The sequence below is a fragment of the Strix aluco genome, chromosome 7 (genome assembly GCF_031877795.1).
Source record: "Strix aluco isolate bStrAlu1 chromosome 7, bStrAlu1.hap1, whole genome shotgun sequence".
Taxonomy (NCBI): domain Eukaryota; kingdom Metazoa; phylum Chordata; class Aves; order Strigiformes; family Strigidae; genus Strix; species Strix aluco.
Genome location: NC_133937.1, coordinates 23,896,208 through 24,184,565, shown reverse-complemented (window position 1 = coordinate 24,184,565; position 288,358 = coordinate 23,896,208). Strand labels below are relative to the sequence as shown.

General features: G+C 37.2%; 5 protein-coding genes and 3 long non-coding RNA genes across 24 annotated transcripts; 7 read left to right on the top strand and 1 right to left on the bottom strand.

Annotated features, from left to right (window-relative positions):
- Window positions 1-4,284: 4,284 nt before the first annotated feature.
- On the top strand, window positions 4,285-14,583 carry CCNJ (cyclin J). 3 transcript variants are annotated; one of them, XM_074830984.1, is made up of 6 exons: window positions 4,285-4,375; window positions 4,687-4,780; window positions 6,667-6,877; window positions 9,234-9,533; window positions 9,625-9,784; window positions 11,461-14,583. In XM_074830984.1, the coding sequence occupies exons 2-6, from the start codon at window positions 4,712-4,714 to the stop codon at window positions 11,870-11,872; spliced, it is 1,152 nt and encodes a 383-aa protein (XP_074687085.1). In that variant the 5' UTR covers window positions 4,285-4,375; window positions 4,687-4,711; the 3' UTR covers window positions 11,873-14,583. The 3 variants fall into 3 exon arrangements, with proteins under 3 accessions (XP_074687085.1, XP_074687086.1, XP_074687087.1); XM_074830985.1 differs by lacking the exon at window positions 4,285-4,375 and adding an exon at window positions 6,141-6,365 and having other exon boundaries at window positions 4,719-4,780; XM_074830986.1 differs by lacking the exons at window positions 4,285-4,375; window positions 4,687-4,780 and adding an exon at window positions 5,734-6,365.
- A 24,371-nt stretch (window positions 14,584-38,954) lies between these two features.
- LOC141925982 (uncharacterized) lies at window positions 38,955-61,890 on the top strand. Of its 5 annotated transcripts, none has more exons than XM_074830979.1 (13): window positions 38,955-39,149; window positions 39,678-39,872; window positions 40,077-40,153; window positions 48,136-48,211; window positions 51,856-51,987; window positions 52,852-52,975; window positions 55,335-55,395; window positions 55,498-55,544; window positions 55,989-56,064; window positions 56,933-57,034; window positions 57,569-58,492; window positions 59,294-59,404; window positions 61,205-61,890. In XM_074830979.1, exons 3-13 carry the CDS (start codon window positions 40,125-40,127, stop codon window positions 61,515-61,517), a joined length of 1,995 nt encoding a protein of 664 aa, XP_074687080.1. In that variant the 5' UTR covers window positions 38,955-39,149; window positions 39,678-39,872; window positions 40,077-40,124; the 3' UTR covers window positions 61,518-61,890. The 5 variants fall into 5 exon arrangements, with proteins under 5 accessions (XP_074687080.1, XP_074687081.1, XP_074687082.1 ...); XM_074830980.1 differs by lacking the exon at window positions 38,955-39,149 and adding an exon at window positions 50,996-51,180 and having other exon boundaries at window positions 39,370-39,872; XM_074830981.1 differs by lacking the exons at window positions 38,955-39,149; window positions 39,678-39,872; window positions 40,077-40,153 and adding an exon at window positions 50,829-51,180 and having other exon boundaries at window positions 48,132-48,211.
- Window positions 61,891-62,533: 643 nt separating this feature from the next.
- Window positions 62,534-70,016, top strand: LOC141925984 (uncharacterized). Its single transcript, XR_012624009.1, has 3 exons — window positions 62,534-63,691; window positions 65,217-65,380; window positions 69,869-70,016. It is a non-coding gene; the product is annotated as an uncharacterized LOC141925984 (long non-coding RNA).
- A 2,181-nt stretch (window positions 70,017-72,197) lies between these two features.
- BTAF1 (B-TFIID TATA-box binding protein associated factor 1) lies at window positions 72,198-119,416 on the top strand. The gene is made up of 38 exons (XM_074830978.1): window positions 72,198-72,548; window positions 82,573-82,696; window positions 83,714-83,828; window positions 86,496-86,642; window positions 88,963-89,126; window positions 89,423-89,559; window positions 90,214-90,325; window positions 91,602-91,670; window positions 94,208-94,297; window positions 95,783-95,878; window positions 96,132-96,308; window positions 96,871-97,011; window positions 97,118-97,242; window positions 98,312-98,432; window positions 98,509-98,613; window positions 98,857-99,006; window positions 99,594-99,736; window positions 99,878-100,052; window positions 100,538-100,741; window positions 102,813-103,239; window positions 104,297-104,487; window positions 105,435-105,588; window positions 105,679-105,788; window positions 107,800-108,001; window positions 108,409-108,557; window positions 111,470-111,622; window positions 112,112-112,233; window positions 112,440-112,607; window positions 112,789-112,866; window positions 112,946-113,075; window positions 113,767-113,908; window positions 114,078-114,208; window positions 114,625-114,750; window positions 115,542-115,694; window positions 116,288-116,499; window positions 116,656-116,815; window positions 117,411-117,581; window positions 117,814-119,416. Exons 1-38 carry the CDS (start codon window positions 72,535-72,537, stop codon window positions 117,958-117,960), a joined length of 5,535 nt encoding a protein of 1,844 aa, XP_074687079.1. The 5' UTR covers window positions 72,198-72,534; the 3' UTR covers window positions 117,961-119,416.
- A 7,978-nt stretch (window positions 119,417-127,394) lies between these two features.
- Window positions 127,395-207,843, top strand: LOC141925980 (uncharacterized). Its single transcript, XR_012624008.1, has 4 exons — window positions 127,395-127,426; window positions 140,467-140,540; window positions 201,768-201,841; window positions 207,791-207,843. It is a non-coding gene; the product is annotated as an uncharacterized LOC141925980 (long non-coding RNA).
- CPEB3 (cytoplasmic polyadenylation element binding protein 3) lies at window positions 146,441-245,882 on the bottom strand. Of its 10 annotated transcripts, none has more exons than XM_074830970.1 (11): window positions 245,800-245,882; window positions 236,294-237,201; window positions 212,149-212,308; window positions 200,190-200,246; window positions 186,331-186,354; window positions 181,463-181,630; window positions 179,529-179,618; window positions 159,489-159,607; window positions 158,046-158,160; window positions 155,105-155,286; window positions 146,441-152,151 (listed from the first exon to the last, which is right to left on the bottom strand). In XM_074830970.1, exons 2-11 carry the CDS (start codon window positions 237,188-237,190, stop codon window positions 151,924-151,926), a joined length of 2,040 nt encoding a protein of 679 aa, XP_074687071.1. In that variant the 5' UTR covers window positions 237,191-237,201; window positions 245,800-245,882; the 3' UTR covers window positions 146,441-151,923. The 10 variants fall into 10 exon arrangements, with proteins under 10 accessions (XP_074687071.1, XP_074687072.1, XP_074687070.1 ...); XM_074830971.1 differs by lacking the exon at window positions 245,800-245,882 and adding an exon at window positions 245,669-245,676; XM_074830969.1 differs by lacking the exon at window positions 245,800-245,882 and adding an exon at window positions 243,321-245,259.
- On the top strand, window positions 237,656-240,065 carry LOC141925979 (uncharacterized). The gene is made up of 3 exons (XR_012624007.1): window positions 237,656-237,728; window positions 239,433-239,599; window positions 239,781-240,065. It is a non-coding gene; the product is annotated as an uncharacterized LOC141925979 (long non-coding RNA).
- MARCHF5 (membrane associated ring-CH-type finger 5) lies at window positions 245,766-278,223 on the top strand. 2 transcript variants are annotated; one of them, XM_074830977.1, is made up of 6 exons: window positions 245,766-246,134; window positions 264,914-265,116; window positions 270,708-270,808; window positions 273,943-274,126; window positions 274,560-274,726; window positions 275,928-278,223. In XM_074830977.1, the coding sequence occupies exons 1-6, from the start codon at window positions 246,091-246,093 to the stop codon at window positions 276,042-276,044; spliced, it is 816 nt and encodes a 271-aa protein (XP_074687078.1). In that variant the 5' UTR covers window positions 245,766-246,090; the 3' UTR covers window positions 276,045-278,223. The 2 variants fall into 2 exon arrangements, with proteins under 2 accessions (XP_074687078.1, XP_074687076.1); XM_074830975.1 differs by having other exon boundaries at window positions 245,768-246,134; window positions 270,678-270,808.
- The last annotated feature ends 10,135 nt before the right edge of the window (window positions 278,224-288,358 follow it).

Here is a 288,358-nt window from a genome sequence, read left to right as displayed (position 1 = left end):
ACCAGCTAAGTTGAAATCAAATAATCACATTTTAGTAGCTATTCTGGGAATCCAAATCCCCAGACAACTTTTAAAATCTTACCCACAGAGTACCTTTAACATTCAATACAGGCATTTACAAATACAACCCTGGTGTACTTTCTGTAGGAGACTGCCCTCACTAATGCTTCTGAAGTGTTACAACTCTTTTTGCCAACATGCCACATTTCATCTACCACCATGCTGCAAAAGAGCTCTGTGAGCAGTTACAGTCCTGTCTTTAGAGTGATTCATTCCCTTAATTAAATGCCCTTGAAATATTACTGCTACAAATGTCATCAGATGCAGCCTTTGTTTGAAAAGAAGATCAACAAGTACAGCAACAAAAGCAGAGCTAACTTTCTCAGCCCTGAAAAACACAGGAACTAAGTTTGAATGATTTTTTATTAAATAATGCTCAGTTCTACAAAACTGAGATTCTCTTATAATATACCTCAAAAAATGCTGTCCTTCAAAAATGCCTTTTACAAAGAATTACCATCTCTTTATTCAGATGAGAATGACCAGGAAGTATCAAAACAAAAACAAGAACTGATAAGCAAAACAACTAACATAGTGAATGAGCCATTATTTGAATATTTCTTTCAGTGCTATGTCACCCCAGAATTCAGTTTCTGTCCTGGACTCTGCTTACCTACCTGAAGTGACTGATTCATCTAATTCTGCCAGTCAAGACAAATCTAAACCTCAAAGATATATCTTCTGACAATAGGCACAGAAGTAAAACCATGTGTCAGTCTTCATGAACTGTTGTACTCTGTGGTCAATGTACCATTAACACTAAAACAATCTAACAGAAAAGGTATAGGAGGAGGAAAAGGTTTCACATGTAGAGAGATGGCGGTTCTCAAGATCAGAATATTTGCTGTACTTGGCAATTACCTGAAAGTTCTTCATTTGTATTTTAAAAGCCACTTTCTTTTTTCACAGGCCAAGAAGAACCACCAAAAAATTAGGGGAGGAAAAAGCAGCTTAAACACATAAATACATGCATCAAATCCTGAGATACAGATCTAACCTCCCAGTAACTACAAAGAGAAGTCAGCTCACCCACCATGTCTGAAATTGTGTTAGGACTATAACCTGTGAATTACAGGTCCATAAATCTTAAGACTTCAGCATCCTCTTTAGAAGATTCCACGAAAATGTTACAAGCATTTTAGTGCAGATTTCACAGGCTACATTATAGCCTGTTTTGGATGTAGTTCAGGGTCATAAGTTTTCTTGGGGAGTTCCAAGAGTAACGGTGTTTCTTGCTATCTGGCACCTTTTCAAAGCACAGACAGCAGCTCTCTCAGCCAATCTCATTTCCCCCTTGAGACACACGTATTTGCTTAGGTGATTCACGGTCATTCACAGAAAGAGGATACTAATTTCAAAATGGTTTCATAACATTTAGTTCTGCTTTCTGTTCTCTCAGGTTCCATATACTACACATAAATGGAAAACTTCACACTTCCAGTTTCTTGCTAATGAAAACCTAACTAATGAAAACCTAATTACTGAAAGTAATCTTTAATATCCTGTTTATTCTAAGGATTTACTGAGTTTGTTTTGATTCTCTCCTGACTTACACACAAGGGACTAAGGTAAGAACCCTTAGGGCACTGTATACAGCCTTGACCATCAAAGGTAGATAAAATCTGCACCAGTTAAAAAAAAATACCACCGGTTATTACTTTTAGGACTGATTATAAGACATGCAAAGAAGCTGTATTAACCTATTCTCATTACAGTGGTGCTACTCCCATTCCCATTTAAGTCCCTAAACTGTGATTTTACAGACTCTGGACTCTGAAGGCAATCAGTCTCAGTCTGTTCTCAATTCTTCCAGTTGGGGCTAAGGTATAAGCCGAGATGTATGCTTCCTGCAGGTAATAACACGGCTGTATAGAAGTGCTTTGACTTTTTCAACAGGATGATTTTCTGGATGTCTCCAAGATCAGAAAACTGCATGCCAGGAGCAATCCTGGCCTTGGGCAGGATGATGAGGCTCTTTCCAAACCTATATTTTGATTGCATGAAAAGCAGACTCACATGTAACTGTTCACAAGATCAACAGCTCAATTAAAATAGGTTATAATGGGTGTGTAGCAACTTGGAAAAAGGCAACAAAGAAGCATCACAAAGATCTGAAATAGATAGTTCCACAGCTCAGTCATCTTTGTGGTGTAGCAAGTAACTACAGCATCATTGTTTTCCCAGTTATTATATATAAATGAAATAGCTCTCAGAGTACATAGCTTTATCAGGATGATGTTTCCTATCCAAGTCAGACAAGCACATCTGAGAAATAAGCCAGCAAGTATCTACCTTCCCCCCACACACACACACTTAACAGTTCAGCAACAAACTAATCCACATGGTGGTTAAAAAGCTCTGGGGGGAGGCAGCAGTGCTAATAGTAATTTCTCCCAATACGTAAGAGTAGAAATGTCACTTCCCTGTTTGGGCCCATTGTAACAGGTTTTTCGCATGCTAGTGTTTATTAGCTTTCTTCTCTTCAAGCAGGCAACACATTTTTGAAGGCCATAAAGGTGTTGGGAACAACAATGTCTCCATTAGGAATCTGCTTTTGAAATTCATCTTACCCTTGAAATATAAAACTTGACATTACCTTTCTTCAAGAATAAATAATTTTAAAACAGTGTATCTGCAAATATCAGAACTAGCTTGAGCATGCACTTGCCTATAAAACAATGTATAGAAATGAGACAAAAAGCCATCAGAACAGCTAAATGCTGCTTTGTCAATAGTCCATAGACCTCAAATAGGTAATCAAAATAGCTTAAGTATTTTCTCAATTATGTATGCATGCACAAAAAATACTAACATTTTTCCACTTGTTTTTTCTTCAGAAAACTGTGTAGCATTATATAACAAAGTCTGTCATAAACAGAAAGTGCCCAAGAAACATGTCCTCAAAAACAAAGCTTCCACCTATGAGCACACCTCCTCAGATGAAACAGACCGCAGCAGTCCGTAGCACTATCCATTAAAGATAAACATGCATGTTTAAAGGAACAGGCTTTTACAGCCCTGGCTACAGAGTCATTAAACTAGTTATGTCAAAAAGTTGGTTTCCATTTTCTTAATTTAAAAAAAATAAAATCATGTCAGAGCATGGGTAGAAATGAAAAATTAAATATACTCCCTTAACATAAATTGCATCCAAAGCGTTTCTTCATCACTTTGCATTGCTTATTGTACTGAGTTTTACGTTCTCATTAGCTCGTTGCTTGGGTATTTGGGAATTCAAAGATGTAAACCACTACAAAGCACCAAGTATTATTTTGCCAGATTTCCACAGCAGGGGGTTATCAACAAGTGGAAAGCATCTAGAAAAAAGCCTGAATACAAAACAGGTGCCTGGCACCTATCGCTAAACCAGAAGCAGCGGTGGGAGCTCCTTTTAGTAATCACCTGTCAGGATGCAGAGGCCCCCTCGCCCAGGTGACTAGCACAGGCTATTTAAACAGAGGACACATGCCCTGGCAGACCTTCTCTCTAGAATTTAACTAGCTGTGAGCAAGAGCTCACTCACAAAATAAATCTAATACTTGAGCCTCATCGCTTTTGCAGCCCAACAGGTGTATGTCCTTTACCGCTAAATAGAAAATGCGTCTGAAGTGCAAGAGAGCTAAATGAGGTACAGCTCCTGCACAATCACTCCACGTGTTGAAAGAATCAAAACAGCTGAATCAAAAAGGGAAAGAGTCGGAGAAAAAGAGAAAAAAGAAAGGAAAAAGGTGCCACCAAGCGCTCAGGGGGCTAAGCACCACCGTGCTCCAGCCGGGGCTCTCCCGGTAGCCTGACTCGCCCAAGACACCCAGCGGGAAGCCCCCGAGGGCCCCGCAGCCTCTGGTAAAGGTTACACCACGCCTCCAGTCCCTGCGAAAGGATGACGCCGAGGCCCGAACCCTCTGCGGGCGCGAGCCCGCTTCTATCGGCACCTCTGAGCCAGACGACTGCAGCGAGCGACCGACCGACCGCCCCTGCCCCGCCCCCTCCTCCCTGGGCCTTTATCGGGGCGGCTACGGCAGCTCCGCGGGCCCAAAGCCTTCCCGCGCGTGGCCGGGGCGCGCGGGGCTCGGCGTGCCCCGTCAGCGCCGCGCCCTGATTGGCGGCCGGCGGGCGGGCCGTGCTGTAAGGCGGCTGGCGATTGGCGGGGGGGCAGCCGCGTGCGGGCGCTGCCTGGCTTTGTACACACGCCGGCCCGCTCGGCCCTTTAACAATGGGCGAGGCGGGCGGCGCCGCGTGATGGCGGGGGAACCCTCGGGACGCCGCGCCGCGCTCAGGTGTCCCGGGCCAGGCCCCGCCGCGGCCGCTGCGTAGGGTGAGTGGCGGCTTCGGCGGCGGGAGTGCTGCCGGCCGTTGTCGGGGCGCAGTCGCCCTCCCTCGGGGCCGCGGCCGCCGGCTCCTCCGCGCCCCCCTCGCCCGGCCGTGCCCCGCGGCGGGAGGGGGCGGCTTAACGAGCCTCACTTGTGCCCCACATGGCGGCCAGCTGGGCTGGGGGCCTGGGGGGTCCCCGCGGCGCGGGCGGCAGCTGATCGTGTTTAACCGGGAGCGAGCGAGGAAGGGGCGAGGGTGGTTGCTTGTCCCGTCCTGCCCGCGCTCAGTGAGCGCCGCTTCCTCCTCTCTGCCCAGGCCCGGCTGCCGCGCCGCCCCGCCGATGGAGCTGGAGGCGCAGTGGTGGACAGGACAGCTGGCTGCCGACATCCACCAAGCGCTTCGCTACAAGGTAGCCCGCCGCGGTGGCGGCCGTTGGGCGGCGGGAGGCGACGGTTGGGCGGCGGGGAGCCCCGGGCGGGCGGTGGAAAGCCGGCGGCCCCAACGGAGGGCCGGCGCCTTTGTGAGGGCTCTAACAATCGGAGCCGGCCCTCCGGAGGGCAGCTGGCGCTGCGACTCGGAGCGGGGTCGGAAGCGCCTGGGAGGCGGCCGGCGCTCGGCGGGCTCTGCCCGCCGGAGTCTTGGTGGAGTTTGCTTTGCTAAACCTCGAAAAACACGGTGTCTTCCCCTCAGCTAATGCTCAGACTGTTTGTCCTCGGTTTTGACAGTTTATCTGACTGACCAGACTGTTCTTTCTCTGCACTTTAAAAAGGCAAAGGGGTCACGGTGTGCTTGGTTCTTCTGTTCGGATATGTAAGTGGGTCCAAGTATAAACTCTGCAGAAAGCTTTGTGATGCTGTGGTAATAACAGAAAAAAAACCCACAAAACCCCAAGCAAACACACACTAGGTGCAGTACGAATAGTAGAGGGGTTAGATAATACTGCTTTGAAGTTGCTTCAACTGACTCAGTGTTGCTGTTTGGAGCTACTTTCATAATAAAGCACATCTTATGCCCAGAGCTTAAAATCAGTTTACAGTGACTGAACCTACTAAAAATGTGCTTTTGCTGCCTGACAGTAGTTCGTGGATTATCTTTTTTTGAAGGTGTGACTGCTAAAGCAAGGGGAGTTTTTTGTGGGGAGGGGAACACATGAGGACAAAATAATTTTTTTGCTACCAAAGTTACCATTACTAAAGCTAAGTTAGTGTTCTGAAAGGTGAATTCTAAAGCTTAGTAGATATGGGTGGGTTGTTTGGGTTTTTTTCACTTCAGTGGTTTGTTTCAGAACTTTGAATTGTCCTTAAAACTTTGAAAATTTTGGGTGACGCCATTTCAACTTGATGTCATCAGACTGTATTGCTTGAAATTAATTGTAATCAAAATATTACTTACAGTAAGTAGGCTGCACAGTCTTAACTCATAAATTTGTTCATAATAACAGAAGACAGCACTGCTGTTCAGCTGTATACAAGAGGAGATACTAGCTACTATGTAGGAGCCTGGGGAATGTTCTTTCTACCAGTCCAAATTTTGTATTCAAAAAAGATCATGCCACAGATTCTTCTCATCCATGGTGTTGGCTGGACTTTAGTTTTGTGGGGTCTCCCCCAAATCTGAGACTATGTGAGGTTTATATATGTTTAACTAAATGGCTGAGAGCATACTGTAATCAGTGTCAGTGCAACATCAATCAGATCAGATTAAGTCAGTCTTTAAACATATGTATGCAGCAAACGTTGACACATGCACACCCCATTCCTTTTCCTAAGGTTGCTACGTTCAGCTAGCTGTTAGTGCCCTTCTCCAGGAGGCACCTGCAGGAGATCTGGCAGCACTGGAACATGCAAACACTTTAGTACAAAGTCTGATTGCTCAGCTTGAGATGTAGCAGGAGGGGCTTGAGTTAAGCTATTGGACTTTGTATTGAAGCAACTGAGGAGCACTCACATACCCTTGCTGTTTCCCTGCTGGGAGGCACAACCTTTGCATTAGAGGTAATACAACAGAAATGATAAAAGCTAAACTCACTCTAGCTGGTTGCCCAATTGAAAGATGTTAAACTTTAAATTATTATACTAATGTTGTGCAGAACCATATTATTTCTTAGTTCTTGTGTAATACAGCATACAGATTTTGTTCTGTGAAAAGGGGTGCTGAAACAATGGGAGCAGAAGGAAGAGGGGAGAAATTCTTTGAAAAATCCATTATAAATTTTAGAATATCAGCTATATTAATCTGATACCAATTCAAGATAAATGATGGTTTTAATAAAATTACGTGCTGCTGTCCATCTAGGAGCTGAAGCTGCCCTCCTACAAAGGCCAATCTCCCCAGTTACATCTGAGAAGATACTTTGCAGATCTGATTGCCATTGTGAGCAATCGGTTCAGACTCTGTCCTGCTGCACGACATCTAGCTGTGTATCTGCTGGACCTCTTTATGGATCGTTATGACATATCTATACAGCAGCTGCATGTGGTTGCTCTTTCCTGTTTACTTTTAGCAAGTAAGTATGTAGCACCAAACTTTACAAGGCACGTCTTGATAGGATATGGCAGATAGAGGAATCAAAGTGGTTATAAAAGGCAGATTAGCATATATCAATTTGGCCCAATTGATAGAGTCTTTCTTTAGACTCTTGTTTTGAACTGTATTGGCACCTGATGAAACTGAGGGGAGGAAAAACAAACTGAGGAAAAAGTAATGTTTATGCTTGGAAACAAATTATTCTAAGGTGAACTTTCAGAGCTGTATTGTAGGAAAACTGTCTTTCTGAGGACATCTCAAAATAGGTAGATCCAGTCCTGGAAATGAGGAATTTGCATAGCTGTGATAAAGGAAGGAATTAAACCATATGTAAACTGCACTGCACCCTGCTGATGGTGCTGTGTGGTTCTGGAATACTTCAGATTTCATAAATTGCAATGTTCTTTAAGCAAGCTAAGGTTAACATCAATCCTGTATTGTCACACACAAAATGTAATACTGGTGAAATACATTGGTGAATGCACAGTACTCTTGAAGACAGAATTGGTTACAAAAGCTCATTATGAACAGTGCTGTTTATATTGACCTCGACTAGATTCTTGTGGTGTGTATCCATCTTCTGACATTTGTGGACCCCTTTTAGATGTCCCCAAAGAAATATGGATGCAGTTGTTGGGATACCTGCTGGCACTTGTTCTTACACCGGTATATTCAGAGAAACAGGTCCTGGCGGCAGAACTAACTGTTGGTTCAGTTTCTGTTGGTCTGTTTCTCTGAATCTGTTTTAATTTTCTCAGATAAGTTAGATTGCATTGTAGCTCTAGGCTAGAAAGCATTGAGGTGTTGGCCATTTTTGGTATACTGCTTCCTTTCATTGCATCCCCTGTCTCCACCAATACAGCTATTCAGCAGAACAGTTAAACAAGAAAAGGGTTATTTCAGATTCTTCTGGGGGTAAACTTTGACTGGATGCCACCAGCCAGCAATCGTCTCTTGGCAAAGGATGAGGTGCTGAGTATGAAAACCTTGCCTCAGAAACCAGTGTAATCCATTTAGGAAAATGGATTGGCTTTAAACTAATGCCAGATTTTCAAATTAAATTCTTGTTCTAAAGAGAATTATTTAAAAAAAAAAAAACCACCTCTGCCATCTTTCATGACAAGCTGCAAGTAGAGCTCTGAAAGCCTGGAGTACTCACTCTTCTGAGAAGCAGTGCATGAATTGGTTCAGAAAGCACAAACCAGAATGCTATTTTAAACTTTTGCCCTGTGTGGCTTAAACAAGCAGTTTAATCAGTGGTGCAATAAGTTGGACAAATCACACTGTGATATATCTGATAAGGTTATAGAAGTAATAAGAGAAATTATTATGTGACTCTTGAAGCTTTTATTTCTGTAACTAGAGTATGGGAAACAAACTTACAGACTGGGGCTGGTGTTGGATTAAGTCCTGCATAAGTACCTCCACTGTTGAAAAAAGCAAACGTTCAGTATGTTCAGTTGTGCAAAACTCTCTAAAAATGTGCATTTACAACATATCGTGTAGTACTGAATAGAGAGTGTAAGACGGAAAGAATTTGCAATGAAATTGAAATAGCACAACCATATGGCAAACTGTATGGAAATGTGACACTTGTTTCTCTTATTAATGGATTTTCTACATACACAATTTTGCTTCAGGCTAAAAACATACAGGCCTGACAAGTTAAAGTGCAAGGAAGGCTGAAGCTGCTAGCAGTGTTAAAGTTGAAACAGTATATATGGCAGTGTGGATTTTCAGCTGCACATTGCTGAAATCCACGTGTTTGAACTGCTGGAGCAGCTTTCCAGCTATCAAATCCAAAACCGTACCTACCTTAACAGGCATTAAAAGCAGCCACATTGGCTAGAGCTCTAGCTACACTCTAATGAGTTTTAGAAAAAAGAAGGGGGTGTGGGGGTGGGAGTGTGATTAAAGCCAAATGCTGTGGTGTTGTGTATGCCAAGTTACATCACAGTGGTATTCTACTGATGATGGAGACACATTATACAATAATTTAGTGACAAAAACTTGCATATGCAGTGCCAGCGATGTCCTAATACAGCTTACTTCTGCTCCTGGCAACAGGCCTCTGTGTGCTGGGATGGGAGAACCAACAGGAAACACAATACTGCGCAATATTCTACACGATGTTTGCCATTATCTGCTAAAATTTAGCCCTTTATAGTACATACCCCTTTTTGTCTGTGATGACATCTTCCATTTGAGCTTGAAAGTCTCAAGCTTGTTTGACACAGTAGAGTTGAAATATGACCAACACAGACATTAGATACAATCTGTTTTATAGTTCACTCGTGCTGAACCTTTTTTTCCCTCCTCTTTCTGTTCACCTGAAGGTAAATTTGAAGAAAAGGAAGACAGTGTTCCCAAACTCGAACAGTTGAACAGCTTGGGTTGTATGACTAACATGAATTTGGTACTAACAAAACAAAATTTACTTCATATGGAGTTGTTGTTGCTAGAAACATTTCAGTGGAATTTGTGCCTCCCAACTGCTGCCCATTTCATCGACTATTATCTTTCTATTGCTGTCCATGAGACTGATCTTCATGATGGCTGGCCAATGGTTTGCTTAGAGAAGACTAAGTTATATATGGCAAAATATGCTGATTACTTTCTGGAAGTATCACTACAAGGTGAGTTACGTATTTCAGGTAATGACTCCCTTGTTGTCTTGACAGAAAATGTCAAACTTAAATGAATCTTTTCCTTATTCCTTCTTTCTAGATCATGCATTTTTAAATTATGCCCCTTCTTTAGTTGCTACTGCGTGTGTAGCTTCTTCAAGGATTATCTTGCGTCTCTCACCAACATGGCCTACCCGACTGCATCATCTTACTGCATACTCCTGGGACTTCCTAGTGCCATGTATTGAGCGACTATTAATGTAAGTTAACAGCAGGTTTTTTTAAAGCCCGTTTCTGTATCTGTTGGTATGCTTAGTTGCTGTTAGCACTGAAAATAAATTTCTTTCTGCATTTCAGTTTTGCTATTCTAAACATACTTAGATATTAGGTAATATTGTTAGGTAATAACTGTTTTGTTCTTTCCAAAAAAGAAAACCTTATCAGATCTAACCTCTTTCCTGTTCTTTCAACAAACAAACCTCAGCCTTGCATTTCCACTGAACATCTTCTGGCATGCTTTGTGAATCCGTTCAATAGCTTGTTCTCAGTCTCTGTAGTCTGCTCGGAGAGCAAAAAGAGATAGTGAAGAGTATTGAAGACATAGGAGCTCCTACTTACTCTGAAGACTCTGTGCCTTGGAAGTTCAAGGGACACTCCAAACAGATTATGGATCAAACATGCAGACTGAGTGGCCAGCTTTGGGGGGAGGAAAAGACCAGGAGGCTGTATCTATTTTTGCTGTATCCATATTTGCACTATAGTGGAAAGATACAGATGACATGAGATAAAAATGCCAACAAATGCAGAGTGAACCTTACTGGGAAGGGATGTTACACAATCAGTTCTTTTATGCTAATCCTTAAGATCAAAACCTATGCCCACCATAACTGCTTTCTTCCTACAGAAGTTTGCTCATGCCCAGATCTAAATACAGTTGTGCTCTGTGGAGGCACAGGAACAGCTGTATCTGGAAGAACCACATCTTCCTTACAAGTGTGACATTATCACCCTGATGGCCTCTTTTGGCTTCACTAATGTGGGTAATGAAAGGAATAGTACCTAAAGCATGTAAGTGCTATTGCAGAAGTGTTTTCAGTATTGCTCTGTAACACTTCAGGGGGGGTATGTGTGAATCCTTTCAGTAATTTTTGCAGTGCACCATAAAAAGTTAATCTTTTAGGAAAAACTGGTGAGGGCTTGAACCCCAACTGTCTTGAAGACATCTGCCCTGTATAGGCAGTACCAAAAAACTTGGATGATTTTAAGCCTGACTGAAGTGGGTAGGTGGCACCTGCTTAACCTCAGCATAAGAGCAAGAGTATGTCTAAATACATTTCAGGCAGGTGTAAATCAAAGGGAATTCAGGTGAGCTAAACTAAGGTGGGCTAGTAAAAAGGTGAGAGGAAAAAAAATTTAAAAATGCATTTCCACTCCCCAGAACAGGATCCAATATCAATATACATATGATCTTTAAGTACTGTAATGCAGATCTTTAAAAACCCTCTGATATCATGTCTTTAAAAACTCTATACTCTTGTTACCCAATTTAAATGAGGTAGAAGCAGCAAGTAAGTTTTCATTTCAGGTTCTGGTAATCTGGCACTTTATAGCGGTATACTAACAGACTTTATTGCACTGGTAATTTTAGAGACTGCTCTATTATTTGTATTGTACTTGGCTTTTATCTGCATTTTGTATTGCTATGCAATGAAGTGAAATGCTGAAAAGAAACTGTATCCTAAAGAAACAAATTTTAAAACCTTAGATGATTTTAAAGAGTAGGCTAAAATTATTTTTTTTTTTTAAAAAAAAAAAAGCTTTGGAAGCTTTCAGACAGATGCACCATTTTTTAGAGTGATCTTAAAAGTTAACCCAAAAGAGTTGAAATTATTTTAATATCTATTCTCATGTATTCTGTCTTCTCAATTTGTTTTAGTGCGCATGATAATGATGTGAAGGAAGCAAACAAGCAAAAAGGGCAACATGCTCAGTCTGCCCAACATACTGTATTTCAGACCCCAGCTCCAACTCCCCAGCAGGCTAATGCTCAACAGCACATACCACAGTATCTCCAAGCTCATCAGTCTTCATTACAGTATCACCATCAGACATCACAGCAGCAAAACTGCCAACAGATATTATCATCTACTCATACAGCATCTTACCAACTTCAGACTTGCCCTGCTGCCTTACAGTCGAGCGTTCAGGCTCGAGGCCATACACAGACTGGTGCTGCAATGTCACTAGCTGTTCCGCTAGAAGTGAAGCCATGTATAAGTGTCTCCTACAACCGGAGTTACCAAGTGAATGGACGATATTCCTGTATTACTCCCTGCTTTGAGAGGTGATAAGTACAAAATGGCTTTGTGCTTGTTTGGAGTGGGAAGTTGTGTTGAGGGGAATTGTTTTGTTTTTTTTGTTAAACCTCAAATAAGTTTGAGGGCAACAAATTGAATAAAAGAAGTGTCTTTCCAGAAAAAAGCAACTGGATTGGCAACCAGTACCGTAGCTCAAATACAGACTGCAAAAAATAAGCACACAGAACACCCTCTAAAAAGAATGTGTATACCTGTGAGTAGTAAGTTCTTACTTTGGCACTCAGAATACTCTGTGCTTCTAACGCACATCTTTGAAATACTAGTCAAAAGAAAAATAGTTGTGGACTAACTACAGACTTGCCTTTTAATGAAGGAGATATGCAGTATTATTTTGAAGACATTTATGTAATACCACCATACAGTATTAACGCTTACTTTAAATTTACTGAAACAAGAATCCACTGAATGCCAGACTTCTCCAGGTGCATGGGGACCACAGGAAGAAACAAATCTCATCTGGCTAACTCCATACTCTTGCCCCTTTTTCAGCACTTGTGTTGGATATTTGCTTTAGGCCAAGGCATTAGAGTTAACTGGTATTTTGGCTAGTTTTTAAGTTTTGTACCTCACAGGATAGACACTATGTTTTTGCTTCTTTTCTCCTCCCTATCCTTTTTATGTTTAAAGTAACTCTTTCATACTAACTCAGGGAATTGTCTACTCATACTTTGTGCTGCTGGTTTGTACACTTAATTGGGTATAACTTGAGGGAGGAAGGTAGAGAGAGAAGAGACTATAGCAAGTGGAGCGGCTTTTCTTCAGGGCATCTATCTATATGCAGAGTACCAAAGGGATAGGTTAGTGTTCACAGAATGTAGATGTGAACTACTACCCAGCAGTGTGGTATTGAGTAATTGAAGAGGGAGTTTCAGCTGAACTTGTACTGTACCAGAACTACTACAGTGGCTGTGATTCCTCTTTTGTACACACACACAAACACACATGTATTATTAACCGACAGAAAGCATCCTCCAGTTGTACTGACAGTATCACTCATACAAAAAAAGTACAGTTAAATGCTTCTAGAAATCCAGTTCTGTCAGGCTTAGTGGAGGGAAATTCTCAGGTAATAGTGGGGCAACTTCTTCTATTTGAGAGTTCTAGAAGAAAATGTGGAGATTTACTCTTCTAAAGGGGTGGATCAAGAATATATTGCAGAGTGAACTGCTTTATCACAATTAAGGTGCTAATTACATAACTTTATGGAATTACACTATCTCCTGTGGAGTTGTCTGAAGGTAAAGCTTCACTCATCCAACTCTTGGATGAAAATGGTGGTAGAGATATTAATGGAAGATTTATTTTGTTTTAAATACAAGAAAATACCTGACTTTCTCCTGTGGCACAATAGGGGAGGAAGAGGTATGGATGACAGGATTCTTACTACTTTAGAATATCTTTATTTTCTGTGGGCTTAAGGCTTTTTTGTTCTTTTACCACCTTCTCCCCTGTCTTACTGGCAGCACTTAAAATTGTGTACCATCTAATGACACTGAAGTATTGTGAATCTTACAGGGTGTTTTGAAGGCAGGGGCAATTATATATTATCAATATGAAGATGAAGGCTTTATCACAGGAGACGGGGTCTTACCCTTACGTTCAGAATGGAGGGAGGACAGCTATGTTCATTCTTTCTGGGGCTGAATTGATGACATGCTACAAAACCCTATTTATTGTTGAGGAGAAGAAATCCTGTTTCTCTTGTTTTGTTTGCATAAATTCCAATTTTTGTTGTGGGCTTTTGTAGCATATATGTGCAAGTCAAGAGGGATAGAAGGGTGAATGAAAGAGATGACCCTCTCTGCTTTATGCTAGAGAATCAGCTTTGAAATAGGCATAGTGTGGTCAATTCTTAATTAAAGTGCAAGTTGGTTTGGTTTTTTTTTTTCTCTTCATCTCTTAATAAGTATTTCCCCATGTCTGAGAGTAGTGTTAAGTAGAGACTTTCCACCTCCTAAGATGCCATGCTTTTTATTCAGCATTGTTACCCATTTAAGAGGGAAACGGACTTCTTTCTGCTAGTTTCATTTTTCTGCAACGCTATATTCAGGTCCTCAGTGCTCTGACTACCTCTGATACTATGAATGTACAGTCTTCTAATAGGCCATGACTTGAAATAACAGCAGATGCCTGTAGCAATTTTTTCTGTAAAATCTTTAAATCAGCTAATTTGTCATCTTTATTTGTGACACAGCAGTATAGACTCTTCTTTTTTTGGGTATTAGTAAATTTATCCCATAGGCATTTGATATATAAAAATTTAACTAATACTTAACACTGGAATTGTAATGGGCGGGGGGCTTATTCAGTTAGTTAATACTGCAAATTTACATTTAATAGGGTATTTTTATTTGACTATTTTAAGACATTAGGTCAACTGTAAAAAGATCCACTACATGCTGTTTGTTTCTAATTTATTACCTAGTCTGAGTTTTTTCTGACACTACAGCTGCATAATGACTACAGAGAAAATGTACACTGAACAGTTTCAATGTTATTTAAAAGGGCTTTACCAGTGTACATTAAAAATACACTGTTCTTACTATTAGAACCAAAATGTGTTTTTTATGGCATAAATAAGAGTGGTGCTTCTAAATGCAAAATGTCCAAAACAATGGAATCTTTGTGAGTGCTATGCATTCAACTTATTTTTAAAAATAAAACTAGTTTTGAGTAAGAAGGCTCCAGTGTGTATTATGCTTTTGTGTGTGTGGTGGTTTTTAAATATGTAAACTGACCCTAATCTGTCATGCATCATCCCTGTGTATGGGCTGAAGATGTAAGGTCTTTCTTCTTTCTCTTCCTCCTCCTTTCCGTGACACTATTATAAGCTTCAGGAACATTATGACTTCACAATTAAAGGGGGGGGGGGGAAGGAAATCATGCAGGAAGGGGCTTTAAAACTAACTGCACCCATAGCATATGCTAAACATTGTACACTTCAACAATGTGTCTAGTGCACAGCTGTAACAAAGAAATCAAGAACAAAAGAACAGTAGTAGTTCAAGAGCCCCAGGGTGAATTCATTTGGTCTTTTTTTAAAAAAAAAAAAGAAACAACCCAGTGATACTGGCAATCTCATACTTCTAATACTAGAAATCATTTAGGAGATGTGGGAATAGCCTTTTGTCAAGAGCTCATGTGCTTAGGTTATTTACAGTAGCTGTGAAGGCTCAATCATGCTGAGGGCAGCATAAAGTCACATGCTGCATCTTAGCAGAAATATTTTCAGATGCTTACAAGTTCTGGTAACTGCTCCTTACTAAAAGAAATTCCAGTTCTTCCCAATAATGTGCAATTTCACATCTGTAACAAGGCTATGTGATTATGGCTACAGCTCCAAAAGTTAAGTATGTTGCATAGAATTTAATTCCTTAAAGTTAGAAAATGAAACTGTGAGGTCCCTTAGCTTGCACCCATCCATTTAGGAATAAACTCGTGATTGTGAAAACCCTTCTAGAGGGCCTAGAGATAGAGGGAGAGCAAGCTCCCCTCTGTCCCACTGAGGAACACAGGCAGTGCTCCAGTATGATGGTGGCACACATATTACAGGGATACTTTATCTGGAAAGTTTTGTCCTCACCCTTAGGGCAGCAAAAGTCCAGTCTGTCTAGGCTGTGTCCTTGAAATCTCAAACATTTGTATTATTTACTGTTACTACAAAACAGGAACTACCCCTGACCTTTGAGTCTCTTAACAACTACAAGGACGTCCAGCTACTTTTCACTTCAATAGCTCAGTAGAAGTCTCAACTTCAGATTTTAAATTGCAAGTCTGAGGCTTCTTGTATTTGCACATAACAAGAAAAGTTTTATCTCTGCTTCTATGACCCAAGTTCATTACCATACAAGGATATTTATATTCTTCCTGCATTGCAAATTTAGCTTAAAAGATGAAATTTAAAGTTAACATTTTAGTGACTGGCACATCACCAGAAATAAAGATTTTTTGCAACTGTAATACTTCTGTTAAGAATATATAAGCCAGACAGTAATGCAGGATTCTCCTTTAATAATTTATTAGCTCTACATTCTGAATGTTCACAGGAACAAAAGTCTCTTGAGTAGATAAGGCCTTATCTGACTGAACACAAGTGTCTAGTCTTACCTGATTACAAGGTTGTCAACAGCAATTTTTTAAAACATTAAGTGGCAATAACAAAATACACACTGTTATTTTTAGTCCCCATTACAATGATGTTTTAGAAGTTATGGCACAAGCACATACATTTGTGACATTTACATTACACATTTTGCTCTTTCCCTGTAATTAAATGTTATGTAATAAATTCCTGTAACTTCAATAAACAAGACATGCATTCTGACAAAGGAAAGCATTTGCTACTAAACATTCAAAAAAACCCCCCAAAATCCAACTTATAACTGAATAATTAAAGAGTAACTATATAGAAAGTAACTCCAGGTTTTAAAAATTCTCAGTGCAACCAACGATGCAGGCTTCTGCTGCCAGTCCCACCAAGAGAAGGCAGCAGACTTAAGGAAGACTTACAGGTGTTAAAACTGCAAACATGAGATTCAGTATATAATGTTCATACTCATCAATGCAAGTCAGTTAAACTGTTACCATACCTATGAGCTGGTACCTGCATCATAAAGCTGTTTAGAAATACTACTTGCTTTTCTTTGGACATTTGAATTTACTATCCTGAAACAGCAAGATAAAAGATGACATCTGCAGAACAACCCATTACAGCTCTTTTAGAAGAAAGTATGCATTTTCCATATTCTGTGGATTATTTAAAAGACCACTGTAAGGCTATATATTCCATAGGAATTTCTTCATGCTAATCAGTCATTAATTACTAGGAGATTTACAGCCATAAGAATGCCCATTTATAGTTTATTCCACAGATAACATACAGTTAGAATCTTCCTATAACAACATAGCACACTGGTTTATTTCTTATGGTACTGAAAAGATGTGTTACAGTCTTGCTACATTTTGCAACCAAAAAGATTAATTTCCTAGTTTTCATTCCTTACCTAGATGATTGTTGTAGGTCCCTTCCAACTGAAATATTCTAGTCGTCTTATCTTATTCCATGAGAGGTAAGCAACAGTAACTTTATTTTAAACATCATAATTTAACTAAAGGATACTTATTCATGATTGATCAAAGAAACTAAGTAGACCCACAAAAACAAAACATTTGGATATGGATGAAAATACACATTAAGACAAAATTCTTTGTTGGGAATTTCTGAAAAACGAGTGCTGGTTTGATATACAGCTTCAATTACTAACTGCAAAATGCAGTTATGGCATCTGGATATGGTATCTGGTAACGGGAAAAAAATAAATTACAGCTGTAACTGCAACTTTACTGAAGAGAAAAAAATCATTACATAACTTTATCAATAAATGTTCTCTAGTTAAAATCTTTTCACATATAAAACATGCTCTACTATATGTGCAATGCTTGTAGTTTAAATGAAGCATTTTACAATTACCTTTTATGAACTCAATCTGGTAACCAAGCTCTTACTTGTCAAGAATTATTTTCTTCTTCAACACTTTTTTCTACACATCTTCAGATATCTAGGTATTTTTATCATATTTAAGAAAACAAATGTATGTAAAGCGTTACTTAGACTTTTTCAGAAAATTAAAATAGACAATTCATTAGAAGTAACAAAGTCGTATGTGTATTGACACATTGGCACAGTTATACTATGGATGTTTAATACCTGAGCTCATCAGACCGGGTACTTTTAAGACTTATCCTCCTTTCAGTTTGACCTACAGGTTATTAATGGGACTCCACAGCAGAAGAGAAGTGCAGATGGTGAATCTACCTATTGTCAGCACAACATTGCGGAAAGATTTTGCCAAATGGTGTTCTGCTTTACCCTTTTCTACAGAGGTCAACTATACGCACATTTGCATTCCAACCACCTATCAACGATGTTACTCCAAGAAGAGTTTTCTAGTTGGTTTGTTTGTTTTTAAAACATTGACAACAGTAATGCTTTGCTAACTGTTGCAATATGTTTAGATGCATAGATGTTGCAGGAGGGTAAATGGCACTCCAGATCTCCAGAGATGGAGAAATTCTTCAGAAATGCCACAGAGACTGAGCTTCCAGGGAAAGTGCTGTTATTTTGGAGAGCGGTTCTATGCTTCTGGCCTTGCATCATATCTCAGTGCTCGTATCTTATCTTAGTGCTTGTTCACTGTGGCACAATAAGGACAATCTCCAAGGACATGGATATTCCATACCCTTCTAGCAGAGATTATGAATACCCAGAAGACTATCTTCATTGACAGATGAAGGAGTGGGTGTGTATCCATGCATCTAAAAGTGTTGAATGACAGATGTGAAAATAGGATAAGATCCTACTGGGAAACAGGTTCTTTACTACCAGAAGAGTCCCTATCAGACTTCCTATACCCAGGTTCAGATTATATGCTCCAAAGGGATCCTCCCTCAACACAGTGATGGTTGTAAACCTGTTTTGAGAATTTCTTGTAAAGTCTCCTAAGACTTAGGAGAACTAATTGTTAAAAAGGTAGCAAGCATGCAGCACACACCACCTAGAAGACACCACAAAGGCTAAGATACATCAATAATTTTTTCCGCTTCCTTGATCAATTAGACTGTGAGAGCACAAAAGTAGCGTGGAAGCACTTCCATCACCATGCTCTCTTCAAGTATGCTGCCTGGTTTGTTTGTTTCCAGAAGCCACTCCCTGTTTATATAGATTCCTGTTTATACTTATGTTAGTACATGCATTTTTTTATATTTAACAGGAAACCATTCTATCTCCCTGCTGATTTAATTCCACATTCTTACACTCTCCCCATTGACAAAGCAGGCAGGGGATAAAAATGTATCGAATTACCTGTAACATATTCCCTTGCAATACAGACCCATTAAGAGATTCCAAGAGAGTTAGTACAAATGCCATTTTTTGCCCTGTATCAACACAAAATAGGTATCAGCAATGATGTACACTTCCAGTGGAAAAGAAAGCTTCCTTACATACTTGCACTAAGACTATAAAACATAGATTTAAAGTAACGTTTCCTTCTGCAACCTTTTACAAATGGTTCTCTTTGCTTTGAAAAACGGTGCAGGACATCTCTGAATAGATCTGTAGTAAATAACTGTCTTATTCAAGGTGTATCCAAGTAAAACTTGTGCTATAGTCACATGGAATGCACTACAGTTATGTATTTCTGCTCACAGGTCTGCATTACATAAAATCACTTTAATACAGTATAAGAGATGGTATTATCATATCTAATGATATTGTATCTAACGATCATATTATCATATTTAAGGTATATCATATGACATAAAAGGAAATAATAATTGTTTATATCTTCCTCAAAGGATTCTACTAAGTTCTGGAAAAGGACACCAACATTTGAAGAGAAAAACAGTAGTGGACTTCTCCCAGGACACATCCTCTGACAAATTCTCTTGGGAAACAGTCTTTTGCTAGCCTTCTAGTCTCAGAGAAGAGAAATCTTGGGATGATGCACTTAAACATTAAAATCTAAGGAACTTGTAAATTGAAATTGACTTGGCAGTGTCAGGTTAACAGTTGGACTTGATGATCTTAAGCCTCTTTTCCAACCTAAATGATTCTGTGATTCTACTCTATGATGTTAAGACCTCCAATATTCTGCAATTCACTTTCCACGATTCTATTCAAACTGATAAAGGTAATTTAAATAAAAGGAAACCGTAAAATAGCTGATTAAAAATTTTATTGCAAACAGCTATATTCTAAATATTCCTTCATTCACTCTTTTCTCTCAAACTTCCTACTGTGTATGTTCTCATGATAGGCATCAGCTATAGCTGAATGCAGAGTCTGGAGCTTGTACAGAATAATCCAAATATTGTGACTGAACTTGCTATTCTTCTCTGAACTCTGTGTTACTCAGACTTCATTTCAGTTTCTCCTTCAGGCTAACAACATAACCCAGGTTGCTGTCAAGACAGAAAACATCAAGACAGAAATCTTGACAAGTGGTCTAGAGCTCAAAGAGAAAGAAGATCAAAACTTTAAAATATTATAGAAGCAGAGATGTCAGGTTCTGGTTACACAGGTAAAGCAATACTTTTCTTCAAACATACTAGTGTTTTTCTGCCATCTGCTGACCTTTCAGCTCCCTCTGTTACCCAGCAGTTTACTCATAAGATATTCAATAGATGAGTAGGCAACTCATCTAGCTGCTTCTTCTGGCATCTGCACATGCAATTATACATCTTTGAAATTACTAGAATTTTTAAAATCTTCAAGTAAGCATCCAATGAATAGCCCTGTGCACAGCTGTCACTGATAGTGCAGCACATGTGGATGCATATGCTTACAAGAAAGGTCTAAAATCATTTTATAATGCCTGTAATGATAATAACTTGAAGTAGTTACTCAGGAAATTATTTTCAAAAGGTCACCATGCTACAAAGGGTTTGAGAACTGAGATAACAGATACCTCATATTATCAGTATATTTTATGTCAGTTGTTTATACCTCATTATCAATATTTGTGTCAGTTGTTTATATCAATCATTATCACAGGCTTTATTTCCATTTAAGTTTACTGTATGACTTGGGAATTCACACCATCTTTTTCTGGCCCCAAGGGCAACAAGAGAAAAAAAAAAACGCTACCAAGAAACTCTACAAAAAAATCTCCATAAAAATGGACCTTAACAGCTAGTAACTCACAGAATACACCCATCCTCTGCACTAAAGAGTTTAAGAACCAAGAATTTAATTGCTAATCTTGGCATAAAGACAGAGCACTATGAAAATATTTATTACCAAAAAAATCCCTAATTTATGAATTTAATGAACTGGAAAGTTTCAGAAAGATTTGGAAGAAAAATTTACAAGAAAGCTTGCATTCTAGAGACAAACTGATAAATACAGAGTGTTACCAACAGCCTATCAGTGTCTGCACAACAGAGCATATCCAGCATGGGGTCCTAAACTAGCAGATACGGCCACACCAAAAAACAATTCCAGGAAGCTGAATCTTGAGAAATTTAAACTGGATGCACATGACAGAAATAAAACATTGTGAATAACTAATTATTAGGGACAACTCTTCTAGGGGTGTGAGAGATATTCCATCATTATATCCAATTCTTAAAATGACTAACTGAAAGAAGAGCTATAAGACTTTTTAATGAAGGAAAAGACAAAGCTTCGTATCAGTTGGCTTGTTGAAGAAAATCAACCCAGAATTTCAACAGGAAAAAAAAAAAGTCAAGTCCCTTGGGAAATTTCTAATTATAGCTGAAAAGTTCATCACCTTAGAGAACCCAGAATTTTTCCAAACCCAGAAACATTTAAATGTAATAATGTCCGTACTACTTTAGTGTCACTGTCTTTGCTGACTCTTGCTCTGCCTCAGAGCTTCATCTCATGATAAATTGTGGCAGCTCATTGTGAGTGCTTACAATGTTTCAAGGAATATACAGTCCCATCCATAAAGAATGTGTGAGAAGTCTTCCAGTCTACAAAAATCAGCATGCTAGGTGCAGTCTCTAATCAAAATTTAAGTATTCAACTACATTTTAAAGGTTTTAGCCAGAGCTTCATTTCAAGGACATGTAAGTTGAGGGAAAAATAGTTTATTTTGTTCAAAGTATCACAGTATCTAACCCTAATACTTATGAGTAAAATTTTGCAAGCTATAATAAATTTCTTATTGGATTTGGATCACATAATTTGTACTGTTAACTAATATCTAATATGCTTCTAATTACCGTTAATCCAAATGTGCTGAAAGTAGGAAATAAAGGAGGTAGCATACATAGATATGGATCAGCACCTAAATTGATAATGAATTAAATTCTCTGCTACATAAGCATATAAAGGAACAGGAAAGCTGAATTCAGAAAATACAAAAAAAGTCAGATATTAATACAATTTGTCATATATAAGTCAAAACAAATGCTGTATCTGAAATACTAAATTCCTGAAATACTGTATGTGTTATCTCGCTATAAACAGAGGTACTTGAAAATAGCAGAAGTTTAACTACCTAAAGTTGTAAACTGCAACAGCTGGAAGCATTTACATTTTTAAATATCTTCTTCAGTAACAAAGTTAAATTATTCTTGCAGCTGTTCAAGACAAAATTATTTTGCAATAGTTTGTTCCTTGGATCCTGCATACTGTGAGAGAATGCAAGAGCAAGGCTGGAGGATTTTACAAATTATTTCAAAACAACTTTTTTTTAATTAACCTTTACAGCCTTTGTACAAATTTTCTCAAGACTTCTGATAATATATCTTTCTGACTAGCACCAATATCATAAGCATATGCTAGTTTGTGGCTTATCTGAGCAGAAATTATTTATCAGGCCAAACTGTAATATCTTTTGGTTGTAAACAAAACAGTATTTTTTTTTACTGGAGTGAATTTTTGAAAGTAAAAGAATACATTAATGCTTATTCTACTTCCTTTGTTGTACTTTAAAATGTACATAAATATTTTTTCTGCATCACAAAAATCATCTAAGAAGTGACTAACTGCCCTTTTCTAATGAGTAGTACTGTAAATTAAAGATGTTTCCTGCAAAACAATTTAATTTAATTTTTCTCTTTTCATGGATTATCCAATACCTGCTATCCCTGTTACAGTTACTAGATGCACCAGATGTAGAGAGCACAAGTAGATGAACCATAGAGGATAAGCAGCGTAAATCCAACACACTGCCCGCACATCAGAATTGCAGCCCGTATTCTCTAGAGTTAATCTGCGTACATGCAATAAACCTAATACGTCCAGAACATCCCAGAGTTACTGAGCATGCACAAGACATCTGTTCACCCTGGAAAGGGCAGGACCTTTTTCCCCAGTGTCAGAAGTGACCTTTATGTAACTGCAGCAAAAGATACAGCTTTCTTAATTTGGTTTTATTATTTTGGTACAAGACCTAATCTCAGCCAACAGTTCTGCACTGGGGTTTTAAATAACTATGGTAACTACTTAAGTTTGTTCTGATGCTTTGCTTTTATCTAGTAAACTTTTTAAAAAACATAATTAGCCTTAACTCAGTCCCTGTTATTTGTAATTTTGAAGCCAAAGAACTTGCATGAAAAATATTAATAGTATCTACAAGTACCCCATCTCCTAACACAGTACAGCCAATATGTATTTTCTTCTAGAAAACATGTAAAAATGTGCTATCAAAATCTGCTAAATATTACCATGATCAATTCCATCATATACGAATACTCAGGATATTTGGGATCAAGCTCAACTGCTTTGGCCCATTCAATAAGTTAATGTGTAACTGAGACATCAAATTCCAGTAGCTATTTTTGCATTTATATTTCTTGGCACATTAAAATAAAACCATCTAGCATTAATTGCAGAATATTTAAAGGAACAAATGTTTATTGCATCAGAAATTTCTTATAGCATGTATGATTTTTAGAATGCATTTCCAATTCTGACAGATCAGGTTATCTGATTTAATATTATAATCAAATAGGAAGCACTAAGAAATCCTAAGCCATCATACAAACATTTCCCACAGTTCTGAACACAAAATTGTAATAGATGAGAGTCCTGATAAAAATATACAATTCATTACCACCTGCATCAGGCAGAATTTATCAGCTGAGAAACAGGTGCTACAGAAAAGCACTTCCTTCATCAGCTGCCCATAATAAAGCAAGCATGAGTTTGCCTGACATCAAAGGATGTAGTTTCTCTTTTTCATCTAGAAAGAAAGGTACAATCAAGTCAAAGTTTGTTGACAGAAGAGAAAGCCATAAAATTGTGTGTGTATACATTTTTTTAAAATATATTTGAAAGGTCACCCTCCTCCCCTCCAAATGAAGCAAAACTTCAACTTAATTTTAAGTGACCATAGCAACTACATGGCTTTCAAACAAAATTTACACTTTGCTACCTCACAGGCATATACCTCACCTGCATTTTAACATATGAATGGCTGATAAGCATGTGCTTAAGTATTTTCTTGAAGGAGGATGCTTTCTTGAATTTAGAGTTAATGGAGGGGGAAAATTCAATTCTCTAATACCTCCAGAAAACATAAAATTCACAAACAAATACTTAACAAGGAGAGGTCAGTATTGGCAGCCTGTCAGATCAGAGTTCAGAGAGGATTTTTTTTGTGGGAAAAAGACTTATCCCTTGGTGTCTCCTTTCAGGATAAAGAGGGTGGTGTTCAGAGCCCAACCGAGACTTCATTTGCTTCTTTTAAGCTATCGCTGGAACAAAACTTACTACAGAAATGGTAAAGTCATGGACTTGGACACTTCTACTGCGAAGCATGTTACTTTCACTTGAAAGAATTTTCTTAAAAACTTTAAGAAGAAAAATTAGTTATCTCCATAATCCTTACAGGTCTCCCTAAGAATCCCTAGGGGAAAAAGCAGAGTCTTAACAACCACAGACTACTACAGAACTCTACGAGGCAAGGGAAATGACTTGGACTGAAATCTATTATACAAATCTTGAAATGACTTCTCATAGATGGAAGGTTTCATAAAAACACTGCTGCAGGAGATACCCAGGTCATTAAGTCCAATACCTTATTATCATAAGCAAAGATGTCATATAAACCATTTCATCAAATTGCTCTGAAACTTGGGTCTGACAAGGTTTAAAGCTTTCAAGTTGTGTCTGTGAACTTTAACATACTCATGGACATTTGTTCTTACACCAATGCTGTCTTAATTTAAATCAGTCTTTCCTTTTCCAGGTTTCTCTTCCTGCACCACTTAAATAAAGCAACTACAGAAGAGCTGCACAGCTATTCCCCCATCACATGTGTAAGAGCATGTGCTTCAATAAGCAATGCTAAAGATGGGAAGGGGAAGTTGCAGCCACCTCAACCTCCTCAGTAAATCCCTCTCTGACCACAACTGCTCCCAGATACTAGTTTCTGCTCAGAAGAGTTGTCTGTTCTCACAACCAGCAATTCCCAGCATTCTGATAAACCAGTTCTGTTCTGTGCTCATCTTTCTTGAACACACACACACACACACACAGCTGGAATTGTACATATTATTCCAAAAGGGTTCTCAAATGGTGTCTCTTATAATGGAGAGAAAAGGGGAAACGAAAAGCACCTCATCTACCCCGTTACAAATTAAGACACTTGTAGAAAAATCCTCTGTGTCCTGAACAAAAAAGAGAAACCACAAAGTGTGTGTGATACTGATAGAATGACCTAAAGAAAAGGAATTTCCAAGCAAAATCCTTACGCTAATACGGATTAGTGGTCTAACAATCTAACTGTTCCTAACACAGGGCTGGATAACATTTAATATTCCTTTGTGTTTGTTTCAGAAGTTTATAAGTAGTAATTCAAAGAAGGCTACACACATCTTAGAAATGAATCCATCAAGTCTTTCCAGGTTACAAAGCAATCCAAAACTGAAGTGATTTGTAGGAATACAGGCAAGCTAATTTAACATCATTTCACTGGATACTTACAAAAGTGTAGCCCTATTAACTTGGGCTTCAGCATATCTCTAAAAGGACAGTCACCTAGTGAATACTAAGGTAGGTAATATTCATGGAATTCTATACTGCAAAGTATATTGCTTTCAATACTGGGGCTATAAGGTTCAAAATTAGTTTAATAGGCCTATCTAAGCTGCAGATCGTATCTTTAAATTATAATATAAGCAAATACAATGAATTTGCACAACATGCCTATTAGTAACATAATACCTCCTATGTCTCAATTTGTACATTTAACTTGCAGATCACAGCTGAACTCTTTCAATACATCTTGGCTTTTAACAACATTATTGGTAAGGGCTAAGAATTTTGGTCCACCTTTTCTGATGACAATTTTCATAGCATCTGGGCACAACCTTACATCAAATAGGAAGCACTAAGAAACCCTAAACCATCATACAAACATTTCCCACAGCTCTGAACATGAAATTGTAATAGATGAGAGTCCTGATAAAAATATACAATTCATTAAATTGTCTTACATTCCATAACACCTCATTAATAAAGTACCAGTAAACCATTTCAGTACAAAAGAGCAGAAAGATATACCAGTAACAGCATTAGCCACTTTTACTCTGGCATTACGGTTATTTGACCTCTAAATTCTTTTCAAAGTCACTGTCCAGAGCACAGTTATATTTTATAAATATACCCCCCCATTTTTTAAGCATTAATGACTTTTTAATGGATGAAAATGCATTTTCATAACTAAGTCATGAAAAGATCTGCACCATTATGTACGAGTGCCATTACCCAGCAGCAGATTTTTCTCAGCAACGATTTTAGATCACTTTAGATGACTGAGGAATAAAACCCAGAAATTCCAAATTATTGAAAAATATTCAGGCTTCTTATGGATTTCACTAAGAGTGCTTCTGTGTGATAAAAACATGTCCATTTAGTGACAGTTATTTTAAGGTCTACTTTTTATCCAAATCTTAATACATTTAATGTATGATACTGATACCATACATCTGTTATGAACTATTATCTGATACTAATACATTAGTATTCTTAAAATATCTTTAATGAAATTTAGCAACCAGGTTTGTAATTTAAGTGATTTTTTTTAAGTTTTATATCAGTTGAACTAATCACACTCCTGTCATTCAGTTATTGATAGAATCTCTTATGTTTTCAATTCTTGAGGACTGATGTCAGGCTCCCTACAGGCAACAGTATTTCTCTGAATCTTAAAGAGAGTTATATCAAGACCATGCATGGAAGAGATATTCACAAAGTAAATTAGATAACTGTATCTTAACATTCAGATCAATTTGGTAGCTAAATGATTAATATCTCATGAATATCAGATATCACTTTAAAAACTAACTGTAAGGAAGACACTGATGTGCTGGAGACTTGCTTTCCATTTAAAAATATTTTTATAAAATACTTGTAGCTTATGACCTTTGTTTCTTCTCCTCTCTTCATATCTTTTATTGTAGATAACGTAAGGGCAGAACAAACTACCAAGTACAAGAAAGTACAGGAATGCTCTGTCATGATACTTCTTTTTGCCCACAAATTTCTGTATAATCACAGAATCAGAATCACATAAACCACACACTTTAGGATGGTTCTGGAATGGATCCAAACATTCCTTTCACCATTCATCATTTGGACAAATTAACCTCTTCTATAACAGAAGTAATAGTTGAAAGTTACACAGGGATTTACTTCCTTTTCATTAAACATGATACTGTACACTGACTGCAAAGAGTACCTAAGATGGCATTTTTCTAAATTACTAGTTAATCTCTATGAGTTATAAAGATTCCCTGGTCTGTAACATGTGATAACAATAAAGTACACATTAACTCAATAAATTCTGCTCTGAAGGATCTTAGACTACCCAAGAACCCTTATATTAGATGATTATTTTGTATACTACCAGAACTTAATTCCAGAAGATGATGCAGAAAAATGAACAAGAAGATAAACTCTAAGAGTCCTCTTTACCAATACAGAAAGGCATAAATCCTACACTGGAGTTAATTTCCAGTTACTCTGTGCTCAAGCATGTGGTTTATAATCCACAGAAGCTAGAGAGGAAGTGAGAGGAGGAGATTTAGTCAGGAAACAGAAAAAAATAGCTGAAGGATGGATGAACAGCGTCTGAGCAGCAGGAAAAAAAGTCAACTAGAAATTGCTGAAGACTGAATTTATAAGTAGGCCTACCTAGAAGCCCAGGAGTAAAGAACTCAGAAAAGTTTTTAAAAGCTTTTCTGCACCACTGTTTATTACTGGTCCCAGCTTTCAGGTGGGATACTCAGCAAGTCTGTACCTAGCTTGACCTGGTTAAAAAAAGCACCGTTGCTGTAGGGGGCACCGTAATCCTTGACTTCCTCCAAGAGATTTTGCATGAACATGCACTTAGAGAAACTAAAATGGAGTCACAGTGCAGCTACAGCAGGACCAGGACATCTAGTTGCCCCAGTTAAGTGCCACAGACTTACTTCAGTTACTGACACAATACAAGTGAGTAATCATTCAGATACCTTTTTCCATAATATATTTGATAATACACCTAAATACCTATACAAGTTTCCCTACTGATCTCAGTAAAATAAATATTTATATATCCTAAGGAAAACTTGTTCTTCCAGATGTTACAGTCAGAGTGGTATCATTAAGTATACAGTGATGTATAGAAATGTCACTCTTAAACGCACATCATGCATGTTAGATCAGATTTTCCAGCTAATAGCAGGGCCATTTTGTGTCTTATGACACAGCATAAGGGGCAGAGTAGCTGCAAAAAAAAATAATTAATAAAAACCATAACAAGTTAGACTACTATCTAGGCACTGCCCAATCTTCAATAAAAATAATAAAATACATCTGCAGAACAAATAAATGATACTTTAAGTACTCTTCCAGCATTAAGTAGGTCTGTATTTCACATACCTGTTAAAATTTAGTACCTTTATGTACAGCAGTTCATAAAAGATTTCTTCCCTTAGTTTATCCAGTCCTCTTTTGAACCTGTATAAATTTTTAGCCCTAACAATGTTCTGGAATATGGTTTTATACTCCAGGAAGGACTCCCTCCTTTTGTTTGGTATTAACTTGGCCCTGAGAGTTCATTTGACAGTGCCTGACTAACCTTTCTGTTTGAAGAGAAAGGGAACAGGTGAGCGCTGCTTTTCATCTGCATTCAATTAATGATCTGACATTCATCATGTTCTTTCCCCTTCTAAGCCATCTCCTTTCCAGGATACTGGCACATTCAACTGTAATTCCTTATATAAGATTGTACCTTTAAATTCATCTATCTTTCATTTTTGAAAAAAGTTCTCCATCTTTGAGATGGGGGGCAGAACTGCAATACTATTTGACAAGGTGGGGCAGTCTAGGTTTCTAAAGTGGCATAACAATATCCTATTCCCTCTTGCATTCCTAGTAATTCATAGCACTCATTTCTGACCACCACTGAGCACTGATCTGATTTTGTCACATCTAATGTAACTGGGAAGTTTCAAAACTTGAGAAACCTTTACTCAGTCATAAGCTATTACTGTGCACAAGGAGCTAGAATTAACTGTTTCCTCTATGCCATCCACCATTTTCTTGCTTAGTCATGCAAATCTTTTCCCATCTTCACATTTGTTTTTGGACTTTTATCACTCTGCATAGCTTAGGACTGTAAACAAACTTTGCTTCATGTTCTTATACACCTTCTCACCAGTCACTGAAATACTCCCTAGCTTGCACTCTCCAGCTGTAATAGTAATGATGGGAACCTACCTTCCTGCTTTTTCCGAATTTCAAATTCATCTGATGGAAAAAAAGTTCCAAAGAAAAGAAACATTTCTAGTCAATACACATATCAACTGCTTTTACTAGAAGTGATACATCTGTACTCAAAGTAATTTAAACATGTGCACCCGAAACTACAAAAATCTGAACAAGTGATAACACTTCACAGAGCCCATTTGCAAAGACATTGTTTCTCATCTGTCATAAGCACCTATAGATGCTCATGCAAATAATTTATTGTACAATGAACAGGCATTTCATAGATTTGTGCTTTATTGAATGCATATTTCTGATATACATACTTGAAAGATTGCTTCCATGCCAGAACACTTCTCTGCAAACTCACGTGATTATCTGTTGTATAGCTGTGTATGTTTGAATTGTACCATTTGATCAAGAAATTACTTTTTTGGGGTGGATGAATATTTTATCATTTCATACTGAGCAAACTATCAGCATCAAGCAATAAATTAAAACAAATAATCCATTACGAGGTACAATATCCAAGCAAAATGGTCCGACAACTGTGGAAGTTCCTCCTCCTCCTCCTTCCCCTCTTTCTTTACTGGGGAAAAAAGTTATACTATACCGTACATACAGTAAATGTTTGTAAAATGAAGAGAGAGATACATGGAGAAGGTCACACAAAGTTTAGCAATTTCATAAAGGATTATATTTTATTTTAAATTAAGCAATGAAAACTTGCAATCTTTTATAACCCCTCGGTGTTTTTAGCCATAAGTATTTATAAAAAACAGACTGAAAATGTACATACTGTCTTAAAAGAAAAATTGAAGCTGAAAGTAATATATTCTAGATATGGTAAGCTTGATTATTTTCAAAGTTATATTTCCTTATTTGCCATTTGTAGTGATCTAGACTTTTTCTGCTTACTCTGCTTCTTCCCAAATCTTCTCCTATTTTTTGTAGCACTCAGTGCTTTAACCTGGAATAAAAATACTATGAAGTAACTGACAAGAAGACTGTACAGAACTCAAACTAATTTGAAGTACATTACTCAATCCAAGTAAAAATATTTTTTTAATTTCAGTTTTAACTTTTTCCTTAAGGTTTAATATATTTTTGGTCAGGTTTTGTTAGACCATTGACCTTGAATTACTTTCATTTAAGGCAGTTGTAAAACAACCGACCACATATGCCATATTGATTTGTCAACAAAAAAAAAATCTAAAAATCTAAAATTATGTTTAAATGCAGTCATAGTAGGGGCTAGATAGTACAGTAAATGCATCTTTACCAGTTTTAAACTGCCAAAACACAAATCTAACTACGACAGCATGGAACTCAGTGCAGTGGAATAGTCCTCCTGCTGCGACTTCAGTTTGGCAGACCCTGTCTGATAAACAACTAAGAAAAGGAAAGGAGCAACTCCTCCTCACCACATTCACACAAAATTCAGTGCAACATCAGAAAGTATTAGAAAAATTACCTCAGCCAATTTCTGACTTATGAATTCAAACTATTTAAAGCTTAAATCTTTCTTTTACAAAATAGGAATTCCTCCTCTGTTTAATAACTTTAAAAACACGCTGTCCAACATGACATCAATTATTCTTCATTCCTGTATGCTACTTACAAAATACTCTGAGGGAGAAATAGACAACTGTGGGGATGATCAGTTGATTTCAAGCACTAGCCAGAAAGGTATCTTTCATTACAATCTGCTAGTTCCCTAACTAAACAAGGAGATACGATTCAAAGTGGATAAATTAACATGATTTTCATGCATCTGAAATAACCATTCACTTAAAAGAAAGCAGGATTGATATCACCGAAACTCCTCTCCAGTTCAAATTCTATAGTGTACACTTCAGATTTGAATGATAAATACACAGTTAACAAGCACTGCCTGTTAATTAGCAAGACCAGTATAAATATCTCCAACACAGTTTTGAAATTCAGGTTTGACAAGACTTAAGTACTTTTTATATAAACTAGTATTGAACAACCACAGATACTGAGATTACACTTTTCAAATACTTTCATACAGAAGTTAGACTACAGCAGCAGAACAATATACATTCTCAAGCCTATTATATTCACAAAACTAATGCTAGGTGACTCAAGATGAGAAAACACAGATGTACCTCAATTTTTTAATTTAAACCAGTATTTTGTTCTGTGCTTTCACACTGAAGACATCTGCAGTGTATACGAACACTTCTCTGCCTTGCCTCAAGTTTTTTCCAGTTCCCTCTGGTCAATGTTATATCTCAAGAATCCTTGAAACACAGAAGTACACTCAGAAATGCCAAATAATTAGCCCTTTTTAAACAATGATAATGTGTACTAAATCAATGCATCCTTAAAGCAGTAGTTGGTTTTATATCCTCTCCAAGCAAGCGCTACTGGCCTCTGTACACATGTACTCAGGACTGCTGGAAACAGGGTACAGAAATAAATCATTTTTAGTTTATCTGCAACAGCTGCATGTGTGACATACAAACCACTTCAAAGTGGCATGCCTGTGCAGCTCGTAATCCTGCTTGTATGAAGATACAAACTTAACCCAAAGAGTAAGTATCTCCACTGAGCCACGTCTGTTCATAGAATCACAGAATATCTTAAGTTGGAAAGGGCCCAGAAGGATCATCAAGTCCAACTCCCCGCTCCTCAGAGGACTCACTAAAACTAAATCATATGACTAAGAGCATCATGTTCATCATGCTTCATGGCAGCTTCCTTCTGTACGTGGTAACAGACCTTGTGTCCACCCTCAATTTTCCAGCCACTGTACTGACACTGTTCAAGTAGGTGCAAAATTGAAGCTGAGGTGATGGGGATGGGAAAGACAGCAACATGGATTTCTCATTTAAAGGAGTGAAAGTATTTATAGAGGTTTGGGGGCATCTCTTCTCAGCAATAAGGCCTCATATACCATCTGGAGCTAGTATTACTGCTGATCAGTGAATATGAGGAAATTAAATTCAGAAACCTCCACCTTAAACCATGGGAATTGCCATCAAGTTCAATGGGACTATTCAATGTAAGTCTGTAAAAATAAAAATTAATAGAATTCTAGCTGACTTGTTAAGTTTGGCTGGACAATAGCAGGAAATATGTAAATAAGTATTTTTATTGTACTACCTTCCTGTAGGTTCTGATTTACAAGTTCTTCTATTTGTTGTCTAACACCATACTTAATGTCTTCAGTAAACTATGAAAAACAAATCAGGAGAACCTTTCATCCCATATAATTTTTTCCTACATTAACTGTTTGACCAACTGCTGTCACATTTTTATTAGTGAATATAAATATTAATAAACTAAAATTCCCATTGTTTCTGATATTTGAGATTTAAAATTTACTGTTAGTTTCCAAATGGATTATTTTCTGACGCAAAAATCTGGAGTGTGAATTAGTCACGGGCTAGCTCCTCCTAGCCTACGATTCTTGACAACTGAAGACGTTTTCAAGTGGAGTCCCGACCACGCAATTTGCTCCCTCTGGTGGTTACAGCTCAAATTTGTGATTCAGAGCAAATTGCAAAGGGGGAGGGTGGAGCGGTGAGGAGGGTATTTCCGAATTGAGACTAGCACTTTATACAACGAAAATAAAAATAATTACTTTTATCTGCATTTTTTCTGATTTATTATTATATTCTTAAATAATTTATCAGACTAAAGTGAAGGGTTCTTGATTCACAATACAGGAAGACAGATTAATAACCAGCAGTAAAATGCTGTAAAGAATCTCTCACATTCAAACCAGTATTTAACATTAATCAGGAGTATTAGGTAGTATCACACTGTACCATTAAAGAGAACACAACTATTGTTCAGACAACTATTAAATTTTTTCCAACTGTCCAAGTTACCGTTTCAAGATATTTGGTTTACAGCACAGCTCAGCTGTACTTGATCTTCCTTCAATCTAATAATACAATCAAATGGCATACAAACATCCCTCAAAAACGCATAAACATTTCTTTGAAAAAATTCAAGCCAAATCACTGGATGCAAGTTTTCCCTTTTCAAAAGGGACTCTGCTCTCATCAGTTACACTGATGCAAACCCACATTATTTACATTCAAAAACAAAACAAGAGCTATTACAGATTTATATCAGCATTGCTATTAACAGAATTTTATATTTTGTACTTTTCATTAACATCCCAAAGAGTCTTCTTTGATTAAAAAGAATAAAGACTCCACACTTCAAAGAATGATTCAATTAAAAATATAAGTGCCGATCTGATGTTTAGTAACTTATAAAGGAGATCAAAACAACGAAGTTATACGAAAAGAAATATACAAAAATGAACAGGTATGAGTTGTCGGTTTGTACTGAAAGCCAAGAAGAATAATCCAATATGAAAAGCATCAGAAACAGTATATGGAAAGCATATTTGTAAGCTTCATAAATGAAGCATCTTAAAACTGCTGTATGAAAGCACTTACTCTAGGACAAGAGCGAAGAAAGTCTTTGAAAAAATAAGATACGACAGAGCAACGACTAAACTCAAAATATTTGCTTAAAATATTTAATGTACTTGCTCCATGATCCATGTTAAATGATACAGTATCACGTAGATGTCAAACCATATTAATAAAATAAATTATGAGGACCAATATTACAACAGCTGTTTCACTGTAAATCATGGTTTAAATTTTCAGAACATGCTTCTAGTACTGACAGCCCTTCTGGCTGTCATCCACTGATGACAACTCAGAGTAGTGTGCTGGAATACATGGGAATAATTAAGCAAACCAAACAGCACCACTCAATGAAATTTCAAGGGTACTGAAACCAAAAATACCTTGGCTTAAGCAAGGAAGATGATTAGCTCTTTTTCAAATTTGCATTACTCGCACATCCTTGACCAAGGAGATGGTCTATTTTGAAATATCTAGTTAGAAAAGAAATGGGCATTAGTTCTAGCTGTGAAGGAAATACTCTCTTTAATCCGTGCTGTTATAGTATCTGCCACTACACTCAACTGACAGCGAAGAAAAGCACAAGCTTTGGGAATGCATCATCATTTCAAAGCACATTTAGTGCTACTACCAGAAAACTGCATCTAAACAGGGTTAAGTGATAATGAGAACTTGACTTGAACCTAGAGAATCCCTTGTGACCTACAGATGAAAAAGCTTACTGCACAGACCAGCACCTTTTACTTTTTTTCAATCAAATAAAGAAAGTATAAAATCTCGAAGAAAACTGTACAGGTGACAGAACAAAACTGATGAAAGAACAGTAAATTCTGACAGAACAAAAGCAATGGATATTCTTCAAGCCACATACACTCATGCAAGGTATTTTTTAATAACAAAAGCTGCACTATGCAAGGAATGTACATCACACCTACAAAAGGTATCCTGAAAGACCAGTCACTGCAAAAAAATTAACTAGAAGTTAGCAAAAAAAAAAAAATTTCAAACTGCAGATAGAATTCCATGCAAATGTAAAGCAAAAAGAGCAGGAATAATCTTTGGATGTAGAAACTAACAACGTAAGAGTACAGAGGAACTGCACATCTACATAGTACTGACCTAGCCAACACTAGCACAACTTAGGTGTCCATATTTTAAAACATGACAGAGGAAAACAGAAAGCAATACAGTAAAAAGCTGCAAAATGATTATTAGAAGGCTGGAAAAGTTTCTTATAGGGGGATTTGAGAACTGTAATAAATTATGTAGCACTCAAATCATATTTCAATCTTCCTAAGCATACTGAAAGAAGAACTTACCATGTCCACAATGACTACTCTTGCAGAGAAGGAGGAAATAAGAGCCAAGAAACTGAATACAAACTATAATAAAATATGTTAGCAATTAAATATGGGTATAAACTAAGAGGATAAAGTGGATTCTCCATCTCCAGAGAGATGCAAATAGAGCAGGATGCTTGCTTATATTGTAAGTTTTAAAATAGGTATAAATCAATTCAACTGAGCAACCTGAGATATAAAGGGGCTCATGCTGAAAAATAACATGCTTTCCCCTCCTCCTCACTGCAGGCATCTTTGAAACAAACCTAAAAAATAATTCAGCACAAGAGAATTTAATAACCATTTCTCCAGGTTCAAACAGTAATCAAAGCTGTTCAAAGTTCAGATTAGAAATATTCTTGTTGTTGTCTAAGATAATGCCATTTTACAAATTTCCAAACAAAAAAATTGTATTCTTATAATCCAAATATGACTCCAATTCAAAAGAAACAGAAAACTTAGTATTAACACTTAAACAAAGCTTGTTCAAAACAAGAATTCAATGACCTTCACTTTGAAGAGAGAGTTTAAGGAGTCCAAAAGTTTCTTCTTACAAAATACAATTTTTTCAGTTCCTCAGAAGATAGTTCTGCTAACCATAATAAATACACTTTGTTGAGAAAACAGCAATATTATTGTTTTAGTAAATTATACTTAAAGTCAATTCTAAATTATAAGGCCACTAATCAAGCAACGTTTTTTTCTCCAGATGTGTTAAAACCACGTAACTATTAGAAAAGAGCATCACTGGTTATTTCTACTGTTTATATAACTGCTGTCATTCATACTGACACATAATAAGGCATTCCAAAACTACATACAGGAATCACATCATCTTAATTACCTGAGAAGTAACAATGAAGTATTTTTGCCTTTCAATACAGTGACATTTGGTTATACTATATTAAACGGTAACATTAACAAAGCTGGTTTTTTAACTGTCAAATTATTTTTTGTTCGAGATCATTCTTTCTTGCTAACTAAAAATAGTGTTGTAGAGATGGACTAGACGCTTACTGTTTATAGAATACACATCACTAGTAGAAGACTACAATACATTTGATAACAAATTGCTATAATGCACAAGGTAACAGCTCAGATGTCCCTGAAATCAATCAGTGCCTTGACATCCCACTTAAACTATGGAGCTGAGGAGTTCTGATTACTGTCTGCTTTCCCTTGTTTGCACTACCTGGCTGAATGACTGCCAACTACCCATTTGCCTGCTGTACTCTCTCTAACTTGATGTGGCAATGTCTGGAAGTATCCTATGCAAAATATTCAGAAGAGACAGAAAGAGAAAACAGGCATTTTCTTTGTTAAAAATTACAGACCAGACCAAATATATCAGCCTTCTTACTCTAGGGCTACGAAGATTATTTTACTTAAATCCTACAACAGGTTCCAAAACTTTTTCCTCTGATGCTGGCTTTGTACTTTACTAGGCAATGAAGCAACTGCATTCATGTCACACCTTGCTTAAAAGGACCTTACCGACAAGCATATGTTTTCTAGCAAAATAAAGAGGATGCTAAACAACTGACATAAGTTATCATTTAAAGTACTAGGTTTCAGAAGGAATATTTTATAGTTAGGTGTAAGAAAATCAAATTCAACTATTCTTCACAGATGAAGTGTTATGAAAATTTCAGGAATTTATGGCCCTCTCAACAAGAATACCTTATGATTCTACAAGATTCTTCTAAACAGTTGTGAGTTTCACTGTGGTCTTTGGCTTTTCCTCAGATTAAAATTTAATTTTAGGACTACAGGTTTTATGTTTTCTTTCTTGAAGACACAGGATTTTTTTGTCCATTTCTGGAAGTGAAAGAGACAGCATAGCACTATCCTTGCATAAACTCTTGAAAATACTGCTAGGAAACATTGATGCCTATGTTATACTTGATGGCTAGAATATGAGTAGCTTTCATGACATTCACAAACCTGAAGAAAACCCAAGATATAATCTGCATTTTACTATTCTCAGACTGTAAATAATTTTTTTACTCAAGAACAGAAACAAAAAACTTACAAATAAAAATCTCTTGTACTCCTACTGATTTAGATTTCACAATAAACTTTTCCACAGCTGTGCTGTGATAACATGCAAATTATTGGTTATCTCTAAGAAACAAATGCTTTACAGAACCCAATAACTATCCAGCCAATTAAAAGACACAATGCCAATTTCATTTTCTAAAAAACACTATTTTACTCTCAGCAGATACAAATTCAGTAACCTCTTCAGTATACCTTTTTTTTCCCCCCAGTGCATTTACAACACAAATGTCTGCATAGCAGTTCAACCTGTTTTCCTACACCGCCGTTTTCTCTAGAAGCATCAAAAGCACCCTGTGGCCCACTCCACTCTATACTTAATGCTTCAGGGTGTTTATAAGCCAACTGGTACAACATCACAAAATAGTAGGGCAGAAAGCCAAGTGATGAAATACCATGGAACAGCTGATCCCATTCTCTCAAACTGCACAGACGTGTTCAGACAGCACTTCAGCAAAGAGAATGAACATGACTGTTCTCATGGAAAACTTACTGTATGCATAGCTGCTTGGTTATGCTAATGCCTCACTGAAGGCATGATCAAGTACTCAAGAATTGTTTTCCTGCACACATCAAATGGATTTAGTTAAGACTAACAATTCTATATGGAACTATGTCACAATCTTTCAGCTTCAAATTGAGTTTTGGGGGAGGCTGGCAGGTGTTGCTTGTTGTTTTAAAGAACATTAAGCTATTTTCATTCTTATGCGTATCAAAAAGATTATTACCCTTTTTCTAACCTGAACTCTCAGCTCTAAAGCATTAACTAGAAACCCTCTACTCTGATTCCACTGATTTAGTGAAATCCCACAGATGTGGGAAAAAGTCAAAAAGTGAAGATTTCTGGCAAAACAGAACACTTATGGAATTCACATATTTCCTATGTATGTTTCTAGTTCTTACTTTACAATAGAGTGAACAAAAATAGGAAATCTGGCATTCTAAAAATTATTTTTCTTAATTATTTCATCAGATTACTTTTCATTTTGTTTCTGATGAGGATCCATTTGCTTGAAGTGTCTGCATTAAAAAACAAATTGTAACACATATACCAGAAAAAGCACTGTTTCAGAGTACATTCAATTCAGCAGAGTAAACAAAAAGTTATATAAACACTGCTTTACAATGGTCAATAATGGAGTGGAAGGAGCAATAAGACACTAATGTATATTGAGGAGTTATAGTTTATGTTTTTCTTTCTCCAGTACAATAAAACGAAAACCACACATGGTTGCTGGAATCTGTAATACTCCAGTCTTATAAGTGTTTACAGTCTTGACAAAGAGAAATAAAGTTGTTTTACTTCTTTAATACCAGCACAATAGGTTCAGACTAAATTGCAGCTCTGTAATTAATAAGCAGGCTTATCAATTACGTGGTAAAGAACTGCAGACATACCGAGTCAAAATACCCGAAGAAAACACAGTCAGAGTCACAAGCGGCCCTGCACGCAGGAGCTGGCACCTCTTCCGAGGGGACAGGTGCGGACGGGCACGTAGTGCACCTGTCGATGGAAGAGGAGGCCAACACATCCTTCCCGAGCCGCCCGCTCCCCGCCTTCCTCCCTCACAGCCTCCTCCAAGCCCCCAAAGCCCCGCGGAGCTGCCGGCAGCGGCTCACTCAGCGGCTCGACCGGGCCGCCGGGCCCGAACACCAGGGCTGCGCCCGCCACAAAACCTCCCACTGAAACAAACCCACACCCGCCCGCCCACCCTGCCAGCCCGGAGGAACCGAAGGACCCCTCATCAGTCACCACAACAGCCGCGTCCCAGCACATCCCCCCCCCCCCCCCCCCCCGAAAACACAGGCCCCCCACCCCCGCTCGCCCGAAACATCCCCCCGCAGCACTCAGGCCGCCACCCCAGCACTGCGCATGCACTCCCGCCCCCTCGGCCCCAGCAGGCGCGCATGCGCCCCGCCGCTTGCCCCTTCACCCTCGTGCTCGCCGCGCACGCGCGTCCGGCGCCCCGCCTCCTATTGGCCGCCCGCATATTGCGCCGTGAGGAGCAGCTGTCTCGGTTCACCGGCTGCTCGTCGCCGCGCACGCGCGCCCGGCGCCCCCCGGCCCGGCTCTGGCGGAGCAGGCGCGTCCCCCCTCTCCCGGCGAGCTGGCTGGCTGCCGCGCAGGCGCAGTCGAGACCCTTTCGGGAACGTTCTGTCTCGCAACAATCTTCCTCTGCAAGGGAAATCCTGTCAGGGTACGGGCCGCCCGCAGCCCCGGTCCTCCCCGCCCCGCCTCGCTGGCGCCTGGGCCTTTCCCTGTTACTGACTCCTGCTGCAGCCCGCGCCCTTCTCCGCACAGCCCATCCCCTCTCCGACAGCCGGCTGCCCGGCCCCCCGCGATCGGGCCGCGACTTCCCCCCCCCCCCCCTCCCCCCCCGTCCCGGTCTCTTTTTTTTCCTTCCCCGAGCTCAGCCGCCTCCCGCTGAGAGCGCGCCCCGAGCCGCCCTCGGGGGCGGTCCCGCCCGGGCTCCCTGCGTTCGCGGGGACATGCGGCTTTGAGCGGGGAGCCTCACGCCAGCCTCAAGCGTCTTCTCTGGAGCGGCGGACATGGGCCCTCCGCGGAGCGGGGGAGCTCCCCTCGGCCCTCTCCTCCCTGCCCTGGTCCCTCTGAGATCGGCGGGCGCTGACGGTGCCCGGGATCTGGCGGGATCGGACCCGGCTAGGTTAGAGTGGGGCAGGTGATGGTCCCTCCCTTGCTGAGGTGCCGGCCTCGCCTCTTGCAGCTGCCTGGAGTTTCTTCTCGTTGAGACAAGAGTTCTAGCTGTGGGAGCACAAGGGCCGAACAGGGTGCTCCGAGACACAGGAGAAGGGACCCGCAAGGGACTACCAGGAAGATCTTCATCCCCGCAGCGCTGCTGCTAGAGTTAGAAACCTGCTGCCTCTCCTCTCTGTTTCATTTGATCTCCTGGAGAGGAGAGGTGAGTTGTCTTTCCCTCTTGACGTACTGTAGCAGTGGAGAAAATAGGCTAGCTTGCAAGCTGCAGAACTTGTTCAGGATGGCTTCAAGCCCCAGCTGACTGCTTGGTTTATTTTCCTTGAGAGTCAGCCCTGTGAAAAGGCCCACTGATGGAGTAAGAGATTAGCACCGTGTTAATTGCGCGGTTCTCTCTCCTTTGCTGCAGTGCCCACTTTCATCGCTGTCTCCTGCTCTGCCTGCTCCTGCTTTCAGCATGGTAAAGAAGAATACTATCCCCGACGGGTAAGTATCCCTCCCACTAAGCGAGAGGCAGGAGCGGGCACAGTCCTGCCCACAGAGAAGGGGCACTGACTGCCCCAGGTGCTTTCTTGCCACAATCATCTTCACCACCTGCCCCTTCGCCAGGTAAGGTAGGTATCTTCTCCAAGACAGGAACAACCCAGCCCTTCATCCCCCAGGTGAGTATAATGCTCCGGCCTGTCTGTGAACACTTCTTCAACAGCCAAACACAGTCCCTTCTTCCTAACCTTCTTACCCCCACGTGTATACTTACTGGGGAAATGGGAGTGTAGACCATGCTTCTGACTACTCAGATGTTTGCTACCAGGAGTAGAGGAAGAGCTGATAAGATTGGAGCAGGTGGTTGCATGCATGCGATCAAGGAATATTTTCATGGATTCAGATCCAGAAATATACTGAGGACAACAAAAATGTTTTATCAGCAAAAATAATAATAAAAAAACCCAAATGCACCATACAGGCTTTCCAATGACTTGGGAGTGCATATGGGGGCCACAGAATGACCTCATTTAAAACAGATACAGTTCTATTCTCCAGCTCTACTGAAAGAAAAAAAGTCCAAGTTTAGAAGTTTAACCCATGTGTTACTGCTGACATCAGTAGTAACTTCTTGGATAGGAGATGTGCTGACATAATAAAGGCACACTGCAATGGGACAATAACTTGCAGCTTATACATTATTGGAGGAAAGGCTGACATTATCCTGGTTTCAGAGGAAGTGTTAAATAAGTCTTTAAGAACATTCTTAGGTGGAGCAATAAAATACAAAAAGCATTATTTCTTGCAAAATATGTTGACCTAAAAACAACAAATAGAAACAAAAGATGAACAAAATTTTTAAAATACCTTCAAGAAACTTTGAAGTTTTTGTCATAGTTGACAAACTCGGGTTAAAATTAGAATAAAATTTAAGAAAAGCTATTTAAGCATGTCTTTCTCTGAAAGTTTCTATGAAGTTTCAGTTAAAACTTGGACAAAATTGAGCTAAAGTGGGTTAGGTTTGCAAGCAGTAATGCAAAAAGCCTGAAAGAATAACAGTCCTCCCTGTTTTCTCCATACTTGGGAATTATTACCAAAACTTTGAGAATTGGGTGGTCATTTCTCCCTTCTTTTTCCGCCTTGCATTTAAATAGGAGCGGCTTTGAGGCTACATGCATTTCTTCTCAAGTATGGAAGAAGCAGTGCACTGTACTTTTGGCTTCTATGATTGGAAGCTAATACCTGTGTATATTTCAATGAGAGAAACATCTACTGTGGAGTAATTGTTTATAAAGTTAGTGTTACCCTCTGACAAAGCTCATGATACTGAAGTGCTTTCAGCTTTTCCAGATACTTCTTAATACTATTAACAACTCGGGCTAGACATCCACAGTACTGGGTTTGGGGCAGTAAAGGAGTTTAAGGAACTGCCAGTCTCCCAATCTCAAGCAGCAGTATATTGATGTCACCTTTGTGCTAGCACAGCATGTTATAGTTCTTCACTGTGAATTAGTTTAGTACGCCAGGAAAAAACAGCAGTGAACCCTGGAAGAGAATGTGAAGAAAACTAACCTAGGTGATCCTGCACATGCATTTACTGGCCCCAGAAATAGTTGTTGGCAGAAGCGAGATTATGGTACACAATAGCATAAGGACCAGTCCAGACAGTAGCGTACTATGGAAGTAAAACCTCAATCATATCACAGTACTGTAATAGCAGTAAATCTATCGGTAACTGGTTTGCTTTTAATGATGCTGCGTAACACTGTAGTAAACAAAAAAAGGTCACTGTATATAGACATTTTTTAAGATTGTCTTTCTGTTACTGCTTCAATTCTTTATACCGTTCTTAACAGTTTTAATCCAAATTCCATTATGCTAATGAAAGCAATACAATAAATTTGAGGTTTCAGCTGAGTTATAGGTAGCTAGATACAGTGCAGCTAAACAAGAAATTGTGAAATTTTTTGTCTGCTATTAACTACTATCACCTTTTACAATACGGTGTCTGCAGTGTAATTAAAGTTGCCTTTACGTAAGGATTGTGCTATAGCACTGTGCAGCCTGGCTACATATCAGCACTTTGTACTCAGCACCTAAAGTAATGCTGAAGTGGTATTAATTGATGGTGTTGCCACTGGATCTGCACTGCCAGTCTTGTACCTTGTTCTTGGCCCACTCTTGTTCTTGTGTCCCTGTCACTGTCACACTTGTGCTGTGTTTTGCAGTTCATTGATACATAGTTTTTTATGTTTAAAAACTTACATAAACATCTTTGTTATCACATTTATTTTTTGGTTTTTGATAGCAAGAGTTATGCAAAATACAGCTATTATAATGTGCTTTGCTTGGATTGTTACCTTGCTGTTCGGCATACCTTTGAAGCTTAACTCAAGAGGCTTCAGAATGAATACTCAATTTTGCCTTACTCAGTTTACTGTAAGCTTGTCTTTATCATGGGCATTTCTATAATGTCTTCTGTTATCCCACTTAAAAAGCTGGAGACTGCTATGCAGGCCCAGTTTGTGATCCTCAGTTGATTGGTCTTGGAGCTGATTGTTCTTTAAAAGTGTTTTTCTAAGTTTTTGTTGCTGTTTGATTTTTTTCTTTTGTCCTTGAACAGAGGCCATTTCACTGGTTACTGCTGTTACTAAGCATATTGCTGCTAGCTTCTTAGGTTAATCTAGACCACGTATCTTTTAAACTTCTACTACGATGCATGAAGCTAGTTTCTTTGCTGTTGTTTTACTGAGTATCTCTGAAATTTTTAAAGAAAAAGACAATAAAACATGCATGCTTTTCGTTTAAATTAAAATAGATAAGCAGAGTAATATATTTTCATGTAAACTAGACTTAAAAACCTCTAACAGATTAGCTAACTAGAGTCTGTAGTACCAGTAATAATTTATTTATTTAACTGGAAGCCATTCAAGCATCACAGAAATTTCAGAGGGAAAGGGAAATGATTTTTTAGTTTAACACTTTTTCTCAACCAAGAAGTGATTCTTTTGTTTAAAACGACAGGCAGGCAAAATTCTGTCTGTGTTTTAAGATAATTGATGGTAGTTTGGGAGTGATGAAGACAAAATGTGATAGGGAAGTGGGAACTGCAACAGCTAAATAGTTAAATAATTGGTTAATTTATGTATTTGGTTGAGTTTCAGGTCTTGATCTGCATGTAGCCCATGGATTGATTATGTGTTTGAAAACTTAGAAAAATAAAGCTGTAATTGAAAATGTATCGTGTGTGCAATACGTCACCTTTTCTTTAAGTGATGTTCTCTTTTAATTAGTTTTTTATTTGAACATGCAAATTCTGGGTTTTGGTGGCTTTGGACAGTTTAGAGTTCAGAAAAATTTTAATTACCATATTGGGCCCATAAAAGCCTATCACAGCTATTTTGATGCAAATTTGAAGAGTTTGATTTGCAGATATTTTTACACACTTCTTGAGATTCTGAAGGAGGTTTGTTTGTGAAAGGACCAGAAATATCACAGATTTTAAGATGATAGTTTGCTTTAATGTATGCTGACCTAGATTGTCTGCAATTTGACAACCATTCTGTTTTGTATAGAAGTTCTCAGACTTCAGTTTCTTCCTGGATATGTCGTCTTCTGACTGTTATTTGTGTTGGGAAACTGCAGTGTTTCTCTGAATTTGCATGATTCCATATTAGATTCTTATCACAACATATTTCTAATGTGAATGGCATTGGTTCTATGGCCAGAGCTATTACCTCTGTGATGTAAATGCTTAGATTTATTTCTAGTTATAGAAATAAATTTCATGTCTGTGTCTCAGTAAGATACCACTGTCTCTTTCAGGAAACTTCCTGCTGTCCTTTCAGCTACTTCATGTCTAGCTTGTTTTTCACTCAAGCCTCTATTACCTTTTAGTCATTGGTACAAGAATGATGATGGTGCTAAGTCTTGTGATAACAACTTTGACTCCTGCCTTTCTTCCTTCCACTTAGGTTCAAACAGGACACAAATCATGTGTCACAATTCTCATTCATGCTTGTTAAAATGCTTATTTATGTCTTTGCTCCTGTAACTGCATTTGCAGCTCACTTGTCTTTGGTCATTTCTGCCCTTACCTGGACTTCTTCTCTAAGAGTTTTACTTTCTTTAGTCCCTGTCACCTATAGTTCTTAACCATACTCCTTTGTTGACAACAGAACAAAATTGAATTTATCTCCTTAGCCAATCTTTGCTTAATTTCAATCTGAGATAATTTTTAGTTCTGCAGCAGTATGCTGAAGTTTCTTTTAAAATATAATTTTAAAGATAACATGGAACACATAGCCTTTATATTTTTTGATGAAGAGTGCTTTCTGCTCGTTTTCTACCATAGAGCTGTCAGCAGCTTTTGAGTTTCTTGCTGATTTTGCAGATTTTTTTCTGGGAGGATTTAAATGGCTTTAAATACAGGAGAATAAACCCCCAAGTTTATTAAGGTCTGACAACAAACTGTGTAATCCTGGTGCATTGTTCTGTCAATCCCTTAATCTGAGAAAAAGTTCAGAATTTGTACAAAGCCTATTTTACATTGCTAATTAAAGAAAATAAGATTTTTAAGCCTTTTATTTGATCATTTCTTATTGGTTCCTAATTGCTCGTATTTGTGATAATCATGGTAGATTTCCACTCATAGTTTTCCTAGCGAAAGCAGGTTATTAAAGATCTGAATTTCTAATTTATGGCAGCCTTTAAATTGTCTTACTGTATAAGGTAATTAGTCTGTTGTGGTTGGGATTTTTTATTTCTGCCTTCCTTCAAAATGTTTCTAAACATGTATATGTGAATATGGCTGGCTGTCAGATTAAATCCTACTTTTGTAAAGCATTTTGTACATTTTATTGGTAGAGGTAGCAGCAAAGAGTAATTGAACTAGGCTGAAGAAAAAATACTGTGTTCTTGTTAGTTTTATCTCTATGACAGCATTTGCTGCACTAGTTTCTATATCTCTAGGTACAGTCCATTTTCTAATTCTATTTGGAAGTTTAAGAGTAAAAGCAAGAAGAGTATTTCCTTGTTTTAAATAAAGACATGTAATTTCTAGAGTTATTAAAATTAGCAAAAGGCAGGAGCTGCTATTAAACCTGACTTTGTAATTAATTTTAACAGAAGTTCAGATTAAATATACACCTAAATAAGGTTCACAGCATTTAGTACCTTTTTAAAATTAAGTGAATGAGATAAAATTGAACCATGCGCAGGGCAGACTTCACAGTTTTTGTGTAGATTTTGTGGTTTGGGTTTTTTTGAGCACTTCTTGAAACGAAGATAATTTTATTATGTTGTGGGTTTTGTGCCAGTTAGCTCCGGCAATATCTTCGGTCCATTTACACTGTTTGTGATCTTGATTCATATACAATTTATCAATCTTAAACTAGAATAAATGGAACATAGTCTCAGATTTTTGTTTTCATATTTTGCAACTAGTGCACAATACCAGACTCTGAAGTTTACAAGCCTGAAAATTCACTTTGGAAGACTTGTCAAGTTAGAACACTTTTCTTGTATAATACATGAAATGTAATTTTTTGAGCAGTGTTTTTCAAACTACGGTGATTGAGAATGTGCTCTTTTTTTTTTTTTTTCCCCTGTATGCAGCTATCCTAAGGTAAGGGAATATATGAAGTAGGAGACTGTTTTTGTTCCCTCATTGCAATTATGAGGTACAAAGTTCCTGTAATAATTTAGAATTCAGTCAAAGGTTTTACTGCAAGGGCCTCTCAGTGATTTAATCTCTGGCTTGCCCTTACACCTTCTCACCTTGTATCTGTCTTCTGTGTGGCAGCTGTTTGCAACAGTCTTCCTAATGATGAGTTATTACTCCTTTGTTATTTCATTTCTTTTCCATTAAACTAAGCATCTGTATGTCTACATTGTGAGCATCAATCTGTTCTTTAGCTTATGAAGACAAGAAGGATAAATTAGTTCTGAAGACATTGATGTAGTAGATTATTACATGATTTCTTAGTATCAGTTATGCATCTGGTCACCATGCTGTAAGTGTTTCCTTTGTTACTTCCAAGCATCTATGAATCGTAATGTTATTTATATACCATGATAAGTATAATTATGGATATTCCATTGAGATTTTTGCCATCCAACATCTGGCTTTGTTATGGTCCTGTATGGGAATTGTGAACAAAGCAAAACACTGAGTGGTTAAAATATTTTAAAATACAATATTCAATTTATTTCTTAAATGATGTGGTTTAATGGAAAACAGGAATCTAGAAGCTGTTGGATGCTCCCTTTAAAGGGAGAGATTCATTTAAACATTAATTCAGAAAATTGTAAGTGAATGGGCACTTCCAGTGTTAAAGAATCTTATGAAAATATTTTGTATGTTAATAATTGAAGTACTAGCTGAAAATGCAAAAAGGTGATGTAGATTTTAAGTCATCCAGCTGCATCTTCTGAGGTCATAGAGATAACTTGTCCTCGCATGAGGAGAAGAAATTAAAGTCCTAAATTTAGCAAGTTACTTCTTTGAAGATAAAATTGATCTGCTGGTTAACTTGTTTTCCTGTTCAGATAAAGCTTTTCATACTTTTTTAAAAAATGAAATCTCTGAAATGTGATACATAAAGAGTTTTTTCAGTACAATGTAGAATTTGTGAACACCAGTTCTTTGTGGTTTTGGAATTACTGGTATTTTGAGTGTTGTAAGAAATCTTTGTATTAGTAGGTGATTTTTGCTAAGTTGTGGTGTGATGGAATATTCTCTGTATTTTTCAAAGTCCCAAAAGAAAGGCAGACAAGTGTGTTTCTTTGAAAAAGAAGCATATTACAATGTAAACACATTTCCAAAATCTAGAAGCTTTGTATTTTTAATGAAAGTAAACTTTGCATTTCATTGTCAATTAAATTATAGATGCAAGCATATAACTTTTAAAAAGTGTTTGATTCAGCCAAGTTGAAAAAAACTATAAGTTAACAATAGTTTTTTACCTGTTGAATCTTACCCGTCTGCTTTGCTTTATATTGGTGCTACTTGTTTGTAAATACTGTCCTACCATTTTGAGGGGAGGTAATTTTGAAAGTTGAAGAAGGAAGGAAAAAGGCTGTTTTCAAATTTCCTGATGATACCTTGAAACCGCTTCATGGAATACTTGCAGATTTGGGAACATAACTCTACTGTGTGATAACAACAATCATGCACATTATCTCTAAGAAGTATTTTCTTTGTGGTGGTGCTCTACAGAGAATAAAGATTCATTTTATTATGGCTCCTGACTTTAGACTTGCAAACAATAAAAATGTCTTTATGTAGGCTGTGCAGTGTGCTAAATAAGCTGCCCCAATCAATGCTGTAGAATATTCTGTTGATATTCTTCCAGCATCTTTAAGGCAACTCCCTGTTTCTTTTATCCCAAAGTAATGCTGATCTATTAATTTTCTTCAAATATATAATAACAAATTTTTGTAGTTATTCTAAAAAGCTCTTAGTTTCTTGGTGAAACGGGCAGTTTCACCAAGATGGATTGAGGAAGATGGGTTTTTAAAAAGATTTCACTTACATATCAGGATTTAATTGGCCATTTTTTCAAACTTGTGCAAATCAGTTATAATTGTTTGCTTATGTAGTCAAGGAATTTTAGGAACTATTGGATCCTGCTGTTTGAAAATCTAAATTGTAATAGATTATGCTAGTAGCTGCATGGCCCATCATAGAAAAAAAGATAGCTATCTTTCTGCTTGGAGAAGTCTGAAATAACTATTATGTTCAAACTGTGAAATAGGGCACTAGATTTGCCTGATATTTGTAAGATACTTCACATCTTTACATAGCTTGAAATAACGGTTATTATAATTTTAAAGGAGCATAATTTTTATGTGCTTAGTTTTACCAAAGTTTTAATCCTAAGAGGGAATATATATTTATTCAAGTTTTACGTGAAGCAGCAGGTTGCTTCTGTTGAACCATGTCATTTGAAAATATTTAAAAATAAATATTTGTTTCATTACAGATGGCGGAGTTTGACACCAGTTGGACAGCCTATACCAGGAACTAGATTTATTGCATTCAAAGTACCTTTAAAAGGGGTATGTATAAAAAGTAACTGCATGTTGGCTGTATTAGATACAGTGCAAAAGTAATGAAGAATAGCATGAATATTCATGCAAACTTCAGGAAAGTTTTATGACAAAATAATTTATTCAGATTTAGCCCTTCCAGACATCTATTAGTGGGGTTTTTTTTTACATAATATTCTGTATTTTTTCTCTTCCTTTTAAAATTTGTGTTTCTTGTTAACTCTTTTTATATATCTTTTAAGAATCATCAAATCTCTAATCAATCAGCACAATTCATTTGATCACTATTAAGTAGCCTAAATTCATTATCTTATTTAACATCTTTTCATGACTGTTGTAAGAAAATCCTATGGAAGGGGTTATGATATGAGTAACAATCTATGCAATGTAAGCCAAAATTTAATTTTATGGAAATTAAGGACTCATTAGGATACCAGCTACTGCAGTACTTTTAAAATGATAGATTCAGGTTACCAATTTCATAAGCAAAAAGCTTCAGGGATCTGGAGGAGTGCAGTATATTTAAAGAAGAAATTAGATTTTTTTTAGTAATGTGTTAGTACTTCCTTTAGATTCTTACTAACCATCTTAATCTATTAAATACAGTGAGTCAGATCTTTTAATTCTTTGTGACAATACAAAATGTGGAGTCTGTCAAAAAACACTCTTCAGATCTTTGGTGGATTGAGACATAGGACAAATTAGGGCAAATAGGGCAAATTTGCCCTTTTGTATAAATTAACACAAGTGCTGTATAAATTAACTCTTACAAGTCCTTGCCTCAGATACGCAGAAGGTAAAAGTTTCTAAGCTCTTTTAAAGCTCAGTGGCTAGACATAACCTTAGCAGTTAAGAGTAAATACTGTGTCTAAGCTGTTGCCTACAGATTGCACTCTAGTATTCATATAAAAAAAATTGATTCTTCTGGTATATTATTGCTCATTATGTTTTCAGTCACCATTCAGTTCACTTTTATCAGCAACAACTGAAGTGGAATGCTTGCAGGGTTTGCTTCCTGCAGCTGCTTTTACAGCTCTAGTATGATGGTTTGGTTCCCTTGACACCAAGGATCTCATACTTTACATTGATCATGTTCTCCATGGTACTGATGGATTGTACAATAGTTGTGTGTCTTTCTACCATGACCGTCAGTGAATAGATCTAACAGTGAATATAAAATTCCGTAGATTTATAATTACCTTCTTTGATATTGGGGTATTTGAGAGAGGATTTTTTGCATCATCAGCTCTTGTAATTCCATGTGATCCAGCACAAATTTTTTGCATAGATGCACTATTTGAGGCAGGATTTGTTCAGTGCATATATGTCCAGTTCCCTGTCACGTCAGATTTCAGAGGAAGATACTTTGTTGCTACCTTTACTCCTTCCCTGTAGCTCCTGTGATAGTCTGGAAGGAGCTCCACCAGAGATCATAAAAAGGGCAGACATTCTAACACAAGTAGGCGCTCTGTGTCAGTGTGTTGCTCACTGGGGTATAGATCTCCGTGTTCTGTGAAGCTGTCTTTGAACTTGGCCAGATACAAAGTCTGGTAACCAAGAAAGCAAAATCTGTAACATTTCTGTCCCTTCAGTTTGTTCAGTCTCAGTTATGCAAGATACAGAAATGACAAGTCTGCCAGAGGCTGGGCTTGAAGCTTGTGGAGTTTGTGGCAGAATACACATAAAATATGTAACTGGCTAAACTGTGATGGTCTTTACAGATGGTGGAGGTCAGTAAATCTGTCTGGAAATGCTGAAGACCTGATTGGTCATAGTCTATCAGAAGTCCTATTATTAAACTGGTGGAACAGAGATCTTAAATATGCAGCAGTTTCCTTCTTTGCTACCTATTAGGAAATTGACGATTGGTGATTTCACCCAAAGGGAGAAGACATATTTTCAGTATTTCAAGACTCAAGGGTTATTGTTCTAGCAGAAGATGTGCTGCTAGTAAAGAGGCTTTATGATCATGGGTTTACTTGAAAGGATTTTCTGTCCGTCGTTTCAGATCATCATTGTAATGCTAACAGTAACATTGGAGCATAGTAAGGACTGGCCGTGTTCTATCCCATGCTGTTAGAAGGATTTTAGAATTGATACAGATTTGTCACATTCTCAAAGCCCAATTAAACACCTAAACTATGAATACTCAGCAGTAGTTTTTCAGAAAATTCCAAATAGTCTTTCAAAACATAGTGTTTCATAATACATTTAACTGTTCACTCAATCAAGCAATATGTTTATAGATACCTTATTTTTGTAAATTGTATTCCACCTAAGTTTGTGTGACTTTACATAGTAAAAGGAAAAATTCTTTAATGTTCTACCACAGACCTTTTGCAGGTTCACTATTGTCACCTCAAAGTTAGTAAGTTCAGTTTCAGATTTTTACTAAAAGTCACTGCTGAATAGCAGTGAGATAACTGACTCATGATCAGTTTGTTTGAACCTCAACAACATCCACTGTTTTTTCAGCAGTGCACCAGTATCTGAAATACATATACTGGATACTTCTATATGCTTTCTATGCTACTCTTTTTAGCTCAAGCTTCGTAATCGCATACCGGCTTTGATAGGACTGTCCTGCTCTTTATTCTTTAATTTTGTTTCCTATCTCTGTTTCCAGACTTGAGATAAGTGCTTGCTAGCATCTTAGATTATAATCTGTACAGTCAGAAGAAGGAATGGTTAGTTACCCTATAGCATCTGTGGTTCTAAGAGGTATGTGGTCTGTGGCTGCCTTCCTTTCCATTAGTTCTGAGTCCAGTCTGCTTGAATTTCTTGTTGACAAAGGAACTGAGAGGTGGTTGAGGCTGCTGCATCTTTTGCCACTGTCTTTATTGGTTGTGGCTGAGCCTGTGTCAAAAGGCTCTCACAATGGACAAGTGCACTATTCAGAGAAAATCCGGTCTTGCGCATATGAGGCATTTTCATACCTAGAGTGAAGAACAAATTTCAAAAAACACAGCTACAATAGGGTGAGTAAACATTTTTCCCACTGTTTCTGTCAAATGAAATTAATTATTCATTACCCACCAACATGCATCTTTCTTAGTCACCATATTTTAGTCTTATTTAATATTTCCTAGTGCTAAATGACTTGCAAGTACACTCTGTCAAGAGATGAAACAGGGACAAAGATGTCTGCACAACTTTTGTGGGGAGAAAGTTAAAACCTATAGAAGAAATGAACTCTTGTATCACAACTTCTAATGTTTTATGTGAAATACACTGTTAATTTTGTGTTACTGTGCAGGACAAAGTATGTTTGGGGGAAAGTGGATTGTGGTGTTTTGCTTTTTAGTGTGTTTAGTTGTGTTTAGTTACTTAAAAAATCAGTATATACATGCTGCATTTTGCAGAATTTTCATGTCTATCAAATTAGTGCTTATTTTAACAATGTTTGTTAACATTGTACAAATGGAAGTTCTCACACATTTTCTTGCATTTTCATCTGAATGAATACACAACAAATTCTTGCTTCCTTTTATTTGGTACCTTTTATCCATGTATACATGGATACGGTTCTGATACTGTAAACATTCCCTTTTGAATACTGATGTTTCCTAGTCCGAATTAAAACAGCTGAATGTTACAAATATCTTGTTATTGGAACTTAAAAAGAAAATTTTTCTTTTCCATTTTCATTGTAGGCAATTAACCAGAGGCTTACTCCAACCCAGAAATTTACACCAAAAGACTTAATTGCTGCAATGAAAGCCCTAAATGTGGAGCTTGGATTAATTATTGATTTGACATACACCACACGATACTATGAAGTTAAGGTAATATAAGTATAATAACAAAATAAAATAGTTACTGAAACATTTGTTTTAAAGTATTTACACATTTGCTTACCTTGAATTGGAATAGACAAGTGACCTATCTAGGCTTATTTTGTGTCTCCAATAGAAGCTAGCTAAATGTTTTATCGCAGAGGAAGTAACTTATTCTCCCAGCTAGTTGCATTTGTGGCTTATTTGTATTATGGTAACCCAGCGTAATGGATAAAGACTTCAGTGCCAGGCACCACAGGAAAGATGCAGAAGACTTACAGTCCATGTCCCGAAGACATTCTCATTTATTCCTAGTATCTTTTATTACTGATTTTCAGTGGAATCCACCAAGAAAGTATACAGTTTTAAACTGCTATACTAATTTCAAATTTTTTACCAGTATGGTCCAAACAATTGTGGTTAATCAGCCTCCTACTGAAAAGAAGAAAAAATAGTGTTAAAACTGAATGCTAATCTTTGAAGGTACATGAGCTGTAAGCATTAAGGGCGTGAATATGTGAGTATATATGTGATTGTGGGTGGGAGGGATAAATATTGCTACTAAGTGTAAAATGGGTTAGAATGGAATTGCAAGAATCTGCTCTCTCTAGTTAATGTGCTGCCTTATTAGCAGGAATAAATAAGTATTCTGTGGAAACTGTTCTTTGTTTGAGATCAGGTCTTTAAAGTGGAAATGCAAATGGTTGTTTCTGAGAGTGTATCTGTATAGGATTGTGTCCAGTTTGTTTTCAGTTTCTGCTCAGGATTTGAAGTACTGTTCTACATTGGCATTATGTTAGATACTGCTTAAGGTTTTTCATTGATGCAAGTCTTCAATAATTTTACCTTTTTTTTTTTTCTTCTTATTGTTAGGATTTACCTAAAAGTGTGCAGTATAAGAAACTTTATACTGTTGGACTCGAAGTCCCCGATAACGCTACTATCCTACAGTTCAAAAAATGGGTCAGAAAATTCTTATGGGAAAATGCGGAAAATGGTAAATATCAGCATCTTATGCTGTAATAAAACAAAAATTCTATTTCAGTGCTAGCTGTATCATTTAGTAAGTTCAACAGATACTTACGACACCAGGGTTCTCTGAGTTTACGTAGCACTTTCCATGTTATTACCATAATAAAATACATTATGTGAACCACATATCTTTTTCATATTCAAAACATGTCTTTTTCAAAATGGCTAGTAACTTAAAATGCCCTTCCTAATAGTATACTTACATTTGCGTGATGTGTCAAAGCAACTGCAACAAGGCTTTCATCTGTCTGACCCAAATTGTCTACCATCAGCTTAGTGTTGTAGCTGCCAGCTCTTTATGGATGTTCTAAATAGCACAGGGTTTCTCTGATGGCATTAGGCAATGATATGGGTGAGCAACTTAAGTCTGTTTAGTCTGATGTAGCAGTTTTTTGATTTATGAGTCCATTATTGCCCTCATATCCTAGCAATTCTTAAAAATCATATTACAGACACAGTGTCAGTGTTTCCACAGTGTGGCTCTGCTGCTGTTTTAGTGTTTATGCAATAGTACAGTTCTTGCTGAGATGGTATAAGGCACTTTTTGCGGAAATAAATTTGCATGTATTTTGCCACAGCCTGTTTGCAGCTTTTACCTACTCACTTTTTTTGCTAGTGATTCTTTGTAGCCAGATTTTAACTGTTTGTCTATCCAGTACTGGAGGACCATTCTTTCAAGCTTTTTCATGCTATTTGCGGTGGTTACTTTGACATTTTCTATGAGAAAGTAGAGATATTAACTGCCTGAGTGCATACAGTTTTTGCTGCAGAGCATAACTGTGGTTTTGCTGTGGATGGTCAATTCTGTTTTGTGAAAGAGCTCTGACCTAAATCTCAGGTATGAGAGCCTGAATTAGAAGTGCTGGGAAAATTAAAAGGTATAAGAAGCAGCCCATGTCCTTGCTCAGGAAGTTAGTGTGTAAATTCTTCCTTTGCTCTTTTTTGGCTTAGGGAAATTACTTGGAGATTATTAGTTTTCTTCTAGTTTTGATCTAGTGATATTTCATGGGACAAAGAATAATCTGTATTTGAATCTAATTATTTCTAATTCTCAGAATTGAGAGAATCAATTACTAATTTGTTACTGGATGAAGACCTGCAGATCCAACTAGTAAGACCATTTTGGCAGGGCTTATGTAACTTCAGAGTTGGGAGAACTTTCATTTCTGTGTTAACTTACTCGTCGTAACTTGCACTCTGTTTTAGATTACCCCTAAAATTTCTCAGGATTCTTCTTAAAAATAATTTGAGAAGTATTTTTTTTTTAGTGTCTGAACTTACAGTAAACTTACATGGCAATGCAACTGTCCTGATCTGTGGGAAATAGTTACATTTTATCTCATTCAAAAATTTATCAAGTCCCATTTCAAAGACCGCCTGTCAGTACTTTGTCTCTGCCACAACTTTGTTCTTCTGATGATTAAAGTTTTTCTTCTAAAATCTAGCCTAAAACTCTCAATCAGTTAATATACATTTATTCTTATGCCAACTTTGCCCTTAAGTATTGTTGTGCTCCATCTCCATTATTATATTCAGTATCTCAGATTTGGCTTTACAGACTAAGTAGGACAAGCTTCCTAGATCCCTTCTCATACATTTCTTATGTGACCATTATAGTAGCCCTTGCTATACATATTTCAATTTGATTTTTTTTTTTTTCATTAAATATGGGTGAGTAGAATTGTATGGGATAGTCTGGATGAGGTTTTATCAGTGCCTTGCATGACTGTATTAGTGTTTCCCTATTTCTGTTGGAAATACCTCATTTGAAACACCCTAGAAATAGTAAGTTGTTATTCTTCTTTTTTAGCCTTTAGCTGATTAGTATAACCTTTCCCAAAAAGACAAGATTTTTTTAAAGATTACTGGTGCTTCTTTTCATGTTCCTAGACACTAGGGGCACTATGTGTAGTTTTCTTTTTGTAAATTTTACAAGAATGTGTAAGTTAAGTTCCTCAATTTTACATTTGCTTGTTTAGATTTGCTTTCAAAACCATATTTTATTCTTTTTCTCCTGTTACTGCAGTTCTGGCTGAGGCCAGCCACTTTACCTGTCATCTCTCCTCTTTGTTATTTTCCTACGTTCTACAGAGTTAATCTCAGTCTTCACAGGTTTGGAAGTAGTGAGCTAACTGCTGCTAGAGATCCAGCATGAAGAGGACAAAGTCTGCATGTATCTGTTCTTTTACAGACATGACAGTATAATTTTGTAAATAGCAAGCATTATTTATTGTTACTTTGTTAGAAAAAGTGCAGCTTTGTTTTTTTCTGTCTTGCTCTAATTTTTTAGTAATTTCTAAAGTCTGTGTTTTCCTTTTTGATAGAGAAACTCATTGGCGTTCACTGTACTAATGGAATTAATAGAACTGGCTACCTTATATGTAGGTAAGGGCTGTATAAAAAGAGAAATCATTGTTCACAAAAGATAGTGTTCTTACTAATCTGTAATTCTTTTGGGACAATAATATAATTGTGGGTTTTTTTCAGGTATCTTATAGATGTTGAAGGCTGGGATCCAGAGGCAGCAATCCAAGGTATTTATACAGTTCGAACTAAAGCACATGTCAGGTTGTAATTCACAATTACTACAACTATATTCACAAATACTACAATTCTTTTTTAGTATCTTTAGTTATTTCATGTCCTGGCTTCCATAGAAGATTTTGTCTGACTGCTGATTCTATTCCAGGCAAGATTTGAGGATGAGCAAATTAAGAGCATAGTAGGAGTATGTTTCAGCTGCTTAAAATCTTTTTTCTTCCTTTTGCTTTGAAGGATTTTCAGTCATAGGTTTCTACCACTACAAGTTTCAGTTGTTCAAAAAAAAATGCTGCAATGATGCCAGCTTGCTGAACTATTTAATAACAAGTTAGAATTGTTTCAAATTCAGCATCTCATGGTGAACAGAAACTTGCCTTTCACGTTTTTGTGGCTCAATTTGAGCACATTTCATTAGACTTGTATCTTTTTTTCTTCAGCTTTTGGTGATGCTAGAGGTCATCGCATGGATGGTCTTGTGTATCTCACAGACCTCAGAACACAACCAATGAGAAGGTAAACAAAAGCTTTTAGTTGTATGCTTAAGTTTTTTCAGTATGTCTCCTGGTATTTTTAAAAGTTCACTTCCAGTCATAAGCCAAAATTAACCCCGTCTTGAGACTTTAGTATGCAACTACACATATATTGTAAGACTTCTGATATGAATAACATGAAGTGTGGTGTACTTCGTTCATATTTTGAATTTATATGGTTCAAAAGATTTTCTTTTTAATCTGACAACTACTATTGAACGTTGGTGTGGTTTTATCATACTGTGACAAGTGTATTGATTCTGTATTCTCTCATTATAAGCTGAAAGGAGCTGTTGCAAAGATATCTTTATAAGCTCTATGATCTGATGTTGTTGATACTTAAAAAAATAGATCAGTGGAAAGTGGAAGATTGTTCTCAACTCCTCTGTTCATAGTAGTTGTATCCCTGGTGTGTAAGAATTTTATCCTTATCACATTGACCAAAGAACAGCTAACCTTTACATCTTCCTAAGTTATTTGTGCCTGACTGATTTGCCTCTTTTTAGATTAATTGAATGCCCTTTGTTTTACTGCTATCATTGTTTTATAGTCTGTGCATGATTAAATTAGTCCCATGTCAGATTTTTGAATAGGTATGGTGCTTGTCTCACATCCTTTAGGATGTTGTTCCAAGGTTATGAAGTTTAGGTATTCTCTTTGCTTTCCCTGCAGCCCCTTCCCAAATAAATTTACAAGATTAAAATCTGCTAAGATAAGAATGTCTATAAATGTAACTTAACATACAAAAATTTCCATTATTCTGAACTGAAGAATTTTATGTGTGTTTGTTTTTTCTCTCAATAATATGTTTTTAAAAAGAAGTTTATGTGAGATGTTTTTGTTATTCTTAGCAACCTTGGAATGGATGTATGGGATTCAGATGAAGATATTATTCCCCCACCACATGCAATGGAAGGACCTGTAGAGCGGTTCCCAAATGAAGATTTTCAGGGGTAATAGACTTCTGAACCATGGAATTAAAAGCCAAAAAAAAACCACAAGGGGGGAAAGATAATTGCTTCTTATTGAAAATACTATAGATAGTCTAATTTAAAAGAGACTTTGTGAATATAGGCTACTCATGCAAAATGTATTTACAGAATTTAACAAAACAGTGAAAAGATCAGGGAAAGAAAGGCAGTGTGTGCTATTAGAAGTACGTAATTAGTTCACTTGGCAAAATTTAGAATTTTACTTTGCCTGTCCTTTATTATTTTACAGTAATCTACAGTTATCTTTCATTCGGAATCTCTGGTTTTGCCTGTTCAACAAGCGCTATAGAATTACAATTAGATATTTGTCACAGCTTCGACTATGACACTGAAAGTTTTATAATCTTGCTTACAGTTTGGATTCTTAGTAGCTTTGATACCTATATATTTGCAATGTCTTTCATATCAATTCTTGGTTAAAAAAACTTGTTTTCATTAATGACTTGTAGCACTTAAAAGTATGATGTTCTATTTAAAACAAAAACTTCTTTACAGGTCTGGGAAAAGATTAAGAATTTATGATGATCACTCTCATGATGATTTGCAAGGACAGATACAGTTGAGAGATTTTGATTTCATTAATAAGGGACCTGGACAAAGACGAAGACCATTTCATGACCGTCAGGCTCAGGATGATTTAAGAGCACCAATGCAGATGAGAAATTGGGACTACAATAGGGGACCAGAACAGAGACGAAGACCCTTTCCTGATCACCAGTTTTATGACGATTATCAAGAAGACATGCAGCCAAAGGACCTAGACTTCAGTAACAAGGGACCTGGACAGAGGTTGAGACCTTTTCATGGACACCAGTTTCATGATGATATACAGGCAGAGAGACAATCGAGGGATATTGAATTTAACAGAGGCCATGGACAACGGCAGAGATCTTTTCCTGACCATCCATCTCATAATGACTTGCAGGAAGACATGCAGTCAAAGGATTTTGATTTTGGTAGCAGGGGCCGGGGCCAGAGACGAAGACCGTTCCATGACCACCAATCTCGTGATGAATTTCAGACTCAGATGCAGTTGAAAGAGTTTGATTGCGTCAACAAAGGTCCTGGCCAAAGACCAAGATCTTTCCATGACTATCAGTCACATGATGACTTACAGCCACAAATGCAATTGGGAGATTTTGAATTTGTTAATAGGGGTCGTGGGCAGAGGTTGAGACCTTTCAATGATCACCAGCCTCGCAATGACTTACAAACAGAGATGCAACTAAAAGATTATGATAATAAAGGTCCTGGACAAAGGCGCAGACCTTTCCATGACCATCAGCCTTATGATGACTTACAGGAACAGACTCAGTTAAAAGATTTTGATTATGTTAACAAAGGGCATGGACAAAGGCCAAGACCTTTTCATGAACATCCAGGTCACAATGACTTGCCACGTGAATGGTGTTCAGACAGGTAAAAGCATCCTTGAGCTTTAGAGAATAAAAGTGTAAACCTCCGTGCTTTTAAATTAAATTTCAAATGAATTAATTTGTTAAAATAAATTAATTTTAAATCAATTATTCATCCTGTTAAGATCATGTATAAATGATCAGTTAATTAACTCTTTTTATTTTGATTTATGAAAGGGTTGGAGTGTTGCAGCTTTGAAAGCCAATGTTTCCTAAATTAGAAGGTTGTGCTTCTTTAAAGCTTATGTGTTTCCTTTCCTTTTTAGAGTCAGCTTGAAACAAGGCCCTTTGTCCCACTTTGTTTTGTATAGAAACTTACATTTAAAAAGCAATCCTCAAGACAGAAAAGGATATGAAATTTTATTTATGCCCTCAGCTAAACAGAGATAAACAGTAACGCTACAAGGAAGTTTGACTTGAATTTGTTTATTCCATGAGTTAATAACTTGTTAGAAATCCCTTTGCTTCTGAACTTGTACTCTCCCAAATACATGTATCACTTATTAGTAAACCTATTGGATTCTGACATATTTTAAATTATTTTTAATCTTTCAGCAGGTATTTCAGATATTTGTTGGGCTAGTAAAGTTTAATTTCTTCCATTGTGCAGCTGAAACAGGAAATCATTACACTGAAGCATACCATTTTGAGGTGTTAATACAATTAAGATAGTTTTTATTAAAATTTTAAGTAAATTTTACTTAAAAGTAAAAATATTTTTATTTCATTTGATAAACACATATTTTTCAAAAGCTTGCAACCATTAGTACTCTTCTTAATGTGTGATTCTTTTGGTTATTTGCAGAAGTCAGTCTTTTTCTTCCCATGAAAATATACCAGAACCTCATTTCTCCTCATCTCCTTCACTTCACAGAGATTATGGGTCTGATAATGACGACTTTAACAGAAGTTATAGGTAGATATCAGATTTCATACATTGTTTTTTCTGACTTAACCTTTTTACTGTTACTCACCCAGTTTCCCAGCTAAAAAATACAAATTAACTGCACGGTGTAAAAATTGATGTTAGTATTTTTGCTTAAATGTGGTTTAAACCATTGAATCTGAACACTGAGCAGGTGTCATGGTTTAAACCTGGCCGGCAGCCAAACACCACACAGCCACTCGCTCACCTTCCCCCACACCCAGGGAATGGTGGAGAAAGTTGGAGGGGTAAGGGTAAGGAGACTTGTGGGTTGAGATAAAAACAATTCATTAATTGAAATAAAATAAAAATAATAATGATAGTAGCAATAGAAAATACAAACAAGTAATACACAATGTCATTGCTCACCACCCACTGACTGATGTCCACTCCATTTCTGGCTAGTAATCCCAGAGAAGAGAGAATCCTGAAACCACAATCCCAGAAACCAAAGTGAGCTTCCCAACCAACCCTGATATATATATCTCTATCTCATATCTGTGTACTGAGCATGCTGTTAGATGATATGGAATATTACATTGGCCAGCTTGGGTCCATTGCTTCGGCTCTGCTCCCCCCCAGCTTCTTGTGTACCTGCACACTAGTAGGATATGAGAAGTTGAAAAGTCCTTGATTTCTTAGCAACAACTGAAAACATCAGTACATTATGAACATTCTTCTCATATCAAATCCCATACTGAATCCAAAACACAGCACTATCTAACTACGAAGAAGGAAAAAAAAAAATTAGCTCCATCCCAGCTGAAACCAGGACAGCAAATGTGACTGATTTGTGGTCCATCTATATTGAGTTTGAGTGTGATTATGAAATGGCTTGAGAATCCCTAATGTTAAGTTATTGACACGACAAGCACAGTTCAAGCTAACGTACTACAAAATACGAAAAGCTATTGACAGTAAGCAAAAAAGCAAAGTACACGTGCTATATTTAACTCTTAACTGCTGTCTGCAAGCTAATGAGTTATACAGTGAGGGATGGTCAGACACTGAAACAGGTTGCCCAGAGCAGCTGTGGAATCCCCATCCTTTGAGAGACTTGAAACTCAGCTGGACATGGCCCCTGCACAAACTCATCTAATTAGACCTACTTTGAGCAGGTGGCCTTAGGTACTTCTGGAGATCCCTTTCCAGTTTAAATGCATCTATGGTTCAGTGAGGGAGAAGATTTTAAAATTATAACAATTGTTCTGAATTGGCTTTATACACAACTTACTTTACAAAGTAAGGAAGGTACTTGAGAATAAAGAGAATCCAGAACAAAAAATATATATATTGTATATGCATTTTTAGATCCTTCTATAAGTGTTTTGTAGGAGAGTGAGTCTTCTATTGCAGAAGAATTAATAATTAAAAGATTTGGAGCTATAAATCCAAAGTACATTATTGCCTGTTGAGACTATGTGCTAGAGAGCTATTATTACGTATTATTCACAAAAATGAAAACATGGGCTTAGGAACAAAAATGGCCCCGAGGGGAAGAAACCCTCAGTCAACAGGGAATTTTAATTAGAAACAGCACTTGAAACAAAACATCTTCTAATAGAATTACTTACTATGAAGAGCTGTAATTTTAATCACTAGAATTGAAAAATTAATATAAACCAGTTTGCAACATCTAGAAGAGAGGATTTTAATTTTAGGGGGTAAAAACAATGAGGGTCTGAATTGTTCTTTCAAGGTTACACAAGTTTAATTTCTAATGGTGGCCACCAACAATAAATCAACTGTTATTTCTAAGGATTTCACTGTTCATGTTTGTTCTTCTTACAGTAATCGACCAAATTGTCCTGAAGACAATAGGAGAATGCATCCCTCAGATGAATTTAATAGAGGAAAAAACAGATTTGCACCATATTCTTCACGAACAATGCATCCATCTTCATCTGTACACCAAGAAGATAGTTCAATAGACTATGAAAGAAAACCTTTTCAAGGTGAAGCTACCAGAGAGATGGAACAAAGCAAAAGATTACCAGTTGTAACAGTTGATTACAATTATGGTCTGCCATTAGATTATGGACCTGAAGAGGAAGAGAGAACACATTATGATTTACCCCCAAGAGACCGCTACAACTGGAACTGAATAAAAAGGAGAATGTTTGCTCAGCTTAGACTTACTTTTACCCATTTTACTTTGTATGTGGACCAATTTTTTTTTTTAACAAATTAGGAAAATGCAAATTTCAGTAGTAGAGAACTGGTCTCTATTGTAAGATTAGCTTCTACTGATGTTTGGTTCTTTAAATTTATTAGGGTGTATTTGTTAAGTGTGGTTGGAGACAAGGTCTCAGTACACATGGAATTAAAGTAGTCCTTCCTTTTAATGAAATTGGAACCCCGTACCTTAAACCAAACAACTTTCTAAGTGATTGTAGTTGTGTCTTTTGTTTTACATTTCTTTAAAATGTATGTAATTTCCAGATGCAAAAGTCATAATAAAATACTGCACTATCAGATAGACTAGCATTGAGATTATAAAAAAAATACTATGAAATGAATGAAGCAAAGTTATGTCCACTTCATCCTTTAATTTGAAAATAGCAGTTTGAATTATTGCTAAGAATTTCTGCAGCATTGCAGTTTAATTCCGCATTTTCTGTACCATCAACTGAACTGATGTAATTGCACTCTTTTTTCATGGCAGAATTCTTCCCAGATTGCTAAGAATGCAAAAGCAAATGGAGTTTGAATACTCTAAATGTCAAACTTGCTTTTCAGTAATCTGAATATCCCATCCTGATTGTGTATTTTTTCTTGATCCCATAGTTTATATATGTTTCAGAATAGCCCAGTGCAGGTAAATTTTACAATTTTCTCAGCAACACACCCCAATGAGGTAGCTCATGTATTACTAGTTTACCTGTCTCAACTGGCCAAGATCACTGGTGCCTATATACTGACACTTCCTAGTTTTTCAGTCATACCTGTCTTACTCTCCGGTTCTACTTTTCACTAGTTTCTTTTTACAGCACAGCAGAGTAATGTAATCAGAATAGAAGAAGAACCTCTTCAGGTAAGTTACTTTTAAGAATCATGTATTGATCAGTCTCCTCTGAACTGCCACTTCAGTGGGTCTCAAGAAGGTAGTGCTACAAACAGTAACTGAATTCATGCCAGCAGCTGCACACTAGCACCAACAGCTCCTACTGTGGATAAAGAAATCTTAGTTCATAGGATGGAAAACAGTATTAATGTAATACTTAGGCAAATTTTTAAAATTGTATTTTTCATTATTATTACATTTTAATTAGTTCATATTTTTGAAAGGCATCACGGTAAATAAGGATAAAGCTAGACCATGATATTAAAATAAACAGTTAAAATGAATGCTAGATACTTAACTCATGCAGTTCAGAAACTGCCTTAAAAGCAGCATAGTTGTAAAGCATAAAGTCAGAGGGTGTAGGTATATACTAGAAAACTGAAAAAAAAGTGTAGACAGGACCCACATAGTTTTTTTGCCTTTTAGGAGCAGCATAGACTTCTGAATTTGTGGTTCTATGAGTACTTAAATAAGGACTAGATTTCAAAAGTGTGGAACATCTGGCAATCTGTTGCTTTGTATCACATGCAAAAAGTTCCCCAAATCAAAAGATTCTGTGGATATAAATTCAAACTGCAAATGCTTCATTGCCTTTCCAACTGGTAGAACAGCTTTGGCTTTGTTCATTGCACAAAGTAAATAGTTTTCTCATTTTCACAGCAGCTAGTCAATTTTATTTCTCATTAAATCTCTGATTGTGAGCCTCTTTCATGTGGTCTCAGGAATGAAACTGTATAAACTGGTTGTGGAACTGAGCACTAGATGTTAAGGAAAGGCATTTGTTCCTTCACTTGCCTTTTTTTTTTAATTTTATTTAAATGAGAGGTAAGCTGAGAATCTTTATCTAGGCTTCTTTATTTGGAGGCAAGGAAGATCTGCAACATGGACTACTAGATTGCCAGATTCTTTTAAAAAAACAACCAAAAATCCCACCTCTTCCTGGTATTCTGGTATTACAAGCATTTGGGGGTTTTTTAATACTATGGATGCAGTATTCATGAAGTGAATAAAGAGCAAACATTTGCTCTTCACATTTTTGTTTTGGGGGTTGAATTATGTTTTTTAGGATTGAAGTGACCCTACAGCCAATCCTTTGTTACTTCAGACTGGGGTTACTAGGACTCCGTGGAGAGCTGAAAAGCTGGTGCATTGGAAAGCTCAGTGCAAAGAGAAATGTGACATAAGAAGTCAGGATCAGCACTAGCTGTTACCAGGTCAGCTTTTGCAGGACCCTTTGAGACTCAGATGGTATAATTCCCGTTACCCGACAAAGTAAACATCACTTTCCTAACTATGTTGGATTTCTCTTTTCAAGCAAAATTAATAGACATGATGTTTTCACAAATGGCTTTGACGTGGCTATATAAAGATAGCCAAAGTTGGGTTTGTATATTCTTTTTAGAATTTAGGACAAGGCTTTCCAACCTATTGTTCCTAATAGAATTAGGCAGAGCTAAGCCCACATAATACATTACAAACTGTTACTGACATTTATCTCAAATTCCACAGCTGAGTCATCACTGCATATTTGCATCTGTAGTAGTCAATTACTAATTGATCCACATGGTGGAGAATGAAATTAAACGCTTTTTGGTTTTTAACTGACTATTGTATTACAGTGGCATTCATTTAAAAAAAAATCACACAAAAAAGCCCCAACACTTTTACTTATTCCACAGTTCTACAAAAATGTCATAATATCTTGCTGGCTTTTTTTGTGTATGTTCTCAGCAAACCTAGAAATAGCTGTTGTTCTATCACAGAGCAATAAAAAGCAAGGCTTAGATAGTCAGTGTTGGTTTCCCACTGTCCTGAGTGTGTAATCTTGAAGAAAAACACAGAAAATCCAGAGGTAGCACAAAATTATTTGAAGGAGTTCTAAGAGTTTTAATATTAACTGTTGAACTCTGAACTCACAGAAAACTTCTTTTTTTGTTGCTGTCCTGAAGTCATGATTTAATTGGAGGCCTGATTTTTGTTGGGTGGTGAAGCCATGGGGCCAACTCACCCTGAGGTATGGTCGTAGTGAGTTAGGAAATGTTCAGGTGGTTCCTGGAAAGTGCTGGGAGAAAGTTCGGTTGAGCTCCATGCAAAAGGCTGATTCCCAAGAAGATCTTGGGAGAAAGAGAGGTCAGCTCCAGCAGAAAACTAGAACACAGGGATACAACTAAATTTATATGTAGAATTCTGCATTACATGTACAGCTAATTCAGTTTTGCATATGAAGAATAAACAGTTATCTAAAAAAGGGCTAGAAAGATTTGCATTTGACTACTTTTCTAGCAGCTGGGGAAAAGCTAAATGACCTACAAAGAACCACAAGTACAATTAGGATCCTTTCCTGTTTATTTGCATCTAAAGTAACTGCTAGCAAGCTGCAGGTTTTTTTTCATGTGCAAAAGTGATCAGTGATGTGTTATGATTCAAATTTAGGGTGCACTACTACAACCAGTGTGCCGGGGCCAGTGGTTAAATGACCTGAGCACTAGCTTCTGAAGATCAGTTCCTTCTTAAATTGTCTCATGTGAGGCATCCAGAAATGCAGACACTCAAAGATCATTTGTGGTTTAGAATCTGCTCAGTGCTGGGGAAAGAAGGGATGTATTCCCTGTCTGGTGTTCAGCAAGGGGATATGAATCCCTGGCCACTGTGAACAGCAGTTTATTTAAAACGTGTGTGCAAACAAAAAGCAATAGCTTCCATGTTGTTATCAACCACTAGTGTTTGCTTCCTCTCCAGGCTGACTATTACTTGCTCCACTTGTCAGCAGACTGTGCTTTACTGGTTCCAGTGGACAATTACCAAACCTGCAGATCTCTTCCTCCTTCTTGTGGGGAGTCAGAAAAAACAGATGACAAAAAGGAACGATGTGAGGAGACAACTTGGTTCTGCTTCCTCCTGAGGTGAGAATACCATGGGGACATGGGAGAGAGAGGACAAGAAAATATTTTAAAAGAGAAAAATGAAGGAGGAGAGAAAATGAAAATTAAAATGTCAGGAGGAGAGAGTTATCAGTGTGAGGAAAGAAATGTGCACAAGATGCATGTGTAAAAAGCTGGTGAAAGATTACTGAATATGCTGGAGGAGTTGTTCCTGGCAACTTCTTATCTGGGTCTTCTAAGCGGTGCCTGTGGCTCTGCGCGCGCCATGCTGATGTAAATAACACTTATCAAAAACATACAGGAGGACTCAGACCTCTAATCCTGCAATAAAGTCATGTGGTAGCTTAAAACTAATTAAGGCTTCCCTTTAAGCTTTAAATCTAGTCTATGTGTAGTATAATATCCTGAAGATACTCCCTCCAGAATCCAAAGAGCATTTCAGATAATCAAGTAAGAAACTACTCCACAAATGTGTTTCACACATTGAAAACAAGCTAGGTTTTTACTGCATATGAAGAATGCCATCATTTGAGGAATCTGAGAATCAAATCCGACTTGTTTATTACAAATACATACCTGTTTTATTGCACACCTTCAGGACAGTATCAAAGCACTATAGTGTTGCTATTACTGTACCCATCACACAAAACTTACAGTTATGAATTAAAAGTGTAACAAACAAATCTGAAGTAACTGCCTCTAAAAAGTACAACAAGCAACTCAATGCAGAATCACACTGAAAACAGGAGACGTTTTCTTCCTTTATGAGGAACGTTCAGGACAGAATGTTCTACAAAGGAAGATGAAAGAGCCCCCAAGATAGATAAACTTAGAAGTTGACACAGATGAGGATGATCCTTATGCAGTTCTTCAAAGGACCTCTTCTAACATAAACAGAGAGAAATTTTTACTTTGTGAGTTAGACTACCAAACAGAAGTCTATACAGCAAAATTAACCCTTTAAGGAGAAGATAAGAGAGTACAAGCTGTTGTTGAACCTGTTAATCACATCTCAATCCATTTTTGGTATGCACATAGTAAACAGAAGAAAGTGTAAACTGGTATTTCAAAGTGAATGCAGCTCATTCATCCTTGTCTGCACACCCCAGATGAAAAATGAGACCACCATATCCTGGTATCTACATCCTGTTAGACCTATTTAATAGTAATTCTGGTATATGGTGAATAGTAAATTCTGATTTTCAGAAGTTACACACCATAAATCTTTAATGGGCCTAAAATATTCTGTATTTACAAATTAAAATAAAATAAAACCATTATTTTCTATCATTTAATATAGCAGTTATAATAAAGTATATAGAGAGCAAAGGATGTGTCCACCAGACTTGTTTTTAAATCTAATTTAAACTCATTAACTGCAGCAGAACTTGTGATGATGGCCACAGATTAGCTTTCTTTTCTATCTTTGAAAAGCAACAGCTTTTGGAAAGAGCTGGACTAGATGTGAAACCTCTGGCCCTGTTTATTCAGCATTATAGTGTGTTTCTGAATCCTTATGTCCCTGATGACAGAGGTGCTTTTCTATTTATGCTCTTTGTATTCAGTTTGTGCACACTGGAATTATATGCACTTTTTTTTTTTTTTTAACCGCACAGGCTAATGTCCCTCTTGCCTTAGCTCCTGAAAAAAAGAACAATCTGACTACTGAAATTAAACAAAGGAAAAAAAACTTGCACCCACACAAGCTTAAATAATAGAAGACCTTAATAAAAGGTCTCTACTTGTTTCTCTCGTGTTATTTTCATGTTGCATTTTTTCACAGGTCTATGTAGAAAGACCTGTAGATTTATAGGAAGAGTTTGACCTCATTATTTCCTCTCTGTCTCTAACTGTGGCTCATTTTCACCTGTTACCTTGATCCAAAAAACCCACTTAGATACTTGACAGGAGCTTTTCTCCCCTTCAGTCTTCTTTCTGGATTGAAATATTAAATTTATTTTTATATATGTATATCTATAAATGGAGATCTCTGCTCTCCTGAATGTCAGTGAGAGATCAGGTATAAAGATGTATTTGTCCATGTGAGGTACTACTGTTAATCTCCTAATACTTCAGAGTTCATAAACTAGATTTAGTGAAGGTACATATATTTTAGTCACTTTCTTGACATAGGAAGTGGTATAATTACTAATGCAGAGAGAGGGGGAAAGGGAGGATTTAAATGTAAACATAAAAGTTTGTTTGGAAAAAAAGAACAACTGTACGAAATACCATTTCCTACAAAACATGCCACAGGAACAATAAACTACACAAACTATAAAATATTTACTTAAATCAAGAGTATGGATAACATCTAGACAGTAAACTAAGAAACTTCCAGTTTTCATACATAAAGTGTATCCAAAGAATATCAGTAATTGGGTGGAAAGTAGAGCTGAGTTACAAAATGAGAATTTTGAGATGATAGGACTAAATGCTGGCAAAATTACAGACCATGGCTAACAAAAATGAGGTTGTTGTACAACCTTGTACAACAAGGTTGATCAGTTGGACAGAATATCTGTTTATAATGGAGATAATGGAGATGGGCAAGGAACAACACTTCTGAACAAGTCTATGCAATCTCATGAGATGAAATCCCTGGGAACAGAAGGCCACAAAAGAGAATCACAAGTCTTTTCTCTCTATTTGTTGTATCAGGAGCCTCTCCTTCAGGAAATTTTTCCTGAATGTACAGCATTAAATATGATCAGAGGTAATGAATTCTAATGAGATAATTATACAACTCTGGTGACATTTGGAACCTTTTAGATGTTGGTGATTTTCACTAACTGATTGTTATTACAATCCTGTTTGATGTTGAGAAATCGGAGCCCATTAAACTTTTTTCACAAATGTTGCTAATCTGTGTTGTGGGTGGCAGTGCCTTCACCCTGATTTGTCTCAGAATACAACATTTCATTGGTACCTCTGAGGTGCTTTTTGGACTAGGAGAGCTATCAGTTAGCATCAAGCCTCCAGCCATCATTACTTATGGTAAAGAATTTAAAAGGAAGACCGTGTACAAGTTGCCACTTTTTAAGGAGGCTTTCAAGAAGGTTATGCAGCTAGTCAAAAATTTCCTTGGAGTAAAAATGAGACAATGACAGTTGGCATGGAAACTAGTGAAGCTTAGATGATAAAAAACAAATACACATTTAAATTAAAAAAAAAAAGCAGAATAGCAATAAAAAGTATTAATTAGCAAGAAACAAGAGATTATTCAAGGAAAAAAAAGATCCTTCAGCAATCAGACATCTGATTTTAGTGACACCAGTAAAAAGGGGCCTAAGCTACAGAGATAAAGTGTAAAATAAAAACTAGTAAGATTAAATAATACTTGAAGAAGAAACAAATATATAAAAATAAATAAGAATTTTAAGGTATGTTAGAAATGGCTTACTAGATAACTTGTTAGTTTGCAGACCTCAGAACAGAACGCATCATTAAGAAATTCAGGTTGCAAAGAACCTGCGCAATTTACCTGCATAAGATCGTAATACATAAATTTATCTCAGAGCAATTTTCCCCCAGATAATCAAAATGATGATAGTGATTAAGATACCAGCAGAGATGTCTGAACAAACTGCTAAACAAAGACAAGCTTCTAAGACTAGCTTCTCTTCAGACAAGATTTCCAAGGGAATTCAGAGATCAAGTAAGACAGCCACTAAAATAGGTGCAAACTATTATGAAAATAGTCTTTTTTACCAGACTAGGAGGTATCAAATATTATACCTACAGTTATAGAGAGGCTGGTGTGATCATAAGTAATACAAATCTACAAACCTCCAGGACACAAAAAAACCTCTGGAAAAATAAAACTAGAAGACTAGAACATGTAGAAGATTATGGTATGTCAGGTCTAATCAGGAGGGATTCCACCAGGAAAACTGTGCCTCCGTCATCTACTATTTGCACAGCTGTAGTACTTGGGAGACTGCACCATTTTTTCTCTAGGCTCTGTAGTCATACATAGCAAATAAGAAAGCTGCAGTCGCTGTGAATCTGCAGACTAAGCAATAAGAGTTCACAGGTGGACACAGTTGGCAGGAGGAGGAAAACAAAAATCATTGAGATCAGTGCAGGAAGTAATGATCATAACATACCAACTGACTGGAAATTAATGAGTTTTATCTAATTCAGGAACAGGTTTGAGAGAGTACTGGCACACAGATTTGCAGGGGAGATTCTTTTAACCTATGTGAAAAGAAACAGGAGAAAATTTATGGCTACTCCTTGAAAAATGGGTCCAAACCAAACATGCAAAAAGGATTGGTATGACTTACGGAGCAGGTGAATAGATGCATGGACAAAGAAATGGTTTTCATAGGGTGTAGGAAGAGGATTGAGCAGAAGATACAGGTGAATAGTTAAGTAACGATGTGCTTTACATAAACGTCACATCAAAATATAAAAATATATGGTGCGACATTTGAATGAATTGTGTTTCAGTACAGAATGCCTACTATTAGGTAAATAACAGATCATTCTTTCTGTCTTTTGCAGATTGTTTTGCTTGGACTGCAGTTTATCATCGTTTCAGCAAGTACTTGGTGCATACCACCTACCACCAGTATTTTCCCTGCACTTATTTTTATCAGGTAGGATAACCCCCGTGGAGCTGTTCAAAACAAATTTTATTGCATGTTTGATGTGCCCTCTGCCTTGACTGCTATTAAAACAATGCACAAAATGTTTTTAAGGGTGTTAGAATTGGAAATAGGCCCTGAGGGTCATTTCAATAATGCCTACAGCAGGACAGGATGGCTGTGGATTCCTGGCTGAACAAATGTGGAAATATTATCAGGGATGTTTGCTATACATCCATGTCAACAGCATCGAACATGCAAGACAAATATATCCACCTTCAGCCTGCTCCTTGCTGCTCCCTACGCCAACTCCCTGCTGTTCCTCCCCATCACGTGGCTAAATAGCAGGCACCCCATCATGTGAAAACATGTACATACATGGGACAGGAGCAGACATGTGCCTCGGATCATGGGTCAGGGACCTAGGCAGATGCACCTGCAACACATGATGGCATATAATGGCAGAAAGGAAGGTGCGTGTAGTTTTGGCATACTTCAGGAAGAGGCTCTTGGCCTCCAACTAAACCCACTGTATCTTTTTGTGTATTCTGCTATAGGAGGCATATTGAGCTAGTCTAAAGGTAGTTACTACATCAGAGCCATGACAAGGAAGAGAAAAGGCATTATCCGGGTCACTGAGTGTAGCACTGTGACAAAAACCATTTCTACCACTGAAAATGAAGTCTGTGGTTTGCTCTGGCCACATTCTGTGATGCAGAGGCCTTGGGCTCACTCATATTGCTGATGTTTGGTTGCCACTTTGATTCCAGCTCGCAGTCACCACAGAGCTCCCACCAAAGGGCAGGAGCGGGAGCCAACTGGAAAGAGGCACCTGGCACAAACCTTTCTAGAGGTCTCACGTATAGGCAGGGCCCACATGGATAAGAACAGATTGAGGTATTATGTACTCATGTCTTGTTTAAAGAACTATAAAAGCACAGTGACCATGCAGATGGCATTAGTATGTCTATTTGGAATATGCCTGTGTTAGCAGGGAATGAATGAGCGAACCCCTACACGAAGAGTTAACTACTACAGGGAAAGGGAAACCATCCAATAGAAAGGCTGGGGCAAGCAAAAGTCCCTATAGAAAGGTTTGGTGTGAAATACACACCACAATGGGCTTTAGAGAAAAACTTTATCATACAGTATTATGCAAATTCATTTATTTATGCAAGTTTATGCATCACTAACAGGAAAGAAAAATTCATTATTGTGTTTTCAACTTATCACATGAAAGGTTATGTACGTCAGCTAAATCCTGTCTGGGATCATTAATTTAAATGATTAGTCAAAGGCCGATTTGTTAATTTGTGTTTCCCTGGATCTGATCGAAGCCGATAGCATGCACATGGAGCCCCGTCTTCTTTCCTAAGAGTTAAGGGAAACTGCGGCCAGCGGCCCAGAGCACACGCCCGCCGGAAGACTGCCGGGTGGGACCCCGGGGGTCTCCAAGCCCCGTTCCGCGCTGCAGGCAGCCCGGAGCCCTGCCGGGCCGGGACGACGGGCCGGTTGCCTCAGGGGAGAAGGAGGTGGTATGAAGTGGAGGGAAGCGCGGTCAGTTACTGGGCCGCGCCGCGGAGAGCGCCTTTGCTGCCTGGGGTGGGGCTGGTGCCGGTTAATAAACCCTTGTCGGTAACCGAAGCGAGCCGCCGAGAGGCCACCACCCGCCCCAGTGCTCTGCCTGGGGGCCGGAGGGCGGGGGCGGCCACCCCCTCAGCCCGGCCCAGTCCGGTCCCCGGAGGCGCCGGGGCTGCGTCCCCGCGCAGGGGGCGCGGCGCTGAGCGCGCTGCACGCCGGGAGCCGTAGTCTCTCCGCGGGCCGAGCGTCCGAGCCGCAGCACCGGGCGTAAGCCGAGGGGCAGCGCACCCCGGCGAGGGGGGAGGGCGGCGTGAGCTCGCGGAGTTCCTGGCCGACCCGTCCTGCCATGCTGGCGGCAGAGAAGTGCCACCGCCCGGTGGACTGGCAAGAAAACGCGCGTACTTCGCGTTCCGGCGCCTCCCTTCTCCCTGCGGGGCGAGGGACTGGGGCGCTCTCCTTTGAGCCTCCCTCCACAGCCGTGCGGATGGTACGTCCCGCCGGAGGCTGGGGGGCCCCCCACCCCCCCCAGCCGGCTCGGCAGGCTCCATGGCCGGTCCTGCTCAGTCCGGGCGCTGCGTGAGCCCGCCCTCCTTGCTCTTAGAAGCGCTCTCTCCATTGGCTGCGTCCGGGAGCTCTTGCCAATCAGGAAGCGGCTATCATGGAGGAAGGGAATAAATACAAGATGGCTGCTCGTATAAAACCAGGCATTGGGCTTCGCCCCGGCGATGGGGGAATAGAAGCTTTAACTCGTGCTCCGAGGGTTGTGCACTATTCCCGCCCGCGCCGCTGCTGCCCCCCCAGGGGGAGCGGGACTCTGATCGTTGCCGGCTACAGCTGCGCTCAGCCGCTCCCCGCGGATCACCGGCGGGGCCGAGGCCGGGTGCGGCGCCCGAGAGGCCCGAGCTAGGCCCTGCGGTCTCCTCCCTGGGAGAGCGGCGCCGGCCTCCCCCCCCGCCTGCTGTCCCGCCGCTCGCCTCCAGCGAGGCCCAGCTCCGGACGGCCATGGCCGTCTCCAGGTCGGTAGGACGCGGGAAGGGTGGCGGAAGGAGGGCCGGCAGCGGCGGCCCGGAGTCCCCGGCCCTCCGTGTGGCCAGGCTTCGGGGGGTGCGGGGGTGGAGTGGGGTGGCCGGTTTCCACCTCCTCTCGCTTTGGGAGCCTGCGGCGGCCTCGTCGCGGTGTCCGTGCTCCTCGGCGGCATGGGCCGCCTTGGTAGGGTTTGGGGGTGCCTGCGTGCTCCGGCGCCTGGGTTTGCTTCCTGGCCTGGGGTAGCTCCCGTGCCTGGCGCACACAGAAGCCCCGTCCCTTCCTCAGGCCTCTGCTTGGGGCCTCTCAGGCTTCCTCTTGAATTCGACGCCTTCGTTTTGTTGGCCAGTCCTTCTTTGGGTTAAACTGCTAGGGAATAGGGGATAACGATATCGAGTCTCAAAAACTGGCAAGAAACCGTTTTGCCTTTCAGAGCACTTAGTTGTAAAGTAACAGAAATAAAGCAGGCTTCTATGCAGAAAAGTGATTCGTGTGTTCTGGCTCAGCCTCAAGATGTTGGGTAGTATCTGCTTACACACATGTGCGTTGGGGTGTGCCAGCGTTTAAAATATTCACAGATACAGAGGCATGTCTTAATAGAGCTGTTTTATAAAAAATGCTGAGCACAAATTCCTGCCATCTTTTTTTTTTTTTTTGGTGTGTGTGTGAAATAAGTATGTTAAGCTTCCTAACAGGATATTTGAAACCATAAATCCAAATTAACCTTGTGATAGATTAGCTTCAAGTCACGTGTTGGGTAGTATCTGTACTTCTGAAGTGCTGTAACAAAAGTAAATTCTGTTTCTGAAGCTCAATGTGAATAGCTTACAATTCTATGTAGCAAAGTAAAGGTGTGCACCTCTATAGCGGAAATCTGTTATTAATCAAAATTTATAGTAGCAATACACCTTTTAAGACTTCTGGTAGCAGGTGTTTTAGTTTGAGCTTTGTAATTTCTGCAGACTATCCCTTTATCTTACTCTACTGTTATTTTTTGTTATCTGTTAGTTTGGTTGTTTTTTTCAAAGGTGTCCATAAGAATCTGGAAGTAGTAAGGATTGCTGTGACAAGACTACTATGTCCATTGAAATAATACTGTAAGCCATCATGTAAAACAGAGTAGCAGTCTAATTACCTTAGGTCTGGGGCAGTCTGCTTAAACTGTGCTAATGTACGTGTGATACAGGGGCTAACTGGAATATCAAGATACAGTTTTTCAGCTGTATGCTGAAGTCGTGTCTACTATAAAGATTGGTTTCACATTGTTAACAGTGTTTCTGTAAAACCACGTGTGCTTAGTGAAAAGCAGTAGTGCTCTATGCAAAGATTTAGTTAACACCTGTTTGGTCTGCTAACTGACAGGAAAAAAAATACTTTGGATAAGGCTTGTTCTAAGCTTCAGTGGGGAGCACTAAAAAAGTTGGTGTGTTTATTAATATTGCATGTGATACATTGCTTCAGAGTACAGTTTTAAGATCAAAATGTTACACAAGTTGAATGTATGGTATAGAACTTCACTAAAGGTGCTGTAGTACTTGTGAGTTGGTATAGAATTGTTTCAATTCCATGTGTAAATTAGGTAAAATAATTGCACATTTTGGAGTGTTGTAATATCTTGGCTATTCCTGGCAAACTCCAGTGTTTCTATAATTGTAAGAAGTGATACTGTGTAAATTTAGCCTCGTGCATGTTTTTTAATAGATAGAGCAAAACCTGTCTGTATCCCTTTGAAGTTACACAGCAACTCTTGACAAATGAACCTTTTGGCCGTTGGGCCATAGGAACACTGATGATACAATGCCAGTGCTGCTTTTGCAAATAAAAGAAATCTTGTCTTCACCTTTTATTTCAGAACACTGGATTTCTAAGGTCCTTTCCTTTCAGACATGTAATTATGTTTCTGTAAAGGGTGTAGTTGTTCCAGCTTCTGTACCAGCTTCATTTAATTGCAGAGATCTGCACTTTTCCTCTAGGTAGTTACAGTTGCATTATATATTTTGAAGGACCAACATAATACTTCATTGTTGAATGGTTCTAACTATACAAGGGTAGAGAGTGAGGGAGAAGTTGGTTCAAATTAATCTTTCTCCAAGGATCACAGTATTTGCTGAGTGTGTACCAAACACTGATATTAACAAAAAGCTTAATTAGGGTTAGTTCTGTATTGGAACCATATTTTAAAAAATAACCATTTTTGTAGGGGGGAGGAAGGGTATTTTTACATTCTCAAAACAGTAAATTATCAAGTGGTTGTTTTCCTAGTAAAGCTTTGCTTCTGCTGTTTGGCCAATTGAAAACCTTTCTCAAAACCCTAGTCTGTTCAGGAAGACCTGAACAAATATAGGGAATGCTTTGAAATATTTCAAAATTTGAGAATTTGCAGCTTTGTTATTAATAAGATCATCTTAAAAATAATTGTCACTTATTTGTAATCTATGGACAAAAGAGATTTTGGTATTTTATTCTGCATTATATGTATACATGCTCATTTTAGAGTCTGCTATTACACGGACTGAAGACCTGCTTCTATATAACATTTCTGTGGTGATACATTAGAAAACAGACCTAAAAGCAGAACAGTAGATACCTCATACCAAAAGATGTTGCAGAATAGTTGCTTCATATATGCTCATCTCTTTGGTAGTTTTATGCTGAAAAGACTAATGAACACCATCCTCCAGAAGTATGTATAGGTGGGTGGGAAGATTGATGTTCTTTCTGTGAATGTGCAAGCTAATTTTGTAGGCTTTATCTCCTGTCTCTGGTCTTAAAAGTATATATGAAGTACTGTAATGTTTGCATAACTAATAAAAAGAATATAATTCTTGATAGCGGAACTGAGAAGGAAAAAAGGAAGTGAAAAATTTTGCTTTAGCTTCATTCCTACAAAGCATATGATCCAAGTGAATAAATACAATGGCTCACTAGTGATCTTTTGATATACTTTAGATGAAAAAATAATACTGCCAGTTTATGGGAAATAACAATGCTTATAGGTTACTCGGCGTGATTGAGTTTCAGTAGATAAGAAAGTGTTGATAGTGCCTTTCAATATCTAATAAAACTTTTTTCCCAGTGTCTTTATCTGTTCAAATGCACCTCATGTATCAGTATTCCAACACCAGGGCTGTTAATGGCTTTCTCCTATTTTTGATGGACTTCACTGTACAAAGAAGAACAAATATGCTTTTAAAATGTGATGAAATGCATGAAGCTGGTAAGATGCATTAGGAATAAACAGTTTGATTTTAATAGGTATTTTAAGTTCACCCTGAAATACCTTAAAGACAACCTACCTCTTCAGGGTATTTTCAAGGCACTTCCTTAAGCAAGTGTGGGAGAGCATAACAACTTGCTGCTCTTGCAAGGATTCTTAATTTGGTCCATGTAAGTTTAATAAGAGTTTCTAGAGTTTTCTGTGTTTTCATTTACTTGGATTTGTGTGTAACTGGTCATATGTAGATTAGGAACTTAGGGGTTTTTTTAAAAAAAAAAATTATGTCAGAAGGCTATGATAGTAAAGCTCTGGGAAAATAAGTGGGCCTCGTATGTTGCTCTTGGCTGTTGAAGTGTAGGGCTGTGACTTCCCAAGAACAGATGGCTGCACTGGCTGGCATCATCACTTATGTAACAGTTCAAGTTTAATACTGCATCATTGGTAGGTTGAAGTTCTTACAAGGTACCAAAATTATCCAAAATCTCTTTCATGGGCCCTATGTACCTTTTAGAAATGTTCTTTTGGTGTTATTGCAAATTTTCTAAAGAAAGGAATCAGCTTCTAGCTTGTTTGGAAGGTATTACTTCATGGCTGCTCTTGCATGAAAAGCAAGGGTTAAACTGAACAAGAAGTATGTTTTCATTATTACTTAAAGGCATATGCCTGTTCCATCAGAATAGGTAGACACTCTCTAACCAATGCGATTACAGGAGTTCTGACTCAAAGCAGGGGAAAAAATAGTGTAACTCTTCTCTCATTGATGGAGAGTAACTCGAAGACCAGAACTGTGGACTGCCTTCCCTGTTGTTGTTTGTGGGAGGGAATGCCAGCATAGTCATGGGAAGGGGGGAAGCAGAAGTAGCACGTGCACTGCTGCCCAAATGAGATAGAGCTGTAAAATTTCTCAGACACTTAGCAGACTGAAATGAAACTTGAAAGTCAGGATTGCGCTCTGATAAGGATTCTAACCTGCTCCGGCAGCTAGAAATGGAATTCTTACTAAAGCATTCCCTATATAACTTGTTGATACACTTCTTGTGTTACTATGTCTTTACAGCTGTTTTAATTTCCTATTCTTTTTCACAGCTTTTGTAACGTAATTAGTCATATGGTTTTGGGCTGGATTGGTGGATGTAGATACATATGTAATAGTTTACAAATAAAACTTGTACAGCCTAATGCTATGGATCATATATGAAATATACATTGCATATGGAATTAATTATACTAATTTTAGCATTCAGTTGGCTTCCATATGCAGTATATAATATTGTGAACGGTGTGGTCATGGAGGTCTTGTTTCATTCCAGGTGTCCCTTCCACTGCTCTGTAGGAAACAAGAAGACTCCTCTGTTGTCCACAGCAGCACCTTCATAACTGTTTACTCTACAGGCTCTCACCTATGAGAAGTAAAATGACAATCCATTCTTTGTGTATCATCACACTTTGTTCTGAATTTTGTTCAGTGATTTTTCTCTTGCTTGATGATTGTATATTGGAAAGCTGATTACTTGATTATTTAACAGTTTATGTGTGCTTTAGTAGGGGCTTGGGTTATTTGAGCTGTGAAGCTGACCAAGCTGGGATTTGACCAAATGATGAAACACCACCAAAGGATTATCAGGTCAACAAGAAAAGCTAAGACATCTCCATTAGAGCTTAGGTTGAATTTCACAGTGTGTCAACCCTTGTCAAGTCTAAAATTTAATTTAGTGTTGTTTTCTAGGTTTCTGGGCTATTTCTGTACTAAGAAATAGTGCCTGGGAGGAAGCTCCTGGGTGTTGAAATGCGATTTATACTGTGAACTCATAGGAGTATTCTCTTCTGATGGGTGCTAGCTAGCAGTTTTCCAAAGAGCTCTAGGCAGAGTTTGACGTTAGAGTCTTCGAGGGACTACACCACTAAGGGTTTTTTGTACAGTCACACAATTTTAATGGGTTAGAATATATGCTTAGATAGTTATGTGCTGTTCTGTACCAGTCGGCATTTACTGTCGGAGGCTGCTCCCTGGCCAGTTAAACATACTGGCACACACATAGGTGTAAGTCCAAACAGATCACTTCAGTGGCAGCAGTGATCAGTTCACTGTCCCTTTAAAGCCTCAAGTCATTGAAATCAACAAATTGGAAGTTTTCCCATCTGAAGTCCTGTGAGAACCCAGTCCAGTCAGAATGCTTACACTGGGATGATCAGGATCTTTATACAATTCATCTGCTTTTGGAAATATTTTGGAGATGCTGTTGATAACCTCTGTGTCTTGACCTGGTCATTAACTGTCCTGCTACTAGTTTTCTAATTCCTCTGTAGCTGAAGGGCTTTCAAATCCACATCATCCAGTTTCCTCAGGAGTCCCATAAGGTTCACTTTAAGTATTATGATAACTGTCCCTTGAAATGGAGATCAGCCCTCTCTTTGGACACATACCTTTAGGCAGCAAAGAACTGAGGATTAACATGAAAAACAGAACAGGTCATTTGTTGCAACATTGCCTACTGTGCCTGGGTACAGTCATGTATAACTTAGTTTAATGCTGAATATGCAAAACTGATTGAAAAGCAGTGACTAGAACATGGAATAGCTGTGCTACCTGGAGAGTCCTACTGATTCAGTTGTGGTGGCTCTTTTGAAAGTACTTGTGTTTGTCCTTTGTAATTTTTTATATTGTGATCTTTGCTGCAATAATGCACTGGAAGAGCAAAAGGCTTTTGTTATGTTATGCTTAGTGACTGGGGGTCAATAATTTTTTTCTGTGTATTTTTATTCACAAAACTCCCTTTAGTTAACTGAACTAAACCTGTATGCATAATCATTCTGTGTAACAGTGTTGATTAGAGAGATGATGTTCCTCTTCATGACAGCCGATGTTGCTATTCTGATTAATAACAATGCAAATGAAATTGTTTATGGTTAGAATTATTCTTGCCTGCAATCTTTCATTAAGAATTGAGGAGGGGGGCAGGATGGACTGTTAGATAAAATTGTTTCAGTGGTAGTAGTGTAGTGGTCAAAGAATCTGTTCCACCCACGGGGTGGGTGTTCCAGTTGATATGCTGATCGCAGACCTGCTGGTTAATCTTGAGTATCTCTCAGGTGGTTCTGTTCTGAAAGCAAGAATTCCAGCTTTAGTCTTTTCAAAACTAGTGTACTTTAATGAAATGCTGTGGGTTTGATGACTTGCAGTATTTATGTGGGGAGTATTCACTTGCCTAATCTAGGTCTCTGGTGCCGTTTTAGATGGTATGATGTGTCCTTCCCACTTCAGAATGACAAGGATCTCCTGCATCCTGTGTCATGTCTCTTGACCACATGTGGATGACTCATTCTGAAGTGTCTCAAGTGCTACTCGATGCCAGTTCTTAAGCACCTGAATTGATGTCTGTGGCAGAAACATTTCTAATGAACTCTGTCAGTGTAGAAGCTAATGTATTTCTTAGAAGAAAAGAATACGTAATTTGAATGTAATGCTGTTCATAAGAACTTTGAATTGCTGCTCCAGGTTTTGTCTTGCTTGTACACTTCAGCAGTGATTAGAAAATCTCAAATTTCTGAAGTGAGAGGAAGACAGTATCTACTTCTGAACAAGTTAGTGCTGTGTATTGAGCTCATATGACGTGAGTTCACATAGCAGTGGTGTATGGTTGCTGTCCTGTTGATGAAATGTAGTTGACTCAGGATTGGAAGATGGCAGCCAGGATTATCTAAACCACTGCGTATGAGTTAAAAGTGAAGGATATTGTATTTTTAAGCTCTGACCTGCAGCAGTTAATGTGGAGGAGAAGTAGTTTCAGAAATAATTTCATTTTTAGCATTCATTGGTATTTAGATTTTTCGTAACAACCCGTAAATCTCTTTGGTTTTCTTTTCTAATTTTTTTCATCCCCTAAATACTCCCTGTATTTCTCCTGTTTGCTTGTGTCTTGCATATGCTTAGAACAACTTTTCTGACAGCCTGTGTTGAAACTCTTTCATAAAATAATTTCAAGTTTTATCTGCCTTGTAGAGCGTTTCACTCAACCATGCTGATTTGACTTCTATGTTACATCTGTGAATGATGTGAGGCATGCAGTGCCCTGCTTACAGCACTGTCTAGCATGAGAAGAAGAAAAGCCACATGCCACTAGAAAACTCTTAGTTCTGTTTGGCTTTAAGAACTAGTTTAAAGACTGTTAGCTTGTTCTGAGAATGAAAACCTTGTCAGAATTTAGGAAATTTCTTTCCAACAGCAGGTACTTAAAATTAATTTGTTTAGAATTTTTAGTATTTTTTTCATTCTTAATGAAACTAAGAACGAATATTTTAATTGGCAACTTTCTCAGTGCTACTCTTCCAACTAAAGCAGGAGAATTCAGGCTCTGCCATACTCCACAGCAATACCAAAACTTAATTTAAGAATTTTAATACCTCCAAAATATTAACTGTTTTGGAATTGTACCTCAAGGAAGTCTGGAGGAGGGGAAGGAAAAATGTTTAGCATGACCAGGAGTACTGTTAGTCAGATATTGTTAGCTGTATTTGCTAATCCTGTTTCCATTTATTTTGCTGGGGTTGAACACTGTAATCTTCCTATAGTGATGTGAGACAATAGAAAAATTTTTTGGTTTGTTTTACATTTGTGTGTAAGTTAGGCATATTACTATTTTAAATCACAAATTGCAAACCAAGTATATTGCAGGTTAAAAAAAAAAAGCAACAGCCAACAACTGTATTTTGTAGGTAATACAACTTTTTAAAGTTGTGGATTTTTAGGAGTAAAGATCTAGTGTTGTAACTAAGATTGGAATTAAGCTTGATTTTTTTTTTTTTTTTTTGAGGGTATGCCGTCATAGTGGTTTCCTCCTGTTTTGACACATGAAGGGTTCTAGCTGAGGAAGTGGTCTAAGCTGTACATTCTGCTTCACTTTGGAGATGAGAAAAAGATACTTAGATAGTTAAAGGAGTGGGTGGTGCTAAATGGCAAACTTCTTGAGTATGGAACACTGAAGTTTCATGGAGAGATGAAAAATGAAAGGGGTGAGTTTAAGAAATGAGAGAACAAGCAAGTTAGAGCAAGCTGTGGTTCTGCAAACTAGCACGTTTTGTACTAAACAATGCAAAGTGCTGCAAATCAGGTTGGGTTATTACTGTCAAATGTACTAAGGAGAAAATGCTGGTAAATAACTAAGTATCTGGTATGTTCCTCATGACTAGTCCACTGTCAGTGATTTGGAAGAGTTGTATCTGTAAAGCTTTTGCTTTCCTCCTTGACTGTCTAATCACACAAAACTGCTGGTTTAGGTATGTTTGGTTTTTCTTTAAAACGATTTACTAACTAGTAAATCATAGCAATTGAAACTCCAGTTTTAGCTACCGAAATTGAAATAGGCTTACCTCTTTTAGTAGTAGGAAGAGAATTATTTCAAAGCTGGCAAATATCAGAAGTGTGTCTAAAATACTAGAATGATTTGCAATACTGTTAGAAAATTTTTTTATTTAATGGGTAGTTAATCTAGTGCCTCCAGTTGTGAGAGAATTTGGGTTTCTATGACATTACTGGCTCTGTGGCACTGCTGCTTCTAATGCGTGACATTATAAGATACTCTCAGGATTAAGTGTGGTTCAAGCATGTCAAGGAAAATACAAAATCCAGTGGTGTTGGAAAGAGGAGTGTTCTTGGTTTTTGAATGATTGGAACTAATGTTCAAGGCAATTTTGGTGAAATGTAATTAGTAGCAACAGACTAACAGGCAAAACATTTGTCCTTCCCTGCATTTGTTCAAACCTAGGGTATGTGTTTGAGGAAGGGGAGGTTTTCAGGGTATCTGTATCCTTATTTTGTTAGCCTGATCTAGGTGAGCTTCACTGCTATGTAAATTCCAGCTTCATATTGTTGCAATATTTGGTGGAGTATTTTTGATTAAGGCCAGAAGGGACAATTCTGATTGCACTGCGTGGACAGATTCTAGACTCGCATTCAGTAATAATCTCATACTACCCAATAAACTAAGCCCTCTGTAAAGAGTTTTAACTGTCCCACTTGTAGGGGAGGGAATAATGAACATTTGTTACTTCCATCATTGAGTTGATTATCTAGGTAGACTCTATTTTTATGTGCTTTTTGTATATGATGACTTTCTCACTCAGTAATTCTAAACAAGAAACAAGCTAAATATTCTGAAAATAGATGATTGGGGTCTCTCTCACTAAATACAGAGTTACTGTGAAAACAGATCCGGTTAAATTCTTGAATTTAATGGGAAGGCCAGAGGACTTGGATTATTTCAAAGCTGTAAATACAACAGGTTTGGTCTTATATATTCCAGGTAGTTAGGAGGAAAATACGTGGAAAGTAAAAATTTGTGGTATCCTGGCAAAGCAGAATTTGATATTACAGATTGCAGGCTATGTTTTCAAAATAAATGATAATGCACAACACGAGCAGTTAAACCTTTTGCTTTCTCTATCAGACAGAATTTGATGAAGATCATTTACAACTTACCAGTATTTTTCAAGATAGAAAATATTCTATCACAGAACAAGGAAGGGAACTTTTTTCTTGTAACTGCAGATTCTTTTTTTTTAAACTAATGTTTCTAACAACTTATCAGTTATTTTTTTGCTTATCAAATTAAATGTGCTTTTAGAACAATTATGCTTACTATTAGGAAAAAAGTACATTTGTCACCCTGTCAATTGACAGTCTTCAGGCAAACATTTCTTCTGTTTGCATTAGATAAACGGAAGAATGTGGGGGCATATTAAAAAAAATGGGCAGCTGAACTATGAATAACATAACATTTTCGGTTTTTGTCAATCATATTTAGGCTTGATCGTCTCTTTATTTTACTGGACACCGGTACAACACCAGTAACAAGAAAAGCAGCTGCACAGCAACTTGGGGAAGTAGTGAAACTGCATCCTCATGAACTGAATAATCTCTTATCTAAAGTAAGCATCATTTTTTTTTTCAGTTCTTTAAACTAGTTTTTTCTCACCATTAAAGGGGTGTGGGTTCTGTGGAAAGAAGAAAAGGCATCATAGTCTTGTGTTCTTTGAATGTACGAGACTGAAGAAAATTAGGAGACTACTTCTGTTCAGCCTGCTGTTTTGTCAGCCTCTGAAATGGTTACATAAATGAGGTTTCAGTTTGCATTCAGTATTGATATTCAGCGTTTCCTGTAACTTCAGGTTTTCTTCTATAAAGAGAAGCTCTACTGCCTTATAAAAATTTTTGCTCCTGCCTTTAAAGATTGTTTCTTGTGTGATACAGCATTAAAAATATAGGAGGCTGCATGTCTTTAAAAGGACTGGAAAATGGAAAGGTATTTCCATTAGTTTGAGACTTCAATCTGGCCAAGTCTAGCAAAACCACCAAAAATAGTCTATATCTGACAGCTGGAGATGGCTGAGTGACCTCAGTTCTGCTCTTATTGAACAGGTGCCCTCACCACAATTGATGGAATCAATACAGTGGCCAAGGAATCATGAATATCAAAGCACTTTCAGAGAAAGAAATAGTTTTTTTCAGATTTTAGACAAAGTGGTAAATTAGTTTAGAAGAGCATGTTGCTTCAAGTGACCTATATTGTCCCTTTTCTTGGGTTAAATGACTTCAAAGTTTTAAGGTCTATTAATCTCTTTTGAACACTTTCTTTCAGAAAGCAAAAAGCAAAAGTCTCAAGCCTTGTTCAGTACCTGGAGGAAATCAAGGTTGAGTTTGATGGGATTAAATATACCTTATAAATTCTTAATGTCTGGCTATGGCAAGAGTTCTACTAAGCAGTGAGCAATATGTAGAAGGCTGCTGGCATTTCTTTGTTTTGGTTTTTTTTGTCCTTTGTTTCTGTTTTGAATGTTGTCTTAATCCATAGCATTAAAAGTTAAGTGTGTTTTAATAGAGCATAAGAGCTGATGGATTTTCTGAAAGTACATTTTAAGCAAATATTTATCTATCTCTCCTTAAAGGTGTTAGTGTATTTAAGAAGTACAAATTGGGATACTCGTATTGCAGCTGGCCAGGCTGTTGAAGCAATAGTGAAAAATGTACCCGAGTGGAATCCAACTCCGAGATCAAAACAAGGTGCTTCTTAAATGAATTATGTAGAATTCATTGTTTATCTGATGCAAACTGACTGTGATATGAGACTTTCCAAGGCAACTGTGTCATTCTGGTTTTTTGAGCATAGACATTTATATGCATGGCCTGTAGTAAACCTCTTTGGCTTTACATGTTCATATCCAGTTAGAACGATGTGCCTGACCTTTGTTTCTTCTAAGATTCCCATGCGTGTGCTCTGTATTCTCATAAAGCTTTTATAAATAAAAGGAACAATAGTAAAATGGTAAAACTTTTAACCAATTAACTTTGTCATGATACTTTACAGACACTGTTTTGTTTCTCTGTTCCATTGCTCAAAGCACCTTTCTGAGTGAGGTGAAATGGCAGCTTGCTGAAGTCTGTTCTGTTTGTACTCACTCTGCATCTGAAATTGTCATGTTAGGGATGTTGGAGTTGCTTTTGTTATCAACTTATGAACCTATTGTCAGTGATTTTGTCTAAACCTGCTGGCACTATGTTCACAACCTGATGTGGCACAGGTTCCAGAAATTCACTGTTTAAAAAAACCCCAAACCAACAACAAAACTCTCATCTGTTTTGGTGATCTCATTTTTGTTTTGTTCAGTGCCTCCTGGTTCTGTTGCTATAGAATTTGACAAGCAAGTTCTGCATTTGCCTTATCCACTGCCTTTATATTTGTAAACCATCGTATTTGCTCTCCTCCAACAACTTCTCTCCAGATTGAAGAGTTGCCATCTCTTCAGTCTTTCCTCACAAGACAGCTGCTTTGTCTTTCAGATAACTTTGTCCTCCTCTGTACTTTTTCTTATTCATGTCCTCGTTTAGATGCACAGAACTGCTTACAGTGTATCTATGTCTCTTAGAGTACTCATATTTATACGCAGTGGCAAAATGATGTGCTTTGTCATGTTTTCAGTGTCCTTCCTGATGATGCCCAGTACTTAGTTGGCTGTTTTGGCTGTCACTGCCCAATAAGCTGGTGAATACAGGAAACTGTCAGAAGTGCCTCTGAGATCTTTATTGAATGTTAACTGCCAGTTCTGAATTCAGTGTTGTATAGGCATGGTTTAGGTTGTTCATTTTGCACCTTCTCTGACTTTGTCCATTAGTATGTTCTGGGAGTCCTTCTTGGATTACATAGTGCCATTGTGACTTCTGGTTACTCAAAAGAGCTTTACTGTCATCTGCATGCCTGGGAGAAGAGTGCATAGTGAAATTTCCTTCCCATTGCTAAAGACCAATAGAATTGATGGCAACACTGATCCCTGAAGGACTCACTCAGAAGTTAACTTCTGTCTTTCACCAGTTTTCAGTCTGTAAAAGGATGTTTTCCCCATTTCCGTGTAATTTAGTTCCTTCAATTTTTTTATATGAAGGCTTGCGAAAAACTTTTGAATATATTACGTCCACCAGATTCCCTTCATCCACTTGTTGGAGCTCTTTAAGGAAACTGATAATCAGGTTAATGTTGATTTTTTTTCTTTCAGGAGCCATTCTGACTCTTTCCTAGGAAATCATATTTACCCATATACTTAATAACTTTATAGACTCCACTACCTTACCAAGGATAGAAGTTAATATCACCAGTCTAGTTCCAAGAATTACTTCTAGCAGTCCTTTTGCACATGAGAATTGGGCAACCTGTTAGTCTTTGAGTACAGCAGCTGCTTTGAATGATGGGTTACATGCATTGTCTAGTTCTTGCATATCTGCCTATCAGATATGAAATTGAAAAGGTAATTATGTGTGCTTGAGAAAAAGGTAGCATTTCACAGGGCTAACTGGCTATGCAGACATTTGTTTCTTTTATTTCAGTTAAATTGTTTGATGTAGTAAATACAATTTTACAGTAGTCTGGTTGTATTTAGGTTCTTAGACTTGCTATAAATCACTTGTCTTTTCGTATATGTCTAATGAAATGTTAACTTTTTCTTCAGGCCTGTATTTCTTGTTGGTAACAATTGTATTTATACTGCTGGTTGTAATTCAGCATGTGAGGGTGTTGGATTATGTAGGAACGGCCAATCTTCTTGGATGCAAAGCTGCATGTGACTAGGAGCCACAAAACACACTAATCTTTGAGTGCTGAGGGGAGGGAATATATTGGAAGCGAATTCATAACCAGGAAATAAGACACCCTGTGAGGAACAAATCTCTTCTGTATCAGTATTGAACTGCACTGTACCTGCAACTGGATTTGAGAAGAGCTGATAACTAGTCTTCAGCAGCCCTTGGCAGCTGGCTTTCTCCTGTACCTGTTAAGACTACTCTCAAGCTTCCATACGAGGAGTGCTTGGCTCTTGGTGATATGATACAGTGTTGGCATGATACTTGTTTGAACTATTTGTGAGCCATATGCAGCTCAGACTGCAAGTTGGCTGTATGTGTACAGAGAAGACCTAGTGGTATGTCAGCGTACAAGATTTTAAAAAGCTAAATTTATCAAGAGAAAAATATTAAATTTTTTTCTACTCAATGTGTAAGTGAGCTTTTTCAGTCTGTCTGTATGAAATGGAGTCTTTACACTTTGTGAATCAAAATGCTGTATGTCTGATGATTCCTTTGGAGGAGAGAAATTATTTCTTCCTCTTGCTTAATCTTCTGCCAGATCTTTGAACAAAAATTTCATCATATTGTCCTTAATATTATTTTCCATGTCCTATCTAGAACCAGGCTCAGAAAGTCCTATGGAAGAGTCACCTTCAACAGATCGGTTGCGTTTTGACAGATTTGATATATGTCGGTTGTTAAAACATGGTGCATCTCTTCTTGGATCTGCTGGTGCAGAATTTGAAGTCCAAGATGATAAATCAGGTATATTTTTATATTTTACTTGCAGAAAAGAAAACTTACTGATTTTGAAAAAGCTTGTTGTGGCAGTATTACGAGACTAGTCATCCATGGTTTCTCAGAATGCTAGAAAATAACGGAAGAAAATATTCCATGATGTAATGGATTTGTATTATTTTTTTCAAGTAAAGTGATGTTTTTAGGAGGGGTGTATTGTTTGTTTGATTTTTCTCTTATCAGAATTAGTATGTGTACGGGGAGAAGAGGAGAGTGGAAACATGAAAGAGGGAGCAGAAAAAGAATTGTTAGAGGCTTCTGTAAAATTTCTGTAGACTATTTTAAGAGGTGCAGAAACTACTACCACTTTTTCTTCATTAAAACAGGGTTCCCAAATACAGTAGTAGAATGTGGCTTATTTAAAAGCTTGAAGGTTTCAAATATAGAAAGATTGCATGAAAAATACAGTGTCTGGGTGATGTCTTGTTTCAAGTGACTTGTCCGATATCTTTCAGCAACTTTTTAGCTGAGAGTTGGTTTACATCAGTATAATAGTACTGAATTATTTTCATCTAAGGTGGTTTTTTTGCTGTTACTCTACTGCTCTAATTCTAGTCCATCTTCCAGTTACTGCACCAAATGAAATGATGCTGTAGATAAAAATCTGCTCTGACTGCATAGCCCTGATTCACTCGTTCCCTGCATGTGATGTGTTCTGTGTAGTGTACACAGAAGATCACTGGCTCAGCAAGGAACAGAACCTGTGGCTGCTGACACTTAAGCAGTATCCTGTCTGTTAAGCCTTGCTGCTATTTTATTGCTTGCCATGTTTGATGCTAGGTTAATAAGGTGTACAAGTTTCATATCTTCTTATGAAACCGTGCCTGTTCAGAAATTAAATAGAACAGGACACTTTAGTTCACGGAAGTCTGATATTTATTCCAGTGTCTCATGATTGCACATAAATAATTTTATGAATGAAAATAAAAGTGTATCAAAAAATAATGCTTTCTCTTCTGCATTTTGTAGCAGCTTTCCTTTTCAAGTAGGTAGCCATATGAATGGATGTAAAGCAAGTTAAATAATCTTTGGAATTAGCAGTCTTTGACACTTGTTCATAAAATGAACTTGTGAAAGGAAAAGTATTTTCTAGAGAATGGAAATTGATTGTTTTTTCTCTGCTTGTCAGTTAAATGCAATTTTTAAAAAAAGGCTCTGGCATAGATATAATTAACTACTAATTATTACTCAACCTGCTGTATACCCCAAAATTCTGCCAATATTGGTCACATACTTACAAGTTTGTGCAGATACTTGACCAAAAAACCCTGATCTACTGACTGGTTTCCATACTGCACATGTGAAAAGAGAGTGAAGTCTGACAGCACTACAAGCTACAAGTTTTTGGTTTACTTGGAGGGTTTATTCTACTTGGACACTAAAATCTTCTAATTTTTTAATGTAAATAGGGTGTTCCCAAAGGCTAGATGTCTGGTAATTAGTGTTGAAGCTTCATAACATTCTTGAGATGGCTTCTATTAACTTCCTAAATAAGCTTTCCTTGACATATGAAGCTTGAGGATAAGATTGCTAACAGACTCAGTCACCCTAGGAAAATCATGCTTATGCTTCAATTTACATTGCCATCAGGAGTTAGTTTGGGCAGAAGGAAAGGAGACACCTGAGTCTAGTGCATTTTATAAGGAGGAATGTTTCCAAGGAAAACAGGTTCAGATTCAACCTAGCTTAATAGAGGATATTGGATTGAATATCATTTGAGGGGTTTTATTGGTGGCTCTTAATTCTTAGGTCTGTGTTTCCCAACAGAAGATTAAGTTTAGAAGAAAAAGAAACCTTAAAAAAACCACCACCACCAAACCACACAAAAAAACCCCACAAACAAACAAAAAAACCACAATCAAAAACCCAGACTGCCAAAGTCAACAGACCCCACAAGGATGCATGTGCTCAATGAAAAGCATTAGTTCTTGAATCAGTTGCTAGATTTTTTTTTTAGTATGTGAATTTGTTCCTTTCAAAGTGCACTTTCCTAAAAATTCAGGAAAAACTTGGTTTTCTACTTCTGCGGAGCAAGTGTAATTTAATGAATTTCATAGGAGCTCTTTTCTGCTTAAATTGATTGCAGTTTAAGTACTAGTATAGCTTCAGTGGCAGAAAAGGCCTTCCTAGGAATCAGTATAATTTGGTTTAAAAGATTGTATTGATGTATTAGCCAAGTACAATTGATTCTATAACTTTTGGCTTTCTTATTTCATTGAGCAAATCTTCAATAATGCATATGGTTGGAAATGTGACACATCTCTTTTTTAAAAACTTTTTTTTTAAGGTGAAATTGATCCTAAAGAGAGGATAGCACGACAGAGAAAACTGTTACAAAAGAAACTTGGCTTAGATATGGGTGCTGCAATTGGGATGAATACTGAAGATCTGTTCAATGATGAAGATCTGGACTATTCTCCTTCTTCAGTTTCACTAGTAAACAAACAACCTGTAGGTAAAACCTCGGGCTGTTTGACTGCAAGGAATAATACAGTGGGTTTGCTTTATTTGTGCTTCTGCAGTTATAATCTTTATATTTTAAGTATGATGATCAACTTCTAATATGGTATGCATTGGTTTCCTGAATTCTTATGCCCTATAGTTGCATATTAGATTATTTGATGTCAAACTGCTGCTCTGAGTTGGAAATGATGGAGGGTTGGGGAAGTTGAGAGCAATGTGGGTTTGAGGATTTTTTCAGGACCTTCATTGTAAGAGGAACTGACAGTGAATGACTTCTCTTTCAGACTCTTCAGGCTGCTGAGTTAATTGACTCAGAATTTCGAGCTGGTATGAGCAGTAGACAAAAGAATAAAGCCAAAAGAATGGCCAAGCTATTTGCAAAGCAGAGATCCAGGGATGCAGTGGAAGCTAACGAGAAGAGGTATAATAGTGAACTGGTTTGCTTTTATTTCAGTTAAGCTGGGATTGTGATTTATCTGTTGAAAAACTTCCTACAGTTCTTGCATCTTAATCTTTTACATGCTAATTGTGCTGATGGTAAAATGCTTGTGGGCTGTACTTTTTTTCCCAAAGAGCTTCGTTAAGGGCCTAGCTTCAGAGGGATCTTGAAATACTAGGATGGTACAGTTAAATTTGTGGTTTGTCCCTGTCATTAAATATGGCTTGAGAATAGTGCATGAAAATGGGGGATTTAAGAACGTAATAACTAGAAATTTCAGATATAACTTTCTCATGCATGCTGTGCTCCTTACTGTAGTTTATAGTAACAGAGTATTGTACCTACTGTGTTTATAAAAAGCAGTAAACAAAATTATCTTTCCTTTATTTTATTTAAGAATTTCTGTATTTCTTGCAAAAGGCTGAGAAGGATTGCCAATTTGGGACAGCATTCTGCTGTCTCCTCACTGAATTTTTTTTTACATGTAAACTTATCTGTTTTGCATATTTCAGTGTTAAACCTCTTTGTTTTGTATTCTTCCTACACTTAATTCTATCTGAAGACTTCAGTTGTAGAAGTAATTACTTCCCCTAAAGCATACTTTCCGTTCATAAACTTACACTTTTTCCTTCTCAGCAATGATAGCACTGATGGCGAACCAGAAGAAAAGAGAAGAAAAGTTACAAATGTTGTCATCAACCAGCCTGCCACAGACTCAAAAACATTGGTAGAAAATGCTCCAGAAGAGGTATGATGTATTGTTCTGCTGTTAGCAGGAATGAGCATTCAGTTTTTTATCAGAGTAATGTAAAACAAAACTCCTTTATGCACCCAAATTCTTTAGCAATTTTGGCATTAAGGGAATTAAAGAATGCCTTTGCCAGCTTACTTTTATATGTAATGAAGCAAATGAGTTTCAAACTGTGTATAGCATTGAAGAAGAAAACACATTTAATCTGTTGGTAGCAGTTTGTGACCCAAATGAACATGGTAGGTGGATTGCAGGTGTCAGACCTGGTTATTAAACTGTAAAACTGTGCTAAACACTTAGATGATGGGATTACACTGAGCCATAAATAATTTGATCTAAATTTTCATATAGACTTTATTTAATCTTAGCCTTACTTTAATTAGGCTTAGTTTAGAATTAAGTTCTATCTTTAGTAGTTGAAGATTTAAACAATTACCTTAGTCTTAGAAACACTTGCATTGGTTTCAATAGACTGAAAAGCTGAAAAATTGTAAGAAATGTTATACCAAAATACAAATGGTACATAGAATTTTATTTGATGAGACTTTATCTTGATTAGTCTGTATTCTACCAAAAAGAGATTTCTCCAGGTCTAGCTTAGTAACTAAATTCTTACTTGCGAAACGATGAAAATTAATTTGAGAGATTAATTATAACTGCAGGCTGAAGAGCTGCTGGTTGCTAGCCTTTCAAATGCTTTGTTTGTGATGGTGTGAACTTACGTTAGTATCGTAATTTCCCTTCCGCAGCCATGTTCGTTTCCTTGTACAAAATGTTGGGATAGTGGATATGCTTCTGGTTTTCAAAAATGTGGAATGTTTTGAAAAGGGTGGTGTTTATTGCTGGATTTATTGACCCCATTTGATCACGTAGTGTAATTTCTAACTGAGACTTGCCTATTGTGTGCTTTAAAGGCAAAGTTCATAAATATAAAGAATCACTGGGGAGGATGAGAAACTTTGTTTACTTTTCTGCCTTAGTGTGGTTCCTAAAGGGGGATTGAATTCCAGAACATCAAAATTAATTGCCATTGAGAAGAAGTTACACTACTAACAAACTTAACTTCATAAGCTGTTTAAAAGATCCAGTGCAAAGTTTCTGAAGAGTGGAAGAAGATGGTTTTTCTTCAATGCTGTCCAGTAACAAAGAAAAATACTTAAGCTTTTGAAGGTCTTTGTTATCTTCACATACCTAAGTGGCGTACAATATAAGAAGTGTTTTCCTGATCCCTTTCTCTTTTGATCTTGTACTTAACATTTCTTTATGAATTTAGGCAAATGAATGGCCTTTGGAAAGCTTTTGTGAAGAGGTGTGCAATGATCTCTTTAACCCTTCTTGGGAGGTAAGACACATGTGCAGTATCTAAGGTGTAACTATAGATTTTAAAAAGACTTCAACAAAAGCACAAAAATTGCATGTGTAGGACTAGAGCATTTTTCTAGATATCAAAAATTATATCGATGGTAAATACAGATTACATAGCCAAGACAAATCTGCCTTTAGAGAACTTAAGTGGTTTTTAAGACTTACTTAAAGGGGAAATGAAAACAGATGTGTAATGCATACTCAAGTGGAAAGTGGGAAAGACATAAAAAGTAGTGATGATAAGAGAATTTTGGAAGTACTGAAATTCAAGCAAAATAAAAGCACATGAATCTACAGTCAAAAAGATGAAGCAGTTAAACCAGTCTTGGATTGATCAAGAGTTTGAGGAATATTGTGTGAGTCTGTTGCTGACAACTGTGGCATGTTTGTTTCATGGTAAGCTAGTAGAGATGGGGGAGGATCACTTGTTTGGTAACAGGGGCTAGGCTACAGATCTTTAGTTGTTCTCTTCATTTATAAAAAGGAACTTTTAACTTTAGAATGATAGTAAATAACAGTTACAAAAACTATATATTTGGTTGCCTAGACAACTTATTTTCAGGATTCAAAACCTGTTCTGCTCACCCTTCTATTCAATCCTTGTACTATTTTCCACAAACTTTGATATCAGTTCCAAGCAAAAATTTGAAGTAGCTGACAATGGTCTCTCTTCCTTGAGCAGAAGATGGAGATAACTGTTGTCAACTAACTTGAGGTTTTTAATAAAAAAGTTGGTCCTTTGAAAGAATAAATGTTAACACCAACTATAACATACTTGGGTATATCTCTAGCACGGTTTCAGTGATAGCAAATTGACTCTGTCCATACTGACCTCAAACTTGGAAACACAGATCATATGCAGCCAGCACAATTATTTTGGGCCCAGAAAAAGGATAATTATATTCATGTGGCACATCACTGCATCTGTGCTAATAAGCCTCACCTTATTTGAAAGCAGGCTGTTTGCTGTTTGCAGTTGAAGCCAAAGTCTGGTTGTCTTCTGGAATGCAGGCATTCTCATAGCTTTCTTAGTACATTTGATATAGGGCGCACACATCTTAAGGAAGTAGATCAATACAGAATCATTGTTATAGTATGTTCTGGATGAAAAACAGGTTAAACTATCTCAAAATGCAGGTTTATAAAATGGCCTTCTGGCATCTTCTTGCAATGTCTGGATGCAGCCTGGATGACTAGTTCAGACTGCTTTCCTAGCTTATAGGCAGCTGAAGTCAGGCAAGATGAATCCTACTATTGGTATTTTGTTTATACATTTGTCTGTCTTGCTGGTTTGTGTTTGCAGAAGCTGAGAAGATAACTAGCGTAGTTTTCCTCTTTTGGCTTGTAAAAACTGGATCATAAGCAATCTTGGACCAAATAAACAAATGATTGATGTATTATGAACAATTAGAATTTTAAGACGAGGCTCTCTGGCTTTTATTGGCTTGTTTATAGCTTTTACCAACAGCCACTGAGCTGTCCTTATGGGGATGTGTATGCTTGCATTTCATCTAAGATATTCTGATGAAGGGAGGACCTACCAACTGCTTGGTTCTAGTTGTTGCTATCATGAAATGAAATAAAATAATTTTCTGCTAGCAACAAGCATGTATATGAAGTGCCCTTAAAGGGGGGAAAAAAGAGTAAGTTCTGCTCTAACCTATGTAGAGGCCTCTCAATGAAAACCCAGTTCAGAACTTTGCGTTTGCAACTTCCTGTGTATCTGTTGAGTCGGCTTTTCTTGATTACCCAATTACTAGTCCAGTTATGTATCTAAATACCAGAAACAGGTGTGTCTATAGCTCATATTTCTACTGGTCTTCTGTCACTTCCAAAACTTCCTAGTGTATTCAATTGTTAATGTTTAGTGAGAACATACAAATGGCTATAACTTGCTTTCCCACATCACTTGTTCACTTTTTAATAATTAGCCGAGCAAGGCAGGTTTGTAAGCAATGCAGAATAGTAATTCTCAGAAATTTGTTTTGCAGACCCCAAATTACTCAGTGGGGATCCAAACTGTTTAAAAAATACAAAGAGTTGTAGAGAAATGTAAATATAACATGTAACAAAGAAAAATATGAAGTGTTTAAGAAATGTAAGAATATTGCTTTTTCTCTAGCTTATAAACTTACTAAAACCAGTAATATCTTCTAGTTGCTCTTTCTCTGAAAACTAGCATCTTTTAACATAGTGAGGTAAAACTAAATGCAAACTGTATTGGCTACATTACTGTGAATATAATTATCTTCTCTGTTAGAAAATAGAAGCAATTCTTAACTGCTTCTGTCCGTAAGATGGCAAATACTTAGGAAAATAGCAGGTTGGTTTTGGCCAGATTAGTATTTAAGTGTATAATTTGATACTACCCTTTCCCACAAGTCTTAAGTACCACTAACTGCAGCACTTGAAATGTCTCTATTAAGAATAAAGTAGTATTGTTTCAGTTATCAAAGTGTGGTTTTTATCTTCCATTCCATATTTAAAAAATGACTTTTTATTTCACTTCTCTAGGTTCGACATGGTGCAGGTACTGGACTGAGAGAGATACTTAAAGCTCACGGTAAAAGTGGTGGTAAAATGGGAGATAGCTCTTTAGAAGAGGTGAGTTTCCACGCATGTAGACTTAACACGTTACTTAAATGAAGTTTAGAAAACAGACTTCTTAAAATACTTAAGCTTTGCAGGAGATGGGTGATCTGGGGGAATATAAATCATGAGATTTGTCAGCTCAAAATAATCTGGATGAGATCGCTGTATGCAGTGATGAAATTTTTACATTCTTTATAAAAGGCCTCTGCAAAAAAACAATGCTACTGTATAACCACCCATTAATGTCAGCCGAGGGTAAAGTTACTAAACACTAGCTTCTATACTAGAAAATACAATTTTCAGGTCATGGTAAGGGTGTGCTGAAACAGAATTGACAGGTTGATTACGTAACTCTAGTGAAGTGTCTCAGACCATCTAATTCCATTCACTTAAATAGTAAGGTGACTCTTATTGATCTGCTTGCTTTGTTATGATGAGAAAAAGTATTTAAATAGTCTGTTTAAAAGGAAAACACTTTTTAAAAATATCCTGACAGTAACAACTTGTTTACTAATAGTGAATTCCATCTGGATTCATACTAACTTCCCTGCTGTAAAAGCAGCTGGGAGAGCTTGTGGTTTAGAGCATGTTGAAGAAAGAGGAGATACGTTTATTAAATGTAAGTCAAGCTACTTCAAGCAAAAGCTGCTATCCCTCCTTGCTTCCATGTGAAGTAGCATTTGTTCCATGGAAATTGCAGGGCAGTAATAACACACGCCACAATGATAAGATACTTAAAACTGTTTCTTAACTACTTAAGGAAGGAGTACGTGTACTCCAGGCTAGCTTCAAAGGCTGCTGTGCATGCTATATGCAGGCTATAATTCTTTGATCTGTATGGGAATATGAAATCCATAATATGATGAAAGTTTTGTTCATGAAAATGTTTTCAAGGGAAGCAGTGATCTAGTAGGCAAACAGTGGAGATAAGAAAGATGATACCTGAGCAGTTGCTTTTATGGGACTTCTGCTCTGAGACTCAGAGTTACAGAGCACTTGGGTCTCTAACAGAGGCCAGAGCTTCAAGACAAGCTTGGTGTAAATCACTTTCTTCAGTCTGAAGGAGATTTGGCTGAAAAGCGATTTCCTTTCACTGGGTCTCCCACAGTGGAGTAGTAGTGCTTCATAGTTTATTTGTAAATATTCTTCAAACACATATTAATTGTTTTGCCTAGGATGTGTTGATATTAGTCAGTATAAATTATCTGAATGCCCTTACCTTCATGTGCTGTCTAGGGATAAAATTATAAGGTGCTCTCTAGCCTTTTGATAAATTACCATGTGTTTTTTAAAATAAGTACAGTATGATGTTTGTAATAAGCCAGGTGAACTGAATTAGTGCTAACTGTTGTCTTGACTATCTGTGCAACATGACTATATTCAGTCAATTTAAACATATATTGTCATATCTTTTATATACATTTTAGGTAAAGCAAGTACGTCAGAAATCTTCATGAATAAATATAGTAAAGGTGTTCAACTTTTCTCTTTTTACAGATGATTCAGCAGCATCAGGAGTGGCTAGAAGACTTGGTTATTAGACTTCTTTGTGTGTTTGCATTAGACAGATTTGGAGACTTTGTTTCAGATGAAGTAAGTTGTCTCTGAGTGAACAGGTAGATCAGCAGGCTTCTGCAGGAGCTATTGCAGCAGATCAGCTATACTTTGCACAGTGCTACTGCATGTGCCTGTTGTAATTGCTCACAGATGCTTATTACAAGTAGCTGATACATAAATCTTACCTTGTTTGTGTAACAGTTTTGGTCATTTGACTCTAATCATATTGGTTTCTTTCCAAGTCAAATTTTATACAGAAATATCTGTTTTATCATTTACTTTATTCTAGGTGGTAGCACCGGTACGTGAGACTTGTGCTCAGACTTTGGGAGTAGTGTTGAAACATATGAATGAGACTGGAGTTCATAAAACAGTGGATGTTCTCCTGAAGCTGCTTACGCAGGAACAGTGGGAAGTAAGACATGGTGGTCTCCTAGGAATAAAGTACGCTTTGGCAGTACGTCAGGTAATAACCCTCATGACAAATTGCAGAGAGCCTTGGAACAAAAAGCTCTGCTCAAAGTTGAGGATGTGGCTGAACATTGGATAGGTATGCTAAAGCAAGCTTGCTTGCACTGCAGCCTCGTGTGGGCTGTAAGATGTGTGACTGCGTTTTTATATCCAGGCTGCAGAAGTGTGCAAGTACATAGCAAAGTTGTACTGTTGTAACTTGATAAGTTACTTGCACAAAACATTACAGATAGAGACTGTGCTTGTATGATTGTGATGATACTTCCTTGTGTGAGGATAACAGAGCTGAGTGCTACAAGAGTATTAGTCTATTCATGGTATTATTCTGAAAACACTGAGCTTTGCTTATACCAAAACTGAGCTAAGTTATAGATCATTCAAATTTATAACCTAGGTTTTACTTCATAAATGGTAACTTACAATGTTCAGATTAGTCTTGGACCCTTAGCTTCTGTTTTATATAACAAACATCTTTATTTACACGCTTGAGTACATCTTAGCAGTTTGGGGCATTATATGCTTTTTAAGTTTAAAAATGCTTTTGATCTTTTTGACAGGACATGATAAACACTTTATTGCCTAAAGTGTTGCCTGCAATAATTGAAGGTCTTCAAGATCTGGATGATGATGTTCGAGCTGTTGCTGCAGCATCTTTAGTACCAGTAGTGGAAAGCCTGGTCCAGCTTCAGTCTCAGAAGGTGACTGAATTGTTCACTTTTGGTCTGAGCAAAGACATTAACACTTACAGTCAGCACTTGGATTTTTTTTTTTTGGTACAATGACCTCTTTGCCTTATTTGTGTAGGTGCCTTTTATTCTTAATACCTTGTGGGATGCACTTCTGGAGTTGGATGACTTGACAGCTTCCACAAACAGTATCATGATCCTTCTTTCTTCCCTTCTGACTTATCCTCAGGTCCGCAAATGCAGGTAACTTTTTAAATAGTATTGCTTCAGTATTGCAGGTTTGACTGTCCAGTTATTTTCAAATTGGAGTAATCAAAGTTGCTTTCAAGTCATGTGCCAAGGAGATGTTTGATTGAAGTCAGTATTGTAATTTTACTCTTTGTTTTTCCTTAAAGTGAAGGTTAGGACAGTGCTTCTATTTTCGTTGCATTAGTAAAAGGCAACAAAATAATTGAAAGGTACTAGACACTGTTTATGTGTGATTTTTTTTTTTCCCCCACCCCTTTTCTCTCTCCATTCATCTTGGGTATTTTAGTAAAGGATATTGGCTCTGCTCATATGGTGGTCCTGCCCACAAACAAGTTGTTCAAAATTCACATCAATAGGACAACCAGAAATTCTGTGACTCGTTGAAGATAATGTCTAGTTCCTCTCTGTTTCAGATTCCATCAAATTAAAGGAATTGCACATTAGTATCTTAACACTTCTCATAATACACATGGTAAACTCAGAGCATCTGCACTTAAGGTAGATGTTTTACACATCTTACCTTTCTCATCCTATATGATTGTCACTGCTGAAGCTGGTTTTTGTCCAAATCCAAAATAAAAAATTAAGCTTTGTCACTGCCATCTTTAATGCAGTGTGTACTGCTTGCATCAGTTGATGTGCAGGTTCATGCACAAAAGATCCAAGCTTGTTTTAAATTATTTCTAAATTGGTAAATGCCTGATAACAAATTTTAAAAATGAAACCAACTTTTTTCTAAATAGTTGAACAAATCTCAAAGTGCAGTCTGGGAAACAACATGGTAAAAACATGTGCTTGAATTGACTAGTTCTTTATACCAGTAAGAAGAAACCCCAGTATTTTCCTGAAAAAGACACTGACTCAAACTACTTCAAATGTTTATGCTGTAATAACATAATCCTTCACTTAAAATCAGCAAGCATATGCAATAATACTTCTCTTTTTAAAAAAGCTTTCTTTTGAATAAAACTTTATAACTGTGGATAAACAAAATTAACTCTGTGTGTGTGTTGTTGTTTCTTTATCCCTGTTACTGCCTCTACATCTTCCCTTCATGTACTAGTATTCAGCAGTCACTCACAGTTTTGGTCCCACGTGTGTGGCCATTCTTGCACCATACTATATCTTCTGTGCGAAAAGCAGCACTGGAAACATTGTTCACACTGCTGTCTACCCAAGACCAGGTAAGAATTGGAGTTATTAGTGTTTTACTAAGATACATATTGGAATCTGCTTGATTATATGATGCTCTTGTTTCAGAGCTCTTCAACGTGGCTGACTCCAATTCTGCAAGACATGTTGAGGCACATATTTCAATTCTGCATCTTAGAAAGCAACCAAGAAATTCTGGATCTTATTCACAAGGTATTTGCACAATTTATTACTTAGATATATAGTGTTTATTTATCCTGCTCTCTCATATCTTCTGCACTTTTTTGCAGATAAATACTTGTATGTTCATGTTAATTATTTTGTAGTTAGCCTATGTGATGCTTTATTATAGAGTGAAGGAGAATAGGATGGTTCCTGCAGCTTATCTGCACATACATGATCTTACATAGACCACATACAAAGTTGTCATGATTTCCACTATGTGTCTTTCCCCAGGTATGGCTGGAACTGTTAAACAAGGCATCTGTACAGTACGTGGTTGCAGCTGCTTGTCCATGGATGGGAGCCTGGCTCTGCTTAATGATGCAGCCATCTCACTTGCCCATTGACTTAAACATGTTGCTAGAAGTAAAAACCAGATCAAAAGTAAGTGAAATGTGACCTCACTAACTGTTCTGGGTAAAGTAGGAAGTGGATTAGCTGTATATGAAGACGTGTTCTGAAGGTGTTAGAGGGGAGTGGTGGTGCCTTTCTACAACTCTAACCTATCTTAGAAACATCGAGTCTGTACAGCAAAATAGTTCTTGTCAGGTTAGCTATGAGAACTCAAAATTCTGTCATAAAGTCTTTATAAAGTCTTTATTTACATGGTTCCACAACCATCTGTTTGCAGGACTGAGTTAAGTCTAAAAGCATTGTGTTATTTCTGAAAACATGCTTAAAGAGGTTTCCTTTTTTCTATGTGGACTCAGTTTATCAGCTGTATGTTGAGTATTAGTTTTAATACCATAGTGAAGGAACCATAGCATACATTTAATAGGACCATAGAATACTATTAGCAGAGAGATGATTTACAGTGATTAACTACTTCAAGAAGCCTGTTATCCAAAAAACGTTCTGGCTTATACAACTTTTGCAGGGTATGATGATTATTTGAAATGTTATGGAATATGAATTCATCTATTCCATTACAAACACACTTACTTTCAACCTCTCCCAACTTTATTCCATAGGAAAAGGCAGGCGCTAAACTGCGTCAAGGTCAAACCCAGAATAAAGAAGTGATTCAGGAATATATTGCTGGGGCAGACAGCATTGCAGAAGATCCAGTGACCAGAGATTATGTTGTCATGCGAGCTCGGATGATGGCAGCAAAGTCAGTTTACTGGAAATCTGAAAAAAACACTTAGAAACAATTTATCTTTTTCATTTATATAGTGTTTTTGCCAAAATATAATTATCATCAATTGCAGAGTAATTGTAACATTGAAGTGACTCTTCTTTCTCCTTTTGTCAGGTTGCTGGGAGCACTTTGTTGCTGCATTTGTGACCCAGGTGTAAATACTGTTACTCAAGAAATAAAGCCAGCTGAATCATTAGCTCAGCTTCTGCTCTTCCACTTGAATTCTAAATCTGCCTTGCAGAGGATTAGTGTTGCATTAGTAATCTGTGAGTGGGCAGCCTTGCAAAAGGTAGGATGTTTCTGCAGCAAAAATAAATTTTACTTACTATCTTAATCCACAGCTTGTCGTCTGCTACTTAGCTCGAAATAAAATTTCAGTTGATAAGCTAAAATGGTATTTATACATCTAAATACTAAAATCTTGATTGTTAAGACAATGGAGGAGTACATTACCCTGTAGCTAAACACCGTCAGAATATGAATCAGTAAATATGTTCACATTTCTTCTACACATAAGTCTGTTCTCAAGATGCATGTTACCTAAGGTCAGTGGTGCCTTTTAACATGATGGTTTTCCATGTATTCACTGTCACTTCTGTTCTAGTGGCAGACTGAAGGTTTTGTTCATAATCTTTAAGATTCTGGGTTTCAGGTGTTTAATGGTTCCTCTGGAAACTGGATTTTTGTAGCTAGATTGTGCTGTTGAGTGCCCAAAACTGAACAAAAGAAATTGTGATTACTTACAAATACAAATTATGTCTCTTCCTGTTATAGGAGTGTAAAACTGTGGCCATTTGTGTTCAACCTCGTTTACTTGGGGTCCTTTCTGAACATCTCTATTATGATGAAATTGCTGTTCCTTTTACACGAATGCAGAATGAATGTAAACAACTCATCTCATTGTTAGCTGATGCAAACATTGACATTGGAAACAGAGTAAACTGCAGTGTATTTACAATAGATCAAGCTAATGAGCTGGTAAGTAGAGGCATGCCTGCCCTTCCTTCAAATCTATTCTTGTCTTGAAATACATCGTCAGCATAATTATTACATAGACAGTAACTTTCAGAAATAATATGGTGACTGTACACATCCTTTGACAGGAGATGTAATAGACACTTACCACTTCCCCTGAGGTGTTTACAGACAATGACAAAAGTTGAGTAGAATGCAAGGTGGATACTTAGCAGGAGAAGAAGTTCAGTATTCTAATTCCAGGTATAGATTCACTATTGAAATCTACACAGAAGAAAACAAAGCAGACTGGAACTCCTTCAAAACCACTGTCCAAAGACTAGTAAATAAACTGTGTAAATTCTAGACCTTCTCCTGGCCCCCCTGACCCCCCAAGCTTAATTTGTTTGTTGTTTGTTTTTTTTCCTGGCCTTTCAATTGTTTTGTCTCTTTTTAATCAGAAAACATCAGTGTTAGATGTGCTAATAAAAGGTAGCTCTTGACATGAAAAGCTCTGTAAGCAAAAATAGAGCTGATTAATATCGGGGCAACAAATTAAAAGGTTTTTCTTCCAAACTGGCGTCTTAAGCAAAGAGAAAGATGAGTATGGACAGATGAGGTAGGATGTAAATGAAGAGCTTGTGGGTTTGAGAGCCTGCAAAATAAAAAGGGACTGGGGTGGGAAGGGTGTATAGATTTGGGGGGATGAAGGAATGGTGGTGGATGTTGTGTGGTTTGAGGAGGGGGATTAGGATTCTGGATGTGTTTGTGTATGTTACTGAGATGCTGAGGGTCAGGATAAGAGGAGGTTTAAGATTGTACAGTTATGGCCACGATGAATCTTGAAATTCTCAGGTGGTAGTATTTACGTAGCAGTATGCAGTAGCTTAACCTGAAAATCTCAACATATCTTTAAAGTTATAAATAATTGTGTCTGAGGGGATTTTGGGCCAGTCTGATTATGACTACCATCTAAAATGGATAAATTCCCAAGGTAAAGCCAGACAGAATCATGTGAGCTCATAGTCTGTGAAGTACAGGAGTTCTCATATACCTCAACTGTTTACTCAAGTCCAGCAGTAGGGCCGCTTGAACAATGCGTGTTTTTTCAAAAGATATCCATTCTGGATTAGAAGACTCATTCTATAACTATTTGCTATTTTCTATGGCTGTTTCTGCACCCTTTTCAACTGTTCAAGTTTTCTTGAAGTACAGACACCAGACCTACTCCGCATTGTAGTATGTGTCTTCATGCATGAGATAGAAAAACCCTGTGCTCCTCCTTCGTATTCAGATTTTTTGCATCCTTTGGTGTTCCAGTCATCAAGGTCATGTGGAGTAGAACTTGAGATGTCCATAGAATGAAGCAGTACAAGACTTATAGTTGAAAGACTTGACCTGAACATTTAAAAGTAAAAAGCAAAAACCAACAAAAAAAACCCTCTCAGACTAACCCTCTCAACAATTGTTAACTATCCTGTACTTAGGAGCCTAACTATCCTATCAGTAGAGTAAGTTCATCATTTCCATGATTCCATGTCACTTTTAATCTGTTTCCTGTGAAAGGTTTAAACTACAGTAGTCAGCCAGTTGTGAGTGGGGGAAGGATATGGCAAGTCCTGCAGCTACTGTCTTGTGCTGACTTTTTGCTTGTATTTTTATCCCAGTCTTTCCTCAAAAGAAAATCAGCTTAGAAACAACTTCATGCGTGGGACCTTGCACATCCTTTGTGGCCTCTTGTACTCGTGGCATATTCTCCTTTGCTTATCTGTCATGTGCTTACATATTGCCAGAATATCTGGATATATCTGGTAGATATAGGACAATCTAAATTTGGGAGAAGTATGTAAAATCCTCCTCTAGCTTTGGGAATCTAGACTTGAAGTGTTGATAATATGCCTGATTTTCCCCTTGAGCTGCAGCTCAAGATTCCAGAAACTATGTTCTGGAGCATTTCCTGCTATTTGCTGGAAAAATGGAGACGATAATACCTAGTGAAGTGACTTGTGTTCTGCCATGAAAACCAGTTTTCAGAGGATATCCTGTTTTACAGTAAATGAAACAGATTTGTAACTCTTTTCTTCCTTTTTATTAGGTTACTTCTGTTTTCAATGAGGTGACATCATCCTTTACTTTGAATCCTAAAATTCTACAACAGTTGGACAGTAAACGACAGCAAGTCCAAATGACTGTTACAGAAACAAATCAAGAATGGCAAGTGTTGCATCTGCGAGTCCATACATTTGCTGCATGTGCAGTTGTGAACTTGCAGCAACTTCCAGAAAAACTAAATCCTGTTATAAAACCCTTAATGGAAGCCATCAAAAAAGAGGAGAATACACTTGTACAAAACTATGTGGCTTTGTGTATAGCAAAGTTACTTCAGCAGTGTACAACAAGGTCTCCTTGTCCCAACTCAAAGATTATAAAAAATCTCTGCAACTCCCTTTGTGTAGATCCACATCTTACCCCACTAGCAGCATGTCCTGCACAGCCTCAGAGTGGCCATGAAAACTCAAAAGGTATGATATCTAAAACTGCCAGGATTTTTAAAATATGTCTGTGCTTGTCTCTGAACTGTTAAAATTAGTATTTGACTGAGTCTTGTTTTCAGTGTTTTTAAAAAGCTATCAACCGAGTCTTCATTCATTAGTAATTATTTCACTTAGGTATTTTAAACTACACACTGTGCAACTAATGATGCGTATGGTTTTCAGAAAATTTCTGTATAAAAGACCTTAGTTCCAATTTTCAGTTATATGTTGTTCAATTATTATCCACTTATGATCACATTTAATTTACATATGTTATGAAGATTTTCATTGAAATTGAATAAGTATGGAAATTAGAGTAGCCTGTTAGAAAAAGTCTGACTTATGTTACATTCCATAGGCTAATAGTAAGATAGCAAAAGATGAGGACAGTGCTCAAAATGAACAAATCCTGTGCACACTGTGGTCATGGATTTTCTGTAAATGAGTGTCCCTTGCTAAAAATGTATGGATTGAATGAACAACACTAAGACCTAAATACTCTTGAAGATTCTAGCCTGCTTTAAGGTTTGACCATTATCAATTTTACTTTTTCTTAATGAATGTGTTATAATTTATCTCAGAGTAGAATAATATTCATATCTGAAAATTAAGCTGGTTAGCATAGAAACATCAACAAATTCAAACATACTGATGGCATCTCATATCATGATAGAAGTCTTGAACTGCTTGTAAAGGACATGGAACATAAGTTTGTTTAAACTTTAGAATGTAACATGTTGTTTTATATAAAAAAAACTTGTGCAAACTTTATATTTGACTGAAGTTTTATCTGTGTTTCTTGCTGAATAAGAACTTATGTGGCAGTTTGCATACTTTGATTTTCATGCCAAGTCTGTAATTTGTTCTTAACAGAGTAACTCTACTCTGTACTTAAATTTTTTCTGTCCTTGAGGATGATGACACTTACGTTTGGTTTTTTTAAAGCACGTTTTGATCTGCAGATGACTTAAAGGTGAAAGTGATAGCTACCTATGTTTTAAACTGTAGCTTAAATTGTTGTCGGCTGTTCTCCCTTTTCCTTTAGGGCCCAACTCTGATAAAGATGGGATGCATCATACAGTTACTAAGCACAGGGGAATAATTACGCTGTACAGACATCAGAAAGCTGCTTTTGCCATCACAAGTCGTCGAGGTCCTACTCCAAAAGCTCCAAAAGCCCCAATTGCAGATCTCCCTGCTGGCAGTAGTGGAAGCATTCCTACAGAACTTGATGAGGTAAACTTCAAAAAATTGTATTTGCAACTTGTACATCCGCCCGTCCCTTCCATGACTTTGAATTCACTGGAGTTTGGTAGCGTTATAATAGGGATGCCCAGGATCTTTTTATGAGAGAACTGAGTTGACATAAAATTTTGTGATAAAAGCAGCATATGCTTGGTGATGATGATGATGATGTTTTAAATCTTCAGTGTGTCATTAAAAAACTAATAGCTCCTGAAGTATTTTACATTTAGTACAGAATATTAATATCTCAGTACAAATCCATGCAAATGGATTTCCCCAAACTGCTGTGATTGTGTCCCATTACCCATGTTAGTGTTGGTCATCTTGATGCGTGATGGATGCTCTGAAGCATTAAAAACAGTATCTGAAATGTAATTGGCTTTAGAATGAATGTGGGACTTCCACACTTGATACGCTAAATTTCTTGTTGCTGTTTTATTCATATAAAACTTAAGTGTGTTTTAATAAGATCCTAGTCATGACAGTGATTCCTGAACAGTGTTGTGGACTTTTTTCTTAATTGTTTGGTTTTTAGCAATTCCACTTTTCTGAAGAGGGTGGGAGCAAGAGAAAGTGCTTAATAGCAAATCAAGTATTGATTGCTTTTGGGAAGATTTGCTAGTGTGTCATTGTTCTTGGTGTCCCTATATTGATAGTATCTGAGGTCCTGGAACTGGAACCAATTGGAAGACCTCTTGCTGAAATTTTGCTGTGTCAGCAAAAGACAGATTCCCAAATTTACAGTATTTAAATAATCTGCTATAGATCTTATTTTTACCTGTATAAAGAATAAAATAACTTAAAATCGACAAGCAAATGTGTTGTAGGTATAAACAATCAGAATTGAATGCCTATATAAGAATGGGACCCTCCTTGAAAATAACTGTTATTCTTACATGTATCTGTCCTCACTACTTTGTTAAACTGTTTAATTCTAGGCTCAGAAACCTTATGTTGTACAAAGAAGAGGAGCTGAGTTTGCCTTATCTACTATAGCTAAACATTTTGGTGCTGAAATGGCAACAGGATTGCCACATCTCTGGGATGCTATGGTTGGTTCATTAAGGAACAACATTCACATAAATAATTTTGGTAATTACACTTCTGTTTTAAACTGGGAGGTTTGGTAGGCTGGTGGCAGTTTGTCAGTCTTAAACTGAACACCTTTTCTGTTTTTAACAGACCGAAAGTCCTTACTGGAAAAAGGAGATGCTCCTGCTCAGGAGCTAGTAAATTCTTTGCAGGTTTTTGAAACAACAGCAGCTTCAATGGATACTCAGCTACATCCTCTGGTAATCATATTCCAAAGCAGCTTTTGTATGAAGCAATTCAGTCTGTTCATTGCCACTGTGTTAAATCTTTGTTTTATAAGGCTTCTTTTTAGATGTTGTTCTAATTTTGCTCAAACAATGTTTTTATTCACTTGCTAGCCTGCCTGTTCTCCAAGTCCTGTATCCTAGTCTTGATAAACTGAAGACATAGCCTTCTGTCTTCAGCAGTTAAGCTGTTACACTTTTAAAGCTGTTTTTACCCTGTGTCCTATAGGATATGAAATTCTGTGTTTGTTTATGCAGGCTGTAGAATAAACCACAAAAGCAAACACCTACCTACAATTTAGCCTTGGCCTACCCTTTTCTGGATGAGATGCACAAACAAGATTGTGTCTGATGTTTGAGTTACAATAATATTTATGCTATTGTGTTACACTGAAATCAGCATCTCAACTCTGCTTTATTGTAATTCCATATTTCCTGAATCTGGAGAACAGACTGATAGTATGATGCCTTCTCTTTGTTATTAAAGTACAGATAAAAAAGTTACGCTGCATTATGTGAGTGAAATGGGATGACTTCTAATAGGCTGACATGTAGTTTGTGGCCAGAGTGGGAGGAAAGAATGGTAGTAATAAAGACTCTGCAATTTACTGCCTGACTACTCTGTAACAGGCCGAAGGTTGTCAGAAAGGCTCCCTATGCAAGGAATGCAAAAATTATGGGAGACTTCAGTTTACCCTTAAGTAGACTGGATTTGATTTTTAAAATTACTTCTTTTTACCCATTGCTCAATTTAAGACATCTTACACGTAGTAATAGGCTCTGAACTATTTCTGCTTGGGAGAGAGTACTATGTTGGGGTTAGGATAGTTCTGTGACAGTATCAGCTGAATGTAAAATACTGGTTAAAAAAACAATAGAAAGTTAAGAAAGAAACAGAACAAGAATGTCATCATTATGCCTGCATCTGAACAGAATATTTGGTACTAGCTTATCTGCAATACTGTATTCCAGAATAAACATAGTAGCACTGGAAGAGGCATAGAGAAGGGCAACAGAATGATAAAAATATGTGAAAAGGCTCCCAAGCAACGAATAAGTAGGCCAGAACTGTCTGGAAAGGATATGATGGGAAAGGATGGGTGTGAGGCATGGCTGTAGAATTCTGAGCAGATGGACAAGATTCACATGGAACATAGGGAATTGTTTCTTGTCTATTTTAATAAAGTACTGAAGTGATTTTGAGTAAATTTAGCATATGACATGGAAAGATTTTTTTTATATATATGTATTATATATACACACACATATATGATCTGCAGTTAATGTGTAGATTGGTTTTGGGGGTGCTAATACGGTATACAAGTTTCAAAAAAAAAATTGTAGAAAGTCAAAGAGGGTGAAATTCGTTCATCAAAGCTAATATTTAGGGACTTCCATACTAGGAAAAACTTGACTACACATTTAAGATACCGAATGTAAAAATATATTTGTGCTGATAAAAGAAGACCTGTCTGTACACACGTACCCCCTTGGGAAGATGTAAATTTCCTTCTGGGTGTCTTGTCACACAGAGTTAGTAAGACTCCCAACATGGATAATTCATCTGCCTAAACATAAATGTGATGAGTCTAAGACAAATTTGCTAGCTGGAAGGAATTCTTTAATCTGTGTGTCTCAGCAATAATTCTTCTTTTAATAAAAAGTTCTGAGTATTTAGTACTGTATTTTTCCAGTGTGAAACACTTCCTTAATTATCAAGGGTTTCTTTAATTTTCGTTGTGACTAAAACCCTAAATATTTTGTTACTCTAAATTTTAATTGTATTGGGGAGTAATACTACTTCAAAGTTCATGGTTTTTCTTCTGAAACAAGTTTTCAGTTCTAAACAACTAGATCTTGTGAAAGAGCCATTTCAAGCATTCTTTGGGAGGCAACAGTGACTTAAAGACTGTTTATTTCAAAATAATTCAGTAATTTGTTTATAATGCATATTAACCTTTTTTCCCTACCACCTTCTTCTATTCAGTTAATACAGCACTTGCCTCATCTTTATATGTGCCTTCAACATCCCAGCACTGCAGTGAGACACATGGCTGCTCGTTGTGTAGGTGTTATGAGCAAAATAGCTACCATGGAAACAATGAATATCTTTCTAGAGAAAGTTCTACCGTGGTTGGGAGCAATAGATGACAACACCAAACAAGAAGGTGCAATTGAAGCTCTTGCGTGTATCCTTGCTCAAATACTCAAAAATGCAGAAACTCCTTTGCAGTTGCATAATTTGGGGGAACAAACACTGTTGCCTGAAAAAAATGTAAGGAGGAATGAAATGTTAAGCTGGCTTCCTCCCATAGACAAGAAATAGAAGAAACTTTCATTTCCGTTGCCTTTTGTCTATCAAATGAAGGTTTAGTGGGGATAATTCAGTTTCTCAAACCATGGAATTCACTGGGCTAAATGTAACTGGGTAGATCAGACTTCCCCCCCCCCCCCCCCCCTTGCTTTGTTGATAGAAATCTTTTTTTTCTGAATGTAAGGTATTAATGACTTTTACCTATCAAGTGTGAAATCTGCCAGGTATATATTGATGTCAGTTCTGAACAGGTAAAAACTATTTCCTTAATAACTGATCCAGGTGTAATGGAGCAGCTGGATGTTGGTATTGTTCCATACATTGTTCTTCTAGTGGTTCCAGTTCTGGGTAGAATGAGTGATCAGACAAACAGTGTGCGTTTTATGGCTACTCAGTGCTTTGCAACACTAATTAGACTAATGCCTCTTGAGGTAAGCTCAAGTTGTAGGTATACTGAGTATGTGAACTGTCCTGTATCTGCTTTTTCACCAGCCACAAAGTCCAAGCTTCTAGCTTATTAAATGCTGAATAAGTAACTGGTTTTATAGATGTTGAGTCCATATCAGATAATTGAAGATGTGTCCTTCACGATGTAAAATGAGTAAACTTTGACCCTCTGTTAGTAATTTTCTAAATGAGTGTTAAAGTAAAATTTCTCTTTAGGAAACTCATCTCAGCTATGTACATGAAGTTAAAGTGTATATTCATTTCTTAAGAGTTACATGAGCACTTTCTCTAGGTATGTGTGGTGTTGTGTATGTGGTCCAGAGAAATGCATAAAAAAATCAATACTGATTTAAAAGGAAGAAATGAAATAGCAGCAATAGAAACAGTGTGGAGATAAGTCCAGTTACTTATTCCTAGTTCTTAAAATCTAAAAGCCCCACCCTACAGCTTTGGGCAAAATATTATGTGTATTATGATCCAGTAGTGTTTAATCAGTACAGATTTGCTTCAGTGTTTCACTCCTACAACTTGCATACCTCGGACACTTTCTCATATTGCACTTCAAGGACTAAAAGGCTTCCAAGTAACTTATTTTCACCACCAGATGGTAATAGAAGACAGTTCAGAATTCATTTGCATGCTTCTAATGAAAAAAACCCCGTCAGTTTAATGGATTTAGTATCTTTTATTATCTCAAATTTTAATTTAGCATAATAGAACCTTAGAATCTGATAACTAGTAATCTGCCTTAAATGGAGCACTTAATTTCTCTATGCTTACACTGAAATGTTGAAAAAGTTGAAAGTGAGCAAAGTAGAAATGGATTTCTTAGATGCTGCTGTCTGTTCCAATGCCATTCACACCAGTGCACTTCAAATGCATCTAAATACAGTGCTATGGAATACATGTAGCTTAGATTTTTTTTAAAGCTATTTTAATAGAATTTAGTGAGCATCTCAGTGTAGAATACTTGTTATTAATTGCGTACATATGCATGATCAGTTCATGCTTCTTTTCCATAGTTACTCAAGAACTCCCTTAGGACTTCCCCTTCCACTTAAGGAAGTTCAGTATCAGATACTGAACTATATTAAATATACAAACTTAGAAATACGCAAACTTAGAGTGAAGTAGATTAATAATGAGAGAAAATACCAGTACTGTTGTGGGACAGTCTTTTGAATGTTAGCAATTTTTAAATATTAGGCCAACAAGGAATTTAAATTGGTAACTGTAGAGGGGTTGCAGTCATCTCAGTGCAAAGAGTAGGGGGTGGATTGATGGGGTCTAGGGAAATAGATGTTTTATGGGGAGATTCTTTATTTCAATCTCAAAAAAGGATTCCTTAACTCTATTAACAAGTTTTCATAGACAAAGTTTCATGTGTGTGAAAAAACTTACGGAGTGGTGTTTTATGGATAGCTTTACTTTTTTAAATGGGAAGACTTTTTAGGGTAGTCCTGCAGATATTTCATAAGACAAACACAGTTTTCAGTAGTTATAGAGGTATTATTAAAAAAAACTTTCCACTCTTTCAATTTCATGTCCCTGAAGCATGACTTACAGTTCTGTAACAAAACAGTCTGTATAGACTTTTGTGTGTATTGCTGGCGTTTTATATACTGCCTAAAATACAAGACCGGAATTCAGCTGCTAGATAAGTAAAAGTGATAAGAGGTCTGAATAAGCTTGGAGTTTCTAATTGGTATTTTTGTGTTCGTTTCGAATTGTGAGGAATTGGAAACAATAGCAATAAATTTGTTGGGAGAACTTAGGTATGCTCAGTTTTCTGTATCTTTATTCTCAATTTCATTATTCATTCAATCATAAAAATGAAAATATGACTGAGAGAAGGTTTGTAAGATAGATGGTTCAACTTAATCTGTCCAGTTTTATTGATAAGCAATCATGCTGCAAGTTGACAATATACTTAAACCAAAATAGCTGGCATGGTATTCATGCTTCAGACATATTCAATTGTTCTTCCTACCCTCCCTTTTAAAAGAACAAGTAGGCTGTTGTCTGTGTGTATGTACATAAATATCTTCTTGGAGCACTTCTAACGTCTCAAATCTGGGTTGGTTTTCCCCCTTCCTTATTAACCACATACACAGTGGAATTATTTCATTGTAGTTTTTCTTCTCAGCCAGGAGCCCTCCCTTGAGTGATCAGTAACGTGGGTTTTGAAGTAAAGCTAACTAAAGATGGAGGTGGCCCAGAAAACTGGGATGACAGATGCGATGATGGAAAATATCAGTACCTCTTTTGCTACTGCATATTATTAGCAAGCAAGAATGTCTGAGCATGTTTGGTCCCCAGATAGCTTCTTTGGGCTTCTGGCCTGGTATGAGAAGTACATAGGAAGCCAAGGTCTGCTGTTACAAACCTGGAGGGGTTTAGGGTTTTTCTTTTTCCTAATAGTTTTCAACTGCTTGAATTCATCCTGTGGATTTCAGTATCATTCTAGATCTCATTCTGCTAACATATGTAGGAGAAAAATCCATCTAACTTTGGATGGTAGATTGTGACTAAGGAGAAATGGGTGTCAAAGGATTCTCTAGCCAACCAGATAAACTCTCTGTTTAATAAATAGCTCAGTCTTTGTAAAATCTTACAAGCATGACCAGGATTTCCCTTCTTCTATGCAATTGTATCAAGCTTTTCAGTGTGTCCTTTGGGGCAGAATTCATCTTCTGCACGCTACAGCCCTGGATGAGTTGATCTGCAAGGAACCAAAACAAGTATAGCACTGAATTTGGATTTATACAATTGAGAAGATTGCAGATATTTTCCATCTCTTTAAAATGTCTAAGCTAGTATGAGGTTTTATTTCTTACCGTCTGTGAGAATTAAGTACTGTAGCCCTTACACTGCTGCTTTAAAAATACTATCCTAGGCTGGTATACCAGATCCACCAAACATGTCTGAAGAATTAATCCGAATGAAAGCTAAAGAGCGTCACTTTCTGGAACAATTATTGGATGGAAAAAAACTGGAAAACTATAAAATTCCAGTACCAATCAAAGCAGAGCTCAGAAAATATCAGCAGGTAAGAGCTTATACTTTTATTTTTAAAAAGCTGTAAGTTCCAGTCTGATATGATTTTATGGAAGGGTAGGAGTTGTTCGGGTGCTGGGTGTTTTTGCTTGTGGGTTTTCTGTTTTGCTTTTAGCTGTGCAGTGTGCATCGTGGACTCTTGGATAAAGAACAACAAATTAAGTAATGCATGCCATTTATACTGTTTTTCTTCTAGTTTTTTGCCCCTCTCTGGATTCTGTCCTTTTTCTCAGGGAATGGCCAATGGGCTGTGCTGCTTAGGCTGACTGTGGCAGCTCACCACTGCAAAGGGAGGCCTCGTCATACTGTTTGGCTGCTTACGTTTCTCCCTTTATTCCCCTCTGCTTTGAGTAAATGGACTGTAGTGGATGCATTTATGGTGGGAACCCAGCTTATAGTTTAGCAGTGATGGATGAACTGAAGCTGAACTAGCCAAAAGCCAGTTTTTACTTCTGAGGCACTCTTTATTTTGTGATTTCAGGATGGAGTGAACTGGCTGGCATTTCTTAATAAATACAAACTTCATGGAATTCTTTGTGATGACATGGGCTTAGGAAAAACTTTACAATCCATTTGCATTCTTGCAGGTGATCATTGCCTCAGGTAAGCTTAAACAAGTAACATTATATCTTAAAGACTTTAATGATAGGTTTTATCTATGGTAATAACTCTGGACATAGTCCTGGACAGTTGGGTAGATGGCTCTGCTTGAGCAGGGGGGTTGGACCAGATGACCTCCAGAGGTCCCTTCTGACCTCAACTATTGTGCGAAAAACAATTTTTTCAAAGCTGTTTTTACATTCTTAAAGGGCTCAGGAATATGCAAGAACAAAACTGGTAGACAGTGTTCCTCTTCCCTCCTTGGTCGTGTGCCCTCCTACACTCACAGGACACTGGGTGGATGAAGTGGGCAAATTCTGCTCAAAAGAATATCTTAATCCTTTGCACTATACAGGACCTCCTACTGAGAGAGCAAGGTAATGTAATTTGTATTTATGACTTCAGTAAAATACCACACACAGAATTTTGCAATTCACTTTACTACTGAAGCATAGTTTGTGGGTGTGGTAAAACCTGTGGTGGTACCTTTAAAGGCTATAATAATAACATAAGTAAGGAACACTTTAGTTAGGATTTCGTCTTTTTTTTTTTTTTAAGATTACAACACCAGGTGAAAAGACACAATCTTATAGTGGCTTCGTATGATGTTGTAAGAAATGACATTGACTTCTTCAGGTAAGAATTGGGGTTTTTCTGAGGTTTTTAATAGCTTAGAGTTTTAAATGCTACTTAAGTCTGTGTTCTCCTTTTCTAGAAATATTAAGTTTAATTACTGCATTCTTGATGAAGGCCATGTAATAAAAAATGGAAAAACAAAGCTGTCAAAAGCAGTAAAACAGCTAACTGCCAATTACAGGATAATTCTTTCTGGGACACCAATCCAGGTAACTGCTTTTCTTTTTTATCTATTCAGTTGGGTTAGTAGAAAACAAGCAAAAAACCATCTCCTTTGCAGTCTGTTTTCTTGTGCTTTTATCAGTCGTATTGTTCGAAGTATACATTGTAAAAAAGCCTTTCACTGCTAAATGCTTGAAACTACTTTTTTTTCCTTTCCTGATATACCCATGCATAGGGGAATGGGTACAGTATCTGTGGTACTAATGGGGCTTAAAAGTTGGCAACAAGACTTTTTCTACCACTTGCTCTTGAAGTAGCAGGCAGGGAAGTGGGGAGAGAGCATTTCCTTATGCCTCTAGTGAAATTAGCAAGAAACTCATCTCTGAGAACTCCAGATTTTGGGCTTTGTCCTGATGGCTTGTCTGTGGAGTATCTGTCTCATCCAGGACTAAGACCACTGGTGTCTCCTGGGTTTTGTTGTCCAGAAGAACTCAGGGTGTGGCTTAAGGTGTCAGACACAATAGAGAGTCCATTTATATGTTAAAGTGCATGTACAGGTCTTCCTGTAACTTAAGTTGATGAAAGAGTCACCAAGTTCCAGGAGCTCAAAAATATGGTGAAGTGTTATGTTTGTAGTGCTTTATAGGCAGTGTTAAATATGTGTGGAAATATTTCTGATAACTTGTGACAATTCATTACTTTTAAAAATAATTTAACAGATGTTTCTTTTATGTTCAGAACAACGTCTTAGAGTTGTGGTCGTTGTTTGACTTCCTTATGCCAGGATTTTTGGGTACCGAACGCCAGTTTGCAGCTCGTTATGGCAAACCAATACTGGCAAGTAGAGATGCCCGAAGCTCCAGTCGAGAGCAAGAGGCTGGTAAGAATCAAATGTTAAATCTTGGTTTTCTCGTTTTCTTTCTTTAAATGAGAACTGCTAATGAAAAGAGGAAGTGCAGTCAGCTCCAACACAAGAGATTGGCGGGGGCAGGCTGAATGTTTTGAATTTTTTTTCTTTCTAAAATACTGCTTCTGTTGCCTTCGCTTAGGGGTTCTTGCAATGGAAGCACTGCACCGTCAAGTTCTGCCATTCCTCCTAAGGAGAATGAAAGAGGATGTACTGCAAGATCTTCCACCCAAAATTATTCAAGATTATTACTGTATTCTCAGTCCTCTACAGGTATGCTTAAAAAGTGGCTGGTAGCTTAGCTTTTTCAGCACAATTAAAACCACAGAGGAACCACTTGTGTATTCCTGGGTCAATGTGACATTCTCTGGCACCACGGGTTTAAAATGTTTTTCTAGTACACGTTTAAAAACTAATTTTAGTCCAGTTGCAATAGAGTATTTCTTTGGTTTAATTTCTGGCATTGTTCTACAAGAATAACATCTAGGCATCTGTAGATTCTTTTTTAAATACTTTCCAAGCTGAAGAAAATGAATTGCAAGAATTCCACTGTTAATGTTGATCTTGTGCTATATATAAAATAGCTTCCTTGATTTATAATAATTCAGAACTTTAACTGGGAACTAAATTCTAAAAATGACTGCTCATCTTGCTTCTGTTGGGTAAAATGTATTTATTCCCTTGTACAGGTTCAGCTTTATGAAGATTTTGCCAAGTCTCGTGCCAAATGTGATATTGATGAAACAGTTTCTTCCATTTCACTGAATGAAGAAACTGAAAAACCAAAGCTTAAAGCTACAGGTCATGTATTTCAGGTACAGATTTCTTTAGCAATTTTTACTACCTAGTTCATTTATTTCTGGTAACTGTATTTCCAGGTTTAATAAAAAATGAAAATCAAAATAGTTACCTTACACATTTGTGGCTATATGATCTAAGTAAAATATTTAGGTTTTGGATTAGATTGCCTGGAACGTGTTGTATAGCTATTATGCTTAAATTATGTTTCTGTGTCTTAAGTCATATAAAACCATCTTAAATCTTTTAATGTGTTTTGCTCAACTGATGTTCAGCTATTTTGTGGATCTTGGATGCTACTCTCAATTAAAAACTGATTACAAAAGTGCAAAACCTCCAAGCAAGAGCGAACTAATTTTGATCTCAACAGTTGTTACGCTACAAAACTAAGATTCTAAAACATGAACGAAAAAGTTTCCTTAAGGTTAGATCTGAATTTATGAGGGTTCATAGTCTTACGGAATTGCAAATTAAGTCTTGGCTACTTGGAAACAATAATTCTCAGAGGCTCTGCACAGCTCCCAAACCCATGTACTATATCCCACACTCACATGAAGGTGTGGGAAATGGTAGTCTTTGCACTGTTCCTGCAATGGGAACCAAGATTGATATGCACCTAACAACAGTTACTGGATACAGTTTGAAATACAAGTTTTCTTTAATATAAACGTGCAAGTTTATTTTGGCCTAAAGCCCCATTGTGGAATGTGACTGAGTGGCTACTGTACTTATGATCAATTTTGTTCATCCTTTTTCTGTAACTACATTGTTGCTAACAATTTCTTCAAACTTCGCTTTCTCAATAAAGGCATTGCAATACTTAAGGAAGCTATGCAACCATCCAGCATTAGTGTTGACAACACAACATCCAGAATATAAAAGAATTACAGAGCAGCTTGCAGCTCATAATTCATCCCTTCGAGACATCCAACACGCGCCTAAGCTGTCTGCTTTAAAACAAGTAAGTAGACTTGCATGTTGTGCCTTAAATTTTCAAAACGTGGCTCTACTAATGTTACAATTTGGAAAGTTTTGTTTTAAGACTTCATTAATATGAAAACTGATCTTAAAATGCTGGTTAAGTAGCAAATAGAGTATAAAGCGTTTTTAGACACATGTCCTATTTTTCCTGTTAATTCAAGGGGGAGGGAGAAGCACAAGCTTGCTTCAAGGTGATGATGTTTACCTAATTTTTGCTGCCTTGTCAAAAAACTTACTTTTATTCTGCTTTTTACTCCTGTCCTTCTTGTTACAAAAAACCTTTTCTATTTATTATACAGGACACTACTAGCTTTGATAAATTGCATTACATACTTAAATTCTATTGTAAGTAAAGCAAAACTAAGGAAATTACTCTTCTGTTGACTCTTAAATTTTTCATCGTTTGACAGTGAAGCCAACCTTTGCATTATGTCATTTCAGTGACTGTCATTTACAGACTTCCTTCTGTAGTTTGTTTCTCTTATTTCTACTTTTGATAGTCTATCAGTGTCAACATTTAAATGAGATCTACTGTCAGTTTGTTGATAGACTTTAATGCTCTTTTACTTTAAGCTGCTGCTAGACTGTGGCTTGGGGAATGGTGGATCTTCAGAAAGCGGTACAGAAGCTGTTGTGGCCCAGCACAGAGTACTTATCTTCTGTCAACTTAAAAGCATGCTGGATATAGTGGAACATGACCTTCTCAGACCTCAGTTACCTTCAGTTACTTATTTACGACTAGATGGCAGCATACCTGCTGGTCAGAGGCATTCCATTGTTTCACGGTAAGCATATCCCTTTAAAACCAGTGAGGCCAACTGTACTGAACTATATTATTTATATGGTACAAAATTATAATTTTGTCTGCCTCAAATCAGTTGAGGTACATGGTTTCATTATTTAATGAAATTTACCATGCTTAACTCTTTTTTTGTATGCAGGTTTAATAATGACCCATCTATAGATGTTCTTTTGCTCACCACTCATGTTGGTGGATTGGGACTTAACTTGACAGGGGCTGATACAGTAGTATTTGTGGAACATGACTGGAACCCAATGAGAGACCTGCAAGCCATGGATCGGGCACATCGTATTGGGCAGGTGAAAAACTCTTATCCAGTAAGGTTTTTTTTCCCTTGTTGAACTCCTGTTTCTTCGAATTTGGATAAGGTTGTAGCATGTAATAAAAGTGACATCTGGGGGTTTCCACCAAGCTTCCATTCATACTGCATTCTTGCAAACATGCCAGATGTGGAAGTGTGTACTTTTCTTATCCTGTCCCCAACTTGGTATGCCTTCTCTTCTGTGCTTTCTGAGCTGCTGAGGAGAGACCAGGGAAGAATTACCCTTCAGTGGAGGAAGAGATGCAACTGAGACAAGGAACAGAAGGGAAGCCCCACAGTGTTGTCCTTCTCTGATGCCTGGACAGGGAAAGAGTGAATGCTGTTAGTTTCCCTCTACAGCTGTAAAAAGCAGAGAATTCTTCCTGAGTACAGATGCAATTGCAGGTGCCTCTACTATATGCTGGCATAGTCTCATTCTTATCATCTAACATGTCAGACTTAATGACTACAATTACTGAAGGGTAACTCCAAACCAAACCGCTTCCAAACTGTCCATGGTGAGTACTAAAAGGTTATGCTTTCTTTAATATCTAAGATGATATTTTTTAGCTGCGTGCTGTTTTTTCTTTCAGAAACGTGTTGTTAATGTATATCGCCTGATAACCAGGGGAACTCTGGAGGAGAAGATCATGGGTCTTCAAAAGTTCAAAATGAATATTGCAAATACAGTGATTAGCCAAGAAAACACAAGCCTACAGAGCATGGGAACAGAACAGCTTCTTGATCTGTTCACTCTTGACAAGGTAAAGAACCATCTTCACAAATACCTGCCAAAAATAGAGTAAGCTTAGGGAAAAACCTTTGCTTTGAAGTGTAAAATTTAATCACATGAACACTTGAAGTTGGAATGATGAATAGTAGACAGCTCTCTGGAAAACAGGAGGAAGTGATATTTCTCTAAAATAATCATCAGACTCGAAGGATTAAGTATATTTCTGAAAACATTATCCTGTATATTTTTTTTCTTTTGTGAAGGATGGAAAAACTGAAAAAGCAGATACCTCTACCTCTTCTGGGAAAGCATCAATGAAATCAGTACTCGAAAACCTTGGAGAACTATGGGATCAAGAACAGTATGACACTGAATACAGTCTTGAAAACTTTATGCATTCATTAAAGTAACCATCATATATTAGTAATACAACTGCTGCTAGTTCACGTATTTTTCTGCTGATATTCAGCAAACTTTAAAGCATATTTAGTGAACCTTTAGCTTAATGTGTAAATAGACTTATAGAAAGAAGAATCTTCAAAAGACTGGCACTGAGTAGTGTCACCTGTTTCACTGGGGAGTTACTCTGTCTTAAACGTTTGCACTGTATAAAAAGAACTTTAAATGTAAACATTGTGAGGTGGTTTGAATTTTACTTGTTCTGAACAGCTGCAAATTCTTAATTGGTAGCGGAATAAAGCAAAGCAGGTTTTTACATATGTTAACAAGTGTTACTTCTGTTTGAAGTTAAGTCCACCATTATTTCTTTCTGTATCTATACTAGTTTTGTACAGTTGTTTTGGTGAGTACTTCAGGTTGTTCAGTGTACATTTTTCTTTTAAACACAACTTGCTTTTATGGTGTATTAAAAACAATTTTGAACTTAAACTTTCATTCAGATCATTTCAGGACTTTTATCACCAGAGGCAAAGCCTAGAAGCCTTGAAAGTATTGAATAATTAAATGGCACTAGGTACGTGCACCCACCTTTGTATATTGAGTATAAATATATTATGCTCTTCAGTGTTTTGACACCATCTTGAGAGAACAGCTGACTTGAACTTTTTAATGTAATGAGCTATATTAAATACAGGTCATGGCCTATTTGAGGCCATGTTTGCATCCTGTTAGCAGGGGTGTACTTTTTTAATTTATCTATAAGGCTAGAATATAGCCGCTTTGAGATGCATGTGTTCAGTATGTTTCAATCCTATATATTTTTTGTAACTAAAAGAAGAAATTAAATATACAGACAGACATTTTCCAGAAGTAGATTTTACACTGTCTAGGGTTCTAAAATCCATGCTAAAGTGACTGTTTACTAAACTGATGCATGATTTAAAGCTTCTTAACGGAATAGGGAAGACTTTTTTTCTTTAGGAGAAAATATACATAGAAATACCTACATTCAGTTTGAGGGAATTGAATAGTTGAAATTGTGTAATAAAGATAGTAAAGGACTTTAATAGCAGTGAGTGAGAATAATATGGCTGTATGTTACGCAGCTTTTTATAAAAGGGAGGCAGTAGTAAAAGTGTGTTTCTAGATGTGCATATGTACCAGTATATGCACTTTTTATAAATATTAAGTTATAGATAACTTACAGCAGTTGTCTGAATACATAGAATATATGTATAAATATAAAACCTAAGGTTTGTAGCTTGCTGTGTGCTTGAGCATCAGAGCTTAAAAACCACCAGAGACCTCAACTATGTAAAATAAGATTGTTTTAAAACAATATATATAAATCAAGACTGTTCTGCAGCATTGGAGATGAATTAATGTCACATTTCAGTAGTTATGAACTGCCATATTGTAACTAAATTAGCATTCCATGAAAATAAACAAAACTGGGAATATATATAACTTGTATGTTGTGTATGTCCATGTTTAGGCTTTTTCTGTAGAGAAGATTCAGTGTAGCTGACTAGGTAAAAACTAATGCTTTTGGAAATAACAGCTGTATTACTAGTATTGGTTCACTTCTACCTTCATTCATAGAATATTTCTGTTGTGCTTTCAAGTAATAATCCAAGTGGGAGAGAGACAAGGTGAGGCTTGGTGTTCTGTTTGCAGAGAAACTTACACTGCTGGAATACTGGGTTCTTTAAGATAACTTGGTGCAGTAATTTGGTGCTAGTGCCCAGAAATAACAAGATACTTGAATAAAGGAACTTCTTAATTAGTCATAAAACACTGCATATGTTTTTCTTCAAGAGTTTTATTAGTTGCAGAGGTAGGAAACTCTTTGGCTCCTGTTGGAAAAGAAATACACAGCAAAGGACTGCTTTAAACCAGTTAGCTATCACGTTGTGGTTGCTATGCAACCCTAATACTCCTAGTGATGGCTCTCTTGGATATGACATCAAAAAGACTCCTGCACCTGGAAAACAGGGGGAGCAGAACCTAGAATAATTTTCAAGATTATTATATGTACAGACTGATCTTACATGTTCTTGAATCAACACTTTCAAAATGGAAGCCAGCAGGAACACTACACTTTAACACTTTTAGTTACCCTAATATTTACCTAAGAGATTTTTCTATGCTTTCCAAGCTAGCAGACAATTTACCATGATCTGGCTTGTTAGTGCAGTGTTCTCAGTGCACAAACTGGATACACTTACAGCAAAACTCAAGCAAGATATATGCTCTTGGAATGCTTCTAACTGCATTTGACCTGTTTTAATGGGTACAGCTGGACCAGACCAGGGTCTGGGCTGAAATAGAAAACTTTTATTTCTAGGCTGAAATAAAAACTTCAGAGATAGCGCCGGGATGTCAGGTTCTCAGCACCAACCATTTTGCTCTACAGCTCTGCCCCTACATAGCCTAAACCTTGAATTTACTGCAAGTTCAGTCACTGCAGGCCCCAAAAAACATGACTCGCAAGTAGAACCACACATGCCCAAGGCTTGATACTGAATTACTAATCTGTGTCCATTATCTAATGGCACGAAAAAACCACCAATGATGTAGTCCCAGATTCAAAGCTGTCTAATTCATGAAAACTAAGTACCTCTTACTGGTACATTCAGGGCTGGAAGAACTGCTTTGAAATAACTGTATACATATAATGGTGCTTCTCAACCAAACTTTAAGACTGGCTGAAATTCTATTTGAAACTAAATGGAAAACTATTTTCTGCAAACTTGCACCAAGTCCACATAAATGTTCTTTCTGAAATGTCTGTTAGACTAAGAACCCAATCTGATAAGTCTGTCTTTCTCCATACATGTCATATTCGGAATCTATTTAAGCAGGAAGCTGCTTGCATGGGGTGGGGGTATCCTCCTCCCTAATGCTTTTGGAGGTTGGTTTGTTGTTTGGGTTTTGGTGGGTTTTGTTTTTTTTTTTTTTTTCAAGCTTGCTGAAATCAAAATTGCACTGAAGATTGAAGGTATGCATACTCACAATTTAATTTAAATTAGTTCAAGTTTAGTCTTTTGCTTTAGTCCTTTGTACTAGATGCCCATGATCTCTAGAAAGCTTATATTTTACCTTAAAATTACCAGATTTAAAGGCAAATGCTTACACTTACCATTAGTGGCATCCCAAACTTTACTACCATCCCACGGTTTTACCGGTTACTAAGGCAATAAGCACATCTTTCTAATTAAGTCTTAACTCAAGGAGAAGTAGGGCAACTCAAGCCACGTTAGGAACTGTGGAAAACTTCCAAGATGAAAACATATTCACATATATAAGTTTTTATTAACTTGCTTACAAATGGCAAATAATGCAGTGTTAAATATAGCTAGGTGTGTGGTGTTAAATAGTTTTGGCATAGGGCAAGCTTTAAATCTTTTAAGGACCACAGCAATAACTGACTTGTGGCTGGTGATAAGTTGCTTTGTAATCAAAAGCTTGGAAGCTGCAGTTTCTTCTCTAATCTAAGTCAAGTAGGGAGATGCTTTATAGTGAAAACCAATTCACCTTTTAAATCATGTTTAAGTGAGTTATTTCAAGGGCAGCACTCTTGAGTATAAGCATTTTTATAGAGATGATTATTCATCTGAATTCTTTCAGTGTCCTAGTAAAAGACATGACCTTTGAATTTGCGTCAGAAACTATTGGTTGGCTCCTTACCTTCTAGTGGCTTCACTAGGTCTTCAATACCTCCAAACCTGCTGTAGAGGAGAATATCTGTTCAGTTACACTTTATTTTTAAGGCTAACTCACTGTTCAGGAATCAAGCTTTAGTTGCTACTCTGACAGCCAAAACCAGAGTCAAATCCTAGTGGAAATGGGGACTTCTGCCCAACAAAGGCAAGTCTGCATTGGTGTGAGGCTGACAAAACTACCCTCTGCAGTATGGGGATGCCACTCCATGCCTGGGAGCTGCTCCTGGGAGGCCCATACAGCAGCAGGATAGCAGAGCTCTGACTTCACACTGACGTAACTCACAGCCAGCTTAGGTGTAACCCAAGGGGGAGATGCATTTCTTCCTTCTGCTGTGTGCATGCACAAGCAGAGCCTTCTGCTGGCGTGATGGTGGCATTGGGGGAGGGAAGGTACTAAACAAGTGAGCGCATCTCAAAAAGCAAAACGGCAATCCACAGATTTAGAGCAGGCTTTGAGTCCTCTCCATAAGCCTTATGTAATCATCAACAACAAAAAATTTTCTTCTATTTTTTAACAGTAAGGTACCTTTAATTTAACAGAGACTAGAAGGTTTGCGCCAAGATCCTCTGTATCTTTTTTTCCTCGGTCAACAGCTACATACACTATGTTGAACTAGGTCTGTGAGTTTTTTAAGACCTTCCTTCACTAGCCTCTTGAAGTATGGAAGGATCTCCATTTCTGTAGCACTCTCTCTTTTCTTTATTACTATATTGTCCAAAATTTAGCAGTTAGTAAGAGCTTGCTTAGTCTCTTGGTACCTTGGGATTAACAACTGCGTGTGCCTAAAACAATCTTAGGAATAGTTTAGGAAAGCAAAATGTTTCAGTACTCAGAATTTTAATATTGCTTAAATGCTACAGTAAGTTGTTCAAGTTTGGATGTTTATAACTGTTCAGTCACAGTAGTTGTGTGCAAACTGGAAATTATGAATTGTATTTATTCTTGTTCAGGGTGAGAAAAAGGTGCTTCTACAGTGCAGAATGTCTCTATAAACCAAGTTTTATACTAAAAATTAATTCCACAAATGCACGTGCTTCCAGCTCTTACTGCAGAGAACTGTTGTGGGTTTTTTTTTTATTGCACACAACCATGCATTTATTTGCAAGATATACTACTGGAACCTTGAAATGGCATGTTTTCATGTTTTTATTTGTATTGTCTCCACAACAAAGTGTTGAAAAAGGAATTTACTTCCTACAGAAATACTAATATGGGTTAATCTGAACAAAGATTACCAAAACACACAATCTCAAAAAGAAAAATTAAGTTATATGGGCCAAGGCATGTAGCCCATCCTAAAAAGACTTGTTGACTGACCAGAAAATGTTTTTGCTGCTGAGATATGCTGTGCTCTGGAACATATTTTTCAGGTAAAAGAGAAAATGTGCCATGTCTTTTTTTTAATTTAGGAAAAAAACCAGAAACAAACAAAAACAAACCCCAGAACCAAGAACAAGACCTATCCATTCTAGGGAACAACTCTGTATTGACAAGAGCTAGGCTGGGTGACATGATATCTTGTATTTAGCTTTTATTTCTGTTGAAAAACCCAGCTCTTTTATTGACTCAGAAGGCTGATTTTTGTCTTTTCTAGTAAGTGTACTAGGCCCATAGGAATCTTCAGTTTTTTAGTGCTAGACTGCAATCGATATGCAAGAAGACAACAGAGTAACTCTCCACGGTTGTCCTTATTTAAAGTTAAGCCATTTTTAAGAACTTTTCATAGACACGGTGATCCAAACTTACAACTTTGCCTCTCCATTTAAGTTGTACCCAGCCAGCATTGCACCTGCACAAACCAGAACACATAAACATCGACATTTCAAACACTTAAAAATTTTCTCTTTCACCTATCAGTAGAGCTGTGCAAAAATATTTTTAATAGATATAGTACTTTTTCAATTTAAATGAGTTTTCAAGAAAATGCAGTACATCTCATGGAACGCAATTTCAGTAAAATTAAGGTCTCTTATTGGTACTGGCTGGAAGGAGTCAAGACCAAGAGGCCCATCAAGGCTGAAGTTAATTTTCAGAGTAGTCAGTATAAAAATAGGTCTCTGGTACCTTATGTCAGGAATCTGAGTTTAATAGATATGTCTTTTAACTACTTTTACAGAGGAGGGACAAGGCTTAAGGAGAAATATTGCCTCATCTCACACGGGGTTTACGAAACTGAGGTAGTGAGATACTCAGATACTATAATGATTAGCACCAGAAGCAGTCAGGGTGGGGAGCTATCTTCAAGGTTTGAATTCTGAGTAGTAAAAGGTGTGGTAAAGGCTTAGGATCATACTGTGCAAAATAAGAAAATGAAATACCAATCTTATCAAACAAGCAAGATTAAGGGGGGACAGGTTGTGGTCATAAGGTACAAGGGAGCCACATAAAGTTCAACTTTTACCTAGAGCTTTCCAGGTGCAGATGTCGTAATACCAGATAAGGGTCCGGTCCTTTCACTATGCCCGTGTAAGAATACCCACCACCACGCAATGAGGCTACTTGTTCAGTCCTTCATAAAGTCAGGAATGAAGCTCATATCCTGATTAACCAACAAGTATACCAGCCACCACACTCAGGTTGGAAAATTATGCTTCCTTCCAAGGGAAAGGAAGACAACTATCCAAAAAGATACATTTCAAATGCTACTGTTGGAGCTTTCAGGAGAAAGACTTAACTGCAATATGCCAAGGACTGTAATTTCTATCCATTTCTATTCTGATAGATTTTTCTCTTATCAGCTAGAGCCCATCCAGTTCAGTGACCTCAATTGCCTCTCCAAGTGCTAACACTGCCATGCCAGCTGAGTGAGGTGCCACCCTCAACCATCATTACTCGGAATGTGTCATTACTCACACACTACTATCGTTCTCAAGACTGGTGCACCACTGATCTCTCATTAAAATAAACTGGAGGAACATACAGCTGAATGGGATGAGAGGCTGGTTTTCAGAATCCAAAGCTTCTGTGCAGATGAACAGTTTGAGATTCTATGAAAAAATTAGAAGATCTGCTTCTTACACAAGCTAAGACTGAATTTACATTGACTAAAAAGTTGCCATTTAAATCTATTTTAGCATATAAATATCTGAAAGACTATACAAACTCTAATGCTAAACAATGCTAAATCTTTAAATGGAAGAAAGGAATAGCTGAAGAAACAAAGCACTTGACACCAGGTAACACTAGGGAACTCAGACATGGATTTAGGAACTTTGTTAGGTTATCTTTCCCTTTTCCTCCTCCAAACCTTAAAAAAGTCACACACTCAAAACTTGTGCTATTTTCTTAGCAGTATCATGTGGATAGCTAACTGTGTTGGGTGTCTGTCATTTAATTAGCAAGTAATCAGCAACCATGCACTCCTACAGCTGATGACCTGCAGTATTTTCTTTCAAAGTAAAACTCAGACTGGAATTTGGTAAGTTGTAAGAGGAAAATTGCACATATTAAAGGAAAACATTTACCACTCAACTTCCCTTTTTAGATGAGGGAAGGAAATCGATCCAGAAAGCAGCAACGTCAAACCCATAAATTCAGACTCAGGTACAAAAACTGCAGGAAAAGTAGGGAAGGGTGAAGTGCAGAAATGGGGTGAAAGGAAGAGTAATATGCTGCATCCTGCCAAAGGGCTGTTCCAGGAACGTGGCAAATTAAACTAATCTGTAGTTCAGTCAGAGGCCCAGAAATAGCTGAGCTATCGGAACATGCTGGCCACGTCGCCAATACACTCTGGTTCCAGGGGGCTTTGCAGGGTGATGCTGTGCTGTCCATGCCAAGTCTGTGCCTGCCAGAGATTTCCCATATGTCAGAGTAATTACATTTCATAGTTTATGCAGGCTGGCTGCTTAGATACTCCATCAGGAAAACAGGAATACTTATCAGTATACCGGCAGTAAGTGAATTGAGTGGTTAGCTATGGTATGCTTCTTGCTACTGTTTCTGTGTTATTTCTCTTTGAATAAATATTTTCTCTCCAGATACACATTTATGTATTCTGACCCTGTTCTGCATGACTCATGCTACACTTAGGGTATTTAATTATCAATCACAGCCTAGCATCCTAGAAATAAGGACTTCAAGTAGAAATCTGTAATGATAAGCCAAGGGAAGAGCTAATGCAGATGTTCAAATCTAACTGCTTTTGCAAGTTAGTAAACAGAGCTTGAAAAAAGTCAGTTGAATTGTACATGATCTCTGCCATAGCCAGAGAAGGAAGACATTAACCTCCAGAAAACAATTCACTCTGATTCCTGCCTCTCTTCTGAATCAGAGCTACTTCACTTAGAAGCAAAATTGACTTTTGACTCTGTGCTGCCAAAACAACTGTGGCTTTTGGAAAGTGCTGCACTGTATTTTGATCTATTTCTCCATGCCCACATCTCCACTCAGTCCAAATTAAAACAGTTCTGGGACACTTGCAACTGTTCATCTTCAGTGCCTCTATCTTGTATCACAAAACACAACAATCTTGTCAACTACCCTAAAAGTACTGAGGTGCTATTTTCTGTTCATCTGGAAGCTTTGGGTACATATATAAACATAGGCAAAGTTCATATCTGTGCATAAAGTCAAAATACTGCCTATACTCATATTCAGGAGAATGTATTTTCAAGAGACTGCAGGGAAAAGCACCATGCACACTAACCAAACCAACAGTCAATGCCAGACCACTGGTGTTGATCTTTGATTATGATTAATTCAATGCTCACCCCCTTAGGCATCATATCAGTTAAATTATCAGTTCGTTTGCAAGCTGGAAAGGACAACATGGGAGAATTCAAAGTTGATACTTTTGCTTTCTTTGCTGCCCTGGTAAGAGCTGCAAGATGTGATCAGCATTTCAGGCTTCTCACAGCCGGCGCAGTCAGCAGTAGTTAATTATTGTTTATAAAATGCAGAACTGTGTGTTCTTGCAGTTACAAGTTACATCACTCTTTGGCTGTGCCTATTATTTATCAGTTGAAGAGCAAGGCAGCAAACAAAGAAAGAAGAGTGAAAAAAAAAATACCATGACAGCTTACACAGGCTGTGTGGGGTCAGGGAAAGTAAAGGAGGACAAAGGGACATGAGATGCACTAGCCATCAGCCCATTTTCCATGGCTTAGTTGGTTTCTTTCTCCCAAGTTCCCACTGTGCAGTATTTTTGTCTCCAATATAGATGTGGTCACTGCTGCCGAAGCCACCACAGTACTGCTGTAGAAGATTTGAATGCCTTACCCCTGGGAGCCTCATGTGCTGCTTCGTCCTCTTCCCACTTGAACAGGAAAAGTAGCTCCAACCACCAGCACAGGAGCCTGCTGTGCCACCACCAAAGGAGAACACAAACCAGCCAGCCTGGAAGTCCAAATAAGCTTAAGTGGCAGATGGCTGCAAAGACCCCACAGCTCTTTGCATCTGCACAGAAACCTAGAGAAACTACAACCCTTACACGCGGGCTCCAAGGGCCAACACTGGCTGCGAGGCTGCAGCACCCAGGGCTGCCTTCCTGCCTTCGCCATCCCTCATGCTCAAAATAAAATAAAAGTAATAACAATAATAGAAGAAAAGACCTCAAAATCACAAGTCCCTCGCTTGTCCTCGGAGCTCAGCAGTTTCACTCCCTCTGCTCCTGCGTGCCCTGCAGCACCCACAGGGGGGAGCTCGAGAGAGCACAAGGGGCCACACGGCTGGTTGTTTCCCGCCCTGCCCCACAGGTTGAACCTTCCAGAAGCCGGCAGCCCGCGCTGCAGCCCAGCCCGGCCGCCTGCCCAGGTAACGTAACCTTTTTTAGGGACAGCAGCAGTACGGCGCGAGCTTCCCCTGCCAGCCCCTCGCCTCCCTCTGAGGCACCAACGGCCACCACAGCCAGCTGCAAGCTGGCCTTGAAGCGGCCACACAACCCCCTCCCTGTTGCAACCCATGCCCGGGTTTGCCATTGGGCACCTCGAAAAAACCACCACCACCTCAGAATCAAGGTTGGGCTGCAGACCTCTCCTCAGCAGCAGCAATACTGCTAGGCTGCTGCTAGAGAAGCCTGGAAGCACCGGGTGCTCCAGTGGGATTTTTAGGGGTTTTGCATCCTTGCTGGTAAAATGGATAGTGCTTGGCCAGAGGAGGTGGCTAGTGTGCTGTTGAATTGTTTGTAGAGCAGAAAAATCACCATCTGTATTTTGCCTGGATTTGGGGCTGAGTTGCATGCTTTATGAATTTATCTATTTATCTATTCAAGGTCTCTAGAGGCAAGGAGACTTTCTGTTTTGTTAGTCTGCTGATGATCTGTCATACAGTTAGACTTGCATCCATGGCAGAGATTTATTCAAGGCACTGAATGGCTTTTGCAATTATTAGATGCCTTTATCAGCTTTGCTTTGGCATTTAATCAGCCACAAAAGCTATTTATTGCCTCATAAACTCCTCTGCAGCAAACATTATCCTTTAATTAATCCCTGAAAATTACAAAGGCTGATGAGGTAACCTGTTTTTCACACCACCCAATTAAGCTTAGGAGAGTTTGTTGCTGTTTTCCCTTTCATTTTGTTTTTAGACAGTTGTCAGCTGGCCCAGTCAGAGAGTTTGTTAGGACAGGTAGCAGCAATTTAGCAGCATGGCACAGGTAACAAATACCAGCCAAATCACTGAGCTGTGAGGATTATTCACAGCTGAGAAACTTGGGAGGTGAGTAAAAGTTAAACCCTAATTTAACTCACATTAAAATCGGAAGGGCAATCTGAACAGCATGTGGCTTCAGAACTAAATGATGTTACAGACTCATTAAAAGATTGGAGACAGCTGCTAATTAGGAGTATTTGAAGCTGAGGACACAATAACAGAAGTGGATCTCTTGCATGCTGAAAGATTTCAGATGCATACTTGCTTTAGATATCATGACTTTTTGTATATCAGCACTTACAGAAATTCGAAGAGCTGAAATGCATCAAGATCTGTGACTAGAACAACTCAATACCTTAAGATATCCGCTGGCATAATGTTTTGTAGCATGAATACAAGAATTTTACAGCACAGACACAAAGTTTTGCTGTTTCCATATACCCCAACCCATACCTCCACCAGAATCAGACATTAGTTTTAAACCAAAGCGGTTCACAAAGTAACAAAAATGTTAGGCATCATGTTTTCAAACTTTTACCTGGCCATATGAGGGCTAGAATTATAGCTGGAAACTCAAGGATCTTGTGTCAACTTACTGATTCAAGCAGACAGGTTTACTGGGGGGGTGAGGAGCAAAAAACATTCCCCTGAATACTTGGGAGTTGGCAATGCTGAGTCCTACCCCATTGCTTCCCATAGATGACTGATAAAAATTCTTGTGGAATTATCATTGACTGCTCAGAAATGTGATAGCAAGAAAGAAGGTGTTTTCATATATTGTGGGATTGAGTGCACCCTCAGCAAGTTTGCCAATGACACCAAGCTGTGTGGTGCAGTCGACATGCTGGAGGGAAGGGATGCGCCATACAGAGGGACCTGGACAGGCTTGAGAGGTGGGCTGTGCAAACCTCATGGAGTTCAACAAGGCCAAGTGCAAGGTCCTGCACATGGGTCAGGGCAATGCCAAGCACAAATACAGGCTGAGTGATAAGTGGATTGAGAGCAGCCCTGCAGGGGAGGACTTGGGGGTGTTGGTGGATGAAAAACCGACTATGAGCCAGCAATGTGCACTCGCAGCCCAGAAAGCCAACCATATCCTGGGCTACATCAAGAGAAGTGTGGCCAGCAGGTCAAGGGAGGGGATTCTCTCCCTCTACTCCAACTTCATGAGACCCCACCTAGGGTACTGTATCCAGCTCTGAGGCACTCAACATAAGAAGGACACAGACCTGCTCAAGTCGGTCCAGAGGAATCCACAAAGATGATCAGGGGCTGGAGCACCTCCCTTATGAGGGCAGGCTGAGAGAGTTGGGGGTGTTCAGCCTGGAGAAGAGAAGGCTCCGGGGAGACCTTATAGCAGCCTTCCAGTACTTAAAGGGGGCTACAGGAAAGATGGGGAGGAACTCTTTATCAGGGAGTGTTGGGATAGGAAGAGGGGTAACAGTTTTAAACTGAATGAGGGAAGATTTAAATTAGATATAAAGAAGACATTCTTTACTGTGAGGGTGGTGAGGCACTGGAACAGGTTGCCCAGAGAGGTTGTGACTGCCCCCTCCCTGGCAGTGTTCAAGGCCAGGTTGGATGGGGCTTTGAGCAACCTGGTCTAGTGGAAGGTGTCCCTGCCCAGGGGGGTTGGAACGAGGTGATCTTTAAGGTCCTTTCCAGCCCAAATCATTCTATGATATGTTTATCCAAGTTACCAAGTTGCAAAAACATATTGAGATCCTGTAATCAGCCAGTACTCTGCAGGCCTACAGCAAATGTTTCATGAACTGTGAATTTTATTTTAGGAAGTACCTAGTGATGCACAGTGTAGAGTTTGTAGTCACGGTGGTATAAATTTGATAGAGCACATGAAGTACAGGAAGGGAGGTTGCTCCAAAAATTGTTGCAACAAATTTCCCCATCATTTCAAAAGCAAATTCTGAAAGAAAAAAAAATATCTCTTGTGCTTGAGAAAAGGGAAAAGAGAAAGAGAAAAGTGGAAAAAATGTTGCTTCCCATGTCTGTTATGCCTTTTTATTTTTCCTCATCACTGGAAGGAAAAAAAAAAACCAAAACCATAAAAAACCTTGACCTTGCTCTAATGCTAGCTCACAGCTGCTAGGGAATTTACATCTCCTGTGGCAGGTGTTAATCATGGTGAGACTAAAGAGCAGTTCCACTTCAGTGACTCTTTCTATGTGTTAGTAGGTGGTAGCATAGTCAGGACTCAAATTATAAGAGATTATGTTTTCAGAGATGTATTGAAAACTCCAACCCAGTAATTATGTTTTCTAAAGTAGTCAATTTGTGTTGCGTTACTGCTGGAGACATTCTGCATTGCCTAAGTGATGTGTTCTTACCACCTGAGTTCCGGAAACATAAGTAGGAAAAAAAAATTAAGTAGGTGGATCCTGTTAAAATAGAACTTTGGAAGCTAGAAAGTCGTAAGACTTTATGCTCCAGGAGGAGGTGTAGTGAGGCGATGTAGTTTTATGCAGTGATAAAGGGTACAATTGCCAGCTTCCTGTATTGAGGGGAAGTTGAGGGCAGAGTGATCCAAGACTTGGAAAAAACAGGTCTCTACAATGGTGAGTGCAGTAACAGTTCGGTTAGCTAGTTTGGCCCCAGGAACAAATACACAGGCAGTTTTACACATCTGACAGTGCAGTAGCAGCTTGGTACGTGTAGTCCACAGCTCATTGAAATGAAAAGAGTAATAGTAAAAACTTAGCAGTGGGACTTTGGGGAATTCGTTGGGAGTTAAAGTGGGTAACCAAGTTAGTTCTAATTCAAGATGCAGCTAGACAAAGTGTGATAGTGAGAACAGGCAGTCAGGAACAGCAACGTTCACCATTCACAAGCCTGTATCTTGCCCTTTGACTAGAGATGAGGGCAAAGGTCCAAACCTGTGAGTTACCTCAGCTAGGAAGTGCTGGCAGAGGTCCCTCTTTATGCCAGCTTTGGTGATCCTAGGCATCTGATTTCTGCTTTCTCGTATGCCTGTAACTTTCTGAGCAGAGTGGCATTTTTGTCTCACCTAAACCAAAGCTGGATTCAGAAATAAGTGTTCCTCTTTCTGGTTGCATAACAGGGGACAAATACCTGTTAACAGCTGCTGTCCTCTTCTTTTAGAGCACAGCTGGAGCACCAGGGCGAAATGGCAGTGCTGGTCCTTCTATTTTTCTTTTTACTGACTAGAGTGCTTGTTCAGCAATATTAGTGTAAAGACATGCAACTCACTAGGCTATGAGTGGATCTGTGTGGGATTCTTTTCTACCCTGAAACTCTGCCACAATGCAAAAAAAATTAAGTATCATAAGGAGCAGAGAGTGTGAGAGTGAGCGTGTAAGGATATCAGGCTGCTCTCTGTTACTCTGACATTTTTTGTGCTTCTCTATGGGAGAGGCAATAGTTGTATCTGCATCATGGACTGTTCAGTTCATGCACGTTAAGCAAAACTTCCTTTGGCCAAACTGCAAATAAATTCCTGATAATGTAACTGCTACTTAACTACAGTTACTAGAAAAATCTTCTCTTGACTGTCTAGTAGATACAGAAACAAAACAAACAGAAGGGAGTTTGTTTTCCCCACATTACATCACATCTCATGAATTTCTATTAAGCTTCTTTTCAGTGTAAATTAAGAATATCCCTGTTGTTTCGAAGAGATGACAGCATCCTGCCCAGTGAGCCAAAGAAATGATAACGCACTCTTACAGTGATTTGGCCTACAGTGAGGAAATCAGCCTTGTTAGCTCTTCTAAGAATAAAGCAAAACAAAACAGTTACTACAGGGGTCAGAGTTGCATCCTTTAGAATGTAATTAATCAAAGGCACTAATAAGAACACCACTTTGTTGCCATTTCTTAGAGTGGTTGGATCAGAGCAACTTGAAGAATAGGGACAACCTCACCATATTGACCCTAGGACTTGGCAAGATAAAGAGAAGCTGTGAGAGCTACTTGAACAGTCTTCTGCATCGCTGAACCCAGCCTTGCCCCACCGTAAAATATCCTACGAGCAGGCAGCTGCAGGTGAAGTCTCTTTGTGAGTGTCACCAGCAGGGGGGATTGTCTCCTACAGCTCTAGCAGCAGTGCAGTGCAGGAGGCAGACAAAGGCGATACTATTATTCATGCTTTATTTGGTACAAACAATGCATTTTAATCTGCCTACCAGAAATCAAGCCAGACTGAGTCATAACTGTGGTGAGCTTGGATGCCTGAATTGTTCCTAATGTCTGAGCGAGCCTTTTCTTCCTGCTTCTGCCAATCTGATTTGCAATCCAAAGGAGTTTGTAGTGTTAACATAAGTACATTGAATGGGTTTTGACTAATTCAGTCTCAGTTGAAAATGAGTGTGTATGTAATGGGATATTTCTGAGAAGCAGCCTCTTGTATTGTGCTCTTCTGAGTACGAGGTTTGTTTGAATGCTGCCATAGTCTTTATAGGACATCATAGCCATGTCTTTGAAGCATTGACCTAATAAAATCTAGTGCTGGGAGCCAGTTAAACGTGAAACAAACGTAACCTCTACCCAACCCAGTCCCTCCAGACAGGGATCAGACTTTCAACCTCGGTTTTTTACACAGTGGGAAAGAACCAGCAATTAAAACTTCTTAAATCCTTGTATTTGTCAATTGTCAAAATTAATAGACACCAATAAATGTTTTCTACAGTGGAGACAGGCAGAAACAGATCATCACACTGATTAGTGTTTTTCTTTTGAAAAAGGGGCTGAGTTTATTGATTATTATGAGACCAGCACATTCCTGACTTGCTCTATTATCCCAGACAAGTCACTTATTTTCAGACCCTTCTGTTCCTTTTACGTGCTCTGTTTGTTTTGCCTACTTAGACTGAAAGCACTTTGTCTGCTTTATGTAATGCCAGGCCCAACAAAGCTCTGCTTTACTTTGAGGCCTTTAGACACTGATGAAACATAAATACTTTCAAAGACAGTTAGCAACACTGGCTTTGAATGGGTAGTCATAGCCTGGCCTGAGAAGGGGGAATTTTTACTGCTCTTCCCTACCTGGTGATTAATATTGTCTTGGAAAGGAGGAGACTGGGAATTTTTGCAAACATTATAAATGTTCAAAATACTTGCACAGTTGTGGCAGACTCTGAAGGAGTTGGATTGTGAGTGGTTACATTGCATTTGGCTGAAAATCAAATTAGCTTTATTGATACCTGTATGCCTAATAATACCCAAAACCCAGAAGAGGTTTAGTAAAAATTAAAGAACTCCCTGCCCTAAGCAGACACTCATGATTACTTAGAAAATGGAACCATCAAGTGCCTCAAGGGAGAGGAGCTTGACAATGTGGTAATGTTTAGGCTGTAAAACAAACAAACAAACAAATCAAAATGGGCTTTACTTTGAAGAATTATATAAATCTTCCATTCCTTCCTTTATTTTGTTTTTTATTAATTTTTTCACAGTAGCACCTGAGAGTCCCAGTCAGCATAAGGAGCAAGACAATGTACAAACCCTGACACAAAAAGGCTGTTGTTCCTCCAAAGAGCAGTTGGTCTCAGGGCACAGTGAGAGGGCCAAATTAAGTTAAGAGATGCCTGGTCTGACTACATTTTATAACCTTTTTCTCTCCAGAAGTTCCTGTCATCTCAGTTCTGCCAGTTGATCTACTTTTTAATTTTTTTTTTCAACTTGACTTTTTTAATAGTCGGACTGCATTCTTTAGTAATTAGATGAAGAGCTGAGATGGGTGGAACTCTGGCAGAGACATAGGGTTAAGTATCCAAGGGGTGAAAACCTCTTAACCCATGATCATCAGCAGAAGACACAGCAAGTGAACATGCACTGATTAACTCAGCCCTGATCTCATGGGCGTGGAAAATAAGTGCAGTCAGAACTTCCTCTTGCATATTTGGTGCCAGGCTGTGATGAGGAGCACCTGCAAAGACAGTCACTGTTGAAATTACTCTGGCCTTTAATTTCTTTGTTTTAAAAGCTAAAGGAAGTCCCACCAAAATTACTTTAATTAACAGAGTGACTGATGTAATCATAGGAAGGCACGTTTAAGTGCAGACAGAGTATATACAGTTTGCTTCACCCCACTTCTGGTGTACAAGGAGCTTTTAATGTAGGTAGGGGCACTAATTATTCCACAGATGCCACACAGAAGTTGTGGTGTGTGTGTTTTCACTCAGAAGATCTGTGGCTGCCAAAATGTCCTCTGTAATCAAAGACAATATTTCTATCATGGGAGTGATCCAGGTTTAGTCTGTTGATATCATCATGGTGGACTGTTCTAATTCACCTTCTAGTTCAGTAACGTGCATTCCTAGTAATTGTAATTATTTAAGAAATAGTACTAGGTCATTAGAGCTCCTGATCCTCAAGGCAGGCTCATTGTTCACTTGTCTCAAGTGTATACAGATGGAAGTAATATCTCATAAATTCAGTAGGTTAGGTGCATCTGTATAGGCTGTTAGATACATGTTAGATGATAGTTGGAGAATCCTGAATCTGCACAGTGTCAAGGGCAGTTAGACGCTTTCATACTTGGCAATGCAACTTCACTAGAGCTAGCTAACAGGACATGGTGTGGACAGCAGCACATCTGAGAGCTTGCCTTTCTTTAGCATGTGGGAATGTCACTTGGAATTCACACCTGTGTGTCCTTGCAGTCATCTAATTTTTTTTTCTTTCTCTCTAAACATGTCAATATAACTGAAGCTCTTCTTAAGAACTGTGAGAAAAGGTGGAGGGCGCAGCTTCTGGCTTGGTGGTGTGAAATGAAAGTGTGCAATGGAGATCTACAAAAGCACTTGCTCTTTGGATTTTGGTACTGTTCAGGCAGGCACTATGCTGACCTTCCGTGTTTTGCCAGGACAGGCAGTTCTGGTTCTGTGCAGAGGTAGCTGTATACAACTTAGCCAGAGAGTTCAGACAGCTTCAAGGTTATGCAGCAGCTGAGTAGGAGTTTTCAGGAACAGTTTTGGACTTTAATTTTTAATTACATCCTTTTTTATTTTTTCAGTTTGGCCCCGCAGTGAAATATGATTAAGGCAGTACTAAAAGTTTTCCACACCAACAATTTCACCTTCAAAGGCATTTGCAGCTGTGACCTCAGATACTGCCTCTGTGTTTCACTTATTTCTCCTCTACTGACAGAAGGAAGAATTCATGTTTGCTGTTCATAAATTGGATCATGCCAGAGAACATCCTGACTCTACGTGCAATCTCTCTCCCTGCAGTCCATCTGCTTAATCTGCCAACCCTAAATTTTCACCTACCCACCTGATTTGAAAAGGGGCAGATATTAGATTTTTCTCTGAAATGAACTGCTGAATTAACAACTCTCTCTTCTGAGGGCCACAAATGGAAATGAAGGGCTAATTCCCTGTGCCGTGGCACTCAGTCCTGAATTATGTGGCAGGCACTTCTATGTGATGCATACAATATTCTTAGAAACCATTTTGATGAGGTGTCACTACGTCAGCCAGGAGAAAATGCAAATGAAAGGCTCAACAGATAACAAACCAGAGGAATTTCTTCAGTCTGAGGTTCATGTCCTCATTCAGGAGTTAGATTTGGAATCTGCTTGTCTTGGGTATCATCAGAGTTTGTTTTGAAAGCATGGACACAGCTGTCCAGAAAATCTGAAAGGTTTGCTGGCCAGCTCCTTTTTTTTTTCGACAGGTTACATATGGCTTTGATGTGCTGCAAATACACCTATATGATCTATGTCCAGGTCAAAACTGTCTAGTTTAATGTTTAGCACTAGGTCCTTCATAGCCTTTCAGTCAAGGGCTTCAGTTAGGTCTTAACAGTTCAGGTCTTTGTGCAGGTTCTACAGCAGAAAGGTTGGTACGTACTGGGGTAGGGAATATTTTGGCTCACTATGTCAGATATAGCCATTGGTCCCAATCTGGCAATTACTTCAGTGTGTATGTAATTTTAAGCACATAAGTAATTCCAGTCAGTCAGGCTTGTGTTTAAGTGCATTGCTGACTGGGGAATTTCTGGCTTCTATAGCTGTTCAGATCCTGGCTCCCAGGAGTCTTCCTCCAAATTTAACAGCATTTCTGTTTTACTCTCTTGTGGTACGAAAGTGGTAGCCTGGTTTGCTCTGTCAGCACAGACAGCAAATTTGCTTTCGCTACCTTCCTGTGAGGATCTATCATTTATGCATTGGACTGATAACTTGATGGCCATAAACACGCTATGATTAACTTTGAGAGGCTAAGCAATACATATTGTTAAAGTTGATACTCATTAGTTAGGCTGCATGAAAGTGCAACCTAGCTAATTGGAAAAAATTTTGTGAAGTTGGACGCTTACTCCACAAAGTTCAGAAGTTTACAGAGCCTAATTAGGGCAATGCAGAATAAGAAGCAGGAGACAAGTTAGAAATTGAATTGCTTTTGCACCAGGATTGGGAAAGAAATGTGTAAGATCCTTTGAGCTGTTTGAACTAGAATATGAAGCTACATCATCTCCATGCTATACATGAGATAAATATTGTTCAGGACTGCAAAGGAGAAGATATAGCAGCTTAACTCTTCAGGGAGAGGAAGTACTGTTTGGGACATTTGTAGGTAAGGGGAATGTATTTAAATCTATGGTGCTATTCCTTATCCTGATTTTTTTAAAAAATGGATCCTTCACTTTATTACACCCTAACCTAGATGAATGATGGAGTTTCTCCTTTCCTCTGGGCAGTGATGTGTCAGATCTTTTTTTTGTACTCAGTTGTACTAGGAAATGTCTCCAGGCCATTTGCCACTTTGACCCTAGCTGTGGAAGAATCAGCCTATAATAGGGAGACAGTACTGCCTTACAGTGCAGGCCTTTCTCTTCCTTTTTACCCACATCCTTCCCTTGAAGAGCAGACTGTCCAGCCTGACCCAGGTCAAAATGGGAGAATGGCAAAAGCAACAATAGACTTGCTTTTCCTGCGAGGCTGCACTTTTGCTGTTTACCAGCCAAGTGTATGAGGTAAACTTACTTGTTATTTCATTAAATATGTATTTAACTCTTTCCTGTTTTCAAAACTGGCATTGTCTATACCATTGAGGTTTTGGGACACAAACGCTTTTTTACAAGAGTCTTGTTCACTGCTAGATTTTCCAAAGCATGGACCATACCCGCCACTGCTGTACACATGCATCAAACCCTTTCTCATCTCTTGGGACTTCTGACATAATCCAGCATAATTCTCCTATGGGACAAGTTGTTCCACAGTTGCCAAAGTAAGATTTCTTTTGCCTTCTGATTAAGCATTTGAGACTGGCAACTCTCTGAGATGGGACATGGAATTAGAAGGGTCATTGGCTGATCAGTACAGGCAGCTCCTAAGCTCCTGCAATACTGCCTGGGCCTTTCAGTTGTCTGTAACTACAGAGACAACTTCACGTCAGATGTGGTCTGGTGAGATGAGCACCTTGTAGCCTTGGGCACCATCCTCCCCACTACATCCTAGTTGACTTTCACATCTTCAGCTCTTTCTCCAGGCAGTGGGAAAAGGCACACGTAGATGGGAAGTTCTGTCAGCTGTAGCTAGTGTCTTCTCTGTCAGAAAATCCACAGCTGTTCCCAGGTGCAGCCCAAATATCTCCAACCAGAGCAGCAAGAAGTGGGCTGCAGTTTATGACAAGTTTTCATGGCTTCCATAGAATAAATGGGAGCATGTAGCTCTGTGGGTTGCATCAGACAGCACAGCCTGGTATTGCTCTCTCTTTTCCTCAGCTGTGCAGTCCTGCAGTTAAGGCTTCTGTTCATACTTAAGAGTGAGAATGATCTGAGGAGAGGTGTGTGTAAGGGTCTAGAGCATAGCTGGGACTGTGCTTGTGGGGAGAGGTGGTATCAGTCACCTTCTGATGCCTCAGAAGGGATATCATGTTCTTCAGATCCAGAGAGAAGCAGCATCTTCACTGATTGCCTTGTCCCACTGCCAGGATGAGGCTATAACAAGTAAATGGCTTGGTAATAGGAGGAGTTGCAGAAGGGCCCCAGGAGTGCAAGCAGGTGGTACAGCTGGTGATGACAGGCTCAGTCTGTGGGAACAGTATGTGTGCTGGAGATAGCCAGGAGAACTCATTTTAGCAGGAGCTGGGCAGACTCACAGTCACATGGGCCCTGGCTCAGCTGTACAGCCTGAGCTTTAGGAAGTTGAGAGGGCAAAGTTTTCAGAACTTGCATATTGCAGCTGAGTGACTCCACAGCATACTAACTCCCTTTCTTGGGGCTAACACGCTGTTCTCACAGTCCTATTTCTGCAACGATCACAAAACGGAGGACAACACCCCCACCCCCCAATTTCTAATCTGACAGTGTATTTGGAATTCGCTCAGGAATTGGGCGAAGATTCAGTTTGAGTATTTGATATGAAGTGTTCACTTCTGGCTAATGCTATTTCTGTAACATCCCTCCTTCAGAGCATGATTTAGGAGGACTCTCTGATAGAAAGGCACTGCCACTTGCTGACTCTGCGTTAGCTCCTGCAGCATTTTGAATGCAGCTTAATTCCCCTGTGAAAAGAACTGACACAACCAATCCCCATGAACTCTTCACACTTGACAGAAACACAAGTGAAGAGCTTGATCCATAACAATTAGGAAATTGGGATCAAAAGCAGGCAGGCTTACCCCAAACTGTTTTGCTCAGAGGTGATACTGCAGCTTATAATATACAACTTAATTACTAGAGAACATCATTTCTGCAAGTGAAGGCAGTTTCCAGTGTGAAAAAGCTGCTATAAATATAGTTCTAAATTCTACTCAAATTAGGTTAGGAGAGCATGAGTGTGAATAGTATTTAAAAGAACAAAAGGATAACCTTAGGTGGTGTTGTCCTATTTCTGGCATCACTCCTCAGTGGAAAGGCCATTGTCACCCATCTGGCCTCATGTGTCATTCAGAAACAAGAAATCAAGAACAAGACAGAAATGGTCTTAAAATCCTTTTCCAAACAGAAATTGTTGTCCTACTTCAGAGCAGTGGCAGGCATGTTCAGGGCTGTGGTTGCTCTGTCAAGGCACACTGAACTATGTTTGCTATGAACAGTCCTTTTTTATGTCTCAGGTACCATGTTAACAAAAGGCTAAACTGCAGGAGGGATTCATCCTCCCCCACGCTTTGCGCTTTTCCTCTTATTTTATACACTTACTCTACACTATATACACTCCGTACAGTGGAACCCAGACTCGTAAGATGGATGTGAATTTAAGATTTTGGGGGTTTTATATATTCTGTGTGAATAGTCTGACAATGCAGAATATTTCACATACCTTAGCATTTGGTTTTTTTCTTTTTCTCATGCAACACTTAGCTTCACTGAGGGTTGGCTGTCAACAACCATTACCCAGCAGTGAGTTAGATACAAGAGTTACTAAGTTATATAACAGTGTAAAGATTTGCAGACTCAGTAAGTCCTATCTCCTCATGACTAGGTTTTTTTTTGGCCTTCTGGCTATATAGTCTATATTAAACTTTTTTCAGGGCAGTGATTGAAGCAGTATTACTGAAGGAGTTTTAGCACTGAAATTTCCTGGTCCCTTAGGGATTTTTCCAGAACAAAACATTACCAAATTGCTGGCTGGTCGTTGGGAAAATGTGTCCCAGAATCACAACTGTGTTTTAACCAGAGAGAGAGAGACCTTTACAGTTTGTCATGTTTATATCTTATGTGCTGTGGGGGTAGTGCTTTCATAACATGACCGTAAAGTAATGCTAATTCTCAGCCTCTGAACTCTCTTCACAGAAAGATGCTAGAACATCCTAGCTCTGGATTTGGTTTTTTGTCCTTTTTAGGGTTGTGTGTGTGTGTGGTTTGCATTATCACTTGTTTCATATTTTACCTCATAGGATGCAGGTTCTTCAGCACTTTGAGGCTTTACTGTCATTTTCCTCTGTGTGGCAGGTCTTTTTTTCAGTGCTTATTGGAGTATATTTTTTCTGCTGTGGTCAAGCATCAATATTTAGCATCCTTGAATAGAACAATGTAAGCACCTATTGTAAACATTTCAGCAGATAAAAAATCTCAGCTGAGAAGAGGAAAAAAGGGTCAAGGTCACAAAGCCAAATCCACAAAGTTATGTAGGTGGTGTGAATTTGAGCATCACTGTGTCTAAATGTTGAGTTTGTGGTGGCCACAGCATAATCTGTGTCCTTGAGTTAGGCACCTGTACAGTAAGTGTGATGTACAGATACCCAAGGTACTTCAGCATTGCCTAATGTACTTGCTTTTCAGGGTGGATTATCACACAGAGCATTTCATGCTCATGACAGTAGAGTTAGCTTGCGTTATGCTGCTGGAAGCTGGAGGTAAGCTTTTGCTTTCTGTTGTTCCACTTTATATAAAACAAATCAAGGCTCTCTGGGCTAAGAGGGTGAGAGCAAAGGGATGACTTACTAATTGAAAGTCCTGGACACCCACTTGGGAGGGAGGAGCTCTTGGTTCTGGTTTCTGCCTTATTTCTGAATTTATATTATAATGGGTATCGAATACTTCTACTTATTTCTGCCAGAGTGACTGAAATTTTTCTAGATAAAACATGAAGGTGTACAAGTCTATGGGGCCTGATGAGATCCATCCATGGATCCTGAAGGAACTGGCAAATGAAGTTGCTAGGCCACTCTTCATCATATTTGAGAGGTCATGACAGTCTGGTGAAGTGACCACTGACTGGAAAAGGGGAAACATCGCCCCCATTTTTAAAAAGGGAAGAAAGGAAGATTTGGGCAACTACAGGCCAGTCAGTCTTACCTCTGTGCATGGCAAGATCATGGAGCAGATCCTCCTGAAGGCTCTGCCAGGGCACATGGATAATGTGGAGATGATTGGTGGCAACCAACATGGCTTCACCAAGGGAAAATCCTGCCTGACAAATTTGGTAGCCTTTTATGATGGCATGGCAACATCAGTAGATAAGGGAAGAGCAACTGATGTCATTTATCTGGACTTGTGCAAGGCCTTTGACACTGTCCTGCATGACATCCTGGTGTCCAAGTTGGAAAGACATGGATTTGATGGATGGACCACTCGGTGGATAAGGAATTGGTTGGAAAGCCACACTCAAAGGGTTGCGGTCAGTGGTTCAATGTCCAAGTGGAGACCGGTGACAAGTGGTGTCCCTCAAGGATTGGTACTGGGACCGGTACTGTTTGATATCTTTGTTGGCGATATGGATGGTGGGATTGAGTGCACCCTCAGCAAGTTTGCCGATGACACCAAGCTGCGTGGTGTGGTTGATACACTGGAGGGAAGGGATGCCATCCAGAGGGACCTGGACAGGGTGGAGAGGTGGGCCCAGGCCAACCTCATGAAGTTTAACAAGGCCAAGTGTAAGGTCCTGCACGTGGGTCGATGCAATCCCAAGCACAGATACAGGCTGGGTAATGAGTGGATTGAGAACAGTCCTGAGGAGAAGGACTTGGGCGTGTTGGTGGGTGATAAGATCAACATGAGCCAACAGTGTGCATTTGCAGCCCAAAAAGCCAACCAGATTCTGGACTGCATCAAAAGAAGTGTGGTCAGTAGGTCAAGGGAGGTGATTCTGCCTCTCTACTCTGACCTCGTGAGACCCCACCTGGAATACTGTGTCCAGTTCTGTAGCCCCCAATACAAGAAGGATATAGAACTGTTAGAACAAGTCCAGAGGAGGGCTACCAAGATGATCAGGGCACTAGAGCACCTTTCCTATGAGGACAGGCTGAGAGAGTTGGGCTTGTTCAGCCTGGAAAAGAGAAGGCTCTGGGGAGACCTTATAGTGGCCTTCCAGTACCTGAAGGGTGCCTGCAAGAAGGCTGGGGAGGGACTTTTTACAAGGAACTGTAATGACAGGACGAGGGGTAATAGGTGGAAGCTGAGGGAGGGGAGGTTTAGATTAAATATAAGGAAGAAGTTTTTTACTGTGAGGGTGGTGAGGCAGTGGAACAGGTTGCCCAAGGAGGTTGTGGATGCTCCATCCCTGGCAGTGTTCAAGGCCAGGTTGGATGGAGCCTTGAGCAACCTGGTCTAGTGGAAGGTGTCCCTGCCATAGCAGGGGGGTTGGAACTAGACGATCTTTGAGGTCCCTTCCAACCCAAACCATTCTATGATTCTATGATTCTATGATTAATTAAAATGGAGATAAATTGAACTACTTAACCTTTCCCCATTCCTCCTCACCTCACCTTTGCTAGTGTGCACTTGCAGGTCATTAGATTCAATTAAGTAAGTGCATCAGTGGTAGAAAGCAATGATTAGGCATTTCCTAAGTTAGAATATGTTTAGATAGACTGTAACATAAGAAAATAACCAGAGTAACATTAAAGTTTTGTCTAAAGCTGGAGCCCATGAGAACTGAGTGAAAGTTGAAGCATTTTCTGGTGAAGTGGTACCCCACTGAATTCTGTCTTCAAATTAGTGGGAGCAATATTCTATCCTCTATCTTTTATGCACTCTTTTAGCCTTTGATACTGTGTACCATTTTGATTAGCAAGTGATTTCACATCAATGTGTTCAGCATAGAAGGAGCTTGTTATATAAAGGTAACATGTTGGTTGTGTGTTGTCTAAAGGTATTTACATCTTGTAATATACATAGCAAGTTCTTAAGGGGGGGAATGCTTTTGTTTATGTTCATTCATGGTTGATATTTTCCTTTTCTCATTGCTAGCAGCAGATGAAGGAATGCAAATGTACATGTTCAGTAGTAAAACTGTCCAGTTCTGAGCTGTGACAAATTATACAACAGGTAGTGATCAGGGAAAAAAACAACAAACAACTACCCACAACCTAGAATGTGTGTCACGTTAGCACTGTCTTTTAAGTGAGAATTTCATTGCCTTCTACAGTAAGTTATAACTGCTCTGAATTTTACCCCTTAAAAATCATTGCTTTAGGCAGAATCCTGCCTATCGTGCAATATCATCTTACTAACATTCCAGTATTACTTTGGTGCTCTGTGACAGGTTAAACCTTGTAGAAATGGAGCAAAGAAATGTTACCATTGCTTTTCATCCATTCATAAACTGGTGACAATTTATGAAGTTGGAGGAAAGCCCAAACGATAGCATGCAAGTCTAGTCAGAAGTAAGAAAAGTAGAGGCAGAATGCATAGCAGAACATTTCTGGCACGTATGTGTATGCTGTGATTCTGTGATGTGGGCTCTGACTACAACAATATGCACAAGGCAAAGTTGGAGGGATTAGTTACATTATGAACAAGATTTTGCCCATCTCTTGAAATTCGATGTGTTTTTTATTTGACTCAGACCATGCTTTGTAGTCTGACAATGAAATTAGAGGCCTTTTTGTAACTTTGAAAGGCAAAGATCTTAGAAGAAAGATAAGATGAGATCATGAGTTGTATCTGTGCCACGATTTTTGGCAGTATTTTGCAGAATTATTTTGCATATGAATTGTACCAGCTCTATCTGTCTTTCAAACTTTTATTTCAATGGGTCTGTAGTACATGTAGAAGCTGGTAAGGAAGTCAAGAAGGTGTATCAGAGAGCACTATCTTGTTATATGTAATTTTATGAACCATTTTGATTATTTACCTTAGTGGTGATGCTTATGCTGTTCCAGACACCATTTCTCTTCACCAAAGTATGTGTCACAAAGTAGAGTAGTTGCTACAACCATGAGCAAAAATGTTTAGTCCTTGCTGCATAGTGCAGGCATTTTAGAAAAATAAATTAATAAAAATTTTAAAAATCCCCAAGTGTTTTAACTGCTCAGGCTATTGGATAGGGAAGGATACACCCCTGTTCTCCTTTATGTGAAACTTGGTCTGATAAAGGTTTGCAAGTGCTTTCTGTGTTTAGGCCTGCAGGTGAAAAAAAAATACAGGGAAATACTCTGAGAATCTAAGTAGATCTTGAGTTACTGAACAATTCAGAAGTATTAAGACACAAGCAGTTTTACATATTCCTGTTCACAAAAATACAGGCCCAAGCAATGCTAGGCAGCAGCTCAAAGGGCATTTTAGGAAGCTGGTAGCAAATAAATATCACTCAGGCACCTAAACGTAGCAACTGGATGCCTGGTTTTACTGATTTAGCCTCAAGTGCCTACCATGCTAGTCAAGCAATGGTTGGCATGGCCACAGTGGGAAGCTGCTGTGCTATGAGCAAGGCAGCGTGAGTCCTGTCCTCACTATTGCCAAGGGCCTGCCCTATGACTTTATATTTGCTGATACTTTATTTCTCTTTCCAAAACAGGAAAAGGTGGAGATTTCTGGACTCTTTTATCATGTTTCCCTCTCAAATTGCTCTAGGTACAGCTTGTCATCGCAAGATAAACTTTGCAAAACCTTGCTTGCCACTGGGGGGCGGGGGGGGAGAGAGAATGCATTTGAACGACCATAGTTTGTGTGTGCATCTGGTGCATGCAACTTTGTGCATGCAACTTTGTCCTGTGTTCATACTAGAATTGTGTGGTATAAAGGTTTTGCAAGTAGCTAGTAACAGTTTTATGAAAACAGGTTAAATATCTTGCTTGGTTTAAAACCCATTCTCTGCTTGATCCCTAGGAGAGAATGCAGCAGTTCTCCCCGTGTGCTCATGTTTAGCAAAAGCTAAAGCAGATTATGGTTTTTAAGAGCTAAGCTTTGGATTTTTTGCAGGTCGGTGTGAGGGGTGACATGTTGCGTCGGTGTGCTGAATACAAAAATGTTTAGTTTAGAAGTGTGCTTACATGGGTTTAATACACAAGCTTCAACAGTCATATAGGTAGCTATTCTACTTCAGTTTAAGCCTAGCAAAAATAACATACAAACTGGAAGAAAAAAAAAGCCTTTTGTACTTGTTTAAGTGCGCCATCTTAAATGTCTTAAATTAAATTAGCGCAACCTTTTTGTAATGCAAGTAATGGCTGAGTTAAATGCAGCTATCAGCTGGAGAAGGAAAATTGTCAGTATCAGTACCTTACAAGTGGCACGGTTTACCTTATCAGTAATGCAGTAATGGAAGGATTGGGGATTAGATTATTCCTCCCACAGGTGTTCTCTGTAATAGAGGATGTGGGTCAACCCAAACTGATTTTGTCCAGATGGACTTGGAACATTGTATGGTGAGAAGCTACAATAAGCAGTTTAACACTCATTGATTGGAAGGTGTCTATAAGAACTCCCTTCTCAAATTTAACTCTGAAGTAACCAGAAGCCTCCAAGTTCTCATACATGTATTTACTGCTAGAATTCTTCTTACAGATCACTGTCTTGTAAAACTACTTCTCCTGGAAGAAGAGTCAATAGCCCATTCTCCCGAGAGTTACGGTTATCCACTACCAGTTTGAAAACAAGTCTATGCCTGAGTGTTCTGTTTGTTTTCTGGCAGCCAAGCTTTCTTCTTTCATGTGTATGAGCTATTGCACATGGTGGTGTTAGGATAAAATAGCGTAACACAAGCTACAGGGCTCCGCAGAGCATGCGTACACTTAGTCAGCACACATAACCTCATCAGCTTTTCATATAAGTTTCCAAAGGGCATTTAATTTCTAGTGTAATCCTAGGTAGTTCCTGTTTAAGTGGGCCATGTACATTGAAGTCAGCCTGTAATTTCTAGTACAGATAGTTCCAGCAGGGTTGTTGAGCTGCATTTATGTAAACATTGACAGAAAGCAGCGACACAGAACATGCACTATTCTTGTGGTCTTCACTTGCCCTGACATAGCAGAACTCCGTTTTTCAAGGATGTACTCTGTGGAGTTCCAAACAGCTACATCACTGAGCTTTAATTGTCTCCTGCTCTTAAAATAGAAACCATTAGAAACTAGTGTTGTAGTGTGGTTTTTCTAACTGATCAGTCTAATCTCTAGCCTGCAGCCATTGTTAAACTGCTAATAAAAAAGTATAAATTAGCCAGCAATTTTTCTTAAATTTAGAGAAAGTAATTCAACAGTTCCTTTCTTCAAGGCTCTTGAAACTGCATTTGGTGGGGAAAACTACATTCTCAGAAATATTTCCATAGTATTTATTTTTGTATTTATCTTCAGCTTAACATAATTATCAAGGGTGGCCCTTCCATTTTAGAGAGAAAATATAAGTGGACCATATACTTGTATTATAAAATAACTAGAAAAGATAGTTTGTGTGCTTGTAAGGTGTGTATTTGCTTAACCTCATCTAGTGTAAGCATCTTTCCAGTACAAAATTTGGGGGTTCTGTAGCTAGTTTGCATTCCCATCATGCATATCCCAAGATTTCCTTAGCATGTGCAAAGGATGACAAATATCAGTACTTCATACAACTATATTTAATAAGTTATTACAGAAAAAAATAAAGTCCAAACTACAAAGTTTAAGCAGTTGTAAGCAATAGCAGCATTGAGCTCCATGTTTAGTCACAGTACTGCAGTTCCATACAAGCATTAGTCCAAGCCAAAAAGGAAGAAGCCTTGTTAGAATTACTAGCAAAAACAATCTAAGAGAACATGTAATAAAAGATACAGTACATTTAAAATTAGTTGAAAAACAAGTACAGAGATCTTAGCTGTGAATGCTCTAAAAGTTATGTCCATTATTTTGACAGTAAAATTACAAATATCTAATACTTTATACCCCAACAGAACTACGTCCAGGAAAAAAAAAAAAAAAAAAAAAAAAAGGAGCCAAAATTATCTCTTATTAGCACCCTGGTTTTCTACTTACTGCTAATTTTTTTCTCATGTAAATTTGAGTGTGTCAGAATTATGTGACCAGTGTGATTTCTGACCAGCTACCCATTTGGGGTATAGAGTAGTCACTAACATGAATATAAAATACTCTGTGGTATGATAGAACACTATAGCAGCAGAGATTAAGAAGTTTGTCTGGTTTAAAAAAAAAGAAAGAAAGGAAGGAAAAGAAAAAGGGTTTAGCTGACATCATACAAACTAGCATAAAAGCAACTACATACAAGCCAGATTAAACAAAAGAGACATTTCTACAAATCTGTGACTAATCTTTCACTCATACCTTGCAAGTAGAGATGTCACAATACTGAAATATTAACATGGGAGCTTTTCCCAGTTAAGCGCCTTTTTTTTTTCTTTTTTTTTTTTTTCTTTTTTTACTACTCTAACAGATAGTGAAATCAGCAAAGTTATTTGCTAACTGCATGTTTGCAATACAATTTGTTTTAGCCCATGCCTTGCTAGCAGGCTATAAAATACAAGCATGTAGGCAGAAATATAAGCATAAACTTTGTACCACTTAGCAGGAATTTTTTTATTCCCTCTTCATTCCTTAATCTCCTTTGTTTGCAATTTGCGTACATTCCAACCAGTAGTACCTAATTTGAGTCTAAATTTTACTTCACTATTTGATCTAGTCTATACATTACTTACAGAACTGAACACACAGAGGATACACAATAGACCAACTCTGGACACATTTCTTTCCGCAAGTTACAGATGAGCCACTCTAACACTCTAGCGTAAGTTAGTCTAAAAGGTCATCAATAACTTGTTGAAGTAACTGTTTTGTCTAGAGAAAGTCATTGCATGCCCTGTTTACGCAACACCAGTTTTAGTCTGGATTGTTTCAGGTGCCAGAACAGAGTCACTGGCTTCAGGAAGGGGTTTCTTCTGGCTGCATAGGGAAACAAAGGTGATGTAAATGGCAGTGAAGTGAAAGGTGTTTGATACTGGCACTTGGTATTGCCAATACAAAAGAAAAAAAGGACAAAGACACAAGAGAGGCAGAGAAGAACGGAGAAAGACAAAGAAGCTGAACAGATGTTCAGACATGGTGGCAATATGGGTTACTGCATTGCTACCAGGAAATGGACATACATTATTTTGCATTAACTAGGCAGCCACCAACACTGTGGTAACTTCGTTAGAAAATGATGTGGGTACCTACAGTCTGCTCCATGCTGCCACTGATAAACATATGCAGGAAGGAAGTTGTGCAGGAAAGGGTCAATTTAATTAAATAAATAACACGGTGGCAAAATACAATGAAGAATATATACTTTAGGAGGTTCAATCTAAGACTACTGAAAAGAGAGTTTGTTGAGTTCATGACGAGAAAAGTAATGGAGCATTATGCTGAATGGGCAGGGTCAAAAACCCATTGTTTCAATAGATTTAGTTCCTTATAACGGCAATAGTATTTCATCAACACTGGTGGTGTATAAATCTAGACAGCGAACTGGTACTGTGACATCCCTATTATCTCCCTAAATCATTTTGATAAAGGAAAAGGCTTTTCAAAATATCACATTTTTTCTGCTTCATTCTGTCATTTTATTGCCCAATTCTTTGTTACAATTTTCCAATCACTTTACATAACCAACCATTTTCATCATTGCCACACTATTGTAAACCACATCAGCAAGTTAATACATAAAGCTTTGCATTTCAAAAAACTAGACACTTTAGTAACAATATTACAAAGATTTTAGCTTCAAAAATAACTGAAAATGAAAAAAATAAACTTTTAAAGAATTAGCATCATAAAATTAATTTATTCCAAGTAAAAATACAAAATAATATTAATGACATTGACCAGATATGAAAGTCTCTCCCAGAAACAACTATATTAATGGTTGAGAAAGCACTCCTTAAAGAAAATACGAAATAAAAATGAAAAATATGTAAATATGTTTAATTTTTTTCTTAGCAAAAAATCTTTCTAAAAATAACAATGAAAATTTGTCTCAGTACAAAGGCTACATTACTATTGAAAAAATACCAGCATGAAGAAAAGGTACATATTTGACAGTAGAAAAATGATTTTAGTGAATCACAATGTCTAAAGTCTGCAATGAAAATAAATCTGCAATAAAGATTTATGCCTTTTTTCTTTTCATTTTTCTTTTTTTTTTATACAAACAGTACAAACAGTATTGCACATAACAACAAATAGTCGAGGTTAGGTTAGCCTTCAAAAAAATCGACTAGTTCAAGTCTCACATCAGAAAAGGCCACAATAGGACCTGTTGTACCCAGGGGCTTCTTAGTCAAGTTGCAGTTCAGAACTCCATATTTTAAAAAATAACTTTTTTTGAAGGACCCTCTTTTAATATAACATATTAACAACTCAGGGGCACATTCATTTACAAAACAAAAGGGAGCATGTCATAATTTAATAAACTAAAAAAAGTTCTCTTTAAAAAAATACAAACAGAAGAACTCTCACAATTCTGGTCAGTCGTGCATAATCACACTTGATTATAAATATACAAATTAAGGGAAAATATTTTTTCACCTTCTATTCACAACTTTCAGCACCAAATGGAGTTTGTGTTTACACCTGTTCTTAATGATGATTCTGTTTTAGATTTAATCCAACATTATGCTATATTGTACATTTTCCAGCTTCTCTCTCTCTCTCTCTCTTTCTCTCTGGGGGTATTTTTCTACATGAAAGAGGGGTATTTCTTCAAAAAGGATTACTTCTTTCACATAATTAGGTAGATTTCTGTAGGTTAGCTATGATCTTTAATATTACAGTTATAAAGCTCTAACTTCTTCATTTTCAAAAAAACTCAAATAAGCATGAAAAAAATAAAGTTACCCATCTGTTAAATCATTTTTCTTGCAGAATTAAATTAATATATATTTTTCTGAATAAACTTACTTAGAAAATATCATTTTCTTTCCTATATTTCAAAATTGAGGTATTGCAAAAGATCATGTCAGTCAGAAAGCATGCCTTTTTCTTTAAAAAAAATCATCAGCCGACTGTTGAAAACTGTCTAGATACAAAAAGTAGTGCATAACAAAATGTCTTGTACAGATGAAAAAAAAACAGAAAAGACACCTGGGCTGGGAAAAGCAATATCACAAAAACGCCCAGAAGTAACTTCAAAAGGGATAATTATAATAAGCATTTTAAACCAGTAAAAAACTATTTTTTCTTTTTTTTTTTTCCAAAAACAGAAAAAATCCTTTCAAAGCCAATACTTGCAACTAAACGTTGGGAAAAACAACTTACTAAATTAGACACAAACAAGGACATCACAACAAACAAAACCCAGGACATTTAAATCTACTATGCGGTGTCATATCCAGTCAGATTGTCCCCAGAACTGCAAAAACAAAGGAGGAAAAAGAAAAAAAATAGTGTACACATTCTCACAATCATTAGTATACCAAGTGTGTTTATATTTATATGCTATCTGCAGCCCCATAGTTCATGCTAAAAAAATGTCCACTGTTAGCAGGTCTTAATTGTATTCAAGCTTCACAGGATACATCCAGGGATTAGAGAGATAACGCCACATCCACAGAGCAGACATCTCATGTTACTTTTGTATGCAGACATTTCTTTAGCACCACTTTTTTTCCTAACTTTCTTAAATGTGCCTAGTTTATTAGTTTGACAGACTATCTAATCGGTAGTGTATGTACGCTAGCATGAGCTCTTTGGTTTTCTGGACAAGGTCTGCAGCTACATAAATGATGCAAGCATTAGGAGAGAGATTGTAACTAAGAGCTCATTTCTGTTTATGTACCTGTTATGAACTGTCAAAAATGTGTTAATGTTGGATACAGAGGCTTTAACAGTTAAGTTTGATCACAGTACTAGACATAATCACTTTACTATATAAAATAAATTGCACGATATATAACAGAGCACCGCAAAGTACTTCATCTACCATCCACAAATTTGTTTTAAGAATATCCTACAGCTAGTTTTTATATTTGTTGTAATATAGGTCATTCTGTAATGGGCTGATCCTAATTTCAGAAGCATTACATTTACTGAGGCATGCCTTCCTCCAATCAGTAATCAATTTTTTTTTGTTACTGAGTATTTTGTAGCCTACGGAGATTCATAATTTGTGCATTGTGGGCAGGTTTTATATTAGACATATATAAAATTTATTGCATGCAGCAACCTGATTAAGTAAACATGCAGTCAAAAAATATTGACCTTCCTTGGAAGCTTTTCTGTATGCTATACTGATCTCCTTTCAGCAGCCATCACTATTTTAATCACATATTCATTTTTTAATTGATACCCTAGCCTGAATAGAGTATTATGGTATTAGTAATACCATTTTAATAGCAGCAAAAGCTATTGCAGCATACATTTACATAACACTAAAAGACCTAACAAAAAACCCCCAAACAAAAACAACAAACAAAACAAACAAAAAAAACCCCTCAGCAAAACAAAAGAAAAAAGTCTGATCCAGCTTATGAGGTATCATCCTTACAAGTCAAAATGGAGAGCAACTAAAGGCTTATTTTCTTTAAGGGTTATTACTACTCTAAATGACCCAAACTAATGATTGCTGAATATCTGTTTAAGTTTTTGCTACATCTGCCACCTACTTGTGAATATTACCTTTGGTAAGTCATCTGCTAGGGGCAAGTCTAAATTTCTGAAAATAAGTGCATGCTCCAGTTTAAAAATAAAAATAATTATAATTATAATAAAAAAATCTTCATCACATACACATCAACCCAGTGAAGGCTGATGAGAATGGCAGTCTACATAATGTCACTAGTGACAAGTCTTGTGTAGGAAATTAAGGTACCAAGCAGATGTTTGTGTGAATCAAAGTGCAAAATCAGTACAGTTACACTCTGCCGGTTTGTATTATACTGGACACTGAGTTCAGTAATGTGACTGTAAATAATAATAATAGTAATAAAAAGACCCATATCTTCATTAAAGTCGAGGACGAATGCACAGATTTCCAGAACACTAAGCCCTGAGGCAGCGCTCTCTTTTCACTCGATTTTATCTACTCCAGTACTTGTTGCTGGGTGAGGCCTGGGGTTCAGCTCCAGCGGAATGGGACGTGGCGGGGCCGGTCACCTCCCTCCTTTACCAGTGGTTTGTGGAACTCTCGCCCAGCACGAGAGTGTATGCTTGCCCAGCAGTATTCACAGTAATACTGCAAACAGGTAACATTGGCACAAAAGAATGGAGCAAATTTTCCACCACAGCGAGTGCCCTGGCATTCATCACACATCTGATCATCCAGCACATATGGCTTCACTTCCACCTGCACCAAGAAGAAGAAAAATAACTGTAAGAAGATGACATAGTTTTTGCTAAGTATGAACAGAAGGAACAATATTTGAATTCTTTTGACTCTACTGAAGGTTTTCAACTGATGCTGGATTAACCCAAAGAGCTTGGTAGTTAAATTTTCATACCAACCACTTTACTTGTCAGAAAATCTCAAGAAAGAAGGGTGTGCTTTGGTAACTATCCAACATTTCTTGGAAAAGTTAGGTATGTGAAAGTACTAAGATGGAAGTACAGTAAAAATAGCATCTCCGAGGCTGCTGTCTAAGAAACCTCGAAGAAAGTGAATACAGTTGTTACGGGGGCAGGGCGTGAGAGCAGCATTTAGGAAGAAAAATGATAAAGAACAAAATTATATTTCTAAACTTCAGAGGTCTGGTGAGTTTCAGAGGGGTTTTTTTTCCAGTTTTTTTTTTTTTGTTCTTTGTTTTTTGAGAACTCCAATATTCAGGACCAGACTAATAAATGAAGAGAAGATTCAAATTAAACAAGATTAAATGCACTTGTATTAAATACTCTGCCTTATGCTGGCAAAAATCACTATCTAAAGATTTTTAGCTCTAGAAACATAGTAAGATTTCATAGTGGTTCCAACTATGGCCTTGCCACCAATTACAAACAGGCTGGAGAGCTGCTGACTTTTGTCCTACACTCAGTTGTAAAAACATCTTAGGACTGGAATTCTTATTGTTTTTAAAGCACTTGTGCCAAACACCACAGTATGTTGATGCATGAGTAGGCACAATAATACTATTACAGAAATTGACAACATGAGAGTTCTCTCCTGTGTGTCTGTTCCTAAGAATCAAGCCTACACATTTAAATTGAGTGTTTATTCATTCTGGGAAAATCATTAGTTTATGCATGTGTAATTCTTATGGCTCTGTGATGCTATTTATGAAGTTGTTTAAGTACAGTCAACAACCTTAAAAGAGAGAGAGAAAAAATTGAAATATACATACTTTTATTATAAATAATTTTCCTGTAACTACACAAGTGATAGTCTGGCAAAATTTGTATATTGCAAGGAAAAATTGACTCCAGTAACTGCACTTAAATACATACAGTATTAAAGAAACACAGAATGAGAAATTAAGTTGAAAACCAAGAAACATATTATACCAAAAAGCTTTATGCTGAATTTTACTTCTGCTTATCCTGATCACATTTCAACAAATGTTACTCATCTGAAGTAAAGCTTATGTAGTGAATTATATTTCTTGCCTGTGGAACAGCTAGAACTGCCAATTTATTTTTTCATAAATTATACTGTGCTACTAGTATTGCATGGAACAAGTCTGAATAACTGCCATTCTGCGTATCGGATGCCCTACCACTAAAATTAGAAGTATCATGTAAAATAAAAGAGCACCGTCTCAAATGAAATTGGAAGAAAGCAGGTCCAATGTCCAGCACTTCTCCAGATCCCCACCTACTCACATTTCCAAAGCATGAATTGTGAACGTCTGAAATAGATTTTTCTCTCACTCATTTTCTTGTTTCGGTTACTAGTGGAATGATTTTAAAAATGTACGCTGCACAATTCAGGGTTGTCAATCTATTAGATTTAAAAACTAGTATTTAAGGACTGATACAAACCTGCAGATAAACCTATTTTAAAAACAGATAAAAGATAATTAAGTAAACTTAAATTATCAATCAACAACTGGGAAAAGTACTGATTGATGGAACAAACTCCCAGCTATGATAATTTGTGCCTCTATATTAAAGCTTAGGAAGAAAACCAAGTTTTTAAGCATGACCGGTATAGAAATCTCAAAGGGTTCAACATTGTAATTAAGATTCCAAAATTAATCTTCTTAGTCTCTCCATAAAATTTTTCAGAATTCAATGGACAAGAAGTATTTAGGAATGGCCTTGTCTTAGTTAAAATCATGAGGTATTGTAGCATCGTAGAAAAATAGTTTGAGGACTTATAATTCCATGACCTCATCTAATCTGACAAAAAGTTCAGTTCAGATTTTTAAAGAGAAAGTAAAAATAGCTTGGACTTTGCAACTGTGTGTTTTTATATGTATACTGCACATAATAGACACACCCAATACCTGTCAAGCTGACTTCTTAAGAAACAATTTATATTAGATTAAGTGGAAAACAAGCTATCCCTACTGTAAAAATACATAGCAGCAGTGCATGCTGTATGTTCTTTTGAATAATTCTAAATGCTGAGTCCTCAAACATAGGTGTTGTTTGTACATGAAAGCAAGAGATGAAGACAGAAGGTCTAAAGGAAGAAAGATATCTTGGAAATTAAGTAATGTTTTCTTTTAATGTCTTCAAGTCCGATTTCAGTAAATACCTTAACTTCACTCTATACTTGAAAAACCCTTTAGAAACCAGGATTTCATAGGGACTAAACTAAACCATCTCATTTTCCCCCCTTTTGCCTATCAAACATCTATTGGCGTTTGGTTTTAGTTAAATAATTCTCAAGACCTTGGAGGTCAGCATTACCTATGATACTTATGATAAACCTGCGTTTTAGGAACCTCAAGTCTAGATGCACATTACTGAAAGAAAATGTTGCCTAATAATGGCAGAAATGCCAGAAACTATATAAATAGCCACTAACTAAAAGCTGTTGATGCACAATAAGCAAATATCTAAAGGAAGAGAAAGAAGCTGGGAAATTCTACAGTGTTTGACCTTCAGAATTCAAAACAAAACCAAGAACAAACGAGCTTACAAGCAACTATTTTCTGGTTTTAGTGCTAAACAGTTAAGATGTTTAAGATACATTTTTTCACTCTGCTTCAGCTGCTTAAATAAGCTTTTAAACAATTAACAAATGTCATCTGAAGAACAGAGGTTACAGTGTTCTCCAACACAATATTAATATAAAGATGTTTTTCATTTTTGTACATTTTGTGAGTAACAACCGTTCTGTTCCATGTCATTTTACTTACCCGTTTATCAATGTCATTATGTTGGAGCTGGACAAAGCGAGCACTGATAGCAGCAATATAGCTTTGCTGATTGGAGAAAGCCACTCTGCCAGCACCTTTCGGATACTTCAACTCTGGGTCTGTATCAATGCCAGCATAGCAGACACCTCCATATAATCGGTCCATAATCATTGCCAATTCAACTGCAAAAAGTCAATTGTTAAATATTATAGATTTAACAGAAATAATAGTGTTGCATTTGGTTTGTGGCATTAAAAACAGCGCTGTTTGCCTTAGCATACTTGACTTCCAAAGTCTAAAATAGCAAACCCAAGTGTCGGTTTTAACAGATTGAATCAACCCTACATGAATTATAGTAAAAATATATAAAGGCAAAACCCAGAATCTGTAGAAAGAAACTTGGTGTGACTGAAGTGTGAAAAAAATGCAGAGTTACATTGTTAAAGTAGGTACCAGGTCAACTGTTTTAGAATTTATCATATTGTAAATGAAAACTGTGGTATTTGGGATTAGGTATTCAGGATGTCCACAAGGTCCAGCCAGGCTTGTTAGTGCTAGTTTACATATAAGAACACTTAAAGATATTCCTATATTTAGAATCTGATATTTTGCATCAAGTACATACTAAGGTTGAAAAGACATTAAGAAAGTGTTTGAAACAAAATTTTGTGAAACATCAGGGGTTATTACACTTAAAAGAAGCCTATATTTTGGATGCAACTTAACAGTATTTTTGTAGAACATTAACTTGATGGTGGATCTTTTAAAATGGTTTGTTGCTTTTTCTGACACTAAGAATAACTCTAAAGAAGTTATAAATATCATTCATAAAATAAGACAGACTGAATGCATGGCTGAGGAATCATACAGGAGGAAACTTAAGGGAAAGTACTGAAGGAAGTGGAAAAGAGGCTGAAGGAAGTGGAAAAGAGGCATGTAAACTGTGCAGAGATGTGTGGTCACCAAGCCAAGTTCTGTGTAAAAGTTGATAGGCAAACAAATTTGTCAGGTGGATGAGGGACAGACCCTCACAAAGCAAGATACTGGGACCTGTACTGGCCCTGCCAAGTCAGCCATTTTTTATGGTAATGTGTGAAAACACTTTCAGTAGCAAGTTAAAATTTAGCTATCCAAGATAAAAAGAAAAAGGTATACTAAATACTCAAGTCCTTGTAGTTCTCAGAAAATTCTCACTAGTTAATTATATAGAGAGACAATTTTTAAATTGAGTATGTATATGTGTTTGTATAAACGTGTGTGTCACATTCAGGGAAGACCATATGCTAATTTGTCCATCAGCAATGAGCAAACAAATGTCTGACTCATTCTACCAAACCAGATAATACTCTTGCTCCAAACAGTAAGGGAAAACTATCAGCATAATGTAGTGACTTGTAGATTCTTCTGCTTTCTAATGATTTCTGTAATTATCTCAGAAAGTGACAGTATGGAATAAACATCAGGAATGCTTAAAAACATTTACAGTAGTAGTTCCAGTAAATTACTCTTGCCAATAGACAAAGAATACATAGGATTCCAGGGCAAGGAAACCATGCAGTGTTCAGACATCTTACGAAAAACTTCCGTATCACATCTTTAAAGTTGCAAACAAGAAAAACTGGAAACTATTTGTCTCCTTTGGAGAAGTTAACTATTTAAAGGCAACAGTTTTCAAATGTAATGCATTTCAAATGTAATCTATGGCAGGCCAAATGACACACAGTTTTATAAAGGCTATACTTAGAAATGAGGTAGTGTTTAATTGTTATTATTTACATAATTACCTTCTTACAATTATGCCTTATTTTAAGATGGTGAGGAAAGTGAAGGCTGCCAAGAAACCTGGGCTGGGAGAAATCTTACTGTCAGCAATGGCTGGGGGACCTTGCGTACAGCTTCCCAAAAGAATTAGGGTTAGGAGAAAGATAAAGTGAGGAGCTGAAGTTCTAGTGGGGTGGAAAGTGGCTGCGAAAGGAAAGTGAGGGCTACCGGGAAACCTGATCCAGAAGTCTTTCTTCCAGACAATGTCTGAGGGGCCTTGTCTATTACAGCCCTGGAAAGTTAGGATTAGGGTTGAGAGGATGAAAAAGAGAAAACACGCAGCTGATTTGGAGTGAGGATGGACAGAGACTACTAAATAGAAACCAGGGCTGCCAGAAGACCTTGTTAAGAGTAATGTTTCAACTTGCTTTGTGACAAAGAAAAGTGTCGAGCTACAGTTGGGACTGATGCAGAAAGGGGGCCTTCAAAACAAAGTGGGGGCTGCCAGGAGATCTGGACTAGGATAAATCTTTCCTCTGGCTAGGGAGTCTTGCCTATGGCTTTGCAAATAAAAGTGAAGAAAAGGAGTTAAGGGTGAAGAAAAAAAGACTGAGAAAAAGAGCTACATTAGGAGTGGGTCTGGAAAGTGGTCTTCAGCACAGAGTGGGGCCACCAAGAGACCTGGGCTGGGAGAAATTTTTCTTCGGGACAAGGGCTGAGAGGCCTTGTCTATAGCTCCATGGGAAAATTAGGGTTAGGGCTGAGAAAAAGGGAAAGAGAAATCGTAGAGCTGCAGTTGGAATTGGATTGGAAAGGGGCTGGGAGAAAGTTGTCTTCTAGTCAAAGGAAAGGGGAACTTGTCTGCCTCTCAGCAAACAAATCAGGGTTAGGGTTAAGATGGCATACATTATGAAAAGTCAGCCAAGTTCTAGGGTATTATGCAAACTTGGGGAAAACTGTTTCTACTGAAAATCCTAATTAGTAACCTATGTAAAAGATACACAATGTTCACAGTTTGTATTCTGTAGACAGGAAGACACTCATGGACCTAGTGAGCTACAATCTTTGGAAAAGATAGGATATATTTTCTGCTCTTTTACATATACTATATATCTTTTCTCATCTTTTTTGCTTAATCTGGAACCCCCTTCTACATGCCCTACATTTTCCTTCTACTCACCAGCTCGGAGGGGCCGTGGAACTCCTCCAACAAAGATAGTTTTTCTTGGATCCAAAGGCTGAGACCCATCCATCACAAAATCACTGTCACTTAGGTTCCAAGGTCTAATTTGCACCTGTATTAAGAATTGATTTTAGCAGAGGAAATTGACAACTCAATTAAAATTAAGAAACAACTGCCAAGTCTTTCTATATTTAAAATATAATTTTAACTTCGAAAAAGCAGTAAATTGGTGGTATAAGCACCAAAAAAGTTTGAGAACATAGCTTATCGGTTTGACAGAAGGGTGGTCAATTCATTTATCACCTCTAGAGGCCAGGCTTGAGTTAAATTTCATCATAGCAAACTCCTACCTCATTAATTCCCTGCCCCTAATCGCCATTATAATAAGAAATCTGTGAAAGGACTTTTGGAACGTTTTACCACGTATGTGCAATTACAGTTGCAGTTTGGGCTTCTGGCTTTCCTGAAATCATATACAGTGATCCATAACTTTTAAAGCACTGATAGGAATAAAGATAAAATTAATTTCTGTGCTTGGATACAAAAGGAGTTTTTATAATGTGTGAATGCTCACTTCTGTTAAGTAGCAAGCAACACAGTTGATAAGAAATCTTTGGATTACACAGAAAAAAAACTTGCTCAGAAGTTATTTGAATAAAGCTGTTCATCCATCTATTTTTTTGACCCTAGAAATCATGTAGACACACTCACTGTGCTGTAATATTTGGTTTGTTCATTTATCTGTGCAAACTTTTTAAAGTGTTTTTAAAAGGCAGCACATTTTTTATCTAATCATATTTGTCTGTAGTTTTCATCTAATCTGTATGTATCCATAGCCACAAAAAAGATTAGCATTAAAGAATGTTAGAGATGTGAACAATAGAAACAGGTTACCATATGTCTTCCATTCTGCTATAGCTGTCTGCGTTACTTGTCTTTACCCTGTAGTTTATATAAGGTAAATGAGACCTAAATTATAAATTAATTAGCTATTGCTTGCAGAAGAAATAATAATTAAGAAACCTAAGGAAGTACAGGGGATATTTGAAGGTATCTGGATTTTAACTGGGGGGGTGTGTGGTGGTGTGTTGTGTTAAATTTCTTCAAATCATTGCGTAAGGCTTTCTTTTCATTCAAATAATATAGAGCAAAAAATTATAATCCGATTGTTTTACAGCTAACATTGTAAAAGGATGCATATTCCTGTGAGATACCAGAAGTACCAAATATAAAAGTTAATTGAACATGGTATGTATTAGAAACAAGCCAAATGTCAAAACCATGTTATGTTGAAAGTTAATTCAATGTAACAACAAGGACAGCAACAGGAAATGGACAAGTCAATTAACTGTAAGTATTTGTTTATTTATTTATTAATTGAAAAGACTAACAGCAAATGAGTTAGCAACCAGCATAAGTGTCATGGCATAAGCTACTTACTGGTTTATCCTTGATTGTGGGACTTGACACACACAGGTAAAGTTTCCCATCTTCTTCCAGACAGGCATCTATCAGAGCTTGTACAGAGCTTTCTTCCTGGAACAGCAGAAAGGCATAACCTTGGAAAGAATAAAGGCACAAAAAAAAAAAAAAAGAGAACAGATTAATTTATAAAGCATTTTTTAAAATAAAGAAAACAAACCCAAGAAGATATACAAATTACAAATAAGGCTGTTAGTTTGTTTTCATAAATTAAATTCACCAAATAGATTATACCCTCATACAGAATTGATTTCAGAATGGAGACAAGAGCGTTTGCTGCATATGAGTATATTTATTTGATTAATTAATGATTTTGTGCAGTGAGAATATAGGCTGGTGAATAAGAGATTCTTATTATCTAGTAACTGCATCTGAGCTATTTATCAGTGGTATCTGCTGGTATCAGTGATTATCATCTTACAGTGGAGGCATCAAGTTTCTGGCTACTATACACAATAAATAAATATTAGAAGAAAGGGTCAAAAAAGTGGACAGGTAAACATATAAATAGACTTCTATGATCACATACTTAACTATGGAAAAAATGCTCACCTAAAACTAAGCACGAGCGAAAAAGAATGGCATGCATTGTGTTTTGCTATGAGTCAAAGACCTGCTGTTGTTATTTATATTTAAATAAAGTAGTTCAAAAGAAAGAAGAAAGTTGAATAAAAATTGCTTCAAGTGATTCAGAGTTTTAGGACTTTAAATTAGCCAGTAAAACTATGTGTGTGGCATTCAGTGCTCTTCTCAATGCAGCTGGCAAGAAAGCTTTCTTCAGTTTTACTTAATGTTGTTAAATTTGAATGAAGATTTGACCTAAGCAGTCTATGTTTTTGCTACCTCAGAAGTGAAATACAGCACACTCTACACTAAGCAAAGCCGTCTGAAGACTGGCTGCTACACTTGAATACAGCTGCCCGGTTAAAAGGATTTTCTATCGAGCATACATTACTCTCTTGCTCCATAATCAGTACAGCTCAGTTTTCTCACTGAACATGAACATGTTGGCTTTGACCTTTATAATTTGGCACTTGTGGGTCTTACAGGCTACCCCTTTTCAGAAAATCTGCAGCAATTAGAGGCAGCTGGAGTTTAAGCAGGGACTGCTAGACTTTCTCTGCCTAAGGCTCTTGATACAAACTAAGCGCCTACATGATGATGCACTGTATTTAAACTATGACAACCTTTGATATAGCTTTACACAGTCTATTTGGTATTAATGTAGTAGTGACTTACCCTGATTTTACACTGAGCATTGAGTGAGTGGTATTTGGCCTGTCCTTTTTAGATAAATACCACACAACTCTGATTTATACAAAAAATTAATATAGACACTGAAAAAGTGTTTTCCTCTGTAGAGTTATCTACCAGATTACTACTTACTACTATCTCTAGTCCTGTGTGACTTCTCAAAGAATATTAAATTCTATGCAGTTGTTTGTTTTCAGAGGCAAAAAAATGGTTTGTATTAACAACATAGTATAGCCCAGAACACAGCTAGAAAGGCTGACTTGCCCAAGAAAGCAAAACAGTTTGATATCACTCTTGCTAGCAAACAAGGAACTTGCATACCTAGGGTTGGAGTAGATTAAAGATACCAGTCCCAATAAAAAGTGAAATACTTCTTGAGTAAAAACATCGGTTTCCTCTCTAGCTGATGTAATTCTCTTAAAACAGTCCCCTAAAGACATAAACATACTTGAACATTTTAGCTTTAGACTTTACAAAACTAATTACATTGAGTACAAAAATAATTTGTTTGCAATCACTACCACTTTTAGCTTCATTTTATTTTCCATTCATGCACTTATTATACCTTCCTCACTCCATACCATCCCTTCTGATTATATTCAATAAGCTCAGCAAAAACTTTATACAAATTAAAGTGTCTTTAGTTTAGGATTTCTTTCAGCCTTATAAAATGCCCCAGTCAGAATACTAGATACTTGGAAAAGACTACCATGGCAACTTTATCTCCAGAGCCAACTGATCACACTTTATGGTTCAGCCCAATCCTTGCCTCATACTTTATTTAAATGCCTTGTGAGACAAAGTCAAGGAAGATGCAGTGCAGATCATTCCACTACTATGAAATCCAAATAAGGATACATGTACATTTAGGCATACTTTAAAAGAATAGCTTACAATATCTTTAAATAGATTTAAACATTGAAGATTTATCTTCTGACCAAACCATAAGAGTTGAACTCTAAAAAATAGGATTTTGTCTATTTCAGACTTTTAAACCAGAAAAATATTGGAAATTTCTTTAGCATAAAGACAAAATGAAAATTAGAAATGTTTATTGTGGCTTAATTACTTAGCAAAATTCTGGGCAACAGCTTGGGATGCTTCTTTCTTCTATGAAGCTTTTTCAGGTTTTTCTGGGTTACATCTGTGGTAGTTGGAGTTGACAGCTATTTAGGGGTACAGTAAATGGTATGATCACAATCTCCCAAACCAGTCAAAATTAACCAAAAGATTTTCTCTGGCTAGGAGATTACAAGAGCAATCCAAGTTAGTAAAAATTCCGTTTTCTAACCTGGGGCTAGTGCCTGCCAAGAAATTTAGTAAGTTAACACGCCCTCATTTCTGTAGACCTCTAACACATTCTCCTGCCTGCTATGGAGTCTGTATGGGCCCTCTGAAGACAGACAGGTAAGCAGTTTACAGTAGCAGTCTTCTGTTAATCTAGACAAGCAAGCAGGCTGGACTAGCATGACATGATGTCCAGCATTACTTCAAAATGTGGTGACTGCACCTCTATTCCAATTATTCAAGGACTTTTGATACTCAAGATTAACAAAGATAACACTGAAATGAAAAATAACTAAATAACAGAAGTTCAGATAATATAAGGATCATGTAGAAGCTGATATGGACAAGTTAAAGGTATTCTTACTAATTTTCTAGAAGGGCATAGGGATCCAAAAAACTTAAATTCAGAAAGATGCAACTCCTTCCCATGAGCAGTGGGAAATGCTAGGCATCGCTATTGCTGAAGACTTACCCTTGTCACAGTACCACTGTTAAGAGCTGCATTTGCTTGTTCCTACAAGCAAATATGTGCTTCCATGGATGCAATTCATTTGATTGGAACTCTATAGCAGGTAATGCACTCTGAACTCAGAGTCCAGTATAAAAAATGAAATTGGAAAACATACATGCCAAAATTGACACTGCATAAAGAATCACCTCACGCTAGAAGCAATTTAATAATGAAATAACTTTTTTGCACAGGAAGAAAACACCATTTTTAATAAATTCAGCCACAATTTAAAGAAAAAACAGCACACCAATCTGTAAATTAACAGTAATTAATTTTCTTTTTCAGTCAGCTGTGTTAAAATGTGAAGTTTGGCTATAACTTTATAAAACTCTAAGAGTATTCCTTCATGAAGAGAGTCTCAAAAATGTCTACTGTGGGCATTATATGCTGTTCTACCACGTATTTCTATTCCTATTTCTACTACACACAATGAGAGATGAGCCTAATCCTCAAAAAGCTTTACTACTGCATGGCCAGTTGACTTCTAACGTTCAGAACGGTCCATTATAGGGGCATCTAGGTTTAAAAGATACTTAATTAATGTTTAAAGACAGCAGGTGAGGTAGAATTAATAAGATGATCAGTTTCCAAAACAAAAACGTATAAAATGTATTAATCCAAACAACTTGAATTCTTTAGAAGATGCTGAAAGTTGCTTCAAATTCCTCAGCATCGTGTGCTTCAGCACATTCTGCTCTCTGTGCATCGCGGATATCATGTGACTTAAAGCATATGGGTTTTTTTCCAAGAAGTAAGACGTATGATGAATTTCAAAATTTTAATCCTCTACAGCAGAACCTTGGTAGCATGCTGTGGTAGCATGTTGCAGACAGACTTCAGAGATGATCCTTTCTTACCTGACCAGATGTTCTAAAGGTTTGAGGGCTCAAGGGACTGCTCCTGACTCGGATTCCACAAATATATCCAAGGCGAGATATTTGAAGCCCCAGAAAATAGCAAGGTACCTGACAACAGCTGAATATTCTATATACACAGCTACATGGCTTCTTGGCAGAGCAGAAACAATCCAGCTCCTTCTCAGCTGTTGGTACAACACATCACTGTAGTGCTGACAAGAAACATTGCACTTCGCAATTCACTGGAAAAAGGCAACAACGTATTTGCTGTAAGAAAAATCACCACAACTTTTGAAGTGGTACAACAGACAGGAGATGAGGAGATTAATTTTCCTAGATTCTGAAGCACAGTCTAGGAGCTCCTCAGCCTTAAGCTCAATGATTCATTATTTTATGGAAACCAGTACAAGAACTAAGCTCCTTTGTACATGTCCCATTCTGACATCTAAACAGTGACACAATTTCCATATAAAAGTGTAATTTAGTCCAGTTGGTCTAATTTACTTAACCTTGCTGAGAACAAACTGGAAAATCTGGCATATATGCTGTGTCCCACAAGCTTGAAACAAGGTTGTCACTTGAAATGCAAGATACAATTGGAATTACCATATAAAGTTGCTATAGTCTGCAAAACGCATTTTTGCCAGCCTAGACAGTCTGAAAAAAAACCTCTATTGCAACTAATACCAACATCGGCATACTGTCTTTAATGATGGGAACCTTTCTGTATTACTGAAAGCATAATAAGGGTTCAGTGATCTTTTCAAAAGAACATGCTAGAAGGAAAGCTTATTAAGGTGCTTATAATAGCAGAATCTTGATATTCATACTTTTATGTTAAAAATTGGCAAGTTGGTACAAATTACAGGAAATCATATTGGAGTTTTAGCTAGAAGTGCATCATGCATGTGTTCTGCCCATCCTTTCTCAATGTAATTAAACTAAAAAGAACTAGTCGTGAACCTTTATTAGGGCAGAATGTGCATTAAGTCTATCAGGCAAGGGAAAAAAATAAATTTATGGGCCTTGTAGACACCATTCAACTTGGCAAGCCATAGCTGGTAGAATTTATCCTTCTTGTCTAGACCAAAATATTTCTCAAGAGTTACAGATGCCTTTCATGGCTCACCAGGAAAATAGTGACTGTGTTTCAGAGCATCCATGAATAAAATATATTATATTAAAAAAAAAAAGCTTTCTTTTATTCTTCTAAACCTGGTAACATAACACCTTCCTTATACAGCTCCATCATCAGGCACAAAGTTTGGTGAAGTGTAATCATTGACTGTGTTTTGTAACCCATGGGGGAACGTAGGAAAGAAGTTTGGTATACTAGAATTTTTACACTCCTCTCAGTTTAAGGGATTAATCACTAATGTTACAAGTGCTAAGGTTGTCTGAACAGTCTCTACTTAGTGATTTGGGAATATTTCAGGAAGGTGCTAATGGAGTAGCTGCGCAGACCTCACTTAATGAAGTCCAGAGTGAATTGAATTCAATCAGAAGTTTTTCTTAGAATTTTCAGTTATTTGTGAATTAGTTCCATCTCTTTATATTAACTGAAATTTACCATTTTATGCTCAACTTGTGAATACTAAAAGTACTTCATAAATTCTGTATTTGAGAACATCAACCATGAGCTGTGTCTTCTGGTACAGAGCCAGCATTTTGGCATTCAAATGTTATATCCCAGTAGGGAAAGATTAACCTATTTCTGGCTCTTAGAATCAGAGCTACTTTTCAAATAAAGAAAAAAAGGGTAATGAAGAATTATATATAAGGTCAAACAGTATTTGAATATCCATGTCAGAGGTCTGCATATCATCTATTGATTTCCTATGTAACTGACCTCAAATCCATAATTCCCAAAATTCAGCCCACTTACAAAATCAGGTATAGAAATCCTATTCTGATGGTCATCTGTTTTCAGTTTTATAACACTGATGTTGCGTGGCAGAACTAAGACAATGAAGAGAAGGACTTTATCTTCTTTTTACATCCTGTATAGCAAGTCAGAATAATCTTTGGGTATTCACATGTATTCAGTTCATGTGCAAAATGGAAGGAATACTTACAGTTGAAAAAAGTTAAAACCTTTGAAGCACATTTTCTTTCATTCTATCTTTTTAAAGTTTAGAAAGTGTCTTTTCTGATGTTTTTATAGGTTCCAAGATTACAATAAAATCTACCATCCACCTAAGATCTTTTATAAAATATTTCAGTATATGTATCTACCTCATATTATTATGTAAAAAACAAGATGGAGTTAAACTGGCAAAGAAAATTAATGTTCTAGTGTCATGTCTTTGAGTTTATTTTTAGATGGTTGAGATGGCTACCTCAAAAAAGTATATTTAAATAGACTTAATTTCTCCATGAAATATAAATAGCACTTTCTTCTTTTATTTTTTCTGTATTTTTAAAAATAGTTTTAAATTGAGTTATGGTTGTATTGACTAGAACTTTTAGAATAAATTTGTTCTAAAAACCCACAGCAAAGGAATGTGTGGAAACTGTGTGAAGCAAATTTCTAAGTCAGTTAATGTGATGACAAAGGGTCATTGCTCAAAGTCACCCTTAGTAATCTTATTAGAAGATGCTTTCAACATGAATAAAACACACTTCTAAACCCAAAGATTAAATTACTATTAAAAATGAAACTTTTTTGAAAAATAAAAATCCAAGGTGTTAAAAAAAAATCCAGACTCTCTTTTAAACATTGCAGTGACATGATTTTTTTTTTTCAAAAAACATCAAAGGCTTTAAATACTTAAGAAACCTCAAAATAGAAAGGGCTGTAATCTGACTTAGCTACTGCAGAAGAGTGAAATTATGTATTAGTCAGGGCTGCAAAGATGAATTTCTTTTAGTCAGGCTAATTTTAAATGGCAGTGTATAACCCTGTCAGCTGATTCCTTTCTCTAAAAAACAAAAGGTGTACAAAGAAACGTGAACAGTTAGCATCTTACAGCAAGACTCCTATGCATTTTTATGTCTTTTTCAGGAGTACCAGACTAAGTCTGAGTAGTCTGATATGCCACATTAAAGACAGGTTTTGAGGGAAGTTTTGTTTGTTTTTAATTAAAGGTATGTACTGCATATCCTCAGTTCCACTGAAAAATAATTGCATCCTGAATCTAAACAGCAATTAAATGAAGCGTACATAGTTAAATGGAAGACAGAATACATATCAATAAAAGTCAGCAAGCAAGCAGACCATATGGAAGAGCTGAATGAAAAGTGAGGTTCTGTATCAGTAGCTTCTGTAAAATAAATGGCATGTCTTCATAATTCAAATTTTACCATTAAATAGTCCACATCACTGAGATTACCAAAAGAATAGAAACTAACATTTAACTCTTACAACTAATATCTTATCCTATCACAAATAACAGAGAAATTAGAAACCTCTTATGTTGCCATTATTGAGAGTTTTTCCCCATATCTTCAATTGAAATGGAAAAAACCCCAACCAACCCACCCAGAGAATGTCTGCTTGCTCCATGAAGACATGCATTATTTTTGGGACATGGGAGAGGTGCCCCAGTGTTTCCTCTGCACTTCAGTGCTGATTAGAAAGGACAACATTTCGATAGTGCTGTAGTGGATATATACAGCTAAGGATTAATAAAGTCCTTTCAGTTCCAAAACATGTCAAGAAACAGAAAGGATTTGATAGTCATCACTACTTCAAGACTTTTCCCACTTATGGGGAAAAAAACCAGTATACTTACACCATCTCAGTTTGTCCTGTAGTAAAAATACACCCACCCACCTGTATTGAAAACATTTAAATGCCTTTTTTTAAAAATTAAAAGAATATTCTACAAGTGTACTAAAGCCTCTCTTTTTATCTGGAATTTTACTTTTACACTAGTGTAAAACATTGCAACAGCAAATTTATAGGGTTGTCTCCTCTTTCAAAGGTCACAGTCATTTTAAAACTTCAGACTTCAGACTGCAACATGATCTATAGCAGCTATAAATCAGAATTAAAGGGTATAAAAACATAAAAGAAAGTCTATAATTTACAGTTTGGTTTATTGTAGTTATAAGAGTAGTCACATGAATTAATCATATGACAAAGACAAAGATTTTGAGGTAAGAGCTATCTTTGTGAAGTTTACTGGGTCAGCAGCAGGAAAAAACATGTATTTACATTCATAAATATCAAAAAAGTAACTAAATTCAGAATTGAAATTTTGAATTTTGGTTTTCAAGGGCAATACGAAATGGTGACTGCTTTGGGCAGAGCAGCTTATTGTCATCATCTGGAGGAGTCAGGTCTGCTGCTACTGCTTTTAGTCTGAACAGATGGCTGAAAAGAGATCAGCTTCCAAGTTTGAACAAAACCTGTTACTCTTCTTTGCAAATAAGCCAATTTTCAATTCTATTCCAAGCAACGTTAACATAGAAAAATTCTAGATTAATATAAATCATCTGCTTGATTTCAGCATCTATTTCATGCATAGTGTCAGCATGAGGTAAAATAAATTCAACACAGATTTTCAGGGGAAGAAAGCAAAGTCCAAAACTCCATGCTACTTTTTAGCTGAAGTCAGTTATGTTTAATTAATAAAATTTTATATTGGGGTTTACAATATAAATGGTTTTCATTTTAAATTATATGTTTTTCTTAGAATTTATTTTTGAAGAAGAAAGGAAACAGCACTTACGAGAGCTGTGATACACAAAACACTTGGGACTGTTGTCAAAGTAAAGAACTTCAATCAAAAAGAGAAGATGCCCAATGTCATTTACATAGACTGTTCCTGATTTTGTATGAGTCCAGTTCTCCTGTGAGCAGACAGATAATCTGCACTTCACAGTGAGTGAACTGTGCCTTGAGTGGAACTGAAGTTGTAAGACATTTCGTAAGACAGAATGCAGAGCTTTAGTAATAGGCTTTGACTTTTCTTTTAATCAAGTAGTCAATTTGTCAATTGCTGCTGTGGTGCATTGCTGGTTAATAACTGGTTTGAATGTTCACCACATGTGGATTGTTTTCAGGTTCTAGGTGCTCAAATTCCTTGCCTTTGTTGACTATATAGAAACGATGCACTTCCTTAATAATGGAAAGTTTTTCCAAAACTTACTACTCAGACTTGCAGAACAAATTTCTCAAAAAAAAAAAAAATGCTTCTAGTTAGTGAGAATATGCATTTTTCTGGGAGATAAGAAGGGTACATTTTACAAAAAAATAAAATTACTGGACTTAACAAATCCTCTAAAACATTACGTTTTTCACTTTATTAAATGAAAACTGCACAGCCTCCATTGGTATACAACAGACTAGTGATTATGCTACCTCAGTATAATCAGTAGCCACACACGTCATAGGTCCCAAAACTAGGTAGAATTTGCATGGTAAAGTAGATAAAAACTGACAGCTACAGCACTGAGACATCTGAGAGATATACCAGTTCTCAGCTGCTCCTAGCTTTTGAAATCAGAGACACACATATATGCTGCCTTGGGCAGAGGCATATACAGTATTTCATTCCAGCACCTGATGCATTCCCATTGCCAGTCCTAACCTCTGATTTGGGAGACTATAAGTATAATTTGGGATACTACCTTTGATAAATTGCTGATCTGTATATTCAGATGATATTACATTAGTTTTATATTACTGTATCATTATCTTAGGGGTAGAATTGTGTGCATCACTGCAGTGATTCTAGGAATGGAATATGGAATATTATAAATATAATGCCTATAGGAATTTATAAAGAGAGCACAAGCTTCTAATGCATGAAATGATTACAACTGATCAGGGGGTGGGAGTAGGGAACAACTTATTTTTTAGATGACCCTCAGAAACAGTGAATACTCTGCAGTGCTAATACAGCATCTCTCTCTTCACCACCACCCTCAATCATCCTCTTGAACTTATTGCAATGATTTGAAAGAATTTGGTGCTTTATAAATTATTAGCAAAACAAGACATAGCACAAGCTATTAGCAAAGCACAAAATATTATCAAGTCCTCGAAATCACTATTCAAAGGACTGCTTTTATCCTGGGGCCCATAATACTCACAGATTAATTCATACATTTCCATTTACAAAAGAAAAGGCAACATTTAATGAAAATAGTATTTAGATGGGGGGCGGGGCAGGCACAAGCCACAGTAAAATCTACTTGGCTTTAGAAGTGGTTAATGAGAATCAGACAAACAACTGCTTCCATTTGACAGAAGTGGTCTGGTTACTTCCTATACATAAGTGATGGAAAGCTCTTCCTGTACTTAGATATGTTCAAATTGCAGGTAATGCTTTTACTTCTCCACTCTGTTTTTGCCACCTTAAACCTTTTTTAGTGTCTTAGGCATCAGTGGGCTTTGAAAGAAAATTTTGTGAACTGTCATTCAAATCAGAATTAGCAGCATTTTCTTTCATATGTGTACTATGAAGTGACAATAGTGAAGAAGGAACGTATTTTCAGCCTGCTTAGGAGTCTTTTAACCATTATCCTATGCAAAATTTCAGTATAAACAGTAGCTACATAGAATTATTTAATATACTTCATTTTAGCTTAAATATCCATTCACTATTTAAATATATGCTCAAGAAGAGACTTCTCAATCAGAATTCATATTTTCTTCCCCATACAGACATTTCATATTAAGTAGAAATCCAGTGGTAATCTATGCCAGACTGTATTTTAACCTCCTGAGTAGGCCATGTGTAATGTGTAAGCTACCCAGTGACTCCGTCTGATATAAGCAGTATAATACACATGTACACTCAATCGGTGTACCATATATCACAGTCTAATATATTTATTTATCATCCACAAAAATGACAGAGATGCACGCTTCTGAAAACGCATGATTCAGTGCTTTTGTTTAGGAAATGTTATGAAGTCAGTCATCAAGCTCTATGTGCTTCCATTTTACTAAGTACAAAGCTTTCTTTAAAAGCGGATATGCATCTCCTGAAGTAAGAGCTAAAACGGCTAAAATTTTGAACTTAACCCTGTTCCTGATCTGGACAGCGGATGATCTGTAAGATTCATCTTTGATTATTAGAAGATAAATTCATAAGGGACCTCCTTTCTCTTTGAGATCATCTTTAAGAACATTAAGATTTAAAACCTGTGATCACAACCATGTCTAGCTTTATAAAAATTAATTGCCAAATACATTTTAAAAACATTTAATTTGCCTGTAAGTTAGTGTCAGTTACCTACATACTACAGAATAATGAATACCCAAGACATACTCCTGAAAAAGCTAAGACTACATACAATATTCATAAACTCAAAAGAACGCATTCTTTAATAAGGATTATCTCTAAGATTTACTGATGTCTCTTTTGGACAGAAACAGGAAAGTCTGAAATTTGATTTTTTGGGGGCGACCATCTATTCTTCAGATTACTGAACCATTTAACAAAACACTTGTCTATTTTCCATTTAAGTCAGAGGTATATTTAGTCTAAATAAGTCAGAATTTCAAGAAAGTTTTACTGCAGGTAACAGCTACACAACAATGAAGAAAAAAATATGGGCACTATACACAGGTAAGTCTTACTGAAAAATCGTAGTCAATTATTTCAGCATCTGCCCAAACAAGTTTACTGCAACAGTTAGTCCAGAAAGTAGATGCTTCAAATTGCTACTGAATTGGACATTTGATTGGAAGCTTGTGATGATGCATAGTGATCAGTAGATGCATGAACCAGACTCCAGTCAGCTGCTCTTTAGATTTTGGAAGCAGCAATCCCCTTGAGACAAGCCTTAAATATCAACTGTAACTTAACTCAATGTACTCTAATAAAATAGATAGTTCATATAAAGTATAAGAAACCCTACTGCAATCTTAACCCCTCCAGGTAGTGAGTGAAAGAAAAGAGCTTGCCTCTTTGGCATATGACCAACAGAAGAGTATATAGATGATTTATGGAAAGACTGTTCTGGAAAGAAGATTATGCAACTCCAATATGTGACCTTTAGTTTTCCCTAAAGAGTCAGGAGACTTATGAAAAAAACCTGTCAGTAGGTGCAGATGTGATGTTTATGAACTTCAAAGCTGTCTTTGCTGGAAGCAATAGATTTGGCCTGAGTATCTCTCCTCATGTAACCTAGCCCATCGGTCAATGCAAAACTGAGAGGCATTAGATATAATTTAACAGAAAAGTGATACATAGACTGCAGACCATGATATGGGCTTCCAAAGTACACCTCCGTTAATTGCTACCAACAAATCCATTAGGTCTTTTAGAAACCCGATTTTTTTCTGTGGGAAATTCAGGGCCTTTTGATGAGACCGCTGATGGGAGTTATGAGATATTCTGTCTTCTTCCAATAATCACATAGTCCAACACCAGAAGTCTAGAACATAATGCAGTTTTGAATGCAGCAAAACAACCTTCCATATTGACTTCTGTGTTGTAAAAAAGGTATTTTGCTCCTACCAAAAATTTCTGAACAGCCTCTGAACAGTTATGACTACAAAACTCTTCCAGCCATTTATTACTAATAGTGTAAAATGAAGGTACGTGGTTAATTGCAGTCAACTTCCTGATTATATAAACCACTTCCCAATAGACTCAGATATGAAAGAGGCTGGTTGACAGATGCATCTCCAGGTTGAAATTGAAAACATCACACAAGATTGTCTTCACATTTTTTTTCTGGAAACTCTGGGGACTAGCACATTAGTGAGGGAGAGTATAAAACCAAGTTGTTTGAATTCAAATTAGAAGTGCAGCCATGAGAAACTTGTATTCATCTTCAGATACCAAATACTAAAATCTTCATTTTCATGTGAATAATGAGTAAGTCTGACAGTAAAATTTATCACATTAGCAACAGGCACTGGAAAAGCTACTCTAGGACTATCACAGCCCTTGAACTCTCACTTTTGAGGCAACAGAACTTTTCTTGCTTAAATAATATGCTTGAGCAATAAAGAGGAACCTAGGTGCTTGAGAGCTACTGAATTTATTTCCTGTATAACACATTAGCCCAAAATGCATATTACTTCTTCAAAAAACAGAAAAATTAATCCTTTATTTGTCTGTTGTACACATTCAACATATTACAGTATACAGACATCGTACTATCCAATGTGGTTTGACTGTTGATCCTAAAAATTCATCTGAACAAAAGAACTACCAAAAATGGCAGGACACTGGTGGGTAACCAAGAACCTGTTGAGGATGTACTCCAGCCTATCAGAATTATCTTAAGAACTCTGAAGTCTTTGAAGGAAAAAAAAAATAATAAGAAAAAAAAAGTCTGCACATAGACAAGTGTCCTGTAGACTAAAAGTCAACCACAATTTCTTGAGGACAAAAAACCCCCCCAAACATAAATGAGGAATAAATTTATTGATAGGACAGAGATATAAATTTGGACAACAGCCTTCTTTTGTGCTATAGGCAGAAAGTAATTTAATTTGGTCCCTTTACATAAAATCTCACAAAAGACTACTCCACTTAGGAGAGTGTCTTACAGAGTGTTATCAAGCATGTGGCACTGCAAGATCTGTTCTTACAGAACAATAATTGAGAGCCACTATCAGTAATTGCAGCTCAATATCTGCCCCTCCCAACCCAGCTCCCACACCTCAGAAACAGTCCTGCAAAGGAGCTGATCCAGTAATTGTGGACATTACATCAAATTTATCATTATTGGAAAAAGCTTTCTGTCACATAAGGAGAGTAAAGAAGAGAGGGAAGTAGGCAGAAAGGATGAAATTGTTTTTTGAAAAACAAGATTTTTGTCTCATAGAAACATTTGGTTTACACTAATGAGAGAGACAGAAGCTGCTGGGGTTGGATTTACTCTGCTTTATGACTTTGTATTAGAACCCAGAACCCCAGACTTAATTCTTGAATTTTACACCACCCATCCTTTCCAAAGTTGCACAGTCCTGGCTCTCAAAATAAGGCTTTCAGTAATAACCTAAATTACATTAGGAGTATTTGGCTACAATCACTGTATTCTTCTCATAATAAATAGCCTTTATTTACTTATTTTCTTACTGTAGTCATAAGCAACTAGTAAGACTGATAGAAACACCTTTACTACCAAATTCTATGGAGACTATGGATGCTGAGCCCCTTCTGAAGAGACTTGGTCATCCCTTAGTTGCTGATTGAAGAAGGGTCAACAAATGCGTGCTAAAAAGTTGTGGTTTCTTCAGGAATAAAAAACAAAATCTATAGCAACTGAAAGAAATTAGCAGTTCTGAAAGAAAATAGCATTTGCTGAAAGCAACATGAAAGCTGGGAGAGAATAATCCTGCAACGCTACTTCAGAATCAGATTTGTTCTGCCAAGGCTTGATTGCTCAAAAATATTTTTATATTTTGCCTCATCAGATTCTTGTTTACCCCTAGAAAAAGAAATTGCAAATGGCATATCTTCAGGGAGAGAGATTCTCTTACATGAAGCAAGCTCCTTGAACGTTCTGTGATAACTGGCACAGCAGTCTCAAAGACAGACATTTTAAAATCATCATTATCAGTATACCACCAAGAATCTTCAAATATTTAGGACAAGACAGGAAATAGTGTGAAGAGCTTTACAAAGGGAGGCTTAAACAAACATCATCGAAAACCTAAAAGAAATTTTATACAAAAACAACCGTAAATTACACATCTACGCAGTACTACGTACTGCATTTTGCCACCATGTATTTTGTGAATTGCATTGATTTGGGATTATGCTGCCCTGCTGTGGGAAGACACAGGGACTACAAATTACATACATGGCCTCAGATATCAATAGGTAAATGACTGATATTGTGCACGTGTGTGTTGGAACATACATAAACAAAGTTTAAAAAAAGTCTTGCATCACTATTTGCCATACAACATATTTCTGGATAAGGAACGTCAGTTTTCATTCTAGCAAATATTATGATCTCTGACTTCAGTTTTTAAGATACAAAAATTTGGTAGGCATTTTATGCTGGCCTTTGGTGGTATGGTATTGGACCAGTTAAGCCAAAGCAATTAGTTTCAGTACAACAGATTGCTGTATTCGGACAAACCAGATAACTTCTTGTGAATATAGCTGATGCAATCAGAATTAGGACTCCATACTTTCTCCTTGCAACCATTTATTCTTGCTCCTCTGCAGTGGCAATGGAATTAACCATGCAAATGGCCCTCATCCATGAAATGAGCATCAGTCAAAAGACTACCAACAACAGTGTTCCCATCTAACATTACCTTAGGGATCATCAGGAAGGCTCATACAGTCTGTCCCACCAGTTGTTTTAAATTAAAGCATGATAATCACTTCATAATGTTACTTTGTGCAACTTTGCATACTCTATTTTCTTCTTCATGAGATCTTGTTCTCCCTTAGTGTCCCCTGTGGAACAGTAGGGACAAGTGTGCTTATTTTTATCAAATAACAGAATAACTAACTGAAGAACGGGGAAAACACAGGAGGATCAAACTGCTTCACCACACATCTAAATCAATAGTAAAGCCAAAGGATTCCTCCCATTACAAGCCCATCCTATCTCCAAGCTCTGCCACACTTCATTTTCTCACTCTAAATCTCATCTTTATCCAAACATCAGTCCTCCTAAATAGAAAGGAACAGAGGAAGACTTTTGCATAATTTTTATCATTTTAAAATACGTTGTGCAGTTTTTAGTGATTGCTAGAAAAATCATAGTTATCACAAAGAAAAATCAGTAAAGACCTTTTTAAAGCTAGCAATCTGTTAAAAAAACTAAAAGAATGTTTTTGAAACGGTTGGCACCATCTGTTTAATTAAAAAAAAAGGAAAAAAAAAGTTACTGTAGTTAGCATAAGCATTGCTTAACTCAGCAGACCAGCAAATAAGTAAAAAACTCATCGACTTCTGTTTCAATGAAATACGAGTTATCTGGATTTTGCCAGAGAGAAATAGACTGTGTCATGGTAATGTGTAACTACATTTGATAACATTCTTCAGCTCATATTTCATTATTTCTCAACATCTCATAGGTACTCAAAAAATACTTAGCCACAAACCACATTTAATTCCCAAAACTCTGTGGTGAAAGCCAAGTAAACACATTACAAACTGGGCATCCGCTTACCCAGGACCAACACATGGCATTTATAATTTTGCCAGTTCCGTTACTAACATATCCAAATAGATGCCAAAGGAAGTAATTCAAAGACTTTTCAGGCAATGGAAATGAATTGGCCTTATTCAGAAGCAAAGCATTAAAATCACCTCATGGATGACACCAACATAAAAACATGGTGCTAAGCTTTACAATGCACAGGAGGGGTAAAAAGAAATGTTAAGGCAATAATACAGATGCTCAGAACTAGAAATAGGAATGTCTCATACACATTGTCAGCTGTTATCAGCTTCTCTTGCCCAAGTGCATAATATACACTTTCAGTGACAAAACAGCTGGGTGCCATTGGTCCCTCTTCTCTCAGCAACCTAATTGTTGAACTGTGGAAACCAATGCATCCTCTAATGGCTGTTTGATCTATCAGACGATTTTGGTTTTGTTATTATAATAACCAAAACTCAACCATTGACCAAGCCAGATTGCCTTCCCAAACACATGCTCATAGTATATTCTGTGATGTCAGGCAAGATTCAGTAAGGGTAACAGAACCCTAGAATGTCTGGGAAAACAGGAAAACCTGGATAATGTAGATAGTATAGATGTGCTGGAGGAATATGGCACAGACACATCCATGTTGCTCTGGAATCCTGCAAGGTCCAAAATCATAACATTGTCACTGCAGTGAAATAAGCCTTGTGTAACTCATGCTGGAGACTGCAGTTCAGCATATTTCACACACAACCGTCCGTCAGGTCCAGCACTAAATCTGAGGTAATGTGCCTAAGCAGACTTGTGGTGTCACCATCCTGCTCAGGATGCCAAATCCAGGAAAACCTTTGTTCAAGCTCAACACTGCACAATGTTTCTGGACTCCAGCTAGTCCTGAAAACAGTTTACATGCCACTGCACCTAAGCTAATCAACCATACCAACTAATAAATTAGCTAATAAGGCTTGCTAGAACTGGCTACACATCTATGGCCTGACTTGCTAACTAAACTAACCAGATAAAGCCCTCGAGGTGGTGGCAAGGGAGGTCACTAGACTGTAAGCAACATTTTATTTTAATCTTTCCAATTTCATGCTTGATCAGATTAGCCATGGCTAATAGTTCCTGCAGCCTTTTGTTCCTAGCCCTAAGAATATCAACAAAGTGCTCCTAATATAGTGCGACTACGGGAAATTCATATATTGCACCAACATAGTAAGCATTCCACAAATTCAATAAATTATACCAATAAGTAGATACTGGAAGTCTGTATTAATGCACTCAGGACTGTGAGGGATGTCATCACCTGGATGTAACTGTGAAGACAGAAAACCAGGATGTAAAAAGGCTCCAGTGTAAAACTTAGCTGACTATGCTGACCCATGGCATCAGCTACTGATGCTGTCTGCTCCAAACTTCTAACTGAATACTTATCAAAGCAAACAAAAAATTACTGAAGTTTGTTATAAGTCCAGACACTGACCACTGGCCTGACCCTGCAGACATGAAGCAGTAATGAAAAAGGCTATCCATCAAGAGGACACTGAAGTCTGTCTGGAGGCGATGGCGTATTTTCAGAAAGAGCAATTCAATTTCAATTTTACTGCCAGTGGGGTACTTTCAAGTAGGTGGGAGAAGCCTTGGAGGTCAGGCTTTATTAATGTGTGAACAAAGATCAGCCTCCCCATCATCACTACTGCATTCCAACAATCCATTTTTCTTGTTTTCCTTTCAGATTGCTAGCACACAAAAACCAACTCATTCTCTCCTCTATAATTTAATTTGTTTGGGGTTTTTTTGGACATATTTTCCATTTGAAAGAATCCTATTTAAAATGTCAGAGAATTTGCAGGCTACCAATGAAGCATGGAAGAGAAGATATCTAGAAAAAGGAAGGGAGAAAACATTTGAATTCATGAGTATTTGACAGCTGAGTAAGTCCCATCACTGAAGTTTGCACCAAGCATAATTTCAAATATCTCCATTTCACTGTGTATTTTTAAAGAAATGCCTGATATTGCATCAAAAGAGATTAAAATAAAAAATTTTAAAAACCTACAACTTATTTTTAGTTCTAAAGGAACTTCTAATGAAAAAGAGCAGTTAAGATATTTTATTGTGGTAGTTCTGTCAATGATTCCATAACAACTTTGGAAAAAAGCACTCTTTATAAATATAAAATAGACCAAAAAGCTGTGAAAAAATTATAATACACATTCAAGCTTCACCCTTTGACTCCTGGTAATAACATTCTGTCTTCTATGCAGATGCAGCCTATATGGGAATCACAGTAAATCAAGTACATTTGACCTACCGAGCTTAACATGACTGTAAGTGAATCTCAAAGACAGGAATGCAGGACGTATGATGCTGCAGCCCTGATTGATAACTAAGAAGTCAGTTATAAATAAATCTGGAACAGTTGGGATTGACTGTTGTTTAGCACTTTCAGACAGACATTCGGGGCAACTGGCAGGGGCTTTGAAAGCTGTTTCCTATATTAGAATCATGACAAAAATAGAAGTGAGGCTGCATTCCCTTTTCTTCTGCTAAAATAGATCTTACTCAGAAACATTTTTACAAGTTTGGTGAGGCATAACTAGTCCACTGTCAGATACAGTACAAAATCATAATTGGAACTCCCATGTTGATCTACCATGAATAGTTACTTATTGAATTAATAAGAAACAAAACAAAACAAAAACCAAGAAAGAAAAAAGAAATGGAGAGTACTAGGAGATATTAGGGACAAGGAAAAGCTGGTTTTATTACTTTTTTTTTAACTTGTAAGTGAAAGCACAATCAGAATTCACTAGCCAGAAAGACCTAAAGACCTTTAAGAATAAAATAAAAAGGGAAAATCATATATTTTACCACTTGTCCTTAGGAATATATGGGGGGTTTTGAGGCTTGGGGTGTTTTGTTGCTGGTTAGGGGGTTTGTTCGGTTTGGTTTTAAATTCAAGAACAGATGTTGCATAATAACTACTGACAGCAAGGCTGAGTTGTGAGAATGGAACAGGAAAGAGGGCGCATGTATGGAGTTTTGTTCTGTTTTTAAGTGCCCCAAATACTATTTACAGGGCAAGCATTTGTCACAGAGTTATCTTGCCTCCAGCACTTAAGCTTCCAGATAAATTAAGTTGGCTTTTATTTCTGTGGTTTTTGCCCTCAAAATATATCTATCAAAATATTGTAGGATTACCTTGTTCACTGACTGAACAGCTGATTGTTCTGCCAAAATAATCAATGGCCTTAATGAGCAATTAAGAGCTTTCAGGGTCAGTGAGAGCAGAAAATCTTAACATATAGATCAGAAATTTTGCCTATAACTTCATGCTACCATTTCAGATCATGAATGAACTCCCAAACTATATGCAAGAGGCACACGTGACTGAGAATAGAAAGTATATAGTATAATACAAAATCACAGGAGAAACTAGGATACAATAAGAGCAATTTGATTTAGCCAAGTAACTCTCTCAAACAGATTTCCCATAAACTGTTCTTTCTCAACCAAAACAGGTCTGCATAGTGTTTTGCTGACAGATTTGAAATTGCCCCACCTGCACGCACTCTAAACCACCCTGAACCAAATCAGCTCCAGCCTAGAAACTCGGTGAGCCCTCACGCAGACCTTGTGGTTCTGAGCAGTATCACAGCTTCTTGTGTCAGAAGCAGACTCATGCCTCTCTACAGAATATTGTGTCCAAATCCACCAGTAACTTCCAGGTATTATTCCTATAGGTTCTACAATATGCAAACTGCAACAGTAACAGCACTAGGAAATTTCTGCAACTTGCCTTCTAAAGTAAGCCTAGCATAAATTAAGGCATGATTCAAGGACTCCAGGCTTGCTGAAGAAGTACACACACAGGACCACATTTCAGTCACTGCATTGTGTTTTTTCTGTCACGACAACTGCTGAAAATATGCTTGTTGAAAGAGAAAATTCATTATAAAGAGTCAAATCTTTTATTTGTAATGGATTGCCACATTGCAGACATAGCTTCCTTTTACCAGAACAGCCTGCATAAATGTATTTTAAAGTAATTACCTTTAGGTGGAAAATATGACTTGCTTTCAGCTTTGTGAGGCCAGTCCACCACAAGAGGTCCAAACCTACGAAAGCTGGCAGTGATCTCATCTACAAAAAACAAATGAGGCACCTTAGAGAGAATCTGAAGACTGACAGTGGCAAGGTAAAAAATTCTTAGTTTAAAAAAAAAAAACCCAGACTATTTTCTACACCTGTTAAGAATAGTGAAAACTGCAATAATGTACACAGAAGATGCCTAAATATTCTTTCACCCATATGCTATACATGACTGCTTAAAAAATTAATTTTATATTCCACTAATGCAAGTTTGCAGCAGGATTAAATGCCAACATGATCTATCAGAAGTGAATATGCTTCAGCTGCGATCTATTTCTAATTATAGCTACAAAGCAGGGTCAGATGCAGCCACATGGGACTGACGGAGGAACTACATGTCAGCATGGCCACTCCTTGTAGCATGCCCTAGAAAGCAGGCCTGCATCAGGTCACGTGACTGTGGGGATTTCACCTTCCTCAGTCCCCTCTGGAAATCTGCCTTGAATTACCAAGTTATTTCTTTGCTTTTTAAGCACCGATTTAGAAACACTGTGGATCACGCATCTCAAACTATCCTATAGGACAGTTTTGTTTTATATCCAAATGCTTCAGAAAAAACAATTTTGAGGTTTTTTTCTTAAAAAAAAAAAATCTTTTTCCTCAATGCATTTATTTATGTACTTTAAAGAAAGATTTAGTTTAAAATTGTGTCTAATATGATGCTAGATAGATCAGAGCAACAATCCATCAGGAGAAAAGTTTGAAGACAAAGGCAGTGGTTTTTCAATTTTTTGATTGCTGTTTGAAGACATCTGTGGTTTATCTGACCCCATGAGCTGCAAGTCAGATTTTTCAAGTGACTAGAGCCACAAAACACATACTGCATAACTCAGGAGCTGAAGGAGAAAGTTGTTACTGGAGTAGACCTCCCATGGAAGACGGTAACAGCTCCCAAGTGGCCATGTTACTTCCTTGCAGGATAGGCTGGGCATATATTTTGATTCTGAGTGACCCAGCAACATTTGTATCAGTTGTACCTGTTGGTCTGCTTCTTCTCACAGCTGGGGATTCAGATAACCCAGTAGTCCCTGTATCAACAGTCCTGAAACTCATGATGTGACATGGGAACTACATTTGAGCCATTTGTAAACCACAGATTGGCAACTCATCTTATTAAAATTGCATGTGGTTTAGGCTTCAGTTTAGTAGATCAGATTTGGAGATCCCTCTTTTTTCATTATAAGGCATCCTCAAATTCATTATTTATGCCAACTGAAACTAGATAGTGGTAGATTCCAGCTATACTATGAAAAATACACCAAAAACTGTCATGATTTTGGTTTGGGAGTCAGGGTATCTGGGGCACACACAAGTAGAGCAGATATAGATTGAGAAAAAAACCTGACCATTCTACTAAGCTGGTTACTATTCTGTAACCATATTAATTGCCCTGCATTTGTCAACTGAACACTGCATATATGCTGGATATAAGAGCTGATTAATTAAAGACCAATTTATTTTGGTAGGACTGTATTAACAGAGATCTTCAAGTCAACCACATCTTTTAAAAAGAACAGGAAAAGACTATGGTGTAGTGACAATACCCACTAAGTTCCCTTTTTCAGAGGGAACACATGCTGCTATTGCAGGTTAGAAGACCTGCTATGAAGGCATTTCTGTCTCCAACTCTTCTGATCTACAGTATAAAAGAATGTCAAGTAAATTCTCAGGTGTTGCAGGGGGTGGTGGTGTTTGTTTGTTTTAAATAATGCCGCAAGCACTACAAGCGACAATACCTGGGAAAATACATTTGTTATTATCAAAATATGACCTTTTAAAAGTAATTATATGGAAGCCAATTCCCACATCTCACCAATATAGCTTATTTACAGTACCTTCATCAATGTCAGGAGGAAGACCTCCAACAAACACCTTTCTAGAATAGCGTTCCACTCTTTCACCATTCTGACAACGTGTTGGAGAGCTGAGACCCGATGATAAAGACTGATCACCATGACTGTCGTCTAGGAAGCCATCTTCAAAAGGAAAGAGTGAAGACCGACCTGTAACAGATTTTGTAGTATCTATAGTTAACGCTATTTCCTGGATAATTAAGTATTTCAGTAAAAATTGTTATATTCTCCTTTTACTGTTTTGCTTTAACAGAATTTGCATTAAAGGGCCCAGCTAAGTGGTCCAGTTATCCAAATGATGTTCATTAGTATTGCTTTTATTTTTCCAAGACTATATTATCCTTAGAAGACAATAAACCTAATTTAGCTTTAAAACAAACCCTTACAAAGGGCTAGCAATGAAAACCAACAAGTTATCTGATCAAATTGTGCATTATAGCTATAGAAAGAACCTTTGTAAGGTTCATTTCAAACTGATTCTTAGAGATTTAAATCTTCCATAACAGATCTTGAAGGAATGATCTTAAAGAGCAGATCCCTCAAGCCATTGCACTGCAGAGCAGGACAGCCTCCTTCAGAGTGCTTTACAGGGTCCTAACCACAAAGGCTGCATCACTTCCTCCTTGAGTGAATGGAGACCCAGTCTGAGTAGGGGGGCAAACAGCAAAATAAACATAGAAAAGCTTTATATTGTGGATATTAAACATGTAGGTGAAGCAAAAACTTAGCTAACAAGAAGAAAAAAATCTTTAAAATCTTATTAAATAAACCACAAAAAACTTGCAGTTGAAGAAAAAAGTTGTTAGCTAGGACAGCCTGTCAAGCTGTTACTCAGTGTTAAAGCACACTTTCAGTAATGACTTAAAAAGCAACATAAATGGCTGCTACTCTGTTAATGAGAAGAACTTATTTGTGAGCATTTGATGCAATTAACTTGTTGCTATTAATACCAAAGTATACACACATTATCTTAAGAACAGATTTATTAACCCAAAAGATAGAGAAATATTCAAAGTCTGTATGTAAGCAACACTGTAGAACACACCAACTTTAGAATTTGTTAATTCCGTATACCCAAGTTGAAAAATAAATTCTGCAATGTAGAGAAATGTATAAATGGGAACCCCATGTCAATTATGAAAAGGCTAATTGTCCCCTCATATCTTGGAGGATTGCTCCCAGGGATGGAATTACAATTAATTGATACAAACAGTATATATGGGGGTTAATTACAAATATAAATAGTAGGGCACACAATTAAATTCCAAGGTAATGGATCACATGAAACTGACTTTCAGCAAGACCTAAGGAAGAATTAACACCATACTGGTATTAACAGCCCAGGGAAGTACAGGAAATAAAAACAGAAGAAAGGAGAAAAATCAAGACATGCAAAGGGACTCCAGTCAGAAAAATGTACACTCTATCAGTAATAGAGTAGTAAAGGACAGATTACAAAAAGAAGCAGAACTCCTATATCTGGAAAACAAGGTAACAAAAACCAGGAAAGATGTTCTGATTAACACACTAGCCTGATTTTTTTTTTTTTTTTTTTTTTTTTTTTTACAAACACCAAGCACTAGATAAGTCTTGATTAGAAAGAATATATTGAATGTACAACATTGACAGATCACAGATACAAAAATCCACTGAAGCAAAAATCCTACTGTGCTTTTAAGCACCAACATAAAAAAAACGGGGTAAATGCTACAGTCAGAGAAGGATTTAGAGACACTACTCTTCGAAGTCTAGTATAACTGGTTCTCAGAAATGGTGGATTTAGCACATAAAACAGGAAAGACTATTGATGAATATTCCGTTAATGGACAAACAGGTCATGCACATATAAACATATGCATTTCAGCATAAAAGAGAACACATGCATGAGAGAAATAATAATTAGGAAGGCTAAAATTGTGTAAAAATATCAAATCAAAAAAACCCATTGAAAAGTATGAAATTTTAAACTATCTGTAAGAGATTGACATTACTAAGAAGCTAAATAATCTTTTAATTTCCACCCCCCACCTACCTTCTTGTAAGAAATAAAACAAACAACAAACATTAGCCATTAGTGGAAGTTGACATATCAAATTAATAGATATTAGAACATGGCGTTCAACTAAAATACAAGTCTAAAGAGGAGGCTGAATAAGTGTCACGTTCTGAAGGAAATAGTAAAAATGCACAGCAGCTTAAAAAGCAAGATATTGCCTCACATGCCAGATGCTTGACAGTCTGCAAGCATTGCACTCATCTTAAGTAAATGCAAAAGATGATCTAAAACTTTATAGTTAAGTCAAGTATAGAGTTAAATGTATGACGTATACATTTAAAATAATGGAAAGCATACAGACAAGGGAGCAGAGAATGATTGTTCACTGTCTCTTCCATTAAGGGGAAACTAAAGTGCACTGAACACAATTTCAAGGCTGAAAGCAAGTCAAACTGCAGAACCCCCTGCCACAGGCTTTTAGAATGCTGAGAAGTCTGTGTAGATTCAGAAAAGGCAATGAGTAAGAACAGGTAAAAACCCATTCTGAAGCAATAAATATTGAGATATCACCTCAAGAAACTCCCAGAGGCAAATCTCTGGGAGAGTATTATGGGAAAGCATCACTAAATGCCCTAGTTTTATACTTCTGTGCCCCTCCCCTGACATGTCTGAGTTGTCAGTGTAGCAGAATAGATTTGGGGCTGATTTCCCATAGCTGTGCTTACATCTGTACCTGAAAAACTGATTGTAAAAGTTAAAAACAAGGCACCTAAAAGAACATGACGACAGCTCTAAGCATGATGCTTACAAAGAAATGCTCGCCTCTTTACTCAAAGAAAACAAAGGATCAAATAGAGAACTGATAGGTTGTGGCAAGCACCAAGAAATTTCTCACAAAACCTCTTGTCACTGAAGATGCTTAGTCACAGTGACAGAATCAAACACTAATTAAAATATCCAAGTATAATAAACATGAAATGAGTCCCTGCACAGATTCGTCTCTGTGTACCCTGCATATTACCACAATGCAAATGGTAAAAACAGTAAGAGAGGGGGATATATGAGAACATTTGATAAACACCACATCATTTTTTAACAGACTACTGTAGAATTTCATGTTTCTTAAGAAAGCTCAAAACAATATTACAAAATTCAAGGTAATGAAAAAGCATGAATATCACAGACTTTACTACTGTACAAATAAGGCAAGTCACAAAATCTCTAACATTAATGACAAGACACACGCACACACACACAGAGATCTACTTGTTACTATAGAAAAGCCTGAATTTCACATAGGAAACAATTGTTATGGAGTGAAACATGCTTTTTGGTAGAGTAAAAAAAATTCTGAAAGCCCAGCACATTCAGGACTTGTTTGCCCTGTTTTGTCATCACTATAGTTTGTATAAAACAGCCTACACTGTATTCATCACAATTACTGCCACATTACTATATTTCACTTCTACAAGTAAACATGAGTTGCAAGAAGTTAATAGTGTCCAGCTGACTCCTACCTCCTTCTCTACTTTGGTGCCATTTGATCAACCTGGAAACACTTCCACAATCTTAAAATGAAATTAGACAGTGTTCACATGCACAGACAGTATACAATATATACTCCACATACTTTCCAATTTGTTTCAGTACCATGAGAGCACTGAAAAAGTATTAGGATGCTTTCAACATTTGTTAACAATAGTCCATTCTCTGGACACAGGGAAAAATAGGAAGGTAGGTTTGTGGAGAAAACTCAAATATTTTCTTTCTGTTTTAGCTATTTCTTTTTGGTTCAGCTATAAAATAAACACTGAAACCAGTCGGCTTTGAACGAAATGAGCTCAAATTCTCTATTATAAACTGTGTTAGGACAGCCTATATGGCCTACTACCTCGATTCATACAGATGTGCAAACTACAAGTTACTCATATGCTGTCGGCTTGGTTGTGTGGCTAGGTTTGTCTCCAAGCTTCTTCACAAACGTGATGCAAATTCTACATTTTGAAAAGGAAGCAATGTCACATGCACAGCTGTCAAAGAACATACATGAAAAAGAAGATAAAAATGAAGTTTAGTGCCAAAGTACCCCAAGAAGATGGCACTGCCCAACTCTAATTGTTGAAAGCTGCAATCTTCACTGTTATTTTCTCAATGAAAAACAGTCTGTGTAAGCTACAGCATGGTACATAAATGTAAGCCACATTAGTAGCTTTCCTGGTAGTCAGTGAGCTTGCTATTGTCCATGTTCAGTAATCTCTCAGAATAAATTTATATGCAGCACTGTACATTTGTAAAATGTTTTCAGTCTGCTTTTATTTTTTATGGGTTGACTATGACAAAATAAAGCTAAAATGCGCTCAAATGTTGTATCTTTTGTTGCTATTATTATTATTAATATCCACTGTTGAGGACAGTTATTAGCATTGGTATTAACAAAGTTCTACCTAAGGCAATCCAGCGTAATACTCAAGTGTGAAAGGTGTTTCATCTAAGAAAAAAGTATTTTTGAAATGTTTAATGTACTAGCTAAACATTGCACTTCTACTAAAAAAACCCAAACCTGGAACCAATCTTTTTTTTGGAACACCACACATTTAAAGTCATAAATGTGTCATGAAAGAGTCTTTACATTCAGTTATCCTCCAGTTCACTAGTAATAGCAACACACTTGAAGTTATCAGCATTGCTTTAAGCTGCTATTAAAAAGGAGTTTTGCAAATGAAGAATATGATTTATACAAAGGAATTGATCAACCAAATACTGTTAAAATTGGTAACATCATCTTATCATAAGAGAACTAAATATTTATTTCTCCCACTATTCAGAAAATAAAACATTTAGTAAATACTTTTACCTCTTCTCCGCCCATAGCTCCTGGCTGCATGTAAACACAGAAGAAAATTGTCGGTACAGCTGTCATTAGATTTAGCTCCAAAAACAAAGAAAATGTAGCTTCTACCTCTTCTCTTTTTCCCCACCCACCATAAAGAAGGAAAAGACATTCAAAAGTGCAAGATGAAATTCAAACAACCCAAGACAAGAGAAAAAGTTTGAAGATGACACAGCTGGGGGCGGGGGGGGGGGGGGGGGGGGGCGGGGAAGAAGGGAACAAAAAGGAACATACCTGCTGTGTAAGTTTTCTACATAGCAGAGGTATTAAAAAAAATCAGGCATACCAGACTTACAGTACTATAAAATAATAATTTAGGATTATGGTTTTAAGAGTCAATAAACATCATCAACAGTAATCCTAATTAAAATAATTCATTTTGCATTTTATTAATTAGTTGTGGAGAACATATTTTCTGATTATGTTTCAATTTAAATTAACCATCTGTAAATACTAAAATCCTACCAAAACAATATGAACTCAATAGCCAGTATGTTCAGACAAATAAAAACAGATTGAAAAACCTCTTTATAACTACCAGCATTAATACAGCATTTCAATGAGACATGTATCAATGGCAAAATCCCCAATGTTGTACAAGTGCAGAAGCATAATTTGTAATATAACAGGAAATGCAAAAACCAGCATTTTTTGATCTGAAATTTTAGAATATCAGAAAATAATCTGGAAAACAGTGTCTTCTACACAGGGACTTCAACCTGTTCACAAAAGATATCAGTGGTCTTACGAGGTTATCAAATGTGGAAGGCTAGGATCAGGTAGAGATTTTCAACAGAAAGTGAGCTTAGGCAATAGGTAATAGAGCCTTGTTTTGTTTCTTTCTCTCTTCATTGCAATACTGTGTGTTCCTACTCCCTCCCAACCCCATCTCTTATTTCCAAAACTGACACATGTGCCCAGGTTTTAGGTGCGATTCCTTTAGCTCTCCCTACAGTCCTTGGCCCACCTCATCTAGTTCCCATGCCCTCCTTCTACCTCCCAAGTGTCCTCTACCATAAAACCCATTTTTCTATTTCCATCTTCAAACACACTTCCAGAGGTGTCCTACCATACCTCTCCACTTCCCTAGCTACTTTTCTTTGGTCAGCAATTACATGACAGATCAGTTGTGGCTAGTTGAGAACTACTAATCTGATGACTGGTCCCCTGCCTGTCACCTCTCAGTGGCCCCAGGGGCTACCCAGAAGGCTGAACCTCCTTCAGCACAGGCACTAGTAACCTCTCTTCTATCCAAGTAGCTTCTTCCTCAAGCCTTGGAGAAACATGGTCTCAGACACCATACACCTATGACTTTTTCTCCTGCCATCAGTAAGGCCACAGAAGACCAACTACATGAGTATTTCATTAGGGAGATTTAAAAATTTCAAGGGCTATGATAAAGAACTGCTTCACAATTTATGTTTAACATAAAGACAGTAGAAGCTGTTTGTGTGAACAACTGTTCAGCCACAGTGAGGTAGCTGGTAAACCCTGAATCAGACTCTGCTCCTTGCACAGCAAGCAACAGGGAGAATTAATACCGGAGTTGGCTTTGCAGCAAGAATAAAATTAATCCTCGTCCTTTCTAGTTACTGCTAAAGCTGTATTTCATTACTTATTATGATGACAAAGAATTACTGTCAGGCATCATGTAGCAAGTCCTCATCTTGACTGCCCATACACCAAAAAATAAGCATGTACCAAGGTATAGCTACCAACATGCTTTGAGAGTAATTTCAAATAGAATTGGTAGAATACTACCAATCTAAAAATTAAATAACTTTAGTATGAGATGAAAAATACTTCTGTGTTTCTTTTTAAGAAAAGAAAGCTTTATATGCTTAATATAAACATTAAGGCTCTGAACAAGATAACAGTACATGATGGCAGAAATCTACCACTGACTTCTGTAAATTTTAGAATAATTTATTGCCATTCATGTATTATAACACTTCCATGTTATATTGCACTGCATAATATTACTTTTATCTTATCTATGCACTCACATAATCTTTATGCTCATAAAAAAGTTTTACTGAAGGTATATTTACAATTGCCTGTAAATTCTAGGGGGAAAATAGTGCAATCCACTTAAACAGGAAGACAGCCTAGTCAGCTTTTGCCAATTTAAAAACATTGCAAACATTTAAACACTCAAAGAAGGTGAAGTTTCACCATTGTTGCTTATGTTTTATACATACACACACATAATTGGAAAATTAACTCATTTTTATCCAGTGTTTACATTAAAATGTTATTTTTTCCAACAGGCTGACAGTTAGTTGTCACAGCAACTTAAAAATGTCAACACATGCTTTATTATGTTGTTTTACACAGGATGCAAAATAAGAATGTGTCACTTGAGACAAGTTAAAAAATAGCCATCTTGTTCATAAGTCAAAGTTGAGAGCACCACAGACAATAGAAAGAATGGTTCATCAGGTAAATTTTGTAATGCCTCCAATTTGAGTGAATATTTTAAAAAATAAACAATTTAGAAATTATTCTTGAATGAAGACATTTGGAACTCAGTAAGAGAGTTATTTCACTATCACAAACAATGAAATCACCAGTGTTATATATCTGAAGTTACTTTCTTTCTTAAGCAATTCCAACAAAAGACAGAAGAGACTAGGAGCTCCCAAAATTGTACCCACCACTGATGAAGCCACTCCCTTATACTGGTTTTGGTGCCAAATATGAACATCATTTTGCACAAAAAAAACATCTCCTGAAATGCTGCAAAAATTCCACACAAAAGCAATTCTTTCCTAGGTACCTAATAGAACATTACAGTATTAATGAAAACATAGCTGCTTTAAGAAATGATGAGCACATTTTCCCATGTAAAATGTGAAATTGTTGCAAGCAGGCACTGATCAGTTGTGCAACTCCCAGAACCATCACCACTGCGTTAAGTGTTTCTCCATCCCTTTGCAACTTTAACTGACAGGTAGATAGTTACATAACCACTGTGTCCCAAATTGCATGTACTCAAATACAAAGGAACAATACATTCTTTCTTACCTCCTGATAACTCTCCTGAAACTATTACCTCACCCCAGAAGTTAAGTGTATTTTTACAAATGTGAAACTGTATGTTGAAGAACAAAACTCTAAGCTTTTAACAAACAAGCAAAACAAACTCCTCAAACTCCAAATCTTGCAATGCAATTAAGCAAATTTAGTGCTAATGCTACTGGAATTCCCAAAACCCTACAGCTAAGAGTACCCATTGTTGCAATAAATCAAAACACACTCAACTGAAATGCTCAAATTTTAACTGCATCTCGAAGAAAGTTATATGAAACTGATGAAAAGGAACTTTAAAGGCTTGCATTTTGCAAACATCTATCTGGCAGTCAAGGGAGAAGAGGTCTACTGGTGGCATAAGAACACACAATATTTTATGAAGAGCCACAAAACTCTTGAGATAACATGGTTTAGGAGATGTGCATAGCTGCATGACACACAGAAGCACATATCCACACAAGACAGCCCTCAAGGATTCAGAAGGAAGGAGTGACCTAACAACCCTTGCCTGGAAAGGCAGAGGACCAGAACATCCATAGTGTGACAATGTTGGCAAGAGAAAAAAAATTCTGTGGACAAGGGAAGTCTACTGTTTAAAGTTACTCTTGCTCAGTTAATATACGTCCTGAAAACCAAGAACACAGTCAAGCAACAGAACATTGCTTATTGTATATCAACAAGTAAACCACCTTCATTCTTGATCTCACTACTTAGCTGGGAATAAGTTTGGTTTTGCTCTGTTGTTTGTGTTGGAAGGTTCGAACACAAAAAGGGACATTGTGTAATTTGTGTGATAAAAGCAAACCACGTAAATAAATACCAGAATTGCACAAACGATTTCAGAGAATTAGTAGTAGTAAGGCAGGTGCTCTGCAATTTATTTGAAAGAGATGAAACCAAATGACAACCTACAGAAAAGAAAGGACTTTGACTAAAAAATATTTTTATAAACTTAGTGTGTGTTAAAACGTAGACATGAACCATACAGGTCACTAGAAAGAGCATGTTAGACTGGTCATTATCAGTGATACATTTCTCTTCTATTACCTTAGCATTCATAGTCATTGGATGAAACATGTTAGGACTCTCACCTACTTCTAATACCTGCTTAAAGATCTTTTGCTAACAATTTGTCTAATGCTTTTTTGAACCTGCTGATACTATCTGCTTCCACAAATTCCTGTGGCAGTAAGTTCCAGAAGTAAACTACAGAAGCACTTCCTTTTGTGATTTTTAAATTGGTCTACCAGAAGTTTCACCAGTTGCCCTGTTAGTTCTAGCTCTGTGGAACATGGTGAACAGCAGTTTTGCATTCCCCTGTGATTTTTCTAAGGCTCCATCACATTCACCTTCAGCCTTCTCCTCCCCAGACTAAAGCATTTCAGCTTCTTTAAATCTCTTGGTAACTCAGTACAGCCACAGTAGAGACAGACTATAAGAAAGAACAATTATAAGATCCAGAGAAAGTTGTATTCTAGTAGTTAGCTATTTTGATAATACAAAATAAGGAAAAAGCATAGCTAACTGAAAAAAAAAAAAAAAAAAAAAAGAGTTGAAGCTTCCAAAGGGGATAGAGAAAATTGAAATAGAGCAGTGAAACTGATGTTCATTATCAGCCTCATTAGCTTTACCCAAGGCTGCAAAGACAAAAAGTTTAAAAACCCCAAAATTATGTTCTGTCACTGGTTTAGTTTATTCATGGAAGGCCATGAAAACACTCTTCCACAAAAAAACAAACATATGCATGCTTTAGGGCTCCTACTAGTTTACTATTCTGGTCTCAAATCACACCTGTAACTGGGCTGGCTATACTCATACAAGGCTTGTAATACACTTCAGTTATAAGACAACAGAAAACAAAAATCAGTGGCACCTGGGAAAAATAGGCATCAGTGATGACTCCACAAAAGCTCAACCTAGAAACCTGTATCATCTGACATGATTCAATTAAATGCTGACACAATACATTAGTACAAGTGAGAGTAATAATAATATATAGTTCAATATCCCTGTGAACCAAGCCTTTGAAGTTAAGAAACACTTGCGAAAACAAAACTCAACTTACTTCATCTCCTGGAGACAACAGATGTTAGTCATGTGAAACAATGAGTATCCACTCTAACAGCTTAATCTCTAGTTAAGGGTTCAATTTTTATGGATCAGAAACTGTGGGGAGAAGTTCCCCTGAGAAGACAGCTAGCTACACAAGGGAGAAAGTTGGCAGAACAATTAACAAGCTTGACAGAAATGCAATCACCTTCTTAAAACATATTTTTTTAGGAATCCAATCAATCACATGCTGATATTTATTCAACATGTTACTATCTATTACTATCAAGAAAATGTTCTGTATAGAAACTTGAGCATTGTTCACCTACATCAAGCAGATCAAAAGCTTTCAGCAGCTTCTTTATGGCTTAATTAGTAACTTGCAAGAGAAAATTTCTGGAGAACCTTTTCAAATGCATCAAACCTTATTAAAAATCTGATAAGTCTATAGACAAGCTGATGTACTTTCAGTATGTTCATATAGGAGATAATATGGCCAAATTAATCAGTTGACTTGTCTTTTAAATCAGATTCTAACAGCAACATAAAACTGACAAGCTGTGAAATATCCTCTTCAAAGATTTCAGAGGTATGGACAGGATTAATTTGTGCTAGAGCCTGAAGACTGCATGATGTTCCTTACTGGGAGAACACTAACAAACTAAGAAACTGAAAACACATTTATTATAATGTTATTGAATTATGTTGGATCATGAAAATAATCTTTCCTGTTTAAGCACACCCCTTAAAATTTTTTCTTATTTTAGATGAACTGAAATGTCTAAGCCATGAGATATTATGTGCCAAATAAGATAGTGACTTACAAATTACTGACATCTGATCTCAGTAAGACTTCTTTTCTGAGTTTTTTTTCATTCCTTTATTGCAATATGGGATTGGATCTGCACATTGTATATGGGTCAAATAGCATTTCAGGGAAATAATAAATCTGTGAATCCATAGCACATTAACTCAAAAGAACTAGATCTACACTCTTTCCATATCATAGCTAAAATTGAATCTGATCAGGTGATTTCAAATACAGAAGGAAGCGACACCATTTATTTGTACTATCATATTTTATGGAAGACTTAATAGAAAGTATTTTGAAATTTTTAAAAACATTCTTCATTGTTGGTACTTATCTTCTTCATGCAATAATGTGTCCACAATATCAAAGATACACATTTCTAGGAAAATTGACTTAAAATAGCATTATTTCTATGAAAAAAAGTCAACATTTCCAGATTTGAAATTTTGGACCTAGAAGGGCTAAAGGAAAGTTTATTTGAGAAGACTGGGAACCTCCTTGATTTATAAGGGACCAGAATCCTACTTCTAACTTGGAAAACTTATTTGTAATCTTGAAGCAGCCAGCAGTTCAGAACAATACTTGCTTTAGGACACTATGAGTTGTCCAACAATTTTCTAAGATCAGAAAGGAAAATATGTCAAGTTTTTTCTTTTGAATATTGGATCTCTCAGGCTCTTAGAGATCTGGAAGTTTATAAGTAAATTGCAATGCCAGTGAAAAATGAATTTATGAACTGAGAGAAGGTGATAGAATCAAGTACAATTATGCAATGTATCTTTGCTATAACAGTATCTCTGTAGCACACACCTTAACCTCACTGAAGAACGTGCTTTGCTGAAGTAACAAAAAGCAAATGAACAGAATAATTTAGGAACTCTATTTTTATGTCATTAAAATACATAGATTGAGATCAAGTATTTGTGTGCACATAACAAGAAACGCAGATGCAAGAAGTGCATGCAACACAGAATTTCTATCAACGGATTTGAAGATTTCCTTTGGGTCATAATAAAATTCTGAGATGAGACACATGAATATTGCATCTTTGTAACGTACTAGGCTTCTTTTAAACTTTGGGCTACATATTCAAAGTTCTTTTGGGAAACATTCTTGACTTTGTTAATTTCAGTCATTTCATTTGCTATAATGTACATAAAGTTTATTTACATCTTTATGATTTTAAAAGTATCTACCATATCACTGAAAAATCACTGAGTAAGAGCTAGGTAAGGAACATTTTTTTATTTAAAGAGTGGATTTTCATACAGTTGTAGGTATATGAAAGGCAGTAGCTAAAGCAGAAGCCTTAAGTAAATTAATTTGTAGTAATCAACGTAAAAAATTATATGCACATAAATGTATTGAGAATAAATTCAATATTTTTACTAACTAAAATAGGAGTCAGGGTTGACAAAAGCAGTTTGCATACAAAGATGAACCAGGCCAATGGCTGAACCAGCATGAATTTACTGCATATAAAATACTATTTCTTGAATAACAATTTATGTATTTTATCTAGATAAGAAGCAAGCTGATAAATAAACATGACATGATAAAACTCAGTCAGTCATGTGCATAAACATATGGGGAAAAATAAGAATTACATTTGGGAGAATAAAGAATTAAACTTGGTTCACTATATTAATTTTTGGGTTCCTTGCCATAGTATGTTTGTACTGAGCTTTACGTGCACAGAAATCTATGTGCTTCCAATGAAAGTTTCCTATATATTAATCTGTTATTTGCAGAACACTCACCCCACTCTTTCAGGGATAGCATTTGTAATTATTTTTACTTCAGCATGTTTCAGCACTTGAGATTTGAGGGGTTACTTTTCATAATAAGCAATGCAACAGAATAACTTGTTTAAAAAAATAACACTCTTTCTTTCCCTTTTTCTATGGCTAGAAAAGCTGTTTACAAAGAACAAGACTTCTGTCCACCAGTCTTTTTTAAAGAGGTCTTTGAACGAAAACATAATCCAAATGTTTTGAATTATTATGAATTATTGCTTATCTAAGAGTGGTTCAAAAGGTGATTCTCAATTTCCACTGATAGATGGGCTGGATGTGCAGATAGGTGCTGTGATAATTTGGTGATATTAGCCTCAACAGTCCTTTCTGGTTCACTTTTTCTCCAATGCTAGCAATGCAAGCATTACAACAATCTCCCTGATAACATATGCTGACATACATATACAATTGAATCCCATCATTGGAAAAATACAATCTACATGCATGCTGTATGCAGTTAACGCCCACACATTGGACCTCAAACACTTGATCAAACATGAGAACTCCATTTGGTACTCAAAACTATTGTTTAAACAGCTTAGGTCTTCCTTCCTTAGGCATATTGAGCAGCCAAGCATCTGTGCAGGAGGGAAGGCTTATTTATTTTCATTTCTTTTAGTTTAAAAAAATAGATTAATAATAAAACATTTCTAACAGCCAGGCTGATAGGAACTTCCTTCAAATTGCTTCCAATCTACCAAACTTAATTCTAGACTGCTGCCTCATCTCTTCTAGCAACACATATATTGCTTGTGGAATAGCCTGGCAAATCTTGTTCTTAAAATTCTGCAGAAACAGATGGCACTCACCCACAATAGAAAGGATCACATAGATGAAAGGAAAGCACATTGGTGAGGTTATGAGGCAGGCAAAGTGGTGGGGAAAAAAAAACAACAAACAAACAAGAAGGCAGTAACGAGCTATAAAGTTGGATTAAAAGGAAGATAATTTAAGAAATCTTCTAGAAAAAGACTTTTGCAGTCACTAATAAGAGATCCTGCCTTCAGTAATAACCAAATCAGATCTCAGAACGTGCAGCTGCTAATATAAAAAAATTGACGGGAAGAAAGAAGAAGCAGCATGTTTTATTGCTTCCCTGCCCTTCCCCCCCTCCCTTTTTTTTTTATTAAACAAGTATAGAAGAGACTTTGAGATACCAGCTAGCCCACCTCACAGCCCCCAAGACAGCATCAATACTAACTGTTTGTACAGCTGGTTCCAAAACTTGACAAGGTTATGTGTAAAGTGACAATTCGCACACTCTGGGACTCTGCTGCCTTTGCTATGTCACACTTAACATCATTCATTTTTTTCCTTCTAGTTAAATAAACTCTGATTTCTTCACGATTAAATTAGGTCTAGTTTTGCAAACCTTATTAGCAATCTCAGTGTCTTTTATTCTTTTCTATTATTCCTTCTATGTTAATAAGCTAGTAACACATTAGTAAATGAGACGATGGCAATTGGGCTAAAGAGTTCAGTAAATTCCTATAGGCAGGTAACCAAATTATTAGAAGAGAGTGATGCCTCCTGAAATTTAGCCGCACATTTTCCCAGAATATTATCACTACAAAAACCAAGCTTTTATTAGCTATTAAACTGCCAACCCAAGATTTTGAAGTCAAAAATAATTCAATAAACCTTCTATTCAGAGTGGTTCATTTCAAGGTATACCAATAGCACTGGCAAAAGATCTAAATATGTTATTTCAGCAACTTTGTTATATCTAAACACTATATGTGTTTGAAAACAATACATCAGAATATAGGAACAGCCAAGTACATTAGCTCTTAAGGAGACAAGGCAATTTTAAAACAAACAGAAGCAGGAAAATAGAAAATGAAATTATTTTGCTGCCATTACATTTTCTGTCATGGCATGACGACTTCCCCAAATAATTACTATCTACATTAATAAAACAAAACCAAAATCTCTACCCAAACATCTAAAAAGATGCCCCAAACATCTAAAAAGATGCCCCAAACCCTTGACTTAATGTGTTTTTCAAATTATTTTACTCAGAACAAACAGAACTAAATGACACTAATGAAAAGAAGACAGTCAGATGGAGATTAAATAGTACCAGACCTCACAGATGACACATTTTCATATGAGACAAGAATGAACATTGGAAGCAGATGGAACATTTGAAGCCCAACAGCAGTGCAAAGTCACTGTGCAGAGGAGCTTTAGGAAAAACAAAATTTCAGCATTTCACAAAGGGGTTTTTCTCATTTGTTGGTTTGACTACCTTTAGAGTAAACTCATTTTACAGAAGTTCACTTGGAATCCCAGCAGTACAGTTTAGTGCTTCCTTAGAAAGATCACACACCCTCATTTATTCCCCATCTCCCTTTTTCACCTGCTATACTTCTCTCCCACTGAAGTTTATTGTTGGATTTCTGGAGTTCACAAGAAGCATTAAAGATAGCTCACTACCTAGCACATGTATTCATGCTGATCATTTAGTCCTATTCATATAGCTCATTAAGAAGGAGTACATATTAACTCAAGACAATGTCCAGTGTTCCCCAAACAGAAGCAATGGCTGCAGAAATGTATGACTGCAAATGGGAGTGAATACTAGCAAGAGAAGGGGATGGAGGATGCCTTTGAGTTAATTTATTCTCAGGTTTTACTCAGTATTGTAAACATAAGTTTTAATTAGTATTGCAAACATGTACTAAAAGTAACAGTATGGTTTCTCTTTAAGTCCATACATGAATTTACATAACTAAAATCAGTCATTCAATTTATGTCACATTTCTCCTAGAAATTACAGTATCATTGTATTTAATAAGGTGCTGTAAATGAAAGTCTATAAAAATTCTACTGTTTAGCTCAGTATGAATTACATTATTAAAAAATTAACAACCGATGTCACTACTTGATTAAAAACACTGCTTCAGTTACAGAAATTTCAATTAGAGCTAGTACAGACAAACACTATAGTTTTTCCCCTTTGAACAATGCTTCAAATCTAAATATTTGCATCTTCCTTTTGTTCAGATGCTCCTTAGGCTTATGCTCAGATGTCTCAATATTTGAACATTGCATTCCTCAATAGAAGCCTAATTCTGACAGAGAACTTCAAGCACCTCTACAATATAAACACGCTTATACACATGTGCAATTTTTTGTGTATATACACAAGCATAATGCCATTAATGACAAGAAGAAATAATGATTATGCATTTAAAAGTAATTTATTTTCCTAATTTTATTATTTCAGAACTCGGTGCTTTGAGATGATGATGATTTATAGCTTTGCCAATGATGAACAAAACAGTGGTAGTAGCCAACTAAGCAACACCTTCCCTCAGACCAAACAATCCCCTTCAACATTTACAGAAGTAGCTCAAAACAGTCAGTCAGGAAAACCCCTAGTTTCAAAAGGCTGTAATCAGTGAATAAGAACACCAGCTGAAGTACAGTTAAAAGTGTTGCCATAAAGGATGCGAAGTATCTAGAGACCAACACCCCTGAGAAAACTTCCCCTTTCCCTACAACACATGAAGTAAAGCTTTGCGTTGCTGTTGGCACAAGCCCATGCTGTCTTCTAGCTTCAAAAGACTGAGTACACTGTTAGTGAGAAATTGAGTAATAAATCTTAATAATTCTTAATAAATAAATCAATCTAATAAATCTTAAGGATTATTACTGTGTCTTCGCAGGAAAAGAGAAAAATGCTTATGTAGCAATGACTATAAATAGAATGTGAAGGTTGGATTTGCAGATTCAGCACAGTGTTTGGTTTCACATAAATTATATATAGATACTACAAGTATGATTTGAAGAAGTTACATAAGTTCTCCAAATTGTTCCAAAAATTACTGGGATGAAATATCTTTTGGGAATTTTTATTTTTTTAAACCCAAACCACAACCATTCTAGCACAGGAAAGATTATTTCTTCTTGAACTAACTTTCTGTAGTATATTTCCCTATGACAAAAATCACATGGGAACTACATAGTTCTAAATTTCTCAGTTTTAGCTGCATACAACAGAGGATTTACATCACAGAAAGTAATTTTTAATCTTATGTACTTGAATACTTGTTTTTATTCTCAACTTTTCAAAGATTTAAGAGCAAAACCCAACAGGTTTCACACTACAGTAATTCTGGGCTCTCAGTTATGGCCAAAAATGGTGTGGCCTCACCTAGTAAAGAATGGAAGAGAGAAGAGGTGCAGGAGAGGAAAAATACACGGGAACTTACCCAGACTTTTGATTTGTGCTGAATTTCATTCAAAAGAACAATCACTACTATTTTGCATGAGTTGCATATATATGATTCCAGGTTTATGTAAGTCTGTAAACAGTTAATATTTCAAATAAACCCATAACATTTTAAATACTGGAAATGCATAAATATATTTTGTTTAGATCCCTCAATTAGCTATACTACTATTTTAGCCATACACCAGGGCTAGAGCTGCAAGGGATCATTATTTTTTACAAACAATTAGATTATATAGCTGCTGTAAAAATTTCAAAGGGATTAGATGGGAATAAATATTTTCTGAAATATTATTTCCATTAAAAAGACAACTTTTTTTTTTTTTTCAAGTTTATCTAGCAATGACAGAAATCAGAATAGAATACATTCATTCATTTAGGATAAAAGTGAGATGACCCAAAATGAAACAACCCAGATCTGATACACTACCATATATAGTATAGCTTTTTGTATCAGTTTTTCATTCCTGTCTTTCAAAAAACTCTGTAAGACATTGTAAGAAATACTGCTATATATTTCATAGTAACTGTCAATGTTTAAAAATAACTCAAAATTCAATCATAATCTCCCCTCCTCACAATTATACTACTCTTGCAATCAGCTTATTGAAATGCCCACGTTAGAACAACAAATACATTCTGAGACCAGAATTCATGTCAAACAGCAGCAGACTGTCCTCTGTAGAACTTATTTGCACACACACGCACACCCACACAAACAGCTTCCTCTTTTAATAAAGTCTTTAATTAAATTGAGCATTTCTCCCAGTTAATTACTTGATTTCCCATAATTTCATGTGCCCATAAGAAAATGGGGCATATATGCCAACTATGACAACAGAAACTGCAAAATATCACCTCATAATTAACAGTGTAAAACTAAGAAAAAGAGCACAAAGTCTTATAGGTTCTGAAAGCTGGCATTTAAAGCCAAATGTTAAAACCCTTGCCTCTTGTCTATTACAAATTTTCAGTTCTTCACATTTATAAGTTATTTTCTAATTCTGTTTGGTACTACACAAAACCCTGCAGTTTTCAACCATACACAGTATAACTTACATAGACAGTGCAAAGGTAAAAAATTTTAGAGAAGTTAGTAAATTAATCCTAACGCCTCTAATACAATATTGTAAGCAAAAATGGACATTTCAAAATAGTTAGCATTTCTTAGGATTAGATTGACAAAAACTATGCTTTGATTTGCATAGTTCAGTTCTACCTTATGCTGGTGGTGCCTAACATCCCATCCCCCATGCACCCCTCCTATATGATGCAAGGCTGTCTCTAGAGCTTCCAAATCCATTTGGCAGGTTTTTTGAATGCATATGTTCATGACTGGATTTTTTGTATTTATTTTTATTTTCCAAACCAAACAAAACCACTAATCTTTCAGTGAAGTTCAGCTCCACATTTTTTCTTCCTTACAGAGATGTCTGAACATCCCTCCAGTCCTGTCTACTTAAATGTTTTAGGGAAACCAACAAAGTAAACTCCATCAGTCAATGTAAATGAGTGAAAAACTTGTAACAACTCATCCCAACAAGAAATATGTCTGAAGAGATATCAGAAATTAAAGTTACTGGTTTAACACACATACACACCCACAAAAGAGGAAACAACAGAGAATGTTTTGCAGTATTATCTATAGCAGATGTTATAAAGCTTCCAGTGGAACACACAAACTGTTATAAAGCCAATATAAAGAATCACCAATTCTACCAATAAAATCAGAGATGACTGATTTACAAAAATCATTTTAAGAGAGTGCACATAAACTTCTGTGCAAATATTATTATTACACATATTTATGTCTGATTGTAAAGCTATATACACAGTAAATGTAAGAAATAATATTCAACATGACAATATTAGTTACTAGATATTAACTACTTACTATTAAGAGCCATAATATTGTCTGTTCCTGGATGATGGAAGTTTATTCCCATACGCCCTGCAATGTAAATAAAAGCTATTTTTAATGTTTTTATTTCAAAAGTGAATTAAATTAATTAAAATGAAAAATTGCTAAAGGGGATGAACAGTCAGGGTAGCCAAATCTTCCATCTACTGAAGACAACTTCCCAAGAATACATATTTACAATATTTAATGCCATAGTACCTTTAGTGTTATGTACTTAAAATACTGAAAAATCACAAAATAAACAATGAAATAATTGTTTTTGAATACATCCCTTTGCTTTGTAGTGGGAAAGTATTATGTTTACCCTTTCAAAAATCAGGCCTCAAAGTTCAACCTTGCTGCAGTTATGCCATTTATAGTCAGCCTCAAATAGTGAGTTCAGCATTACAAAATCTCCACTTAATTAATAAAAATAAATAAATAAAATTTGTAAAAGTAAATATATATATAATAAATGTTTTTTCCATACTACCTGGGACACCAGAAGCTCTTGAGTTAACAGATTGTTGGAGACAGAATGCTTACCCTGTTTTTGTACTCTTCCCCAAGAATCTGCTATCACTTAGTATTTGAGGAAAAACAGTGGATTGGAGGGAGCATTGTTCTCATGGACTACATTCATATACACTTTGAAAATATTTATTCTTGACCCATAATATGGGACCATCATACACAGAAGGTTCACCATGAAATTCAAACGAACTCTGCTGGTGCCAGTTTCCAGGAAGCTAGAGAGATGCAAAATAGTACCAATTTTCTCAGGTGAGATTTAACAATTGAAAGGTTGGCTTAAGAATATCTGTGATGACTTCAGGAACTGGAAGTGGCAACAAATTCATACACAGTTACTTTGTTTCAAAGGACACTTAGTCCACAGAAATCTACTTTTACCACCAAAGTAAGAAATGAGCCAACTCTATCACTCTTCAGATTAGTTTTAGTTTTAGATACTATTTAACTGAGCTGAAGTATTAAAAACTTACCCTGAATAAACTCTGTAACAGGACTTTCTTAATTAAATCCCCCAAAACAATTTGAAAGCTGTAATTTATATTAGTCTTTGTTTGAAAAAAAGATATAAAAGAATCATTATAGCCACATAAAAATGTATTTCAATAATGTACGCAACTTAAGTTACAAGTGTTGTAATCCATTTCATATGCTCTCCATATCTCTAGATTGTGGTTGTTTGGAGACTAAGGATGCAGGCAGTTTACATTTCTTCACTACATTGACATTCAACCATGGGAGCTCAAGATCCACTCACTATCCTGAAGAACCAGTATAACCATTAAGTTCCTGTACTTCTGCAAAACCAGGTTTTAACAAATAAGCTTTGACAAAGCAGAACTAAAGCCAATCTCCTCCAACATTTTTAGTTCCTATCAAAAGCCTTCTATTTCCAGTCACAGAGGCTGCAGTGCTGTAATTAATATTCTTTCTGAACAGATGCAACAAGAAGTTTCAGTACACTTCTGAAACTAAGTCACAAGCAGTTTAAGAAAAGCAAATATATATTTTCTTCACATTATAATTTTCTCATTCTTTTAGATAAAAGTGCTGCTACAATAAGCCTATGAAGCAAACAAACAGCACCTCCAGAAAGAAGTGGAGGCAGAAGGAAGGTAAATAAAATTTCCATTTTTACTTTCGAACTCCCTGAGCAAAGCTTCTTAAAGGGATCTTCATTAACTTCTTCAGATTTCCTAATTACAGACATAATTCTCCTATACATATTTTCACATAAATCTGGCACTGCAGAAACATTAAAGCTGCTATTATTTCAATTAATATAAACTTGTGCTAAAATAGTTCAGAAATCTTGCCAGACTGACGTTAATTGCCCTTTCCTTAACAGCATATTAATGAGCATGAGGTTACAGATACTACTTGTAAGGAAAAAAGGAGTATAAAATATACTTGTAAATTAATACTTGTAATAGAAAAAAGGGAACTGCTATGAAAAAAATAGAGTAAAATTTGAATGCATAATGTTCGGATGGGCCCTCCTCTTTTCCTTTGCTGAAGCTGAAATTCTGCTGTTTGACCAGCTTCAGAAATAGAATCGTATCTGTGACATCTGGGTTTGTTTTTTTCCTCCCTCCAGGCTGTCACTGGACCAGGTGCTGCTTGTGTGACATTTTGTCACCTGCCCTTGGCCTGCTATTTTTAAACAGATCTTGTCAGCTATCTTTTAAGAGGAGCAGAAAATACAGAGCAGCACAAGCAGAAGGACGTGTTCTCACACTGAGCTAAGCAACAGTGTGGGATAATTCTGTGCATCTTCAGAGGTCCCCTAGTTCAATTCTATAGAAACAAATTCATGGAATACTTTCAAAACACACCTGTATTAAAAGCTTTCAAAACAGACTGGTAATGCATCAATCTTAAGACAATTAGTTACCAATAATGATATAGCCTTTCATATTAGCTAGAACATTTGAATATTTTGCTGTTTGATGCAAATTATTCAACTGAAAAAAGAGGTCATATGCAGATTACAAAATGCATAATTATCTAAGAAACAAGAAGAGAGCACAAAAAGGAAATTATAAATTTATTCATTTAAAGGTGCAATTTAGAACTGTGAAATGTAATTAAGAATATGTACTTTCAAGGACCTATTTGGGTTAAACATGGAAATGGCTATCAGAAAACAATCAATTTTAAGAAAAGCACATGTATGCTACCTGGACTTTTACGAAGTCTATATAAATACATATTTCTAATTACAGTTTTAAATTTAAATCTCTGGATAAAATTACTACTTTTCAATAGTCTTAAGCACAATAAGGAGAAACACAGAGAAGTTAGAGCACAGAAGTTATGGTCTCCAGCAGTTCACTGAAGTCATAAATAGGAACCCTTCCAGTAACAACATCCCCAGTACTTGTGATTCAGTGTACATCTGCCATTTTCAGTTTGCCTGTCTTTGTTTCATAACTATCTACTGAGTATATTTTCGATTACGTGCTTTTATAACACACACTTATATTACTGCAGTTAGGCTGCAACAATATCACTCTTTTACATAAGTCTTTTCAATTAATAATTTTAAAAAGTTAATCCAATTGTATACGCTTGTTCTTTAAACATTTCAGAGTATAAACGAGGGTTTAATGATTCTTGTATAGCCCAGGCTGTTCTTTTGCATATCTTATGTCATTAAATTCCTTAAATTCTCTCTCCTAACAGCATTTGGAAAGACTTTTCTGGCTGGACTGCTAAGTGCTCTGCTGCATGTCCAATATCATGCTTGTCATGGCAGAGAGATCAATTCCTTCTTAGAGCACATCTCAAGTACACACATCTTCTGTTCTGTCTTATATTGGAAATAAGATGATGTTAAATGGAATTTAACTTCACTTCATCCTTTGTAGAAGAGAGTCATGGATTTGAAACAATTCTGAAATCTTTCCAATAACTTAAGGAAGTATACCCTTCCCACATATGAATCTCTTCATTAAATCTTTCACAAATAGATGATCTGATTTTTTTTAATTGTCTAGATAATTTAAAGTCACATGAACAGTTTTGAGAATGTTGTTCCAGAAATAACAAACCTGGGTATCAGGCACAGTTTTACCACTACTGCAGTTTTTTGACAGTGTCTAGTGTCATGCTTGCCTATAGTGGCCCCCTTAATCTCAACTTTAATATCCACTATTTTTAGCAGCTATTCAAGCTTATGAGCACAATCTGTTTACCAACTAAGTGTAAAACCAATCTTTGATTTCATCTTTGTATATATGTGCTGGTATTACCATTATTTTCCTATGTCTGAAACAAACACTAGTGATTAACCAGTTCCAGACCTATAACTACTGGTTTTGATTTAAGAGTTAGTTTTCTCTTTATTAATTTTCTCTTTTTATTCATTTTCTCTTCTTCAGTGCTCTATGGTTTTTTGAATTTGTGAAATCCTAATCAGCTCCTGGACATGAACACTCAGTGAAGGATTTTTAAGATTACAGTTACCTATACTTATTATTTTCATGTTACAATCAATGTTGGCTATATATTGAGTAAAACTTCTTGCACTGTTTTACCTCACAGCTTTCACCAAGATCGATCTCTTATACCAACTTGACAATTGGTATTTGGCATAAGATTTGCTAGAAAATAGCAAAGCTGGCCTGCTTTTGACCCGTCCTGAACTTAGTGGGAATGAGAACTTCCTCTCACATAGTTCTTAAGATTATTATTGATATCAATTACAAGTTATGACTAGAGACTCCAGTGGCAAGGTCAAATGAAACTGGCAAAAGGACTAGGTCTGCTATACTTCCTGAGTAATAATACATCCTTCATCATTCTTATTTCTTCTATCAATTTCAAAGTTAGTGCTAACAAAAGGAATTACAGAACAGCAATAGTTATTTGGATGGATAGGTAGCAAGTGGGGTAGAGCAAAGTTTAGACCCAGAAAAGTGCAAAAATCAAAGCAAGACCGGTATTCCCTCAAACATCTGAAAAAAGATTATTTTGACCCATATGTATCTGGGGGTCTAGTTTACAGCACAACCTAATATCCACGAAACACACACATCCACACCTCAGCTCAACCATGAGTCTTTGCTCCATGACTCACAAATTGCCAAAAAGCATGAAGCATGTGTGTGTGTATATACAAGAATTTTAATCATTTTAACCTGAATAGACCTCAGACCATTCTCTCTCCTCTTCCCCCCAAAACACAGACACCTGAAACTGATGCTACACTAACTCAACAGACATGCCCAAAACAATTTCAAAAGCAAGAACTGTGTAAGCAAGGGTCTGCATAAAGAATTATAAAAAAAAGAAAAGGTAACTCTCTGAAGAAGGTTGTTGTTTGGGTTTTTTTTTTCTTTTTTCTTTCCCCTTCCCCCCTACCCCTCCCTTTTTTAAAGTCTATCTGTCATTTGCTCACACCCATAATTTAAACACCTACTTGGGACTTACATATCTTTTACACATTAACATACTAAGCAGAACAAAAATATATTGTTTGCCAGAGAGAAATATGAAGAACTATTACTGTGTTTACATGTATATATTTTTACTGTGCAAATACATATTGTGGCAATGTGAACAGAAGTGTATAATTATCAGCTATGAATATCTGTAATAAAGCTTGATGATACTTCTTCCTATCACTGACTAAACAAATATATGCCTTGAGTAGAGAAAGCAACCTATAAAATATAACAGCATATACATTACAATGAAATGCACTCTTCATAAGTAAATTATATTGCTCCAATAAAACACAAAGGTCTTGCATATATAAGTAGTGCAAACACTTTTAGCTTGAAAAGTTTTCAAAATATTAATACTTTAAAGGAAGACCTAACAAGCATAAAAAGAAATGTGGCTTTACTTGTAAGGCGTAGACAAGTATATGTACACATATACCCATTCTACATGTTGTTCTAGAACTGTATTCAAAAGAACAATATTGGTATTCTTATTGATGAGTTTGGGGGGGAATAAAATAAACCAATATGAAAGCAGACTTTTCCATTAGCAATCTGTGCTAAAATATATAAAACCCTTAAAACAGTAGAGAAGTGAAGAAGAAGAAAAGAAAAATAGAAAAACAGCTTTAGGTGTCTGAAGCCAGTCTTCAATAGTAGAATGAAAAAATAAAAATAAAGAAAATTTGGTATCTGTATCCCCACTCCTTAAACTAAACAAGGCAACAAAAAAACCCCACCAATCCTGCCCCAAACAGATACAGCAGGTCAAAGACAAGGACCTGCTGGATGCCAGCAGAAAATTAGGAAGTATGATCATACTAAAGAGTTGTTGAAGAAAGCACTTATTTTAAGAAATATGAACCATTTAATGGTCATACGCTGTACCAAAAAAAAATAGACAGGATTTTCTTAAATAAGCAGAGTTTCAAATGGAAAGGAAACAGAGTATGTTTCCTTTCAAAGGATTAGCTTGAGTGGCCTAATTTTACACAGAAATAGATGTGCAAACACATCTGTCTGCTCACTCTGGTTTTTCATGTGCATTTACAGAAAAGTGTCTGATGAGCACTGAGGTTTTGAGAAATGCTGTTAAAGTGCACTTTTTTCTAACGAAAGTGTTGCAAAAAGCTCTAACTGGGTGGCACCATTTCTAGGACTGAAATGACAATATTTGTTCTATTTGCACAACCTTTGTGTTCAGTTGCTGACTGGAAACACAAATATGATACATTCACCTTTCACTTTTCTCAGGTCATGTGGCAAACACTGCTTTACTTACAAAAAGCTTATGAACAATTAGAGCTGAACAAAATCTAGTGACATGCATTGAAGTTAACTGAAGATCAAGATGGAAAAGTAAAGGTCCATTATATATGTATTACAATATTGTCTAAGTTGCATATAATCTTCAAACACTGTCATCAAACCTTATAAACAACATAAGTTAAATGTAAACAGGAAATCTTAAATTTTACTTAGTTTTCATATGACCTGATACAGTCTTTACAAACTTCAGTTTTCTGTTGTGCAAATATATGAGCGTCATGCATATTAAGTATTGAAAATCAATATAAAAGGTTTCCCAACAGATGCTGTTGTTACCTCTGAACTGTTGTACATTTGTACTGTCTCAAACAAGCTCAGAACAACAAATGCTAAAATAGTCATAGAGCATATACATTCTACTGAAATATTATGACATAATCAGCACATATTTTATGTATCCTTCTACAGTATGATATCCAATAAAGTTAGTTTTAATAAAGCCTAGTCTTGAAATCCTCCTTGTTAGCTCCAAATACTCATAAAGATGTGTCACATTGGCACTTTATAAAAATCTTAGAATTTTTGTTAGTTGGGGACTTGCACATTACAAAGTTTGTTTCCATTCTGATTTAAAATAAAACCCAAATATTACAGTTATCTACTGTAACAGTAAATTTAAAATAAATATTTTGAAGGGACATTTCTCTCCTAAATTTTATATTTTGATTCAGTTTCATGACCTGTCAGTAGCACATGTGCATAGCATATGACCTAACACAGCTGAAATATTTAATTATTTAAAAATAGAACAAAGGCAGCTGCTAGTTACTACTGATCAAAATACTTTCATAGATCGGAGTGCCTCTGTTTGTGTTGCAATGCAATAGTTTGACGTGGATAAAGATATTGCAACAGAGACATATTACACCATAGACAGGAGACACTTTGATGTAGGAAAGAAATGTTTTAGTCAGTAGTAAGTAGCATCTACCCATAGCTATTCTGATAATTCAGTTTTGCCCTACAGCATCAGGTAGGAGCAGCATGTAAATACCAACAGGATATAAAATACTGCAAATGTATCCTTTCCTTGTTAAAACAACACTCTCCCATGTATTCACAGAGTATAATATATTCTATCAGCAACTCAGCAAATAAATAAGACAGTTCAGGAGAAACATCTCAGAAGATATTGCACACTTCTATCATATAGGCCTGGTTACGACTAATAGAGGGAACAACCAGATACCCTTGGCCATATACAGTAATTCATCTTTAACTAGAAGAAGCTTAACAAATCCTTTACTGTACTTTTTTTTTCCTCTTTTTTTTCCTCCTTTTTGAAAGGAGAAGAGGATTTACGAGTATTGACTGAAAAAGAAGAAAAATGCTGAAGCTGGTCTTGATGGCAGAGAAAGCAGGTAAGAAAGTCTTGGGAGAAAAGAAAATGAGACTTCCTTTTTAATGATTTTACATTCTTTAAATCTCAAAGCATGAAAATGGCAAACAATTTGTAAAGTTACACAGTTCCCAGATTACAAGGACAGCAAGACAGGAACCTACAGCAGGGTACCCTTATCTGGACGGAAAAGCTAAGAAAAATCAATTTTAGACAGAAGCAGAGTAAAGAGCTGACACTGAATACCTCCTCCCAAGACCGGGCTCAAGATGAAATGCAACACAGATGTATAAGCTGGTAATTTATCTAAATCCAGAAACCTCAAAGCTAGGTATCAAATCTCTCTTACAGCAAGAAACACCCAGGAAGAACTAAGTGACCCTAACTCTCCTAGCTGGAGAGCACCAAGTCAGCCTGCCAACCAGGTTGAGTTAGCACTCGCTCAGTATAAGTAATTCAATATTGCAAGACTGAGGATCAGTTAGTTTCTGCTGCACTAACAATCCTTCAAGCCTTTCTCTTGTTCCACACCTGAAAGAAACATCTCCCAAAAAGTCACTTAATCACATGCCCTCTCAAGGCCAAGTGGAGCATACTTTGTAAGAAGTGACCTGCTTTGGTGACCTTGAAATAAACACAATCTCCATGGCCTGCAGGACAAAGTCTGTTCATAGCTCAGACTCAGAGAAGGTATGAAGCTTCAACTACTACAAACAAGACAATAGATTCTTCCTTTCTAACCCCTGAGCTTCTCCACTACCTCCACTGAACAATGCAGAGCATGAGAAACTTATACCCCAAAACGAGAAGAAAATATCCCAGAACTATTTCAATTTGGTCTTCTCATCAGAATCTTTTATGGTTAAACCTCCCAGTCACATTCTAATCTAGAGCCTTTGTTCTAAATCCAAGATAATTATTTTTTGTTTCAAGTATCTGCTGGGACGTGAGGGGGCACATATGCCAAGAGGGGCTATGTTCCAAGCAAAGTTTCAAACTTCAGATAAACCACCTGCAATATTTTATTAATGAATACATATACAGACAGTACTTCTAAAAATACACATTTGCTGAAGACTTTGTTGCCAGCAGCAGGCTAAAATGATCCTGAAATAGCTGCACTGGCTTTGTAACACGCTCCAAGACATGTATAGCTTTTCTAGAATTAAATCTTTCTGTGTTTTCAAAATCAGAGGCTTTTGGTACTCATCTTTTCACCTCTTCCATCATTTGAAACCCATCTCATTATTTTTCTTTGTTTTTTAAACTGTTATTTTTGTGGTGGTTTTACTTTCTATCTACACAAGAAAAAGCTGCACAAAACCTAAGAGAGGACAGTCACAGATGCCAGAGGAAGGGGAGATTTAAAGGGAAAAAACCCACCCAGTTTACTATGAAAGACAGAGGAGATAAAATGAAGAGGAAGTAGCTCTGAGATTTGGTTAAATTGATAAGATTCCAGAAAGAGCAGTTGAAATTTCACACAAGAGGCATTCACACAGGAACATCTATGAGGAACTGAAAAATCAAGTTGAAGTGCAGAACCAGTATATTCAAAAAGCTTCAAGGTGAAAATAAAGGAAAATGTGACAATAACTTAAGAAACAAGCAAAAGCAAGCAGAGTTGATCACTTTCTCAGGGTGATTACAGACTAAAATGTGTGGCTACTTTAAGGGGGAGAGCCAGAGGAGAGTGGGATAAATAAGAAAAAAGCAAGTGAGTTTAGAAGACAAGATTAAGTGAAATCTGAGGAAGCTGCAGCAGTTGAAAATCTTCTGCATCTTTGGTAGAGGAAAAATGGGAATTTGGAGGTACAGAGGAAGAGTCAAGACCAATGTTTGCAGGAAAATAGTTAGGTTTTTATGAAAAGGATTCAGTTAAAATAGTAACATAGTTCTGTTTAACAAAAAGGAAGACAACACTTCTTGGAAGGGAGAATGAACATGTCCTGAAACAGCCACTCACGAATATTGCCAGTCATGCTGCATAGTGTGAACACAGCAGTAGAGGAAAGTGCATGCTAGGTCAAGCCAAGGCTGGAGGTTAGCAAAGGAAACACTGTAGTTAAGAGGGAGGAGGAAAAGAAAGTAAGACAGGGAATTAACTATCAGTGGGGGAAAAAAAACCAGCTGGGCAGAGACAGAGAGAGATAACTAATAGTAAACAAGACTCCAACAGTTACTGGACTGGAAGCTGGAAGAGAGCTAAGTAATGAGGCAGAAAGGCCAAAACAGGTGAGCAGCACTGAGTGAGAAAATGAGTTAGAAAGAGCACATCCAGTAAGTGACAGAAATGTTAGTCTGAGAAAAAGTAAAGCTAACAGTCCCACTGGCAAATGGAAAAGATCAACTCAAACTTTGCAATTAATATCCAACTCTTGCAGTTTACTTTTTGAGCAGGGGGAAACAGTTCCTACTGCTTTCAAATGTCCATTTAAATTAGCCAGTGTCCTACATAAATTGATAACCTAGTAGAGATGAAAATATTAAGCTTGTTTTGGAAAGGATACTTTTCTTGAAAAGCATGAAGATGCTTAATGAAACCAAGAATTTCATTTCTGTCTCATGCAAAACACCAACATTAAATAGTGTTATGACACTCAGGTGCAGCTGTGAAATATGTTACTTGCAACACTTCATAGCTCAGCTGAGAATTGGAAACCATTCTTAATAGAATGACCCGACAACACAAAAGAATTAAAGATTTTTACCCATTATTATTTTATGTGCTAATGTTCTGATCAAAAAACATTTTAAAATGGTTATAAAGTATAAGCAAAATTGCACTTATATCATGTTATGGTCTTTTTCTAGAGTAATACAATTTCTAATCCAATCTTTCTCATTTTTTCCATGCTCAGGTTCATATGGAAATTCAGTCTTTAAAAAACTCACCTCATTTTGCATATTTAAATAAATACTGACTTTAAAAAACCCATGGAGTTTTAGCTAGATTATAATACATGTAATAAGATACAATAAATACTTAAATCTACTTACTAGCAATTTGGGTTGTTGTTGGTTTTTTTTTTTTTAAATACCAGCCATGTGAAATGTATATCCAGCAGAAATCTCAATTTTGTTAAGCTTGGTTTTTTCTAAGTTTCAGGTTAACACTTGTTTTAGAGGACTGTGATCAGAATACACGAGACTATCTCTTGCCATTTTAGACAGCTGAATAATGGTTAAAGACATATGAAGGCTATAGCACAGCAAATTTCAGGATAATAGTGGAAAGCACAGGTTAAAAGAGCTGAGAGTACAAAACCCAGTTTGGTAAGGTTGTGAAAAAACCTCTGCACCCAGAAAGATGGTAAAAAAGGCACAAGACCTTAGACCAAGGAAAAATATTTTTCCACATATATAAATATATAAATGGGGAGGGGAGCAAATGAGGCAATCATGACATCAGAAAAGTATGTATAGAAGCATTAGCATAGGAAGTGCCATAGATAACTAAATTTCTTCTCTATCAGTTCCAGAGTCCTGACTTAGTTTGGGAATCTTCAGAGTTTGTGAATCATTTCTAGTTCAATACTTCCTTTGTATATGGCTTACTATTAGTGTCAGTCTTCAAAGTCACCAAGAATACATGTGAGCAAGAATATGTACCTATTTTTAAACTTAACCAGTGAAAGATTAAGGCAAAGGAGTGTGCAGGTTGATCAGGAATATTTATTCATTGAAATGCTGCCACAGCCTTTCACTATTCAGTATCAGCTAAGTATTAGAAATGGTTTCATCTCCAGTGTTACACCTGGTAGAAAAAACAGTTTAGTAGCATAAATAAACAAAACTTTCCCAGCACTTAACAACATCTGATAGCTTTTGGCTCCCCCTAACAATTTGAATTCCAAATTAAGATACATTTTTTTAAAAGAAATCTGAAACAACTGTAGAGAGTAAGCTTGATACAGTGGTTGTTTTAGAACCCTGTATACTAGCTGATAATAAATAAGACTAGTATTAACTTTGAATAAGATGTTGAACATAACAGTTGGACTCCAGTTGCACTATACATTTTCTGAACTGAGCAATTGGAGCGGGAGACCCAACTGTGCCATTTGCTGATAAACAAAACCAAGTTTTGGAAATGTCAGTTAGATAATATTATGATTGTGCACTTATAAGAAATGTGTACACATTTCACCTTATCTTCCTACAGTAGAGATGATTATCTTAAGATGGGAAAACAGAAGTTTTACAAAACTGACAACTCATTCATTAGCAAAAAGTTTATAGCAATACTGAAAAGCTGATTTTTGTTTAAACACCAAGCAAGCATGGACATATGAATATTCCTAACCTGTAAAATGATTCCTCCACATTATATCAGCGAAACTCATTGGTGGGCCACTGGGAGGGTAGTGTTTACCTTTCAGAGGCTCATGATCAGTCCTTATCATATCCATTAAGGAATTTTCCAAAGAGTGCAAGTTAAAAGTGTCATAGGGCCTATTCCGGTCCTAGAAGGAAGAAAAAAAAAAAAAAAAAAAAGGAAAGAAAGACTGTTAAAGAAAAAAATAATTTTCTAACACAGGATCATTTCTTATTTTATAAAACTCCAGTATCCAATTCTACATTTCTTCTTGAAAGAACTTCTTATATTACAAAAACCTTGATAAATATAAGCCTACAGTTGTTAAAATGATACCCTTCATTTTCCAACTACTGCTTTCACCAGTACAGCTATGCAGAGCTTTTTAATACTCCTAAAAATATACCTACAAACAATAGTTAATTCTAAACATGATAATTTAAACAAGTACTTAGAAATAAAGCAGTATTAATGTTTGCACTGGAGAAGTGAAATTGTTTGAGTTCAGAGATTTTTGTTTTACAGCTTCATCATCTGCCTTCTGCCACAAGTGCTACCTTAACATCAGAGTAGAAGCAAGCAATGCTGAAGACAATGGGAGGCACATTTGTTCCAGAAGGTACCAAGTAATTCTTCAGGAATCTCACAGGTTTAAGCAAAGTACACTAGATGCAAGACAAAACAAAAAGCAAGATAGGATATGTAACACTTTCACACTAGGGCACTCAAAAACCTGAGCAAGGGTTGGTTTGTATTGTTTGAATCTCTCATTTTTAATTTGCTATAGTTCAGATTCTGTTTTTTAAGTAAGTAAAAGGGAAAAAGAAAAAAAAAAACCAAACACCTTTAGCAGGCCTATTAAAATAATCAGTTTCAAAGTTCAGGAACAATCTTATGGAGAGAACAGTCTACCCATGCCCATGTATCTAGAGTACTATAGGCAATGGGACAGTACTCTAAATACATGTATCTAGAGCATAGGGACAGTAGCGGAACAGCCCCCTGTAGTCAGAAAGTTTCTAAAACACATTAGTTTTCTTATTCTCATCACTATAATTAAAAAAAAGTAAAGCACAACTATGTAAATCATAGCTGTTGTTCTTTGTATACTGTATTATGCTACAATTAATAAAGAGTGGTATAACATTGTCCTGTGCAAACTGAAACCTTCATTGTAGTATGCCCCCAAAATTCCTAGAACAATGTCTTCCACATGCTGGTTACTACAAGATAATCTTCTTGCTTGAAAGAATAAAATTGAAAATGCTCAGATAAGAGGCTGCAGTATCCATAGCAAATGTATCAAAAGTTTTGTCTGAATAAATACTGTTTCTCTTGAACCTGCTTTTTATTAGGTTGTCTTTAAATAAAACTAAAGGAGAAGATGAGTTCACTGGCATAATTAAGCTTTCTTTTAATATTCCTGTTCTGGAATTCAAATAAATACACGTTATTAAAGGTTTGCTGTTAGAGAAAGCTCCAAAATACAGATCTTTTTACTGCCAAAAATCTCATGTTCCCATAGTCTGCCTGCTCTAAACTGAAGATTCAACTTCCCTTCTCCAACATGCCAATGTATTTTCTGTAAGTGGACTAGAATTATTTTTTTCACACATTTATTTCACCTACTGAGCATTTCTTGGAAGTCAAATGTGATGTCCAAAGAATGAATACTTCATTTTTATTAGAAGCTATACTAAGCACTAAAGTTCAAATGAGCTCACTGATGTCCAGTTTTCATTGTTGATGATTTTTAGGTCTTCTACAGCTGTTTAGAATGCCAACATTTGTATACTGTATTTAAAAGAGTACTTGTTCACCTATCCAAGTGGATCAATACATATAGAATATAAAACAAAATTTATGCCCAATAAATCTTGAGGGAGGGAAGAAAGCAAACCCAAAAACCAAAACCCTGAGGTAATTTTTTTTCCTAACAAAACTTTATTTTGATTAAAACAACCCACTGCTTGGTAATACGTAATAGGAGAGAAGAGTTTGTTTTATTTCATATTCATTTCCTTAAAAAAATGCAAGGCTAGATTGAAAAGACAAGTGTAACTTGCATGTAAAAAAAAAATCCATTCTTGTAATATATTAGTAACTTGATTAAATAGGATCTATATTATTCCCTCAAAGCAAAAATTTTACTTGTCTTTTTCTATTTGTTCCTTTTAAATACCCTTTAAATACATGTACTATGAATATGTAAGGAGGTCAGGTGTTACAGTACTGAACTATGGCATCTTTTTCGACAGAAAATATGAAAGCAAACATACAGCTCATATCCTAAATAGGGGTGGGGAAGTATTTTTCAGTCAGATCTGTCCCCTGATCTGGTTTACTATACGTAACAGAGCTGAGCTGGCAAAACCAATACTGGCAGGAGAGCAAAAGGGCAGGACTGCTGCTTTTGCCACAATGATAGTTTATTCCAGCTTTAAACATTCCCAAGATTACAGTCTTAAGAGGCTGGAAGGCGTGAGTTCAGAAGAGGGCACAGCCTACAAATGGAATTTAATTGTCCTTTATTAACATATGTATGTTATATTTTAAGTTTGCTACTATAGCAGCAAATCTCTGGGAGGTCCTACTTTGTTCTAAAACTTCCCAAGGAGCTGTGCACATGGACACATGAAAAAAAGGGAGAAAAAAATGGTAGCATCGAAGGCAAGGACAGGTTTGCTAAAATGCAGGATCTTTCTAACCTTTTAAGGGGCATACAAACCTGCAATATATTTTCAAGATTAAAGTAGACCTACATTGGACACAGGCAGATCAATTTAATCAAAACCCTTTACCTAGGCAATTATGACACTTCCCACTATAGTAATTGAGCAAGCTAAATCAAGTAAAGGAAATTTAGACACAACAGATTTTTATGAGTATGTTGTGGCATGTGCATAAGTATAACGCATGCTGACTACAGATTTTGTAGTGCGGGTGATAAAATGAACAAGTCAGAGCTAACATTCTAGCTCCTACAGAAAAGGGCTACTACCATTTTTCTTAGCAGCTTTCATTGCAGTAGTAACTCATTTTTACTCCGCAGATTTGAACGTTGTTTCCTAAATTCAGCAATTTCTTCCAAGAAGCCTGGTGCTTCTGCACACACACACAGAGGATGATGTTTCCTTATTTCTCAGCATGAACAGGTTCTCCTGGTTTTGTGAACTGATACTGTTCCATCTCCCAGATTTGCCTTTTACATTCTTCCCACAGGTTACCAATCTACTGCCAAACAAACCCAACAACAGAAACAATTCATAAAGGTCCTTAGTAGCACATAGGAACTTTGCAAGGAAGTTCTGGGACTAGGACCATGAATGGAAATGAAAATATAAAATACAGAATGATAAAGCAGAATAAAAAACCTGGAAAAGAAATTTGAAAAATCAAGACAGTCTAGAAAATCTGCTGGGATCTTCTAGAGCAGACAAATATCCTAAAACCTACTTAGATAAACTACATTATGGATAAAAGAGAAATCTCCAGCTATAAGGCACTGCCTTTGGCTACACAGCAACCATTAAGTTAGAAGATGTTTAAGTCCACCCTGCCCATGTTGGATTGTACTTTTGCTGTGTACAGACAGCAGCTCCTTCCTTGGTTGCTGCTAGTACATATGGCAGCATATTTACACTCTAGGCTTGAAAGAAAGAAAAACAGCTTAGTAATAACAACTCTTAGAAAAGATACAGGTCCTAGAACTTTAAATCCCGGCCCTTGGCTGTTATCTATATGTTCATTCATGACACAGACTTCCATAAAGTGTGTATGTTAAGCATAATGAAAAATTACAAATACATATGCAGGATCAGATTTTTGAAGGATCACAAAGAGAAATGGCCCTTCAGTAGAAGTTGGTTCTCAACTTTCTACCTTTAAATATCTTACTTGTAAGGCTAACTAAAAATGTCACAAAACAGTGTCTATACTCTGTTTGTTAATTTCAAAAAGACCCAACACACAGTAATTTTGCCAAAAAAATAACTGCAGACAAGACACTAAAATGAGAAAATACAATAATTTGCATTTTACACTTTGTGCATATGTATTATGCTAGTCTTTAATTACACAACCATAGTAATTTTTCAGAGGCACACAATGAATCAGCTTCAGGAATGAATCAAAATAGTGCTTTGAAGAGGCCTGTTTATCTCTAGGACAGATTCCTGTGTTGCTTATTCCAGGAGATGGCTGAGGTATAATCAGTGTGTTAGCAAATTCCAGGAGGAGAAAAGACATTCTTAAAGTTATCTTAATTATAAAACAGAGATTACTTAGCAGTACCTGAAGTATGTAATTGACATGTGTGTGTATCATTTGAAATCAAAAGAACTTTTTCCCTTTGTCATACCCTGTAATGTGGTGTGCTTTGCCCTGCCCCCTTCAGACTCAAAGCGTGGGCATGTAAGGGCAAGGCCTACCTAGCACTACTTCAGTTCCCTCCCAATAGATACACAGACTATGTCTTCTCTGGTAAGAGGGAAAGGTAAAGACTGAGAAAAGAATATATGACTACATTATGGATGATAAAGCCATATAGCTAGGGCCATAATACGTGTGAAGTGAACCTTAATACAGCCTGGCTTCCTCACTACCTCTTTCAGCTTGAACAGGTAGCTCAAAGTAATTGGAGCTAATGAACTAAAAAAGGAAATGACCAACATATCCCATGACAGAGACATGGAGAACATGCACCTTGCTCCAAAGCTGAAGTTCTATCTTTTTCTTCTGCCTCTGAAGAGGATTATGGCAGCAGACACACTTGACCATTAACTGATGAAACTACAGTCACAAAGTGAAAAGTTTTACCCTGAGAAATCATGTCAGGAATCTAACACATTGCCCAAGCCTAGCTATCATCCATACTCAAAATCCTTAACCATGTATTTTAGCTTGTGTTGAATCCTTGTTGGCATGGTCATCTGCATCTGTAGCATTGAGCACACATTGAGCTGAGAGATACACCTGATCTGCCTGTTTTTTTTAGTATGCTCAAGTACCTAGACCCTTCCAAAGATACATTTCCCTGTCTTTATATGTTTCAGTCCATCTCCTAACTGACTTCCTATTAAGCTTCCAAGCTTCCTATATTCTGAACAATATCTCAGTTTCAGTAATTTATTTCAGTGTTCTACATTTTCATGCTGCCCTACATTTTCAAGCTTCCTCGCACCAGTATGTGGCACAACACAGCCCAACTCTGCCGAGCAACAAGATGGCCTCCACTCACTGAACTGTTAACTGTTTCCAGGAGAATACCAAAACTCCACTTAGGCTTACAGAAGTCTCAGCATTTCTTACTTACCAGATTCTGGGACATTACATGTAGTATTTCAATCAGAAGGAAGAGATGAGATCCTGGGGAACAGTTAAAATTCTTACGGCTTAAACAACTTTCTTATTAACGCAGACTTCTTCACTGTGGTCACTGCTGTGTTTCATTCTTCTGTGCCTGACATAAGCCTGGATTTGGCTGCACAGGATTGCTAAGCATTGCCAACTAAAGCTGAAGTCAATGGAAGCACAGCTTTGAATAAATACGGGGTAAAATGCCAGCACTGTTTTAAACTGGGCTCACTCACTCTGTTCTAGCACCTGCAGCAGGGGTTATTACTAAGAACACAAGGAAAACAAGTTTGTCTCGCTCCAATATCCCAATCCACAGCAGCGAAAACAGCAACTGCAAAAGAAGTATTACAGAAGTTCGGCTTGGGACATGCTTAATCTGCCATGATGGTGCACATGGATGATCACATACAGCAAGCTCTAAATACTCACTGAGCAATCTTTAGCTGCTAGCAGCTTCAGCTGTGATGCAATCCCACTTGCATTCTCAGTAAAGTTTAAAAAAAAAAAATCTTGCAAAAGATAGAAAATCAGAGGAATATGGTCACATGGTGAAGTAAAATGATCACTTTGCAAAAGAATCAAAAAACTGTAAATAGCAAATGTTACTTCCTTTGCAGCTTGGTGCTGGAATACTGCCAATAACAACATGACTGACAACACAGATGCATGCAGAACTAGAATAACCAGAAATTTCAGTAATTTTTTCCTTATATTGGATTTCATAAAAACATAAAATAAAACAAAACAAATAAGAAGTCATAAAACATAGGTGGGGGGGGAACACAGGATAAATTTGACTATGCCCATGGTAAAGAACATTACAGCAGAGCTACTAGTACTAAGTCTTAATGGAATTTTATTTTAATTCTGCTTTCTTTTTTGATCTTTCCAGTTAATTTTGGATAGTATTAAACTAAGTCGGATTTATTATGTTTCTTTACTGGAACAAAAAGGGGAATGCTTTCTTATGTTGTTATTGCTCTTGGAATGCCCACAGAAGAAACACATCAACTTTTCATATGTTTGTCTTTTCTCACTACCAATCGTAGCACATTTTACTCTCATAGGTGTTCAGAAGTTCACTGGGCAAAAGGTGATTTTTAAGCTTTTTCAAAAAGCTTCTAAGAAGAATAAGGAAGTTTAATACAAATATAAAACAGATCTAATTGTGTATAGATTATGGAAACATTTCCATATAATTTGAAAAATAACATTTCAGAACTCTAGTTAACGATACTTAATCATCTTGCCTGTGTTATATAAACTTTTATAGCTAACATGCAAGAACTCAGATTTAATCCAAAAGCCTTGAAAACTTGATCTACTCAAGCAATTTTTCCACAGAGAAAAGTAAAGGTTGTGTTCAGACTTTACCCCTTTATAAATTCTGAGTTCTAAAACGTTACAAGAAAACTAAAATCTCTCAGTGAAATGTCTGCAATTTTTATTTCCAAATGAACTAAAATGCACAGAAATAGGAAGAGATAGAACAGGCATTTTATAGAATTACCAAAACTAATATAAATTATATTATTCATTTTAAAGGTCATTCTACTTTGCAGTTAAGACGAAATTCCCTTTTTGTGCACACTTAATACATGCTCAAAATATATATAAAAAAGTTCAGGCCTTATAGCCATAAGACTTGGCATCATAATCACTTAAACAGAATATTCTGACAAGTTACTGAATATTCAATATTTGCTTGCAAACTGTGGGGAAGAAAGTAATAGAATTTAGCCTGCCTTTTCCTAAATAGAGGTTGTAGCTACAGGGCAGAGAAATACACTGTTTCCCTGGTTTAGGCAATTCATGTTTTGGAGTTCAGGGAACAAACCACAACATGGCCCTACTGGATACAAATATAAACGTATACATATATACATATGTATATATACACACACACATATTTATCTGGTTCTATATTATATGCTTTATTTCTTTCAGCAGAGTCTTACTAAGCAATAGCCTACTTATTGTGTTCTTTGAAGTACCCATAGCTATTCTTCCAATGCAGATTTTTATGATATACCAAGCGTACTACTTACACAATCGCTAGTGTTATTTCTCCACCTCAGATTCAAAGACAGTAAAGCACCTAGTCAAATGCTCAAATCACCTAACCTAATGCTCCAACAGGGAACACTGCTTATTACCAGCAAACAGAAATATAATAAACTTAATATTTCAAACATCTTCTTTTTGCCATAAAATAATTAGACAATGTGTTTTAAAAAACCCAAACACAAAAAACCCCCCCAACAACCAAAAAGTCAAAAGAATTTACAAAACAGCTATTATTCTTACACCCGTTACACTACGGTAATGATCTGCAGACATTACAACTGACTACGCACTCACTGACAGGATCTATGTTTAGTCATATTTTGTTCAACGTGATGCTTTAGATAAAAATCTGCTCATCAGTCCTGCTGCAGAATGCATCTCAAAAAGCTGATGTATCCACTTTCTATTATAGTTACTGATTCCAGTAACAAATGGTTCTAACACTTGTAAAATATAGGATTAAAGCAGTTACACCCAAGATGATCATCAATTCACAAAAACAAGCAAGTGGAAAAAAAAAAGATGTCAGCAGTAGAATTTACAAGGCTATTCATTATACCCTTGAGCTATTACAATGACATAATTTAACTGGTTCAGGGGCCAGCTCTGCAAGAGTTCAACACCAATAAGTTACATTTGGGCTTCTACCACTTTGTTCAGTAGAATGATGCCTGTGTGCCATAGCAGGGAAAAACTAACATTGACCTAAGAACACCTTGCCAGCTAAATCTGCACGAGTTAAGTGCAAACCTCAAATCACAAGATGAAAGCACTACGAAGATGCAAAGACTGCAGAGGAGAAGGGAGTATCGGGGATGCTGCAGCATGAAAGGATCTGAAAGATTTACAATAGGAGCAGTCTGTCTCATTATATTATAGGATAATGAGACAAAATGGGAGATAGAAAATAATACAAGTAATAACTGTCAAACAGATGTCTGAGCACCATTGCCCAGTAGCTTTATTTACTATGGCCACCACAGTAAAGGAATCTCTATGATTTCTCTGAAACAGAAATAGTGGTTTTGTGTATGGTTACTGATCATCAGTGACATGGAATATATTGGTAAGGTTAAAAAAAAAAAAAAGTGCCACAGACATGTTTAAGGCTTATGAGAAACAAAATATTGTCTCTGACACAAACTGGTTGTGCTTTTAAGAACAATGTGACTAAAATAGTATCTAACTGGCATATTTCAAGTCAGGCTCCTGTTCCATTTCTATCTAGCAAAAAAACCTGTAGGTGCCAGAATTCCAGATAGATATTTCAACAAAAAAGGGGTAAGACACTTCATCTGTTCATGCAGAAAAGATTTTCACCTACATGTTTAGAGAATAACCCTTAGAGAACACAGTAATTTTGCCATTTCAATGCCAATATAGCCCTTTACTATTTAAAAGAAAACCAAGAAAATGTTAACTATAGTTGGAATAGTTGCTCAGTAAGGTGGGGGGGAAAAGTGGGGTCATTTACCAGTATTTATGCACAGGCCTAAACCAGGCCATAAACACTCTCAATGAAAAACAGCTCCCAGAGAAGACAAGGAGGTGACCTTTTCAGTGTGATGTCACTTTGCATCCAGCGGGATTTAAAGAAAAGCCATAGACTTTTAATTACTAAAATTACTCGTGTAAGTTGTCCAAGGCCTAATTTTATATTATTACAGCATGATTAATATGCATGACAAATTGTGGCACAAGAATCAAAAAACCTGCTTTAAAGAGGTACACACAAAAATCCACTCTGCCACCTTCTTCCTAATGGGGACTGAGAATAGTTAGGCAGCAAATGTTCTCCATCCTGGAACTTTATCGAGGACATAATCATAGAATCCCAAGCTGTCACAGCCACCTTCTTGCAAAGTAAAGAGGACTACAGGCTCTGTCAAGCTATGCACCTACTTCTAAGCATGAGTCAAAGACTCCTGTAGAGCCATGGAGATACGAGGCAATCCTTTTCCTGATGTGTCATTATGTCAGAAATTTTAATTTATTTGCTTTTAACTATTTGATCAGCTTCAAAGTTACCAAAGGCTGCATATCTGCAACTGAACAGGTGGGAAACAGCAGAGAGTAGCAATCCAAAGACCACTCATAGCATCAAGCTCCACTTAAAGAAGGACAGAAGTGAAAGAAAAAAAAAAATCCCAGCCCAAAATGATGTTTTAATTAGAAGCAATTCTTTAAATCAATTATATGCAAGCAATCCCATTTCAGATCAAATTTTGTAAACGAAGGAATTTTTCCAGTTGCAAGTACTGAATTATCCCACGTATGAAAAATTTAGGTTTAATAACAAATTCAAAATTAATATATTAAATATATTATTTCATATAACAAATACATTAAAATAGTAACTGAATCACACTCTTCATACCTAAGGGGCTTAAAGGCATACATAATATGAGGAAAAGAACAACTGTCTCATGTATAGAGTGCCTGAACACTTACATTAAAACCCTTAATAATAACCAGAACAGATATTTCTTCCTCTTAGAAGAGAGGAAGCCATAAGTATTTTTGTGTTGTCAGGTGTTACATATTCAAATTACTCCTGCACATTTGGATTTAATGAATTAAAATAATTCAGAAATCACATAGAAGATACACAAGTACATGTATAAACAGGTAACTAACCAAAAGGAAACCTTTGTTTGGAGGAAAGCTCCTTACAGAAATTGGAAAGGGTACTCACAGGAGCAAGAAAAATGCTTTCCTTTTACATTATAAGAACTAAACAAATTAGCAAAGGGCAAATTTAGCAGAGATTGCTCCAGACAGGGGAAATGTCTTGAGATAAATGCCCACCTGATGTGCAACAGAATTTTCCATTTTTGCACAAGGTAATAAAGGTTGACAGGCACCTTAAGAAATGTTGTTAGAAGGAAAGAACCAGGATGTTCAGCCACTTAAGTACATTCAGGAAAACCATAACAAGTTCAGCATGAATGCCTTGGACAACAAATGCCTAGGAAAAAGTCTAGCAAGACTGATAAAAGAATTAAAAACATATCAGAAGAAGTCAGGAGAAAATAATGCAGCCTCCATAATCAGTCTTCAGATACAGAGGGGAAAATCAGGTAAACAAGGGTAAACAGTAAAGACGGGTAAACAGTAAGAGACAAAGCAATATCATCTATTCAATTCAATAATAGACATCATGTGCATGTGAACACCGTAATCAAAAGAGCCAGAGTTGGTAAGGCACAGTTGTGATGCAACTAAAATGTCAGTACTGTGTATATCTGACCAGCAAAATAAAAAGGAAAGAACTGCAATAACTGAAGCAGGATACGAAACTACAGATGACACTGTTTCTAGTTTTTATGACTGAAAATCAAGGATTTCTTCTCTTTAAGAAATACAAAGCAGAGATAATGTAGCATCATACGTTAATGATGTAAAGTACGATTTCTGGTTCTTGAAAGAATATGATATGGCTGATCTAACAAGGACTTCCATATAGCATTGCATATGGTACTACAAGCAAAGTAACTACATAAATGGGGAAAAAAATAGTAATTAGTGCAATTAAGGTAAGAAAGAAAATTACGAAAAGGGAAAGAACTGATAGTGCTAAACAGAAAAATCTGCTATAGAAAAGTTACTAATGGAGTTTCTTAAACGCAAATCTTGAGACCAATTTTATCAATAATGGTTATTAAAATAGGAACTGCTAATAATATTCACAAGATTATCATCAATACAGAGATCAGCTCATCATACAGAAAGAATTGAATTAATTTGAAGAACTGCAACAAAGCAGGATAATATTTAATAGCACTAACTACAAGGTTATGACCTCAAGGACTCAATTTTCACTATAAGCTGGAATCTCATCAACCAGAAAGGATGACACAGAAAGGAGAAAGACAAGAGTTTATTAGTTAATTTCTAGACAATTATAAATGCTGAGTATTAATGTTAAGCGTGAGAAGGTAAATAAAATTGCAGGTTGTATGAAAAATAATACCTCTAGAAGGGTTGCCTTTTATATCTATCCACATCTGTATTCAATTAAAAAAGCTATTTTCATTGTATTTGTTCTTTTAAATTATTTCCCTTCCTCCATACACCTAACGGAGCCAAGGACTGAGCTATATTTTGAAACTTTGACCAGTTCAAGTTTGTTTTCAAACAAGGCTATCTAAGCCAAATAGCAAGAAAACTTTCCAGTTTCTTTAGAAAGTAAAGCCTTCCAAACAAACTGTAAAATTTACTACAATCCATTTTCAAGTAGTTTTAAATGGCACACATGACATCAGTTACTTCTCCCTTGCCTACAAGAAAATATCACTATGTAAGTAATCTGCCATTTCTACTTTGCAAAACCATGTCAGAAGAGCGTATTCCTGTTTAGATAAGGGAGGCAAGGCTGTCTACAAAAGCTTGCATCAAAACATTGCTTGTAAACTCTGCTGACAATTATGGTTGATTTTATTACTCAAAAGTCACTGCTTCATTTATTAGCAGCCAAAAGTAGAAGAAGCTGCCAAGCTGAGGACCCTCCCTTACCACTGAAACATCCAACACAGACTAGAGTTTGCAAGATTTTATTTGCAGAAATTCTCATCCACAGAAAGTGAATGGGTATATTGTCATCTTGGATTACCATATATGAAAATACCACAACTTCACTTTCATTTTGTATTATAAAAATCCTATTTTTTCTTATCCCTGACTTTTGCTTCCTTCACCCTCTTGTTCTGCCTTAGTCTTCCTACTGCACAGTTAGCTGCTACTTAGGGCTTTGCGAGTTTTAAGAAAAACCCTTTCAGTTACTGTGAGAGGTTTCACCATTTTCAATTTCTTTTTTAAAATGTCGCAGAAAGAAAGAAAACACGGGCAAAAGAATTATTTAATGACAAAATATTAGGTCAGACTGTTATGGGAATCATAATTTAAAACTAAAAGCTATCTTTACAAGTAGTTTAAAGAAAATTTCAAAACCACAAAGTACGTTACAAACATTTGACAGACTTGGTTATTATACACCTTATGGTTACTAAGCACATCAATAGATGGTATTAGATTTGGTTATAAGCCACCTGTAACATGCTGGACTCTAACAATCAGATAATACATTAATAATTTATTAACCCTTTACAAACATACAGTTACTGTAAAAGGTCATGTAGTAAATGGTAGTAACACTAGCTACCTACATGTTAATTCATTAATGCTTTTAACAAATCTCCTTCATAAAGTAAAATACCACATTAAAGGATCTACCTAAAAAAGCTCTGAGTAGTAGTCTGGAAAACACTTCCTTGTGAGACCACAGGGAACATGGGAGTCTAATGTATTAGATTTAAGATTTCTAAAGTATGATCTGGTGACTCCTGTAAGGTCATATAACATTTCATGATTGTCTATCAGATGCTGCTAGTTCCCTACCTTATTTCCATCTGCTTAACACATAATAAACTTTACAAAGTTTAGATTTCTGTCTTTTACAGCGCTAGGTGTCTGCCTGATAAACTAAGCAGATACAAGCTCTCTTGGACCTCAATCAATGCACTACCAGTAATATACAAACAAGATTTGCTCAGAGAAATTCAAGAAGAGCTTGTCATACCTGCATATGAGATTTAAAAAATATATTACTGAACGTGAGAAAAACGCATTACTTGAACTAAATCACAAGTACTTTCTTATAAATAAGGGTTAAATTTTCCAGCCAATTTTTTTCAACTTAAGGCTGCCTTTTTAATACTTAATTGGATAGTTTGGAAAGATTGATTTTTTTAATATTTTTTTTTAGGTTAATAGGAAAGAAATAGAAAAATTTGAAAATTAGAGAGAAATAGAAAAGAGAAAAAGAATGACTGGATGATCATGGTCATGTCAGTGGAAAGCAGACTTGAAAAATTGAGATGATCTAACATTTAATAGAGCATCTTGCAATGCACTGTTCATAGATATACTAGTTTAATAGAGCAACTTTGTAAGCCAAACTAAACATAATTTTTTTTTAAATATTATTTTAAATATCATCAGAAAAGGCAATTGTACAAATAGGACATTAAAAAAAAAATCTAAAATTCCATAAAAGAACACAATCCTGGACGAAAGTAAAAATATATATATGTTTAAAGGATAACACTCAGCATAGCTGAGCTGAGAAGATGGTCCAATGATACTCGGCACAAGCTCCAGAACTATTTATCCATTCCATGCCTTTTTTCATTTCAACAGTCTAAATGCTTTCAGGGTAAGAATTGTTCATTACATACACTGTATGACATGTAACTAAAATTAAATGGCATTTCACAGTTAGATGCCAGTAAGAAAGTTTTAGTAAATCATGATGAATACTGATTTTAGCAGCAAAGTAAAAACTGGAAATAAAAAACTGTCAACTTGGTTTTAATTTTTTTATTTATTTGTTTTTTTAATAAGGATAGAGGCAGAAGAAATCTGATGTTAATGGAAGAAATACACATAGTAAGTTTAAGATTGAAGAAACATCCAGGAGACCTTTTAGGATGTTAAGAAAGACTTTGTAAAAAGTGAAAACCCTGCAACTCACACTTCAACACACCCCCCCTCCCCATTGCAGTGAGAATTTAGAACATACACATAAATACACAAAAATTGCTTTTTTTTCATTATGACCATATAAAACACTAAGCATAACCACTAAAAACTAGTTGAAAATTAACTAAATTTGAAAAATAACAAAAAAATGAAGAAAAATATAATCAGTTTGGTGGTTCAAGTTCCTGTCCCTAAATTTAGTTCATCTACACATACAGCAAAAATAAACTAGACAGTAGTGATAATGTAGCAGTACTGATGGTATCGCGACAATTTAAACTTTATCCTTCAAAATCAAGTCAAAATTACTGGGTTGGCCTTTTTAATTCTTATCAGGTAGGAATTACATAATCATTGAAGAAAATACGGCAACTCCTTCCTTTCATTTTTTCCCCCCTTGCTGATAACTAACAAACAACAGCAAGAGCCTATAATATTTCCATTGCCTCAAGCAGAATGAAGCAGCAACTTCCAATGAGGAATTATGAATTTTAATTCAATCCAAAAGAGTATTTTACCATTCAAGTGTTTTAAAATGTTTTGTTATGTTTTATTTTTAGCAACTTTCATAAGAAGCCATAATTCCAAAGACTTCCTTTAGGAAATAACCTTACTCGCAAAAAATGCCTTTACCACTCTGAAAACAAAACTAAGAAAGCTTCAGTGGGTGATTTTCTTTATTTTGAAGAGCCATTCTTATATATATAAGAGATTAATTCAGAAACAAAACACATTATAGATAGCATCACTTTCTGAAATTGCCTGACACTTCTCATTAAAAGTTCAGCTTTAAGTTGCTAACAGTGTTGCCCAAAATAACTTTTTAGGGTGAATCTTTTTAAGTTGAGCACCTTCACAATAATTCTTCCATGTAGGAAAGATGAATTTCACTGGAACATCTGCTTATGATTATGACATAATAGAAAATTATATATATAAAAAAGTCCATGATAAAGACATAATGTTTTCTCATTTTATGTCAGAAGTGTTTTTCTGTCAATCTGTGTGAAAATCCATCCCAAGTCACACATTCTGGAAGCTGGGAATGGGGAAAGAAAATCACTTCAGCATGTTCAGTTTAAGTTATCACTTGGTTAAAATTTCTAAATTTCTGAAATTTAGAACTTCTAGCTAACACTTCTGAAAACTCCATTCTCTCTGAATTTATTTAAACATACTTAAAACCCCTCAAGTTATCAAGTTTGCACAGGAGTAATTCCCACAGAGTAAGGGAACACAACTCAGCTTATGACTACAGGGGTTTATTGGGCCTTCTCCTGTAATGTGAAGCTTTGACATAGAAAATGGAATAGGGAAGGCCAACTCAAATGAAAAGCCTCAGTAAAAAGGGGGATCAAAAAGCAGGAACAGAAAGTAGTAAAAGAAGGGAAGTTTGAAAAGAGTGGAGTTGAACAGTTCAGGGCTGGCTGAAACAAAAAGTGGGGGCCATACCCACAAAATCATGCTTCACCCAAAACTGAAACCCATTGACAGTATGTGCTCTGTACACATTACTTTCATTAACTTTGTTAAACCAAGAACAATCTGTAGAGTTGATCAAAAGACTCCAACTTGGCTGATGAATCATGTGAAGGTCATTATCTTAACATGTAACAGAACCTGTGGTTTTGCTTAAGTATTTTACTTAAGCTCTAGGAATTTAAAAGAAAATTGCAATTCTTGCGAAGTTTGCAAAGCCGTACACAAAAAAAGTTAGGAAGTGCAGGAGTAAGACTGCCTGTGCAATTTAAATTCTATCATTTTGCATGAATAAACTATAGTTGTCTAAGTTTCAAAGCCATTTTTCCAACAAAACCTTATCTCATCCAGTGCCCATCAGTGATGTTTTCGAATAATTAACATGTGGTTTGTTTATAGAAGTTCTATGTTGTTTCTTGCAGAATTTGGAAGATGTACAGAGAATGACATAGACAGCTGAAGGAAAAGTGGGTCTCAATTAAGAAATAAAGTATTATGATTCTTTTCTCTTCCCTGACAAAAAGTTCTTAATTCCTGAATAATTGGTATGTAATTAAACTAAAACTTTTCACAAGTGACAATTTGTTTTCTTCATTTTTTGGTGCCTATTTTGAGATTCACACAAACCGCAAACATAGAGAGTCAATGGATGTTCTGTTTCCAAAGAGCTATGTATGCTAAATATTTCAGAAACCCCACCAATTTTTTGGTCTTCTCAGATTGAACATTGAGAATAAAATTATTTCCCCAAACTCTGTGCCTCTTATTTATATCCATAGAATGGAGATCACCCCTTCTCCTAACACTCTTGTGACAATGCAGATCAGTATCTATCCTGATCAGCAGTGCCTCTCTTCTGTAAGATCTTAGAAAAATTGACAGTTGTATCTCTGGGATGAGTTTGAAAACAACGCAATAAAGAGACAAAGCCATGACAAATGCGGAAAAGGAAGGTATCAATTAGCTGCATTTTACAAATGCTATTGGGAAGTAGCATTATAGACAGAATCATATAATTTAAACTTATGAAAACTAAAATGTTGACCAAGCCTGAAGACACACAAGCAAAGTTTCTGCAACATTTTACAACTTGCTCTTTAACATTCTAAAATTTACAATAATGAAAAGATTACACAAATGAAGATGTTTCTATATACAAAAATAGTACATTCGTCTAACTTCTGAGACGCTTATCAGTATGTACAATATTCTAACAACTGCTTAAAAGCAATGTTTTTGCACTTCTTAGAAATTTCTACTAAGCCAAACACAGAAAATTAAATAAAGAAGAAATAATGAAACAAAACGTGGTAATGGTACCCTAAATTTAGTTACGGAATGTATAAAATGTCACAATAGCCTAAAAACTGAAAAGTCTAAACACACTCTGACATACTTGTTAGAAAATGAGAATGGAAAATGATTGCATTTGAACTTGCATAGTTGCTGAAAAAATGGGTTTAGCTTAAGTATGAAAAAGATGCAAATTATCTCAATAACAGCAAAACCTACTTTGTCAACGTAGTTTTAAAGCAGGTGTTACTGAAAATTAATTACAATTGGTTTTTGGAGGAAATGAGCTGCTTATACATACACCGATGTAGATTACAGGTGTACATATATATGTATTTTGTGTATATTTATACACAAAATGCTAATATTGCTAGGAATGGAAAATTTGCCTAAAGCTTTGAAATATGCATAGTTTATCTCTCTCATACTACATATTCCACTTAATCTGTTGCTGGCTAGAGAGAAAAAAAAATATCTCTAAATACATGTGGACATTTAGGAAGTTTCCCTATAGAAGGGAAGTTATTTGCCCACGTAGCACCAGAGAGCCCAAAGGGAAATTTAGCTGATCTTATGCTGAATAAATAGGAATTAGAAGACTGTTTCCTGCCCTTTCTGAAATTTTATTTTCACCCCACCATACCAAACAAGTAGGTTAAGATGAGAAACAGTAAGAACTACTTCAGGCAGCATCTTGCAAAACTAAACTTAACCAGGCTTGCAATGGACCAGTAGGGCACAACAGTCTCATTATCCCTGAGAAAAGGCAGTAACTTCCACCTACATCTACTGTTCTTCCATTTGAAGATCATACAGAATTTCTTTACCTAGCTTTTGGTATCTTCTGACAATAAAAACATGGTTTTTCTGAAGACATGGAATACGCATAAACAATCCTCTTTCATGCCTAAAGAATATGGTGCTCCATTTTCAGCAGTTAATTGCAACCAACATGAAAAACTTTGAATATTGATTTCTGGGAGTTGAGAAGATAGAGTAAGGGGAAATAGGGAAAAGAAAGAGAAAAAGAGATACTTTTCCTATCCGAAGCCTGCTAACTGCTATTATGCTGAAGGTCTTGAACAGACCCTTTTCCTTAAATAATGTATCACATCTTACTGTGACAAAAGCAAAATCAAACCAACATGCTTATTTTGGGAAAAACAGTGACATTTGTAAAGGCTTTTATTTCCTGTGGGAGTTTATGCCACAATTTGGAATAATGTTTTGATTAAATTTCTAAGACAAGCATCTTTTATTTATGAATAGTATTTTCAAACTTGTAACACTCTCTCAAGTGACCAGTAGGAAAAAGAAAAACAAATAAAGGCCAGAGAGCCTTAGAGCCTCTCTCAAAGGTCATCACTGGATAGTTTTGGTATGATGTTTTTCTCTTCAGCCTAATTTAAAAGTTTTTGAAGGCACAGTAGTCTACCCAGTCCAAGCAAAACTCAGATGTATACAGTTTAAGATCACTATATAACTTTAAACTAAGCAGTGTTATCTTTTAGCTTCCCTTTGGTATGTTTCAGTCAGGAATCACTCATGAGTGACCTTAATGAAAGGAGAGATATTTTACCAACTGCTAAAAAATGGAAATGTTCATCATCCACTCAGCAAACTTGCATTTTCTTCTTGAAAATCACCTGCAACAGGAAAACATTACTTTTCCAGGTTTCTGTTCCTCTTACATTGAACTCACAAGAGCAGCCTCTAGGCAAAAAAAAAAAAAAAGAAAAAAGTGGGGAAGACAATCCAAGAAGGAATAGAGCAAAATGAACTACCATGCCCTTCACTTTCCCTTCTACCTTACCTCCCAATGGAAAGTGAGATAATTCCTTTATCAAATCTTTAGGACAAAATCATTGATTCATTGTTCTATATTAATACCTTTAATGTTTTTAAGGAAGTTCTGCCTATATATGGAGTTGCTCAGAATATCAACTGCATACTGAACTCACACCTTTGCTCTACTTTCACTAACTTAGAGGGCTTATCTATGATTCAGTTGGTTACTTAAAATCAAGACAATAATCAAGAAGAAATTAGTGTTCAAATCATCATACTCTAAATACAAAAGTTGTGCTTTTTATTCTGTACTGTTACTGTATTTTAACTGATTTGAAAATGCAGACATTTAGAACTCAAATTTTAAATCTAACAAAAACTGTAAAACACTTCACAACTACTAAGGCTAGAACATTGCGTATTGCTTACTCTGGAAGACTACTGAGATACCATGATATGCGTTCTCACACATTTTAATATTCAGAATCAGGCTACTTATTGTTCTAGTTAATAGCAACAACAGAAGTATATAAGAAATGAAGCAGGAAAAAAAAAGAAAAGAAAAGCAGACTAAGTTACTTCCATAATAACTAGGTCTTTTTTTTTTTTCCTCCTTTTTTTTTTTGTTCATAAAGTTGCAGGCTGTCAGTACTTGTGTGTCATCATGTAAGAAAAACTAAGATTAGACTACACGCTAAGAAATGTTTTCAAGATACCAGTAATGCTACTAAGTATGGTTACCTACTAAACTGTCCAGAAGCCAGAGCCCAGAAGGTCAAATTTAGACTAAAGAAATACAGTGTTTTAAAAATTATTCTTCAAATAGACTTATTGCATACAACTCTTTCTGGTTGAGAAAAAAAAAACAAAAACCAACCAAACCTAGATTTAAAGAAATGCTTAAAAATTACAGTCGTCAGAGCGTATTAGCCAGTAAAATTCCTTTACTCATATATATAAAACTGTATGCATTACACTCATGAGTGTTCCAATACTTGAACTAATTCTAATTCAGTCATAATTTTTAATACACACACACATATGAGATACTCTAACATGCATTTCAGGTTACTGTAGTGTTCAGAAACAGAACTATGACAAGTAAGCTACAGCCAATTCATTGCCTGTGAAGAAGTTTGCCCAAATATTATAAATGAAGTTAATTCTTTTCCCTAGGACTTGAAGCAAAAATTACTCTGCATTAGTTTACTTCATAGGCATATATACTTATAGGTATTTCTGTGTATGCATATAATTTGAGTATCAGTCTGCATCGGCCTGGAGAAAGCTAAGCATGGGCTAATATCACAGGTCTGAAGAACTTCAAATGTTTAAAGAAAGCAACTTCTTAAGGAGCTGTCTATTAATCATCAACCAAAAGTCACACTGGAATTATAAACATTATACAGTGGCCATTCCCTTGCCCTTCATTTCACTCAACAAACAACTACCGTGTGTTTAGTACAACACAAAGTACTTGTGCCTGCTAATGTATTACTAATTAGTGTATCTATATCTAAACGCATATGTATTCATACAAATATATATTTATGCATATATACGTACATTTGTATACAAACTCGCTGCATGTTTGGATTTGCATTTTGTTTATGTATGAACTATAGAAGTTAGCTTATAATTTTATCTGGGTCCAGAATAATTCCTATTGAAATCAATGAGGAAGAAAAACACCAAAACACCTTCCCCAAAAAAACCTCTCGGTCTCCCTGCAAAAGACAGCATGTTAAAACTATCCACAATAAATACCACCTTATTTATTTCTGCTAGAGAAATATTTATCAGTAAAGCTGCCAAGAATGACTTGATGTATGCCAGAATTTTCAGAGCACCAAATTGCTATGCATTTTTTAAATCTAAAACTTGCAATTGTGCATTTTTTATTGTTTCCTAAAGAACATTACTCAGAAAGCAGCAAAACTTGGAACATTTTCTAGAAAATTGTTACAGTGTTGTTATTATTAAACATCCACAGGGTAGACTTCCTTAATTAACATACTGGTCTTCAAACATTTAATTCCTTCCCTATCTTTTCCGCTGTAAAGAGAATTTCTTATCCATGCTTCCAAGCATCTATTTCAGGCACTATCAATCCTCCTAACCCCACAAGCTGTGTACCAATATCTTCATATGGCCAAAAGCCAAAAGAAATACACAATTTACCTGGGAGAAATGAAGGAAAAGAGAATTTTGGGAGCAGCTCAGAAGCATGAGATGACAATAGCTCTCTTCAAGCCCCACCACTTTGCTGTAAAAAGGAATTGAACCATTGCCCAGGTCCCAGGGACAATCAGTTAATGTCAGCCTCAAATGCCAGAAATGAGGATCACGTAGCATAATGGCACACTACTACTGCTTGTCACATGACAATCACAACAGAGGACCTTCACCTGAACCACTCAGAAGTCAAAGAATATTCAGAAGAACAAACTGGTCACATTTCTATATTTCATATCTGGCCCTGTTCCACATCTATCCCTGTGATCTTATCTTCAACTCTTATTTGCTACATTACATTTCATTCCAGACCAATCGCTTTTTTCTTTTCCCTTTCAACTATCAGCTTTGTATCTTCAAATTTTTTTATACAGTGCAATCAATCTTCCTCTGTAAGTATATGAAAACAGTCTCCTTCAAAGCATTTTTAGTTGCCTTTCAACACCAATCACAAGGCAGATGCCAACAGAATTCCTACCAACTCATATATTAAATGTTCTGATATGTTCTGCAGTACAATTCCTTGGGACAGACACCGGTTGGTTTTGACATACAAAGTGCACTAATGTATTACTCAAATTTAGGGATGAAGACATCTAGCATATTGCTTTATATACATGTTCTTAAAAGAAACATTTTCAAATTCAACATTTTTTCTTAGAACTAGATATATCAGTAGCTGAGTATCAGTGGTCTTCAAATATTACAGACTCCGAACACAAACCTTGATTACAGAGGTTTTCTGCATAAAATTTTTGATCACTGCAAAGACGTGAATTAAAAAATAGGTATCACTGATGTTAACTCATCAGTGAAAATAGTAATATTTTTCTTTTTCTTTTTTGAGCTTCATATTTTATGAAGGAATTAAATATAAAGCACAAGTTTTAAAAAGTCTTATCATCTCAACATAAAAGAACGGGTTAGCACAAAGAACTTGCTAATGTGCATTAACGTGTTGCTAGCAAGTTTACTGAAAGGTATTTCTGAAGCAGATCAAAAATGCTCAGTTATGAAGGGTGGCAGATGTACATGGATAAACCTGCCAGAATTACTTGATAGTGCTGACAAGCAGAATTTACTGTGTCAACTGTGTCAACATATTGCCCAATTTCTGAAAGGGGGGGGAGGGGGTGGGACAGGGGAAAGAAGAAGAAATAAAAAAGGCAACCAGAACCCAGGCAGCAAATATTGAACTTGTACATGAATTTGAATTTAATTTTTAACAATGTAACTAAACAGTTGCCTCTTATCAATAATATGGTTTCAAGACTTCTTTGGCAATTTGTTATGTACAGGAGCAATCAACATTAACCCAGATTACAATCTTGTATGCAAAATTCAGCAGCTTGTATTAAAAAAAGCCTATAGGAAAAAAAACCCCATGTTTTCTGAGTCTCTGAAATCAGACTGTTATTCCAGCTGGTGCTAAGAGTAGTCTAAGTATTTGCTTTCAGCAGAACAGGAAAATACCAGGTTAAACTCACAGAGAAGGAAACAAGTTTCCAAATCTACATATTGGCTAATACCTTAGCTTTTCATAAACCTTAACTTTAAATTCAAAGTCACTTTTCTTTAATAACATTTATCTACCTTTTTTCCTAGTGATGACTAAATATCTGCTAGTTTAATTTGTGACAATTTACAGTCACAATAATAGTTGTGTATTCTTCAAAGATGTATCTCACTGGCTAAACCACATTTACTGTTGTTCTCCCTACTAATTCAAATCTATCAGAATTTGTAATGTAGACATGTAGACAATTTAAATAAAAGAATAATTGTAAATTGAAACACATTTTCCACTCCTAAGAAACGAGTCTATATTCATTAGCTTTTTTGTTGCTGTGCTCTGTGCAACGTAGTAGTTTCACCAGGCACATTGTGTCTAAAGTATAATCTTTCTCCAGACTTCAGTGCTTCAGAGACATTGACCAGCAGTTCACCAGAAGCCACTCCGCCTTCATTTAGGGTAGCCAATAAAAATTAGCAACTCTCCCTTTAAACAGAATGAAGCAGCAAAATGAAATTTCAGGGCTGACTATAAGGTGCCCTCTTTGAATGGGACTGGAAAGTGCACAGGAATGCATATATTTTACTTCAACAATCTCTTAAAGTAATGGGGGGGTGTGTTTGGTTGAATTATTTTTTTTTTTTATTTTGTTTCTAATACTGTCAATCTAGATGCTATTCTTAACATACTGATAAGTTAAAAATGTTTGAGAGTTCATACTTTGTTGAGAAAGCAATTACCTAAAGAGAAAGCATAAATGAATGGTTTCACTGTATTTCAAAACAGAAAATTTCTATATGTCTGAGACTAAAAAAGCTATCCTAGAAGAAATTTGAGATTCACTTCACCGTGTATAGATACAACTGCAAGTGCATGCTCTGCTTTTTTCAACCTAAAATGGATTTCACACCATGACAGGTTTCATTCTGCATTAAAATTGCAAATCTTCTATGTGGCCCAGTTTCAGCTGCAATTGATCTGCTTTGTCGTCATAGATAAAAAAAACAGTGAAGGGCACTGCAGCTTTAAATATTTCAGAGCTATGTAGCTAGTAAATAGACTCCATTGCAATATGGCTCTGAAGGTCGTGTCCTATTGTCTCTTTTCTCTGCAAATATTTTGAACAGCATAAAATGGTTTATTTTATACAATACCTCCCTACATTTCTACATCCCATCAATTGTATTAGGCATTTCCTTACTGGAAAGGACAGATACGCCACTCTTTCCATACACACCCACGCTGCTTCTAGATGTATTCAAAACGTCCACTGTGAATCTAACAGCAGGGTGCACATATCAGATGTATGCAGCTTTTCATATGTATAACTTATACGAACAGGCTTGCCATTAAATCCCACCACAACATAAGGACAATTAGTTATTTCAACCGTGATAAAATAATTAACTGGATTACAGGTCAAGAAGCATCTTTGCTTAAAATTAATGCGCCAGTTAGAAAATTGAAGCCAGCAATTTTAACATCTCCTGTTTCTCACATACAGGAGAATATGAAAAAAAATTATAACACACACCTCCAAGAGAACATAGTCTGCCAAACCTGTTTTTCATGAAGGCAGGGTACTACCTTTCAGATGCTAAAAAAACCTGACAACCCCCACCCCCAAAAATCCTGTCACATTTAAGTTACAAGAAAAATAAGACTATAAACCTTAACAGAATTTAGAATCTTTGTGTATGCACTCCCTACAATCAGCCCCCCTTCTTTCATATAACTCTTTGATGCAAATATGAGTTATGGAGATGCCTCCCAGATAGAACAGTAACATGAAATACACCCCTGCAAAAACACAACTCTGTGATAGCTGTCACCACGTAGAAGGTGCATGTAGTCATTTACCTGAAAAGGCAACAGATTGTTGCCATTGTCCGTCCTGAACGCGTTGTCTTCCATCCAGGATTTGGGGGTTAAGGGTGCAGCCCGTGGGAACTTCGGAGGGGCAATGACATTGCTGGAGAACGGTTTTTTAAGGGGTGAAATGGGATTGAGGGGGGAGGGTACACCGACCCCCACTCCCACGCCAACCCCCACTCCAACTGCCCTTCGAGGGTCCCTACCAGCCTGCAGCCCACCCCAAGGGTTGGAAGGTGTACTCCAAGCTGCATTTTGATGGTTATTCCAGCTGGAGGAGGAAGAGGAAGAGGCAGAGGAGGAAGACGGTTTGCTGGTCATGATGGGCTGATGGCTGTAAGCAGCATTTCTCTGGGCAAAAGGTGCCTGATTAGGGCTTACAGGTGACCTCCGCTGCTGCTGCTGCTGAGCTTGCTGCTGCTGCTGCTGATGTTGGTGGTGTTGAGTCTGAGCTAGGCCAATTTGAGGCGAGAAAGTGCCACCAAACACAGGGTTGACATGGTGTGGAAAATTCTGGAAAAGCATTGTCCCATTGACTGGAGTAATCCCTTGGAAAAAGCTATCATCCACCGTGTTTGTGGTCCCTGTAGACCAGGTGCTGCCGAAGGAGGGAGACAAGGAGGTGCCGGCTGCAGGTTCTTGTTGAGGCTGGTGAAAGCTCAAGCCAGGCAAAATGGGGGACTCCATCTGCATCTTCTCCTTGCTATTTTGGGAAGGAGCCGATGTGCCGATACTAGTCACTGAACTGCTGTCTTCTGGTTTGGGTGTCTCCGACGAGATGGGTGTAGAGGGGGCTTCTGCTGAGTTTGGATCTTGCTGCTGCTGCTGCTGCCGCTGCTGCTGGGGCTGGGCTTTGCTTTTGTCCATCAGTAAATCATCCTGCATGGTTTGCGCAGCTGAAACAGTAGGGGAAAAAAACCACAAAGACAGATTATTAACATTGTCATTCATACCACAAACCAGGCTGTTTTAATCATTTGCCGGCCAAAAATCTCGTCCTATCGCTAGTGCTATGCTACAGCAAATTGCAAGGCAAACCCGTAATCTTCCCCCCTCCCCCATTTAGGAATATGTAACCTTTGATAGTGCTAGATTGCCTTTAAAATATTTTTTAAGATGCTTCACCCTTTTTGATGCCTTGTTTCCCTTCAGTCTAAATGAGAGATGTGCTTATAGGGCAGAGATATACAGCAATTTCGCCACGTCTCTTTTCTCTTACACCGGAACTCAGAGCTCTCACCCTGCAATGAGAAACTGATTCTGGTTCCTGTTTTTCCAAGCACCCTCCTCCTCCTCCACCTCCTCCCCCTGGTTATTTGCATACGTCAATAAATACTGCTGCGTCCTTCAGCAAGGTTAAAAAGACACCAGTCTTCACTCTTCTCCACCCCCTTTTCTATTAGAGGACCTTTAAAGGAGCCGGGTACCGATTTTACTTAATTAACAAACAAGCTTTCAATTATTTAAATGTATCAGAGAGAAAGCAGACACGAAATCTCGCACCGATACGGGAGCGGTTCTTAGCTGCACGATCGTTTTCTGGCCGTTTTCTGCCGCACAGCTCGCTGCTTGCTTACGGCATGGGAAGCGATCGCAATGACGGGGGAGGGGGGTTGGGGGGGGGGTGGGTGAGGAGACACTTCGTGTACAAAGCCAGCGATGGGCGTTATATTTGTCTCCAGTGACCTTACGATCTTCCCGTGTAAAATGCCATTTTACACCAAAACAGTCCTTTGCTTAAAGGTATTTCTACTTGCTATATAGATGGAATCATCAGTAATTTGTTCATTGGAAAAAATCAGTCAAAATGAGCAGATCTGGGAGGTATTATTAGACTATGATGTTTCTGATGCTTTCACAATGAAAAATAAAAATGGGGCAAATTGAAATACTTAAAATATAGACATGCCACATTTTAAAGCCATCTTTATATGCACAAGACAAAGACTAGTGATGCAAATTATTTGCTAAATCAATACATAAGTTTAAAAAGTAAATGTATGTAGAATGGTTGAGTCATCTGCTAGAAAAGGTGCTTCATACAAAATAGAACAGATTATATATTTTGATTATCATTTTGAAACACAATAGTACTAATGCACATACAGACATCAATGAACAGCAATTGTATGAAACTAGAACAGGAACCTCCACATTTTGCAGAATTTTAGTCAATTGAGGAGATCAGTCTAAATCTCAAAAGTATTTTAAATGAGCCGAAAATCACTTACTTTAATTGAGTAACTATGTTAAAGATGGTTATCGCTGAATACCTAATTGCATTTCTATTGAGTTAATCATATGACATGCACATTGCTAAGATTGCACTTTTTAGGATTGTTTGTTTTAATGTAACAAAGTAAAGTACAGCCAATTAACTATTTAAGAAAGGTGGCAAAGAGGGGAATTAATGACCCCCTCCTTTCTGACATCAGCAGCTTTCAGATGGTCCATGTGTATCTTTAACATTGTTTCTTTTTTTGTTTCTTTTAAATCTCTTCTGAGCCATACACACACTTTTTAGTTAAAATGAATGTCAGGACAAGTTTCTGCTATCAATTAAGTTACTGCTCATGCTCCCTATTATTTACCTGTTCAATATGTGAACCGAACAGCAAGGGTTCACAACAGACTCTGCAGTAACACAACATTACAGCAAGTTCCTAAGAAGAAAGGAGTAAACTATGCATCTGTAATAGGCAGCTCTGCTGCTGCTGGTGGGGGTGCAGAAAACCTTGTGAGGCAGTTTAAAGCAACACTGCAGTAAGCCATAACATACCAAGCTTTGTGTAGCTTTCCATTAGCTTCATTTCTATCAAAATCACTATTACTCCTAAGGCTACATAAAATTACTGATGATTCCACATCAAAGAGAGAAAAAGATGATATTTATCCCTCCTCTGGTTCTGAACTATCAGTATAAAAATATATTTAGAGAGAAAAACATAGCAGCTGAAATGTTAAAATTCTGTCGTCAATAAAGTATATTTAAATCAGTTAGTCACCGGGTTATCTATAGTGGCTAGCACAGCAGTTGCTTCAAATATGTACCTTGACTTAGCTAGCTGGTTTTGAACTTTATCCTAAGGACTGTAATCCACATTTATTTTCATATTGCTTCTTAAAGGTAAAAATCACTACACAATTCAACCCTCTTGTCAAGGTCAAGACCTACCTTTAATGAATGAAGCCAGTCTGAATGGAAAAACACTGGATAATAAACTACTTTGAAAGACAGGCCAGCCAATGTCTAATGTTGGACTAATATGCAGTACCTCCTGATTATTTGCTGGTGTAAGTATTTGCACAAATTTACAATCCAGTACAGGAAATCTATATCCCCATAGCAATACTAGCTCCCTTTGCATGCAGTAACCCACACAGTCAACACAGAAATTTTTAAGGAACAGTTACCTTTGTATTTTCTGTATTTAAAGATCAACAAAATGACAGTATATTTATTTTCTTCTTTCAGGTTTGGTATATGACAAGTAGTCGACCACTCTGGCAAGAGCACTTTGACAACTGGAAGCTTTCAGTGCATGCTCTCCCAAGGAATCATGGGGTTTGAAGTCTTATCTATAGATGGCATTTCACTGCTCCCTATTCTGAAAGGAAGAGGGCTCAAAAGGAAAAAAACATATGTGCACACTCCCTCTTTCCAGGGAAAATTGCTGCAATCTGAATCATCAGAGCTGAGAAAATAAATATCTGTCAGATTGAGCTGAAAGTAACTAAATAAAAGCTTTTAACACTTTGATTTATAAACCCAGAACAAATAGCTACCTATTCAGAACAACAATCACTAAACAAAGAAATAGTTCCAGTATTTCCAAACTTCCTTCCAAACTCCAAACCTCTAGTATAAAAAATTAGTTATAAACTCATACCAGCTATAAAATATACAGCTATTACAAAGGAGATTGTGTCATGTTGCTTAGCTGAAGAAAATATTAAATAATAACCTGTCATAATATAATTTCTAAAGATATTCTGAAACTCAAACACAAATAGGTCAAGTATGAAAATTTAAAACAAATGAAAATCAGCACATAGGCAAAAAGTTGTACTATTTGAATAGTTTCCAATTTCTAGGTTACCACCTTTTCATTACTGAGTTATTTTTACTACACTGAAAATTCCAAATAAGCTACTCAGAAAAAAAGGGAAGGTGCAAATTTTACTATTTAACGTTTCATCTACTCTGTACACTGTGGTTCCTCATTTCAACTACCTCCCTTCCACTACCCACTGTCCACATATCTCCAACCTCCACATCAATACACAGCCTAACATGCGTTCCTCTTGTAAGATATTAATATTTTGATAATTAATGTGGGTCAGGTAAAGTTTTCAGAATTTTGTTTACCGGCACTTGTGTTCTGTCTTGCACTGGTCCATGAATTATTCTGGCTATTTATTCATAATACTAATTATTCAGGAACAAATACTAACACTTGTATGGAAATTATATAGTTGAAATCAGAAGTGTGAAAATATCTGTTTAATAAGATTGCAGGCTAATTTTTCAAAGGATGAAATATGCATAGCTTTATGGGTGAAAGAGAGATGACTAAAGCTGAGAAAGATAAATTAGCGCAGTTGAAAATGGGTTGTTAAAACACATGTCTTTGCTTTCTACAGTTTGTTTATGTTGGACTGTATGGTCTGCCTGCCTTAAATCAATGCTGTAATTAAGAGTTTCTCAACACTTGCTTGAACCTGTTTGTGCTACTCTGAATCATTAAGGGCAGAAAAACTGCTTTCTTAAAGCAGTTGAAAATACCTCATTTGTTGAAATATCTCAGCTAGTACAGGGCTGGCTCTAGGCGTTCTATACCCCTCCTTTATGTCCCTATTTACTTCTGGGTTATTGCTTTTCAGATGATTTGAGGATTCATGTGGAAGGGACCACACCCTTGCTGTCAGTTCTTCCCAGGAGACAGCTTCACTTTGTAGATCAATTATTAAGATAAGGAGAGTTCTCATTACGATATTCACAAATGGAGAAGCTCTCCAGAAACAAAGAAAATCAGGGTGTAAAGACAGGTTTTGATCAACTAGCCACTAGAAGAAAAACATTTTTTGTTTCTACTAGCCAGCTCTTTCGTAACTGGAAGTTAAAGGGTAATAACAACAGCTGTATCAGAACACAAGCACTTAATTTAATCTGGTATCTGAATGACTTGACCTGGACCAGTTCCAAAGAAACAAATGTAAGAAAGGTCCAAGTAAGCCTAGCTAACTCAATTAACATTGTATTGAGTGTATTTTTATTTTATGAAATTCATTACGAAGCAATTTAAGCCTACTATGACTATCAAACCATGCTAGTCTTCTTGCCAGAAAGTGAATATTCCAACTAGCTTGAAGGTTAAAATGAAGTATTACATTACTGAAAAAAAACAGTTTTATTGTAGAATCATTTCTCTCAGTTTAGATTTGTTTCATTGTAGCTTAGTCAAGGGTTCCTTGTCTTTTTAAAGATGGAATCAAGTAGATAAACAATGCCTAACTGATCTTGGAATTTAATTTTACATATTGCTATCACAGCAGTTAAAATGCAGTTTTGCCAAAACAGAATGCTTTCATACTGCCAGGTTACTTAGCTTTGTTGAACACAGTGAATAATTCCAACAGTCTTAATGTTGTCTGATCAGAGGAACTGTATTAAGGTATTGCTCCTTCATTATTCGGCCTCTTTTTCAGGCCTGGCTGAAATGGTCAGATAAATATTTAATATACCTCCATATTATTCTTACAGTAATTGCTTGTCAATTTCTTTATTAAGCTTAAATTTGTGTAAGTTTATCATGTATTTTAAAAGTTGATCTTTTCACATAAGTCTGATAGCCAAATTTAGGGCTCAACTTTAAGCCCTAAATAGCTTACATTTGGTTTGGTGATTTTCATTAAGTTCTGTACTTGCCTTCAAATGCACAGTTTTATTTAATTCAAAATGGCTTCCATCTCCAGTTAGTATCAGTGAGGCTGAACTCAGTCGAATCTGAATTAGTAGCAATCATTTTCCTTCACTTTGCATTGGTGAAAGGGAGTTCACTTTACATTGGCGAATGCAGTCTGTTCCCAGGAGAGTTCTTTTTGAGCTCAAATGCAGCTACTACCAGGTGAAAGTAAGGAAGGACAGAGTGAGACAGTGCAATGAACATCATGGAGACAGAAGGAAGGAACAAAGAAGAATCTATTAAGGCATGACATGGGAAGCAATAGTTTAAAAAGTTAAAAAATTGCAAAAGGCAACCTGAGATTTATAGTGGAAATTGCCAATGCAAAGAAGGAAGCATAAAGAATAAAAAGTGGAAAGAAAATGAAGAGAAAAAGGGGATGAGGGAGAGTGAATTGAAGGAGGAGATTGTTGGGGAGAATAAAGCAAGCATTTGAATAGAGCAGCTGCATATCCGGTCTTGTTAAGGGGAAGAGATGAGGATGGAATGACAACTCTTGCTCTGTCAGGGAATAAGGAGGTTTTTCTCAAATTTAGAAACAGTTGATTATATATGTATTTTAGGATCACACTTTGATTCTGAGAACAGCAGACAAATGGAGAACGCATACCCCAAGCTGTCCAACAAACTCATGAACAACAAAATGGCACAAATCCATTTTTAGATTTCAGGATCTTTAAGCTATTTATGGGATGTTATCAGGTTTGCCATTACAGAATCATAGAATGGTTTGGGTTGGAAGAGACCTTTAAAGGTCATCTAGTCCAACCCCTCCCACAATGAGCAGGGACATCTTCAACTAGATCAGGTTGCTCAGAGCTCCCTCCGACCTGGCCTTAAATGCTTCCAGGATAGGGTGTCTACCACCTCTCTGGGTAACCTGTTCCACCCTCATCATAAAAGATTTCTTCCTTATGTCCAATCTAAATCTACACTCTTTGAGTTTAAAACCATTACCCCTTGTCTTATATTTTTATGTATCCTATTGTGGTTTTGTATTTTGTGTCTGGAAAAGAAAAGAAAAAGAAGAAAAAGATATCCAAACCTACCAAGTGTTCACTATTTGACCTGATATTCAAGTTTTGTCCAGTCTTGTCATCCCTCCCTGTGCCAGTGGTAGAACAAAGCAGGTGCCTTTGTCACAGACTGTTCTTCAGCCTCAAATGGTAGCCAAGTGATCCTGGGTTCTGGTCACATTTCTTCAGGTAAGTATTGTTCACAGCCATTATTACTCATCATGACCCCATAGCTTTATCCTAAATGACAGGCAACTAGCATATCCTTTCCACTCCAAAGCAAAAATACAGATATTGCACAAATCACATAATCGTAGGAATAAAACCAGCTTCCCTATTTGCATTTGTAACATTTGAGAATAAATATGTAAAACCTAAGCATTTGGCTAGTTTAGCTGATCAGTGCTCTGACCAATAGACAATGCACTCATTGCAGACCAAGACGAAGAAACAGAAATTCTGATATCTAATACTGCTCCTATGTTTCATAAACAGCTGTAATTAGGACAGTGTGTATTAGGTTCTCTTCCAGGATGTCATGCCCATATGGTTTACTCAGGCCAGTGTACATCCAAGACTTCTCAGCAGTGCAAGCAAAACCAAGTTTTACTGTCCCAAGAATAAGTACAAAATAAAATTTCTGGGACAGGTTGTCAGCATGATGCCTTCTTCCTACCTGCTTCTATACATATTTCCTGTAAAGAACGTTTACATCACTGTAACTACTTTAGCATTCCTGCTTATGATATCCGTAGCAATTAGAAAATAAACACCACCCTCCCTACTCTATACATATAATACAGCTTAACAAGTCCAAGTCCAGATATATTACACACATTTTTACAACACTTTTATCTTAACAAAGACTCTAAAAAGGAGACTGATTTTTCCCTAAGGCATAATGGTCAAAGAATCCACTATATTCACTGAAGTCTTCTCCCTATTCTACCTGATCTCTACAGCCATGTATATCCACCATGCAAATGCTACTTGTCTCAACCAAGAACAGATGTAGGTTGATGCAGCTGTACAATTGTGGTGTTGGCCCTGTAAATTACTACCTTGTACAGCAACTGCAGTATAACAAATCTGGAATTTACACAACGTATCAGGGACTAGTTACATATAACAAAACTTATTACAAGAGCTATTTCTTGAAAATATACATCCATATATATTTATATATAACCTGAAAAAGAAAAATCAAAGTTGATCGTTACTAACCAACCTTCCCAAAAATCTGGAATGTCACAACTACCTCTGAAAAGTAGGACCTTGTCCTTTGCTTGGGGAACATGACATTATGCAGAACCTTTACATGCATGCAAATACACATCCACTTGGACTGAGAAGAGTGGGAGACAGACACCCATGGTGGAGATTAATGGGAAGGCAACTCCTCTCCAGGTGCTATCCACCTGTTTGTTCTATAAAGGATTTTCAGCTTCTAAATTTCCCTTTATACAGACTGTGATGGTCTGTATTGACTTCAGAACATGTAACAAATTTTAAAAGCACTTTAGAAGGATTTTTTCCCACTGGGGAGCACGCCTACAGACTGAAATGAGAGCGTTGTCATTACCGCCAGCCGTCCCACGCCTCATCCCACTTGAGCACAGAAGCCCGTGGCCACCAGGCCTCCAACGAGCATGAAGGGCCACTTACAAGGACGCCGGGTGCTTGTCCTTGTCATTGCCAACAAGCCCACAGAAACGGATTAAATTTCCCTTCCGCCGTGCCAGCCACCGCCCTCCTCGGCAGCGTAAGCCGAGGAAAGCGCCTGGCAAGGTCCCGTCTTCTCTCGGGCCTCTCCACCCCCAGGGCAGGTCCCGGGGAGCCCGGCTGGCCGAGCGGGGGGCGGAGGCCGCCTGCACCTGTTCGGCAGGCGAGGGAATGGCGGGGGTGCGCAGGAGGGTGCTCTTTCCCCGAAGGGGTCCCCACACCCGGCGTGTGCGGGGAGAAGGCAGAGGAGGCGGCCCAGCCTCTCCCTCCCTCCCTCCCTCCGCCTGTGCGGAGGAACGGCCGGCGGCGGGAGTGGGGCTGCGCCGCTCCCCTCTCCCGCCGCGGAGGGCAACGCTCGGGGCGCGAGGAGGCGGGCGGCGGCGTGCGGGCCCTGCCCACTCCCGCACCCCTGCAGCCCCTCAGGGGACCCTGGGCGGCGGCAGAGGGCAGCGTCGGGGGGGCGGGGGGTGGCCATTAACGGAGGGCGCGGGGCCGGCCCGGGCGCTGACCTTCCCCGCCCACCGCCGTGCGCCAGCGCCGCCTCCCCCCGCCACCGCGTCCCCCTACCTGCCCCGCGCGCGGTGCCGGGCAGCGACTACGCGACGGTGGCGAGAAGCGGCATAGGGAGGGGGAAAGGACGGGGGCGCGCCCCGCCGGACCTTTAAACTCCCGGTGCGGCGGCGGGACTACGCTTCCCAGCGCGCCGCGGGGTTGCCGCCCGGTGCGTGGCGCAGGCGCGGTGCGGGAGTGGGCGGTGGTGACGGGTGTCGCGGCTGCGCTCGGCACTGACCTCACACAGGCGTCGCCCACTGTCTCTCGCCGCGGCAGCGCGGGGGCTTGGGCCGCGCAGCTTCTGCGGGCGGCTCTGTCCCGCCTCGGCCGCCGGTCCTCTGCGCCGTCCCCGCCTGCTAAAGGAGGAGCTGCCCCGGCCGCCTCGCGGGAGGGGGGTTTCGCGGCCTTTCCTCTCGCCTCCCTTCCTCCGCCGCCACAAGCGTGACGCGCGGCTTCGTCGGCGCCAGGGCCGCCTTTGTCAGGCCTCGCTCCGGCCCTCGGCTAGGCCTCCCCCCGCCTCCTGGGAGCCATGTCCGAGCAGACAGGCCTGGCCTTGCCGCAGAGCATGGACAGGTACGGGGAGGGCCCGGCGGGAGGGAACCCTCGGGGTGGGCGTGCGAGTCCTCTGCGGCGCCGGCGGGTCCGTGCTGCTCGTGGCGCGTTTCGGTCCGGCGGGTCGCGGGGGGAGTTGGGACGGGCCCCTCCGGCGCGGGGTCCCTGTAGCCGTTGCTGGCGGGGGGCCGAGGCGTGGTGGCGGCGAGGCAAGGCCTGGGCTGGTGGCGCGGGTCCGGTTTCGCTTTTTGGCTTCTGGAAACTTTGGTGGTCCGGGCGAAGTCGTGCAAGCTCTGCCGTAAATCAGCGCAAGGTCCCGCGGGCACTAGCGCGGTATTTGCGGCTGTGCGTGGGGCGTGGAAGGATCGCTCCGGCAGCCTTTGGGCAGGAGGAGGTGTGTCTGGGCTGAAAGGGCCTCTGGGGAGAGCGGTGCAGGCCTGCAGAAGGCTGTCCGGCTTCTGTGGGACTAGGAGATACTGTAGGTATGGAAATCATTAACATGCACCTAAAATATGGCACCAAAAGAAGACCAAAGCTTAACTGCCTTTGTGTGTCTTGTTGCTGGTTTTATGATCTTTGAAGAAAGCCTCTAATTGCTTTTTTGGAATGCTGTTAGAAAGCATGACCTAGAAAGTAGTTTGACTTAAATGTAGGGGAGGAAAGATGCTCACAGGCTGTTAAATTATTCTTATTACACTTGTCTTCTCTTTATGCTTTGAATATGTAGCACTTTCACCCTGTTCCACTGAGGGCTTAAGATTCCTTATCTATAATTTTTGAGTCATCCAGGAAACCCTTAAGACTTGCCCCTATAAACAGCAAAAACACATTGATAGCCTGTTATTGCAGGAGTTGTGATAGCCTGGTGTCTCAAAAGGTGGGGACCCAAAAGCAGTCAGGCTTTTATTGATGAGCTTGTCAAGCTTTCATTATAAGAAAGCAAAAAAAAAAACTCCACCACCCTGGTGTTTTTCTCCTTTCCAGGTCACCTCTAAGGAAAGAGGATTTAGTGAAATACAGGCTGTCATCAGGCAAGTGATAAAGGTACAGACTATGTGAGGCAGGGACAGAACTTGTGCAGCCTGCAAGACAAGGATGAGAAGTTTCAATTTGATGTAGAAAGAGGATGTAAGTGAGTTGGGGAGGGAGGGAAAGTTGTTTGTGTTTTAGAAATGACAATGACTTAGGTTATAATTTAGAACAATGCCTGTGAAGGAGGCTAACAGCCAGGAACCCAAAGTGCATTTCCAAGAAGTAAAGGGAAGGAGGTAGATTTTCAGAAATACTATCAGGAAAGTATTTGGTTTGTGAATGTAAGGAATAAAAGGGAAGAGTTAAGGAAGACAAAAATAATTGGGAAGAGGATGATAGAACTGTTATGTAGGAGGCGGGGAGAAAAAGAGAAGGTCAGTGAGAGTGCTGCAGAATCAACTCCCCTGAAACTAAAAAAAGTCTCATCTTCATCTTGAAGTTTGTAGTCCAGTGATATATAATATTTTAGTTTGAAGTTCTAGGAAACCGTGATGTTCTGAGTGGATTCCCTACTGTCTGTGGCTGTTAATATTATACCATGAAGTCCTAGTTCACCCTTTTGGGAAATGGCTGTAAGGTGGTGTTTAAAATGTGTTGTGAACAACTGTTAAATTAAACAGTTAATTTAAAAAAAAGAAAATTAGTTAACTGGTGGCCAAACCAGTTTACTGTTCTTCAGTAGTTATGGGTAATGGATATGTAGTTTGTGATGTACATTTAATATTCTTGTCTCCTTTCAGCTTTGTGAAATTGTAATTTGTATCTCTGGCCTTCTTCAAATACTTTTTCCAGTAAACTTGGAGTAGCTGAGTTGGTATCATCTAAAACAGTTGGAAAGTGTCCCTCGCTTCCTTAATAACAAGCGTAGTGGGGGAAAAAGTTTTAAGTACCTAGGTAGCGTAAGAGGAGGTATGAAGAGAGACTGTGGCTTTCATATAAGAATTCATTGGGCTTGGTATAGGAAACTTGAGAAACAGTAGTGTGAATGGAGTGGTAAGAAGGAGTCAAGTATTTAGGATCTGAATTTAATTCAGAGTGTAGTACAATACCAATAGAAGAATTTTGGAGTAACCAAGACCTCAAAATGCAGTGTAAATAATTTTTTAGTTACATACTTCATTTATGGAGAGGGGTTACATTGGAAGAAACTAATTTTCATTCATCTGGTATTAGTGAAGGTCATACATAACTGTTTTCGTGTTGTATGTAGATCAAGATAAATCTTCTATATTTCACCTTAGGGGACATAACCCATGGATGAATCATCTGTAGGAATTCTGAGTGGTTGAAATGCCTCTTCTATCCTGTTACCTTTATTTCTAATGGCAGACAGGTGTTTCCTGGGGTAAGAGCAAAAAGCGTGCATAAGTTTAAGAGTAACTGTTAATGCGTTATAACTTAACACAAAGCACATACTTTGAAATCGAATTTGGATTTTGTAATGAAGGATGCAGAAAACAGCTTTTCAGTGAATAAGATTTTAATTTGATTCTAATAGTTGAGGGGAAAAATAGGGCTTTCTTTTGTTTCCAATCCCTAGGTGGTCACACTGAGAGTGGTGATACACTGTTGTATCAGGAGTAAGGTATTGCTGCAGCATCTGAATGTATGCACTGCTTTGTAAAGATCAGAGCTCTTATAGCAAGTTCTTTATTTATGTGTTTGTGAGAGAGAACAGTTTGCGGCTTCTTTTGACTCTTAGATTGTACATGTGTATGACTTGGGTTTTTTCCTTAATAAAGCAGTTTGGATTTCTCAAGTGTAAGGAGTGTCTTGATAGCATCTCAACATTGTTCTGGCGATTCATCTTTCTTTTATGTATTTTGTGCTCCATCCTCATATATTTTCCCTATATAATTTCAGTCTGGAAGCAAACCATGCATTTGTAATAAAGAGGGTAGATAGCTGTTAAGGTGTAAGGAATTTGTTACTTGAAATTTCTAGCTAAGAATTTTATACTTGTCTGAAGGATTGGCTACAGCAAAAATACAAGAAGCATGAGAAGTAGACATGACCATGAAGTGACACTACATTCTGGAGTTCTCTTGTTCTCTTGTCTGCAGCATTTAAGAAAATCCAGCTGATTATCATGTGCTTTCTGGCCTCGAATTTGGGATTTCCATCCCTCTTGTCATTTTTGTTTTTTTTCTTCTAGCTCATGTTTAAATAACAGGCCTAGATAATAGTCTTAAAATACCATCCTTTTGTGCCTGCAGAATTCTTTTCAATCTATGGTAAAGGGCCATATTGCTGGGCTAATGTGTGCACTTGAAGGCAGTGGTTAGTGGTCTGTCTAAATGGTGAGGTTTTATTATTTTTATCCCCTTATTCACATTGTTTTAATGCATAAATTACAGAATGATAGGAATTTCTATTAAAAAAAAGAAATCATATGCAGTGATTTTTTTTTTTCTGTTAATGTAAAAACATTTTTCGAGATTTAATTAAATAAAATTGCCAGATTACATGAAAATGTCATGGAAATTATAGCTATTACTCTATGGAGTGCACAGGGCAAACTTACTTGAAAGTCAATCCTAATGCATTTGTCAAATTTTAACAGGCAGAGGACATCTGATATGCTGTATGTTTTTTTAATGTAAAAGCATTTTTTTCAAGGAAATACCCAGAAATACTGTATTCTGAGTGGTATTAGGGTGTTGAACCTTTCCGTGAAATTCTTGTGCTTAGTATGCCAAGGTCATGAACTAAGTCAGTTATTGCATTTTTCAAATGTAATTTTGAAAATGCCCAAAAAACCTTTTGTGGTCTTTTTTCATGTTTCCTATTCACTTGGGTTCTATAAATATTCTGTCTCAGCACTGTTTTGACAACAGTTCTTCCAACTGAACACTTGTAATTGTTTCTTATAGCTGCCCTGTGTAGCATCTGTCATAACAGGTATTATGGCCTCTTAACTCATTTTTCAAACACTGTCAAATGACTGGGTAAGTTTGAAGATAAGATGTTGAACTTTCTGGGAGATTTTGATACTCTATTTGATTAAAAACTTCATCCTTTAAATGCTTAGTATTTTTTCTGTGTCATTTGCTTGTCAAATACAATTTGACTTATTTTTTATAGTTATGTTTTTAAGCAGAATTAATGTGTAAATTCAGTTTGTTTTTAAGTTATGTCTGAAGCTACATCTTGTCAGTTTGCTACTTTATAGCTTTCTGTAATAGCTTGTATGTTATTGTCAGGACATGAGCTGGCTGTGATTCTGTACTACTTAGCCTTCTTACAGAACACTTGACCAGGTCTTGCCGGAATTGCTGTTAGAATACATATGAGGAAACAAAACTAATAAATAGTTATCTTGCTATGCAGTCTTTTTACTGTGTTGGTTGAGCAGTTGCTTTCTGAAGTGACAAGATTTGAAAAACTATTACTAAACATGTACTTGCCATAACAAAGTCAGTGGCAAGCCCGTGTTGATAGAAAACCTAGACAACATAAATATTTGAGTGATTAAAAAAATCTTCAGTGTGGTCAAATTTTAAAATATTGTTATTTTTATGATAAATGTATCATCAGATGGTCTCTGGTTTATTTGTTTGCAACGATAATCTGGTCAATCTGCTGTCTTCAAAAAACCAAATGCTTAGACACACGCCAGCTTTTTCCTAGCTATGTCATTGCCTATATTTACCTTAATGTGAGCTCTAATACTAAAATGTAGTCATATTTTTAAGCTTTATTTTCTTGACTTCAGTTGGATTATGTGTGGATTGCTCTTGCAATTGGTGATACCAGGGCTTCAGAAAGCTGGGTTTTTCTTTTACAGGATTTTTTTTTAAAGCATGTTCTGTGGTAGTGATTTTTGGTACTCATACTATGTAAACTCCTGCTTCCTCTTTCCCATATATTTGCCAGCTGGCCAGAACATGGTCACTTTTGTCTTCTGTTTTTTCAGTATTTAAAGATGTTAGCTAAAATGTGATAGTCTGTTAAAGGCTTGTGCAGGTAAGTGCTGAAGAATCAGTGTCAGTGTACTGGTAATTTTAGCATAGTTGAACTTTTGAATTAGCATGCTTTATTTTCTGAATGGGTAGTAGTTGATTCAGCTGTGGTTGATATGCAACCCTCCTTGATAGAAACTAGAGCAATGTCATATGACTGTTTTGCTCTCTACCCTTGCCATTCCTTATTTAAAGTGGACAATAGAGTGGAAGTTGCAAGTAGACTTTAAAAGCAGTTAAAAGATAAAATGCAGAACTGTAGTTGGCTTAAATTACTTGCACTATCAAGAGAGGAATACTGTTGCTACTAAATTTCCTTTGCCAGAGCACTGATTTGTCAGAAAAATGCTAGCAATTGAGGCTCAAAAGTTGCAAAATAGCAAATTCATGGGGTTTCCATTTCAGTTTTCTGAACTGTCATCTGATTCCATGGCAATTTTATTTTCCTTTAAGAAAAAAGCATATGCAATGGTTTTATACATTTATTTTCAGTTGCTCCCTTTCTTCCAGTTAGCATGTGTGTTGTTCGTGTTGGTATGAATCTTTTCCTCCCCTCTTTGGAAGTGCAGGCACTGATTTAGGTTTGTTTGCACAATTAACTATTGATACTTTAGTAATCAAAGACGCAGGTTTGGATTAAGACTTTAATGCTACAACCTAGGCAATGTAATTAGTGCAGTGTGGTCCTTGATTCAGGACCTTTATTCTGAAGTCCTTAAATGTGTACTGGATGTTGTACACTGTGAGTAATCTCATTGACTAAAGTTGACATGTAAGTAATCTTTCTAGGAGTGGAGTTCAGCCAGATAAGATATGCAGAGTTATAAACAACATAAAACACTTTACAGGATTTATGTAGTATTTTTATTTTTCCTGAACTATTTACTGTCTCTGCAGTTATTCAGTCTGTTCTACTTGTGCTGATTAAGCACACCTCTCTTCATTACCCTACCTGAAGGAATTGGGGTTTTTTTTCTACACAACACTGCTAAACTAATTTTCTTGAGAGATGACTTTCCCTGGCTTCTGGTTGAAGTCTGTCAGCAACCAGAAGTACTTGGCTTTCTCTTGTTCCTCTAGAGTAGGTTATGCATGCTTAGAGTATAAGAATAAAGAACGGGCTGTGCTGGGTTAATCTCTACCAGAAAGGAAACAAGGTGTTCTTCCCTGTCTTTACTCCCAGCCGATTGGAACCTGATGTTGGTCAAGGAAGGAAAAAGCAAAATTACGTATATCTTCAAGTGGGTTTGAGGAATGAATGTTTGAAACAGTAACAACTTTCTAATAGCTTCTTTGTTATTGCTTCATCCCAGGTACATCCCTTGCTATTCCAGTTCTCTGTATGCTGAAGGTTCTGTATTGAGTTCTTTCTGTGTCAGTAAAGATGATTAGTGAAGACTTATTGCAGACCTGTAGAATGCCTTTTGCCTATCTATAGTGTAAAAGTGTCAGTATGTTATTTATAAACTACCTTAACCTTTTGACTCTTATGTGCCTTATATTTTCATCTTTATCTGCATTAATACATACATGTTTTAATTGCTGCTTCACTGTTAACTTCTACTTGCAGACAGTAGGCAATTATTCCTTCCATTTCAGTGCGGGGAAACTCCCGAGAGACTGTTTATCAATTTGGTACTAAAAATTTCGGTATTCCATGTATTATTGTGGTATTCAAATAACATTTTCAGACATTGTATCTGCTTCATCTAAGAAAGCCATAAAAACAACTGTTCATTGATACATTTCACATAAAAGTGCTCAGGCCTCTATAATAGTGCTTAACTGTGATTTGTTTCCTTTGGTGTGGTGTCTTAGTGCTTGCTGAAGTTGAAACTTTTGACAACTAATGCAAATGTATTGAATAAATAATATGTATAATAATTTACAGAGAAAGATCAATTAAAAGGTTCAGGTATTAATTTTGGAACATCTTTTTAAGTAATGCTTGAAATAATAATGAATATGCCAGCTGTTTAGGACTTTTGTTTGGTGTTTCTGACATCTTAACCTTCTTATGGTCTTACTATACTGCAGAATGGGTGGGAAGTTCTTTGTGTGAAAGTAAGAGCTTTTTGATGCATCTTAATCCTGTTGCTGAGAGGAAGAAAATGAGTTGGGTACTAGCTTGTTATAAATTGTAATACCTGTCATTATCAAAAGAGTGCATGATGTGCTTATTTTTTACTGGCACTTATGGTTTACCACAAGTAGCAAATCCATCTTCAGTGCAGAAGAATGAGAAGACCCAACCTGAAGGGGTTAAGTTCTTTAAAGCAAACTGCTTCTGGCTGATGTTTCTAAATGAAACTATTTAGGTTACACAAGATGGTCAAGGGGCTGGAGCATGTGACTTACTGGGAAAATCTAGAGGGAACTGGGCCTGCTTAACCTGAAGAACAGATGGCTTGCGGAGACCTAGTAACTTTCTAATATCTACTGAGGAGGTTGTTCAGAATACAGTCTGTCTCTTTCTGGAGGTTCCTGGCAGGATGCAACTGTACATTTGAACAGAGAAGGCTTCAGCATGTGGGGGTGGGGAGTGATGCAGTTGAGCTTTGGAACAGGTTGCCCAGGGGAGCTGTGGATCTCTGTCCATGGGGCTTTTGAAGACCCAGCTGGAGAAAGCTCTGACAATCTGGTCTAAATTCAGAGTGTTGCTTCTCCTTTGGGTAGGAGGTCTGACTAGAGACCTGCTGTGGCCTCTTCCAACCCAAATAATTCTGTGATACCAGGTCTAGATGCAACCCTGATTTAGACAGGGAGACAGCACAGTTTTGGGGCTCTTTGGGACTGCATGACATGAGCATACTGTGCTGGAGGTGCTAATACGGGAGGTACAGTCCACTAATACCTTCTGGCAAATCTGCACTTAACCTTTGTAGCATCTGCCCTGAAATCTGTACCTAAAAGTTAAGGTGACTTCCTTTCTAGTTGGACTGAGATCTTATTTTTTCTTTTAAGATTTTTTGCTCTCCTGTTATTTTACTGCAATATGAGTGATTTTTGTTGATAGCTTTCTACTGTTCAATGAAAGTGCTTAGGCTCAGGATTTTTTGTGTCAGTGATTCTGGGGGAAGGATTATACACCTCCTGCCTAACACTAATATAGGATAAGAAAAATTCCAATCAAAGTCTACTTTAAAATGCTGGTTTAGAAAAAAGGTTGTACTTAAGTTGTATTAAATCTGGGACTTGCTGTTAAGATTTAAAATTATCTTAGTTAAGATAATTAATTTGTTTATAAAAAGGAAATTAAACTGGCCTGCTATATAACAGTTTCCCTATAATAAGTAAATACCAATTGTTTTGAGGGCCAACCATGCGATCTTGGTATATGCTTATGTTTGGAAACAAACTTTCTGGATAAGTGTAGTTAGCATTTCTAGGCTTTTAGGTGATTGATTGCAGAAGAGTATTATGAACTATTCAGTGTTCTCAGTTTAACTGTGCCTGTCTCTCCCTTTGGTCATGCATATCTTCTTCAAGGTGCATGTATTAAAAGAAAGTTAACAGTGTGAAGGTAGTGAATAATGGAGTTGCTATATACAAGAGGGGCTGGCATTCAGTGACCTTTTTTTTGTAAAGGTGTTTAGTAGTTATTTCTTCACAATCTTTCTAGAGAAAATATTAGACCCTCTATTTTAGAGCTGTAATGTTGTCTTTATATATGTTTCTGATCTCTCCTCACTTGTTTCTCCTGTTGTAAATGCCGCCTCCTGGGATCTGAATACTTTTGTTTAGAAGTGGATATTTTATATTGGACTAACATGTGCCAACACAAATTAGCCTTCTGTGAAGGATATAATTACAGAAGGCCATGTGCTGAGTGCTTGTGACTTCTACCGGTGAGTCATGCAGTCGATTCTACAGAGTGCTGAGGAGAGTCACTTAATGTTATGATCAGACACCTTGGGGTTTTGTTCACATGTATTCGGAGTAAAGACACTACCAAATTTTCAATGTCTGCCACAGTTGAGTAGTCGTTTCTGTTGTTCTTGAGGTATTAATGTTCCAAGAACATACCTTCTTGGCATTTACATTTTTTTGGTAGTTTTTAGGTCTCAAATTGTTCAGTTCTAATTATATATTAGGAGGATACAAGATAACTTGACTTCAGTAGAGCTTTTGGTTTGCTCTTGTATACTGTAAATCAGCTGATAAAAATAGAAGTTGTAAACTGAGAATAACTTGAGTAATAGTGTCTCTTATATAAACTCTTGAGTTCAAAGCAATTTGCTTGCTTTGGAGTCTTCCTGCCAATTTTTGCAGCTTTAGGACTAGGCTTTCTATTTTTCTTCTCTTTGGAAGAACATAACAGAAAAATTGCTTACCCTGTATGGTCAATTTAACTATGAAACTCTCTAGTCACGCATCATACAAAAACTGAACTTTTTATTTCACAATTACCTTGCCTAAAAATGGAATGTAAAGTGAATAGCCATGTTTGGTTTCTAACAGATTAAGGTTATGCTGATGTGTTTATTTTTGTAACAAGATATTGTGCCTAAAGATTAATTTGTATTTTTATGTTACCTGTGTGATACTGGGAAATTGCTGCAGGAGGTTGAGCTCCCATAACACAGTCTCTGTGAATGGAATGGAATTTTGTTTTTCTTGTCTTTTATCTTTTGCTTGTTACAGCAATAGTTTAATGTCAAGACAGTTACAGTTTTAGACATGTCAAAGTTGGTCTATTCTGTATTTATGTTACTCCTGATGTTTGTAATATGTCGTCTACTCTGTACATGTACCACAAATACCAGTACTGGTATTTTTCTGATGCAACTCTGTTCCTCTTTCCCCCAGTGCAAAGTAACATTGTTTAATGCTAGTTTAATAAAAACTACATATTTTTATCTTCTTTGAGATGGAATTCTATTTAACATTCCAGTTTAAAACAGCAGATTAAAGACATCTTGATACCAATCTTTGAAAACACAGATATGGTTAGTGCTCGATTAAGGAAGCTAATAAGTACATGTTAACCTTCTGTTATGGAAAAGTAAATCTTCCAGGAGATATGAAGGACTAATGCTTGTTACCCCTTGTCTCAGAGCTTGAACAAATAAAAGTTAAATTCCTTTAAGTCAACCAAACACTTGCTTTTAACTTACATCTTGGCTAATAGAGGAAAAATGGATAGAGTTATGCTCATCGAATAGCACAGCTGATCACAGAATTCTGACAAAGCAAGAAAGCAGTTGTGCAATGACTCCTAACCTTGGTCCACAGGCAGCATTTTCAAGCAAGCAGTACGCTGTACCCAGAATTGTTTTGATGTCAGGGTTAGCCTCAATGCTAGTATTTTTAAATTCTTCAATAGTGTTAGGAAGTTGTTTTCTGAGAACATTGACTGGGGAATCTTTTGTATATGTAATTAAGGTATAGCAGTATCTTAGAGCATTGTAGCATACTTTCTCTTTTTACTCAGAAACAACTTCCTGTGTTCTAGAGCTTCAGATCAGTTTTCTGCTGCCTGCATTGATACTTTTAACACAGATCTTCCCTCTATTTAACTGTGGTCGTCTAGCGTTAATAAGTTGGAGAGCTAAATGAGTAATTTTCTGTGCACTGTTCTCGATTTAAATGTGTTTTGGGATTTTTTCCACCAATATTTTGTATGTCTTGGTTTAATTTGTCACTGTCTAACTGGAGAGGGTGTTGACTGAGCTACTGAAAACAATGATGCAAAGTGCTCTTTTTTTCTTCTCAAAAAGAGTAGAATTCGGGTTGTGATGACTGTGATCAAGGGTATAGTTGAAGATACTTTTTCCAGGAGACCTCAAATGATTGAAGTTATAGTTACTTGTTTATTACACTTTTATTGTCTGGCAAGTAAATCCGATGTATTGGACACCATGGAGACAGTCAAAACCCAAAGTTTAGCATGTGGTGAAATGTGTAATGTCCCTTGGGAGTGAGGACTGCTGTAAGAATTTAATACAGGAGATTGCAGATGAATTACAGCAAGAATGGCTTTTAAAACTACTTTGAGGTCTGAAGCTGTCTTCCTTTGCTAAATCTGGCAGTGTTGCTAGAACTAAGACAATTTTTTTAGCTTCATCGGGTAGTTTAGCTTCTCAATATTTGGGTGTCCTATCTTCCTAGTAGGTCATGCTATCTGTTAGAGAAAGTTGTATGTGGTCGTCTTGCCATCTAGAGTTCTTGCAGTATCTTGAACATGCTCACAGCTTTTCTTTCTTCAGCCAGTGTAAATATTAGTATATGAATTCTAGCTGATAGAGCCTCTTACCTACTTCAGTCATACCTTGACATTATGCTGCTTTGCAATTAGACATTGAGAGAAGCTAAGACTTAAAGGAATTTCTTCTGGGTTTTGTTTTCCTCAGCAGGAGGAGCTTTCAGACATACTGCTATACAATTTTGTGAATATTACAGGCAATTAATACATAATTAAGATGTTTAAAGGAACATTCAAGGAAGTAACTTTAGCCTCTAAAACATAATTTGCTAGTTGCTTTCTATCTCTGTTACTTTCTATGTCTGTGATTGACAGCTTTGTCAAACAATGCTTAAGCAAATGTTTTCCCTATCTAGTATGCTATCTGCATTATAAAAAAAAAAATCCATGAAACATAAATCCATGAAATGTTTAAGGCATTAACTGAATGCTATTAGAATTCTTCAGTGTTTGCTATGTATGTATATACTTGACTATTTGTTCAGTTTTTCTTCCCAAATCATGTTGTTCAAGGCATATTTCAGTTGTGGAAGTAAACTGTTTTGTGTGTGTATGGGGTTCTTTGTTTTGGTTTTGTTGTTTGGTTTTTCTTTTCCACTTAGTTTTGGTCACTTATTTTTCTTAAACATGATGGTAAGACTCACTGTTACAGACCCCAGCAGGCACTCAGTAGCTTAAATTGCTAGAGTGGCATGCCAAGCTACTAATATATAATAGTAACAACAGTTTAATTAGCAAAATGTGTAGTGCTTTAGTAGTAAGGTGCTTACTGTATGAGTAATAGTTTTACCTGATTTGTCCTTTGCACATTTTTAGGAGGGTCCTGTTTTCCCTTCTTCCCTTTAGAAATAAAACAAATGTTTGTAACAGCAAAGTTCTTTATATATTTAGAAGCTCACAGCAAGACCACTGAGCCTTGGTGACTTCTCAGATTTTCCTTTTGAAAAAGTGAGAGTATGGTAATATTAAACAAAGCCTTTAAGAGAACTGAATTTTGAAGTGTGTGCAAAAGGGATATGCCTGAATAACTGGTTGCAAAAGTTTAATTTGTCCAGAATGAAAGGTATTTTTTTACCAATAGTCTAGATTGTCTTTTACAAAACAGAGACTAATACCCAGTGAGAGTGAATAGGAAATCCCCCATAGATTTAGCTAAGTTGGGTAGAAGTAAAGGCTATAAAAGGCTTGTAAGGCACGATTCAAGCACAATAGGTGGTGGCTGGCAGTCAAAGGTTTAATTTTATCCACAAGCTCGAAAGTTGCCAGCAGGATTCTGTGAACTGTCCTTTACTCATATCTCTGCCTTTATATAGCGCAGTTAACTCAAGTGTAAAATATTTCTCCTTAATTGGAGCTATAATTGAGAATATATAAATAAGTTGAACTTCTGGTAAATCACTAGATCTTTTTGGTACACCTTCTAGTTAATTATCCCATGTTTTGTTTTAATGTGTTTGCTTATTGGATTTTAGTCATCTGTGGGCTTTTATTAAAAGCACTTTAAAAATCTAGTTTAAACAATGCCATCCTGTGGTTAGAGGAAGTCAGAACCTATATATGGATACCACTTGTGTGGCCATATGTTCACACCAGCGTTAGCTTGATATTCTCTATTTAACCTTTTGCTGCTGTTTTGAATAAAAGCACTACTTCTGTAGTAAAGTCTAGTTACTATTGTTTCTAGATTCTCATCAGCTTCTCCTTTACTCAGCATTGCATCCTATCCTTGGTGACTAGGCAGAGCAGAATTGGGTATTAGGTCAGATGACTTTCAGGAACCTCCTTTGAAGATTTTAGACTCTGTTTTGAGGTGACAGCATGTTTTCTAGTTGAATAATCCAGGCTGGCATATGGCTGCTATGCCATGCTGCCTTAAAAAGGATCCATGGAAGTCATGATGGAGCATCTAAGATTACTATTTTTGCACTGGTATCTCTGTTCCTCACTCTGTGTGTGTGAGTTGGTTTTTTTCACTTAGGATGGTGTAAGGATTTTTTTGGGTTTGGTAGTCAGAGCTTGGGGTTGAAGTTAAAAGCATTTCTTGCCAGGAAATGGCAGGAAATGGCCAGGAAAATATTGGGGATAGAGTGGTGCTCCATCTGTAGTTCTGTTGCAGTCTTCCTCTGCTAACAAATTTCCACCATTGTGGTAGATAGGTCTGTATGCATTCTCCTATTGAAGTCTTCACGATGCTTTAGGCTTTGCAGCCGAGTTCATCTCTTCCAGCACTTAATCTTCTCCGTGAAGCATGGTGTAAGCTAGCATTTCTTGGGTTAAGTAGTATTCTCCTCTTTGTAGCCTTATCAGAGATCTATAGGCTAGGGTTGTGACCAGGTAGGGCCATCGAGCACAACAATCTTGTTTCTGCTGGTTCCTTCAAACTCATGAAAAAGAAGTGCTTAGCAGTAGCATTTGCAGTGTGTTGTTTCTCTTGCTTTTTGAGAGAACAGTTTGCAGTGTTCCCCTACTAAAACTCTAGCCCGTTCCAAAGCAGCCTACCTGTGTTGTATGCTACTAGGTAACTCCCTTGATTTTTCTGACATCCTAGTCTTCCCACTTAAACATGATCTTACAGTATTTAGAGTGTAGTTGGCAGGTTTAGTGGAAGCTTATCACTATTCTTCATCAAAGATATTTTATCTGTCAGTATAGACCATGCATAAAAATTTATTACAGCTCATGAAAAATTGCCTCTTCCAAACAGCAGATTTGTGGGTCATCCTTTGGAACAGTGCCTTTTTATGGCCAATTGTTGGAGTGCTTTCAGTTACTTCTTCCAAGATGCATATCCATCCCTCACTGCGTTGGCTCTCTGTGCTATCCTTGCTATCAGTTATGTTTCAGCCTTTTCACTTTTTGGATGTAAAATTCAATTGCAATAAGCCACTCAGTCACTTGCTGCTTAGCAGAACAAGGATGCTTTACTTGGATAGCAAGATATCAGCAAATTCCTGCTGCTTTAAGGGAAAGCAGTGTGCTTTATGATGTGGGAGAAAAGTTTTCTTAGAGATTTCTTATTTTATGAAGGATATGTAATAAGAGGAAAAAATGCTTTTTAGCTCATGGCTCTAGAGCATGTCATGCCTGTTCAAATTTGCGTTTTCCATGGTAAAGGTTAGGTTAGGTCCTGTTAAATCTTGCAAGTATTTTATTTTCTCTAAAGTTTTCTGGTTTTGCTTGCTGTTCATACGTGCGTGCTACTGAACATCAGGGAAAAAAATCCCAAGACTTTTTGCTTTCTCTTCCAGTACTGAGTATTTGAAACCAGCTTTTACAAAGCAGCTGTGCTGTTCCAGTCTCACAAGTCATCTTCCATTAAGTGTTGTAGACACAAGAGTATCTGTGTTTATGGGGATGGGTTTATGGGGCACTAAAGATTTCTGCAAACTTTTTACTAGCATATTTATAATTAACATACTTCTTTTAAATTACTTCTTTGTATTGCTTTACAGTCGTGCCTGCTCACTGAATTCAGATCCCGCAGGTTGAGGCAGATTTGATTTAAATAACATGAATTAGATCCTGTCCTCCTTCCCATCTAAGACTGGTTTAGGAAAAAAGTAACACTTAGAGGGAGTATAGCTCAATAAAAAGGAAAGCTGTCTGCCTCTAGCTATGTCTGTTGGTACTGGGGGATCTTACTGGTGTGTTGGAGCTGTAACTCTAAGCAGGTACAGGAGAGAGTGGCTTCCTTATTGATTAGAAACTCGTGGTTTGGAGAAACCTGTTTTTAGGCAGGCCTTAGCTTTCTAGATTAGTCATGTAACATTTGGAGTATAGGATCTCGAGTCTTTAATACAACTTTCTCTCCATCTGCTTTGCTCTTAACATATGCAGTGTCCTGAAAAGAGTTTGGTAGAGAAAAAAAAGATGCGATAAATGAGTTATTCTCAGAGTCAGAATAGACTTTTTGAGATGAGCGAGCTTTATCTGCTGGGGAGCTGAATCTCAAAGGCATTTGTAACCCTGTATTCGAAGCTGAAATAATGATATTGGCCTGGGTTTTTGTGTATGTTTTGTTTTGGGTTTTTTTAAGCCAAGAAGTATGGAAAAATACATTAGTGTTATTGATTTGGCTCTGTATAAAGTCATCAAGGAAAAAGGTTTGAGTTTCTATCAGAAACAATGCTTTGTTCTACCTTGTCAGCCTTTTCTATTTCAGGTTATCTGAGTAGCAACCTGATTCAGTGGTAAGAATCAAGGTCATATTTTATTCAGTACAAGAAAATGGAAAATCTGGCAAGAGCCAAGATACTTGTTTTGAAATGGTTTTATTTAGCCCTTTCTGCTACAGTTGCTGTCAATGGAAAGAGATAAAGCCGATGACAGAATACAAGGAATTTACTGTTCATTATTCATGACTTGCTGAAGGTTTAAGTCTGTAAAGGATTTTGTTATTCTTTTCATGGGTCTTTCAGGTTTTCAGATATGATTGCCTGGCAAGAAATTAGATGAAGCAATTAAAGATGCATATTTTTCCTTAGTTATTAACCTTAACAGAAAACTTGAATGGAATTTAATCTACAAAGTATTCATGGACAAATTCACAAGTTAAAATTGCAGCATAGCAAGATTATGTTAGTGCTTAAATCTGTCATTTGAATAAACTTTAGACTTCTGTGGTGCGGTGGCATCAGACCTTACTGGCACCCAGACCTAGCTAGCTCTATTGTCAAGTGTTCAGTTTAAAAATAAAAATTTAAGTTACAAATTTAGAGCAGTTGTAGGCCTAAATAGGATGTAGAATAAATGAGTGAAGGTTTACCTTTAATGCAACAAAAAAAACTGTCAAAGAGGAACAATTATCAGTAGTATTGTTTGCTCTTACAGTAAATTTGAGGTTTCTTTGTGTAAATAGAAAATTAATAACCATTGCAAGAACTTGCATTCCTTAAGAACTCCTTGATATCAAGTGCAATGAATCAAAATGTCTGCCACGTTTTGTAGTACTTTCACATCTTTGTGGTGGTCTCAGTAGGAATCTAGATGAAAATGCTAACTTGTGGCTTCACTGTCTTTCCTCCTCCTGCTTAGGAAGGTTAATGTGTCCTTTCATTTAGGACTACTAGAGGTGCATGTTGGGAGCATTAAGGTGAAAAGAGGGGTGGCATTACAGGAGTGTATAACACGATGATTCTGATTTAAACAGATGTTGTGGGGAAGGACAGAAAGAAGTGAAGTTAGACTTTGCTTTTACCTTTCCACTAAGACTAATGGAAGAAATTTCAGTTCTGATTCAAGATGTTAGTCTTCTTGAATGCAAACTGATGAAGTTCTAGTTTCAGAGCACCAGTGTTAAAAATTTGCATCTGTACCTCCTATAATATGTTCAGTAGTTACAACTGGACATGTGAACATGACAGTTATGTTTGTTTTACCTCTTGTTCAATATTAAATTGATTTTCCTGCAGTCTTTCCTGGAATCTGCATCTCAAATTGTGTTCCCTTTCACAAGTATGCCAGTAATAAATTGCTACAGGCTACGTTCTAGTCTTACATACTTGCAACTTAATTTCAGTATACTTTCACCACTGTAAATCAGAAAAAGATTCAGTACTTTAAAAGAATCTCTTGAAAATGTTTTTTTTTAGGCACAGTTATTTCTATAAACAAGACATGGTTGTTATTCTGTGGAGAAACATTTTTAAGTTTACAAATAGACTACTAACCAAAATAGTGAAGTCTTAAAAGAATCTTTAGACCACAATATTTTTCAATTATTCAGGCTTGAGCCTGACAAAATTCAAGCTTTCCATTGTAGATTTCCTCCTTTTTCCTCATAGAGGAGTTAAAAACAAAAGCAAAACCCCCAACCTGTTTACTGTATTTTTTGTTGCTTTGAAATTGGCTTTAGTAAGATTGGCCTTTGTGTATGTAATTCCCTTCTAAATTTCATCTAACAAGCTTTAGGTAGTTACAGGTGTTTCTTTTTCATTTTCTTTTCTTTTTTTTTTTTTTGAATGGATGCAGAGAAAAGACCTCAGTATGTATATATTCCGGTATAAATTCATCAAGTAAGTTTTCTGACAACTATTTAGTACTGATTCCACAACAGCAAATACTACAATCTAGCAAAATGACTCAAGAGACTAGGGGACTTCTGAACTGTAATTTCTCCTCCCAGATGCTAACAGAGGTTAGAGAAGGGATCCAGAAAGGGCTGACCGAAGTAAAAAATATGGTAGGGCATGGGAATAAAGGTGAGGAGTAGTTGAGAAGCTGAAAAACAAAAAAATTTCATTGAAGAGTTTAAAAGACTAGGAAGAAGGCTTATTACTGACAACAAATGCTAGGGGAGGGAGAGGAAAAGCATCATGAATCACTGTAATATCCCCACGTAGAAACTGCAATTGTGTTTCTTGAATCTTAACATGATTTTGTTTAGTAGTACCAGAGCATTTCTCAGCTTTTTACTATCTCAATTACTGTCTGTTAGTGCTTACACATAAGAAGCCTTTTACTATTTCATCTTAATTATGTTACTCAAATTGTTGAGAACAAAACTTCAGAATCAAAATAGTGCTGCAAAACTTGGTAGTGCATAACGTCTAGATTGTGTTTTGATAGTTAAATTATAGGGATGCTATTTGCCGTGTACTTTTATAAAGGCTTAACTAGGATTGCAATGGCTTGTGTAAAATATTTATTTTAAAAATATATATCGAACCAGATCATATTTTTAGTAAGATTCTTATTTTGTTAGATTCTGGTTTATTATCTGAACTTCAATACCTTCAGTATTGGAATTAGCATATTATTTCACAGTAAAAACTAAGTTATTGGGTCAACATAGCTGATATTTTCCTAGTTTAGATCCATATTTTACTTTCTCTTGCAAGCTGTAAGGTGTCCAAGAGTCTGGCCTAATTGTCAGACCAGATACCTGGGAATTACTAGGATGTGTGCTCTCTTCAGGTCGGGTCACACAGCCTGTCAGTCTTTTGTTTTCTCCTTATAGAATTCATATGTTTGAATTTTATATATCCAGATACTTCTTCAGTGCAGAAATTTCCTCCTCTAGTGGTACAATAGTGTTCTTCAAGTACTTTAACTTAAATTGATTTTGTATAATAGAAAATGAAGTACTTTCTCTTTTCAAAGAGAAGAAATGAATATAATTATTTACAGTTTGTTTTCTGATACAGTGTAATCATTTGTGTTTTGTCATTTAAGTGGATTGGAGTTAATTTCCCAAGTAACAGACTACTGTGTTGATCTTATCTTTTTAATTTTAAAAACTTACCAAAATGTCTGCTGTAGGAGAAGATAATAAATCTTTTTTAAAAAATGTATTTTTCATTATGTTGACTTATTCAAAGGTTGAACTGCAGTCTTAATGCTTTTTCATTCATAAATTACCTGAAAGTTAAATTAGTAATTCAGGATGTCTTAAAAGCAGTTGTTTAGCTGTCTGTAATATTAATACCAGAACAAGACTGTGGTATATAATACATATATTTTTGGTGACTAAGAATTAAGCAACAAGCATCATCTCCTCTAGGTGAACATTTTCTAAGACTACATGCTTTCACATGTGAAGTTTTATTTTAAGCATGTAAAAGTAGCAAAAAAATCTTTTTTTTTCCTTCCTGTAATTACAGAAGCTGCTGGGTTTGTTTTGCTACTGATGAGGATGATCGGACAGCAGAGTGGGTGAGACCTTGCAGGTGCAGGGGCTCTACGAAATGGGTTCATCAGACTTGTCTGCAGCGCTGGGTGGATGAAAAGCAAAGAGGAAACAGTACTGCTAGAGTTGCTTGTCCTCAGTGCAATGCAGAATATTTAATAGTATTTCCAAAGCTAGGTAAGATATGTATCATTTAAATTTTAAACATAACGGGTTGTTTCTTTATATTGTTCCTACTTTTTTCCTTTTTTGTGCTTGGAGCATCAGTTCTGTTAAACTTGTCTATTCCCTTTTCCAGACAGAAATAAATAACTGTATTCTGCTCATGTCTTACTTGGTGACTTAGTTAATATCTTCTGAAAATTTTGAATTGTTCCACTTAGGTATATCGATAAGTCTTACAAGTGATTGACCTGTAATTAATTCATGGTTAATGTGATTTTTTTTTTTTTTTTTTTTCTTCTTGAGTAGAGGGTGACTTCTTTCAGCAGTTCACAGAATCATCTAGGTTGGAAAAGACCTTGTAGATCATCCAGTCCAACCCTTAACCTAACACTGACCGTTCTCAACTACACCATATCCCTAAGTGCTATGTCAGCCCGGCTCTTAAACACCTCCAGGGATGGGGACTCCACCACTGCCCTGGGCAGCCCATTCCAACACCTAACAACCCGTTCTGTAAAGCACATTTGTCACATATTAGCACATAAATGCATCCTTTTTTTCTTTCTCAGCTTGCAGAGAAACTGTTGTCAAAGGAAATTCAGAGGAAGGAACCTTACCGAGCAACCTGTTGCATTACCAGAAAAACATATTTTTGCTTTGTTTGGGAGGTATTCCTGAGTCAGTATTTCCCTATATTCAAGAGGCAGAATATGTGTGGTTGCTGGGCGCTGCTCTAGCTCTGTCAAGGTGACAGAAAAAAGTTTAGGGATGGTCTTCCAGAGTCTGCTTACTTGAGTAGCTGAGTAGGACACTGCACAATATGTTGCATGTATTTAAATTAGCAGTGGTTGCTGTTATTCCAGCCCTCATTTGCCCATATGTTCGATGGGGTATATTAAGTAGGGCAAGAAAATGAAATGTTGCCATGGAAACTTAAACTTTGTTTCAAAGTAAAACTGCTTGTTAAAGAAATGCTGATGTAGCATGTGAATACAGGCATTTAGAGGATTTTAATGAAGATTTTTTTAAAGTATCTTATTTCTGTAATGAAACAGCTGAAAATAACTTGTGTTGTCAGTTCCTTGGGACAGGACCTCTTTTTCTGTTAGTATAAGGGCTGACAAAATTGTGAAGGGAATTTTATATGGGTAATGATATTTATTTCCACAACAGAACACTGAAGAATTGGAAAGAAAATACAGACTACTGTTGATATTCAAGAAAACATAAATGAGCATGAAACTTAATACCTAGTTATATCAACCACAATTCATATAGCTTTGCTATAAGGATAAGGTAGAGTGGAATCTTAATCTCTGTCATAAAGAAGGTATCAAATAATAACATTTAGCATTGGCTTTGGGGAAAAAAAAATGGTTTGATACCTGGACACTTAAAATATACCACAAAACTTGAAGCAGTTTAAAATTCCTACTTGTGTCTTGAATGATGAAATTGTTCCATGAGCTGCATTTGCATGTTATTTTGTCAGTGGGAAAAGGGGAAGCAACTATAGTTTGGAGATGATACATGCACATAAACAACAACGGGTATTTTCATTTGTTCTTGCAATTTGTGGCATTCTTTATTTGAAAGCTAAGGTTCCTAAATACTAACATTCCAAGCTTCTGAAGCCAGCCTAAAATTCTTGCACAAGATTGTTCAGGTCTTGCATGCAGGCATACAAAAATCTCATGATTTATTTTCCCCCACAATACCATCTTTTTCCATTTTTAAAGATGAGAAGGGTATAAAAATTCAGGTTTGTATAAGAGTACCCAAGACATCAGTAGTAGTAGAGGAGGGAAATTAATTTGGGTCTGTCAGTCATGAGCTTGAAGTGCCTTAAACAAGTGAGACAGTCTTACCCTTTTGAAGTTCTTTCTAGTAACACAAAACTGTTGTATCACAACTCAACTATAAGTCAGTCAAGGTCACACCAGGCAGAGTTTAGGACAGTAAGATGTTTTCAAGTAGTCTTGACAGTAGCCCTGTCTCTGGTGCAGCAGGTATATTTTGAAGACATTACTAGTCATACCATTCAAGAAACTAAAATTACTTGAGCAAGGAAGAACTAACAACTAAAGTTTCCCTGAGGTATCATAATTCAGAAACTTACTTATACTAAGACTTCTCTAATGTACTTCTGGAAACTTTTTACTAAAACCAAATTTCTGTCAAAGGGCACTCCTTAACACAACTACTTTTATTATTATATTTTTGAAGTAATATCAACTTGAGGAGACATCAGTGAATTTCTTTATAAGTAAAAGTGTGTGTCTATTTACCAATTCAAAACCACCACCCCGAGTGATGAAATGGAATTATAATTTTAAGATACAAATTTGATAGTTACTACCAAGCTTTAAAACTGATATGCACTATGTTCTTACTAGCTGTTTTCCTCTCTTCTGAGAACTTTTTTCATTAAATAGGAAAATATTATTGCCACTTTGAAAGTAACTGAAGTATCTTTTAGATAATTATTTCAGTTTAATAAATAGAAAATAGAATTTGGCAGCAAAAGCTCTGTTAAAGCATGACAGTTTTTACAAAATGAAAAATATTTTTGTATTTTCTTCTTGAGTTTGTATGTCAGTGATATTTCCTGCTTCTTCCTTAATACCATCTTAAAAGAAACGGTTCCATTTGTCCTCCTTTCTCACAAGCTCCTTCCTAAAGGGATAACTAAAAAAAAAAAATTTAGAACAGTGTTTTTCTAGTCTTCTCCCAAGATTCTATATGTAATTCTGTGGCTTGCTTCTCCTAATGATTAGGATCAGTAGGTGCAATTTGTTAGTACTTTTAGTGTTAGACTTCTGCTGTTGCTGTATCACCTTGCCAAGATGTATAAGGCAAGCTTCAGTGCTTTGTGTTGCCCTTTAGGAGTCACCAAATACAATGTTTTTTTCAAGTCTCTTGTCTTCACCTTCTTCAAACAAATGTAAGTTTTCAAAATGGTACAACTAAACAACTTCTTCAGTGACTGTGGGAAACAGTCAAGATGTGTAAATTACTGTGCATTTAGTATTTGCAGTTATGACCTTGTTGCTACTTTCAGCACATTGATAGACATCCTGTTTTCAGTCTGTCCTGGAAAGTTAAACATAATTGTTAATACAGTTGAACTGCTTGTTCCAGTTCTCTTTGAGTAGAGTGTTTCTTCTTCAGAAACCCTTTAATTTTGGCACTTAATAATAGGATGCTCAACTCCAGAATAAATTAAATCTATAGTTACACTTTGTCAGTTACTTATGGACTAATTTACATTGGTGGGTGTATATGAAGCAGTATGCTGGTGAGGTGTTCACTGTCTTAAAAGTCACATAGGAAGATGCTTCCTGCCCTTAAAACTAGAGCTTATTACTAAACCAAAGAATGCATGCTGTACTAGAAGATGGATGCAAAAGCAACCAATTTGAAGTACATGAGTAGTAGGGATAAGAACTTGAGACTCCAGCAGAGCAAGAACAGAGAGTACATTAAGCAATATTCTGCCCAAGTTGCTTAGCAGTGCCCTCTAGTCTGATACATAACTTGGCAATATTTACAGTGACTTCTGTCAAGACTGCATATCAGCTAAATGTGTTTAAATTGCAACTCTTCAGTATGGTATTCACACACATGCCTGTGTATGGAAAAAAATTGTGATCCCTCTATGAGGTCTCTGGATGCTACTGCTGTTCAAACAGTGTGTAAAATCTTACACTGTTCTTTTTTCAAAAAAAAGAAAAGGGCGGGGGGGGCAGGAGGAATCCCACCAAGGACCAGATGTATTTGGGAGGACTTTACAAGAATACCAGGGCTGATAAAACATGATAATGAATGTGTTCAAATACATGTTCCTGTTGCTTGTTTTCACTGGCTGTCTTGACCTGAGTTAGAACTGATGGTTTTGAAAGCATTCACGCTAGAGCTCTTTCCTTGAAAGAGAACAATCAGTTAAGTCACGAAACAGGAGTCACAATTTTGTCAGTGTGGCTGATGAAAATAAATTTTCTGCAAAATCTTTTTGGTGTGAATTTCAAGTCTTGATTGTATATTTAAAATGCCCAGCTTTTAATTAATTTGGTGCAAATATGATGGTTCAGAGACAATCTTTGGGAACAGGGTGCTAAGTTATCACCACCCTAAAAAACTAAGAATATAAAATTGTTATGTACTAGGAGTACTCAAGCGAAGAATTAAACTGCAAGTGACTTTTGTATATTTGGATAATACCAAATATAATATCTTTACCTTTAGAAAGGTAAAAAAGAAAAAAAAAAATCCTTGGAACCTAATGTTCTCTATTCTGTAAAAGGTCAGAACAAGTTTTGATGTAATTGGAGGTCAGGAGGAAAATGGCATACAACTCAGGATCGGGGTACAAAACATGCTAACTAGGCTGGCAGTTCATGTAGTGGAAGTCCTGTACATCTAGTATATCAGGAATTCCGTAAGTCATTTAACACCATTGCTCAAGAGATCACTCCTTCCCTCTCCCCCGCCCCAAAAAAACCCCAACACACCACAACAAAAAAACCCCCACAAAATATTAGGAAGTAATAAAATAATTATAGGCCAGAGTGGATAAACTGTGATGAAAGACATGGAGGATTAATTACTTGAAGAAAGTCTATAGGCTGATTTTGAGAGTAACTGTAATGTTTTCACTGATATTGGTAGAAAAAAAGAGGGAGCTAACAAGAACTATTCATGCATATGAGCTGGAAGAGGACATTCTGTATGTAGACTTTGTTGACATACAAAAGTAATGTGGAATCGATCATAGTGATGACATTTTTGACTTCCATACATACAGTTCAGACTTCAACTTCTGGCTTTTGCTTTGCTGGGGTGCTCTTGCAGTCTATTAAAGAAGAGATGTAAGCACACCCTTGTTTCCCTGACCAGAGTTGGTCAGGGTAATGTCTTGCTCTGTGTAAGTCTGGAAGGTGCAGTTGTCCATAGTCAGAGCAATGAAACTAATTATGTGTTGTCATTAAAGGCAGTAAGTAACCTGAATAGGAGGGTTTTTTCCTCCAACACTTTGAGAGGCAGTCCTCTAAAAATACTGAATGCAGCCTCTTCCAGCAGAAGAAATCTTTCATATTGATTGTGCTAGTTTTTACTGTAGAGCAAGATAGATTAGTGACAGAATTCTCAGGTGAAGCTGTCGGATAACCACATGAAGTACATTACAACTAATTAGTATTTCTTCCTTTTCGAACTATAATATCTAACAAATAAAAAAGCCGCTAAGCCTAAAATGGTTTCTACAACAGACCAATTCTGATTCAACACAAAGGAATTTAGTCAACTTTAGTGGGTAAATTAGTCAGTGCTCTAACCACTATATTAATCTGTCAAAGACTGTGGTGAATGAAGTGGTAGAGGTAGAAATAAGTTACAAGTTTAGCTTAGGAGTTTTTTAATTATATGTTCTCATTTAAACAGCATGTGTGGGATGTCAGACTTGTATTTTGCCAAGATCATTCTTTCTTATCAGTGATGGATTCTGAGAGCTTTCGTCAGTATGCTTTTATATATATATCTATGTATCTTGAAACCTTACTTTTCCTTTATCATAGGTCCAGTTGTTTACGTTTTGGATCTTGCAGATCGACTGATCTCAAAGGCATGTCCCTTTGCTGCAGCTGGAATAATGGTGGGCTCTATATACTGGACAGCTGTTACATATGGAGCTGTGACGGTGATGCAGGTACACATGTACTCCCTCTTCTTACCAGCTTTGAAAGCAAGTCTTCTAAAGAAAAACTCAATTAAGACTCCTTTTTCATTGGCTTAAAACATGTTTTAGCTGCTTTCAGCACTTTCAGTGTAGTTAACAAGTGAATTCAAGATGGGTGGATTTTCACTTTTAACTGATCATACTGCAATGCCTGTTCAAATGTGGTTCAGTCTGCAACTAACAATTCACTGATACTCTAGCTGGCTGCCCTTTGTATGGCAGACTGGTGAACCCTCTTCTGTTCCTACAGAATTGGTGCCATTACCACCAAACTGTTAATAATGGTTGTCTAATTCTTCAGAAAAGATGTGAGTTTAATCTCTTTTACCTGTAGAAAAGTTTTGCTGGTAACATTCAAAGGGTTGAGACACAGTGAATCTTTCAGTCCTACCATGTTTTTACTGTATAAGGGAAAATGCATGCTCTGAATGGTACAACTTATTCAGAAACAAAAAATGCAAAACAATGCAAACTAACAGTACATTCTTTCATTTACTTCAGACTGTATGGTTAGTTGAAAGAAGAAAAAATACTTTTCATACTTCTGTTCTTGTGAACTTGCTATCTAAATATAAAAATAACATTGATAGGTAGTAGACTATTAACCATGGAAACACCTGTTCACAGATGCTTTAGCTCAACTACAAGACAAGAGTTTTCATAGACTTTACAATTAGAAGGACCTTTACCATTTTAGTTGTTGATTCCTATATCAAGCCCATAACCTGTGTTTTGCCTGAAAGCATAGAAGTATTTCTGATGCTAATTCAGTTGTAGGTAGAATTAACAAATCTGTATGCTAATAAGTATTCCTCTACACAGTTCTAATTGTAAATATACAACCTGGTCCTTATCCATTTAAGTCACTCAGCACTACTTTTTCTTGAGTTGTGTGATACTGCCCCGCAGTTCTACAGCTCTGTCTCAAGATTGTGTGCTGTTTTGGTTCTGTTTGTACATGATCTGATAGAAGTGTATATGACAACCACCTGAAATGGAGCCCAGATGAGTTGGTACAGTCTCCCTGGTACCAGTGTGGCCAGGGTCAAGCGGCTGGCCAGAGTCTCTGTAATACGGAATGGTACACTTGGGAGTTTCCTCATCTGATATTTTGTTCTTGTTGTGGTCCTTACAGGAACATTGCAACCATCTGTAATACTACAAATAGACTTCATGAGATATATCAGTCCTTATCTCCTTGCTCACTGTTACACTGAGCCTTTTTCTGTAGGAACTTCTATGACCTTTTTAGCTTCTCTAGAACTACATAACCAAATGGAAACGCTCCTTTCTGTAGTTGTTTTGCTTTTGAAATGCGGAACTGTATAAACATTAGTTTAGAGAGCTGGTCAAATCCCAGGTATGAAGAATTAGCTATTTTCCTCTGATTTAATGTTTTTTGATCATATGGATGGCATGCTGGTTAAGAGAGTAATTTATTTTTGCTTATAATGGAGGAGACTAAATGGGGAATGGAGGGAAACTGTTTCACCCCTTTTACCACTCTAAATTTGCAAGGTTTAATACAACTTGTTTCTTGATCCGTTTCAGACTCCTTTCCTTTAGTTGAAGGGCCAGAGAAGCACAAAAACTATTTTTAAAGGTTAAGCTTCAGATGGAGGAAAATAAATACAGAATTGACATTGTGACTCCAGTGGTAGCTAAGTCAGTAACAAATTGTATGAGGTTACTGAAAACAAACAAATAGTAAACTAAAGCAGAAGAGACAAGATACCGAGGCTTTTTTTGATGGACAAAGACTATAAGGAGAAACAGTGTCAGACATTACAATTTGGGTGGAAGATAGTGAAGAAGCTGGAAGACAAATTTTGTAAGAATAATCTTTTGGTGGCAACAATATTGGTTATGTTTGTTCTTAGAGGTTGTGGTATGTAACATAACTTCCTGTTCTAGAGTAACACAGAATGGTTTTCAAAGCAAGGCTAAAAAGTATGGTTTGAAAAGGTACTGTGGTACGTTACCCTAGCTTCTTTCCTGTGTCCTACTTATTCCAGAACTGCTGGTATTTGTTGTTTTGTTTTCTTTAAATATTGCTATTGTTGTGTGGCCTTACCACCTAATTCTAAGTTTTTGTGGAAGTGAAGATTTGATATAGCTTCTTGCATTTGTGGGGAAGACAAGAAGTCAGTGAAAACACATCAGGAAATCCAGTGCCTGACAAATGTAATTATTATTATTTTAGTGGTTTTAGTGTTCCTGGTTCTTATGGGAAGTCACGAAAAAGCCTGTTCTTTCTAGAAGCACTTCAAGGACTTTGTTAGCATTTAGTAATTTGTAAATAGAGACACCTCTAGAGGATATTTACCACAAGTTTCTTTTTTTGTCCTCAACCCTGTTAGAGTTACTTATTTAAAATAAAAAGTATGTACCTTTTAGGAAAACATAAGGCACTGTTCTGTTATAGTTTAATATGTACATTTTTTAAATTGCTAAGTCTAATTATTTTTTTATGTGCCAGTAGAAAGGTTTAGGCACATCAGTAATGACCGTCCTTGAAAATCTTAGCGCTAACCACACTTAAAAATGAGGTACAAGTGAAGATATGCTGTTATTTCCACTACAGTTGAAAATAATGTACGTCTTCCTGCATTGTCTAGAGAAGCAATGCTTTTTAATACTGTGATCTCTGTTGCATAAGGTACTCCTAAATAACAAATTTTTTTAAAACATCCCGACATACTTGCTATCAGTTTATCTGTTAAAGAGTTGTATCTTATCAGTTTGAGTGCAGAATTAATCATTCTAAAATTGTAAATTCTTCTATGCATTTTGGAAAGCATGCTGTTTTGATGTTTCAGATGTTTAGGCTTTTACTTACACAGAAACACATGAAACTTTTCTTGAGATGGTAAGGAATTGTGTTAGAGCTCTCTGCAAGATTAATGACTTGCAAACTAAGGCTGGTAGCTTGCCTGCATTTATGCTCAATAAGCAATCAAGGATGTTGTGTATTAGGTATAGCAGTATTCTTTTTAACTTAAAATGCATGGGCAGCCCCAAACAAACTAAACTTTTTTTAAAGTTACACTGTTTGTTCAGTTGTGGCCTTTGTTACATTTGTCAACTATATACATATTTACCAGGTTGTGGGTCACAAAGAAGGTCTTGATGTCATGGAGAGAGCTGATCCTTTATTTCTTTTGATTGGACTTCCCACTATCCCAGTCATGCTAATACTGGGCAAGATGATTCGTTGGGAGGACTATGTGCTCAGACTGTGGCGCAAATACTCTAATAAGCTACAAATTTTGAACAGCATATTTCCAGGTAATGTGATTAAATTTAAAAGGAAATACCAACCTTGAACTTGTGCCTTGAGGAGATGGGGATAGGCAAGTAGTTTTCATCATTCTTTAAGTAAAGGTGATTAACACCTTCCCTCTATTTTATATTCACTCTATTTAGATGGTGTTTATATAGCACCTAGTGAGAAAGTTGAGGCAAGAGGAGCAGGAGCACGGTTTCAGTTAAGGCCCTAGTAACAAAACCAGCTACTGAAAATCACAGGTCTTTATCTGAAAGTAAAAATGACTACAGCCATTTAATGGAAATAGAATATTCCCTGAGAAGAGGGATAGATCTCAAAGTAATTGGGCTATAGATTTGTAATGAAGTGGGGGGTGGGCACTAACATGCTTGCTGTGTTCTGTTTGAGGTAGTAGCTATGTAACCTTCTCTTCCCCCACTCTCATCCCTTTAGGCATTGGATGTCCTGTTCCTCGTATTCCGGCAGAGGCCAACCCTTTGGCAGATCATGTCTCTGCTACACGTATTCTATGTGGAGCTCTAGTTTTCCCTACTATTGCCACAATAGTTGGCAAGCTGATGTTCAGCAGTGTTAACTCAAATTTACAAAGGACAATCTTGGTAAGATTCAGTATTGTTTGTTTCATAAAAGCTTATTATATAGGGAATATGAAGTGTTGTATTGTGGGGGGAGGGAGGAAAAGTAAAAAGGAACATAAATTGATCTAGAACTGGCGTGACACTTGATTAAGGCAAGGGATTTTTTTTAAGGTTGCCTGTCTTGGCAGTGGACAAGCATCATGTGTGTGAGAGACTTTGTCCTTATGACTGAAACCAATCTCAGTTCAAGACAAGGCTGAAACTTGTATCTGGTACTGTACTAGGCATACCTTAGCTGTAATTAAAGGTGATAAAGAAGATGAAGAACCAGCATCTCCTAAGAACAATTTAAGGAAAACTGGGGTTTATATTATCAACCTTTTCATATTACCTTCTGTTTACTAATTCTTTGAGGGAATCCCTGTTACTTATTTTAATGTAAGGAGAGAAAAATAAACTCTCTGTAGAAGTTGATAGGAGGTGGGAGGACGAAGAGAGGAGACCATCTCTTCCTTGTGAATACCTTTCTGGCTTGCAGCCTGTCAAGGGGAAGCACACTGAGTTTGGGAAGATGGTATCCTGGGGCATCTGACTGTCACTGCAGCCCTTGTTTTCAATTCCAACATGTTTATGCACCCCTCCCTTCCATATGGAAGAAACAGTGATATTACAACTGTTCATGCAGACTAGAGGCTTCTTAGTATCTGTTATTTTGAAGACTTGAGTTAAACATATTGTAAAACTTTCTGAAAAAAGTTTGTTTTGCAAAGAACAGATTTTTATTTCACTTCACAATTGCATTTGGCAAGTGGTCTTTTTCTCAGTCTGATTATACAAATCAGTAGTATTCCTTGTGCCATGCATAGTGTATTTTCAGAGAATGGAGGAGAGCAGATACATATCTGTATTTTACTTTATTCTTTAAATAGGATGTATTTTGACTTTTTTAGAATATTTTTCAGAGTTCCAAGCAAATAAAAGCTTTCAAAAGGTTTTGTAGATCCAGTATGTAATCCCTTTAAGTAATATTAAACCTCTCTAATAGTGCATTGTGATAGAAAACTGAGATGCTCATTTGGAATTGTCCTAGTTAGCTAAACTTCAAAAGAAGATGCTATATGATTGGAAAATGAATCTTCTTTGACCAGAAATTTTTTAAAAGAACATTTGCAATAATATGACACTGAACTGTGCAGGTTTTCAAAATATCTTTTTATTTCAGGGTGGAATTGCTTTTGTTGCTATAAAAGGAGCTTTTAAGGTTTACTTCAAACAGCAGCAATATTTGCGCCAAGCTCACCGCAAAATTTTAAATTATCCTGAACAAGAAGGAGCATAAGGCTGTGATCTCCAGATGTCCTACAGTCTCACCTAACAGGTTTCCATGTTGTATTGGTTCCATCATTATTGCACAGTAGTAGAGAATTGTGATAAGTTGCTGCTCCTAATTTTTTTTTCTTTAAATATAATAAAGCACTGTCTTGTGGCAGGGTAAATCCTTTCAGCAACCACTGAACCGAAGAATGTGACTTGGCTTTCATTATTTTTGGGTATTTCTGTTGGGCAACAGGCTTCTGAATTATTTTCTTTGAGCCAGTACGCTGAATGGGGGGTAAAAAAAAAGCATCAACTACAGAACAAGAACATTTTAAATTGTGTAGTTAATGTAGGCTATATCCAAAGGCCTTTTCTATACATGTTTTCACACCCACGCTATCATCCAGTTCAGCACTTCACACGATGAACAGAATTTTTTTTTAGAAAGGAAGTGTGAGTCATTACCAAGGAGAAGCAATTGTGGGACATCAGTCAGTAAAGATTTCCTTGGTTTTTGCAGGTATCGAACAGGGAGTGTAAAATACTCAAATGACTGGTCAGAGAAAGCAGAAGATAGATCACTCTACAGGACTCATGTGTCAGCTTTAGCCACCTAAGTACTAGGTGTTGAAATTAGCATGGCTTCCAGGTGACTTGTATTACTGATAATTTTTACTGTCCTGTTGTATCTTCTGCAGTGCCTAGTGTTATTTTTCTCATGGCTCTTTTACTGTTTAACTGGTGCTGGATAGCATTTCTTTCCTCCACAGTGAAATAACTACATGGGGGGGAAGTAAATTTCAGTTGTTTTGTCCTTAAGTATTAGAGCACTTGTTTAGTTTTCATGTTTCTTTTGATTATGTAAATATCTGTACAAGTACAAAGAGGGGTAGAAGTGTGAGGGGGGGGGGGGGGGGGAAACATTGGACACTAAAGCTACGTTTAAACTGACAGATTAGGGCATCCTTCTAAACTTCCAGACATGGATGTGTAACTCAGCTCTGCACCAGGACTAGGCCCTCTTCTGCCCATACCAGCTCTAGTGGATGGACTGGCTGGAAGGGGGCAACATGACACTTTGGGTACCTCATCTGAGCATGGTACAGACCAACAGGCTTAAGACAACATGGCTCCATTCTGTAAAGAACTAAAGGATAAATCTTAAATGTGTAATAAACTAAGTTTATTTATACAGTAAGCTTTACTCTTACAATATGTTCAAAATAGCCAGCTGAGGGAGACATTAGCACTTCAGTTATTTGATGTATTTATAAATTAATTTCAACAGAAATTAACTGTTTTGTGAAGTTAAATTTTGACAAACATAATACGGCCATTTAATATTCATAGTCATACTGGACTTAACCTAGATTTAGTACTTGAAGTTCTTCCTTAACAACAATTTATTTGTTTTTTCTCAATTTTTTTAGCTGTTCATATTAGTATGTCAAATGCATGAAGAAAGGTTTAAAAAAATCTTTTAGTGGAAGTATCATAAGTAAGTATTTCTTTTCACCAGAAATGAAGTAAATGCAGAATGGGCTTCATACCTGAATGCAATAATGTATGTTAGAGAAATTCAAAATATGGTACCTTTTCTATAGTATGTTTATCTTAATTACTGAGATGTAATATTTTAGAGCTGTACAAAAGTGTATATAATGGCCAAGTAGTATTCAGAAACTATACAGGTATTGAAAATTATACATTCAATCAATATCAAATACTTTTGAAGTTCTTGCTGTAACAGAAGAATTACTATAATCTTGTAAGTCTGCTGATTATATTTGTCTTAGTGGGCTCACTTTTATATAAAACTCTATTTAGAGTAGCAACCTCTGAAAGTTGCTGCTTTCTGTAAGATAGTCTTGAAACAATATAATACATATTTCTTACAGAATTCCTCATTTCGAGAAAATGGCTTTTCAGTGGTCTTCACTGTATATATTTCCAATAAATTTATTACTGTTTTTTAAAGTCTCATGAAGAATTAAATGATGCAAGTTAGTGGGTTTGAAACTTGTTCCATGGGAAAGCTCATTGTCTCCTCTGGAAGTTAAAGCTATTGTAAAAATACTGTATGGATTATAAAATGATTTCACATGAGTGGCAGAAGGTCATTACTCTGTTGTAAATCTTGTTTTTAAGTATTGCAAATTATAGTTATGTTGAATTAGGTTGAATAAATATTTTTTACACTCCCTAGTGTATTTTGTGAGTTGAACAAAAGCCTGTAGCAAAACTTCTAAATGAAAAATGTGGTTTGTTTTAATGCATATAGTCAATTTTAAGGTGATAGCCTGAAGAAATATCTTGGGGATGAATGAAGAATTACTGTAAGACTTCTAAACTTACATTTACATTTCTTTTTCCTTCTCTAGTGACCAATAAATTATGTAGGAGAATGCATTTCTCAAACATTTAAAGCAATACAAAACACGAACAACTTCTGGTAATACAGAACTGGCGTTGGGAGTTACTACGTATCTCTGGGTTGGCTGATGTGCAGCATTTATTTGGGGAGTAATGCTGATCCTTCCTCGTCGAGAAAGAGAATACTGGCTGTAGGAAGTATTTTTTTCATTAATGGCTAATTTATGTCCCATTACTTTCAGAACAAGGAATGTGAAATGTTATCTAGCATTTCTCAGTGTACGTTCTTATCTGTAACTTGGTTTCTCTTAGCCTTCCATTACATTAACATCAAGGCACAAATTATCTGAGCTGTGATTATGTGAATATATGAGATGCTTCCCCCCTTCTCTCTCCCTTCCTATCTTAAACCCTTAGGTTTAAATGGAGCCCTATTATACTTTGGACTATTTTTGTTTGAATGGTGGTTCTTTCCTTCATCTTCTTTCCCCTGCAAAAGCTTTTCTTTGTAACAATTTGCATGAGTTGCCTGGTTTGAAGTGTATTAATTCCCTCCTCATCTGCAGTTGTTAACCAAAGGTTAGCTGTCTCCCTTGGTTATCAGAGATAGATCCAACCATGTAGCTGTTTAAGGCCTCTCCAGCATTTAGAGTAGTTCTATGCTTGAAAGAAAAGCTATGCTTAGGTATTGTGACTTCAGTCAGAATTACTTATTTTGATTGAGGACACAATTTTTCCTAGAATTTCAGCTGCATAATTTTTATCATGGCAGCTGTGAGGAGTCTCCTTTTTTAAATGCATACTGTGGAATTTGCACAAGCTTATGGAGTAGGTGTTTGAGGGTTGTTTGGAGTAGCCTTTTACTAGCTGCTTTTTAGAAAAGTTTTTAACCACAGACAACTATGTCTCTTTATTTGCATAGTGGTTTTTACTGATGGAGAGAACTAAGAGAAGTAGGCATGGATTACTGTTGCACCAGTAATCTTGCTTTTAGAACCCTGTATTTAATGTTCTAGGTCCATGCCACTTTATATTTGGGTTTTCTTTTTTGAAGAACTAGGATCACATTTGATTAATGCATCACTGAGTACAGTAGTCTTATCTGTTCTCATAATAAATGCTGTGCTAACAATTTCTGCTTCCCATTTTAAAGTACAAATGCCAGTTTCACTAAAGTCTGGTTTTGGAATTCTTTTCTAGTAGGCAACTGCTGCTGAAACTTGTGTTGATATGGTTTTTTGGTTGTTGGTTTTGGGTTTGGTTGGTTGGTTTTGTTGGTGGTTGGGTTTTTTTTCAAGCATGCTAGGACAGGTGTTGATAGAGGAAAGTATGATAGAGGATCACAGGTTAAAAGCTAGAAAATTCTGAAAAACAGTCTTAGCAGTTGTCGTCTTGCTAGCAGGCCCCTCCCTCTGCACCCTTGCAAAGTCACCACTCTGTTCTACATGGTGTGAAACAGAACTTAGTATCCAAACCCAAGAAGTAGTTGAGTATTCATTAGTTCTTGTGCAGTTTGAGAATAAGTTCTGGTTTTGAAGGGTGATTAAAGTGGAAGTGATTCTGGTTTGGTATGTAAGTGTTATTCATCACCTCAGTTTTCCTCCTATTTTTTTCTCTCATGTGGACATGTGGCTACTTGATTGGGATGGCACTTGTTAGATTGAAAGAAACTTCAAGAAGGCTGACAGTTAACTAGTGCGTTAGCCTGGGAGAAGAACTATGGAAACCAGCCTTTGTCCTGATTTTTTTCAGAAGTTTTTATTAATTCCAGTATATTTGTGTTTGTGTGCGTATATAAATAAAAAAAAGATACTAGAAGTTTTCTTGGCTATAGATAAGTAGATACGTGTAAATAGTAATATCTTGGAAAATGGTTCTTGCTAGGACGGAGGTAACAGTTTAATCCATCACACTACTACACACTCAGGATCAACTCTATTTACAGTTTTGTCAACTAAATATAATTTGATGCAGCCAGTATTTAGATGACCTAAAAACATTAAGGCTGTGCAGTGTTAATTATCTAACTTCTTTTTCACTAATCTAAATGGCTTCATTTCTTTTCACTTTAATGTTTGAGGAATTCAGCTGCTGCCATCCTGCTTACTTTTAGCTCCATTTCTCTAAACCATTGACTCTTCATTTACCATGACCTCTTGGCAATGTATTCTTACTGTTTCTACCTGGGTTTTCTGGGGAGAAAAAACTTCAAACGCTTCAAGAAACCACACATACTCTGATATTTAACTTAGTAAGGTAAATAAGTACTCCTCTCGTATGTATTTGGAACATACCACTGAATCTGGCAGTACATCATCATCCTTATCCTCACAGTTCAGGTACCTGAACTACCATCTCTTAACCCTCTTGACTGAAAAGGCACATCTTCTCCCACTAGTCTTGCTGTGATTTGGAGAACGAGTCTCACTTACCTGTTTCAATAAATTCCAGCGTAATCTGGGGAAGTCAGAAGCCAGTGTTCCTTAATGGGTTGGTTTAACTCTTGTAGGAACTGAGGCCAAGACTGCTTTCTTCATTGCTGTTTAGCAGGTTGCTCAAGTGGGAGTGAGCTGTAAAACTAGAAGTATTTGTGCCAAAGTTTACCCAGCATTTCAACTATTCAAATTCTTTCTGCTTTACCAATTTATAGAAGTCCAGGGTAGGCTTTATTAATTTATTTCAAGGCCTTATTCAAGAGCTTGAGTAATACAGCTCACTTTCCAGAAAGGCAACAATCACCAGATAAGTGGCAAAGAGAGTATTACTGCAAGTGGGGGGAAAAAAAAAAAATTATCTTCTGTAAACAGGGATGAACTATGCTCATTAGATCACAGCCCCTGTACCTCAAGAAGGTTTGAAGATCTGTGGCCTCTTTGTCCATTCTTGCCAGTTATTCACATCGCATTTGCACCTCTGAATATGGTGAGCATAAAGCAGTTATTTCTGGTTATACTATACTAAATAGTTTAGTAGAAAAATTCCATTCCAGAACCACTAAAAGCAAATAGCAGACATGACTTGAAACTGCCTCAACTAAACAGCTTAGCAGCACCTGTCAAAACATATCTTGCAGGCACCTCATGTAATGCTGGATGACTAAGCCATGGAAAAGCAATTGCCTAAGCAGTAGGCCTCCACAGGAAGTACTACGCTTATTTTAAAAAAAAAAAAAATTATGCAACTTGCTTCTAGTTTCAGACTACTCTGTGATACAGCATGCACAGCTTGATGTTTTGGGTGTTTTGTATTTTTCAGTTGCTCCTCCGCTCTTACTATACCTCAGTAACACTTAGCTGCAGCTAATGGGAGCTGATAAAGGAACACACTCATCTGAGTATTTACTGTATGTCTAAGGACTATTTTGTGAGTAATTGTCACTTCTCTGCCATGAATCATTACAAGAAGCAAATACCTCTGCTCACTACCTCTGGAAGAGCCTCTGCCTATCAATTTTCCAGATACTTCTCATGCACAGAAGATAGAATACATAAAATAGCACAGAATGAAAAATGCTTATTTTGATGAAAATCAAGTGGGTTTTGATTTTTCCGCAGCAAAATGTTAGCTGGTTCAGAAGTGTTTGACTAACTTGATAGAGATTTTTCTTCTACCACCTTACCTCCCTTGCATAGTTCTAGGTTCTGAGTTTGTTACTAGTCATAGTTTGCAGCATTACTCTTGCATAAGCTGCTTGCATTACTCTGTTTCAAACAAGACCATAGTGCAGGAAGAAAGTCCTGCTTCTCTAGTGTATTTGCACTTCAGCTTCAGGGCTTTTTATATTTTTTTTTATCCAAAACAGATGTTGGTTATATATACATAAAATAACTCCCTCTGAGAAGTATTGCAGAAGCTTTATGGAACACAAGTTACATGATGAAAGCCTTTGGGGGGGGGGGGTACTGAAGGAACGCAAACTTAATTGAAGATTATTTCAGAGGCAGAAAAAAAATGCCATTTTGACATACTGAATCTGAGACTTGGACCAAATTCCCTTAGTACCAAGCTATGAGGGGCTAGTGGCATTTCTCGTAATCAACACAATTCTTTTGACTTCTGAGATAGGATAGAAAATTGTTGCTAGTTTGTAAGGACAATTCAGTCAACCTCATTAAAAAAAGGTTTCAGGTTTTTCTTAAATTCTTTGATACCTTAAGCAAAGCAATGGAGGTTTTTTGTTCTGTTGGTGGTTTCTTTTGAAAAAGCAATGGTATCTTTTAACTGCAGGTTTACCCCAGAGTGTTGTTAAATTTCAAGGCACTATAAAAACAACAGTTCTTTCCACTTAGCATAAATTAAATACCATGCAATGCAACTGACCTTCCCCCATTACCAAGCCCCATCTCCTATCTCTGTATTTATGTCGCATACCACCTTACTGGTAACTAGGCTTATTTTCCCATCTCCTTTCAAAGATTAACTAAAATGCAAACTAACCCAAGGAGTAAGTGTACAAGTGACTTCAAAAGTATGGGTGCTTGAATTTCCTTGTTCAGCTCTAGATTCTTTATGAACAGAGTATTTTCCTTTCTAAAGGGGCTCAAAAGTGAAAGCTCTTCTGGTTAATAGGTGGTGAGACTCATTACATACACTTAGTTTTTAAAATACATTTATAACATTTACATGTAGCTACTTACATGCCAAATGACAGAAAATGTATGTGTATTTCCTGAGCCTTCAGGTCTTAAGCTATTTTGGACAGAGTCAGAGTAGGTGATCACAGTCTGTAACATTCCTCACAGCAACTCCTGCTAAGCATTTCAGTTCCTGCTGAGCTAAATCACATACACTATGTGTTGGAATCCCTTTATATAACATTTAAGAGTAGAGTCATTAGCAACCCACAGAAATACTTTGTCCTAATCTACAGATTAGGACCCAGAAAAACATAAAACAGCTTTACTAGTTGCATCTGTGGAGACATTTTAGAGAAGAGTCCAGTAACATGCTATGAAAATGGTATGTCAGGGATCATCTTCTCTCCTCAAAAATCTGAGCATCATGGGGCCTTTCTTGACCAAGCATGAATCACAAGTACATCCTCTGCAAAGGTCAATACCATATGGCTTGTAGCACTGAGCTCTCTGTGCCTCAGTCTTTTTAACTAAGTACCAAGATAGGGAAAAAACCCTTGTGTGGAGAACTGCAAATGCCAATAGTGTAATTATAGGAGGCAGGTAGAACAGGAAATGATGCTGCAGACACCTCCCAAAACTGCATGAGATGCATTTATTAACTAACTTAGCTAGCTTCTTACTGTCCAAATGGTGGTCAAAGTCCTTATTTATTGCAGCTGGCATTCAGATGTTATATAAATAACTATTTGCAAACCTGCAGTTGACAAGCAGAATGTGTCTTCCATACTCACCCTGTTTGTCCTTGTCACCACGTGAATTAAATCCCATAAATCCCCCTCAGAGTGTCTCATCATTGAGGAATACAACCATTTATGGCATCCACATATGAAGAGTTTAAAGAAAGTCAAAATAAATCATTCTGTATAATAAGCTGGACACCTTCAAAAGCCTGTTAGATGGTCAGCTTTAGGAGCCTCATTACGGGGTAATTAGTTGCATCTGGGTATTCCTCAGGAGCAAATTAACAAAGTGTTCTAACAAGCAGTGTATAAGGCTTGAATTCATCCCTTTTGGCAGCTGCATAATTATCATCTGGGAAGCCTCCACACCATGTAATCCTTTTCTTGCACCTAAAATATGTTCTTATGATCAGCAGCCACTGAGCCAATGTTAAAACACATTTGCACACATGTGAACGTGACCAAGAGAAACTGAATTTATACGTCAGCCATGATGTGCAGCTTGGATGGTGGTTTCTAGTTTTGTTTTGGTTCTGTTCTGTTTTTAAAAGAACAAGGCTTGTGATGCTGTGCGCCACAGGAAAGGTGCAAAAGGCATAAGCAATCTGAATTCAGTATGTGGCAGTTTTGCTCCAGTCAGAAAGCAAATAAATACACTGAAATGTAATTAAGATAAATCAAATATGCAGCACAATTATATGGCACATGGTAAGCAGACTCCAAAAGTGAGTGGTGTATTTTTGCATCCTAATGTTTCCTGTATTCCCAAAGCAGATTCTTATTATTGCATTTCTGAGACGTAATTAGATGGCCTCAAAATATCTTTTTTCTGTAACAACCCTTTTTTGAAAGACTCTTTCTTTACTAATTGACTTGTGGATGAACTGAACAGTTATCACCATCAAAATACAGTAACCAGACTTAATATTCCCTGTCCAGTAGGTGAGAAAGCAGAAGGATGGGGAGAGTGTACCATGAAGTTAAATTCCAGTTCTATTTACAGGTGAACTTGGTGCTATGTCTTGAGTAGTGCATATAGTGCATTTTGTCTTTCAAATATATTAGCATTGAAAAAGAAAACATCTAATCGATTTATACCACCCCCCTGCCATGCACACACACAAAACAAAATCTGCCTTCTTGCTCAATGCTGATGCCAAAACAAATACGAGATACCACAGTGACAGCCTACTGTCTTGGCCATCCTGCCCTTCACATGCTGTTCTCCTCATCTTGTGCAGGGGTCTCACCTGGCTGGAGATTGCAGTGTATGCTGAAAAGCTAGAGGATGTGAAGAATCACTTGATGAAACAAAATCAGCTAGTGACTGAGTGTGAGGGGTGCTACAGGCAATGACTGCAAGGTCACTTTTATCTGCACAATCTGATTTTTCAGTCCCAGAAGTCCTACAAACAAATTCCCTTTTCCATCTATAGAAACAAAGCAGCCACTTGACAACATAAACTGTCCATCCCAATGGAGGAGTGGGGTTTCTTGAGAATTATTTGACAAATTTGTCACAGCTGGATCTTCTTGTAGATTAAATTTCACCTGGTTTAAGGTGCAGTTACACAGCTCGGGTATGGTCTTTGCTGGATAAGCAGGTGCATGTAGAGCAACTTTGTGACAGAATAAGCCACAGGTATGCCACTTGATACTTCAAATTGTACTGCACCTTGCCCATTCCTGCTTTCCACAGTTGCTGGATGCTAGTGGGATTCTTCTGGGTGGGAGCCCAGTCACCTCCTCAGGAAGCACCTGCAGTCCACAGCAGATGCCCCGGTCCTGGGGCCTGACCACCACTTGCTGCTAACAGCTCATGCAGGCAGCAGGGGTAACCTGCTCCCAGCCTAAGGAGCGGGATAGGTGTAAGGACTGCTGGGAGAAAGCTCAGAGTTCGGCTGAGACCCTCTTTCCCTTACTCTTCTTTAATGATACATACAAAAAAGGGATCTGCAGACTTGAGATGGTGCCAGCTTATTTCATACCTGCACCAAGGATCTGTTCTTGGGACATTGGGCAACTACAGAGCTTTGGGTTGATCCGAAAGTAATTACTTTGTACTGGAGCCAGGCTGGCAGAATAGTACCACTCTCTTCCTCTGGGCGGCAAGCCAAGTCTAGTTCTCCTAGGACATAGAAAAGGCCCATGAGTCAAACGCATAAAGGGCACAGAGTGCCCTCTGCCATCACTGTGCGGTGAAAGCACAGCCTAAAGGCTGATAGCCAAGTTAGCTGTTACTTGCTTCAAGTAAGGATGGGCTTGAGACTAATCTGCTCTATTGAACAAGCTTCATGCACTTTTTTTTACTCCAGCAGGCACAATATTTTTAAAAATCCTCTATCTTTAGTGGTGCATTATAAGGCTCTGACACCCAAATGCAGACAGACCACAGTACAACTTTACAGAGGCCAGGTTAGCTTCAGAGTCTGCAAAATAACAAAAGATATAAATGAAAGCATTGTGGCAGGATTCTGGAACACTACCAACTGCTTGGCAGAAAAGAGATACAGATTTCATATCATGACTAGAACAAGATCATCCCTCCTTATCACAGCTGTGGTTGCAATGTAAGCCTACAGCAGATGCTGGAATTCTAAAATTCTGCATTATCTGAAAGTAGATCTAGGCCCCCAGCAGGTAAAATTCTGGGACCTGCCAGTATTTTGTTTTCTTTTTCCTGCTTCTGCTGCCCCTGCCAGTAGTTATGGTTGTGCTGAAAAGTTACTTTTAAAGGTCAGAGATAAAGATAGTTGGATATGAATTTGCAATCCTGAACACATGCAGTATTTGAGAAGATGATCTGTTCTCATATTCTGGTTCAGTCCTTTTGTAGTTAATCTCCCCATTTTCCAACTGTGTAGGAATTGTAGATTTTGGCTAATCCTTCTCGTATGCCTCTGGTGGTTGGAGCTTTTTCCATTGACAGCAGTTCATCAGTACAGCTAAACAAAATCACTGTAAGCTGTCAAACAGAAGACAAATGAGAGCTTACAAAATAGAATACTCGCTGAACTGAGACAAAACTTCCAGTGCCGACAATGATGATGGCGGGGGAGCAGAGACTATCTAGTGATAATTGCCAATTTAGCAACAGCTGAGCCTGTACTTATCTGAATTGGTACTTCTGCTAAATTCATGATGTTTTTGTCCTGTGCTAAGCCTTGACGTTAGCAGACACAATGCAAATGCAGTGTTCCAGGGATAACTCCTCTCTCAAAAAACAGCAGGTGGCAGTTAGTCTGAGGACTGAATCCTAGGGGAAGATTGCTTTTTTCCCTGATGTGGGCACCTGCTGTTGAGCTGAGATTTTTTTGAATCTGCCTGCAAGCATCAAGGTGATAAGCAAGCTCTGGTTTTTTTCAGTAGCTGTTTGTATTTGTTCTTAGTTCCAGCCTCTACCTTTTTTTTCTAAACCCAAAATATAAATTAACTTTTCTTTTTGTTTAAAACTTTCATATTGTGCTCTTGAAGTCCTGTCTAGATAACAGCTTATCTTTGGATTGTACCTCACAAAACCAGCATTCTGTTTTATCATGAAGTGGTTGCCACCAAACACTGGTGAATAAATTGTAAATATGCCTTATTTATCAAGTATAGGTGATCTGTGGGAGATAATTACTGTTTAGCCTGTTGATTTGCTCTCTCATCAAAAGATGTTTCAAGTTAATGAACAGTGTATAAAAGGATATGTAAAAATATGGAAGAACCATTTGTCTGAAATAAATTTTGCTCCAATGCAGTAAAGTGCAGACAAGAATACAGTAATGAAACAAATGTACTTACCCTTTTAAATGAAAAACAGTGTCTCAGGGGTATTTATATGACAGTAATAACTCTCATAATCTAAAAATAATCAACTATAACATTAGGCATAGGAAGTCCAAGTAAAAGACCATGTTTAGTATATTGATGTTAGTATACAACATGGCATACCTAAAATAGAGAATACAGAATCCTGAAATTAAACTTAGACTATTCATTACAAGGATGGCAAGAAAGTAGAGTAAGAAACAAATCTTTCCTCCTTTCATGTACACGTATACTGCTATCCATTCTTGGACAAGAACCTTCTAACAGTCTTCTAACCTGCACTGTATACAGGAGGAACCATGTCCCTTCTCCAAGCTGACAGTTAATTCTAGTCCCATAAATAGCTTGCTATAAATTATGCCAGCGAAAAATAAAATTGGAGGGATGACCCAAAAATAAGCTATATGATACAGACAAGGGAGAAAGTTGTCTTCAGCTGAAATTTGAAATGTTGCAGACCAACATGCTGTATCCTAAAAGGCTTTGACAGGCCTATCATCAGCAAAGGTGTAATTTCCTTTCCGATCATATCTTCTCTAAGTCACGGCTGCAGGCCTTTCTTCTTTTAATATGGGTAGCGTGTTTGGTTTGCAGTTTGGAGATGAGGCTGGTCACAGGCCAGCCTGTGGTCCGAGGCATCAATATTTGAACCAGCTTTGACCAAAAATGCCGCGCTTGGGCTCACATGGTGGGTCCTGCCGGAAGGGACAGGGCTGGCAGCACCCATTCTGCTTGGAGCACGTGTGCGTCGGGCAGCAGAGGTGCAGGTCTGTCTGTCAGAGGCCTGACTCGGGCAGCCTTGTAGTCCAGCTTCAAAAGTGGCTGTTTGTGTA

Excerpts from the sequence above, each read along its gene's own strand:
- CPEB3 (XM_074830963.1), bottom strand. The coding sequence starts at position 244,980 with ATGACAAGGACAAGCACCCGGCGTCCTT. Across the intron at positions 212,309-236,293 it reads ACAATCTGTTGCCTTTTCAG|GACCGGAATAGGCCCTATGA; the intron begins GTAAATGACTAC and ends TCTTCCTTCTAG. Across the intron at positions 155,287-158,045 it reads TCCACGGCCCCTCCGAGCTG|TTGAATTGGCAATGATTATG; the intron begins GTGAGTAGAAGG and ends GACTTTTTGCAG.
- CCNJ (XM_074830984.1), top strand. The coding sequence starts at position 4,712 with ATGGAGCTGGAGGCGCAGTGGTGGACAGGACAGCTGGCTGCCGACATC. Across the intron at positions 6,878-9,233 it reads TTCCTGTTTACTTTTAGCAA|GTAAATTTGAAGAAAAGGAA; the intron begins GTAAGTATGTAG and ends GTTCACCTGAAG. Across the intron at positions 9,534-9,624 it reads TCTGGAAGTATCACTACAAG|ATCATGCATTTTTAAATTAT; the intron begins GTGAGTTACGTA and ends CCTTCTTTCTAG.
- BTAF1 (XM_074830978.1), top strand. Across the intron at positions 96,309-96,870 it reads ACGCTTTGGCAGTACGTCAG|GACATGATAAACACTTTATT; the intron begins GTAATAACCCTC and ends TCTTTTTGACAG. Across the intron at positions 100,742-102,812 it reads TAGATCAAGCTAATGAGCTG|GTTACTTCTGTTTTCAATGA; the intron begins GTAAGTAGAGGC and ends CCTTTTTATTAG.
- MARCHF5 (XM_074830975.1), top strand. The coding sequence starts at position 246,091 with ATGTCCGAGCAGACAGGCCTGGCCTTGCCGCAGAGCATGGACAG. Across the intron at positions 246,135-264,913 it reads TTGCCGCAGAGCATGGACAG|AAGCTGCTGGGTTTGTTTTG; the intron begins GTACGGGGAGGG and ends CTGTAATTACAG. Across the intron at positions 265,117-270,677 it reads AATAGTATTTCCAAAGCTAG|GTCCAGTTGTTTACGTTTTG; the intron begins GTAAGATATGTA and ends CCTTTATCATAG.
- LOC141925982 (XM_074830979.1), top strand. The coding sequence starts at position 40,125 with ATGGTAAAGAAGAATACTATCCCCGACGG. Across the intron at positions 52,976-55,334 it reads ATGGGAAAATGCGGAAAATG|AGAAACTCATTGGCGTTCAC; the intron begins GTAAATATCAGC and ends CCTTTTTGATAG. Across the intron at positions 55,545-55,988 it reads TCCAGAGGCAGCAATCCAAG|CTTTTGGTGATGCTAGAGGT; the intron begins GTATTTATACAG and ends TTTTTTCTTCAG.